General features: G+C 42.6%; 5 protein-coding genes across 9 annotated transcripts; 2 read left to right on the top strand and 3 right to left on the bottom strand.

Annotated features, from left to right (window-relative positions):
• Positions 1 to 52420: 52420 nt before the first annotated feature.
• On the bottom strand, positions 52421 to 191318 carry Myof (myoferlin). Of its 3 annotated transcripts, XM_020159709.2 has the most exons (54): positions 191053 to 191318; positions 171456 to 171511; positions 168765 to 168856; positions 153345 to 153453; positions 150359 to 150446; positions 139417 to 139583; positions 138682 to 138810; positions 135931 to 135993; positions 135798 to 135848; positions 134707 to 134737; positions 134118 to 134233; positions 133367 to 133493; positions 131894 to 131997; positions 129352 to 129420; positions 129209 to 129252; positions 127044 to 127126; positions 125028 to 125066; positions 122552 to 122676; positions 121304 to 121420; positions 113975 to 114152; positions 112274 to 112398; positions 109712 to 109818; positions 107279 to 107471; positions 105544 to 105699; positions 104507 to 104638; positions 101423 to 101586; positions 99009 to 99123; positions 96984 to 97089; positions 95384 to 95529; positions 93128 to 93301; positions 92142 to 92250; positions 90223 to 90300; positions 88709 to 88890; positions 88457 to 88615; positions 88265 to 88363; positions 87195 to 87356; positions 85504 to 85669; positions 79350 to 79426; positions 76106 to 76117; positions 75165 to 75263; positions 73524 to 73649; positions 71506 to 71661; positions 70930 to 71021; positions 67395 to 67565; positions 66196 to 66344; positions 65083 to 65222; positions 63255 to 63343; positions 63072 to 63167; positions 59799 to 59940; positions 57599 to 57698; positions 55466 to 55656; positions 54421 to 54530; positions 53919 to 54066; positions 52421 to 52992 (listed from the first exon to the last, which is right to left on the bottom strand). In XM_020159709.2, exons 1-54 carry the CDS (start codon positions 191138 to 191140, stop codon positions 52954 to 52956), a joined length of 6186 nt encoding a protein of 2061 aa, XP_020015298.1. In that variant the 5' UTR covers positions 191141 to 191318; the 3' UTR covers positions 52421 to 52953. The 3 variants fall into 3 exon arrangements, with proteins under 3 accessions (XP_020015298.1, XP_020015299.1, XP_073934854.1); XM_020159710.2 differs by lacking the exon at positions 125028 to 125066; XM_074078753.1 differs by lacking the exons at positions 168765 to 168856; positions 171456 to 171511; positions 191053 to 191318 and adding an exon at positions 153903 to 153946.
• A 15854-nt stretch (positions 191319 to 207172) lies between these two features.
• Positions 207173 to 231535, top strand: Cep55 (centrosomal protein 55). 2 transcript variants are annotated; one of them, XM_074078751.1, is made up of 9 exons: positions 207173 to 207425; positions 209870 to 210064; positions 213239 to 213433; positions 216447 to 216515; positions 224477 to 224627; positions 226203 to 226516; positions 227910 to 227981; positions 228656 to 228781; positions 230442 to 231535. In XM_074078751.1, exons 2-9 carry the CDS (start codon positions 209882 to 209884, stop codon positions 230640 to 230642), a joined length of 1311 nt encoding a protein of 436 aa, XP_073934852.1. In that variant the 5' UTR covers positions 207173 to 207425; positions 209870 to 209881; the 3' UTR covers positions 230643 to 231535. The 2 variants fall into 2 exon arrangements, with proteins under 2 accessions (XP_073934852.1, XP_073934851.1); XM_074078750.1 differs by having other exon boundaries at positions 213239 to 213514.
• Positions 231536 to 237439: 5904 nt separating this feature from the next.
• LOC141424860 (uncharacterized) lies at positions 237440 to 255065 on the bottom strand. Its single transcript, XM_074079517.1, has 5 exons — positions 255059 to 255065; positions 254595 to 255004; positions 250974 to 251111; positions 248502 to 248550; positions 237440 to 237680 (listed from the first exon to the last, which is right to left on the bottom strand). Exons 1-5 carry the CDS (start codon positions 255063 to 255065, stop codon positions 237637 to 237639), a joined length of 648 nt encoding a protein of 215 aa, XP_073935618.1. The 3' UTR covers positions 237440 to 237636.
• On the top strand, positions 254908 to 275819 carry Ffar4 (free fatty acid receptor 4). 2 transcript variants are annotated; one of them, XM_020152999.2, is made up of 3 exons: positions 254908 to 255630; positions 265495 to 265623; positions 275156 to 275819. In XM_020152999.2, exons 1-3 carry the CDS (start codon positions 255064 to 255066, stop codon positions 275543 to 275545), a joined length of 1086 nt encoding a protein of 361 aa, XP_020008588.1. In that variant the 5' UTR covers positions 254908 to 255063; the 3' UTR covers positions 275546 to 275819. The 2 variants fall into 2 exon arrangements, with proteins under 2 accessions (XP_020008588.1, XP_073934850.1); XM_074078749.1 differs by lacking the exon at positions 265495 to 265623.
• A 2637-nt stretch (positions 275820 to 278456) lies between these two features.
• On the bottom strand, positions 278457 to 286784 carry Rbp4 (retinol binding protein 4). The gene is made up of 6 exons (XM_020152997.2): positions 286629 to 286784; positions 286397 to 286525; positions 286149 to 286285; positions 285878 to 285984; positions 280156 to 280368; positions 278457 to 278749 (listed from the first exon to the last, which is right to left on the bottom strand). Exons 2-6 carry the CDS (start codon positions 286505 to 286507, stop codon positions 278712 to 278714), a joined length of 606 nt encoding a protein of 201 aa, XP_020008586.2. The 5' UTR covers positions 286508 to 286525; positions 286629 to 286784; the 3' UTR covers positions 278457 to 278711.
• Between the last annotated feature and the right edge of the window lie 1574 nt (positions 286785 to 288358).

The following is a 288358-nucleotide window of genomic DNA, read 5'->3' as shown; positions in this document are numbered from 1 at the left end:
AACAATACTTAATATTTCATGATAATGGTATTTTTTTTTCCTATCATAGTTTGCCTGATTTGGGTGAATTAAAAATTAACAAAACAAAACAAAATAAGATGAAAACCAAAAAGACAGATGGGAAATCTTTTTAAATTGCTGACATGTAACTGCAGCATTTAAAATTAGATATTTAAAATTCATTAATCAAATATTTATGTATTCAGTACTATTCTAGGTACAAGGGATACAGAAGTGAAGGAACAAAACATACTAAAAATCTGAAAGCCCTTCCCACCTAGAAATTACAGTGTAGTGAATAAAATAGTAGAAGTGAATACAATTGGCAATTTGTAGTTATTATCTAAATAAATACAATTTAAATGCTAACCATCAAACACAATGCATTATGTGAAAACAATATACCATGTAATATGTCTTCTTCTTCTTCTTCTTCTGATACTGGGTATCGAACTCAGGGCTTTGCACTTGCTAGGCAGGTGCTCTACCGCTTGAGCCACATCACCAGAGGCCACATTTTCTTATTCTTAAACAAGGCTTTGAAATTATAAGACACTATATGAAACTTGAATATATTTGCGTGTCTGATCTTTCTTTCTTTTTCTTTTTTCTTTCTCTCTCTCTCCCTCCTTTCTTTCTTCCTCCTTTCTTTCTTCCTCCCTTCCTTCCCTCCTTCCTTCCTTCCTTCCTTCCTTCCTTCCTTTCTTTCCTTCTTTCTTTCCTTTTTGTAGTACTGGACTTACTCATTGAGCCACTAGCCACTCCACCAGCTCTTTTTCATGGTGGATTTTTTTGAGATAAGGTCTCATGAACTATTTGCCAGGGCTGGCTTTGAACCGTGGCCCTCCTGATTTCTGCCTCCTGAGTAGCTTGGTCTGTGTTCCTTTCTTAAACAACTAAAACAAATAAACAAAAAATTGGCCTGTTCAAGTCTTTAGTTTCCTAGAAATTTTATTACTTTAATGGAACTTCCAGGATTTAAAAGGATTAGCAGTGTTTACTTTGGGCCAAACTCTCCTTAGGCGTAGACACTTGTCTCAGAGTTTAGAGAATTCTAGCAGAATCTTTTTGGTTATGAAGAACAGAGACCCACTTGAGTGTGCTTAAGAAAGGAGGTCTTACTATCATAACCCAAAAGGAAAATATAACAAAATCTGTGGGCCAGAGCCTAACCCAAGGTCTCAAGCTACCCTTCGCTTTCTCAGCTTGTTCAGCCCATCTACTCTCCTCTTCCCTCTCCCTAGCTTTCTCTGGGTGCTTTCAACTTCTCCTCTTCCCAAATCTCATGGGCCATATGGCTGTCCAGCCTTAGCTCTGCCTGGCTTTTCCATATGGCAATTTCCTTTTGGAGGCTCTTAAGTCTGAATTCTTAAGAGAGAAATTTAACTGTCTGCTTCATTTTTTCAAGTCCAGCCTTATAAGATATAGGTTGCTAACTGGCCTGTGGATGGTCTCCCTATTGGGTCAGATGTCACTTCCTGTCCCATAGGCTGTGGCCAAAGTCAGATGGTATAGAAATAAACACTGAGGACAACAGCACCTGTAAATAAAGCTGGTTCCTCCAGAATGCAGTGTTTGGGGACAGGTACTGTGACCACTTTAGTATTGTGAAAGTATTTATTACCTATGGGGATACCATGCTTACTCCTGAACCCCATGGATGTTTAACTATGTGCTTCTTGTGCCTTTGGCAACATCAGGAGATGGGGTCCCTGAAAAGAAGCCAAAACTGGAGCCAGGATCCTAGTCTTTTCCTTCCCTCCCTCCCTTCCTTCCTTTCTTTAAACACAAATGGAATTCAACTATGATATATTATAAGAACTTTTGTAAATGTCACAATGTACCACAGCACAACAATAATAAAAAATACACTAAAAATAAATAAATAAATAAGAGAGGAGCTGCCTGGTTGGTATTCCCTGGCACCCTCCACTGCTTTTCAATGTACCTAAAGATCTGAGTTCAGGGTAAGCTTGGCCCAGGGTGGACCCTTGGTGAGGTTAAAAGAAAGGTACTTCATTGGCAATTTTTAGACTGAGCTCGTGGTGGACACTGGGGTTTGAACTCAGGGCCTTGCACAGCTCCAGCCCATAGAAAAAATTTTTTTCAGAAATGTTTTTGGTAGTAAGTGCAGACAATGATGAGGAAAATGCAGTATCTTGGATACTTAAAGAAGACAAAAGTGAATAAAAATATCTTAAGCAAACACAACCCAAATTCTCATTTTTTTTAAAGACCAGCTTGACCTAAGTATTTCTGAAAAGGTGCTTTTCTTCCTTCCTTTCTTCCTTCTTTCCTTCCTTCCTTCCTGAGACTGGGGTTTGAACTCAGGGTTTCACACTTGCAAAGCAGGTACTCTAGTGCTTGAGCCAAACCTCCAGTCCATTTTGCCCTGGCCTTGGACTGTGATCCTCCTGATCTCAGCCTCCCAAATAACTATAATTACAGGCGTGAGCACCTGTACCTGTCCTAAAGGTGCTCTTTTGAGTTGTGACCTCTCAGAAGCTCATAATGTGAACTGGTGTACTGAAGGTTCCTAGAAGTTCTGTAGTCAAGAAAGACTGCACGCAGCTCAGCATTTCCTGGGGTTAGGGTTCATTGGCCACAGAACTCCTTTTGTGTATAGATTTTATCACCTTCCTAAGGAACTTGGAACATGCTTTGGAAATTCTGCTTCACATGTGACTAAGGAAGGGATTACACCCAATCCCAGCTCGCTCTCTGTGTTTTCTCACTTTGACTAGTCTGGGTGCATTGAAGAAAACAGGATTAAGCAAATAACAATTGCCTTCAGGAGCTGGGGGCATGGCTCAAGTGGTAGAGCGCCTGCCTAGCAAGCACAGGCTCTCCCCACCCCCAATAAATATGTACATAAATAAATTAACATCTTCTAAGATAATTGCTTTCAAATGTGTGTGGGACTGTGGTATTAGATGTGCTCTGTGCAGCTCCAGTGATTGGATTCCAGGAAAGCAGACTTCATTTATGAATGAAAGGAAAAAAAAAATTGATTGCCTTATTTTTTGAAAATGCATTACGAGCACATGGTACAAAATTTAAAAGGTGTTATTACCAAGAGAAGATGTGAGTAAAGAAATCTTACAAATTGCTGGTGGGGTTGCCACTTGGATAGGCAACCATTTCTGTATTCTGTAACTCAGCCAAAGCCTGTGCTACTTTATACACCAGAGAAATTTCTGTACACATGTACCAGGAGACACGTGCAAGAATACACTGGGTAAAACTGTGAGCACCAAACCTGAAAAGACCAAATGTTCATTTGCAGGAGAACAGATAAGTTATAGTATTTGTAACAAAGGAATAATGAAAATGATAAAACAACAGATACATGCAACATGGAAAAATTTTAGACACAATGTTAAGGTAAAAGTTATAGAGGACTAGATATAGCCTGGTAAAATGTCTGTTTATCTGTTTCTTGCAGTGCCGGGGATCCAACCCAGAACCTTGAGCATTATAGATAACTGCTCTACACTGATCTACATTCCCAGCCCTATGATACCATTTTTATATTCCCCAAATCAAGCCAGATGAAACAATATATTATTTTGGGATATATCTATATAATAGTTATTTTCCAAAGATAACAAGAGACAGCTTTATTCATAATAGCCAAAAGTTGGAAACAAACCAACTGTCTTCCAATTGATGAACAGATAAACAAAATGTAGTCTATCCATAAAATTGAATATTATTTGGCAGTAAAAAGAAATTACTGATATACACCACGTGAATGAACCTTGAAAACATTACACTTAATGAGAAAGCTAGTTACTTGATCTCATTTACATGAAATTTCAGAATAAAGTAAATCTATAGAAAGAAAATAGATTGCAGGTTGCCTGGGTGGATAAGGAGCCGAGTAGGATGGGTAGTGACTATTAATGGGTATACCGTTTCTCTGGAGGGTGATGAAAATGTCTAAAACTGACTGTGGTGATGATTGCACAACTGTATAGTGACACTAAAACTGTTGAATTTTACACTTGAAGTGGGTAGATTGTATGATCTGTGAATTACGTATCTCAATAAAGTTGTAATAAAAACTAGCAATTGAATAACAGACATGAAATTCAGAAGGGGCTATTTATACAGGTGGGGAAGGGAAAAAGGCTATTCAAGGATGAAGTCAAAAATGAGGTGTCTCCCACAGCTGGAAATGTCCTAGTTGTAACACACTCTTGTGTGTTTTGAGGTGTGTGTGTGGGGGGGTCATTGGCTTTTTTTTTTTTAGGCAGGATCTGGATATGTAGCCCAGACTAACCTGAAAGCCTGGAACTCTCTATGTAGCCTCAAACTAGTGATCCTCGTGCTGCTGCTTCCTGAGTGCTGAGATTACAGGAGTGAAGCCCCATGCCCAGCTCATCGGCATTCTTGATTTTTAAAGGTTATACTACATAACTTGCATACATATTGTACATATTGTTTTGCAGGTGTCACAAATCCACAATAAAATTTTAATACAAAATGTGTAAGTGTTGCAGAAAATGTTACAGAAAGTATGACATAGACATGGATCAATGTCGGTTTTATTCCCTTATTCAGCCTCCCAGTTTTCCGCCTGGAAGACAGTCACTGTTTGCTATTTCTTTTATGTCTTTTCAGAGAGAGAAGAGCAAGGACTTTGTTCCTTTGCCGGTGTATTTACAATAGTATAACAATAGTCATGGATGTTAAATTTATACATCTAAAACACTTAGAATAGGGCCTGGCACACAGTGACAATCATTATCTGTGGATCTTATTGTTAGAGTAATCCTGACACAGGATGTCTCAGAACCTCTTTAATTGGTCTTCTATTCAGATTGTTTACAAATACATCTGCAATGCAGAATTTGTATGTAATTCCACTTGCATATAAGCAGGTCTAACTCTTGGATGAATTTCGTTTTTGTGTGTGTGTGTGTGTGCAGTACTGGGGCTGAACTTAGGGCCTTCGTCTTGAGCCACTCCACCAGCCCTATTTTTGTGAAGGGTTTTTTCAAGATAGGGTCTTATGAATTATTTGCCCAGGCTGGCTTTGAACAGTGATCCTCCTGCTCTCTGCCTCCTGAGTAGCTAGGATTACAGGCATGAGCCTCCAGCACCCAGTTTTGCATGAGTTTCTAGAAACGGAGTTATGAATCTGAAGGTACATGCATTTTTAGTTGTAAGAGATAAAGGCATGGTTGTGTGTGCCTGTAATCCCAGCCATAAGAGAGGTGGAAGTAGGAGGACTGCTGTCCAAGGCTGAGCAATTGTAAGTGAGAGACCATAATCTGAAAAACAAACTAAAAGCAAACGGGCTGGGGGTGTGGCTCAAGTGGTAGAGCACTTGTCGGGCCCTGAGTTAAGCCCACAGAAAGGCAAACAAAACAAAACAAAAACAAACAAACAAAAGCCACATAAAGGCAAATGGAAAAGATCAGTAATAATGAGAAGAACAAGTTCCCACTGGAAAGTACTGCACCCTGACACTAGACATGCTTATTTTGTCACTAGGCTGGGTGAGTGGGTCTTAGGCATGTGGTGACAGTAATTCCTTCTGCAGGTGGGAGGCTGGGCTGTGGGATCTGCAAGGTCCCTTGAACCCAGACTATAAGAGTATGTTCCGTACTGCTATTGGCTAAGTGCCAGACATATTTGCAACATAAAAAGGCAAACCAAAAATATTCCATTTTCTATCCAACTGGTAGTAATGGGGAGAAATAATCTTTTAACTTATTCTTAAACTAAGAGCACATTTTTTGTCTACATTGAAGTGTTTTAAATTTTTTTTGGCTTTATTTTTTGGACCTTTCTGAAGTTATTTGATGTAAACTTTTGAAAACATCCAGCATGCCCTTAAAAAGAAAGTGCGGTCCATTGTTTGAACTCTCCCTATACAAATAAAACTTTTATATAATGTTTGGGGTAGGAGGTGGGTCAAGAAATATTGTATTTCTTCTTCTCTCTTTTTTTTTTTTTTTAACTTTATTGGCTCTTTTTTTCCTGTTGAGTCTAGTCAATAAAGCACATTCTACAGCCACTCAAACGTCAAAATGTTTCAAAAAATACATTAAAAAAAATAAAGAAACGAATAGAAGCGTCCTTGTTCCTTCAATTATTTCTGTGTTACCCTGAACTGTAAGTGAACCTTCCTTGCTTATAAAAGGAGCAGCTGTTCGTGCAACTGAAACCACGGTTCATTACAAGCTGACCTCGGATTCAGGAGTAAAACTTCCTCTATTTTACTACGACTATTCAGACAGGGACTAGAGATAAACAATAATCAAAATCAGGATGGAACTTGACTGGGAAACCCTCTATGTTCTTTGGCAGAATTATAGCAGCTCTCCAATTGCCAGGAGTGAGGCGATGTGAAATGATCCTCGAACCTTCCCTTCTGAAACGCAGTGGTCCAGCCTGCCAACTTGGAGCAGACAAAGGCTGATTGTAGCGCTTTCTTAAGCATATACTTATAGAAACATTAATTATCACCCACCCTATTTTAAACATTTATAGAGAGTAGAGATGAAAGGAACTTTTTATACCCATTTTTATATTTCCCCCTGCTAGAAACTATGATTACAGAGTTGGGTTTTTTTTGTCATTGGATTTTTTTGAGGGCAGGGGTTGTTTTTTTCCCTGCTTGGAAATTCTTATTTCTAAGTCTTATATCTAAAATACTAAGTTTGGTTTGGGGCTTTCATGCTAATCAAAATAGATATGAGAAGACAACTTGGAACAAATGGGAAAGGGGGTGTGATGACAGGAACAGGGTGGGGGGCCCATTTTGGAATTGGGGACATTCGGTTTGCTAAGGTGCCAGTAGAAGCCAGTTCTAGAATGTATTGGATGGCCTGGTGAAGTGACTTAAGTGGTAAGAGCTCCTGTCGAGAATGTATTGGCTAAAGCCTAAGGCAGTGGACAGCAAATGTTAGAATTGCAGTGAGGATGATTAAAAAAAAAATGCACATAATGGAATCTGTCCCCAGAGAACTTGATTCAGTACATCTGGCTTGTCAAAAGACCTCCAGTCACGTGTCTAGTCAACCCACATTTATGTTCTCACTGTTCAGAACCCAACCGTACTGTCCTCTCTCAGGTCTCCTCCATGGCACACCACAGCAGGTGCTAAAACTGGTTTGAAAAAATGGCCTGTGGAAGGCCATGTGCAAAGTGCTCTTGGCTGAGACAATTCACGAATAATGCTTTGACCTCTTGAGTCAATAGTAGTTTTTTTTCTTGGTGGACTGGGATTTGAACTCAGAGCTTCACACTTACAAAACAGATCAATAATTCTTTATACCATCATGAAAAAAGCAAGAGAGAGAAAGAGCACAGGGAGGACAGCATGCAGGTTGCTGAGCTGGGCATGCAGGTTGCTGAGCTGGGCAGGAGGAATGATGGACAGATCTGGACTTCCCTTGGATCAGTGAGCACAGTGCAGGTATGGGAATTTATATAACAAACTAGGCTGTTGGAAGAAATCATGAAGCTGCACAAATTCCATTGAGCTACAAACTGAGACTCAGCTCTGCTTGGATTTCCCTGCACCCACGCTTCTCTGCTTCACACTCCTCTTCTTGTTCACCTATCTTTGGGCCCAGAGAACATCTGTCTGTCAATTGATCATCTTCTCAGCCTCTACTCTGTGCCTGTGAACACAAATAATTGGAAATCCAAACAGGGTGTCAGAAGACCAGGAATGTGCCTTCCCTTGGGCCCAATGTGCTGTCTACCCAGTGCTATGGTGACTGAAAAGCATTGTCAACCAAGGTCAGCACAGGCTAGTGCTCTTCTCCCTCCTTCGGCCTCCAGCTGTCTGCGCCTGAATGACACCAGTGTTTGTACAGACAGGAATCAGTGTTGCTCACTCCAAAACAGAGTCCTTTCCTACCACTGCCAAGGCCAAGCAGTTTGTTTAGGATTGAGAGAGGCGACTACTGTTTATTAGAGTCCTTTCCTACCACTGCCAAGGCCAAGCAGTTTGTTTAGGATTGAGAGAGGTGACTACTGTCTATTAAGGACCTACTACATGTGGAGCACTTTGCTTCCTTATCTAACAGCAACCTTGACAAGTAGGCAGCCTTGTCTCTGTTACAAGGGGAAACTGAGGCCAACAGATGGTGACTTGTCCAAGTTGTATTCATAGGAGTAGAACGGGTGTAGTAGGACTTTATGCTTTCTATTTCCGGTTGCTTTGTGATGTGTCTGGTAAACCATTTACTGTCAACTGCATTTTATGCCCATTTTAGGAGTCAGTGTAGAGTAGAGAGGTTAAGACTCTGGAGACAGACTGCCTGGAGCTTAGCTATGCATCTCCTAGCGTGTTTCCTCTATCCTTTGTTTCTCTTAGGATAACAACAGCAAATAATAATACCGTATAAAGTTTCAAAAATAAGTAACAGCCAGTAAGATGCTTAGTAAGTACCCCAACTAATAATAGCATACCACCAACATCATCATCATTTTTGCAAGTTTCCTTAAACTAGGGTATAAATGCGTGATGGAAAAACCAGGATGAATTCATGGAGTGAATGCATGAACCATGGATGTATGAACAAAAGATTTCTGGTGATGGCTGGTGGTGGGAGGAAGAGACCAGCCATAGAATGACTAAGATGCAGCACTGCCTGGGCCCTTCCTGACAAAATGAGCCTACACATTTCCTGGCTGGCCTCCTGAAGCGCCTCCCCACTCCCATGCACAGAGGGGCTCAGGCAGGCAGATCCAGGCGTGCAGAGGCCAGATGGGCTGAAACCCTTGCAGAACCCTCCGAGAGGTTGCTCCCTGGGTCCTCAGGAGTCTAGCACCAATTATGGAGGCTGCTAATTATCTTCGCAGCTGGAGCTCTGTCCCCTGCTAGGTGGGTAGAAATGGGGGTGTGGAGTGGGGCTGATTCTTAGAGATTAAGGAGGGGGGCGGTGTCTGACCCCGCCCAGCTGGCCAGGTCCTTGATCAGTTTTGTGAATCCCAGTCCTGCATGGCCACACTGGGGAGATCCTGACGGGCCAATTAGACCAGTCAGGGAAGGTTGGGGTCCTGCCAGTGTGAGGGGTGGGATGGGGGTGACAAAAAGCATTCTTATTTGATCTCTATTTTCCAGATGGCAAATCAGGATTAGAAAATTGAGTCACTCACCCAGGTTTGGACTCAGAGAGGTGGACCGCTGAGCAGGGCTCTTAATTACCATAGGCTTTGGCCTCCCAGAGAGAAGAATCACAATACCTGCTTACTTCGCAACAGGGTGGTGTGAGGTCTAGGGCAACTAACTTGTCAACTATATTTCCGTGACTTCATCCAGGAGTCCAACCTGATAAATTATTATCACTATGTCTAAAGCTTAGTGGAGGATATAAAATTTCCATTCATATTTTGAAAGTATTTGTTGTCCAAGGCTAACAGCTATAAAGAGAACACAAAAGTACCAGTTGCTACTTATTCAATAGTTTCTGTGTACTTGGCATTTTATGTTTATGATCTCCCTGAATTGTTACAACAATTGCAATGAGGTGGCTGTTATCAGCTTATTTTATAGATGAAGAAACTGAGGCTCAGAGGAGGGTCAGTAGCTGGCTCTCCATTTAGGACATACAGTTGTGAGTCAATGCTAAAGCCAAGATTCGTATCTAGACCTCATCTAACTTCAAAGCCTTGGTCTTGATCACTTGGGGTGTATGTTTGTTGGTAAAAGATCACCTAGTAATTGAAAGTAGATTTGGAACTGTCCATTGAGCCCAAATGGTTGAAGATTTCTGGTGGTGGGGGTGGATGCAGGGAAGATTCTACAGGTTGAGAGGAGGAGGACGTCTATGTAGGAGAGAGGGGTCAGTGAGGAGGGACAAGGACATGAAGAACAGTGGGGGTGGTGGCAGATTCCACTGCCTCCCCTGATCTTCCAGACAGCCCCCGGGGAGGAGGGTCAGGATTAGCATCTTCATTTGCAATGCTAGAATCTCAGAGTCTATGTGACTTGCCCATCGTACCCAGCTACTAAGTGAGAGAAGTCATCCACAGATTCCTGGATTCCTTCTATTCTACAGGCAGCGGGGAACCATGAAGTTTTGTGGGTAGACTATGGGAAGTGAGGGCACTCACCCCTTGTGTCATTAAATGTACTATTTGTATGAAACCATTTTTTCTTAATCTCTTTCTGTGCCAGATCCCTTTAGCAGTCTGCAAGTCAGTGGATCCTTTGCTAAAAGAGGGAAAAAAAAATGTCGTTTTTTTTTAAGTGATAGGAACACATAACAAAAAATTTACTGTCTGAACCATTTTTAGGAGCATGGCTTAAGAGCATTGGGTACATTGGCGTTGCTTTGCAACTGTCAGTACCGTCTATCCACTGAGGTCCTTCCGCCTCACAAAACTGAACAGTAAGTTCTCTAAACAGCAACTTCCCATCCCCTCCTTTCCCTAGCCCTGTCAACCACCATCCTAATTCCTATCGCTCTGAATCTGATCACTCTGGTGCCTCATCTCAGTGGAATCAAGCAGTATTTGTCCTTTGGTGACTGGCTTATTTTCACTGGCATAATTGTCCTCAAGACTTGTCCATGTTGTAGCATGTGTCAGAATTTGCTTCTATTTTAAGATAGAATAATATTCAATTCTTATGAATAAACAAGACCCTATCTGAAAAAGTAAAATCAAAAGGACCGGGAGTTTGGCTCAAGTGGTAGAGGGTTTGCCTAGCAAGCTTGAGCCCTGAGATCAATCCCCAGTACTGAAGAGGAAAAAAAAAAGAAACATATTAGTTCCTTTACTAATGCAGCAAATGAAATCTAGCAGGAGGCCTAATAGCTACCTTAATTGTGTGTGTGTGTGTGTTTTTTTTTTTCACTTTTTGGAGGGTGTTCTGGGGATTGAACCCAGGGCCTTGCAACTGCTCTCCCATTGAGCAGTGCCCCACGGCTCTCTAATTTTGAAACAATGATAAGTATAAATGCTATTTTAAAGCCAGGAACTGGTGGCTCACGCTTGTAATCCTAACTGCTCAGGAGGCAGAGATCAGGAGGATCATGGCTCAAAGACAGTCCTGGGTAAATAGTTCATAAGATCCTGTCTCGAAAATACACAACACAAAACAGAGCTGGTGTAGTGGCTCAAGTGGTAGTATCCCTGCCTAGCAAGCGTGAAACCTTGTGTTCAAACCCCAGGAACTGCCAAAAAAAAAAAAAAAGCTATTTTTAAGATACCTGTAAAAGCTAGAATATGAAAATATACATGATTTCCATCAGTGACAAAGCTGTGGGTACTGACGACATTCCTATAGTTTGTTGCCTACATCCATCATAGAGAGAAACACTAAATTTCAGTTAGAAGTGCATGAAAATAAAGATGCAATTATTTCTCATAGAGCCCAAGACCCCTTGAAAAATTTCTTCCCTGCAACCTGGGGCCATGCTGTGAGCACAGCTGCAGAGCTTGAAGGAAGTATCTTTAACCAGCCTGTCCTGAGTGAAAGTCCCAAGTTCACACTTTTGTGATGATCTTTTGGCCTGACCCAGCTGTGTGAACTTGGGGAAGTTACTGAGCTTTTCTGAGCCTCAGTTTCCTACCTGTGGTTAGATACCAGTATCCACTGCTTAGAGGCTGTGGCTTCCTGTGAAGCTGCATTACAAAGATGGATAAAACCAGGGAACCATTCTGGCCCAGGTTTATCTAAATCTCAAAATGTCTTTCTTCATCCGTAATGGATGGCAGGAAAGAAGGCTTTTTACCATGTTTTACCTCATTTCTTCTGCTGTTCAGGGTAAACAATACAACCAAGCCAGACCCTGACTTTTCCTAGAGTCCCAGTCTGTTGGGAGCCAGTGTGGCATCTTGTTTTCACAGACCTTAACTTGTCTAAAACTTTTACATACCAGGGGGTGGTCTGGGATCCTATCAGGGGCCATAAAAGAACATAGCAGGCAAAGATAGGGGATCAGCAGGGAGATTCTTAAACAATTAGCTAGAAAAAGGAAGCCACAAAGGAAGTTTATATACAGGTGTCCAGGCATTCTAGCTATGTGCCTAAAGATAACCAAATCCCTGGCTGAGGAGGGCAGAGGGGAATTTACTAAACATGCTGCTTGCTGGATAGGTTTGGTCTGTTCTGTTTTCAAACTGAACATCTCATACTGTAATACAGTTTAACTGTCTGTGAAAAGGGATAATACCAGCTAGTTCAACAGACTGTGGATGATTGGGATGGTGTTTACAAAAGCTGCTAGATCGCTAGGATGAGCCAGACTTGAGACCCAGCTGGCTATGGTAGCTTCCTCATCCCAGGCCATTTGCAGTAATTGCTGCGCATTTCACTTTGGTTCTTGGTGGAAGGAAAAGGGTGGGTATTTTTTTTCTCCCTGGGAAGTGCCTGGAAAGGGAGGAGCATGAATCCCTTTTCCTGCCCCTGTGCAGATACTGGGCTTGTGGTAGGGAAGTAGATGTGTTTGTAACAGGCTTTTTGAAACTGTGCCAAGCCAAGAGCCCAGGGGAGTCACACTGAGAAGGGAGAGAGCTAGACTTCCACAAACCTCTTCCATTCTGCCTGAAGGGGCCACAGGCAGATTCTCTAGGGACAGCCATGGTGTTGGGGGACTGAGCTTCATAGAGACAAGTCAGTGAGCACACTCCATGCTGTGTATATGGAGACCAGGCTCCCCCGGGAATTGTGGGAAATGAGCACTGGGAAGAGAGGCAATGCCAACCAAGGCCTAATTTGATGAGCAGATGGGGGTTGGGAATTCACAAGAATCAGCTATCAAAATTACATTTGCACCACTTCTATTTTGAGCCTGGTACAAAACAAAGCATCATCCTCACAGGAACCCTGAGAAATGGGTTGGGGGGTGTGGCTCAGTGGGAGAGTACTTATCTAGACTCTGGTTTGATCTCCAGCACCACACACACACACACACACGAGCCTGGCACATAGTAAAGCACCGTGCACACAGTTGCTCACTACTAGTAAGGCTGTGGTTGTCAGGGTAGAACTCGTCTATCAACTGTGTAGAAGAAAGGTGAACAGGGTCAGCCAGCTGCTGTGGAAAAGGTAACTCTAGTCCCAAAGATCATATCCTTTTATTCTAATATAACTTTCCCCCTAACTTTATCTTGGACAAGAAAAAAATTAAAAACTTCCATAAGTCAGACACAGAATACCATATGCCTCAGCAATTCCATTCTTAAGCATATATCTGAAAGAATCCAAGACAGGTGATCAAACAAAACTTCCACATTTGTAGCTCAGTGGTAGAACACTAACACAGATCTTGGGTTTGATTCCTAGAACCTGCAAAACAAAACAAAACTCCTCATACATGAATGTCCATAGCAGCACCTCTCACAATAGCCAAAATGTGGAAACCACCCAAATATCTACAAACAAAATGTGGTGTGCTCTTACAGTGGAACTGTACTCATTCATTAAAAAGAACTAGTACTGATACCTGCTACAACATGCATTAACCTTGAAAGCATCATGAAGTATCAGAAGCCAAGCAAACAAGACCACATACATGATTCCATTTACATATTATGTCCAGAAAAGGCAAATAGACAGAAAGCAGATTTGTGGTTGTTGGGTGCGAGGGGTGGAGGAATCATGAGGATGCTAATGCATCACTCTTCTGGAAGTGATAAAAATGTTATAGAATTATAGTGACACAATAGCGGGACAACCACATAAATGTACTAAATACTGTGGCTGGTGGAGTGGCTCAGGTGGTACACTGCCTGCCTAGCAAGTCCGAGGGCCTGAGTTAAAGCCCCAGTAGAAAAAAAACAATAAAACAAAATAACAACCCTTCCCAAAAGAACCCATGGAATTGTATAGTTAAAATAGGGGCTGGAGTGTAAGTCAGTGCTGTGACATGCACTTAACATTCATGGGACCCTGGGTTCAATCCACAGCACAAATGTAAAAAGAAGTGAAAAGAAAATGTTAAAGTGGTGAAACTCATGTTTATTTTATCCCCCCCCCAAAAAAAGAACTCAGCAAGGAGCAAATACTTAAATAGAAACATTAAACACATTTTACTGCTTTTTCCTCAGCAACCTAATTTCTTCTTCTTCCTTCCTTCTTTCTCCTTCCCCTTCCTTCCATTCTTTTTTCTTTCTCCTCCTCCTTCTCTTCTTCTACTTATTCTCTTTCTCCTTCTTCTTGTTCTCCCTCTCCTCCTCCTCTTTTTGGTTTTTTGAGACAGCTTCTCACTATGTCAGTATGTAGCCCAAAGTAGCATCAAACTCTTGATCCTCCTGCCTTAGCTTCTTGAGTGCTGGGGTTACATGTATGTGCCACCATGTTCAGCCTAATTTCTTGGTTTTTACTGCCATCATATCTCCTCCAATCAGAACTCATTAAGTAACCTCACCTAAGCAGTACACAGTTAAGAATCAGGAAGAAAACAGGGTCTTTCCAAAGGGTCTTCTTCAGTCCCTGTGAAAAGCCTGAACAAAGTCTATCTGTGTGTGATAATTTAGTACATTCCTGGATATAAGTGATTCTCTGAGCTATGAAGGCAAAGCGAATTCTACTATGGGTTTCTGGAACCCTATTTTAGGCCTTTCAATTTGCTTTCTACCTTGTTACATAACAAATTATGATCCTTGACTCATTTCTGAGAACTTTGATGATTTTAAAGGAGTTTCAGGGATAGGTTCAATTTTGTCATATAAATGCATGTTCTTCAGTGTGCTTGTTTAGGACATAATGAAATCCAGGACCAAGTGTTGAAAGACAAGGGTTCAATGGGTTTTTCAATCGTGGGTGGTCTTCAACACTGGGCTATTATGAAAATCAAATGTGCTAATGTGTGAAGAGGCATTTTAGGAATGATGAGATGCTATACAACCAAAGTCATTGGTTGGAATAAGAATTCTCTGTGTCAATGAATGCTTTAATGACACCTAACACATATCACACATTTGTGTATAGTGCACAGAGTACAAGGACCAGGCACTTGCCAAAACACTTTACTCACTGTGACATATAAGGGTAAGCTCTGTTTTAGTCCAGGTTAACAAATGAAGAAACTAAAGGATATGGTAAATAACCTACCCTAGATATGGTTCAGAGCCAGTCACTGACTGAGCCAAGATGTAGTCCCAGAAGGCTGAGTCAGTCTCAGTCTGAGCTCTACCTCCGGTATATAATATTTCATATTCTTCATAGAATGTCAAAGAAAAAGCCAGGCAGAGCTGAACTATGTAATTAATACTTTTAAAAATGAGTATCTTTGTCTGAAATACCCAGAATCATTGGAACTGTTTCAAAGCTGGCTGTTAGCATCTTTTTTCCAAACTCCACCTTCAGTGACATCTATTTCAACACTCAAAATCAGTTATGGAAGGAGGATTTATACCATGGAAATGAGCAAATGCTCTGAATCAGGGCTTTTTCTTCTACTTTATTCTGACCAGTCTATTGGACATTTATTAGCATAACACTGGCTACAATAATTTCTATTGGCAGAAAGAATTAATAATAATATGTAATAATAAAGAAGATATTTTTACTTTAATTGAAAACTTGCAAATGTAAACCTAAAAATGTAAGAAGGCTCCTCTTGGCAAGTCTTGGCTTTGAAAGAACCAAAGGAAAATCGTAAGTCAGAAAGGAAGCTGAGATCTGAATCAACCTCTGGCCTGGCATTTTCCTGGCCCTAGTTGCCATTCTTTGAACCAGACACTGAACAGCTAAATTGTACTGAACACTTTCATCCATCCATCAGGAAGCTGGTAGGTATTATCATTACCCAAGCTTTTAGAATGAGGAAACGGAGCCTTAGAGAAGTCAAGTAACTTGTCTGAGCTACAAAGTGGCAGAGCCAAGATTTTAATCCAGGTTGTGTCTCATTCCAGAACTCATCCATCTAACTACTGGGCTTCATGACTCTCATGTCTTTGAATTCATCATTTCTCTTAGTTACTACTGTCAAGTCTCTCAGCTATTTGGGTGAAAATCAACATTAAGGCATTTGAACAAGCCACCAAGGCCATCTGTATTAGTAATTTGCTCAGGTGATTTCAGGCTTGTCCTAAGGTATTAGGGAACCAACCACCAGTTGCTGAGGGAGAACTGGTCTGGAACAGGAGAAAAACCAGGAAGAAGTACTCTTGGGCAATTAATTCGACACACATATTTGAGTATCTACTATGTGATGGGCAAAGTTCAGGATGCCAGGGACAGTCAAGTCTGTACGAAATGGAACTTAAGACTCAACAACTAACCTTCCTCGAGTACTTGCTGTGAGCCAACACTCTGCTAAGCCTTTATACCCACGATTTCACCTAATCCATGGAACAAGATGTTAGAATGAGGTGTGACCAGCTGGTAGTCTCGGCAATTTACTTGAGCATGCTGTATTCATTTCCCAGGTATGTAAAATGGGGATACCTCACCAGGCTGTTGTGAGAACAAAAATGAAGTGTTATAATTTGTGTCCAAAGAGCTTAAGCATTTGGTACATAATAAGCCATCTGTCCTGGCTTGGATTGTTAATAACTCTGTAAGATAGGTACCATGATTAATGTCACTTCACAGTTATGGAAACTGAAGCTGAAATCTCTTAAGTAGCACATGGGATCCAGCTACTGTACCACACTGTCCAGAATGGAGTACCAGAATGGGAAGCAGAAAGGGACCAAGTTGGATGCCTGCTAAGTTGAAAGAGAAAAGAGGGAAGAGAAAAGTCATGGGCAGAGATAAGAATCTTATGTAGATTTAGAGGAGAAGCAGTTTTGGCAGATGCTAAGTATGTGAGATCCCAGAGAAGCCAAAATGTCTAACCATCCTGAGCAGTATGTCATCTCAATGAAACCTTTCCTTACTGCCCATACCCTGACTGTCCCCTGCCAGCCTGGATTAGCTGTGCCTTTTTCTCCCCCAAACAGTCCCCAGAGCCCCAATAGGTTATTCTTTCCCAGCATGCACCATATTGCATAATGATTGTCTGTGTGTCCATGATCCTCTCACATCCTGGAACCTCCCCAACCTCAACACCCAGCACCTCTGCTCAGAGCTTAGCAAATGCCAGTTCATCTGCACACCGTGTGTATTTCTGATCAAGTGGAGACTACATTAGCTCTTTCCCTGCAAGGAGTTCATAGGCATACACCCTGTTATAGTTTGAGTAGGAAGCACCCTACAGGCTCATGTATTGAGCACTTAGTCTCCAGCTGGTGGCTCAATTTTGAGAGGATCTAGAAACTTTAGGAGGCAGGCATTGGTAGGAGGAAGTAGATCACTGGAGGTACACCTTCGAAGGTTATACCTGGTCCCTTCTGTCTCTGTTTTTCTCTCTCTCTGCTTCCTGGCCACCATGATATGAGCTGCTCTGCTCCACCATACTCTCCCTGCCAGGATGGACTGAAATCTCTAAAACTGTGGCAAAATAAATTTTTCCTCCCTTAAACTGTTTCCCTCAGGCATTTGTTCACATCAAGGAAGGTGACACAAACCCTTATCTAGAAAAGGGAGTAGAACATTAAGGTCTTTCACTACTAATATCTAAAAAAGGATGCTCGTGTTTCTGCTCCATTCGAAGAAAGTTATAATTTTTAGGTGTCCAAGTTGCTCAGTGTCCTGGAAGCAACCCTCAGCATAGGTGGAGATGGACCACCATTGCCTGGGTTACCATGGTGGGTCTCACATGGCAGAATGCCTAGGCTGCTTCCACTTGATTTCTCTAAGCAATGCTGCCAAAGACATTTCTAAACCTAAGCCTTGCACTCTTGTGAAAGTATATTCTTAGAAGGAAGGTCTGGGACAAAAGCAAGTGCATGGACTTTCCATTTTAAAGACTGGAATATTAGAATGTGCTTATGTGAAACCCTAGCTAATGGCAATTACCTTAGAAGCAAATACCTCAGGTAGCTTTTCCATGGATGTGTTATTTATCCATTCTGACTCAACATGAAGGTTCACGACTTCTAAAATCTGAGATTGACATGACAGTAAGCAGTGGGAATGCCTGAGAGAACATGCCAAGAAGAAAAGAAGACAAAGTCAAAGCCAGAGGAAAACAACATTGAAGAAACTGAAATAGAAAAGGTGACTTGAGGCCAAAAGACAGAGCTCTGCTACAGTCAGAGGAAGAGGGAAACTTAAGCTACTTTCTACCTGAAACAGGGTCTTGGAAAACTTGATAATGGCAACAAGTAGCAAGTCTGGAAAGTAAAGGAAGGTCTTGATGTAGAAAGAGAGCCTCAGGATTCAGCCTCTTATTTTGTAGCTGAAGATAAGCTTTGAGGGGGTGGGTAAAGACTTGCTGAAGGACACATGGCTAGTCAGTAGCATCATGGAGACCGGATCTCCTGCCCCTCAGTTGTGTTCCATTATGGCTTTTATTTTTCTTTTCATTTTCCACTATTTATGTCTTTATAATTACTTCTACTTAAGCAATATAGATTATTCACTCAGTACTGGAGCATCGTTTTCTCATTTCACTGAGTTTAAATAGAGATGACAGGGCCTATTTGTAATGTTTAACAATCAAAACCAATTACGATTCTTTCTTTCCCTCCTGCAAAAAAACACACTGTCCTTTTCAGAATGAAGTGTTTTCATTCTATGACAGCAAAGGGCCAATGAGAACAATAATATGGCAGTAAAACCTCCAGAGAACACGTACACTAAATATAATCAAGTAAGCCCAGTTATTCAGGATTGTAGAAACAGTGCCATGGATACAAAATAAAGAATAAAAATTGTTCAAAGGACACTGAACTCCTGGGCATGAGTCAGGGCACACTCATGTATGCTTAGTGCAGGGATAAAGACCAGCTGCAACAAGCTTAGTTTCCTCCTGCCCTTTGGAGGGCATTGGCAAGCCCCTAGATGTTTCCTTAGTACTGAAGCCAAATTTCTAAGCCTGATGAAGCCATGCTTGTCTAAACCAAAAATATTCCCACTTTATCTCTGTAGCAGAGGAAAATTGAGTCAAGAGCCACCCTAAGCATTAGTTCAATTAATTACCATCCACTCATCCATCCATTCTATCAAACATTTGTTGAGCTCCCTTCATGTAGGAATTCCATTAGTAAATCTGGAAATGACTTCCTGATTGGAAATAATAGCCAAGTCTTGACTTCTGTCTTTATAAAAGTGTTTGTTTTTGTTTATAGAGAGGGATGTCCAACACTGAGATTTTGTTTAACTGGGAAATTTAAATGGATGTGGTTGCTCTTTTTGTCATTCCAAGAAGCAGGGCTTCTTGAGACAAGAAAAATAATTGACTCCTAAAGGGAATTCTATTTTTTTTTTGGATTTCATCTTGAAAAAGTTTTCTTTTTTTTAAATGCAAGGAAGAGTATTTGCCAATGAGTCCTTCAACCTTCCCTAGAAAGAAACCTTGTTTAAGAAGGAACTATTCTGAGCTAGTCCACTACTAGAAGCAGTTGACACCAATGACATTGGGAAACAGCACCCTCAGGCGTCCAGGGAGGTCTAGCCATGGCTCTATCCTTCGAACCTCCTTGGCAAAATTGCCCTTGTTTCAAGTTTCAGAACCTAAACAGAGAGCTTGCCTAAGATCCTAGCATGACTTAATCAAATATGACTATCTGAAATTGAAAGTGATCAGAGCAGATAAACTAACTCCCAGATTATTAGCTCTGTGAGGAGGGGTTCTGTTGTTTTCTGTTTTACTCTCAGTATGCAACACTATGATGTTCGATGCTTAATGAATATTTAATTAATAACATCACTATTGCAGTTTTCCCAGGAAATATTTGTAGCACCCAAATGGTTAAGCAATAGAAAGAACATCAGTCCTGGAGTAAGAAAGGCCAAGTCTGATTTCTGGATTTTCTATTTACTAGCTGTGAGCATCAATTTTCATGTCTTTAAAATGAGATCAACAGCATCTAGCTCACAGAGCTACTGAGAGGACTAAATGGAATAGTGCATTCAAAAGGCCTTAGTACAATGGCTGAAATGGTGGTATAAAGGTAAAGACTGTTGAGTAACAGGGGAGGGCTACATAATTCTTAGCAAGAGACTTACAGTGACTCTAAAAAAGGAGGTACCAGGCTGGGGATTTAACTCAGAGGTAGACTGCTTGCCTAGCATATGTGAAGCCCTGGGCTGGATTCCCAGCACCAAAACAAACAAACAATAAACCATAAAAAGAAAGTATCAATTAAAATGTAACCAATGAAATAAAAGCTAAAAATCATGAAAATTGCAGCTTGTCCTGACAAGGTGAAGTTATGATGGCAGAACTGTTTAGTGACTTATATAAAGAATATTTTAAAAAGGAAAGTCAAAGAATAAAGATTTGTTGGTGTCTATTGGCAATTTTCAGTGTCAACCTTATTTTTTGTGTGAACAAGACAACTTTCCCTGAGTTATGAAGACATGGCCTATTAAAAGTTGCTTTTAGAGCTTGGGGGTGTGACTATATGCCTTGTACTCATGAGGGCTTGGGTTCAGTTCCCAGAATTCTTTTATTCCTTTTCTTTTGGTGGTTCTGGAGTTTGAACTCAAGGCCTCACACTTGCAAGCAGGAGCTCTACTACTTGAACCACTCCACCAGCACTCCCAGAATTCTTGTTAAGAAAAATTATCCGAAATTTGGACAGAGTAAAGAAGTTATTGTGTGCCCTCGTTTCAATGTCACACTAGAGAACTCTCTAATGAGCTCACTTACAGACCACTCGATGCTGCGGGGATTATCATTTTACTGGATTTACGATTTACTATCTGCTGAGGACTGAATGTTTGTATACTGCTCTGAGTTCATATGTTGAAGCTTTAATACTCCCACCCCCTAGTGTGGTTGAATTTGGAGATAGGTCTCTAAGGAAGTAAATGAAGCGGAATGAATGAAGTCCCAAGAATGGGGCCCTGATCTGATAGGATTAGGTTCTTTTAAAAAGAGATACCAACTTGCACTCACCAAAGAAAGGCCAGGTGAGGACAGAGTGAAAAGGTAGCCATCTGCAAGAAACTGAATCAGCCAGAATCTTGTTTTTGGACTTCTAGAACTGTGAGGAAATAAATTTCTACTGTTACAGTCACCCAGTTTTAGTGCTTTGCTATGGCAGCCTGAGTTGACTAACACACTGTCCAGGTGCTGTCACTTTGGATATTAACTTGTTGAAGATTGTAAATTGTGAGTTTTTCTAATCAAGATATAAATTATTTGTTGGTAAAATGATAACCCCAAAGGTCACTTTTATTTACATGTAGGACATTAATCACTGTATCTAACATTGTAATCTGAGTCTCAGTTTCCCTGCTTTGTAAAATGCAATTGACAGCTTCTCCTGGCTGGGCGCAATGGTGTCCAGGTACCTATAACCCCAGCCTGAGGCTGAGCTGAGAGGATCTTCTGAGCCCAGGAGTTCGGGACTAGCTTGAGCTACATATTGAGACCCAATCTGCTTTTTAGTAAGGTAAATGAGTAGATAAATAAATAGTTTCTCCTTTATAAAGTTGTGGAAAGATTACATATAATGCATAGAGCACTAAAAGGATGCCACTGGGCACAGAGTGAGCTCTCAATTAAATTAGGTTCACTGTATTGTTTAGATAAGAGGTCCACAGGTTGTATCTGGTTGGGTTTGCACAGTGTTTAAAAATATGAGTGGCTAATGGATAAGTCAGGACATTTCATGTACTTCAGATTTTAACTTCTGAAAAATCAAAAGATCAGGGAGTACCAGGCTTGCATTCTCAGTGGGTGGCATGTGCCCCTGGGATGGGTAGGTACTTTCCCATTTGCCATAGGCCACACCCAGGCCCTTTGTTCCTTTACATTACCTGCCTGGCCCTCGAAGCTTCAGTCCCTCACGTGGAGCATCATTTTTGTCTTCCTGTTCCCCAAATGCAATCACCTCAGCACAGTTTCTCGAGGTCCCAGAACCAGGATCCCCTACAAGGCCCTCAGTGGTGCTTTGAGGGAGCCTTAAGAGCCTCAGGGTTCAACCTAATGATGGAACTGTCTTGACAGAGACACGCATGGGCATTGGGTTGGTCCCTTTCTCTTCTTCAGAAAGGGCCTGGGAAATACAGGAAGCAGAGGGGAAGGAAGTACAGTGTCCTGTGGCTCTCTGGGCTCATCCCATCCTGCCGGAATATTCCTCAGGATTGACAGCTTGTAGCACTGTGGCCAAGTAGTGCTAACTTTACTATAGAGTCCCACCCCTTCTCATGTCAGTCACTAGATACAGAATCATATGGATGGATAGATAGATTGATAGATAGACAGACAGATAGATAGATAGATAGATACTGGGGACTGAACTCAGGAATTCGTGCATGCTAGGCAAGCATCTACCACTGAACAACTACTCCAGACCTTTTTTGTACTTTATTTTGAGATAGGGTCTTGCTAAGTTGCCCAGGCTGGCCTTGAACTTGTTATCCTCTTGCCTCAGCCTCCTTAGTAGCTGGGATTAAAGGCATGAATCTCTGTGCCCAGCTTTTCCACACAATTAGAAGTATGTATCACAGGTCTACAATTTGAAACTCTGAAGTCCTACAAACCAAAATTTTTCTTGTAGTGAAATCTAACCTGATCCAACATGAAGCTATACATATATACATATATATATATATACATATAAATATACACACACATATGTACATACACACACATATACAAACATATAAATAGTCTCTTATTTTCCCCACTTAATGTGATACCCCACATGTTGTACAGAAATGCTAATGAGATTGATTCCTGACCTAGACATGCTGCAGGTTGGTATTCATATGGAAGTTTAAAAACTGGCCCCAAGGGTTTCAGAGAAGGTATTGAGAATATGATTACACATTCCTACTCTCCAGAGGACACTGTATCCTTGAGAAACTAGCAGAAGCCGAATAAGTGCTTTATCAAGATGCTCTATTATCTTTTGACCTGCCATCAGCAGTCCCTCCTGGATGACCTTGAGTAACTGATGTAACCTCTCTGGGCCTCAGTCCCTCCATTTATAGAATGGAGGGTGGACTGTTAGCTGTGTACCATGCATGTAAACGGGCTTTGGGTCATTTCATTCTCGTTCACCATCCTACAACATGGGTGTTTTGTTAGTATACCTGTTTTCTTGATCAAGAAATTTGCTCATAGAGCTTAAACAATTTGCCCAAGGTCACCCCGCCAGGTAGTGGACCAGGTTTGTCATCTTTGGCATGACTCTTTCACAGGGTTCAGGGTCCAAAGCTCTGAAAGAAGTCCTTCTTTCTTATATCCCTACCAGATTTTTTCACTGAAAAGGAAAAGTCTGGCCCGGCTTTATTACTCAGTCCTGTCATTCCAGAGGCCAGGACATCTTTGAAAAGCCGTTTACTGTCCTCCTGCTTCCCAGGGGAGGTTCAAAAATGTTCATTTTCAGGCTATTACAGGCATTTTCTAGGACCTCAACTCAGTGGTCTGTCTCTCTAGCTTCCTGCTGTAAAGATTTCTTCAAGTAGGTGAGACATTTCTTTAGGGGTTTTTAGCCCCAATAGGTCTAATAGGTCTGCACCCAACAGGCCCCAGCCCCTGTTAATGAGATCTTTCCCACCTCCTTCCTTCCATCTCTCCTGGATGATTGTCTTCTCCTCATTTGGGAAACACAAGAGAAATCACAGGAATCTTTGGCTGCCTGCCCTCGGGAAGCTGGGCTTCACTGCAAGAGAGTTGGGAGTCTGGCAGGAGCAGCTGTCATCATCTAGCCAGTTCAGTTGACCACAGGAGGTGTGGCACAGCCCAGTCACTAAGAGGAAATGTCCCTAGGTGAACAATGCACTGATTTGGGATGTCAGCTGCCTGTAATCATAGGTACTGTGGACTCACTATCCACCAAACCAGAAAGGAGCATGGGGCAAAGGAGCAAGCTCAAGGAGCTGGCATCTCCCTCTCCATTCTTGTCCCCTCTGACTTTGGGGACAAGACACTTGACCTCACTGAGCCTGAGCTGGTGCACTGGTTTCCTTGTCTGGAGAGGGGATAACAACCTTTAGTTCTGCCTATCTCTGAGGGATTGCAGGGAGTATCTCATCAATAATGGATGTGACAACTTTACAAACATCACACACAATTATCATGTAGGCCTGAGGGCAGTGGGTGAGTTATGGCTAAGGATGAGGAAGAGAGGCTGCAAGAAATCAGCTCTGCAAAGAGATGAGATCAAAAGTTCCATAGACTGAACCACAACAGACTTTGGCAGACGATCCTGGGCTTACCCTGTATTTCCAGAATGTATCTCTTTTTCTCCACTTCAAGGTGATTGTGAGTGACTGGGATTTAAGAATGATCAGGAACTTTTGTTTCTGTGTGTCATTGAAAGGCATTTTTATGCCTTAAGATTATGACCAGCACAAAGAATGCAAGGGGAATAAAAATTAAGAGAAACAACAGATAGCAGAAACAAACCCACCCCTACTTTTGGGAGTGAAATTAGCAGAGACCAACTGTAAACAAGCTTCTTTACTGTGGAGATTACTAACTTGCATATATTTGAAAGGAATAATCAATGGTGAGAAAATCTAGCAGATATGAAAAAGAACCAAGTGGGACCTCCATAAATAGAAGACACAGTTGCCTAGACAAGTTTGAAGGACTGCTCTGATTGGGAGAGGGTGAGAGGCTGGCCCCAAAGAAAGGAACACTGGACCTGATGAGACTGGAGCTGTGGGTGGTGGGGGTTAGGGAATCAAACTGGAGGTCACAAAGCTTCAGGGATCTCCAAGTTTCTCAGGAAACAGAAGCCAAAACTTCTTTGGCAAAGGGGAAAAAGAATGGAAGGGAAGTACCACCAGCTGCTACAAGTCATTTAGAAGTAGGCCACTGTCACTACATCACAAATTCCAACTAGATCCAGAACAAGAACAAATAATTAGCAAGGAATTATTCTTGAAAACCAGCTCTATAAATGAAGACCATTTCTGTTCCCCAATTTTATAATTCTAATGTTGGAGCCAGGGATTCAGGTTCACAAAATCTTTGCAGAAGATATGACATTTTATAAAGGGAAGATTGTAAGGAATAAGTGAAAGTATACATTAACCCATCATAGAATTTGGCATGTGGAGGAAACTACGGAGCACAGTACAATCCCTTCATTTGCAGAAGAGGGAACTAAGCTTGAGAGGAGAAAGTTTGGCAGACCCAGACCACACAGGGAACTACCTCTTTCACTTTAAGAGTAGGACAACACAATTAACCAAAGCAGGCAACCTTATCTCTGCTCCCACTCCCTGAATTAAATACACACACACACAGATGTGAATATCCCAGTGCCTATGATATATATATATGTATATATATATATATATTTATACATATATGTATATATATGTATATATATATGGTTGTGTATAGTTTATGTATACACATGGTTGTGTATCCCAGCCTATATGATGAATGGTTAGAAAAATCAAAATATAAAGAGGTGAGAGCTGTTTTGAGGAGAAGAAGAAAAGCCTCCCAGAAAAGGCTTGGAGATGACTTTTGAATCATGCTGGTCTATGTTTCTACAATAAAATCCCTGAGACTGGATAATTTATTTAAAAAATAGAGGTTTATTTTGGCTCATAGTTCTGGAGGCTTGGAAATCCAAAAGCATGGCCCTGGCATCTTCTTGGCCCTGGCATTTTCTTGAGGGCTCCATGCTGCTTCAATTCATGACAGAAAGCACGTGGGCAATTGGGCATGCGTGAAAGATACAAAAGCAAGGGACAGGCCCAGTAACTAACCCCGTTCCTCCATAGAACTCACTGAGCTTTGTAAGAGGGCATTAATTCTTTTGTGAGGGTAGATTCCTCATGGCCCGAACACCTCCCAACACCATTACACTGGGGATGAAGACTCAACATGAGTTTTGGAGGAGAAAAGCCATATTCAAACCACAGTACATGGTGACCGCAGATGCTATGTGAGGAAGAAAAAGGTGATTCAGGCAGGGGAATGTTACAAGCACAGGGGTGTGTGTACAGATTGGCTAAGTTGAGTCTTTCATTTGAAAAGCATTTTCGAGGGCTGGTTATATGTTGGACAGAGGACAAGCACCCAAGATGTGGCCGCCACTATGGTGGAGCTTATAGTCCAGGGGACTGGGGTGGGCAGGGAGGACAATGAGACTGTCAGTGGCAGTTTCAATGTCAAGCTGTTGAGGAATTTTGATATATTCTTAGGAAGAGGAAGATCAGCAAAAGGTTTGGTAGAGTAGTAAGGACAGTCACCTCTTTTTGCAGGCTGGGTTGTTGGGAAGACAAAAGCATGAAGTATCAGGGACTGGTGAGCCCTGATGTGGCACCTGCCTCCCCAGCCATGCTTGGCTGCAAGATTGCAGAAAAAACTGAATGTAATGTGTGCCTATTATGGGAGCCCCGGCCATGAGGCCTGGCTCTGGATTCAAAAGCTCGCCTACATTAAGAGAAAAACAACACACCTGGTGCTGGTGGCTTAACCTGCAATCCTAGCTACTTGGGAGGCTGAGATCAGGAGGATTGAGGTTTGAGGCCAGCCCCAGAGAAAATGGACTGGAGGTTTGTGGCTCTACTTTGCAAGTGTGAAGCCCTGAAGTTAAACCTTAGTCCCACCAAAAATAAATTTTAAAAAGGGAGAAAAACAAGATATGGGTATATATACATGTATATATAAGTAAAAGTGAACTTGTTTATAGTTTTGGTCAAAACTGGGGAGAAAGAAATTCTCAATTTGTCTCTGCCTTACTTACAGCAGTGTCACAACACTGAAACAAAAGCCAGGAAATGTGCCAGGAGGCAGCCTTTCTCCTTGATCTGGGACCCTGCGGGTGGCCGGTCGCCACACCCAGCACTAATTCCTAGCCCCTCTCATGTGCCCTGCACTAGGCTCCTGGTAATCACTAAGATTCTGCAGACTAAACAGGGAACAGAGTGATGGGAATCTTTGGGATTCTTCTTTACAATTCAGTATGTTTTCCTACCTTAAATACGCCCTACTTTTAGCATCACACACACACCACACACACATACACAAAATTGAAATAATTTTCATAAACCGAAATGGAAATTTCGATATCCACAATATGTTAGAGTGCAAAAGAGCAAGCCAGCTACAGAGTAAGGCATGGCCTCCCCGGTCCTTACCATAAGAAACTTTATGCTCGCCAGTGGTATGTAGTTATGAAGAACCTACACTGAATTCTGGGGGTGGAGGCGAAGTCTTAATTTTGGTATTCCTCTGTAATGTTTCTAACAAACTTGTGATTTTTTTAAGGCCCCCCTGCCATGGGTTGTTTTTAGATATCATTTATTGGGCTTATTATGTCTGAGTATTGAAGTAAGTGCGTTCCTTCACACACTGTGGCTTCCACTTGGTTTCCAACTCCTGTCCTCTCAGGGCACAGAGAGCAAGACCCTTCAACTATAGGGAACTCCCTCCCGCTCCAGGGGTCTTTCTTTAGGGGTCTGTGCCTCCTCCAGGTGTGGTCAAGCACTGTAATGCTGGAGACCAGCGGGAGATTATTTTTCTGCCTCCTATGTTGCCTGGCCTAGCTTTCTTTGTCTGAAGACCTTTTTGTGATGGAGATGGTGACAGGAGAGGGAGCCTCAGGGGCTGCCTCTGCGTGTTCTGCCCGGAGCTGGGAGCAGAGGCAGGAGTGGATTAGAGAGGCCCCTCACTTCCACCCTGGACACCCACCTCTGGCCAATGGTCGCGCCAGTCTTTCTTCCTCTCCCCGCTGCCCTGCCCAGGAAGGAGGTGGAAATAATTAACACCTAAGTGGCAACTCTTTCACAGGGGTTGCAAACCCCACCAGGAATTTGCATTTAAAAGCCTGGTGGCTAATGGTGGAATGCAAGGCTTTGTCGCCCATGACGGGAAGGGCAGGCAGTGGAAATCAGGTGATGAGAGGGAGGAGAGTACTTTTTATGCCAGGACCCCCAAACATTCTACTTCAAGTCTGGTGCAGATGAAAAAGGTGAATTGGGGGCGGAGGTATCACCCAGAACTGTTGATTTCCTCCCCACTCCCCACATGGTCTCTGCAAGTGAGCCCCATTCCAGAGCCAGTGTGTCTGTCTGTAACCTGGGGCCTGCTGTCTCCTCCCCAGAGCCCCAGCCTGGCGCCCAGCCTCCAGGACAGCTGGTGTGTGCAGAAACAGGTTCCAACCTGCGGAAAAGGCAGGGGACTCCTGGGAGGAGGGGTGCGGCAGGAGCTGGGAGAGCTCTCAATTAACCATATTAATTAATTCGCTTAATGGGTAAAACATGTCTGAAACAATTCAAAAGGGTCTCAAGTGAAAAGTGTCTCTTTTCCCCGTAGGTATTAAGTTGTCTCTGAACGTACCTATGTAGCTATGCATACATGTGTACATGCATGTGTGTGTTTGCCTTAATGGTTTGAACACACTCATCTTGGTTTTTGTTCCACAGTCATATTTTCAGGTCTACTACTTAACTTTTTTTTTGAGAGCTTGTGAATATCACTAATTTTCCTGTGCTCAATCTTCTCTAGAGAACAGAAAAACCCCTGAGGACTGTGGTAAGGATTAAATGAGTTGATTACTATAAAGTCATTAGATCAATGCTTAGCATTGGCCGAGGAGGGAGGAAGGCATGTGACTGTGACAGTATTAGCTGAGAGAGAGAGAGGATTTAATGTCTGTAAGTGTAAAGCCCTGAGTTCACATCCCAGTCCTGCCAAAAAAAAAGGAGCAGGATTTCAATTTTGAGTCTGGAGACTGGGGTATGAGTGCAATGGAAATACAGCAGCAGCAGAGCTTCTGTCTCTTGCCTGTCTTCCCAGACTCTTGATAAGCCTTAGCTAATGCTTTCAACAAAGTCCTGAAAGCAGGTGTTTTCATTCCTAATGTCAAAATGAGGAAACAGAGACTTTTGGTTCATTTGTAAAAGGAAACCAGTAAAAGCAAGAGACACTTGTTCTATTTGATTCTCGTGGCATGGTCTCTGCTTAAAACGAATAAGAATAAATAAGTAGGGGAATTACTGACCTCAAGCTCCATCAAACCTCACGTATTGATCTCCCACAGCCTGTTATTTTAAGGCAGTTGTGAGAGAGCATTCTTTCCAGAGAGAAATTTTATTTTTCACAAGAGGGACACACTGCCTTGCTCCTCAAACACAGCCTGAGAAACTTCATTTGCCTTTTCTTTGCATGTGTCCCTGAGTCATCACTTCAGTTCTGCTGTGAGTTTGGGGACTTAGGTCTTGGATCGGCCATTTTCTGTGGTGTGTCCCTGGTCTGTACTGCAATGTGCTCCACTTAGGAACCCATATATCATCAGTCTGTGGGAACTGCACCTAAAGCCAGAGCTGGCAAAGAGTGATAATGTTAATGGCAAAAGGTATTTCCAGAAGATCTTGGTTCTTGCATTCTGGCGTGGAAGAATCCAAGCAGAACTTATGGGTGCAAATGGGGTTATTATAAGTTAGGAAAAGTAAAATACAAAGGGGAGCCCAGGTGGAGCCTGGAGGCCTAGAGAACAAGCTTCTCTTTTTTAGGTACTTTTAAAACTTATGTTAATCTATGGGAAGGGAGGAACCAGGTGACTCCCATCCAATAACAATGAGTGGGGAGGGGCCTGGGAGGTCTAGGCCATCCCTGGGCAACCTACATGAGTCCCGAACTTTTCCTACTGCTACTCTGCCTCAACAATGGTTGAGAGGTTTTTGCCTCCATTCTCCTTCCTCACCCATTATGGAACCTGGAAGGCTTGGTCACCTGTCTGGCCACTTTTTAGTAGAATTGGCAGTGAATGTGATGGCTGGCTTTGCCTTGGCTGGATGTGCCTGGAACCCTTCTCACTGAGGAACTGGCCCAAGGAGAACAAAAATAGTAGTGATGATCCTAAGCAAATGCACAATGAACAATTCCACAAATGCATTTTCTGATGAATATAAGTCACAGAAAGATTGTTTAATGAGCTGGACTGGTGCTATTGTAAGTTCTGCCTAGTTACCCTGGTTCTTTTTGTTCTGTGAACTTCCTGTTCACACACATCTTTTGCCTATTCTATTGAGTGTACTGAGTTGTACACACAGATTTTGCTGATTGGTATGCTCTTTGTAAACTAGAAAACAAAACAAATCTTGTTTTTTTGAGACAGATGCTTTCTTTGTTTGTACTCCAGGCTGGCCTTGAATTTATGATCATCTTACCTCTGCCTCCTAATCCCTCTGCTGGGATTACATGTGTATGTACCTCACCTGGCAGAGCTAATTTTTTATCAGTCATAGATTACAATTTCCCCAGTGTTATCTACCTTATTTTGTTCATAGCACACATTTTTGCCATACATAAATTTTACATTTTTATGCAGTCAAAATCATCATTTGGCCAGGAGTGGTGGCCTGCACCTCTAAGACTCAGCATTCGGGAGGCTGAGGCAGGATGGACACAGCCTGGGGTGCACAGCCTGGGGTACAGGGAGACCCTGTCTTAAGTCCTGCCCCATACACAACCTAAAGCAAATGCTTTCTTCTGACTTGAGGGTTTTTATGGTCTACTTAGAAAGTTCTTCTCTACTCTTACATGATGTATTTTCTTTGAGACATGGTGTGCTTTCATTTTTAAAATTTAAATATTTAATCCAACTAAAACTTATTTTAATGGTAAAGATTGAACTAGGGATCTAATTTTCTTTTCTTTTTTCCCCAACTGATTATCAATGGTCCCCAAAAGATCTCTTTTTTCCTCACTAAATGTCACTTTCATCATATACTAAATTTCCACTTGTATTTCAGTCTGCTTCTGGTTCCCTCTTACGCTGTTATACTCTGTTTTTTCTCCATCATAAGCTTTTCTCTTTCTTCCCTTCCTTTTTGTTTTTGGTTGGCAGCACTGGGTTTTGAACTCAGGACCTCATGCTTGCTAGGCAAGCACTCTTACCACCTGAGCCACTCCACCAGCCCCTTTTTTGTGTGTTGAGTATTTTCAAGATACGGTTTAGTGTACTATTTGCCCAGGGCTGGCTTTGAACCTTGATCCCCCTGATCTCTACCTCCTAATCTCTACCTTCTGAGGATTACAGGATTACAGGAGTGAGCCACCTGAACCTGGCTCTCCTTTCCTTTTTTTTAGGACAGGTCTTTCTATGTGACCCAGGCTGGCCTCAAACTGGTGATCCTCCTGCCTCAGTGTTCCAAATGCTAAGATTACAGTCACCATACTCAGCTCTACCATAAGCTTTTAAACATATTGCTACTTTATATTCTATCTTGACGTGTAGTAGAAATAATCCTTCCTTATTATCCTTCTCTGAACTTTTTTAAGCCATTTCACATGCTTATTTTTCCAGATAAATTTTAATATCAGTTTATCAGACTCCATTCTCTTGATATCTCAATTGGAAATACATTGAGCTATAGGCTAGTTTAGGGAGAATGACACCAAAAAGAAGCGTAAACTGCTGTGGTGGCACATTCTATAATCCTAGCACTTGGGAAGTTGAGGTAGCAGGATCAAGAACCTGAGGCTAACCTGGGCTACATGGTAAGATTCTGTCTCAAAAAACCCAACCTTATCCAAACCAAAATAAACCAAAACCAAACCAAAGAAGGACATGTTTTCCCATCCAATTCAGTTTTCTTTTATGAGCTATCAGAGCTTTCAAGCTTTCTTCTTGTAGATCCTACAAGAAGACCCCTGTTAGATGTATACAGTGGTACTTTATCTTCCCAGCTCCTTCAGGAAATGAAATAGATAATATGGAGTTTTATTTATTTGCTCATTTTTTTGGTACCAGGGTTTGAACTTTTAGAGTCTACACCTTGAGCCACTCCATCAGCCCCTTTTTTTGTGTGTGATGGATTTTTTTTCAAGATAGGGACCCATGAACTATTTGCCACAGCTGGCCTTGAGCCTCAATCCTCCGGATCTCTGCCTCCTGAGTACTAGAATTACAGGCGTGAGCCACTGGTGCCTGACTTTTTTTTTTTTAGTTCAATGCTAGAAACAAACCCAGGCCTTCTTGTCTGCAAGGTAAGGGCTCTGTCACTGAGCCACACCCCCAGCCCAGCCCTTTTTCTAGCTGGCTGTGTGTTTTTAGGCAAATCATTGACCTTCTCTGGTCTCAATTTCATCATCTATATCGGGAGCAAATCGCTTACATCCTTACATCCAATGCTAGCTGAGGAGTTTATGAGGTGGTCCTTAGCTACCTGCAAAATGTTGGAATTTTCGGTGGCAGCTTTTCCCTCATTGCATTTTCATGAGAAAGACCCTGGGTCAGCTCAGTTTCTCTGGTCCCAGCTGTGCAAACAAATACTTGGGTCAACTCTAATTGGAGCCCTCTGTGAGTCCCCTGCCCTTCCAGTGATTCATCAGCACTGGGCGCAGACTCTCCCTGCAGGCTGGATACCACAGTGTATGGGCAGCATCTTTACTGAGCGTGGGTTGCATGTGCCCGGCACCAGGCCAGCCTCTGGGTGGGGCCGTTGGCTGTGTACCTGATCAGGGTGGATGGATGCTTTGGATCACTCAGACTTCCAAGTGCAATTTGTATTTGGGGTCTGATTGTGAGATGGCTTGGGCCTCCACAGATCCTGAGCAAAAGAAAGGTAGGGACACTTTCCTCAAGAGTGCAGAGAAGACACAGGCAGATGCTAGGTGTCATTTGGTATTACTGGAGGGAAAAGATGCTTACAGACAGAGACTATGCATTTTAGAGAGACTAAGAATGTCAGGGCTGGCCAGCCCCAGGTCGCCAGTTCAACTCCCACCCAGGGTGGAATCTCTTCCGTGCTTTCCTGCCGCCTGTGCACCCCACTGTGTTGACGACTGGGTGACAGGCTTGCACTCCCGCCTAATTCCAGCAGAGACACATTTAATGGTTTAGCCTAATTGTTTCTTTAATTAAGAGCCAACAGATAAGCACAAGGTTCTTTTCCATGCAAAAGAAGCTTGAAGTAGAAGAAACAAACCAATGGCATAAAAAAAACAAGAGCTGGCTGGAACACAGCTTTGGGAAAGAGGACTTTGGGCCTCTGGCTTCTTGCATCACAATGTATTAGAGTTAATTTGACTGGCGGTGGTCTTAGTTACCCAAACACTTTAATAGGATTGAAGTTGGCTGCTCTCAGGCCTTGCATGGATAAGAATGGACTAAGCTAAGCCCTCTTTTCTTTAAGAAAACAGCTCCCACACTTGTACAGGCCGAAATAATTAAGTAATTAGCAAAGGCATTTGTCAAAATGCCCAGTGGGCCTGAGGAAATTGACAGCTTTGAGAAGGATGAAGAGCTTGCAAATAGCATTTTTCTCCAAGCTCAGGACTGGGGTCAGGTCTGGAGTCTGTGAGGGAAGAACCTGCCTGGGACTCCGGGGTCCCAGCTCAACCTTTGGGGTTCAAGTTCACTTCCCTGTGGCAAAAGCCAAGCTCCTATTTCTAAGGAGGCGTTCTTGAAAGGCCTTTGGAACATCAAAGGGCTCTCACTCCGCAGCAAGTAAGTGAAAAATAAGGGAGTCATTTTCCTTTTCAAAGGATTGAAACCGTTAAGCAGCCAAGTCCACGGTGGAAAAGGCATTTGTGGTTTATTGAAATTAAAAGACGGGAAATAGCTGGAGGTTACAAGGGAGCCAATGGGGACTTGTTCTGTACCTACTGTGTGCACAGCATATTCCTGGGTTTTCTTGGGGCTGTAGGGGTCTGTGCCCTCAAGAGGACTTTAAGGATTGCTGTCCTTGGCGACATTTAAAGGTCGATAAATCAAGAGAGATTCTCAGTACGAGAAACGCAACACTAACAATAGCACAGCTATCTGCGCTTCAGAATCACAGGCACATGGTGTCTCCTTCAATGCTCACGACCTGTGGTGGCAGAAAGACGTGACACTTTCTTCACCCGTCGTAACAAGGAGCATGGGCAACACTTATAACAAGACAGGTGAACAAGAGAAAAGCATATCGAATGCATTACATTGATGTTTTATGTGACATGACATGACAGCCTTCAGAAAAGAAGACCCAAGGACTCAGGGAAAACTATCTTCATGCTTGAATTTGATGAAGAATAGACATCTGTGTAGAAATGTGGTTTGACAAAATCTATAGGGCATGATGGTGCACACCTGTAATCCCAGCACTTGGGAGGTGGAGGCAGGAGGATAATGAGTTCTCCACGTCTTGCTATCCAGCCTCCCCAAGTGTATGAACTAAAGGCAATATACTGGGCGGGGAGACCTAACACATGTTCTCTGGGAAGTTTCCTTCCTCCTGGTACAGGGCAGGACCCTCTGGAATGAGGGTCTTTTGACAAGGGTCTAGCGGACAAAGTAGGTCAGAGAATTTCTTTATGGCTAGGACTTAAACAGAAAGCCGGAGAGAAGTTATGCTAACGTTTCTAGGTTTTATGGCTGACTTTGGAGGAGCGGGGTTCTAGGGTCTATGACTTGCCTGGAGGAAGATAAATTCCAGTTTCTGTGGCCTGACTCTGGGGGTGCAGGAGAAGGTTTGAAAGATCTTGTTTCTGGGCCCCACACTTGGGCTATCATTTTCTGAGTTCCAACACTGGCATTTTTTGTTTTCCTTTAATGGATATGGAAACTGAGACTCATTGAAGTCAGGAAATTTGGAACTGGGAAGCAGTGCAGAGAAGTCAAGAGGTCTGGAGTCAAAAGTGCCTGGGTTTATAGCAGATTGTACCTGTATAGGCCACAAGGAATAAAAGCTAAGGGAAGATCATTGTTTCAGTGGAGTGAAACAGGAGGACAGACATTGTGAAAATCAGACAGGAAGAGAGTCTTCCAAGCTGGGTGTGGTGGTGCACTTGTATAGTCCCAACCTCTGGGGGGCTGAGACAGGAGGATCCTGAGTTTGAGACTGGCCTAGACTACAGAGCATGACCCCGTTTAATTAATTAAATAAATAAATAAGTGACTCTTCCAAGAGAAAGGAGAGGCCCCTCACTAACTATCCACGTGCAGAGTTCCCTAAAGGGGCAGGAGCACAGGACACATGACCTGCTCAGGTTTGCAGGTTGTGAGCAGTGGCTTCAGGAGAAGGTCCTTCCTAGAGGACCTGTGTCTTGGAGAGGTGGGCTGGGAGGACAGGGGAGGGCTGAGTATTCCGGAGAAAGAGGAAAGGCTAAAGGAGAGGTTGTGTGAAGTCATTGTGTCACCTGAAGTTAGGAAGGGGGGTAGATTCAGACATCCTTTGGAACCAGGAGAGGAGGAGGGAGATGGTTGACATGCGTTCTGTTCATGGAGGAAGGCAGGTAAGGTCCAGTACCAGAGTCTTGGTGAGGGGAAAGTGGAGTGGGGCTGAGAGCTGCTTAAGGTTGTGATGCACATGGATGGTAAGCAGGCTTTGCAGGGAGGGGGTGGGGCGCTGGAGGTTGCAGTGGACTAGGAGCTTGGGGCTCTATGCCTTGGAGTCGTCAGGGAAAGTTTGGGACTTAAAAACCATAAAGCCTGATTTAGAGCACCTCGCTCAGCCTTCCCTGACCCATCCCCTGGAGCCCAGAGAGCTCCATTTCAATTGCAAATCCTTTGTTAGGTTAAGTTAGAGTAGAAATTTCCCCTGAATGGATTTAGAATACCTAAGAATTAGCATAGGTGTATGCATGAGTCTGCCAAGATCCTCCCCCTGGCTCCAAAGGCCAGTGGGAGTGACACAAGTTTTCTCCCCACCTCCAAGTTAAGGATGAAATAAAAACAACTTAAAATAAAGTTCAACCTTTTTTTTTCCTTCCTGTATGAGGTACCTCCATTCCACCTGACAAAGACCCCACTTGTAATCCCTTTCCCCCTTTCCTATAATAAAACTCTGTATTTCCCTTGTTCTGTTCTATTAACCTGTTCTGTGTGGATTCTTCCTGGTCAGAGCACAAGAACCAAAATCTTATGATTAGAATCATCAGCAACTTCAATCAGAAAGGGGGGAGGGAGAGGTAGATGCCTAGAGTGTGGCAAGATTGAAGGTCACAGCTTCTTAGAAGGCTAAAGGTCAAGGGGACATCTCCATAGTGTCAGAAGGCTGATAGCAGGCAAAGGCAGGCAAGTTCTGAATTCTTCCAGGAACAAAGCCAAGGAAGGCAGAAGAGGATGGTGACAGGAGAGAGGTGAGAGTTCTGGAAGTGGCAAGGAAGAGTCAGGACTGGTGATGGTTTAGTGACTGGAGGACACTGCTTCTTCTTTTTGAGGCAGTGAGAAATACTGGGGCCTTGAGGGACTGTGTTATAGGTAAACTTAATGTTTGGTGTCCCCCAATCCCTGGTGTGAGAGCATTTTGAAGCTGGTTCCTCTGGGAGGGCTCTGTCCTCATGAATGGGATAACAGAGACCCCCTGAGCTGTCTCACCCCTTCACCATGTGTGCACCAGACACTGAATCTGCTTTGATTTTTGGAGTCTCCAGAACTGTGAGAAATAAGTTTCTGTTTTATATAAACCATTCAGTTTAGGGTATTTTGTTACAGCAGTCTAAAAGGATTGAAAAACTCAGATCAACCTGGCTTCCAGTCCTAGCTTTGGATTTGTGTGGCCGTAGAGAAGTCATGTGACATCTCTCAATCTTGTTTCCTTGTCTACAAAACTCAGGTGTGTGAGAGGATGGTAAAGACTGTAGGGCAGCCCCCCAGCACACAGTGGTTGGGCCACAAAATGCAGCTTTAAGTGGTGTCTCAGCCGAAAGAGACCTCAGGTCTTCTGGTCCAACAGTCAAGGAACAGGGACCCAGAAGGACCACAGATGAGAAAGGATGATAGAGTCCAGAGGTGTAGGACTCTGGTGGAAGCCACGTGAGGGAGGGGTGCAGGACAGCAGACCTGGCATTCAGTACAGACTGGGTTATGTGTGTGGGGGGGGGGGCATGGGGTAAGCTGTATCTCTCTCCAGGTGACTTGTGCACCCAGGGACAAAAAACTTGCTTCAAAGTGCGTGTGACATTCTAATCAACCAAGTGAGCATGTGATCTGTAACTGAAGGTACTTTTTGCTCTCTCCTTGGCTGATGAAAATGCAGGGCCTGCTTACATCTCCAAGGGTCCAGGCTTAGACTGTGTTGTGGCGGAAGTCCTGTATGTGGAAATCACTTCAATCCTCAGTCACAGGACTTACCTTTGCATGCCTGTGTTGGAAACAGAGTGGGTGCTCTGTACCAGCAAATGAACAAACCCTTCTGGTTTGGGTGAGGCCAAGGTTCTTCATCTGCCTCTGCAATAGCATCACTGGGTAGGGATGTAAGTCAAACCAGGAGTTAGACAAAAAAGCGTTTAAATCCCATCCTTCTCACTTACTCCTTCCCCAAACCTTGTCTAAACCACTGACCTTCACAGCCTCAAATTCCTCATGTATGAAATGATGAGTAATATTTCTTTTACCTTAGGATCCCTTTGATGGTTCAGTGGTATGTTACTGTATTGATCCTTCCATGGCACTCCTAGAAGTGGTGGCTGTTTTTTTTGTCATCACAGCAGTAGGTATGGTGGCACACACAAACTTACCCTCTAGCTTTAAATATAAAGCTGAGCTCCTTTTCGCCCCACATTCTAGACAGTGCTACGAGGAAGCTGAAGAATGAAGAAGACAGGATCAAGGCTTCCCACCTCCAGGCCCCAATAATACCCACTAGGTTTAGTGTGTCAGTGAAAGAACCACCTAGAAAACCCTTGCCTCATTCTAATCTGTCACCCTCAACCTTAGGTGCATTTGCCCTGGTGAGGTGGCCAGGTCAAGGCTTGCTATAAACAGCCCTGGTGTTTTGGGGTGCTCACCGCCAGCAGAAAAAATACACTGCATGGAAATTACTTTAATTTGCAGTTGACAAAAGGCAAATTGCTGGCATTTTTTGCTTAGAGCCTGGAATGTAACCTTGCACGTCTGCCCCAGACATTCCAGGTGGCAGCTTCCATTAGCCAGCCCAGATTTCTAGCTTAAAGGAGGAGGTAGAAAAGAACTTAAGTAATTTCACAGGGGGCAAACCCTCAGTCATGATTTAATTCTACCAGCTTCTATCACTTCACTTCCCAGCCACTCTTGTGAGCCTGGAAAGCACTGTGTGGAGATCCTATCACGTGGTTGCTTTCCTTTCTTGAATCTTCAAGACTGTAATTTTGAGTTGGATGGAAGGCTCCTCATAATCTGGTAGATATGTGTGTAACTGGTGATGAGGTCACAAGAGCAGGCCCCTCCAAGACAGGAGGCTTGGGACACAGCTGCGGCTGGGTACATATTTGCTGAAAGAATGAATGAATGAACAGATGAGTGGTTTCCAGTTTTTCCACAAGGTTGGAGCATTTTTGTCTGTCTAGTCAAAGACTTCCAGAGCATTCCAGAAGGAAGGGCATCCTTTGGTTGCGGTGCTGGTCACCTTCCACTTAAAATATGTCCCAGAGATGCCTGTCTGGGGTGGGGTTCCGTGGAATGCAGACTGAATGGAATGCCTTTAGGCCAAGTGAGAACCTGAGGCCGCTGCTGCCATCTTGTGGACAGTATTTGAAACAAAAGAGACGTGACACCCATTTCTTCCAAAGAAACCTTGGCTGATTCTCTGAGGGATATTGTCTTTTGCAATGCCTTAGACCATGTTTCCAGAGCCCTGCTTAACCTACTTCTATTCTGCTGTTGAGGTAATAAGAATAAACAATAACTCACAATTTTTGAGTTTTAGGGACTGTTCTCTAATGAAGAGAATCAGGATTTGATTCCAGCCTGTCTTCTTGGACCCAACTCTTGGCCATTATGCACAATTTCTTCTCCTTCTCCTCCTCTTCATTCTTTTGGTGGCAGTACTGGATTTGAACTCAGGGCATCATATTTGCTAAGCAAGTGTTACTCTACTACTTGGGCCACACTCCCAGCCCTTTTTACTTTAGTTATTTTTCAGGTAGGGTTTTGCATTTTTTGTTGGCCTCAGACCATGATCCTCCTACCTATCTCTCCTGTACTTGGGATCACAGGGATGGGATCACATCGATGGGATGGGTATGTAGCCATCATGCCTGTCTTACTGATTGAGATAAGATCTAGCTAACTTATTTTGCCTAAGTAGGTTTGAAACTGTAATCCTCCTGATCTTTGCCTTTGGAGCAGCTGGGATTATGGCAGTGAGCCACCATGCCTGGCCCCACACTTTCCTTTTTTCAGTTCTTTCTCCTCTTCTGCTTCTTGACCTCTGTTGTGACTGTGCATTGGTACCTGTAATCACATCATGTCTGTGATTTGCTTCTCCAACAAGACTGGGAGCACCTGAGTGTAGTCAAAGCTATTGAGTACAGAGATTTTGTTTTTATTTATTTGTTTGTTTTTGCCATGCTGGGGATCGAAACTAGGGCCTCATACATCCTCCACTGAGCTACATCCCTGACCCCTGAGCACAGATATATTATTGATCTCTGTTCACTAACTATGTACACAGCACTGTACTAGATTAGGAAAAAGAAACATCTGTTAAAGGGGACATGAAAAGTCATGGAAGAAGCATGCAGTATGTTCCTGGATCTTTTTTTTGTTTTCTTTCCTTCTTTCCTCTTTTTTTCCTCTCTTTCCTTCCTCTTCTCTCTCTCTCTCTCTCTCTCTCTCTCTCTCTCTCTCTCTCTCTCTCTGTTCATCTCTGTCTCTCTCTCTCTTCCTCTCTCCCTCCCTCCTTCCCTCTCCCCCTCTCCCTCTCTCCCCTCCCCCTCTCTCCCCTTCTCCCCTCCCTTTTCTTTCTTGTACCAGGGATCAAACTCAGGGCCTCATGCTTGCTCTACCACTTTAGCCATGTCCCCAGTCCCTTGTCCTCCTTTTAGTTTGCTTTTCTGATAGGGTCTTCCATTAATAATGCTGTGGCTGAGACCACAATCCTTCTACTGCCACCTCTGAAGTAGCTGGGACCACCCTGCTTTGCTGGCATATTCTTTTCCTCTTCTTCTCCTTCCTCCTCCTCCTCCTTCTTTTTGATGGGACTGGGGTTTGAACTCAGGGTTGTGCACTTGCAAAACAGGTGCTCTACCACTTAAGTCACACCCCTAGTCCATTTTTCTCTAGTTATTTTGGAGATGGGGTTTCCTGAGCTATCTGTATGACTGGCCTTGAATCTCTATTCTCCCAATCTCAGCTTTCCAAGTAGCTAGGATTACAAGTGTGAGCCACCAGTGCCTGGCTCTGGCATATGTTCTAACTGAAGATTAACAAAGGGGGTAAGTGGGAGCTTAGTAATTTTACTAATTATTTACAATTTCATTTCGACTTGAACTAGCCTCCCCAGCACTGCTCAGGTGAGCCATAACCATTATTAAATTCATACCTACGCATGTTTCTTTGCTGGCACACTTGACATCCAGTTGCCCAGGTGAGAAGTAGTTCCCTTGCAACTGGGTAGGGGTAAGGCTGGGGAGCAATAATCTCTCTCTGGGATGAAAATGGGTTCATAGTGAATCTCATGGATGCCATGGAGCCTGTCTTTTGATTGGACTACTCAGACATGTCCTCTGTGTTTGAGGACAGCTTTCATTCTTTGTAGCACTACTCAGTCAAAGCTGGTAAAAATGAAAGCTTGTGAAATGGAGTGTAGTTGGTCTAAATTTATAAATGGAAGCAAGACTTTCAAACCTCCACCCTTTGGGGTTTAAGTGCATTTCCCTGTGTGTTAGGATACAGTGGAGTAAAATTTCCAATGTGCCCATATGTCATTCCTTTATAGGCAGACAGTCACACTAAGCCGCTGGACTCAGGACAGCTGTCCTTTGTACTGTATTCAAGGATGGTATATAGCACTCATTCATAGGCTGGGAGACAATGAGACAGAGTCTCTGATCCTGTCCAGGGCTGGTAGATTTCCTAGCTCTAAGTGCCAGGAGAGCCTGCACCAGAAATAGTGCTTATAGGAGCAATAGATACATGGAAGCACAAAGGGTATAGAGAGGCAAGGAGAGAGCAAGAAAGAACTAGAGAGAGGAGAGGAATGGCAAAATGCAGAGTGGCAAACCCCCAGAGCCTTAGGGGACCTGTGCGATGTCCTGAGATGCCTGGACTCAGTCAAGTAACAAGTGTCCTCTCCGGGTACTTCTGAAATGCCTATAGCAGCCAGTTGCCCACGGGTCTTCCCATGTTACTACCAAGTTACTCCTCGAGGTACTATGACGAGGTCTAACTAGCTTTCTCTATGTCCCTAGCACTGGCTCTTTGGTCCAATGTCAGTAGTGTTGTTGAAAAAGTACTATCACCATGCTGTCTGGTGGTGCCAGTCTCTGGGTATCAGGAGCTGTGCTTGTAAGCAGGTCTGGAGGAAGAAGGAGGTGTGTTTTCAAGTAAGAGCCAACCTCTGAGTCAAGGGGAACTGTCAGAGACTGACAGAGCACATGGCCACAACACTGGCCGGGTCCCACTTCTGCTTCCCCCAAGTGCAACTCCTGCACACTGTCCCCAGCTGCACACAGGGTTCACAGGGGTGTTCCTAGTCAGCAGCAAGGGACCTGGAGGCCAGATCTCCCCAGAGAGCAAGACTTTGATCTCTTTACCACCCGGCTCATTATCAAGAGCCTGGTGGGAAGGAATAATATTTGGGAAAGAATTTAAGGCTATACTCTTCATAGTAGGTACATATGTTAGCCATATCAACATAATCCCTCAAAGGATTGTGTGTTTGGATTATGCTCTGACTTTTTATTAAAAGTTGTTGTAAGAAGCACTTCTGTAACTCTACCTATGATGACAATAACAATGCCAGCTAATATTGATTGTGGATTTAGCAAATGTAGGAACTGTACTCAACCCTGAAGAGATATTTTTTTTGGCAGAAGAAATAACTTGTTTTTCCCCTGAGGATGTGAGTTTTTTGGGGGTGGTGATGGTACTGCTGGAGGCTGAACTCAGGGTCTAGTGCTTTCTAGGCAGGTGCTCTACTACTTGAGCCATGCACCCAGCCCAATGTGAATGTTTCTGTCAACCAGGTCAAACAGCCATAATTTTCTCTTCACTTTAATTTCTTTTAAGTTCCCAGTCACTTTTTAAGCCTAAATATGACCTACTGTTAGAATGGATATATTTACTTTGCTTACCCTTGTTTTAACCTTGTGAAATTTCGTCTTATTGTTTGATTTGATTTTCTTTTCTCTTCATTTCTTTTCTTTTCTCCATCCTTGCTTCATCCCTCCCTCCCTTCCTTCCTTCCATCCATCCATCCATCTTTTTGTGCACTAATTTAAAGCCCCCTCCTTCTGGGCTTATAGATCTGTACTGGTGGGGGACTCTCGTTCAAGCTATTTCAAGTACATTGGAGTTCTGTAATAGTGACAAGAGTCAAGTACATGCTCCTTTCTGAAGGATGGTGGAGGATTTCTCTGCCTCTTCAGACACAGAGGGGAGACTATTATCCCCATAGGAGGTACTCAGAGTAGACCTATGGCAACCCCTCTACTCCCGACACTGTCCTTGAGATCCAGCAATCAGGACTTGGGAAATGCCCCCCACAAGGAGAGAGCCTAAGGAAAGGCTATCAGGTTTGGCTTAAACTCTTTCAGACTCTGCTGGGGGCTGCATGTAAGAAATGGGCTCTACATTTCAAGGAAGCAATTGGCACCATGTCTCCAAGGCATTAAATATGTTCTTGCCCTTTGACTCAGGCATTTCCCTTCTGGCTATTTAATAACTTAAAGAACTAAGGAGAGCAGGGCACGGACACTTTAATCCCAGCACTCAGGAGGCTGAGGTAGAAGGATCATGAGTTTGAAAGTGAGACCACGTCCCAAAACAACAACAATGAAACTAATGAGAAATTCATTCAGTCATTCAGTGATGGAGGATCTGTCTCATACATAAAGTTGAGTAAACCAAGACAAACATCATTCCTGCCCTTATAATGTTAACAGCTCACTGGATCTAGAGGCCCCAAAATATAAGATCTTTGTCCATGGATGTTTAAAGCAGCATTGTAAATGCAAAGATCAGAAACAAGGTCTGTCCAGTGACAGGGGGTTATTAAACTAAGTAGATTGATATGATGGGTGTTTTTTTTGTTGTTGTTTGTTTTTTTGTAGTACCGGGAGTCAATATGATAGAATTTTATTTATTTATTTTTTACGTATTGGTGGTCTTGGAGTTTGAACTCAGGGCCTCAAACTTGCTAAGCAGGTGCTTTACCACCTGAGCCATGCCTCTAGCCCAACATGATAGACTATTAAACAACCATTCCAAGTAAGGGTTTTCCCCTCCATGATGTAGAAAAATGTTCACGAAGTGAAATTTTGAGAGGGAAGAAAAGCAATATATTAAATTAGAGTTGGAAAGGGAAGGCCAACAGAGTTCTGGGGTTGGATCCCAACTTTACATCTTTTGAAAACAAAGAGCAGAAGGAAGTACTGCAAAATGTTAACTATGATTACCTTATGATAACGACATTATGGATATTTTTATTTTATGATTTTTTTTTGGCTTGCTTTCCATAGTTTCTACAATGAATATAAATACATTTTAAAATCTTAGAAGCATGCTGGGGGCTGGGGGCTCATGCCTGTAATCCTAGCTACTCAGAGGCAGAGATCAGAAGGATTTCAATTTGAAGCCAGCCAGGGAAAATAGTTTGGGAGACCCTAGCCTGAAAATACCAACTCAAAATAGGACTGGCAAGGTGGCTCAAGTGGTAGAGCTTCTGCCTAACAAGTGTGAGGTGTTGAATTTAAATTCCAGGAGCTCCCTGCAAAAAAAAAAAAAAAAAAAGAAGTTAGGCACTGGTGACTCATGCCTGTAATCCTAGCTACTCAGAAGGTAGAGATCAGGAGGATCCCAGTTCAAGTATGTGAGACTATCTCGAAAAAACCCATCACCACTGGTGGAGTGGCTCAAGGTGTAGGCCCTGAGTTCAAACCCTAGTACCAAAAAAAAAAAAAAAAAATGTATTCAGGCCTTTCATCTTTAATGCCATGGTTGTAAAGAGAAGATGGTCTTTCAGATTCCCCTGACTTTCAGGATTTCCCTGCAGTGTTTACCAACCCTACATCCAGGCTTTCCTGATTCTCACTGTCAGAGCCAATGAGCCAGGCATGGGAACTGAGCAAGGGCACACAAGGACCTGAAATATGATGGCAATTGGTTATACTCGGAAGGTCCACCTCTCTCGTCCCATTTACTGAGCCAGTGCAGTGTAGGACTGAAAAACATAATCAAATGTAAATTACACTAAAAGTGAAGATAGAGCATTTTGGGGGAGAACCAGAGTCATTAAATCATTTAATTTAATCTTTAAATTTTTAGTTTCTTAGTTCGATTCTGTCTGGAACCATTCAGTAGGATCTCAAGGTATGGAATTAGCATATCAGGGTGGCTCTACCACTAAGTTGCTGTGAGATTTTGGGCCAGTTACCTAACTTCTTTGAGCTTTTCTCATATGTAAGCTGGAGAAAATGGATTAAATAAACCACCCATACAGAGTAAGTGGGTGCTGCAGCTCCTTTGTGGCTCTCCTTGCCTGTGTGCTGGGATCCATTGCTCCCCTCTCCTGGCCCTTTTTATTACTTGAGGCTGACCTGGGTAAATGGGTTCTCAGGCTAGATATGGCCAATGACAGACTGGAGGACAGCAGGAAGGGAAAGACAGGACACTTCTTCCTTTCTCCTCTGCTTTGGGCAATATTGCTGGTGGTGCTTACAAGTTCTCTGAGTCCCTGTTCCCACTGGGCAGTCCATGTCTACCTCTGTTCCATTCTCTCTCTGCCACTTCTGCAGTTAGTTCTGTCTATTAAAATGCTCGACAGGGGTTCTGTTTCCTGTCTAGACCCTGCCACTCTCTACCCTTCTACCTAACGGCACTTAGTGATTGTTTTGAAACAGGGTCTGCTTATATACCCTAGGCTGGCTTCAGATTCACACTCCTCCTGCCTCAGTCCCAAGTGCTGGGATTACAGACATACACCACCACACCTGTCTATCTGCAGGTTCCCCCCGCCCCCTCCACCACCACACACACACTGGGGTTTGAGCCCAGGGCTAGGCACGTGCTCTACCACTTGAGCTACATCCCCAGCTCTCCAGTTTTTAAGATAGAGTCTTGCTAACTTTCCCTGGACTGACCTTGAAGTTGCAATCCTCCTGCTTCCACCTACAGAGTAGCTGGGATACTACAGATCACCACAGCAAACGATGTGTATAAGCATTTCCTGTGTGTGCCATTCATAGGTCACCTTCGGACCCTGAGTGTCCCCCCTAAGATGGAGACCAAAGTCCAAAGAAACCAATGAGCTTCATTTCATGTTAAGCTTCAGAATACTGTCTAATGAACCAATCATTTTGGGAGGTGAAACAACTTTCAAATTTTTAAAAAATGAAATATTAGATACAAAAGATTATCTTTATAGGATCCATGTATCCAGCACCCAGTTTAACAATAATTACATTGTTATCTTTGAGCCCTCCTCCCTATGAGTGCCTCCCTGATTCCATCACCACCTCTTCTTCCTAAAGACCTCCCATCTTCTGAATTATCATCCCTGTGTTCTTCTTCATGAGTTTATCACAACTAGAACTGTGAATACATTTAACTTTGCATGTTTTTTTCTATATAAAAGTTGTAATGCTGCAACTTTTCTCCCCTGATTTACTCTTTCACTCTTGTTGTCCTTAGTTTTTCATGTTCTGATGTGTAGGTATAACTTTCACTCTCATTGTTTTTAGTATTTTGTTACATGACAATACCTCAATTTATCATCTAATCTGTTTTTAACAGGCATGAATGTGTTTCCAGTGCTTTGCTATTTCAAGTAGTCTTAAATTTGTCTTCAGGTAGGTCAGTATCATTGTTTCTCTGGGTACAAACTTAGGAGTGGAGTTGTTGGGTCACAGAGTAAGGACTGTTAACTTTAGTAGGCAATGATAAATTGTTTTCCATGGTTTTACTGATTTATAGTCACACCAACTGTGTGTAAGAACGTTCATTGTTGGGCTGGGAGTGTAGTTCCATGCTAGAACACTTGCCCAGTATTCACAAGGCCCTGGATTCCATCCCCAGCACCAAAAAGAAAAAAAAATTGACAATTTAGAGGGCATGAAATGATAGCTCCCTGTGGTTTTAATTTATATATTTTTCTCTTTGTTAGTGAGATTGAACATCTTACTATATTGGCTGCCTGAACGTTCATAGAAGGACCACCTGGAGATGAGCTAATTGTATTTCCTTGGAATCTTCAAGTCAAGACTGACTTGGGACAGATGGGGAGGGTGAAAAGGATCCTGGAGGCAGGAAGGGGCTACTCTGGAATCCATAGTGGAGTGGGGTAGGGGCATAGCTGCAATGGCAGACAGGTGGAGAGCGCTCCAGCCTGGGAACTTCTTGTTGGTGCTCTGTATTGGGTGGAGGCAACTCTTCTGGAGATTTTGACAACAAAAGGCATCCAAGTGCCACACTCATAATTCTGCAGAACTGCACAGCAAATATCCATGGAGAGAGGCAGGGGTCTGTGGTGACCTAGTAGGTACAAGTCTCCAGCTAATTTCTGCACTGTCAGGTGTCGGCAGGCCTTTCAGTGTGTCAAGGAAAGCCCAAAAGATGGTTTTTTAAAATATGATTTTTCTCAAATAAATACCAGCAGCTATTTTAAAAAGACAGTTTGGGTCAAACGAACAGTATCTGTGGGTGTTAAATTACCTGTCCAAAGGCCCATAGTGACCTGTCACCCCTCAGACAGTCAACAAGTTTGTCTCCCAGAGCATGGGGACCTTCTTTTCTGTAGGAATAGGAAAAAAAGTAAATCCCTAAACTCATGAAGGGGTCTGAGAGGGACCTTTAATCCCCTTAGCAATTTATGTGTGGTAAAATATACATAACATAAAATTACCAATTTTAGATATTTACTTTAGTAGCATTAAGTATATTCATATTATACAACTATCACCACTTCTATCCACAGTGCTCTTATCATCTTTTCATCTTGTGTTTTGATCCATCTGGGCTGCTTACCACAATACCATAGACTGCTTATAAACAACAGGCATTTGTTTCTCTTCGTTCTGGAAGCTGTGAAGTCTAGGCTCAAAGTACCAGTAGATTCTGTGTCTGGTCAGAGTGGCTTGCTGGCTCATAGATGGCTGTCTTCTTGCTATATTCTCATATGGGGGAAGTGGAAGGGACCTCTCTTGGACCTTTTTTCTTTTCTATACTGGAGTTTGAACTCAGGGTCTTGTGGTTGCTAGGCAGGTGCTCTAATACTTGAGCCACTCTGCCAGCCCTTTTTTGTGATGGATTTTTTTTTGAGATAGGGTCTCAGAATTATTTGCCTAGGCTATCCTCAAGCTGTGATCCTCCTGATCTCTGCCTCCTGAGTAGCTAGGATTACTGTTTACTGGTGCCTGGCTTCTTAGACCTCTTTTAAAAGGGCACTAATCCCAATCATGAAGGTTCCATTTTTATGATCTAATCACCTCCTAAAGGTCCCACCTCCTAATACTGTCACCTTGGGGCTTAGGAATTCACCATATGAATTTTGATAGTGGGAGGCGCTGATATTCAGTCTATAGCAGGTTATTTCTGCCTTTTGACTATTATGAACAACACAATGTATAAAAATCTCTTTGAGTCTCTGCTTTCATTCCTTTTGAACATATATCCAGAAGTGCAATTGCTGGATCATATGAATATTCTGTATCTAATTTTTTTGGAGAGCTGCTGTACTCTCTTAGCATTTTTTTTACCTGCTTTCTTTAATTAGGGTTGTGCAGTTAGGACCTGGGGGAAATTTGCCTCATTTTGGGACAATTATGATTTGCATCACTTTCTAAGGCTACATGTCAAAAGCAGAACATGTCTGTCACCTTTTGACCTATATCTATTTGACTGCTGTCGTCCCCTACGGATAATGACACTAATCAGATAATAGCTAAAATGCATTGAATGTTTACTTTGCCTCAAACACTGTTCTAAAAAATCTTTGCATATATTAAACCATTTACTCTTCATCATCCATGAAGGTTCTAAGAAGCTTACTGTCCCAATCTTGCATCTGAGGAAAGTGAGTTACAGGGAAGTAGAGACATAAAATGGGGTGTGTGTGTGTGTGCAGGAGGACAAGATAAGACCATGTAACTCAGGGCCTACTTTACAAATTAGGGAATAGAGGCCTGAGAGGAGATACCCCAAGTCACAAGGGTGAGCTCACAGGCTTCCAGACGTCTGGAATCCCCTGCCCCCACTCCCCACTCTTGCTGCTCTAAGACAGTATTCCATCATTCATGTCGTTTATCCCACTGACCCAGGCAAAACCTCCTCAGAGAGGCTGCCGTGCTACATCTGGATCCAGCTGGACATTTCTGGCTCTCCTCCTGATAATTACCTAGGCAGGACTCCACTGAAATATGATGGGAGAGGATTACAGCTCTGGCTTTAGGATTTTGTGAAAACTCATGGAAGTAGCACATCAATACTAGTCAAGGACTGAAAGACCCTTTTTAAGAAGGTGAGATAAGTTTTGGCAAAAGTGAGTTGCCCTAAGAAGTATTCAATATACTGTAAGGGAGTCGCTCGAAACAATTATGATTTTTTTAAACTTCAATATTCAAGTAGTGAAAACCTGGAATGTGCATCTCCAGCAAACTTGCACCCTGAGTTATGAGTGAACTCATGCATAGGGTGGGCCTGCGTTTTCCATTATGTCCCCTTATTCCTTACGTTTTGCAGTAATCCGAGTTACATGTTTCTCTCATGTTTTTTTCGAACTTCATGAACTCTGGCATTTCATTTCACAGATGTATATCCAAGGGAAAAGTTAGTTTCTCTTTGATCTTCCTCAGGACCTCATCATGTTTAACCTAAGAAAGATTAGGGAGTTTTCATTCAATGCTGAGCAAACATAAGACTCAGAGGCAAAGATGGTGGGCGCTTAATCTATTTACAACACCGACTTCATTATGAACTCATTCCACATAACTAGACTTTAAAAAGCATTCCTCAGAATGGAATTCCCGTCTGCCTTCAGAGGCTGCATGCATATGGTCCAGGGTACTGGATGTATCGGCCTCACCAAGGAAGTTATTTAGCATGAAATATTTAAACTCCAGAGGATTTTAAAGCTTTGAAATCACTGTCACTGTTGGTTCTCCATATGGTAGGCAAGTTGTATTTTATGCTAGCTCTGTCTTCTCCCTCTACTAAATGGGCAGTTTCTAGAAAGTGCTGTCACCTTCTAGTGTTTGTAATAACATCTGTTCCTCTGGTGAAAGGAGTCAGCTACAGGCCTTGGACAAACAACCCTGTAAGCCAGGGTGAACTCAGAGGGGCAAAAGCTGCCACTCAGCCAGCACCTGGAAAACCAGACAGCTCAGTTCCCCTCTGCTCCAAAATGGGTTTTCAGAACTCTGTCCACCTTTTAAAGAGCTAAGTTTAAACCAACCTGTAGGCTTCATTATGACATTTTTTATTTTCTAGCCTTAAAATGAGAAGAGAAGGTTAAAACTGAATCAAATATTAGCCTGTCAGATTTTCAGTTCCCTGTCCTCCCAATGGCACTGATGGAGCTGTATTTCCTAATGAAGGCTCCAGTGTTAATGGTGGTACTTGCTATAATCAGTTAGGACTAAGTGTTATTTAATTCACAGTGAAGCAACAATCTGACTGGATTGTGATTAGTTCCAGCTTTCAGCTATCATTTATAGGTCACCAGGCGGCTAACAACCTCAATCGAGGGACCATTATCTTTTGACAAGATGAAGCTTTTTCTGGGGGAGGGGAGGGAGAGGAGTTCTACCCAGAAAGCCTGGCTCAATACTCCCCATGGTTTCAATGTTCTCACTCCTAATAGAGCTTTACTGCCATTTTATTCCAAGAACTATGCTAGTGGATGCCAGGCAGGTCTAAAGAAAGCATGGAAGGGAAAGACTCTCTTCTTACCATGCACTCATCCACTCAGCATCTGTTCCCCAGGTGAAGCACTGTGGAGAGTGTGTTGATAGGGTTCCCTGGAACAAAGGCTAATATTCAGCCTGCGTATACTGGTATGGCCATTCTAGCTTTTTAAAATCACCTTTATCTGTCATGATGTGTTGGGACCCTGTTCTGATGGTTCATGTCAGTGCTGTACTGACTGTGGAAAAATTCCGAGTCGTATCTGAGCCTACGACAATCCTTTTATTATTTTATTTATATTGATTGGTTGGTTGAGACAAATTCTCCCTATGTAGCTCAGACTAACCTTGAGTCTGAGAGCGTCCTGCCTTAGCCTTCTAAGTCCTGGGATTAGAGAGATGCACCACTGTGTGTGGCTTGGATTGTGCCCTTTGGTGAAGCTACTTTTTCTTCACAAAAATGACATTAAAACAATACTGTCTCTCTTTCATTATTGGAGCATGCCCTAAATTAGATGAAAGCTGTAGACCTCCAGTTAAGGTCTAAGAAAGCTGATGTAGTGTTGTTAGAAAGTGTAATTCGGATGTCGTTTTAGTGTGACTTAAAAGGGTTGGATGGCTGTGTGCCTGGCTGCTCTCAATGACAGCCATGATTTTACCAGCCAGCCCCATAGCAGGGGATCTATTGGAACAGCCTGAGTAACACACAGGACATATACCCTTGTTCTGCTGGAACAATGCAAGTGTCCCTGCTGTCACCAAATGTTGTGACCTGCAAGCAGGGCCTGGTGTGGTGAGAGCTGACCTCTTTTCCCACTCCCAGAACATCAGGCTCTTCCTTTAGTCTGTGTTTTGGGAAGATAGAGACAGCCTTAGGTCTTGCTTTTGTTTTCCTTCTATTTAATAAGTCTGTTTTATGTAAAGTTCTACCTGACTATAAGAAAAAGAATCTATTTTTAGAGCTACTTTTAGAACCAAAAATATCCAACTTTGACCAGTCTAGTGTAATACCTAAAGCTACCCGCTGGGCACTAGTCACTATGAAGGCACTTTACACATGGAACTCCATTCAGCCCTCACTTTGATCCAGAGAGCAGAATTATTTCTGAGAAGTGGCCAATGAGTCTGAAGCCTGGCCCAGGATATAAATCCAGGCCTGCTGCTCCATGGCACGCTGGGGTGTGAATCTTACAGGTGTTACCTCTGCTTACTGTAGTGAAGATGAACCACACCTCAGAGCTACCAGTGGAGACAAAGGATAGTAATGTTTGTCAGACTTGAGCGTGTGGTGTGGTGTATGGAAAAGAACCATGAGCCCACAATGCAACTAACATTTATAAATTATTACTTAAATATGCATGAATATAAACTTCACATAAACTCTTCGTACTGCTACTATTTTGAGCCATTTCCTTACACACAATGTGCATTTGGGGCTTATTTTATGCAGATTTTTATTATGCTTTTCTTTTATCATTTCCCATGCACCAGCATTTTCCTATAATAGGAGCAAAACTTGAAAAATTGACGTTTTCATTCTTGCACCAATATACTGGATTTTACCATACATCCAATCATTTCCTTATATCTGGGCACTTAGATTGTTTCTTTCTGCCATTATGAAGCACACTGTAACATGGGTTTTGGACCTGGACCTCTGGTGCCTTTCTGATTATTTCCTTGGAGTTAATACTCAGGAATGGAATTACTCCTGTGTCAAAGGACACAAATATTTTTAAGGTTTTAAATATATACATTTCTCCAGAAAGGTTGTACTAATTTGTCCACCTCTGAGATTGAAGAATTACTTGACACTCAAGAAGAAAGTGGTGTTTAAATGTTACTTTAAGGTGAGTGAGAGTTCTGCTACTGAAAGCTAGGGGCCATCTTCCAGGTGGGCAGCCTCAGTAGGAGGAGGGTGCTAAATGTGAGGGGGATGACAAATATGCAAGTTCAGCTGCAGCTATGTCTCTCAAAAATTTTTTTTATGATCAAAGACACTTTGCTAGAATTTTTTGGCAGAATGTTGGGGGGAACTAAAATATCAAAAAGACAAAAACACAAGAAACACCAGCAATAATGCCAATTGTCACCTTTGCAGTATAACTTTGTCTAAATGTGTACACACATTGTAATCATTGTACCATTTCTTGCTCCCATCAGTCCAAGGCTGCTGTTTGAACTGTTTATTGATCTCCCCAAGGTCTCTCACATATTGGAACAGGACAATGTTCTCACATGTTCTAGAAAACATGCCAACTATTTTTAGTGTTGGCATGGTCTCAAACTGTGCTGTTTCCGTCTTATTACTTGACCTTCTCAGCAATATGTTCCTCTTGACAGACATCCCACTGGTGGTATACCCTTATAGTTAAGAGAAATTAAGAACGAAAGAATTCCAAATTCCAGCTCTCTCATTTGATGGTTGTTGTGGCCTTGGGAAATTTATTTAACATCTATGTACCTCAATGTCTTCAACTGTAAAATGGAATAAGTAATGTTATTTGTATAAATTTATGGGGTTACCTTGCAGATTGAATGAGTTAATACACAAAAGCATTTAAAATAGTGCTGTGTACAGAATAAGCACCTTCAATAAGTGTTAGCTTTTATTATTCATTATGTAAGTCTCAGTTGGACCCATTGGTTGAAATTTGGTTGCATACTTACAAAGGGTTTGTGTCAGGTAGAACCCTATGGCATCTATTCACTGATACGAGGGGAGTAGAAGCTCTGCCCCCACATCCACAGATATAACAAACAGCTATGTGTAAAAGGTGAAACATTTTTATTTGCATTCATCACAGAGATTGAATATAATCTTATGATGTTTATCCATATAAAATACCATAACATGTTACAGTCATAAATAAGAATTACTCCAACTAGTCTAACTATTTTTACAATGCAGTCTTTTCTTTGGATTACAAATAAGAAGTATAATGACAGCAAGAAGCTTTCAAATTCCATCTCAGCAATTTCCAAAACTTGATTCATAGAATGGAGAACACATTAAAAAGATGATTTTTAAATGGAACCAGCCACCTTGAAAAATATTCTGAAAAACATGGTTAAAAACATGAGAAAATAAAACTTTCAATACTCTAAAAGTTAAAAATATTGCTTGTTGGCCTGGCTTTCCAGGATTTAGACCCCCTGGGAGCTGATGGGCTTTGGTAAAGTAGTGCAACATGCCAGTGGGCTATGGTATTAGATCCAAACAGTCACATTTGAATTTGGTCTACAAACAGAGGCAAGATTCCCTCATTGATGAATGACTCTTGAAAAGAAGACTTTGCTTTTATTATTCATTTGGCTTCACAATCTTCATTGACAAATAGTTCTGAAAAGGAAGAAGAAATAGTGGCTGTATACATGTACATATGTTAGGGTTTCTCAATCTTGGCACAACTGACATTTGGACCAGATAACTCTTTCTGGTTGGGCAGTGCCCTGTGCTTGGCAGGATATTCAGCATAATCCCTGGCCTTCACCCACTGGATGCCAATAGATCACCCCAAAATGTCATCAAAATGTTTCTAGATACCGGCAAATGGCCTCTGGGAACCCTCTCCCACTTCCCAATTGGAAAGCACCGGTTCACATCCATAGAATCTAAACCAGGAAGAAGAAATAACTATATGGAGTTTTTTTTTAAATGGTCAAGACTATCTACAATTGGCTACATAAATTCCTTGAATGGAGGAATAAAGGTACCATGTCTGTACACATGGCTAAATCTTCCATTCGGACTCTGACTTCTAACTAGGGTGATTAAGAGAAATTTAAAAAGAGGTTAATATGTGTAGCCCAGGCTGGTTTCAAACTCATGATCCTCCTGCCTCAGCCTCCCAAATGCTGGGATTACAGGTGCCACCAGGCCCAGGGAGAATAAGATTTGTAATAAACAAAATGTGGGCAAAGGTGTCCATGCAGGTAAGGATAATAAGTATTTTGTGGGGATTAACTATCCAGTTTGGGTGGAGTATGGGGTTTGTGGAGACCTGGAACAAGCCCAGGCTGGGGATCCCTAAGTTAGACTGCAGGATGGCTTGGGCCAGGAAAGTGGGAAGACAGGAAGTCAGCTGGAAACACTGGCTACAGTCCACACGCACGCACACATTACATTAAAATTTCCAAAAGCAGAAGGTTGGACACCACGACTGCTAAATGGGGCATTCTTCTGAGCAGCGGGATGGGTGAGTCCCATGTTAGGTACCCGAGCACAGAGACACACACAGAGCCAAGACAGGAGGCTGGGCTTCCTACCGGCAGCGAGTAGAGGAGCACCGCCAGGAACAGCAGCAGGATGAGCAGGATGAGCAGGCCGATGATGACCCACTTATACCTGCGCCACACGATAAACCGCATGGTCTTGCACGGGTTGGTGAACCAGAGGAAGGAGGTCTCGGGCCGGCTGCATTGCAAAGAAGTGGCATTACCTACCCATCCTGGGAGGGACAATAATCTACCTGAGACTATACTTGTAAGGCGTAACTAATGATGTTGAAAATGTCAGGCTACGTCGTTGGCTGAGAATGGCTCAGGTACTTATCACAGCTCCTGAGATGCTGAGGACGCTGGACTTCAGGGAAGGAGAACATTAAAACAATGCCACATCACCTGCCTCTCCATCCCCCTTAGCCCACTTTCAAATACAAAACTAGAAGGCCAACAGCTAATCCCTTTCCTTAAGCCAACTGGAATTGGGGTTTTCAGTGTGCAGGTGCCTGGGGACCAGACAACGTAGAGAACAAAGAGGGCCTCTCACTTTGGTGGCTCCAGCTTGGGGTTCATGTTGGGTTCGTCCCGCCCCTTCCCGGCTGGCCTCTCGTCGGCCTCCTTCTCATTGAGGACCTCCAGTGTCATCTCGACTTTCCCCTTCAGTAAAGCAGAACAGGTTAAACACATGACGTCACGTTTCACAAATATTTTTACTTTAACCCAGGGAGTATTCCCTGAGCAATGATTTTTATTCTTGTAAAACAATCCTTAGATTGCCTCAGATTTTCCTCAAGAGACTTCTTCACATTTCCTTTTCCATGTGTTTCTGAATCGACTCCATGTGGGAAACTGAGAGGACAAATTGCTTCTCCCCATCCCTGCTTTTCATCCTCCATAGCCATCATTACTGGGTTCCCACATTAATCTCCTTGCCTTGTCATGCACCTTCTTTTATACCTTTATGTGGACCCAGACCGACCCATGTACTTGGAGCACTAACTAGAGGCTCTAAGAGACCAGGGCCATAGTCTCTTCATGCTTACATTGCTCTCCTACTGTGCACAGCAGCACTGCTACTTAGTAGGTACATGATATGTATTAGCTGAATGAATGAGTGAATGTGTGAATGAATGAATGCTGCCTCTCTGCTGATGGCAGATAGGGTCTCGTGAACTCTTGCCTGGGCTGGCTTTAAACTGCAATCCTGATCTCTGCCTCCTGAGTTGCTAGGATTACAAGTGTGAGTCACTTTTTTTTCTTTAAGATGAGAAAAGTTCAGATTTAAAGTTCCTTTTTCTACACTGAATTATACTGGAAGTTCAATGTAAATTAACCTTCCTGGTGAGGGAGGATTATACAGTGCAACTACTGTAATTTTTTGACCATTTCAACCTCTTTGCCTTTAACCAACTCCAAATACAGGCTTCTGGTGTTGTCCGCCTTTTTTTTTTTTTTTTTTTTGTAATTCCAGGTACAGACTGTTTTTAACCAGTTTAAGATTTCCCTGTCTTTTCTGGAGTAAATCTATTGATAAAGGTCAAAACCTAACTGATAAGAGGAATAAACAATCCCCAATTAGGAAATACTCATACAGCCAGCACACGGGTGCCATCTTTATCTGTGTAGCATGGCCACCATCCCTTCATGGACTTCTGTTCAAAGAGTGAGGCGGTCTTTGCTTTAAGGGGGTCCATGGCTTTGAGGTCTGGAATCATGTCCAAATTACATTTCTCTGATGATTTTGCTGGAATGATGGTGTGATGCAAATCAAGTTCCAGGAAACCTAGCCAAGGAAACAACATTAAATCCAAGTAAGTTTCAAGTGGATCAGCCATTGTTTGTGGCTGAATGTTCTTGTCAGAGAAGAATTATACTGTGATTTTGAGCAGGTGATGGGTGAGTCAGTGAAAGAGTGGAAAATTTCAGAAGAAACAGCTATCTACTGTTCAGTGTCTCAGAGGACTATATACTTTCTCAAAGACATAAGCATAAACAGTATTCTGTAAATTCAAAGCAACTGAACATTGATAAACAAAATTTTCACTAAACTTGGGGTCTTTGTATTTGAAATTTGCTCATTTTGATTTTGAACTGCCCTGAACAGAAAGGTTGTTTGGCTTTGGGTAAAGACAACTGGTGCTTGGAACATGGGGAGCTCCATGCAACATTCACGTTTACGTCTCTCCTAGACTAACTCAGGAACAGGAACTTGAAGGAGCATAACTCAACAGAAAATCCTCACTGGAAGTGGAGAATCCTGGCCAGAATCAGGGTATCTGGAGAGGCACACTTTCCCATCTGTGACAGGAGGCATTAACCGTTCTGTGCCTCTGTCACAGGAAGTAAACAGTGTCACTTGGGCTTGGGAACTTCTGTGAGCCCTTTCCTTAAGTAAATGGTGGCTGTGATGTGGGGTCAAGTCTATAGGATCAGAGTTGGTCAAGAGTGGCAGCGACAGGGAGGTTGTGGTGGAGACTGCCTGCCATCATTTCATGGATCCATAAACCACAGTTTACCTCAGCCTTTTTTACTCTATGTCTGATTTTATCTTTTCTCTCCACTGGTGATTGTTCACTATAGCCATTTGAAACTTAGTCATTCTCCTTTTTAGTTGTCAGACTTTTATATTTAAATTCCAAAGGGAAATTTTCTACTATTCTAGAATTTTCTACCCATATGTCTTATAAGTTAGCATAGTGCCTACTCATTTATTTGTTCCGCTTTTATTAAGCACTGACTAAGGTTCTAGGAGGGGTAAAGGGATGAGACACAGCCAGTGATGGGCTTTTCCTCTACCAGGATGGTTCCTGGGAGCAAGATGGAAGCAGGGAGACTAGTCCATGAGCTACTGCAACAGTTGACTACATGAAAATGAGGCCTGAACTGGCAAGTGGCAGAGCTCACGGAAATAAGGAAGCAAGTGTGCATGATACAGTGGTTTATACTGTAAGGGCTGAGTGGCTGCCAGGGTGTGGGGAAAGAGGAGGAGAAACTGAGCAGGAGTCTTGGAGGGGCTATGTAGTGAACGAAGTACATGGGGAGAGCAAGTGTGAGGTCAGGGAAGAAATGCTGAATTTGAATTTAGTTGTGATAAATTTGAAGTGCCAGCTAAATATAAGGTGCAGAGGTGAATTGGGAATAACCCTCATAATTATTTCTCATGACTGTGAGACACTGAGGTCAGGCTACATATCCATACTTTGCTGAAAGGTGAAAATAGAATTGTACCTTCAACTAAGGGAAGCATATATAAATCACTGGGTTGGAGAGAGCAACTGTAGAAAAAGAAAAGCCAGGAGAACTTCAGGGAAGGCCTGGATTTAAGAGGTGGTGGGGTCAGAAAGGCAAGGAAGAGAGGTCTTGGGTGGGAGTGCCTTGGGCTGTAGAGGAGGATGGAACTAGGGGAAAGGGCAGTGGCTAGGGGGTCTTTTGGGGACCTTGGTTAGTTTTGAGAGCAGCATGGAGGAGGTGAGAGGTGGTTCCAAGGTGCTGAGGAGAGAGAGCGGTGGCATCTTGTGAGAACAGAGTTGTCCAGTGTGAGCCCTTCCACAATAGCCTTGAGAGTGGATGGAGCCCATGGAAAGGGGAGACATTCACTGTCACGTTGTCCTGCCCTCCATTACTGGTGAGTAATAGAGATTTAAATAACTTCTTCCAAGTATGAATGGATTTCACGAACTTCAAGTACAGTTTCTTAGAGAAAACAACCTGAATGTGAGCCATACCCAAGTAGTCATCCAGGGAAAACTTGTCGTTATCCCATATCTGAATGATCAGTCGGGGTGGGACCCGGAATTCTGTTTGGTCAATGCTCCAGAAATGCTCCTAAAATGACAAGAGACATGTACAAACCAAATGATCTTGATTAGTAGATCCTGAAACCCTTCCATTTGGCCCCTGGTCACAGCATCAGGGCACAAGGCCTTTCATCTCTGCATTCCCTGAGACACCTCCTCCCTTTGCCCTATTCTTCTACTTCACATGTATGGAAGGCCATCAGGCTCCCCAGAAAGTCACAAAGCCACCAACTGGGTGACAGAAAAGGATGTCCCAGGCAGTTCCCAAACAGCAAGTTTCATGTCATGTTCCTATCAGTGTAATATGCCCCCTGGAGACCACAATGGCCCACTTGGATTATCCTTCTGAAGCCAGGCATTCTAGGCCAGCCCACAGTGTCACCCATTTGGGTGTTAGCCCTTCTCAGCAACCTTCTTCCCACCCCTCCATGTCTGAGTAGGCTCTCAATTTATATTCAGTGGAGACTGGGGCACAGATTCCATATTTAAAGGGTCTTAGCATTTTTAGCTTTTGAAAAATACTGTTGGCTTTTCTACACTTGTAGTTGACTAAGACCCTCAGATCCCTCACACTAGAGGTAGGTAGAGGAAGACTAGGACAGAGTACTTCAAGTTATCACCTCTGGTCCCTGCCTCTGTCCAGACAGTACTAGCCAAGATTAATGCCTCCAAAGTAAGTTATACCCAAGTTCCTCTGGATGTCACAGGCAAGGAATTCCCCAATGCTTCGGGAATTTGAATGAACAGCATGGGGTTGTTTCTTATTTTTTTCATATTCCAGGAATGTTCTCCTTTGTAGGGCTCAGAGACCCTGGCTCTGAGGGGCCGGGATGCCTATCCTGCTGCTGTCATATGTCCCTGCCTGGCTGTCCTGTGTGGGGTCATGATCCAAGTACCATTCAGGGAACATGGAGGTTCACCTAGATGTGGATAAACAGAAAAGGTCCCTGAGGGCCTATCTGACTCTAACCCCTTCCCCACTCTACCTCACCATCTGAAACTACATGATTTGATGTCATGATGAGCCTATACAAAGTCCCCTCTGAAGACATCCATCTCACCTGTCATGGAAAAATGCTCACACAGTATCAGCACTGAATAGGACCAGCAGATGGTAGAACCTATCACATGGCACACAGGGTAGGCATGTTTTCATAGGGTATGGATTGAGGAGGTGAGTAGGCAGGGCCAGGGAAAGTTGATGGAGTGTGGGAGGTAGGAAGCAGACAGGGGATCTATTGAAGACATCTGTTACTGTCTACCCAGGTTAAAGGCCCCACTTTTAGATGAGAACATACCGATTATCTTTAGAGAACTGCTCCTTCTCCAGTCAGTGTAAACTGGAGAGAGCTGACTCTATCCCTAACTCCACAGCCTGGCCAATCTGCACACTGCATGCCTGGGCAACACTAGTTGGTTCAGGGACTTCAAATAGGTAGATTCACCAAGGACAAATCCAGAATGCTGGCTGGCATTGCCAAGTCTCCCTTATTCTCCTTTTGCTGAGAGGGCAGGGGTGAGCCAGGGCTACCAGCTGCCATGTTGCCTCCACCAGGGAAGAGCTTGCCTGGAACTGAGGCCCTCAGAGGAAGGGAGAACACAGGGCAGGGAATGTGAGGCCAATTTCTAAAGACATCACTTCTATGTGAGATCCAGATGTTCCTAAAGCCAGCCAACCGTGGATGTTTTAGTAATGTGAACCAATAACTCACTTTTTTGATCTAAGCAGTTTGAATTAAGTTTTGTAACTGAAGGTCTTACTAATTATGACCACAAGGGCCCTAAACCCTTGGGATGTACTTCTGAAGGAAGTAACGCCCCATCACATAAAAATATACGTGGATTGTTTTATATATATTGATATGATTCTTTCTTCTATCCTTTATCCTTCCCTTAGAGGAAAGAAAGTTGCCTTTTTCATCCTTCCTAGTGACAAAAATAACCTGTCATAGCTGTGTGACATTCAGCAAGTATCTACACTTCTGTGGGTTTCAGATTCCCCACCTGTACCAAGAGGAATCTGGACTCCGTGACCTTCAAGGTCCTGAGCATCTCCAACCTTCTCTGAGGTTCTGAGTAAAGGAAGACCCAGAATATCCACTTCCCATTGGCATCTTTCAGAACTCACTTTTTTAGCAAGAATACAGAGTTGTTCAGCGGGGAGGTAGTCAAATGGGAAAACAAATCTCCAGTTAAAATTCCCTTCACCATCCAAGGACCTGTAATGGACATCTGTTTTCTGTTTGTTTTCTTCTTTGCCAGGAATCCAGCTGAAAAGCAGAGGCAAACAGATTTAGCTTGATGTGATTGACAAGTAATCTAGCTGCAAAACTGTGCAGTGATTAGGGGAATGAAGAGTCGGAGAATTAATGCCCTTGTCTTGGGCAGGTTCCAGTGGTCTATGAGCTGGGGGTGATTTATGAAGGGGAGGTGTTCTATTGCATCCAACACAGATTGGAGCCAAATAAAATATAATTCCTCTAAAACCAAAGCAGGAAACCCTTTAGACTTCAGTTAACAGGGCTAAGGTGAAAATTTCTGGAAAATATCAACAATGTAGGTTCTATTTTGAGTACATGAAGCATGTTGGCTATGATTTTAGTCTTCACAACTATGACTCATTAGTGTCTGTCATCTCTGCTGAGAGACTCAATGAACACGAGTTAGCTTGAAATGTTAGCATTTCCTTTCCATATTTTACTTAAGCAAACAAAAAAAGCACGAATCAAGTAATCTTACAGCTTCCTTTTTTATTATTTTTTAATTCTCTATGATCTTATTAATGAGTCTGGTAAGGAAGACATAGCTGTTATTTCCATATGCCTATCTATGAGCATTCATTTCAGTGACAACTTAACATCTTAACCTTCAAAGTTTTCTTCTGTGTATGCTTGGTACATAGCAGACACTAGATAAGTAACTGCTGAAGGAATGAATGAATGCACTGAGAAGGAAGTTGTCACACTTGCCTGCTTCTGGGAAGACTCGTGGTTTGGAACCAGGCGGTGGCATTTGGTTTTAGGTTGGCTAAGTGGTAGAATTGCATTAGAGTCACCTGGGGAGATTTAAAAAGTATAGATTCCTGGACAGAGAGAGAAGGCAGGCCTGGGTGTGAAGCTCTCTGAGCCTCAGGTTTCATCTGTCCTCCTTGAACATGAGGACAGAATGAGATATGATGGCTCAGAGAAGGAGAGTGGGAAGAGGGAAATCCTTAACTCCGGTCTGTGATCATGATCTATGAGCCAGGAGTTTAGCATGCATTAGTTTATTCTTCCCCACAACTGGGCAATGACTTCTATTTTACAGATGAGGAAATGCAGCTTCAGAGAGGACTTGTTAATACTCACCAGCTCATGTAGCCAGTAACTGACAGAATTAAGTTGCACTCCCAGGTCAGACTAACTCAAAGTCCATGCCTGATACACTGCCTCAAAGGACCATGGAAACTATAATGTCATTTGCTAACCCTAGGTCCTTAATGTTAGTTGTGGGCATTAAGACCAACCAACTACAAGAGGTTTCCATTTTGCTAGTCAATAAACTGACTAGATAAATTTGTCAAAAGGTTTCTGGGGCTTGGGATTATAACTCAGTGATAGAGTGATTGCCTAGTATTGGAGAAGCTCAGGGGAAAACAAAAAATTCTTTTGACCATTGACTTTTCAACTACCTAATGGAAGAGAGTTCACATTTTCTTGGCCATGCATGACCAACCTCCTGATCCATTTCTTCAGTGTCCTCAGACTTCTCACTCCCTGCAGTTCTTCCTGTCTTTTTTGGTGAATCTTTTCACATTTTAAGAGAAGTCAAGCAAATGCTTCAGTTATGTATATTTGTGTGTAAGCATGTATAGCTTTGCATGTAAGATCCATATGTGGACAGCGCTAGGTATATATGCATCTTATTCATCTTTTCACATATAATATTTAGATCTCTCTCTCTCTCTCTCTGTCTCATATCTCCATCTCCATCTCTATCTGGCAGTACTGGAGATAAAACCCTGATCCTCAGGCATGTTGGGTAAGTGCTCCACCACTCTACTCTCAGTCCTAGTACTTAGATTTTAACCCCAAATTTACAGGGTACTTTAAGTTGAGCTTTATTCTTTGATTAGAAGCATTTTCTCTCAGTCCAGTATTACTTGAGTTTATTTCCTTGATTTAAAAAAGAAATCTTATTATAGTCAAATAAATTTGCATACTTATAATTAGCTGAGATTAGTTTTCCTTGGGGAATGGTAATGAGGTCTTGAGATGAGAAATAATAATGAAGAACTTGATGAAACACTCTCTGCTTACAGTGAGCTTAAATGATAGTCATTATGTCTTTACAGGAGTTTTGATTGAAGGCCACTTGGGATCATAAGTGAAACTTTGTTCTCACTTTATGAATATATTTCAACATGTCTTATCTTCTATATATCAAGGATCTAATCTTAGTCCATGTGGAATAGCAATAATTCTAGCTAACCCCCACACCATGCACATCATCCATCAGGTGCTACCCTAAATGCTTTGAGTAACTGAGTCTTGTGGATATTCCTAGGAAGAAGGTACTGTCGTTGTCTCCACTTTACATGTGAGAAACAGTGAGCCTTGATCTTGCTCTGCTGGTTGGGAAAGTACCAGGATTTCAACCCAGCTAGTTTGACTCCTAAATCTAGCTTCTTAATTAGTATGCTATGCTGCACTCAAAATTTATGGTCAAGGCATAAAAGAAACTAACATCAGCATGGACTATTTGAAATTGAATTTTGTAAGTGAGAATAACAGACAACTATGAATGACATTTTGCACTTTGGATGCAGGCACTTAGTAAATGTTGTTGTTGTGATGAATTTTTTTTTTAAAAATCTATCAGTGTTTCCTGTTTTCCATGAACATTGGCTGTTGGTAATAAATTGTATAGAAAAAGAAATTTTGGAAGCTTTACTGTGTTTCTAAGACTAGTTATCCAAGTATTAAAGAGGAATAAAAAGAAACTTCATGGCTAAAACAAATCTCAGAAATCACAAATCTGTTCAGTAAACTGAAGAAAATGTACTTTGTTAAGAGAGAAATGAAGAAAGATTTATCAGTTCTTGCCAGGCACCAGTGCCTCATGCCTGTAATCCCTGCTACTCAAGAGGTAGAGATCAGGAGGATTGGGGTTTGAAGCCAGCCCAGGCAAATAGTTTGTGAGACAGTATCTCAAAAAAAAAAAAAACCCATCACAAGAAAGGACTGGTGGAGTGACTCAAGGTATAGGCCCTAAGTTCAAGCCCCAGTACCTCACACACAGAACAGATGACAGTAATTAGATAAAAGAGCATCAAATAATCAAGAATCCTGCAGTGGACACTTAAAATAACAAGTCAGGGGAGTCCCTGAGCTTGTCAAAGTCTCCTGCAAGCCATCCTCACCCTTTCACGTAGATGTCACTCATGTCCTCTCCAGTGATACTTTTCTCATCCAAGATAACGTCTTTGGTGTTCCAGATGATCACACGTAGGTAGTATCTGAAAGGAACACAATTTGGAAGTACTCTTCTTCTGGTCCTGGACCAAGTCCCTAGTCCAGGGTAGCTGGGTTTCAAAATTACTTACTTCTTGGCTTTCCGGGGTGTGATGTTGAAAGGAGGGCCTGGTGGTCCCAAACTCTTGGGGAAAACATCTACCCACATCTGAAGTTTTCCCTAAACCAACCAAAAATGAAGAGGACTGAAGCTAGTGAGTGGTAGAAGCTACAATTTTCTATCATATTTCTTAAATGAGACTATTTTTTCAGACTTGCTAATTTATTAGTCCATATGGAAGGCAACAAGTGCAGTAAAAGAGCAAGTAGAGATTAATCTTACATCTGCAATGTCATTTAGGCCACTTCCCATTCCTACCCATGGTCTCTAATGGCTGCATGTGCCCACTTGTATCACAGCACACACACACACACACACACACACACACTCTCTCTCTCTCTCTCTCTCTCTCTCTCTCTCTCACAAAGATTAACAATTGGGTCCTTCACCCTCTATTAGTTCTCATGCTGTCACTCTATTCATCATCACTTCACATTGCCTACTTGTCATCAGTCCTGGTTTTGTGACACCCAAGGAATTCTCCACTTACCTCAAAATGAAAAAAATCAGGGTAACATAAATGGTATTTAACTTTGTAAAAGAAAAGCTTACAACATGGTTCTTTCAAAGGAGGGACTGAATAAGGACAAAAATGTTACTGGTTTTAAAAAATAGGGATTCCCTACCATTTGCTCACCAATGTCCACCACCCAGGAGGAGGCTCACAGGAGGACAAGGGTAAAGGCATGCACTCACACTTGTGCCGCCATCTTGCCGAGACCCTGCTCAGTTCCTTGGCTGAAATAGACTGAGCCCATCTATCTGACTGGAATATTCTTCCAGACAGGCTGTGGATACCATTTAAAAACTATATCAACCATGCAAACCAACATATAGTCTCCAAACTACTTTTGGATGTTCTAGAGAGACTCTGCCTTCAGACAAAAACAGACTGGTCTTTAAAAGAAACTACTAGATTGGCTTCCAAATGCATTGCTATGTAAATGAATTATCTGGAGTTCTTGAGAGGGGATATATATTACTATGATCCAGATTGTTTTCCAACTGATCTCTAGGGCTTAGGGCTGTATAATACATCAGGCATGCTGCAAGACATCAGGCATGCAGGGGTCTCCTAAGACTTAGCCACAGTCCGTGCCTAATGCTGTAGGCAGAAGTGATGATGGATTCCCAGGGGAATATCCTTCTCACTCTCATTTACTGAGACTCTTTCTACCTTTGAGAGGTGGAATAAAGGAAGAGAAATAGGCTCTTTAGCGGGAGGAGGAAGAATAAGAATTGGAAGAAATGGAAATGTGACACAGAATAAAAGCAAGAAGCGACAAAATGATACAGTAAAGTCAGGTCACTTGTGGTCACTCCTTAGTGATAGGCTTGTCCGAAGTCTCACAGTTGGTGTTAACAACATTTGCACTGAAGTGTGACCTCCTAGCCAACTGTATCAGAACTTCTACAGGTACATTCCTGACCTTAACTTAGACCTACTGGACCCAAATGTCCGCAGACAAGCCCTGGAAACATTTATTATAACAAGCTGCCACATAGTCTATTTCATCATTAGCCATGTCTTGCTTTGCTTCTCTGGAAACTGCTCTTCATCTTCTGGTTGCTGGCCTACCCTCATCACTATGTGCACGGTCCTTGTGACCTGCCATCTTGTGCACTGTGATCTTGGTTCCCTGACTCTTTAGCCTCAGATGGCACCTGCTCTCCAAGCCAGGCCAAGCTCAGTCACTTTCCCAGACCCTGCTCATCTGGCGAAAGCTGAGTGGTCCATGGGTGACAACTGGGCCAATGCCACTGCATTTGGGGTGTAGATGATAAGCCTTCCCCTTCACCTGGGAAATGTTGGGCTGGAAGGTGCTGTGCAAAGTCCTCGTTTCCACGTGTTCCGGGACCAACCCTTGAGTCCTGAGGATGTGGAGTGCCAGACGCTCTTCAGGGGCCCCTAGGTGCTGGTGCAGGATTTTGTTGACTTCTGAAATGGAAGGTGGCATTGAAACAGGGATGGGCAGTTGGGAACAGCTCAGTCAGACTGCTCTGAGCTGCTTGCAGTACTTCATCCCAACAGTGCAAAAATGGATAGGCACTCCCAGTGTGTCAACCTTGGCTTGTGAAGGAATAGTGGATAGAAACAGTTTTGTCCAGGGCCCTTGCCCTCCCATGCTCAAATCAACTTATGGACTGCCAATAGCAAAGGGACCAGAACACGCAAGAATGGGTGAGAGCAGTCTGTATTGCTTTTGTGACATGGGCTTATAGCCAGCCTGTTTCCCAGCCTCCCTTGCAGTTATATATGGCCATGTGATCAAGTTCAGCTAGAATGCAACATGAATGGAAGTGGCATGTGTATCAGTCAAGACCTATAGCCACCTAGGATCCTCTGTGTGTCTTTCTCTTCTGGATGTGGAGGAGGACAGCAACCTTAGATGCCTGTACCAAGAATGGCAGATCTATAAGATAGAAGGACCCTGAGTTTATGAAACAGTGCTTGGAAGAGGGTCACCTACTTGTAGATATGCCTACTTTAAATTAATTAGAAATAAACTTCTGGTGTGGTTACAGCAGTTAGCATCAGTGTGATATTCTAAAATATGACTTCTAAATTCTTGGACCCTTCTCCCATCAAGAAATGGCTTCTGTGTTCCTTCTCTTTGACTCTGGAGACATACTGAAACATTGTGAGACAGGAGCTGTGCAACTTCCCAGGCTAGGCAAAAAGGCCATGAAGCTCCTGCCTGGTTCTCTTGGGACACCTACTCTGGGAAAAGCCATCCACCCTGTAGGAAGCCTCGTACCCAGAGACTTCCCTGCTGGAAGGCCTGTGTAGGTGCTTAGGATGTCAGCCCCAGGAAGACCCGGCATTGATTGCCAGCCAGTCCTCACCACTTGAATTTTCAGATGACTGCAGCCCCAGACAGTTTGCTAGCAATCCACAGCTATATGCTCACCAAATTCATCCAAACTGTATTCTTGTCCCCCATATCTGATTCTGCTTCCATCTTCAGAAAGGATGGGCTGTGGGAAGCCTTTGAATCTGGCTACATTTTGAAGCAACTGCGTTGGTCTCAGCTGATCTCGCCAGGTATTGACTCCAGAGCTGTGAATAGCACCAGACGTCCTGTATTACTGTAGGGCCACAGGTTCTGGGAGCTACACACACACACACACACACACACACACACACTTCCTTCCAGGCACTCCAAATATAACGGGAGCAGGGGATGTGCTGTACATTTTACTTCTACCTAGAAGTCTATTTCAGAGGCCACAAATCCACACACTACTTTGGCTTCAGCCAATCTATCATTTTACCTTGATTATCATTATTATTTTTTGCATATGGTTTCCTCTTCTGTGAAAATGAGGAGTCAGAGATCACCATAGTCATAAGAGGCAAACTCATGAACTAGAAATTGCAAGGTCTGCCTCTTAGGTACCTAGAAAGTCACTGGAGAGCTTTCGGGGGAAGGGAGATACCACAAAATTCATCAGTTTGGGGGTGAGGGACTCCCTGTCTCCAAAGGGCAGGGAATTCCTGTCATCACACATTGCTAGCTCTCAGTCCCAGATATCCATGGGAGGCTCAGCTGGGGCGAGAGCCCTGGTTCTCTGTGTGGTGTTGCTAATGCCACCACACTATTCCAGTGGCCACCATTGGATTGGACGATGCAGTGGTTCTGGTTCCCCCTCAGATAATCCTATCACTAAAAATGACAACCAGTACCACTACCACCACCACCACCACCAAAAAAAAAAATGCATTTAAAAAGTTAATGAGACTCCATCTCAACAAACAAGCTGGGCATGGATGTATCTCTTAACTCTATAATCTCAACTATGAGGGAGGTAGAGGTAGGAAGATCATAATCTAAGGCCTGGACTTGGGCAAAAAACACAAGACCCTATTTGAAAAATAACCTAAAAGTAAAAAGGGCTGGAGGCATGGTTCATGTGGCAAGAAGCTGAGTTTCCTTATTGAGCAGGTGCAATAAATAAATAAATTCATACCACTTAACCACCTGAAAAAACCAAGGGGTGGGTGAAGCAAGGCACAGAGGCAGCCAGCCAGCCTCCCCTCCCCCTTGGTGTTAAGGTCAGGTAGAGCACACAGCCTTCATGCCCAGGCCAGGCAGGCCGGGCGGCTTACGTGCAGTACTGCTCAGGGATGCCGCAGTGGGAGCCAAAGCGGGAGAGGAAGCGGTTCTCCAGGTCAATGATGGTTTCTCCTACTTTCTCATCACGGGTAAAGGTGTCGTAATCGTAGACGGAAATTTTCAGGTCTTTTTCTTGAGGTAAATAGCAGCTCAGTTCATACATTCTAAATAAAGAAATGCAGGGTTAGAATTTCCACCATCCGTCCAGGCATATCACAGAATCCAGGGCTCCACACTAACAATTCCCAGGTGGTGGCTATGTGCTTGGAAGACAGCGTGGATTAGGACAACCAGGGGTGGTGGGGGGCTTGGTAAACAGTACATAGTAGCAGTAAGAGTATGTGTTTGCTCAGGAGAAAAGCAAGGGCTTCAGTACCGATGTTCAAATCCCAGCTCTGCTGCTCACTTACTTAACCTCTCTGTGCTCAGTTTTCTCACCTGTAAAATGGTGATAATAATAATACATACCACCTGTGATGCTATACAGGTCAAGTGAAGAAATACTTATAAAGCATTTGACAATGATAATAAAGTATTATAATATTATCACTCACATGCCTATTAACGGACACCTGAGCAACTGTCCCCAGCAGAGAGACGAGTAAGGCTCAAGAGCTCTGATGTAGGCCAGGTGCTGATGGCTCATGCCTGTAAGCCCAGCTACCCAGAGGCAGAGATCAGGAGGATCTGTGATTCAAAGCCAGCCACTATCTCAAAAAAAAATCCATCTCAGAAAAGGGCTACAGAGTAGCTCAAATGTAGAGCGTCTGTCTAGGAAGCATGAGGACCTGACTTCAAACCCCAGTGCCACAAAAAATAAAACAAAACAAAAACCCTCTGATTTGCAGCCCCTCATCTGTGCCCCACTATGTTCCTACCCCAGGGAACATCTTTGACCACCCCACAAGAGAACAGGGAAGGTGAACAGAGTTCACAATATGGTGTGATGTGTGTAAGGGTGGGGGGCTCCTAGGCCCCCTAGCTCTGCCATAGGCTTTGGTTTTTTAAACCTCTTCTATAGAATCTGGATTAAAATGCAAACACTTCTGAGATGCAGAGGAATGGTCAAGCAGTACTTTTGTGGCAGGCAAGCCATGTGGTCCAGAGGGTGCTAAAGTGTACCTATCAGCTCCAAGCAGGCATGGTTTTGCCTGGGTATTTGCACTGTCCACAGAGGTACTTGTTGCATACTAGGTGCTCAGTAAATTTTACTGAAGGAAAAACTATGAAAGGCCTCTTCTCCCCCTGTGCTCCTCCCCTTCTTCTTGCACTCTGGTGTGTGGACCACCTCCTGCCTGAAGAGCTGGGGATGTGAGCAGCAGGTTGTACCCATGGGGTTCTGGAGAAGAGCTTTCAGACATCTAGACTTCTCTAGCCTGCACTAACCACTGTGAAGCCTGCAGGAGGCAGGTGACCATGTGAGAAAAGGCACTGGGATGGTGATCCTACATGAAGCATTCATTGTACTCACATGTGCCCCATAACATTACGCTTCCAGTACAGGACTCCAAGGGACAGGTAATATGTGCCTTTTAGGAATAAGAACTCTGTGGTCAAAAGACTGAGAACCACCTCTTTTGGATTTCTTTTGTGTAAACTAAAGGCTCTGAGAAGTTCTGCAATTACTTTTTTTTTTTTAAACCCCCAGTGCCTTGGTTTGACTAAGAAATACCCTCCCACCCTGACCCCCATGTTGGAACATCAATTCATATCTTATGAGACAGTTTGCTGAATTTGAGCTGGAGAAGGCCATAATGCGATGGGAATACTGGCCAATGGCCAAGCACATAGGAAAGGTGGCTGCTTCCAGGAGTCACTGCTGAGAAGAAAACCACCTCCTAAGCCATGGGCTACAGCCATCATAGGGGTTGCAGAGCAGACTCCTTGGCTCCATCCTGCTGGATGAGGGAAGTCTGTCCATCCCCACACCTGCCATTGGTTGAGTGGAGCCTCAAGCATCACTTCCTCCTGGAGTGGCCCCAAGCAAGACTTTTCCTGCTGTTTAATTAAGCTTGTTCTTGGCTCCTCTGAGAGAGGAGGGATCCAGACAGGGCTGCCTCGCTTTCAAAACCATCTCTCCCTGCTTCCCCGGCTCCCTCACATGGAGCCTAACTTCCTGCCCTGCGTGCCTTTTCCTGTCTAGACCTCAGGGCTGGATCAGCAGAAGAAAAGGAAAACGATCATATTGCTGTGCCAGAGGATTACTTTCACTCCCCGGCTCCAGCATGTGGCCTCGGGGTGGGCAGCACAGAGGGGTGCGTGTGTGCGTGCGCTTGTGCACGCAGTTTGGGGGCCAAGTGTGTGGTCTTGTGTGCATGTGTGTTACCGGCTGTGAGACTGGTATGTTTGAATCTGAGAGACTGATCAAATGACACAGATATGGGTACATGTACACGAGAAAGAAAGAGAAAGCATGATGGCAGAAACCAACAAATATAGGCCTTGTGGCAAATGAGAACACGGTGTTCTCCCACTCAGCAAGGTTTGGGAAAATAATACAGTTTTCTCAGATGTTTTGTACAGTGAATATTCTTCTACAGGTGCAGTTTTGCTATGACTAGGAAACACTCCCAAAGGTGTTGGGAAAGCCTGCAGCTCAGAGTCAGGAATTTCTCCTCAAACCTGGCTCTATCACTTACAAGTTCCTTGTCAGAGCTCTTGGAGGCCTGCATCCTCACCTGTAACACTGGGCTGCTAAGCCCTGCCCTACCTCACTAACAAGTATGACACAGGGGAAAATCAGCAGCAGCAGGGTGCAGTGTTGAAACCACACTGGGGTCAGATGGCCTGAGTTTGAATCCGACCTCAGTCTTTTATCAGGCTATGTAAGGCACAGATTTTCTCTGAGCCTCAGTTTCCTCTGTTGTAAAGTGGATAATGATAGAGCTGTGAGCTTTTTGATTTGCTTTATGTAAACGGCTCAGCACACAGTAAGTGCTCAGCAAATATTAGCTATGATTACATGTGGATGCAGTTTATAACTGAAAAGCACCAGTCTTAATAATCATTTGGTTTTGGTCTCTTGAGATGGTTCTGATGACATAAATATAATAGACCAGAAAATAATAAAGAAAATAGTGCTTTTTCAAGGGTTTGAGGGGATCAGAAGACAAAAGGAACAGAACATTTGACACTATTGCTTTCTGCCTTGGGTTGGATAACAGAGTCTGTAATATATTCACTGACTCAAAACTGTGGAACCAGAATGTCCCAGAAAACAGCCCCAAATAGCTTCTGGAAGTGAAAACAGCTAAGTCCCTCTGCCTCTCCTTGTGTGGAACCTGCAAACTTATCAGACTCCTGGGCCTCAAGCCACCCTGTGGCTCCATGGCCCCCCTATCCCCCAACTTCTCAGGGCAAATTTCTTGTGACTTCTTTTTCTCACAGTACTTTCCTTCCTATTTATTACCTGCTCCCTTGACTAGAATATTTGTCTAATTCATGTGCACAGCTGGACGCACATTATATCCTTAGTACATGTTTCTTGAAGAAATGAATGACTGAAAAGCACTTTCAAATATACATTACCTGCCGAAAACTGGGTTGAGCGTGTTGGGAATGTAGTGGTCTCGGTCTTCAATTACTTTTTTGCCCAGTGTTATTTTTATGTAAGGGTCACACTGCAGGGACAAGACAGATGAGATGTTATGTCATCCTAGGGTGCAAGTTGAAGTCAATCTCTGCGATAGACTTGGCTTACTTCCACACCCACTCCCAACTGATGGCAAGGTGGCACCATGTGCCTAAGATGAGCTCTGAGCAACATTTCCTTTGGGTGGCAGGCAGCCAGCATGCCTTCTGAGCAGCTGTGTGGGTAAAGAGGTGGGTGGGGGAGGGGAAGGGGAGCCTGGCTCTGCTCTGTGACTGGAGCAAATCGTGTCCCAGGTCACATCTGTAAAATGAGAAGGATGAACCAGAGGGCCTTAAGCCCCCAAAAGCTCTTAGGTAAATCCCCAGGGACAATCCTCCTGAATACATTGTTTTCATAGAGTATCTTCCCCTAGCAAGATAACAGACGCCCAGAAAGAAAGAACGTGACAATTACTGTGCCTGATGACTGTAATTACCTTGCTACAGGAGAAGGCCCCACACCCAAACTCTTACCAGGCCATTGTTGTCCTGGGGCTGCAGCTCTAAGCCTTGAACAATGTAAATCCGAACTGTGCATTCCTGTGGGACGCTGTCAGGTAATTCCCGAAACTGCCTGGGAGGGGCTGGCATGCTGGGGTCATCTGGCAGGGGGTAGATTCGAAAGGAGCCCTAAAAAAACAGATGCACAGGTGACTCATAGGGTCCCGGGGACAGTCACAAGGCTGGTGGGACTGGGCGATGGAGGGCCACCTCTTGTGAAACAATGTGTGTGGCACTTGCATATTGTGAATCAATTCCAAAATAATTTTGTGAGGATACCAGGGGAAAGACAGCAGAGTAGAGCAGGGGACTAGGAAACAAACTGGGCAGGAAGTGGTGGTGACCCTGGTCAGGGTGACGGGGTGGGGAGGGTAACAAGGATGAAAAGCTGCCCTTCCTTTGAAACAGGAATAAGCCCAATGAAGTACTAAGGATGCCTTCCTGTGTCCTGTTTTCAGCTCTGTGTACCCCATCTCACTCCCAGGAAAACTCCTGTTCAACCTTCAGGTCTCAATTGTAAGATATCACTTTTTCCCTCCCTGTTACCTCCCCGTCTGCCCTTGGCCTGCTCTCCTTTAACCCTGTCTTCCACACTGTTTGAAATGGTGTGTTAGTTATCTACATCATGCACTAGACTGTGAGCTTCTGTAGGTGGTGGTGGTGGCGGATGGGGATATTAGGTCTTGGTCACTATCCTACTGCCGGTGTTTAACTCAAGCCTTTTCTTCTAGTAGGGAGGCACAGAAATGTTTTTTGAGTGTGTGCCAGAATGCCAGCTGGAGAGGCCACACACTCTATCTTGAAATCAGCTTAAACACAGGAGAAGGAAGCCCTGAACTTGAGATCAGAACACATGGATATTCATGCCAGCCATCAGTGCTCTGGAAAGCACCATGAAGTAAGAACCTACTATGTGCCAGGTATGGAACAGCCGAAACTCAAGGAACCCAGGCTGGCACAGGGATGTTAAGTTAGCTCAGTTCTCATGCCCTCTTTGATTGCTTGGTGGGAGGCTGTAATGGGAAGGATTTGAGACCACGTGTAGGTCTAATCCCCTGATCCATTAGCTATGTCTGCTATTGGCAAAGGCTCAGGAAGAGGCAGTGTATATGCCAAGTGTGGTTGGAGGGTGAGGCAGTCATACAAACCCATGGTGTGAAAGGTGCTTTTACAGTGGGGTGAACCTAGACCTGTGGGAGCCCAGAGTGACTCAGGCTGCCTAAATGAGTAGGGAAATCTTGACAAAGAGTGACATTTGATCTGGCTTAGAGTTTGAGTAAGAATTAGCACAGAGAGGGAAGGAAGGGCATCCAGGGAAGGAAGAGGAGCCTGTCCCGAAGCTCTGAGCTGTTAGAGGACAAGCTGTGTTTAGGACAGATAGGTGGGGTGTGTGAGGGAGAGGTGGCAGGGGGTACATATCACTTGTGAAAGGCCAGCTCTGCCTGGGGAAGGAGTTGAGACTTGATCCTGTGGAAACCCAAGTGATGTCTTTAAGCCATGCAGACACAGGATCAGATTTGGTTTCAGGGAGGATGGCAGGCTGGGAGGAGAAAGACAATCGACTGGGAAGTTGTCATAATGATTCTACTGACAGCCTAGAGAGCAGTGGAACAGGAGGAGGAGCAGGGAGAGGTCTGAATCTGTATGGTTCAAGATGGGCTTCCAGGAGCAAGGACAGAAGGAGATCATGAGTGTTACTCTTCCACTGCCCTTTTCCTTGGTAGCAGCTTCTACTTCCTTCAGAAGTGGAAGGACCTGGCCCTGCCCCAGAAGTTGGTTGTCCTTTATCCTAGGTCTATAAAGAAAATAAAGGTTGCTGGGTCTGATTGTATATGCCTGTAGTCCCAGTATCCAGGAGGCTGAGGCAGGAGGATACTGAGTTTGGGGCTATCCTGGGCTACATAGGGAGACTCTGCCTCAAAAAACATAAACAAAAACCTTACCAAGAAACAAGGTGGCTTTTCAACAGGAGGAGCACACACGTTACTCACCTTAAACTCTCCTACCACAGAAGGGTCTTCATTCTCATCCGATTTGCCACGGTACAACTTGAAAGTTTCTGAGAAGTCTGTCAGGCCTTCAAAGTCTGCTACATCCTCTAGTTCACAGTCATATATCTGAAAACCATCAACCAATTCTTAATTTCTCATTAAAATGCAAGTGGAGTCTAAAATCAAAAGGGGCGTGAGGGTATGAATGGAGCAACTGGAACTCTCACATTGCTTGTGGGAATGTAAAATGATCTAACTACTGTGGAAAATGTCTGACAGTTTCTTATGGAGTTAAATATTCAGATCTAGAATCTGGAAAGTGCATTCCTAGATATTTACCGAAGACAAACAAAAACTTGTCCCTGTGGTTCAAAAATGTCACCTGGGGAATGGTAACCGAATTGCATATCCACAGAATGAAATACTACCCAGCAATAAGAAGAGACAAGCTACTGATACACAATGCTGTGTTGAGTCTCAAAAGCACAATGTGGGTTTGGAAACCAGATAAGCACATATAAATACTGTGAGTCCATTTATATGGAGAATAAAAGCAGACAAAACCAATCTATGGTATTAGAAATCAGATCAGTTGCCTGTAGTAGGGACGAGGATGGTGGGGGGAAATTTTCTGGAAAGGGAAACAAAGGAGCTTCCTGTGGCTGTGGAAATATTCTTCCTATTGCTTTGGGTGGTCATTCACACAGGTGTGTATCAAAACTTGAATGGATCACTTGACTGCATACAATTACACTTTGTTAAAAAAATTAGAAGAGGAGGACAGATGAGAGGAAGGAAGAAAGAAAGAGAGGAAAGGATGGAGAGGCAGGAAGGGAGATTGGTGTGTGAGACTAACCTTCCAGGCCCCTTTGATCATGTTTCTAAATTAGTGATTCTTTGCATGCTGGTGTTTCTTAAGCTACATTAAGATACAGTGACAATAACAAACAAGAATCTAGGTTTTTCCATTCTGATGGGGAAAATTATTTTAGTGATTAGATACTTCTTGTTTACATTTTTTCTCCTATGCATTGTTCTAATGAATTTAGCATTTGTTTATACTTGAGTGCAATACGGGATGAAAAAAATGAGGAAATGAATAGAAGGATTAGGGATAGCCAAGCCTGCCTAGTTCCATGGCTTGTCTTCTGGCTGGACACATGTACCCATGGTTGTGATTTTAAGCTGCATACATGTGACAGAATTAACTCTTCGGCTAACAAAATTGATTCCTGTTCAAAGGACAGAAGGAAGCACGTTGAGTTTTCATGTTGCTCTGTAAAGAGCACTATAAACTCTGGGTCTCCCTAGGTCAAACTGGATAATCACTGGCCTAATTACTGTGGTACCAACCCATTCTTTGCCCTTTGCCAGATACCCGTAAGTCCTAAGTTGCTGTCACAAAACCATAACTCAACAGCTGTCCTCAAGCCCTGGAATCTTGGCAAAGCCAAACCTGTTGCAAGAGGACTCTCAGATGGCCAGAGGTATTTCTGGCCTTTCCCCATCATGGGGCCTTTTTAGCCTAGGGTCAGTTTTTGTTCTTTACTTTTTTTTTGCAATGCTGGGAATTGAACTCAGGGCCTTGTGCGTAGTAGGGCCAGTTTTAAGGGATTCTGATTTCCCCAACTATGACAGTACCTTGAGTTTGGAGTAGCCTTTCTGAATATATTGTCCACATTTTCCATGTTCCCCTGAGGAAGCATAAAATTTACTCCACCAGTCAACAATTTCTTCCTCCTAGAGACACATCAAAATGGAAAAATCTTTACCAATGAAATTGATTTCCAATTTGTACAGGAAAATTCCCATGTAATAGGTAAGAGAACTAGGACTTCTGGCTCTGCTGCAAGTGAAATCATGTGCCTTTGTTTATGTACATTGTGAATGAGGTATTTACAGTTCTTCTGCTTGCAAGCCAGAAGGGAAATAACCATCGTTGGCCAATGAAAGGTGTTTGGCTTCCATGTCCACAGCAATATGACATGATTTTCTTATATCCTATACATATAATCTATTAATTTTTCTGTTTTCATTTTTTTTACTTTGTTGAATTGATATTTACATACACAAATAAATTAAAATGAAATCTCTAATATATGTTCTGTATTACCGCATTTCCTTAGCTCTTTTAATCAGCAATGTATTGTAATACTAAGATCACTGAGCGAAGAGTTGGAAAAACTGGTTCTAATTCAAATTCTATCCTTCTGTTGTAAGCCATACCCTTATGTTATAAGCCATACTGGCTTGAGCAAGTTGTTTGACACGTCTGAACACCAATTTCTTCATCCATTGAGTGGGATAATAAAAACTACCTCAGAGAGTCAATTTAGACATCAAATAAGAACATTAACAGAAAGAGCTCTGGAACATTTAAAGGGGAAACAAAAGTGTGGAGGGCCTATGAATCATTTATAACAGAGATCCTTGCAGATTCTGAATCAATCAGTCTGGGTTGAGACCTGGGGGTGCTAAGGATGGAACCAAGGACCTTGTATAAGGTAAGCAAGTGCTCTATTACTAAGTTACACCCCCAGTCCTATGAATCTTAAATGTAGCAAAATATGTATAATAGTTACCTTTTCTGACAACTGCATAGCAGACACAGGATAAATCATATAACCAGCCACATGGATATTAGGTCAAGACCCCAGGAACATTAGGTTTGAAGAGAAAGAGAGAAAAATTATTGTTCATGCATGCTTTATATTATCAACATTTGATGGATTATTAAATTACCCTAGTCAAGACAATCTCATCATTGAACACACCTTACTGATTTCCTCTCTGAAGATATGCAAAAGAGGTACACAGTACTCTAACGAAAGGCTTAGAGGTAGTCAACACATGGAATGTTTTCAGAGGGTTGGGCAACCTTGTGGTCTGCTAACACAGTGGGCACTCGGGAGCGTGTTTGTGTTCATCTGCCTGCTCCAAACCTTTCATTCCATTTAGCTCCTAAGGTATATCCCCAGTGCTGCCTAATTCTCATCCATTCAAGAACTCATCTGAATGACTACAGTGTCATTTGTAGGTGCCTTTTCTGGGTTTCCTCCCATGCCTATGTTACAGTACTGAGTAAATGCTTATCCATGAAAATTGTTTTAATATGATTGTGTCAAGTTTCTCACTTGCCAAATCACCTTTCATTGGACTGTGTGCATGTGTGTAGAATTCACCCCTGATCTGGGAGATGAGAGAAAGGAGAGCTAGGCTTGAGTTTTCTATTGGTACCTGCAAGGACATTAGCCACGCTTACCCCTAGAGGCAGTTTACAGAAATGTTACCCAACACCCCTCTCTGAAATCCTAACTTCAAGTACATTTCCAATGTGACTGATGCTGTGTGGGAAGGTCACCAGCTTCTGCAGATGCTTCTCAGTATTTCCAGATTGACTTTATTCACAACAGGATTGCAAGAGAGGCAGAGAGGCAAAGAGGCAGACAGATGTATCAATTCTTTCTATTAGATTCATTCCAAAGCAGGATTAAGGGTTAAATAATCACAGCCGGATTTAGATTTTGGAGAGAGGATTTTTTTTTTTTTTAAATCAAAAGTACACATCCTCAATCGTTCCTGAATTCAGATATTTAGAGTCTGTTTATTCACATCTATTTTCAGCTATACACAACTGTCTCAAAGACAAGAATAGTTTAGGGTTTAAAAAGCATTATTGGAGATAAGTTGCTGATTTCAAATTTTAGGGTTAGTACAGGAGAACCCATTCGTGCCTCCTTTCTCATTATTTTATGCAGAAAAGGAACTGAAACAGTCGATGTGACCTGCTTTAGTATATCTACTAATGAACTTGAAATGGGAGTCAACTCACTAAATGACACAGGAGATTCTTCCCTTAGGCTTAAAACAGTCCTTTGCATTTAAAGATCATTCACTCCAAAATCTACTAATAGAAAGAATCTGAAGGAAGGATTCAGGTCCTTGGATGGAGCCCCCAGAGTCCCAGGCAGCCTCATGCATTTTCTTATCATACATACATGCACTGTCCTTGGAGAAGCCATTTTGCTGAGTGCTGTTGACATGCTGCTTAAGCACTGGAATTGGAAGGTAATTGTTGAGACAGCCATATTGGAATGTCCTTGTCATCTGGCTAGCACTTGACCAATTTGCTCTAGATATTTTTCACTTTTCTTGTGATAGTGCTAAGCTCTCACTTGTGAAGAGCTCCATGAACATCACAGGGTAATGCCATGAGTTTCTGGAGCATGACTTTGTCATCTAAAGACAGCTTCCAGCCCCCAGCAATGGCACAGTTAGTTTTGAACCATTCAGTTTCTCCAGATACAATTGAGTTAGTGCTCATACATGTATGTAACATATACATGTAATCCAGCAATTCAGCAAGCTTGTCATTGGCCCTTTCAAAGCTAAACATTGCTCATTTCACTTTGCAGAGATGTGCAGTGTCTACCTTGACAAACAGGTGGACTCAGGTTTTTACAAGATTTTCCAACCAGCCTTTCTTATAAATGCAGTGTACCTCAACTAGGTGTGAGGAGCAGGCTGATTACAGTCATTGGCAGTGCAGTGGGAATGACTGGCACTACATTGCCAGTCCTGCTATGTCACAAGGTTAAAATCTATGATGAAGACTGACCTTCATAGTGTGTTGTTAGAATAGCCAAGTCATCTGTTGGCTATTATTAAGAAAGCAGTGAAAATACTGGCTTAGATTATTGGCTTATTCTTCTCCTTGCTCCTCAAAAGTACTTAGGGCTACTGAGTTCACAGAAGATGTGTGGTAAGAATTGGTTGACAATGGTAGATGGTAAAGCTGGGGACAGACTACTGAGCAGGCTCTTATACTGCCTTTAACCAGGGTAGTTATGAAAATCTACATAAAGAATCTTAATATGTTATACATAAGTTCTCCCATGGCTACTACTTATGGAGACTGATTGAGGTTGTTTACAAAAGTGAACCCCTGTGGGATGGATAATTTGATATTTTCATTTGTGACCATGTAGAACTTCCAGATAGTAAAATCAAACACACTGCTACACAGGCTGGCTGTGGAGACCACATTTTACATGGTCCAAGTTCCAATTGTTAGTGAGTTTAATGCAGTGGGAAGGAAGTGGATTTTTTTTTAAGGCACTGTTTATAGCTATAACATATTAAAATGCAATCATGTGCATTTTTGAGCCACTTTGCACATTAAAACATGCTGTGAAAGTTTGTCATAAATGTCAAAAGAAACGGGGAGATATTTGTGTTTTCTTTTTTCTGGGTTGGAATTTTTTTTTTCCTTCTTTCTTGTAGAAATGGCTGGGATGGTTTTAAAACACAGTCCTAGTATTTCCACCAGTTTCTTCACTTCAAAACCACAGTAAAAATCAAAACCTGGGGTGTCCCATGTACTGACAAATAGGGTCATTAGAAACCATGACACTTCTACTTCATGTAGGGAAACATGTAGGGACATGCCTTGCATGTCTCTGTTCTAAATGTTGCAATACTGTCGATTTGCTTCTGAAACTTTTCTTCCTAGCAAATGACATCACTCAGACTGTCCCCAGCAGTGGTTCTCAGACCTGTGTACATATATTAGAATCACTTGGGGTGGGGATGGGGCCTGCGTGTGGATATTTTAAGTGTCTGGGTGGCTGATTAGTGAGACCTGAGGGTCACTAGTCTACACAACATCATCATAACTACAGATGAGTGCAAGATTCAGACTCTTGTCTCCACTCAGTCCTCAAATTGGTTTGATGACTACTATTTTAATAGCATCAAATGGCTGATTGATTGGTTCATCAAATGCTTAGATGCCTGGAAGATAAAATGATCAGTTCTGAAGCCTACCTTAGAAGCCAGCAATGGTTTGGTGTCCTCTATTTCAATAACAACATCCCGGCAGGGGGGTGCAGACATAAGGGAGGCTGTAAGGAAAACAATTTCATAATCTAAGATACTTGGAAAAGTACTTAGGAAAAACCATTCTACTCCAAGTTTAAGTTGAAGAGCTACAGGATGCATGGCAGAATTTATTCCCATCTTTTTGAATGGAGAGGACCACTACTGAACGTGGAAAATCAAGCAACCACTCATCACTTTCCCAAATACAATATGGTTTTAGACATTTTCTAAGGGACTATGAGGCCCATTTTTCTTTTGTTTTGGGCAATGAGCACAGTGCCTATACTTAGGAAGTTCTCAAAAAGAATTGTCAATTATGTCCATACATGCCTTATAGGGTGAAGGAGTTGGGGTGAGAGTAAAGCAGTCTCTTTCCTTGGGATTTATTCCTAACACAGAAAATAAAAGGAAAAGAAAGAGAAGATAAGAGGAAGAGAGGAAGGAAAGGAGAGGAGAGAAGAGGAGAAGGAAAAGCAGGGAAGATAGTCACATAGATCAGGTCTGAAGTTGCAATGGTGCATTTAGACCTGTCCTCAGAGTTTATGCAGAGGCATATGCCATGACTTTATGTACCATTCCCCAGATATCTATGACTCGGAATTTGGGGATTAGAGCAGGGGCCCAAAGCAGCCCCTCCTGAGTTTACCAGGTTTGGGGCAGCTAAATGGATGAGCCTTAGTCTGGGACAGGGGTGAGGTGACTGTGCATCACTCTTTTACTGAAGAAGGCATCAGGGATTCAGATATTCACCAGAAGGCCAGAACCCAGACAGACAAACTCCTCCAAGCCAAAAGAACTTTCTATTTAACCCACACAGGACATTAAGGAGGAGAGAGAAAATACATTTTTTAAGGTACCTACCATGTGCCAACAGGCACCTGGCTACTTTTCTGACATAATCTCATTTAATCCCTTAATAATCCTTTAGAAAATGTACCATTATCTCCATTTTAAAGATTTAACAACAAACAAACTGAATCTAAGAGAAAGTAAGTGAACTGCTTCAGGTTAAATAATTAGTGGTAAGTGGAAATAAGTAACCTAGGTCTGTTTGACCCTACAGTTTGTGTTTTAGTCATCACAGAGCCCAGGGAAAAGTAGATGCTAAATAAATGTCAGATAGACATCAGGGCAATGCCAGGAGACTGGTATTTATTGAGCACCTATGATATACCAGTTTCTATGCTAGATAGTTTCATATCTGTGTGGTACTCTCAGCTCTATAAGCAGTCTCTACACTTCCAAGATAAACTCTGCTGCAACTCCAGTCAACTGCAACAATACAGAAGGTGAGAGCTGAGAGAAAGGTATGCGTGAACATGGCTTTGTGCAAATTCCTTCTTATATTTCAGTTCCCTGTTTTACCATCCCCACGCAAACAAAGCTTGAGGGTCAGGAGTAAAAGTTATTCTGTGTGTTTCCAACATTAGGCCAACCAAAGTTCACTCCTCAACTTTTACTCTATCAATTTTTTTAAAAGGAGCAAGGATTTATTTTGGTTCATGGTTTCAGAGGTTTCAGTCCATGGTTGGCTAGTTCCATTGTTTTTGGGCTGTGAGAAGACAGACCATCCTGGTGGGGAGGGGGTAGAGAGCAAAGTTCTCACCTTATTGGTGGCCAGGAAGCAAACAGAGACAGAGAATGGCCCTGGACAAGATGCAGCCTCAGGACACGCCCCAGTGATCTACTTCCTCCAGCACTCTCCAGAACCTCCAAGAAAAGCAGTACTACCAGGTGGGGACCAAGGCCTCAACACATGAGCTTTTTGGGAGATGCTTCATAACTGTTAAAAATAAAGTCAGCGGTGGTCCATTTTCAAGGCTAGGCATTTAACCCTGGCCTCTTGCTTGCCTATCAGCTAGATGTTGGGAGAGTGCTAACTGATAAGGGAACTTAAACTGGGAAGGGTAAATCATGATAGAATGGGGAAATGGGTAAAAACTGTACATACTAGCCACAAAGGTGGATACCACCTCAGGACCACTTCTAAAATTTGACTAATCCCAAGAGAAGCATATTTAAAAATAACCCAATAGGAAATTTAGTCAATGTACAGAAAAGAATATACACCCCACAGTACTTAGCCAATGAGGAACCTGGGGAGGACCTTGTACACTACAGAATATAATGCTTGTTGTGACTGCTTTGGGTGTATCTGCTCTCCAGGCACCGATCTTGCAAGACCGCATTAAAATCTGGCTTTCACTGTATTCCACATGTCTCTGAGTCCATTCTTTGAGTTTGGATAGGTGAGTGTAGTTCTCACCTATCCAAACCATGCCATCCCACCCTGGTCCCCAAAGACTCAAGTCCATCTCATAATGCAATTCAGTCCATTTCTAAGAGTCCCTATAGTCTTCACAGTTCCAACATTATTCAAAAGTTTAAGTCCAAAGTCTCCTCTGAGACTCAATGGAGGCAAGCTCTGACCTGTGAGACCCTGTAAAATCAAAAAGAAAGTTACATACCACTACAATACAATCGTACAGAGTAAATAGTTCCCTTATAAAGAGAGGTATAGGAGAACAGCAAGGAAGAATACAACCAAAACAAGACTGAAACTCAGCAGGGCAAACATTAAATCCCATAGCTCCATGTCCAGCACAAAGAGACATGGTGGCATGATGTAAGTGATAGCAGCCCCATCCCTACAGTCTTGCTGGTTACAGCTCACATGGTCTCTCTCTCGGGCTGGCTGTGCTTGCTGCCTGCAGCTTTCACTAGCAGACATTCCATGTTCTGGCATCTCTAACTTCCTGGTGTCACCTTCACAGCTTCACACATCACCCTCTCAGGATATGCCTGCAAGGATCCTGCCAGACATTGCCTGCCACTGCCTCTCCCCTCACCGCCCCCCAGCTTTCCTTTGAAGTCTGGATGGAAGTTTCTGTTATCCCAGAACTCTTATATCCTGCATGCCTGCAAAACCAGTATTACATGGATGATACCAAAGTCTGTTGCCAGTTCAACAGTAGCCAGGCCTCCTTGGATCACAGCTGCAGTGGCTTCTGAGTTCCTGGATGGCTGAATGCCAGGAAATACTTCCTTAGGACACCCTGTCAAGCAGGGCACCCTGGAGCTCTCTTTTCAAGGGAAAGTCTTTCAAATGAATTAAAACCTTTCTACCCTTGAGCCTGTGATGGGTGGGGCTAATTCCTGAGATGCCCTCAAGAGGCATTTTTCCTATTGTCCCAGTACAAAATTCTTGGCTTCTTCTTAATGTCCCATATCTGTTCAACAACCACACCTTCCTTGTCCACAGTTGTAAAGGAGTTCCTTTTCAGGCCAAACTGCATGTTTTTTTTCAAATCATTGCATCCTGTCTTTTTGTTTGTTTCTTTTTTCTTTTTTTTGCTCCAAATTTTCACTGTAAACCTGGCTAAAAGCAGCTCTCAATATCTATCTAGGCCACAGCCTGAATGCTGGGCTGACTTGAAATTTCCTTGGTCAGATCAGTTAGTCCTTCACCTTTAAACTCAGCCTCCTACAAAGTCTCAGGGCATGGACAGAAGGTAGACAAGTTCTTTGCCACAATGTAACATGAATTGCCTTTGATCCAATTCCCAGTAGAGCCCTTGTTCCCATCTAAAACCTCATGAGCACAAGTCTTTACTGTCTACATTCCTATCAGCATTCTGGTCTTCTGAGCTCTCACCAGAATCACCCAGGAAGCTCTGTCTACAGCATTCCAGGGCTTCTCTAGAATGCATCTCCAAAGTTTTCCAATCCCACCTGTAAACCAGTTACAAAGGCTTCTGAACCACATCAACAGCAATAACCCCCTTCTTAGTACCGATTTTCTGACTTAGACTTTTTGTTGCTCCTGATTCTTAACAGAATACCTGACACAACTTAAAAGGAAGAAAGATTTATTTTGGCTCAGCTTCAGAGGTTTCAGTCCATGGTTGGCTGGCTCTATTGTTTCTGGGCCATGGCAAGGCACAGCATCATAGTGGAAAGGGCATGGAGAAGCAAACTTGCTCACTTTATGGTGGCCAGGAAGCATTGATTTTGAGAAGGTACCAGATTTTTCCCTTTTGAGGTTCTCTACCACCCACACTCCATCTTAATTACATGGCATCACTAACCAGGAGGATTCTGCCGTGGGCCTCATCTATCTGTGACCAATAGAGACAAACATCCACTCAAGCAATTCTGGGACCCAAGAGAGTTTGCAGTATTTGTATCTTTCCAGTGATTTCACATATTTGGACCAAAGAACTTTCTCTTTATGAAGGCAATAAGAAAAACATGGGGAAAATGGCTTTTTTACTTTTAGTAATTCCAAATAAAACAATTCCTGTGGTTATAATAATACTCAGTGTTATAAAAATGCTGCTATTTTAAGCACCATCAATTCAGCCCAAAATGTTTTGCATGGGATATTTTTTGAGAAACGCATGTAGAGTTTTGCTCAAATGTGATCATGAATTTTTTCCATGTTCTCTCAGATGGTTAATCTTGACTGATTGTCAACTTGATTGGATTGAGCAACTCACAGGAGATTACTAAAGCCCACCTCTGTGTGTGTCTGTGAGGACAGTTCCAGAGATCATGAGGGCTCTGACTTCACCAATGGTTTAATCCACTGATGGATCCAGAATTTGAATACAGGGCGGGAGGCATGGCTCAAGTGGTAGAATGCCTGCCTACCAAGCTTGACGCCCTGAGTTCAAACCCCAGTACTATGAAATAAGCAAATAAATAAATAAGTAATTTAAAAAATTGAACAGACTATTGGGAGTTGGTGGAATTATGGAAGGTAGGGCCTGGCTGGAGGAAATAGGCCACGGGGGGCAGGTCCTTGAAGGGTATGTCTTGTCCTGGCCCCATCCTGTCTCACTCTGCTTCCTGGCTTCTATGAGTGGAACAGCTGTCCTTTGCCACCCCTTCTGCCATACTACCTCACCACAGTCTCAGAACATGGAACAGCCTAACATAGAGTCAAACCTCTGAAACCGTGAGCTTAAACAAATAATTCCTCCCTTTAAGTTTTTCTCGGGTATTTGTCACAGTGATGGAACACTGTCAAAAACACAGGGAAACAGGATGCTCAGACACACATAGCTGATGAATTTCATAAGCTCTGTAAAATCAAGACCAAACCTGTGGAAGCTTAAACAGTACAGCTGCTTAAATACAAGATGTCTGTTTCTGTCCACCAAAGATAGCTGAATAGGGTGATTCAGTTCTCCACTGGGGTCTAACTCACGAAGCCAGAGGCCCTGCGATTTTGCGCACTAAAAGGAACTGAGCCCCCAGATCTTAACACAATCCAGACACATGGTAAGCTAAAAACAGGCAACTATTCAATAGGTAACAGCAAAACACTTTATCATTCACTATTACCTAGTATGGAAGTCTAAGGTAAGTATTATGGCCCTGCTCTATCATTTACATATTAATTACATGACCCATGTCATTTAAACTTTTCCTCTACGGATAACAATAAAATATCTTTCAAATTCCATCACAACGTTGTTATGAGGTGAGATCACAGATACAAAGTAATTTGAAATAAAAATCTCCCTCACTGCTCATGGTGGGGTTGGGGAGTGGTTCCCTGTATCTCCACATCAAAATATTTATCACACTAAATTGCAATCACCATTTCCTTGTTTGTCTTCTTGTTGGACTCTTGTACTTTTAGAACAAGGGCGTCTTGGGTCCCCTCACCCAAGACATTGCCTCCCAAACATTGAGATCAATGAACAGTATGCACTGAGTATTCAACAGCAATGTGAAGGAAATGACTTCGTCCCTGTCACTAATGTGGGAACAGCTATCCCTGCATTTCCAGACTGCTTCTTGAAAGGCAAATAGGAAAGTTCAAGAAGCACTGAACATTTCCTCAGAAAATGCCCTGGGTTCATCCAGGAACAGGACACTTCAGCACTGGGCCCCAAGACTAGGCCAGAATCATGTCACCTCAACCACTTCCCAGTATTTCCTTGGGAAAGTTACTTAGCTCGTGTAAATCAAATGTTTGCTCTGCTGTAGAATTTAGGCAATGACTACTTACCTTGAGAAAGTGTGTAAAGACTAGGTTAGATCATGTATGAAAAGCACTCAAAATGTTATTTGTAGACTTGCATTTTACCTTTTAGCTGTGGCACAATATCCTCCTTTCCCGCATAAGGGTCACAGCGAAAGCGGTCCAGTTGGTCAATGGTGCATTGGCCGACCACAGGCTTCCGCCCAAACTGTCTGTGGTCGATGACTTTGATCACCAGTGGAGGCATATACAATTCTTCCTTGGGCAAGAACTGGGAGGTTACAAAGGTGAATGTCAGTTCTCTGTACAAGACCCAACAAGGGCATCTTTCCCAATGAGTTCACCCAAAGGAGCAATCTGGATTCTTTTTATCTACTAGGCACAGCCTAGGACCCTCTCACTAAGTACTTCAGTGACTAAAGTGCTAGGCCAGTGGCTCAGTGCTTAAGAACATCAGCTCTCAGCCAGACTATCTAGAATTAAATCCTAGATGTGCCACAAATTGCATGGCTTTAAGGAGTTTTTCTCACCCCTCTGTGTCCAGTTATTGTATCAGTAATAGTAGATTGTGAAATTCATATGTATGAAGTGCTTAGAAGGGTACCTGCCCATGGTAAGTGTCCTTTAAGTATTAGTTAGCATGATACAGAATCTTTACCTCTGACCCCATAGTCCTTCTCATACTCTGTGTCCTGAGGGGGGATTTGTACAAGGCTAATAAGCCCAGAACGTTGGTAATCTACTAGCCACATCCAGAGCAGAATTTAGAAATAGTCAAGACAAAACTAAACTACCAAGGGAAATAACTGTGACTTGGAATCTTTCATCCATGGAAGTTCAATGCCAAAATAGGATGCTCATTTCTCCTTCACTGCTCCTGGAATTTGGTGATCTTGATGGCTGTGCCTGCTGGTGAATCATGGCCTAGCTTAGGAGTCTGTCTGTGGTTCAGGTGAACTTCTATCTCTGGTCTTGCACAGGAATTGAAATTGGGATCTACTGAGAGACTTTCCTCACCTCTGCTGACCAAAGCTAGATTCCAGATTAGAAGTGGGAAGGTAGAGGAGGGGTGGAGAGTGGACAATGCTGAATAGAGTGGTCCAGGGGTGAATAGTTAGGGATTCTGGGTTCACGCATCCATCTGGCTCTCCATTTGCAGCATTATGGGGGACAAAGATGGGCTTTGGATTTAGAAGGACCTGTGTCCAAACTCTGGCCACCCACTTGTAACTACGTCCCCCTGTGTACATTAGTGAACCTCTTTATTTCTTCCAAAGTGAAAGAGTGGTGAAAATGTCCACACCATAGGGATAAGTAGTTTGATGGGACAAAGAGGGTACTATCTAGGAGCACAGTCATGAACTTTTAGGGTCATGTCCCATCACCCACGATGGGTACCTGCACAGCTGCCCCTTCCCCAGATAACCATTCTTGACCCAGAGGTTCTGGTCCCTGAGCATCTGCAATGGCAGCACTGGGGGTTAATATTCTGTCCTCAGGTGACTGACAAGGGCCAGTAATGGATAGCTGAATAGACAGAAAGTTTACTGGAGAAATAAGAAAGCTTTGTGCACAGGTACTTTTGCATCTCTGGAATTGTTGGAACCTTTTAGAAACCATTACTGCAGCATGAGAACCTAAGGGGGAAAATCAGTGGCAAGATGAACATAAAGCAAGGTTTTTCTATCTGTCAGATTTGGGAAATAAATTAATGTGTATGTGTGTGTTATATGAGATTTCTAATAAAATTCAGCTACTCAATACACATAAACTATTACAGAGTTTGGATACTGTACCACTTTCATGAAGAGAACAGAACTTGGAAAGTTGGGTGTCTTCTTAAGGTTTTTGATCACCACTGATTCCACCCTTTCTCCTCCACACTCTACCACAAGACTGGGGGATGTGATAGAAGCCATCTGGTAGTTTTTCATATTTCTTAAGCCCCAAGCTAGAATCTGGGAAAAACAAGTTAAAAAGAACAGAAGGCAATCCTTTATAATAATACTATTCAAAAGGAAAAATTCTATCTTAATCACTGGTAAAATCTTTAAGATGGACTGAAGTAGATCTGCCTAAAACACCTGTGAACATTATCCTAGAAGGTCTGTAGGTCATGCAAAGAAAAGTGGTTTCACCTGTCCCTTGTACTTGAGCAGCTATAAAGCAGAGTGGCTGAGTGTAGTTTGGTGAATGCTAACAAGTTAGTTAACCTCTCTGTCTCCCCTATAGCCAGGATTGACAGTATTGTCAGTTGTAGGGTTACTCTGAGGATCAAGTGTAAATTTTCTAACACAGGGTCTGTCATGCAGGCATTCAAAAACAATAGCTGTTGTTGAAAGCTACCTATGTCAGACTTTGAGAACTCCTAGCAACACAGCCAAAGAAAAGAAATTTCAGGGTAACAGCTAAAGCCTTAGAGTAGGCCAGACCCTGTTCATCAAATGTCTGGTTAGCTCCACCAGCCTGCATCTGATCTGGTTGTTCAATACATCACCTTTGCCCATTAATTCTTTCCCACTCTCCACTGCTGATTCCTTCTGAAGCCACTCTGTGCACACACAAGCATTTTCCCTGGGCCATCTCCTCTTTCCAGTTCTCTAGACTGACTCCAAAAAACACCCCTCAGAAATCTGCTGCTGTCAGTTAATGAAATCTTTAGATTCTCACAGTGATGTTGGAATTTACTTCTATTTGTTGCTTCAACAAGTCTTCTCTTTCTATGAATATTTAAAAGTTTTGGAAAAGTTCTCTAGGAAGATAGCAAGAAAATATGCAGCAGGATGCCATTCTCTATGTGAAAGATTCCTGGTCTGTAGTCACATGCATCTGATTTGATCAAATAGCACATAAGAGAGCAGCATACCTCAATAGCAGTGAGCTGAACTACAGGCCTGATCCCCTGGGGGACCATGTATAGATGTGGAGCCCTTTGAGAGGGAAGAATGGGGAGGTTGGAGCCATCCTGTGAAACAAACATGGAATGTTCAGTCAAAGAGTACCTAGAATTATTGTTAAAAACTGAAAAAAGTATGTGAGTAAGAACACAGCAATGTACCTTGTCCCTCAGAATCAGCTCTGCAGTGACAAGGACATCCCCACAGGCCTTATCTCCATTCATGACTGGGTGCCAGAGAAGTTTAGGTGTAATGTCCATTTCTGAGTTTAGTTTCACCAAAGGAGAGCAAATGCTTCGTCCTAAAAATTCATCTTTGCCCTAGAGAAACAATCAATGCTCAAATTTCTGAATAATCATGCTTTCCAATCTCCATCATGCCCCAAATCACCTTAGAAATCCCAAATTGCCTACCACTTGGTCATTGTCGAAAAGTTCAATGATAACTTTGGGTGGGTTCTGTAGAACTGTTTGGGGTTCTCCATAGATTTCAATTTCATCAAATATAATCGTTTGGTCCCACGTGGGATTCAGGGTTGAGTGGATGATCTCAGTGGTTTTGCTTCGATGAAGGAAGGAGACATGAGCATAGGGATCTGTGAACAGAAAAAGAACAACAGTGGGGCCATCGCCAAGCGTAGCTCCAGGACCACTCATTTCCACCGCATGCTTTTCTTCTTGATACAATGATTGTGGACTCTCAATAACCCCTGGAAGTGCAGGTTGTCGTAGGGGCACATGGCACGGTAATGGCTCAGAAACACCTGAAGTGAGGCCCTGAGGTGTGCTGGGGATTATCTCTGTAGTGTGTCACCATCAAGGTTAATTGGGTACACAGTCTCTCTTACGATAACAGTGCAGGCTCTGTAGTCAGACACTCATGGAGTCAGCTCTCCCACCCTGGCTACATGACCTTCCTAAACTTTGTTTTCCTCCTCCATTCAATGAAAGTAATATCTGCTTCCTAGTGTCAAGAGGATGAAATGATATAAAGAATGTGAACTGCTTAGGAAAGAGCCCATCATCTATGGAATCCTTGTGAAATTCTAGTTATCATCCTAGTTTCTATGGTTGCTGGCAATCCATTTATTCAGCAAGGATTTATTGAGCACCATCTCAAGAGTAATAAATAAGAAAGGCTCAGATGCTCTTAGCATCTACAGTTTGTGATAGCATAAAACTTCATTTGCATGTATTGGAGAATGGAGTTAAAGCACTCTTACACACTGAGATGTAACCCATGTTCTCCTATGTGATAAATAATTACAACAAACCTTTTTGCAGTTGCCAGGGGGCTGATCTATCTCAGCAATATACTAATGTCATTCGGTAGCTCTTGTATATGCCAAAGAGGTGCTTAGTTTTTAGCACTGCAGAGAGCCAAAATATGAATGGAACTCTTTGATTTTGTCTGATGATAAATCTTATCTCTCAAACTGCAAGAAATATGCTTGGAGTTTATGCAACTTTAGTTAAGCATTTTGAAAACTTTCTTTGACTTCCAGTGATGGGGTGCCCCCTGGTGGAGAATATTTGAAAATGTGCTCTTTTTTTTTTGTCACCTTGAGAGCACTACAAAAAACAGAAAAGGATTTACCAATAAGCCCTAAGGCCCAGGATTAAAATACAGCCATGCATACAAATAGAAAGCAGAAATTGCTCTTGGTGATTTTGACTAATCACTCAGTAGTGTTTAAGAGTCATGTACCTTCTATATATCTACAGCACCCAGCAACAGTGCTTGGAGCACTTAGTAATTTTTTATTTAATGACTGAGCAATTTTCTTCAAGTACACCCAACTAGTTTCAATAGGAAAAGGGTTTTCAATGTTAGAAATCACAAAACAACAACAACAACAAAAACATATCCATTTGAAATAGAATCCAGCTAGTCTGTAAGTTAATAGCGTAATGGGAATTTTTTTTACCTGAAAAGCTGTCCTTGTCTAAAGCCATGAGGTTTCTGGCTTGATAGATATAGCAGCGCAGATGGTAGATGTAGACTCCTAAAAGAACAGGATGGAGATTACATACAAGAACTATAACACTGTAAACTGTTATTTTCTTCAATATTTAGAGACAATATATTATTCATATAAATGGGTCACTTGGATCTACTTTCCATGGAAGAGAACACAAAGAATACTGACGTTGTGTCCTCCCATAGTAGTTCTGCTTCCTGCAAAATAAAACTTACAGTAGTCGTTTTGATTCCCATAGTTTCAGTTATCTATAGTAAATCACAGCCTGAAAATACTACATGGAAAGTTCCAGAAATAAACAATCCATAAGTTTTAAATTTCATGTCCTTCTAAGTAGTGTGATATCTCAAACTAGCCTGTTCCACCCCACCTGGGATGTGAAGCACCTTATTGTGCAGTGTATCCATGCTGTATATGCTACCTGCTCATTAGTCACTTAGTAGCTTTCTTAGTTATCAGACTGGTCGATGTGGTATGATGTGCACAGCTTACGTGAAATAGCCCTTACTTTATTTAATAATGTCCCCAAAGTGATACTAGCAATTTGATTTCAGCACAATTTTTATAATTGTTTTATGTTATTTTTGGTTACTGTTATTAGCCTGTTACTATGCCTAATTTATAGATTATACTTTATCATAGCTATAAATGTGTAAGAAAAATAATAGCATATATGTAAGGCTTGCAATTTCATATATCCAACTAGGGGTCTTGGAATGGATACTCCATGGATAAAGGGGGGCTACTGCAGTTTTAAAAAATGCTATATGCAAAGTGTGGTGGTGGATACCTGCAATCCCAGCACTCAGGAAGCTGAGGCAGGAGGTTTGAAAGTTTGAGGTCAGTCTGGGCTACATAGTAAGACCCTGTCTCAAAATAAATATTTTTTGAAAGCTCAATGCAAGTATATCAGTCAGGAGAACATTAGCGCTACTGTAAAGTACCTGAATTTAGGGTGTTCCTTGTCAGCACAGGTCTTTAAAATGAGAACTGGGTCTCTAGCAACTATATAACAGGGCTATCTGTACTACTTTGGTACCAGATTTGAGATACAGTTATCTGCTAAAAGTTTCTTTGGTACTTAAAATCTTCACACTCCTCTTTATTATTATATTAACTCAAGGCACATACCTTTTTCACACACACAAACTTTGAGAGAATATCAGAGCACTGTGAATGAACATATAGATTCCAGGACCCTGACTGCTGGAATTCAAGTCTTGTCTCTAGTACTCATAAACTGGAAGAGCTTGGGTAAGTTATTTAATTTTCCAGTACCTGGTCCCTTTATTTGTAAAGTGGGAATAATAGCAGCACCTACCTTGCAGGGATGTTATGAGGCTTAAACAAGTTACTTTTATGTATGGTTCCTAGCACATATCTAGACTGATGTAAGCGTTTTCTATTGTATCATGAATAGGTCTGACTCATTCCAAAATTCCTCAATTTTATTATTGAAATCAACCTTTATTTATAAATTTTATTTATTTTTTGGGGCATGGTCCTAGGAATTGAACCCAAGATCACGTGCATGCTAGGCAAGCACTCCAGAATTAAGCCACATCTCCAGTCTTGAAATCATTTATTTAAACTTTGAGCCTTTTTCTCATAATTAAAATAATAATAATTTGGGGGCCTTATTAGATAGAAGAAATACACTAGGTTAAAATCAGTTATTTAACCACCCTTACCTTCAATTATGATGTAGTTTTAAAAACTATGTTAAAAAAAATCCTCTTCATCAAGTAAAGAAATTGCAAGTCATGTTCAGATGAAGAGATTTTTTAAAAATCATATTTGGTAATTTGAAGTTTCCTTGAGATAAAAGTTATAGAAACAAAATTCACAGACACATTAAAACTTACTGTCAAAATTGCAAGAAACAATAGGAGTGTTTGCTCCAAACACAGTGGTGGCCGTATGCTTTTGTTTTTCCACGCACTTCTCATCTCCATCCTCAGTGGTGTCTGCACCCTGAAGTAGGAGGTAGAAAAGTCAATTAACACAGCCAAAAAAACAAACAAGCAAGCAAACAGACAAGAGGAAAGAACCACCAACAAATAGAATGGTGACTTTAAAGAGATTTTATCATCTAACCACCCCACTTTTCAAGATGAGTAAGGCCAAGTGACTCAAAGTCCCTTAACTGAAAAGCAGTAGGACAGGGTGTCAAAGCCAATCCTTTTGCCTCAGGTCCAGGTTTAACCAAACCCTGCTGCTGAAAGAAAGGGAAAATGTAGAGGATAAATCAGAGGAGTAAAAGGATGGCAGGAGGAAGAGAAAGAGCAGAAGGATACAGTGGGGTCGGAGTGCAGAAGTACAAAAGCAGGCTGTGTTTGGAAATGGTTCTTGGCCACCATGTTGTTTTAAATCACCCACTGCCATTTTCCATTCATTCCTTCCACCTGACTGCTTATTTCCTCTGTGCTTCCATTTGAATTGTTCTTTCATTTTGTGAGCCATCCTTCTGTTTTCCTCCCCTCACAGCTGCGTATTTAGCTTTTTTTGGTTTGTTGAACAGTTGTAATTTCCAAGGCATGATCCAAGGAACCTGTGCCTGGGATATTGATAGATGTTACCTGAACTGAGAGTTCTGGAAAAGATATACTTGGAAAATGCTAGGGGAAACAGGTGTGTCTGCAGTAGTGTTTCTTAGAGGCTTTCATATGTTAATCATCTATTTATTCTACAAGAATTATTGAACTCCTAGGATATGACTTTCCCTCAAGCAGTTTGCAGACTTATGTCACGGGAATTACAGGAATCATTATGGAGTTGGTGATGTTGTGGCCAACACTCATGCATTTTCTCTATACCAATATTATTTGTATTTTGGCTTCTGATTACTCACAAGGGCACCTTCAAGTTTAAAGATGGCAGCTGCGCCATGTGTTTCAGAAGGAGCCATTTTTCTCCTCCAGCGTCTTCGGCGAAAGGTATCCGAACTACGCTGTTTCCAGTGAAATTTCCAACCAATTAAAGAGGCATACTCCCAGCCTTCCCGGTCTTCAAGTTCTTCCATGGCCTAAAATAGAAATAAAACTTTTAATGATAATAATATTCTTTATATTGATAAATCAAATTATTTGGTCAATTAACAAATATGGAATAATAAAAATCTAACGTGCTAAGTAAGTGTTACACCAGGAGCTAGGGATATGGCAAAGAACAAAACAGTTAGGATGTCTGCCTTGGCAAAGCTGATGGACTGTGGGAGTCCAGAGAGCTAGCCAGGCAATAACAGTGCACATGGTGGATATGCCTCAGGAGGGGCCTCTCACTCAGACACAGGAGTAGGGTGAAGCAAATGGATTCTTTTCCAATTGCTTTCTGGTGTTTCAACTCATCAGTTCATAAGAACACTGCTATTGTGATAGTTTGGAAAACACTGTTATCTCCATTTTATATATGAAGGGAAAAAAATGAGGCCTCAGGGCCTCATTTAGGGCAAATGTCTTGCCTAAGCTAATAGCTGCCATAACTAATAATTAAATAATAGCTCAGAGTCTATTACTTTCATAATAACTAATAAGTATAGTACTTTTCTACTCAAACATTATTTATATATAAATGATCTCATTTTTTTCAATGTTTTGTTCTATTCCTTCAACAAACGTGTGCCTACTAAGTGAAAGAGTTCATGTTAAAGTTTGAGGAAGTAACAAAGAAAAAAAAAGATGGGATTTTTGCCTCCATGTAGCAGCTGAAATTTTATTTAAATTTCTTTCAACGTTAGTAAGATTTAATAAATGTAAAGTAATACTGAATTATTATTGTAGTGTCTATTTTTTGCTTTTCACGTCCAATAAACATAAAATCCATATGGCAGTGACGTATTTCATGTAGCCAAAAATGAGGCAGGTTAGGGAAAAGGATCAAAGCCTCAGGAGATAGAAATGGGCCGGTCCTGGGTCTTCTGACTGTGGCCCATTACTTTGTGCTGGTGCTCTCGTGTGGTAGGAGAGAGTCAAGTACCTCTAGAAACTTCTCATCCCATTGGCATGGGTGATCCAATAGCTAAAACTCATTCATTCACCAGCTCCTTCATTCTACTACAGAATTGGGAACACTTCCTGAGCTAGCAAAGAAGATAGAAGATGACTATGGCTCCATTTTTGCTCCCAGGAAGCTCACCCCTGAATAAAACAGTAAACTTTACAGCACCTACTAGAGTTAGGCCTTTTGAGCAATGGAAAGATTTCCTGTTTAGAATTAGTCTAAGCTGGGTGCAGTGGCTCAAGCCTGTAATCCTAGCTATGGCAGGAAGCATAAAATAGGAAAGATCACAACCCAGGTCAACCTGGGCATAAATATCTAAAAAATAACCAATACAAATAGGGCTGGTGGAGTGCCTCACATGGTAGAGTGCCTGTCTAGCAAGTGTGAGGCCCTGAGTTCAAATTCCATACCACTAAAAAAAGAAAAAAGAAGAATTAGTCTAACCTGGGTTCAAACATCAGCTCTGTTACATACTAGACACCTGGCCTAGAGCAAGTCTACTTCACCTCTGTGAACATTATCTGTAAAATGGGCATGAAATCCAGGGCCTGAAGATTGTAGATGTTAGATATCCTGTACCCAGCACTGTGGAAAGCACATAAGACATGCCACTTGTTTTGTTTTTTTTTCTCGGAATGTTATGATTCCACTTATTTTATTATTCCACTTAAAGCCTTACAACAGCCTAATGAGATGATTCCCATTCTGCAGATGAGAAAGAAAATAGTTAGAATGTGAATCCTCTGCATCTTGTTCCAAGTCCTCAGCTATTGTCAGTATTCTATTATTCTGCCAGCATAATTCCAGTATCATTTCACTGCCTCTTGAACAGCTGTCACCATTTAGCCTGCCTTAGGATCTGGAGCGCTTGTTAAAGCGCTTGTTACAACACAGATTGCTGGGTCCACCCCAGAGTTTCTCAGTCAGTAGGATGGGGTGATGCATTTCTAACAAACTCTCAGAGGATGGTGATGTGGCTGGTAGGGTGGGTGTACTTTCAGAGCCCTTGATTTGCAAACAGTTCTGTAGTAATAGCCTCCTTCACTGGAACTCTGTGGTCTGGAAGGAAGAGTCCTCCAGTCCAGCTCCCATCTGCCACTCCTCTTACCCTGGCAGTACTTGACGCTGTTTGTGTTAAATCTTTCTTGCGTTTTCGGATGAGTCTTCGCCGTCTATGAGTGTGGTACATTTTCTCTGCAGCAACCCAGGATTTGGGCTTATTATCAGGAGGGATGGTAATTCCATACTCCCAGCCTGGAACAGAGGTTGTGAACTGTTACCCAAAACAGATGAGTTTCCAGAAGACATCCAGGGCCTCTCTCCACCCCCAGGTACAGAGGTTGGTCATTCCTAATCTGAAAATCTGAAATCCAAAATGCTGAAATGTTTTGAATGCTATGATACTACAAATGGAAAATTCCACATCTGACCTTACATGGTGGGTCAGAGTCAAAATGCAGGTGCACTAAAAATATTGCATAAAATTATCTTCAGGGGCTGGGATGTAGCTCGGTGGTACAGCGCTTGCCTAGCATGCACGAGGCCCTGGGTTCGATCCCAGCACCAAAAAAGAAAAGACAAAAAAAAAATTATCTTCAGGTTATGCACATAAGGCATATATGAAATATAAATGAATTTTGTGGTTAGACTTGAGTCCCGTCCTTAAGATATGTGTATGCAAATATTCCAAAATCTGAAAAAAATCCTACATTCTTACATTTTGGGTAAGGGATGCTTAACCTGCATGCTCCTTTCACTTTCCTGAAAGGGATACAGCCCCATTTTTGTGGCCATGGGGGTTTCCTCCTCTTATGCCTCCAGTTGCTCATGGTAATCGAGTACATCTCAAGAGGCAGAAGGGGTAGTGGGGAAGGGTGTGGGCCGTGTAGTCACAGACCTGGATTCAAACCCCAGCACCCACATATGTTAGCTGTTTACTAAGTAAGCTTCCTGCAAATTGGTAAACCTGACGATGGCCAATTCACCCATTTAAAAAAATACTCCTTTCAGAGATATTATAAGACAATCAAAATGATGTGTGCAAAGCACCAGGCCATGCTTACATAGTCATTGCTCAGTCAATGCTCTCATTATAAGACCTGGCCTGCACATCAAGATCAGGACAGAATTTACCATCTATTTGAAATCTTCCAAATCAGTGTCAGTCCTTTCTGTGCACCTTCTTTCCCTTCTTATAAGAATAGTCAGATTTTCACTTCTGAAAATTCTAAATGTTATAGTTCATTTAACTTTAGATTCATCGAAATGGATTTCAGTTCATAAAAACACTATTCTTAACAGAAGTTATGTCAACAGTCTATATTATCGCTGAATGGAATGACTTCTAAGGCATTTTATGGTTCTCTTTTCTGAGCTGGGGGGCCCCACGTGTGATGGTCCCAGGGAGATAACGGGGAGTGGTTAGGACAGAGAAAATCCAAACTCCAGCCCTCTCCTGAATCTCATTGTGGATCTCCACGCATCTCATGCTGTCCCCGTGTCTCTACTCTTAATAATCCCTCACCCAGAACCTGTCCAAGTATTTGCTTGTACATCAGATTCTAATATAAATAATGTCGGCAGCACAACATGACCTAGTTGTCATAGACCAACAGACACAGGTCACTTCCTCCCAAGAAAACTTTACTCTGATTAACCAATGTCCTGCTGCAGAGCCTGTAGACAGGCAAATAGACGTAAAGTATTACCTCTCTCATCCACTGCTCGATTTATGTCATATGCCCAAGCATCATCCTCCCATTCCCAACCTGGAGGACAGGTCAACTCGCTGGGCGATGCTGCCTTATCGCCATTCTTTAAAAAAGTAAAGAAAAAGAGAGAGGGAAGCCATGGTGTTACTAAGACGTAAGTAAGAAGTTTCCTCGTACTTAACGATGATATCCAAATACTTATGTGGATACCATCTCAGAGCTGCATTTTACTCAGAAAAACATTTAATCTTTAAGCACACAGCACTACATAAAAATTAACTGTTTTAAATACTCTCTGTTTTTACCACTTAGAAATAATATTAGGTTGAACCATGTGAAATTGCTGGTTTTGTACGCCAAAATGGTTGAATATTAGCAATTGCATATGATTTCACCTAATACCGTGAAATGCTGCCTCTTCTCTTTATGAGAGGTTTTACAGGAAAGAACCCATCAGAGAACGGGTCAAACGTTAAAGACACATGTCTTCAAGTACAGGGAAATACTGGAGGTTCATGAAGCCGAGCATAGGAGGTTGGGCAAAGTTTATATAAAATAATGACCTAAGTTTACATAAAAACTTATAGTTACATGAAAAGAAAGTTCATAAGTAAAAGAAATAAAGGCAGCCCACAAGCTTTGGAAAAACACTCAACCTCACTTTAAATTAAGAAAGTAGATATTAAATAATAACAGGATATTACTCATTCGTGTATTGGCCAAAAAGATACACTGATGGTGTTAGGCAAACAGTCTTCTTCTATTCTTTTTTTCTATTAATAGAAGCATATATAATCTCCCCCAAAAAACAATTTGTCAACATTTAACAAATTTTTTTATGTATTTAAATTTTGACCAAGCAAATCTAAGGCTCTTTTCTACAGATAACTTTCATGAGTGAATAAAAATGCTGTATAAGGATATCCACTGTCACAGTGTTTATTGAAAGAAAACAAAACAAAACAAAAATCAGGGCTGGGAATATAGCTCAGTGGTCCAGTGCTTGCCTAGCATGCACAAGGCCCTGGGTTAAATCCCCAACACCACAAAGTCAGACCAAAATAATCATTTCCTCTACTCAAGAGGCAGAGATAGGAGGATTGTGGTCCACGGCCAGCTTGGGGAAAAGTTATTGAGACCCTACCTCAAAAACAAGCCAGGCATGGTAGTTCACATCTGCGATCCCAGCTACTCAGTTGGTGGAGGCAGGAGGATCACAGTCTGAGACCAGCCAGGGAAAAAGCAGGGCAGGTAAAAGCAAAAGAGCTGGAGGCATGACTGAACTGGTAGAATACTTGCCTAGCAAGTGCCAGGCCCTGAGTTCAAACCCTAGTACTGCCAAAAAACAAACAAGCAAACAAAGACCCCCACTAAACCCTAAATGCCCATAAGAAGATCAGTTAAATAAGTTATAGTAGGTGCCTAGAGTAAAACCCTCCACAGCTATTTTTTAAAAGCTCATAGATTTGTGAGTACTGATATCAAAAGGTGTCTAAGCTATATTATTATGTGAAAAATACAAGTTGTAGAGCTGTGTGTATGGCACAATTCCTTCCATTTAGGTGAGGAAAAAAGTCATGCACTGTGTGTGAATGGAGAACTGCTGCTGCTGGTAACATTTGGAGAGTGAGAAATGAGCCAAGAAGAAGAGTAACTTTTCATTTCCTTTTGTGCTATTAGAATTTTCAAAAAGACATGAGCATTTCATTTGTTATGAAAAAGACTAGTTAAATAATAAATACATATTTATGTATATATTATGTATATAATAAATAATACATACTTATTATTTAAAGTTTGCATGACCCAAACATTACCATATAGCACTACCTAGTTACAAGGCCCTCTTTCTTTTGTCTGGAGTTAAGATGGTGCACTCGCGTGGACTACATTGTGAATAGAAGACTTTGAAAGCAGAAGCTGTAGTAGAAGAAGGGTGAAGTCACCCTGATGGGGTGAGTTCCCAGTAGATCAAGAGTCCCACAGAGGAGCCAGGTGCTTCCTCTGGAGAGCCCAGCTCACCGCATCTGTGTAGGTGTCCTCGGCTGGCTTCCACTCGCCCCCAGGGTAGCGACTCTCATTCTGGTAGACTTCATCCGTGAACTCCGTGTGACCTGCATCCGCCTCAGTCAGCAAGCTGTGGTCGACCAAGGGCTCGTGTTACCGAGGAGAAATGGTAACCAGCAACCCCAGCTATTTTGAATGGTGGGGAGGCATCTGTACCCTAGGAATGGTACCAGCTCCTCGCTTGACCGCTCTGGGTCCTCCACTCCAAACCCCTCTGTGTACTAACAGCCTTTGACATTCCTTTGGAGAAAGGGCCTGCTGGACCAGTGAGGCCTAAATTATAGAGAACTCAAATTGGCAAGGTTGCTCCTTCCCAGGGAGTAGGGTGGGGCCGGGGAAAACAGTGTTGTGGGCAGCTCCTCAGGGCCTACAGAGAGCGCCTCCCTTGTCTCTGCTTCAGTTTGGGGTTGTTAACTTTTTCTCAGAGAAACTCTTGGCTAACAGTTCAAAGAACAAGGAAGCATCCCCCACATTCCTCCTATTAAAAAAAAAATGGAGTGAAGACAGTTTTGTGAAGCTGTGTGGAAATGTGTGCTCATGGCTTGCTTGGTGTATGCAATACAAACCAGAGGGAGGAGTTTAAGTGTTCTGGAAAGTTCCTAAGTAGACAGCCAAACCTGGTCATTTAAGACTCCAAACTCCATTTGGGCACTTGAGAAATCCATACTGACTCTGCCTTGCCAATTTTCCTCTTAGATTTGGAACTATTTTGAAAATCCACAGAGGGAAAATACAGAGGCTCCAACTTTGACATAAGTCTTCTGCCAGGTACCCACTCAGATAAGGGTTCTATTTCCTTTTCCATCTCTGCATTTCCCTTGCAGTATTCACTCCTAGATTCAAGCACTGGAAAGGTATCAAAAATAAATACTCCCAACCATTTGTATAAAAGGAGTGCATCCATCACTTCTCTGGGTCCCAGGGAGGAAGAAAAGCCTGGTGGCACCGCTAGGACTCGATGCAGCCCTGATACACTCTGACCTTTTGCTTTTCCAATTATGATTCCCTCTGCCTTTTCCTGTCCTCACATCCTTCTTCCTCCCCAACTCCAATCCCACCTTCCTTCTCTCCAATCCTCCCAACTCCATCTAGAGCAAGCTGTCCTGGATCAAAAGGAATGATGTACAAGCATTGGTTCTTTACAGACTGGCCGCTCCCTTCCCTCCCTCCTTAATGCCTGTGCAGTGAACACCAGAGAGGCCAACCTCTAGGTGGAGGTCTTAAAGTCCAGCTTCCCAAGCTTGGTTCTTCCAAACCCAAGTGTGCCATCAGGGGGTGGCGAGAAGAGAGGGCTCTGGTTCTAGTGCTGTTGGTAACATTTTGAAACAAGGTGGTGGGGGTGGGGGTGACACACTTGCCCCCTTCTACTGTTTCTTTTCTTTTTTTCTTTTAGGGTACTGGGGATCAAGTCCATGCTGGATAAGTGCTATACCACCAAGCTCCATCCCTAGCCCCCCCGCTAGACTTAGGTGCCAGCCCCAGCTGTATCACTTGCAGACTCTGTGCCTGAGGACAAGTTACTTCAGTTTCCTCACTTTCAAGTGGAGATGATGCTATTGTGTTGGGAGGTTATTCTCCCAGGGTCTCACATTTCTGCACATTGAGGCACGTGACTGCCTTTGTGACAGACTCTCCTTTAAAGGATGTCTATATGGGGCAGTCTTGTCTCTCCCCAGGGCAAAGGCCCAGCAGGCTCAGTGCCCATTAGAACAGATTTGGATTCCCTTAGCTCAGGGTTCCTCTCCTGCAATGCAATCTACTTGCAAGTGTCATCTGTCCCTCTTCATGGTACCCTAGGGAAGTGGAGAAGTAGAGCAAGTGCTGACCGTCTACTGCTGCTGTCACTTTGAGCAATAAAGTCCTTTGTCTCTACATAAGGAGTCATGTGTCTCCTGCCAGCATCCATGAACCTGTGGCAGGTCACCTTGTTGTGCAAATAAGGTAAAATCTCCGATGTAAATAATATACAATGTAAGTCTAATTGGAATTGTCACAACGAATTCCCCCCTGTATAATGAATAGTTCCTAATAAAATTTATTTAAAAAGTCAAGAAAAAATTAAGGTAAAATCTCAGTCACTTTATAATTTTCACCACTACCTCTCGGGTAGGGCTGTTATTAGGATTAAAAAAGCACACACCTTGGCACATTCATACATAATAAATTCCCCCTAATTATCTGGTCTTGCTTTTTATGCTTTTCTGTTTTAGGGACACTGATGACATCTTTTAAGTTTCTTTAAAGTTCTATAAACTTATACCTGCTCAGTGGGTGTTATATGACAATCAAAATGACAATGGAGACAATGCACTTAACAATTTTGGAGCAAAGTGCCATCCTTTCTGTCTCTCAGAACATGAAAAACTTACCTTCTTTCAGGGTCAACTATCCAGTCTCCTTCCCATTCCCAGCCTTTTGGAGGCAAAAAGAACTCCCTCTTGAGCTTTATTTTCCCTGTGACATCAGAAAACTTATGACGTCCCACTAACCCAGAGGTGCCCCATTTTCCAAACATGAGAGCTTGATTTTCATACTGTTAAAAGAAATAAAATTGGAGAAAAACCATCAGATAGCAAAGAAAGCAAGCCAGCCCATACATTTTCAAGTTCATTCAGGACTTAGGCTAGACAGTCACAGAAAGAGAGAAAGCTTTATGCTCAGAAGGTATTGACCTAACTTGGGCTATTACTGATTATGTAACTTCAAGTATGTCATTTGTCTTTTGTTTTTGTTTTTTGAGACAGGGTCTTGCTAAGTGGGTTCTAGGCTAGAACCTCCTGTGTAACCCAGGCTGGTCTCAAACTTGCCATCCCCCTGCCTCAGCCTTCAGATTACAAATGTGCACCGGTCATTCATCGTTCTGAGACTCAGTATTTTCATCTGTAACTGGGGATAATAGTCCGGAGCTGGGTGATTGTTGCTCAGTGCTCCAGGCTTAGTCCCAGTCATAGAGCTGGAAGCCAAGAAATCCTGAGGTCTCCACTCCACATTGCCCAGGTGACTGTACAACACCTTCTACTTAGGGCCTCCCCAGTACACCTTCCACTTATCTCCAATAGCACTTCTAAGCCTGAACTGGAAGGACTTGTGTGTCTCTTGTGCATTCTAGTGTTTCATATAGTGGTCCATAGAGACCCCATATCCACCCACATTGGAATCACCTCTGGTGCTACTCCTATAGAATCAGAGTCTCCAGGACGGCCCTAGGAGTCTGTAAGTTTAACAAGAGGCCCAGTTTTGCAAGCATTGCAATAGATTGTGAGATCCTTGAGGAAAAGGCTTGGCTTCTTTATTATCTTCAAAAACCTGGCTCAGATAAGGGCAAAATAGTTTCTGCCGGGTATTGAGGGGGTGGGGGGTGGTGGTAAGGGAGGGGGTGGGGGGAAGGGGGAGAAATGACCCAAACATTGTATGCACATATGAAAAAAAAAAAGATATATGCACTGACCTTTCCACATAATCAGTTTTGAATAAAGAAGTGGACATTTAGAAAAAAAACACCTGGCTCAGTGCCATAAAGCCACTACTTCTTATAGTGTGGAGTGTGTTAAGATTCCACCTCACTCCTGTTAGAATAACTATCTTCAAGAACACAAACAAAAACAAATGTTGTGAGGGTATGGGGGAAAAGGAACCCTAAAACACTTTGTGGGAATGTAAATTAATATAACAACTATGGAAAACAATATGGAGATGCCTCAAAAAACAAAAAATAGATTTGCCATATGATCAGCAATACCACTCCCAGGGATCTACCAGAAGGAGTATAAGTCAGGTTGCAATAAAGGCATCTGCACACCCATGTTTATTGCAGCACTATTCACAATAGCTAAGCTATGGAAACAGCCAAGATGCCCACTACTGATGAATGGGTTAAGAAAATGTGGTATTTATACACAATGGAATTTTATTCAGCCACAAAGAAGAATGGAATTTTGTTGTTTGTAGGTAAACGAATGGAACTGGAGAATATAACCTTAAGTGAAGTTATCTAGGTTCAGAAAACCAAAGACCACATGTTTTCTCTCACATGTGGAATATAGACCCAATACAAATAAAGCAATATTATGAAACACAGGTCATGCTAAGGGGAGGTCACATGTGAGAGGGGGAGGGTAAAAGAAGGAAGTTAAGAAGGTGAATATGGTTGATGTACTTCCTATAAAAGATGAATATAGAATTTTTAAACCTGTTGAAATCACCATAAGAAGGGGACTAAGATAGAAAGGAGAAAAATAGAGGGGAAGAACCAACTAGGGTTATAATACATATATACACAGAAATGTCACAATGAAACACCCTATATAGCTATCTTAAACAAATAAAAATATAATTTTTTTTTCAAAAGCAGAGAAGAGGAAGACAAAACAGGTCCTGTCTTGGGTGGTGGTACCCATGGGAAAGGGAGGATGTAAGGAAAGGGTGTAGGAGGTGAATATAGTGGAAATATTGTGCACTCATGTATGAAAATGGAAAAATGAGACCTGTTGAAACTATTCCAGAAATGTGTGGAGGGGAGATAAAGGAGAATGATGGAGGGGGTGAATTAAACTATAATATATTGTAAGAGTTTTTGTACCCCCAACAATGATAAATAAAAATGGATTCTTAAAAATTTACATAGGGTAAAATTAACTTTTTTCTTTTTTAAGCACACAGTTCTGTGCATTTTGACAAATTCTTTACCACAGTCAGAATATAGAAGAGTTCCATTACTACAAAAAATTTACCTATGCTACTTTATACAAAAATCTAATCCTATCCCTAATTCTTAACAACTACTGATCTCTGAAATATTAGTGTAATTTCCAGGATTCCATATAAATGGAAGCATATAGTATTTAACCTTTTAAACTGGTCACTTTCACTTATATGGTATGTTTAAGATTCATCCACTTACTAGAAATTTGTTCTTTTTTATTTTTCAGGAATCTTACATTGTATGGATGGCACACAGTTTGTGTATATATCCGCTTACTAAAGGGCATTTGAATTACTTCTATCTTTTGGTGATTATGAATAATGCTGCTATAAATATTTGTGTATGAGGTTTGTATTAAGATTGTATTTATTTGGTAATAAGATGTGGAATTACTGAGTCATGTAGTACACATATATACAAAAATATATAAAATCATAGGTGGACATGATGGATAGATAGAGAGATAAATTCCACCATCATCTATTGATATAATAAATATAGGAACCTATTATGTGCCAGAAATTGCTGCATGAGCAAAAGGTAATGATGAAGGCCACCTCTTGGAATTATCACACAAAAGCACTAACCACTCTGGTGTATTCCAGCAATGACAAACCTCAACAGGGTGTTTACCTATCCCCCTAGGTTAATGACAGCTGGTGGTTGTCTTTGTGAATGCTTTCCCTAAGGACGAAAAGTAAAAGCTCCCCTCCACCAAAGACAAAAAAGATTAGGGACATCATTAATGTACCATTTCAGCGAAGACAGAGAACGTTCCTTCCGCGAAGCTATTGAACTTCTTCTCAACAGCACTTAAGCCCAGCCAGATGTTCACCCGCAATTCCACAGGCACCTTAGGCCCATTGTTTTTTTCCTGTGGATACTGTGGGATGAACAATAAATAATGCATTAAATTACACTGGGGGCTGCGTAGACTGTGACATTAAGTTAGAACCAAAAGCATTGCTTTCACCAGTCCAATTTTATGTTTGCTTTAGTTAACACTTTTCCAAATGAGCCTGGATCTCAAAGTGTGATCCATGGATTCCTGCCTGGCCCTGCGGCCTTTGCAGGAGGTCTACAGAGTCTAAACGATTTTGCTAATAGCACCAGCATGGCATTTATCTTCTTCACTGCAAGGGTGGGGAAAGCTCCTGGCACTGCAGCAGGAATGAAGGCAGTGACACCAAACCGTACTCAGCAGTAACAATGGCAACCATCATAGTAACTACACTCTCAAGTACAGAAACCTACTCGCCAGTTTTACTAAAGAATTCTCTGGAGTTCTTTTAACAAAACTAAAAATTTTAAATATTTTAATTCAACCTAAAAATTCATTGAAAAATTACTAATCTTATTAAATCCTGACCCTGTGAACATGTCTTTTTACTATTTAGTGTGACAAAATGGGAAGCCACACAAGGCATATAGAATGGATGTCTTGAGGAAAAGCTCTTGCATGGTTGTTGGAGCTGTGAATTGGCTCAGGCTTTGCTTTGCATCCAACATTAGATCAGAAGTGGAGAATCCATGCAAGAAAGCAAAACATTTATAATGCTATGTTAATGTGAATGTCAAAAAGACTTCTAGGCAGGTGTCTGTGATTGAATGCTAGCTGACCTCAGATCACTTCCTGAGGATTTTGGCCCTAAAAGAAAGGGCCAAAGCAGGCTAGAATTGAGCAAAATCACCCTTGCAATACAATGGTCAGCAAATTATACAGCAACCATCTCCAGATTCTGAGTTTTGTACTTAAGTATTTCACATTCCACAGTGAGGATATGGTACCTTCAGAAGGATGGTTTGGGTTTTCCCACAGTATTTCCCAGATGCATTTCCACCGCTGGTGGAGTACAAAACCTGATGTGCAGGAATTCGGGCATAGGCCAGTCTTTTCTCTCCTCGGATCATCCAGATGATAATGTCAGGCATACTGTTCTGTGGCTGGGTGTGTGGGTGGAAAAGAAAAAAATATAAGATTAGTCTAAATGCAGAGGGATGCAAGATGCTATAGGCTGGACACTCGAGGCTCCTCTTAGCAAAGAAATGTGATTAGGGGTCTGTCCCGAAGTTCCGAGACTCACATCTTCTGTGACTAGTCTGTGAGCGGGCTGAGGGCCAGGCTATGGGTGGCCAAGGAGAACAGAGAGAAGCAGAGGGAGAGGCTATGAGGACTGCTGGCAAAGCCCTACCTACTGTGCTCTGAGGGGCACCTTAGGAAACATTCCCTCTCATCTTGAGCATTGTTTGAAGAAAGCCATCCGTGAAGCCAAAGAGCTACAGGTTCCATGTATTTTATAGACTACAGAGCATTTCTGACTCACAATGCAAGATTTTCCAAACCTGAAATATTCATTTAATTTTTAAAAACTTTTTTCCTGGTTATAAAGCAGTTATAAATTCACCATAGAGAAGTTTGAAAGTACCAAAGCATACAACTTAGAAAATAAAATTACCTATAATCATGCGTGTATTTTCAAATGTATTTCTACCCACAAATATGTTCTACTTGCAATGGTTTGCATGTGTCTCCCAAGGTTCACATGTTGGAAACTCTATCCCCAGTGCAACAGTGTTGGGAGGTAGGGCCAAATAAGAGGTGAGCAGGTCATGAAGGCTCATGCATAGATTCATTTCATTATTGTGGGAGTTATGATGAGAGTGGGTTTGCCATGAGAGTGGGTTTTTATGACAGTGAGTTCAGAAACCTCTCTGTGCTTGGTCTGTCTCACCCTCTCTGAACATTCTGCCTTCTTCCATGGGATGATGCAGCAAGAAATCCCTCAACAGATGCAGGCCCCTCAACCTTGGATTTTCTAGCTTCCAGAAGTATTAGAAACACATGCTATTTCTTTATAAGTTAGCGAGCCTGTGGTATTCTGTTATAACAACACAAAAGGAACTAAGACACTGCCTTTTTGACTCCCAAAGGACAGGAGGGGAAGGTCTTTTTACCCTGTTCTTCGGTTCATGGAGGTGAGTGGCAGTGAACATTTTTCCAGCACTCCCTGTGTGGCTTACACTGTGCTGAACCATCTCTCCCCTGTCTTCACACAACACTGAAGTAAGTACCGTGTTTATCTCCACTTTACAAATGGATTAACTGAGACATAATTGAATAGGTTGAATAACTTGTCCGAGGTTATACATGCAGAGCTGGGATTTAAACCCAGGTCTTTCCAAACAGAGCTGACATTTGAAACCTCTGTACTGCACAGATCTGCTGCTTCATCACTCAAAATATTCTTTGACAGTACTGTGAAAATGAGTATTTATCCACTTAGCAGACCTTTCCAAGACCCAAATCAAAATTCTTCTCCTGCCTTCATTGCAAAGACTTGCACTCCCATCACCCAGTAGCATCTAAGCCAAGTAACTCTTTGGTTTCTACCATGAGTCACATCTGTTCACTATCTGAGACAATGCACTTAGACACTTCATCTACCCCATCATCAGGGCCATGCCACAGAGTAGAATTCTTCTTCCATTGTCAGATGACATTAGTGTAGCTTAAAGGTCCTACCTCTTCAGTCAGTTGCATTAGTTTATCAAGCCAGTCCTCTATTTCTAACAAGGTGGACTTCACATCTGTGGCTTCAGACCTCATCCTCACAGCTGCTTCATGTATCTGAGAGAGAAATCTGGACCGCAACTTTTGGATCTGAGTATCAAGAATCGTGACATTAGATTTTCCTTCTGTGAGAGGCAAGGTGTATCTAGAAAAAAAAGAAAAGAAACAATTAAAGAACAACACCCTAGATTTTGAAAATGTCAAATCAATTTACATATGTGGGCATAATACATAATGTATGTTTGAATCTTGCAAACTACATCAATCTCCCAACTGATTCTACAAGAATTGTCTGGTCGAAGCTTTACTTGAGTCTACCAGGAAATGTCAGAGCAAAAAAGGGGACTGAAATTCCAAAGCAATTCCTCAGGTTTGATTTAAGACACACAGAGTTACTGGAAGAAGATAGAAATAGAGTAGCTGGGTGATATTGGTCTTCCCTTCCTTTGCTTCCTAAAATCTTTGTATGGATCCACAAAATGATAAGGGAGGAGGAGAAGTCAGAGATCATTTGATTTCAGGACCAAGAACCTTGAAGCAGTTTGTAGGTGGGCCTCAGGTAGCCTGTGAAACCCTGGGACTTACAGAGAAAAGCATATGCATCTACATCACATGTGGAGTGGCATAATGATGAAGAATATGGGCTTTGGAGCAGACCACTCAGGTATAAATTGTGTCTCTGCAATTTATTAGTTCTATGATCTTGACTCATTACCCAATCTCTTGTTCTCCCATCTTTGAATGTGGGAAAATGATATCTACTTTTTTTTAGAGTCACTGTGATAAGTAAGTGAACATTCAGAACAGTGCCTACTTCATAGTAAAGTCTAAAAAATCACAACCATCTTCATGACTGTCATTATCTCATCAGAGTTTCAGTGGGGCCCATGAGCTCCAAAAAGAGTAAGAACCACTTGTGCAGGTCAAGTATCCATTCAAAATGAGACCTGGGAAGTCTAATAATGGGACCCCAAAGAATTACAGACAGTGGCTGAGCTAGGACCCAAATTAACCTCCTGGCACCAGCCCTCCCTCTCACTGTGACAGCTAGCCATACCACAGTGTGAGGCTGTCATCAATTCCAGGAAGTTCTATTTACATTGGCCCCACCTAGAATTTCCACGCATTTGAGTTTCACCCAGCTCCTTAAACGAAGGAAGTGCTAGCATGATTTCCCTTAAACACTGAATTTCCTGTTACAGAAGTTAAAAAGATTCCAATTTGATTCTTCAACAACAGCTCATCTTAAGAGATTTAGTTGTGTTTTGCTCAGTGGACCTTAAAATTCAGAGGCATTTTTTACATGAAAGTTATTACTGAATGCTTCTTTTTGGTTTCATTAATAATTATGGCAATGCTTGTGAATGCCTAAGACTAGGATGATTCTGTAAGGAAAAGATACATCTGAAAGCTGGAGGCTCAAAAGTCACACTTGAGAACTTTGATAAGTAGATGTTAACGGTAAAGCATGGAGTAGGAGAAAAACTGAGTGGGCAAACCCAACTCTGGGCTTCATTTTACCAACTGGGGCCTCTGCTACCTCATATGTGAGATAAGGAAACAAGGACATGGGCCCTGAGCTCTAAAACTCTCTGGATGTGAAAAGAACCCCAGCAGTACTTATTTCAACTGCTCTTCAATGACCTGGCTATACCACTAGAAGGCACAAGAAGACAGGGTGACTTAGAACCTTAACCTAGAGGGGAAAAAAGTTCAATTTCTCTGCGTATAGAAAGTTCTTGATATGCTTTTCTTTCAGAACTTCTCTGCCCACTGCCTTATTAGTCAATTATTTAAAATGGGTTTGGAGTGAATCACTTCCCCCTTTGATTTTCAAGTTCCTTCCCCAAGCTGCTTCTCCAAGTCACAGCTATGAATGGTCCTCTAACTCTAGTCACAGGACTTGACCATGTTCATCAGGCACTTAGTAAAAAAGCAGGTAAGAGGACTGCTTTTAAAAATATATATTTTTGAACATTAATTAGGAACACACTGAGTGGTGGAATTGATATTCCAAACTAGGCTCCATTCCCTGTGGAAGCCAGGCATCAGCTTTCTTCAGGGCAGTGGGCATCCCTTGGACTGCTGGGAAGGGAAAAGCAAGATCTGCTTCCTCCTCCCCTCATCCCTTGCCCCAGGCTGCCCTGAAATGCACTTCCTCGGGTGGTGCCTGGGCCTCTTGAGGCTACTTTAGAATTGGCACCAATTCAGAGTAGAACTTTTCCTGGTGGTGATTCAGAGACACCTCCCAGTGAGGGCCTTTTAAGAAGTTTGAATAGTTCAAACTAATTTTTCAGACAAATGCTTGAGGCAATTCTAGAAGCTCTTACAGCCTCAGAATTTCAGGAAGGAAGGAATGGTGAGATAGGAATAAGGTCACTATACCTTGTATCTTCTATAACTTCATCTATCAGCTTCAACCACAATTCCGCCAGCTGGTTTGCAGGAATTTTACCCTGAATCCCTGATTTTAGAGCCTCAATGTTTGTTTGCTGAAGAATTTGGAAAGAGAGGAAATAATTGATAATTGTGCATTATGCCATAATACCAAACAAAGGTTTTACTTTTATTTTCAAGAGAAAAATATGAAAAAGACTTAATTTATAGAAAAGCCAGAGAGTTTTTTGGTAACTTAATACTTACCAAGTTTATAAAATGCAATCAATAGTAATATGTCTAAATAATAGGATAACCTCATTTTGTAGTTTGACTTTTGAAGCCACGTAAGTTTTTGTGTATTCAAAAAATAAATAAAATGAAACTGCCAGGATAGAGAGGGAATTCTAAAAAGGAATATAAACAAACAAAATGGATTTAACTATATTTCAGGTGAATAACCCAATTATGCAGAACGAACCTAGGTAAACTTTTGGACACAATATTTTGACTATAGATTCTCAAACAGCAAAGACAAAAACAGATTGAACTCTAATTGGCAGGCTTTTTTTTTTTTGCATAGCAGTTGATGTATGGATTTTAAGTCTGAACAATGAGTAAATATATTGAGGATAACAGAGGTCAGATTTCTCACTGTAGAGTAAGTCTTTGGTATTGGACTGGAATTACAGGTATCGTTATGGATTCATGGCCTTTAGTGTATTGGTAGATACAGAAATCTCTCTCTCTCTCTCTCCCTCTCTCTCTCTGTGTGTGTGTGTGTGTGTGAGTGTGTGTATAAACTTTCTCTCTGTGTGTGTGTGTGTATAAGCTTATCTGCTGACACAGTCTGGAAGCAATGACATATTGGTAGAATGAACACTCTAATATCCAGATCTTGCTTTTTAAATCCATTTCCCACTAAAGGAACTAGAGCTTCTTGGAGAAATGGTCATTCCAGGAACTGGAGCTGCAAAAGTACAGATAAACCCAGAATATACTGTTGTGCCAATGTCGAGCATCTGCCAGTGCAGAGGCGGAAGGAAGGCCACCGTGAGGATCCAAGATCCTACTCGTGGGATGCCAGCATCCTGTCCAGGGTAGCAAGGCATTAGGACAGCATGGTCAATGGAGAGAGCTGATAAGAACCAAAATGAAAAAAGCTGAAAAATATCCACAGCATAATTAGAATGGTTTGACTAATTCTCCATCAATTCCCTTGGAAGGGGGCCTGGAAATTAATATTACATGTATATTGTATATCAATTTCAATTTTATTAAATAAACGAGCATACTTAATTTAATTGTACAATTATCCTTCTGTGTTTTATTTATTTTTGTTTTTGAGACAGGTTCTTGCTATGAAGCCCAGGCTGGCCTCAAATTCACAATTTTCCTACCTCAACCTCCTGAGTTCTGGGATTACAGGTATGCACCACCACACCAGGCCCATATTCTCTTCATAACATAAAACAATATTCTATATTTTGCCATAGCATCTTAGATCAGCTATAACCCCATATGTCTTAGTCCAGCCAAGAGAGAGTTTAGATCTTAGGAGAAAATTAACATTGATATAATTAAAAATTTAAATTTTATTTTGTATGAACACAGATTAACTGTATACATTGATGGGGTTCAGTGTGGAGTTCCATACATGTATATGGCATGCATTGATCATATTCAGTCATCCTTTTGCCACCCTTCCCCTGCACCCAACATTAATGTAATTTTGAAATCAAAACACTGATATTCATACCTGAATATCCATACCTGATAGGAGTAACATAATATATTTGACTTTCTCCCAACAATACAGTTGACCAATCACAGATATCATATCCAGGCAGTTGCACCAGAGGAAACCACCCCCACCTCCAAACAAGGGAAATTCTATCAGTTATAAGGTGCTGGTTCTTCTAAGACACCTCTTCCCACAGTGGAGATTTTTACTGCAGTGACAGCCAAGCCCTAAGAGTTCTGTATTGCTATTGGAATGAGCTACTCATCACATACAAACTGTGGCAGAACTACGAGCCTCCTCTCCTCCATGCCCTGTCTTTTGCACCTTCCCTTCTTCCACAGTAGGAAAACCTTTATCTGGGCATTTGCTTGCCCACACCTGTGACTGAATTCCCCAACTTCCTTGCGCTTAAATGTGGTTGCATGACTGGATCCTGGCCAATGGGAAGTGAGTAGAAATCAAGTGTGACACTTAGGGGTCTTTTCTAGTAAGAAGCCTGTGTCATATTCTCCCCTCTTTTTCCTTGCCTTAGGCTGGAGGGTGGAGGTTGTGATGAGTGACCTCTACCGGGCTGACAGAGGTCACTCCTTAGTAATGACAAGGCAACAAGGGGGAAAGACCTTGGGTCCCCAGCACCACTGAACCTCCGTACTAGCTTTGGACCATCTGCCTCAACTGTTTCTACAAAAATTTCTTTTGCCTTTTTGACCACTATATTTTGAGATCTTGGGTTATAGCAACCAAGTTATAATCCAACGATGTACCTGCATCCTAATTGATACATAATTTACTCTCATAAAAAGAAAATGTAGAAAAGATAAACTTACCAGTCGTTCCGCCATGACTAAGAGAGTGTTCATGGCATCCAGGCGATGACTAATATCCTCCCAGTAAGAAGTTAGGGTAACAACAGGCTTTGTGTGGGCCCAAGGTAAATAATAATAGAAGTTCCCTGGTATGGAACATTGGGAGTCAGTGAACACTGGACACCTTAAGCAGACAACATATTTATTATAAAGGTGCTGACTGGGCTACTGTCTAACTCATATGCTTGGGGAATGGCCTTGGGTAGTCTGGTTTTTTGTTCGTTTGTTTTGTAGTGCGAGGATCAAACCCAAAGCCTTATTCGTGCTAGGAAAAATGCTCTACCACTTAGCTACACTCCCAGTCCTACATGGTTCTTTAATTTTATTTAGTTAAACAGCAGAGGAATAGATAGTTCTTTTTCATTCACTTGTTTTGAAACTCTCTCTAAAATACCTTGGTAAACTGAGCACCACAATCCCAGAATCTTTTAGAGATTCAGAAAGAGGCACTTGAACATCACTGATGATCAACTAACATGGTGGTGGAAAATATAGAGGGCACTGGAGAGTAGGTTGAATATTGAATATGTGAATATTTCTGGTTGGAAGTAGAGCAAAAAACATTTTTCCTATTCTTTGTAAGCCTCAACTGTTTGCATGGGGTTTTGGATTACTTACTATAATTAAGAATAAATAGCTGATGTTTTCTAGGTCATTTTTATGTTTTAAAACGGCTTACATAAATGTTAGGTAAAAATTATGGCAATACTGTTGGAATCTTTGACCAGAATTCTTCTACCCTTCTCTGGGCACTCAAACCCTTTGTTGATACTTTTGTTAGGGTGTTCTTATTCTTTTCCTTCTATCATTATTTACAGTCTTTCCTTGGTATCCATGGGAGATTGGTTGCAGATACCAAAATCCACAGATGCTCACATCCCCTATACAAAGTGGCATAGTGTCTGCATGGAATCTATGCACATTCTTCTGTATACTTTAAGTCATCTCTAGATTATTCATCACAGTAAATACAATATAAATGATATGTAAATAATTGGTGTACTGTATTATTTAGGGAATAATAATGAGAAAAATGCCTGTACATATTTGGTCCAGATGCCTTTTCCCCCCAAATATTTCAATCACAGTTGATTGAATCCAGTGATGCTGAATCTGGATATAGAGGGATGACTGCATTTTATACACTATAACAGGAGCTCATTAAAAGCAGAGACCATTTCTCACCCATCATTGTTCAAATATAGCTACTTAATACTCATAGCAGCTCTGGAGAAGATGAAGAAAGTGAGGATTAGAATTAGGTGACATGGTTAAGATCTCAGTGCTGGTGAGTAAGCCTGAGTCAGAGTTCCATCTACTTCAACTACTTGATCTAAGAAAGACTGCGTGCTTGGTAGGGAAGGACAGGAGCTGCTTTAGGGAGTTCAGTATTTAGCAATTGCCTTCTTGGGACTTTACAAGACACAGCTGGTGTTACACCTGGGCATGGGGTCAGAAGCATTGTGATTCAGCTCCTGGCAAGGGGACTTGCAACCTCTTGGGTTTAGCTAGTCTTGAAGGTGTCTAAACTCCAACTACACTTTTTTCCTCATTGAACCTTTTCCTTTCCACTAATGGTATGCTGGGGATGATGACTGCCTTGTCCTGGGGTACACCCACCGTAAGTACTCACAAAAGAGAATGATTAGTATTAAATCTTACCGTCAAACACAGCACGGCTGTATTGAGTTGTTGACGCCAAAGGCTTACAGGTTGTGTCAAACTTGTTGCCATAGTTCCCAATACTGACTTCAAACTGAATGGCCTCACCAACATCTTGCAACATGGTGGCTGAATGGAACACAGCAGACAGGCTGTACTTGCGCCTTCTCTGGTACTTCTATAAAGTGTGAGTAGAGTAGACATAAGGTTCAGTAAAATTCCTTTTGCTCTTATTTACATGTGGATTTCTAGTGATATAATTTCAGCCTAATTAGTGTGGAATTAAATACCAGCAGAGAATGTTGTTGGACTCAGCTTTCCCCTTGCACTCACACAAATACTAGGATGTTCATTGTTTCACTGATTGAAATAGAAGAGAAGAATGAAAACAAGACATGTCTCTAGGTTACAGTTAAATGCTGTTATAGTCATAAAATAGAATGAAAGTAGATCATATGTGCAAACATAGAAAATGGTGATATACTTTATTTTACCTTATTATTATTTATTTTGCTGAGGACTGAATCCAGGGCATCATACAAGCTAGGAAGCACTCTGCCACTAAGCTATATCCCCAGACCCTAAAAGGGTATATTTTAAGTGAACCAATTAAATAAATGTATATTATATTATTATATCACATTCCATTATTTATGTATTTTTGTAGTACTGCGAATTGAACTCAGGGGCTGGTGCTTACAATAGCTCTACCACTTGAGTCATGACCCCATCCATTTGTTTTTAATTTGATTTTCAGATAGGGTCTCATGCTTTTACCCCACAGTTTCAGACTTTAATCTTCCTACCTCTGCCTCCCAAGTAGCTGGGATTCAGGTCTGTACCACCATGCCTGGCAAATATATTTTTAATATTGGCATATACATGAAGAAGGTCTGAAAGAATATAACTCAAATTGCTAACAGTAATGGTAGTGGAGAAGGTAGAGAGATTATGGCAAAGTTTACTTTCTAGCTTATACAGTTTAATTTTTGAATTGCTTAAGTATTAGTTTTCTAATAAGAAGTAACAATAAAGATTTTTAATGTCATATTGAAAAATAAATGAAATTAGGTAAACTTCCTTCCTTCCCTCCTTCTCCTCTCTCTTTCTTCCTCCCTCTCTCCTTCTCTCCCTTCCCTCCTTCTCCTTCTCTTTCTCCCTTCTTCTGTCCTCCCCTCTCTCCCTCCTTCCCTCCCTTCCTTCCCTTCAATTGCTGGTTTGCTAACTGATTACCCATTCCTTTATCATGCATTGATACTATGGCCTTTATTCAGTAACATGAATAAAGGGTGGATCTTCTGAGTTGTATGAGGCAAGAATGTGGTCATATATTTACAGAAGTACTCAGATAACTAGTTCAGAAACATTTTTAAAAAACTGTGGTGAAATACACATGATAAAACTTCCCATTTTAGGTGTACAGTCTTATGGTGTTAACTACATTCATATTGTCATGTTACCATCACCAACCATCCGTCCACATGTCATCTTGCAAAACTGACACTCAGTGATTATTAACTAATAACTCTCATTTCCCCCTCCCTCCATCCCCTGGCAACCATCATTCATCTTCAGTCTCTCTGAGTTTGATTGCTCTAAGTACTTCACATAGTGGAATCAAGCAGTATTTGTCTTTTTGTGTCTGGCTTAATTCAAATAGCATAAGATCTTCAGTATCATCTATATTGTAGCATGTGCCGGAGTTCTTTCCTGTTTAGCAAATAATATTTCATTGTATGAATATACCTCATTTTGTTTATCCCTTCTTCCATTGATGGGCATTTGGGCTGCTTCCACCGTTTGGCTATTGTGACTACTGCTCTGAACACAGGTGTACAAATGTCTACTAGGCTTATCCTCAGAAGTGGAATTTCTGGATCATATATTAACTCTAGTTTTCGTTCTTAAGCACTGTTTTTTAAGAACTTCTGACAGTGACGGTAGCTTGTAGTCTTTTAGAGGTGGAAAGAGGAGGGAACACCCTGCTGGGCATGTCATCATTACAAAGTTGCCATTTTGATTAAAGGAATGTTTTATGTGGTATAATAGAACTTTTCAAGAAGGTTTCGTCAGAAGGCCCTCTGAGCATCAATCTTTTGGAGAAGTCTTTCTAAAACATTGGTTTGCAGGCTTAACTGCACCCTGAATCACCTGGGGCGCTTTAGCTTGGGCATTTGAGTTTAAAAGCTTCCCTATCTCAGTACACTGTCACTTTTGTCGGGAGCTTGGGAACTTACGCTGCTTGTCAGAAGCTCTGTTTAGCTACTCACTGTGAAGCCCCACTGAACTCCTCATGGCTCAGGAATAGTGTGGAAATTCAGGGTTTGAGTTTGAATTATATAAGAATTAAAAAGTGGAAAGCTATTTGTTTTATATACATATATAAATATTTATGTATATATATACATATTTCTATATACATATGTATATAAATACATACTTATATATGTATATATATACATAAATATTTATATATGTATATAATTTCTTCTTCATAAACCACTTAGGATGATAGAAGAGAAAGGAAGGAGCTAAAAACAGGAAACATGATGGTGGGGGGCCTGAGTCAGAGCCCAGAAGAAAATGATCCATATTTAAGCCAGAGCCATTTGTTAAGCCAGCGTCTGCAGGGACAAAGAGTTCATGGAGAGGCTGGGGAGGGGTGGAGATGCTGCCTCTGGCTGGGTCTGCTTTGCTCTGCATACCTCCACACATCAGGATTCCACTGTAACCCCCTAGATATTCTCAGGTAACTTGCACAGTCATTCACAGAAACCCTGATAGGACCCTCTCCCTGGAGAGTCTGAGCTCTGAAAAGAAATTTCAGCTTCTGGAGATCACCACAACTCCCGAGTGGTACACGCTGTCAGCAAGCTGCACAAGCTGGAGCACCTCTTAGACCACTTTGCAAGTCTGAGCTCCATGAGGAATACCACTACCCTTACTCACCTGTCCCAGAGCCCACGGCCCTAATGCAGCTGAGCGTTCTCTGGGTCCCCAGCCCTTTCCCACCTGCCCTGGCCCTCAGGGAATAAGGAGGTGAAGAGAGAAAGGAACGACAGGCACCCTTAGAGAAGTCCAGAGCCTCAGTTTTTGTTTCTGGGCCCATCCTTAGTAACTAACTTTGGGATGTAACTGCCTTCAACTGGGTAAAGCATATAAATTACAGTCTATTGAACATGGACATGACATTTTTCTTTGATGGTGCAGGCCTTGGGGCTCTCCTGATCATTAGTGACTAGTGCACATTGTAGATGGGGTGCCATAAGGTGCAGATTTAGAAGTACATTTGGGAAAGGAAATGATTTCTGCAAGTAGGAGAACTGACAGAGGTTAACAGTTTTTGAAGGTGGCTGTGGGCACACAGGCGCAGGACATTAAAGGCCAGTAACAAGGGAGACATGTGCCAAGGAAAACTGCCCAGTGCGCCACCTTTGGTCTGTTTACTAAAGGTGGCTGACAGCTGCTGGAGGTGGTGGTAGAACCCACATGATCCCTTCATGTGGGCCGGACCAATGAGAGAGCACAAGGAGGTTTCAGTTGAGCAGGAGCAAGAGGGTAAGTTCATAGAATGCTCCCAGAATATGTTAGGCCACACCCAAGGAGACAGGGAAGGAGGAACAGAGAGGACAGAGTTCAAGAACAAATCATAGATCAGGGAGACAAAAAAAAAACAAACAAACCCTCAAAAACAATCTTTTTTGACCTTCTCTTATCTGCCTGATTCCTTCTGTGGAGGCCTCTGGCTGGACCAAGCTGCCACCCCTACATTGCAAGATCCCTTGGCCAGGTCTATCCTGAGCAGGACCCGCTCTGCTCCAGGAGATGGGGAACTCTTGGCTCCATGGGAGCCAAGTAGCTTTTTTGTTGCAGACTCTTCAGCTTTACCCAAAAGTTTTGTTGCTTGCATACGACTCAAGACATGGGGGTTTGTAAGATGGACAAAGACCACAGTCATGGTCTGGGTTCTTTGCAATTACGTTCTTAAGCTTCCTAGCAGGTGGCCCAGATGTACCCATCTCACCCCACTCTGGGCTCCAGTTGCTTCAGGAGTGGACATATCCTCAGAATGCCAACTCCTCTTCCGCCTTTTAATGCTGTTATGTTTTTTTATTTTTGTTTCATTTGATTTTTATTAAATTTATGCCACAGGCCAGGCCTATTGACACACGCCTATAATTCCAGCACTTGAGAGCCCGAAGTAGGAAGATCTCAAATATGAGGCCAATCTGGGCTACACAGAGAACTTGTTTTAAAAAACCAAATAAATAAGTAAACAGATAAGTGAATGAATAAACTTTGGACACAAGCTATCTTGCTATCTGTGTTTAATTATTTGGAACAAAGAAAACAAATTCTGTTTTTTATGTACCATTTAATAAAAAGCTGTTAATGCTGCCCAACTGATGAGTGATTAAGAGAATGTGGTATTTATAGACAATGGAATTTTATTCAGCCATAAAGAGGAAGGAAATTTTTGTCATTGGTAAATTGATGGAACTGGAGAACATCATCTTAAGTGAGGTTAGCCAGATTCCGGAAGCCAAATGCCACATGTTTTCTCCCATATGTGGAATATAGGCCCAATATAAATACAAGAAATATTATATGCACAAAGATATATACATAGAACATGTATCTAAAAGTGGGACTGGTAGAGGAGATCAAGGGAAGAAGAAAAGAAGGAAAGAAAGATGGTGAATAAATAATGAAATACATCACATCTGTGAAGGACAGAGCAAGGAAACCATTAGAGAACACAGGAGAGGGATAGGGGTGAGGAAGAGCAGAGAGGGATATTACATCGAGTTAAGCACAATGCATGTATAGGCAAAAATCCCACTGAACAATGAACAGACACTTAAACAATGAAGGACAAGAATGAAAAACAGGTCACACTAGGGAGGGCACGAACATGAGGGGGAGGATAAAAGAAGGAAGTAAAGAAGGTGAATATGGGTGATGTACTTTCTGTTCAAGAATTAATATAAAAATTTTAAACCTGTTGAAATCACCATAAGAAGAGAACTAAGGTGGAAAGGAGAAAAATGGAGGGGATGAACCAATTTGGGATACTATATATATAATATACATATAGCCATTTCCATATATATGTGTGTATAAATATATATATATATATATATATATGGAAATGTCATGATGAAACTGTCTGTATAGATATCTTAAACAAACAAAAAAAATTTTTTTTTCAAAAAATGAAGGACAGAAAGGTAAAACAGATCCCATCTGGAGGTTGGTCCCAGTGGGAGGGGGGAGGACATAGGAAAGAGTGAATGTGGTAGAAATATTGTGTACTCATGTATGAAAATGGAAAGTGAGACCTGTTGAAACTATTCTAAGAACGGGGGAAGGAGGGATAAAGGAGAATGATGGGAGGATGAATTTAACTAAGATATATTAAGCACTTTTATAAATGTTACAATGTATCTCCAGTAAAACAATAATATGATAAAAAATTTAATAAAAAAGAAATTCTGGGATAACACAAGAGTGATCAAAGCTAGTAATGTTAAAACCAAGAATACATTATGTATTAATTGCATAATGGTATTATTTGTATGTTTGTATATGGGGGAGTAAGGAGCAGGGTGGCAAAGAAGAATTAATAATCTCTTGAGAGTTATTGCCCAGTGAATTATTGTAACAACCTGGCCTGTATATCCACTTTTGTAAGAGATTGTCTTGCGGGGGAGGGGGGTGGAGAGAGAAAGAGAGAGAAAAAACCCACCCTAAGGTTTTAAACTTAAACTTGACACATTAGCGTATTGAAAACTAGAACACTGTCATGTAAGCAATTTCTGATTCTAGGAGTACAGATGGGAATTCACATTCAAGGAAGACCATCATTTGGTTTTAGGAAAATTTCTTGGGTGGAACTTTAACTATAATGGAAAGCAAGTACCTACTATGGTTAAATTATGGTTTCATAATTTAAACTGAACAGAACTTTGAAGAACATGTTTTAAGCCAGGGCTATGATGTAATTTTTGCTACCTTGCAGGGAGAAATGTTTCTTTCCTTGTGAAAAGTTAGGCTGAGCCCTGAAGCTTGCTCCTGGGGTGATATTATGTGAGGGGAGATGAGAGAGAGGTAGTCTCAAGAAGAATGAAGAATGTGATTGTTTCCTTGTAAAGAAAACCAAGGACTAAAATTGGTGCAGCTCAGGAACTGGACTCTGGATGTTCTAAACATGCAAAGACCGAAAAATCCAGAATACACTGTTTTGGATGTTAACCTAATATAATTGTCTCCTTGGAAGTCAATGAGCAAAGCCACATTGCTTGGGGGAAGAAGAGAGTTTCCTTTACAGGAAGCAGATATTCTCCCTGTCAATCACCTTGAAAGGACAGATATTAAACAGGTAGACATTAGACTACTAGAAGGAAGAAAACTGTCCTTGCTCAGGTGAGAACTCATGGAGGTTGGATCTGGATTCTGAGACGAAGATGTGTTCTAGACACCATCAAGTCTGAAGAGGACAAGAGCCAAGCCCTGCCACAAGGAGGCAAGCTGAAGCAGACAGGAAGGCTGACTTTGAGACCCAGAAGGCTGGTCTGAGCTCATGGGCTTTGAGAAGACCCACACTTAGCAGCCACTTCGCGTTACCCATTTCATTGTGCTTCTTATTCTTGTCTCAGAGCTGAAAGGTTTTATAAAGTTGATGTTTGGTTTCTTCATAATGTGGAAAAATAAGAGAAAGTCCTGTTCTATGCTTGGAATGGAAAATAAAAGAAGGGTGTGCAGCTTGAGGAAGTTGCTGGCCTCGGGTGATTTGGTGCCAGCAAGGAGGCCTGGGCAGAGGAGCATCAGTGACCAGACTGCTCTTGCAAGCAATTCAGATTTGTGGGACCCAAGAGCATCAACCCGGGATTCTCAGAAATAGAGAGGTGAGCTTGGAAGACTTCCTAAGCAGAGCTCAAAGCCATTATAATGTGGGCCTTAAAGTAAACATCCCTTTATAGGTGTTGCCTACGCTATGGAGTGGTGGTTCTGATGGCTACCTCACCAAGACCCCTCCAGTGCCAGGGCATTCAGTTTGGGGTATCTCCACTCTTGCCAGTTATCAGCAGGGTGCTAACATCTCAAAGGATCAAGCATGTCCATTACCCTCGAGGGCTGTTGTAGATATACAAAGAGGCTGCTGAAGGCACTTGCTATGAGGTAGATCTTTCTCCAACTTTCTCACAGCTTGCTCTTCAGTACCCGGATGTTCCCTTCGGGTCCATTTGCTCAGGCAGGCCAGTATCAGCCATCCTACCCCCGATTTTCTAAAATACCTTTTTCCATTATTCACACTCTAACATTTACCTCAACAACCAGCAGATCATCATTTGAAATAGACTGAAGCATCTTATCTGGTGTTGTCTTTTCAAGGAAAGTACTTAATTCCACCAAGATCCTGCCTCTGTAGGCAACTCCTTCTCCCTGAAAGGCAAGAACACAGGGTTATTCCTCTAGGTCTCTAGGTGTAGACAATAGCAAAAAGAAACTCTGTCTCTCTAGTCAGCCTAATACTGTTTCCAAAAGAAATTTCTCCTTCCTATGGTCCTAACCTCCAAAATGAGCTAGTTAGCAATACTTTCAGCTGGATTTCAGGTCTGAAATCCTGAAAGAAGAACCATCTACTTGAGGAAGGAACTCAAAGAGCACCAAAGGATGCTAGGGCAGAAAGGGACCTTAGCCATGATTGAGGACAGAGGCTAAGCAGGGATTCTGAGTGGCAGGAGGTGGACTGACTGGGACTCTAAGTCTCTCTCTCATCTTACTTCAGCAGAACAGCACTGCATTTTTCTGTTTTAACTTGGCTCATTTTGTCCTCTTCTCAGAATAAGGAGGCTGCCATCTGGCAACCAGGGAAATTCTCAGAGCAGTCAGGAAATAAAGGGGAAAGATGTTCTTAGTCAGCAGAACATGAGAATGAAGAGTGGATACTCCTCCCACCACACCCAGCAGTGTGGGCCACAGAATATTCTAGGGAGGAAGGGAAGCCCCCAATTCCACAGCTGTCTTCTGCCCTTCCTTGCCCAGGGCTTTGTCTCTCTAGCTTAGTCCCTTTCTTGAGCCTTGGGAGACAACTAAAAGACATTTGGCTTCTATTGCAGTAGAAAGAGCCTTTCCCTTCTCTGGACCCCATGTTCTCATATGAAATGAAGGGCTTGGATCAGTCTAGGTACAGCAGTGTTTTCACAGGCACGTCATTGCCAATTGTTTGGCAAATCCCTGGAACATGGCATTGAACAGAAGTCTAAGGCAGCATCGTGTCTTATTAGCAAAGAGAGCCAGTATTGATCACTGATGTTCTCCGTAAGTCTGAAAGCTGGGCAAGGAGGATGCCATCACTAAATCAGATGACCTCCAGGATCCTTTCCTATTCTGGTATTCTAAGACTTGCGGAATGCAACACTTGGTCAACTGTACGGTGGGTCAGTGTGTGTGTGTGTGTGTGTGTGTGTGTGTGTGTGTGTGTGTATTCCCCCTGAATATGATATTTACCATTATAAAAAGGAATCACATTAACCAGTGTGCATCAGTAACAACCTTAACTGACAAACTAACCTTTCCTGCATTTAGCTCATCATAGGGGTCTGGGAACCCTGTGTACTCTCTGGGGCTTCCATACAGGTTCAGATAACAAGGTCCAAATGTTGGGACAAAGCCCACCTCTGTTTCTCCTGTATTTGCTGAGAGATAAACATCATTATTAGATTTTAGACTTTTAGCATGCAATCTATGGAAATAAGTATTAGTCATTAGTTAGTTAGGTAAGACTTAAGTTTTTTGTCCATTTTGTAAGTTAGTTCTATTAGTGAGTTACAAGCACTTGTGGGATTTTCTGTTTCCACTTTATTATTGCTATAAAATATTAAATAAAACATTTTGGGATAATTCAAATAAACTTATTCTTACAAAAAATAATGTCATTGAGCATAATGAGACTTTTAAGGTGAATCTTCACATCTTTTGCAAGTTTGTAATGGGCATCGTATTAAATATGGTATTGACAGTTGTGGTAAAAGATTATATTGTTTTCAGAAATCACTTAAATGATGTATAAGATTAACTTTATTTGTCCCAAAAGGATATCGTTTAAGCTCAAGTTGATAGTATAAACCTGGCAGATGATGCTAAAAATACATTAAAGTTTTATATGTAACACGAACTGCCTGCCTATTGTTATAAAATTATACGATATCTGGAACTGATATAGATTGCCATTCGTTACTTTCTGTCTCTGATGATCATCTGATAAACTATATTTCACTACTTGGAATCAACAGGACTACTTTACAATAAAGAGCACTGACAGCAGTGTAGGGAAATAGCTGAATTACAGGAAAATTGTGCAAAAAGGGAACTTGTGAATGAGGGTGGGGAAACATGAAGCTACTGTTAAAGCTGGGCATGAGATTATACACCTGTAATCTCATCACTCAGGAGACTGAGGCAGGTGGATCTAGAGTTGAAGGCCAATCTGGACTACTTAGTATTTCAGACCAGTCTGTATTACGAAGCAAGACTCTGTCTCAATAAAACAAAACACAACAAACAAAGGGCTGTCTTCAACAGTCTGAATAGCCCCCATATGGAAAAGAGATAGATTTATCTTAAAAAAAAACAAAACAGAATTAGTACTACTGCTGAGAAATACATAGAGGTCAACTTTGATTCACTCAGTGTAAGGAAACACTTTATGAATTACAGACGTTAAACAAGGGGACAGATTGCATTAGGAGTAGTCAAAAGACACATTGAGGCAAAGGCTATCTTTCAGGATGTTGTCAAGATATTTCCTGGATGGAAGGTTGACCAGGTCACCTCTATGGCTTTTTCCAACTCAAAGCTTAAAATGAAGGATGAAAGATAAATGTGGAGTAGCAAATGAATAAAATGACCATTAATAAACAACTGACCTAGCCATATAGACATATTCTTCTCAATCATTTTCATTTTGTGAAGCTCCTTGCATGTCTATGTGGGGGTGTGCACTTTTAGAGGGAAGTGATTAGTAAGAAATTAACTAACCAGAAATCTCTGTGAAGACAGCAGGGAAAGAAACATTTAAATAAGGATGTAGAAAAGCAATACATGACCACTTACTGGTGAATTTGGTAACACCATGTGGTGCAACATTTTACATCTGTTTGAAAATATCTTATGAAACCCAAATAGGGAACAATAGTTTTCCCAACAGAGATTTCTATGAGCCATGCTATCATCTTCCAGACAAATGAACAGGATGAAATGAATCACTATTATATCTGAATATAAATTGGTTTGGATTCAGTCCCTCTATGTATGGAACATTGCAAAATTTACTAATTGATCACTAGTAAGTAGAATTTAGATTCTTTCCTATGCTAAAATATTTTGGTGTGGGGATGGGATGTTGGGTAGAATAAAGGATTAAAGCAGAGATTCTTCCTAGAAGTAGAATTATAGAATGTTCTGGTTAGAATGGATGTTAAAAGCTGTTATTTCTCAAGGCCTCAGAATCCTCATCTTTTGGGAAGCAACAACATCTGCCATAGGAGAATTGCGTTGTTCAAGATTGAGCAAACTGGCAAAAAATTGCAGGTGCTACACAAACCAAAGAACATGTTATGATGCCTCATATTTGAGAGGTGACCCTCAGGGTCAAAGTCAAAAACAGTCATATCTTGTCACCTAGAGATCCACACCGAAAGTGGGGAAAGGTGCTTCACACATTTTATAACAGCTGACCTAGTGCCTCATAACTCTATCTACTGAACATAAGCAAGAAAACAAAAGTTATGTCTCACAATTATTTGCGATGAAGCCAAACAGGATGGTGTGTGTGTAAGTGAAAACACAAAATGTGTAGGTTGGCCTGACTAGCAATTTTTTTTTAAGCTTACCCATGCAGGACAAACCACAGAATAATCATAAAACATTACTCTAGCAAAACTATTTTTGAGGCAGCACAATGTCAAAGGCAAAGTTCTGAAGGCAATCAATTAACATGATAGTAGATAGGAAGTGCTAACAGACAGCAAAATTACAAAGCATAAACCTGTATATGATGCAGCCCCAGCTCCCGAAGATGAGAAATCTATATAGCAAAAATATGATTGGTTAAAAACTAGAGAAACATATGCATTATAAAAACATATTCTGCAAAATTAATCAAATGCCGTGGAAGGTAAGTAGTTTAGCAACACCAGAAAAAACCCAAATTTATACCCAAATCACATGACCCTTCTGTAATTTGTACAAATCTTATTGGTTAAGTGTAAAGTGGCTGGAAGCTTTGTGACAACTGGCAGAACCACCACACATGAACAGCCCAAACTCACCAGCCCTAAGGAACCAGGCATCTGAGAAGAGATGGCTTCCCACAGCCAAAGGATGCAGGTGAAGTTACAACACTTCAAGCTTTTAATGAAACATTTACTTGTCTAATGGCTGACTTGGTTGGGACCAAGGCCAGAAAACCCAAGTTAATTTAGCCTAAGACTGTGTAAGCAAATGCATGTAGTTATTCACACATTATATGATTCAAGGCATGGTTTCTTTCAAAATAGCTCATTGCTGTTTTGGGACCCTATAACAGACTGCAGCACCTGCAATGACAGATCTTAGAGACAGTCTGAAACTGCTTGTAACAATTTCTGGGTTTAGTTTTTCTGGATGTTACCACTCTATCACTAAGTAAAATACTTTTATTTCTTGAATAATTATCTTTAATTATGATTTAATGACTTCCTATTACTAGTCAATGTATTAGATTTTGTTTACCCATTTCCTGTATAGTTATAGCATGCTTTTTAATTCCTCTGTTGGATCTCTTTAATCCACACGGGTTATATCTGGATTGCTCACTCCACGAGAGGCTACTAACACTCCTATCCTTCACCTCCATTCCCCTTCTTCCTTAAACGTCTACTCTCTATTTTCTGTGCTTTTAAATGTAATGGATGATGGACTTATACTTTGTTTATAGCTTGGGCTATGGGTTTAATAAAAAAATAGTGCTTACAATATAGCAGTCATATAAATAATGCTCTCTGTAGAGAAAAGGAAAGGGTTAGGGTTACATTTCCTTCGTTACAGCTCCAGTGTCATGATTGCTGTGCCACTCACCAGAGAACATTACATGGAATCTCTTTTTTACCTTCTACCATTTGCTTAAAATAAGGCCATATATGGCTTTATATCTGAACAATATCTTTTTTGCTCATTTGTTTTTCTTGGGATTTATAATTGCCTTTTTTTTTTCAGCTTCTTGAGAAAGGAACTCAATATCTTCTTCACCGTATCGCTAATATTTTCCAAGATCTTGTTTGTGCTACTGCTTGGATTTAACACTATCTTTAAAAAAAAAAAAAACCTATAAAGTTCTCTTTTATGATGAGGATAAAAGGAAACTTGGAGTTTCTCAAGATAAAATTTTGTCCCAAATTCTGCCTCTTTAAGTTTAATGGGTTTAATTTATTGACAAATATAAGAATTTTTGTTTTGGTAACAAAACAGAATCTATTGGTATTAATGTGTTGACATTAATTTTTCTCTTATCCTCTGAACTTCTTTCCCTCATTGTTTACTACATTTTTGGCATATGCATTGAATCGTAATGACAAGTACAGGTGAGTACTTCTGAAGTACAGAAAATAAAAGAAAAATGTGTTGGTTATCAAAGTTTGTCACAGTGATAACAAAACACATATTATCTTGGGGAGTGGAGATCACGTGGTTCATTGACATCTGAATTCATTGTTTCTACCAAGGAATCAGCTGAGAATGAATTCCTTTATATTGGAGCGGACTTATATTAATGCCACTCTAAAAATAAGTTGTTGGCACTCTGAATTGACGAAGATTTAAAATAGCGACTGGGAGCAAGAAAGCTAAAATCTCCAAGCTATTAGTTGCTTCTCTTATTATTTTGCTGGCCATTTCTAAAATGTCACTAGGCTCATCACATTTGCCTTTTAAAGAAACAAAGTGCATTGCCACTTGGATCTCCCAGTTCATTCCTTCTCTAGATGTTTTGTATCCTGTCTTGCTCCAGATCTGCTGAGTGACTTACCTTCCACTTCCCCACCGGAGGCAGCGATTTTAGAGAGGTATAAATATGTTGTTCCAACTATATCATTTTTGGTAAGACGGTCCCTGTGTAAAAGAAGAGGTTAAGGCCTCTGCCTTTGAAGATATGCCTTCATTTCAACAACAACAAAAAGACAGAGCTGGAAAATACATCAGACCTCAGAAATCATCTAGTCAAGTAAGCCTCAAGCTTCAGTGGCCTTGAATTCCAATGAAATCATCTGGAAACTCCCCACCCTCATCTCCCACCCAAACTCTTGATTTAATAAGCCTAGGTTAGGGTCCACGAGTATATATTTATAAAAAGTATATCCTGACAATTATAATAGGCTATATTCGTTTAATGGTCCATCATAGGGAAAAATTCCCCTCTAATTCAAGTATTTACTGAGAAATTACTAAGTGAGAAATACTGTTTCTTTGAATGTAGTTTCTTGCTTAAAGCCTAAATCTTACCTACATTGTGGGGACAAATTTACTCATGTTCACTACAAATAACAAAACACAGGACATCCCTCTATGGTATCATAGAGATCTGTATTCCTAATCCATAAAATGGTCTCAGGCTAGGCATATATTATGAACATTCTATCTGCTTCATTCCTCTTATTTTTTATTCCATCTAGTAGCATGCCCACTCTGAAGTCTAGGGTTGAGTATTTTGAAGAAAGATTACAGCATAGCATATGAGATTACAGGAAGTGACTAATTAAACACAATTTGCTTGAGAAATATTATTTATGGATATTGAACCAAGTGCATGGGGCTTGAATCTTTTCTGTCTTTTCAGTTGGGTCTCAACTGCATTTGAAAAATCCTTAGCTTTACCTCAGTTATACAAATACCCTACAGGGTATTCACCTTAAGATCTGGCAGCAAGGAGTCCCTAGTGAAATGGGGTCTCTTTACGCATCCCAATCTATACTATCACTGTGGAGAGGGCAGACTAGGTCAGAAAAAGTCCACATTTATAGTGACCACAGGTAACTCTGGGATGGATCAATTAGCAATCAGTCCACTGAAGAGCACAGAGGCCAGAGTGGTCACTCAGGTATGTAGGGTCTAAATGCATACTCTTGAGGGTTCCTGAGACCCTAGGATCACATTCAGTATGTGGCCTGAGGGTCCCCAAATGCCTTAAAACTTTCTTACACTAAAGAAGGTGTCATTTTGTCCTCAAGGCCCAACTGTGGTTCTCAAATTAATGTGACATAGCCATTGAACACTCTCCTTCTCCTAACATCTCCTCTTGCCATAGGACCAATAGGGTACCAACATGAAAGTCAAATACATTTGGCTAAAGGAGAAACTGTCTACAGAGTTTCTAAGAAGACACAGACAAATGGAGAAACCATAGAGACAGGCAGAGTGAGAGCCCAACTGGGTCACTATCCATTCAAGAGACTGTGGGCAAATCACCTGACCTCTCTGACAACCTCACTGTCCTCATCTGTAAAACGAAGCTAATTGAAGTCCCTACTCTAAAGCCTAAATGAGATAATATGGGCCAGGAACCTGGCACATGGAAGCTGATATAGTAAGCACCCATAATGATAAAGAATCATGGTGCTATTTGCCAGGCTTCCACTCTCAGAGAGCAAAGGGCTTCCAGTTGAATGCTCCATCCAACTAGAACATTCCAAGAATGGCTTTTTATGAACAGGCAGTGGTAAGAAGTTGGTCTATAAAAATTCCATCAGAACATTTCCATGTTTCTTTGCCTTCAGTTAGGTGACTTTCTCCATTTTTCTTTCTAACAATAACAAAGAATTCCTCTCAGAATGTTTTGGTGATTCCTCCCAAGAAAAGGTTTACTCTATTTCTGAAGTTCATTTTGGACAGCCTAAGAATATTCAAGTCCCTGGTTTTTATCTTTGAGCATTTTCACATAATTTCCCCCTTCTTGTTTACAAGCAATTGAACCAAGATACCCAAAGCTTTTCTGCAAAGATTTTTCTGTTATTATTACTCTTAACCTTTAAAGAAAACTCCCACTTCCAGGAGCAGTTTATTGGAAGGAAGTAATTTCTTCTTGTGGAAAGAAAGCAAATATATCAAAAAGTAAAAGGCCATCTAGAGTAAGGTCCACAATATCCAAACATTTAATTCTTTAATGTTGAGCTAGACACATGTCTGTTTTCAACTCACCAGTCATATACTGTTAATTTTATTTTTTCACACATTGAAGGAAACTGTTAAAACAAAACAGAAAGAGGTAATTATTTCTCCATTTATTCAGTAACTATTAAAGCAGGCATTCTTCCTTTTTCTGAAAGAAAAGAAAGCCAAACCTTGATCTGAAGATTGACGACTTGATTCCACTCAGGGTTTGCATTTTTCTCAATTATATTTGTGCAGACCTACAAACAAGCAAAGCAAAACTGAAGGTATTCAAGTTTCTAATCTCTAAAAGTTTCCAACATATGTGTACTGGATTATGACTTTAGCAGTTTACTCATTAGTTATATACTTAGTAACCTGGTTAGATTTCCTTTCATCCTTCCCCTCATCCCTCCCTCCCTCCTTCCCTTCCTTCCTTCCTTCTTTCCATCTTTCTTTTCTTTTTTGGTGCTGGGGATGGTACCCTGACCCTTTCATATATGCAAAGCATGTTCTCTCCCATTGCACTATACATCCATCTCCCAAACTATATTTTTCTTGATAATGGTTTAGTAAAACATGGCATGAGTTTAATACTGATCTTTGCTTCTTCTGTGCACCGTACAGTTGCTTTAATCTATGTCTATGTCTTCATTAGTTTTCAATTGCCAAATGTCTAACATTAGATAAATGTAACAATGAAAGAGTTAAGATTTATTATTAAACACTGACTGATAAGCATCTTTTCAATAACACATCCAAACAGATCTTTGGATCCTGTCCACCAGCCTCCTCCCTATCTCAAGCGCTCCTATACCAGCTTTTCATCTCTCTTTACTCAATTGCTTGACTCAGAACTAATAAGCACCACATTCCTCTCTATCATATGCCCATCCAGTCCATTAGTAAATCCTGACCCTTGGACTTTTATGTTTCTTCCTAGGATGCCTGCAGTTGGCTCCTATCTGAAGCCCTACTTCCTCTCTTGCCTTCTGACTTTCACATCACTTCTCTGTGTAACATCTCCAGTGAGCCCTCAACCACACTTAAAATGAAGTCCAGATTTTTGCCTGCCTGATAAAGCCCTGCCCTACCCGACATGTCTCTAACCTCATCGCTTAGTTCCCCCCTTGCTCACTTCCTTCCAGCCACACAGCCATCCTTTGTGGCAGACAGGCTTCCTCTTTGGCCCCTTCCACTGCTCTTCTCTCTGCCAGGAAGCCCAGATTTCTACACATCCAAGCCTTTGCTCAAATGGCCCTTCTTCTAAGGTTTCCCACCTGGTAACCTCACTAACCATGCCTCCCCCACACCAGCCACTTCTTGTTGCTGGCTTTATTTTCTGTATATTTCTAAGCATTGTCTGAAATAATTCACTTTCTGGTTTGCTTGTTTATTGTATGTGCTGTGGCTTCAATGTGTTCCCCCAAAGTTCATGAGTTGGAAGCTCAATCCCTAAATTTATGTTAATGGCATTTTGAGGTAAAGCTTTAGGGAGGGAATTAGGATTGGAGGAGTTCATGGTGGTGAGGCCTCCATGATGGCACTAGTGGCTTTATAAAAAGAGAAAGACACTTGCTCTGTGTCACCATGGGGTAGCCCCTTCCGTGGTATGATACAGCAAGAAGGCCTCTCAGCTCCAAGCATGTACAATGCCATGCTCTTGGACTTCCCAGCCCTCAGAATCCTGAGCCAAATCAAGTTCTACTATTTATAAATTACTTAGCCTTGGGTATTTTGTTTGGGCAACAGAAAACAGACTAAGACAGCCTATGTTTTCTAGGCTTCATGAGTATGATGGCTGTCCCAAGTATTCATCTCTATCTACATCTCCAGAACATGAGGCAGTACCTGGTAATTAGAAGGCTCTGATAATTACTTCTCAATTATTAACCCTCTCAAAAATCCTCTGAGATTATTACTCACATTTACAGCTAAGGAAAATTGACCTTCTCACAGGTTAAGGAATGTGCCTGCTTGTGTAATGGGGTAAAGCCTGAATTTAGGTCAGACTTCATCTCACCCCAGAGGTGAGGGCTTTCCCACCATGTCCACAGTGACCCTTTTAGGAAATAACATCCAGTCACATGTGTGGTTTGTTAAGTCCTGTCTTCATAAGTAAATGACTCAAACATGTCTGAGATGCTAGTTCTTCATGACTAGAACTGTCTGAGGTAGGTTGCTATTCTATGGAATAAAAGTCTCCCATCTTTGACCATCCCATGGTGGTTACAGGTCTCCCTACACCCAAGCATCTCCCAGCTTTCTCCTGGGATGGGGGCTGCCTTGCCCAAGACTCCAGTTTCAGCCATTTCCTGGGGCATGGCAGGTGAGAAAAATGAAAAGGGGAAGGGGCAGTATGTAGTTGGGTGGGGGAAGGGGGGCTGCACACTACACATTTACCAGGACGACTGTGGCTGCCTTGGGAGGACACCTAAGATTAAGATAATTCTTGAACCCGGGAAATAATCCCAATAACTCAATGGTAGCATTCACTATTCTAATCTTTCAAAAGATTGAGTTTTCTAATTCAAGTCCTGCATTCTTTCCACTCCAAAATAAAACTGTGAAGAAGTCTGGTGTGTTCAGATTCAGCTAATCTGTGTTCCTGCACAGCAGCCCGCTCATCAGGTGGCCATTTTAACAAAAGACCAGCAGGAATTTATTCCAAGGAAAGCACAGTGCTTTAAATATTTGTTCTAAGAGGCAACCACACTCAGATCATATCCAAACCTTTTTTCCAGCAAAGGAAACTTCTACGAAAGGGTCCACGAGGTTTTTCTTATCTGCAGTGCCACCAAAGAGTTCCTTTACTGTCTGTGAGAAGGCATCATCCACTGGAAAGTGATACGTCACAAGGCAGAAATTAAATCAGATCTCTTAAAAGAATGGAAATTGTTCAGCATAATTTAAATTTTTTTCTCATACGTGAAAACAAGTGCAATAAGGATTATTCACACAGGTGGCAAGCATAGCAACAGAAATCCTTTTGTCCTGAGAGAGAGAAAGAGAGAGAGAGAGAAAGGGAAAATGTTTTCTCCCCACAAAGTTTTAAAATCAATAGGAGCACCTTGAAACATAAACTGATGATTTATGATGTTGCAAACTAATCATTTGTGGAAGAAGAAAGTAGAATTTTACAAGTCCATTCAGTCAGGGTCACAGGCAATCCTCACACTCAGGTTTCAGTTTAGAACAGGTGCTTCAAGTCAAAACGATATAGGTCCAGTTGGACTTTTTACAAAAATTTAAGAAAAATTACCACAATCAAGAATAAAATAGTCATAACATCGGATCAACTACAGACATAGAGCTCTCTGTTTTAATAACCTCAAAAGTGGATAGAAATTGACCAAACAGGTCAGTGCTGGAAGCATAATGTGAAGTTTAATTTACTCTATTGAAGATATTTCTGAAGGAAAGATGATATGGAAGGTAGTCTACGGCCTTAAATAAGGGATGTTTGCAAAGAAAAGCAGCAAATTCTGGTAAGAAGCCTGGTCTACGCGTGGGTGCTGCCTCCTGGGGACCTGGAACAGGGTCTTGTGTCCCAGAGCCTACCCGAAGCAGACAGGCCTGGCAAGGCGGAAACGATGTTGGGCCAGTGACAGTGACAAAGGAGTGGAATGGTTCCTACAAGTGGAATGAATGTCTGTAAGCCATTTACTTGAAAGTGTCCAATCTCCTGCTAAACATATCTCATAATACAATAACGACAGACTTCCACCCGTAGTTATTGAGGCTTCACCACCCATTGTCAGCTTTCTTTTTTCAGTACTGGAAATTGCATTTAGGGCTTCACATACACTGGACAAGCACTCATTTGAGCCATGCCCCAGCCATTTTTAACAGTCTAATACCAAACACTTTTATGTGACTACAGAATTTTATATTTTCATTTGGGAGAAAAGAGTTGGAAGTGCTGAGTGCTCACCTCTCTTTAGCATTCTCAAGAAGAAGGAGAAGACATGGAAGATGGAAGGAAGAAGGGATAGAGCAGAATGGGCCAGGGAACATAGATTGACAGCCAACTGGCTGTCTCAGGAAGCTTTCAGTGGGACCAGATGAATGCAAATAAGTCTATGAAGGCCTTTCAGAAGAAAAACCTACAGTAGAGAGCACCAATCAGTATTCAGAGTGTGATTTTAACACATTCTATTATGCAGATAACTGATAATCTTGGTGCAAGACAAAATCCATACGTACTCTGGGGGATATCCTCCGCTCGGTAGATTTTCAGCATGAAGGTCACCCACCGGAGGGCGATGCCAGCGGGGAGTAACAGATTGCTTTCCACATCATCACTGTCATTATCACGATCTCGTTTTTCCGTCTATTAGGGGCACATGATTAAATTTACATGCAGAGAGAAGCAGCACATCTAGATGGCAAAACTGATGTTTGTAAGATGAAACCAGTGAGATCTGTTTCCATTAGGATTTCCGGTGTTTGGTGCTTAAGAATTCAGCCACCGATTTTCCTTCAACCTCAAAAGTGTTCTACAAAATCAATGCTTATATGATTCTGTGTTCTTCTGTAGTCTTAGGAGCACCAAACTAAAGTATCTGTGTGCGTGGGTATTCCTGACTTTCTTCCAATTTCTCTCTGGTCACTACTACTCCTCAGAATAGTCACCAGCTCTTTGCAAAGCAATGCCTATTCTGCAAGTAAGCCATGCTCTGTAGATAAAATCAGTCTTTCTAATGATGCAAGGAAGTCATAAAAACACATATGTATTTCCTATGAGTATTAAATACTCATAGCCTCAGGAAGGAGTCTGTGAGCCGAAATGATAATCTGATCAGAAAAAAACAACTCCTCAAGAATAGGAGGAATCAGAGGGGTGAGTGTGACACTCTGGAAACCTGGCTCCTCTCACAGACACTGGTGCTCTGCTTATTCTTACTCCTCTCTTTTTAAATGAAGAGAGCAAAAGGGAGAGAACATAGGAACTCACGGGAGGCTCGTCTCCAGTTCCCAGGACAAACATGCTGACTTTCATGTAACCCTTAGCCCCCGAGCTGGTATCTTCGGGGTCATTGAGAAGAAGCCATTTCCTCATGACGGCATGACCTAAAATAAAGGGGCAAAAGGACATGTAGGCTGCTCTGTGATTCCATCTACTATATATGATCGACAAGCATTTCCTCAACACACAAACTTTCTCCAGACGAGTCTCCATATTAATGTCCTCTGTTCTGTGCCCTCCCCTCACCCCAGTCCCTACCCTCCTGTCCTGGTTTGACTCAAACAAGACTCTCTAAGCTGTATTACCAGTCTCTGTAATTTGACCTCAAAGGCCAAAACATTCTCACAAAACACAGACGTTACTTATTTATGAATGTTAAGTTTAAAAAAATTAGACAGCCATAGTTTGCTACTGTTATTCATTCACACTAAGCATCCTCCCCCATCAAGAAACAATTTTTCCTCTTCTTTTGACTTTGACTTCTTGATCTCCAAGACTTTCTTGATTTCTAGAATCTTCTTCAGAGTTAGAAGGAATGAACGTGAGACTTCAGGTCGATGGGGAGAACACTACTTACCAGGTTCATCATAAATGAATCCAACATCAATCTAAGAACAACAATTTAGTTAAGTAGGTTTTAAAATCAGGCCAGTCACTTTAAAAACATCATTATTATATTTAAATACAATATTCTTGCTCTTAAATTCCCTTGATTAGACTTAAATTTCCATCTTACCCTCTCTACATCCTCAATATCTTGCCTGATGTGTGATACATAGAAGACCCTCAATTCATCACTGTTGAATGAATGAACTAGTCTTAGAGCTAGAAGTGACCATGAAAGTAAGGTCACCAACACAACCAAGTTTGCCTGAGATTTTCCTAGTTTTGGCATTGAAAGTCTAAGGCAAACTGAGACCATTCATTACTCTACAGGAATTCACCTGGTCCACTTCCTAATTCCCCCTCCTCTAACTATAGCTAATATTAATATATCCATTTCATTTAATCTGCACAACAATCCCATTTTACAGATTATGAAACTGAGGAACAAAGAGATTAAGTGAGCTTCCCAGAACACATGGCTAGTTAATGGCAGAAAGGGTATGACACAGGTCTATCTCACACATATCATCCCATAGGACTTCTAGTGACTGAAGCTTCTTCCTTTGAGAGGCAACTCATTCCCTATAGAATTGCTGAGAAGGAGCCAACCAAGTATTTGTCTTTTAATTCCAGTGAAGTTACTTGGAAAAGCATGCTGTGTCTCTTGGCTGGTTTGTCTTTCCTTTCACACTTCAGATTTACAACAGTTGGCTTTGTAGATGGAGCTCTGGTGCCACTGGTATGGAGGATGGAGCTAGATGGTGGACTTCTTGCCAAAGTCACACATCCCTTCCCTTTGTAGCAGTAGTTTTGCTTCCCTCCACAGATGGAACTCTGGCGAGGGCCCTGATATGACAGCTTCAGGGCTTCTTGCTTTGGTGGGCACTGTTAGTGTTATACTTTGGGAGTAGACAAGACTCAAGAAGCCCTTAGCAAGGATTGTGGTGTTGATCTCTTATATACAACCCTGAGACATCACCAAAATGGGTACTCTGAGACCTTGCCAGGAATCAGATTCCCTGTTATGAAAGTCCAATAAGGCAGACTGTAAATAAAGCTCACCTTAAATTCCCCCATCAGACAATCTGCCCGCAGAGAATGGGAATTATAAACCTGGAAGAAAAGAGAGTGGTGAGAAGATGATGGCCTTTGTCTGGCAGTTATCGGGCAGCTCCTTCCTCCCCCTGCCCCTTACCCGGATGCTGATGATCTCATCCATCAATTCAGAAGGGGTCATGTGGACGTTGTAGAAAAATAACTGTCAAAGCAGCAGACAACATGTTTGAATGTTAGTGGGGCATTCAGGTTTGGTGGGATCTGACACCATCATGGGGGAAAGGTGTCTCCTCAGCAGAGTGAGGCTACACTTGGAAGATTCCCCTCAAAAAAAAATACAGAACACATTCAGAATTAGATTTGACCATGCAAACACATTCAGGACTTAGAAAAGGCCCTGAAGTTTAAGCTTCATGTAAACTCGCCCCCTTGTATTGGAAAAAGGAAAAAGGGAGACGTAACAAATATAGCCTTTATTTAAATAAAATTGTTCATCTGGAATGAGTTAAAGATTTAAGGTGATTTCACGTTGCCACTCTGACTGCAATGGGGGCTTAGGGCTTGCGTGACCTGGAGTGCTCTTTTAATTCATCGGCATTTTTAATTCTATCATCTTCTATGACTCTAGCGACTCTACTTTTTTGTAGGTGTCTACAAAACATCTTCAGAGAAAACTGTGATAATCCATTAGATTCTGTTAATGCCTCCGCAGTCAGTATTGACCATAGTTTAATTCATTGCAACAGCTAAGTTTAAGAGAGCTGATTCTCGGGGGATGAATATTAGGTATGCAATTTGTAACATATCAGCCCAATAAACATTAATCCTAAAGGAAAAAGATTTAGCATTTATCCAAACTGAGACATTTTTATTTCATCTTCTTACTTAGAAATGTTTCACATCTATAGGAAGTTGAGACAAGGCTAAAATCATCACCACCTTTTACCTATGCTCACCAATTGTTACTATTTGGGGACATTTGCTTCACCTTTATTTTTAACTATTTGAAAGACTGTTCTAGTTATGACACTCTCCCCTCAAAATACATTTGCATGCATCTCCTAAGAGCAAGGACATCTTATTATATAATCACAATACTTACTATATAATCATATACTGTTGTCATGCCCAAGGAACTTGACATCTCATATATAGTCATTTTCCAATCTCATTTATTCCAGAAAAAAATGTCCTTTAGTTTTTTTTTAGAAAACAAAATTAGGATCCTTGCAAGGATCATATTGCATTTGGTTGTTGCATCTCTTCAGTTTCCTTTTATCTAGGACAATATTATTGCCCTTTTGTTTGTTTGTTTCTTAATTTTTCTATAGAGACTAGTTGTTTTGTAATATGTTCCACAGTCTGGACTTGTGTGAATGTTTCCTCACTGATGCAAGTCGACCATGTGACAACACATGATACAGATGATATCCATTACTTCTCTTATATCACAGCAAGACACCTGTGACATTTCACTCAAGATTAATGACTTAATTAAGAAAATTCATATAAACTTAAATTTAAAAAAAATTCTTTTATTGATTTGTGATTTAGTCTGTTTAGAGGCCCCGTGACTTGACTTTTCCCCTTTTGCTAAGAGATGTAATCTTTAAAAAATTCACTAAAATGGGAAAATTCTGAGGGACATAGAGACTCTTGATGTGTTCCTGAGAGGGTAGCTGAGTGAACAGGAAGCCTCCATCATGATATGCGTTCACTGACAAGTCTCAGGCCTCAGGTCCCGTTCCATCCAGCACCCTGTCTTCCCTCAGATCCAGCTTTTCCCAAAGTCCGTTTCAAGCTTCCCATCCAGTGTGACCCCCACCTCCCCTCCCTCTTTCTGTGAGCTTTTATACTATTTGAATGTTGTCTGTGATTCATCTAAAGGGAGGTAGCAGTTAGAAGAAAATGAGGCCTCCTGCAAAGCTTGAACAAAAGACAAGAAACTGGAACACAGGACAGAAGAAACTGGCTTCTTTTGTGAATGGAAGTAAGAGATAAAAAAAAAAACCAGACAAAAGAAGCCAGAGCTGGGACTGGGATTAGAAGCTACAGGGAAGGAACAGAGCTGTGATGGAAAGGCCTGGACTCAAAGAACAGTGAGACCAAGGCCCCAGAAATGTCAGAAATGTGTCTCCTTAGCAGAGCAGGGCCATACTCAGAAAGATTTCTCAAAGTGATCAAATAAAACCAAACCAAAAAAAGAAAAAAAAAAACCAAACAAACAGCTGGGCATTGGTGGCTCATGTCTATAATCCCAGCTACTTGGCAGGCTGAAATCAAGAAGATCACTGTTTGAGGCCAAACCTAGGTAAAAGGTTCATGAGACCCTATCTCCAAAATAACCAGAGCAAAATGGATTGGAGGTATGGCTCAAGTGGTAGAGCATCTGCTTTGTTAGGGTAAAACCCTGAGTTCAAACCCCAATCCTACCAAAAAAAAAAAATACAAACAAAAACCCTCCTCTGTCCAAAATTGCTATCTTTTAATAAGTAACATTTTTAATAGCAAAGTAAATTTTGATACCTCTTAACGAACTGTATTAGGCAGTCACACAGGGCCAGCCTTAGGGCATATGTAATTTAACAAACAAAGGTAGATGTGGGCGACATCATGTACTTTATTTATCATCCGGATGAAGAGATCCATTCAGAAGTTGTAGAAATGTCAAAAAGATCCCGGCTTCCAGGGAACCAATGGAAGCTGACCAAGCTGGGTTCAAGACCAGGTGTCCTTAGCTCTGTATGTTCAACACAGGAACTCTGTACCAGCTTTTACTAGTTGTTGCCCGTTTGCTCCACTCCCCTATGCACCAGGGTGGTGGGACACAGGGGGCTGCAGATAAACAGGACAGACTCACTGAACAGGGCATGTGTTCCCACCCACTCACCTCATCAAAAAATGGATTGTTCCCTCTCTTGATTCTTGTTCGGTGTGTCTGGCCACAGATGTGGACTTTGACCACAGGCCTTATGTTGTTGCCACTTAACTGTCGACCCTCAATCACTCTGACTCGGATCTGCAAGCACAAGAGGGGTGTTGTTACAGCCCCTTCCTCAGCGTGTGGCTCAAAGGACCTCAGATGTCACTTCAGCTCTTTGGCCCATCAGGATGAGTGAAACCTGTCCAAGGCAACTTTGCATTGTGCTGGTGCACATGGACTGGGAGAGGCCACCCTAGACCATTCCTAAGAGGGGAACTGGGCTTGGGTTGTGGAAACCTAGAACAGTTGAGGGGTTGAATAATTCAGAATCAGCCTGGGAGAGGCAGGACAGGGCTGAGGTCACTGTTTGGACTCCAGCCCTTTCCCTGGTTGATCGAGCACTGGTGACATACTCACTTCCTCACTCCAGAACCATCTCCTATTCTTTGATTAGCTCTTGCTTACTTCCAAAGAGAAGGAAGGTTCTAGTTATATTCCTCTGAAGAGCCTCATCTGGCTTGAGTAGCCCCACTCCTGCATGCAGGATGGGGAGCTCTTCTTGTTGGGTTCATGGCCTGACATTCGTGTTTACCAGATGAGCACTGCCCATGGGAATAAGTCCATCACAGCATCGTTGCAATTGCTGGCCCACGGGCCATGTGGTGATTGAATGAGGAGGCGGCACACCCAGGCTGTCTCTACCTGGAAGTCCTGCGGCTTGTTGGATAGCATTCGCCGGCTCTTCTTTCCCTTGGTCAGCCGCCGAGCAAGCTGAGCTTCTGACGCTGTCCGGGCTGGTCCCCTGGTCCCAGGGACCTTGATTGTACTATCCAACCCATCTTCATCACCTTGATCTTCTTCCTCTTCTCCTGAAATGTCAAAAGGGAATCCAGTTAGAGATGGTCCTCAGCCTGTAGGTGTCTAAGCACCCCAGTTTCCTGGACGAGGAGAATTTGGGCTGCTGTTAGTTTTCAGTGTATCCAAGGTGGCAGATGCAGGAGAAGATCCTGATGGCACCGACTCGGACTTGGGGCTCAAATACAGATACTTTAGGAAAATGTGTTTGTGGTGTATCAGGCACTTGTTTGGGCTTCTTTCAAAGAGACCAAGTGACCACCAGATACCCGAGGGAGAGCAACAGTGCTGTCGGACCCTGCAGGAATCACAGGGGTGTCACCTCAGGAGTCAGCCTGAGGTCAGGGGATGAGAAAATGAGGAATGAGTGGAAAACTGGAACTTGCACAGAGAGACTTCAAGGCCACCCTTCCCGTGGTGAGTCTTCCTCTAGAGACTGACTCATGAGCTGTGTGGCCTGTCACCTTTCTGCCCGAGCTCCCTAAGTCACAAATGTCCTCTTCACTCTCATGGCAGATAAGAAACATCCTGTTTTCCTGCCAAGCAGAACAAGAAAGCCATGTGGCTCTCCCTCCACCCTCCTGGTTTGTCACTTCAACACTTCAACATCTATCCCCTCATTTATCCCCCTAGCTTCCCTTCAGACTTGAGGAAAAAATTTCTCTGCTTGGCAAAGTGATACACCCCCATCCTCTGCCATGTCTTAAGTCCTACTTCCTCCTGGTTTTCGAAGGGACCCCCTCCACCAAATGTCCCCTCTCTCTCCCTCTACCTTCAACTACACATAAATCTTTCTTTCCTTCAAAAATCAAAACCCAAAAATCAACCTCTCTCTTTTATTTACAAACTCTGAAATTTAGCTTTTCTTAATAGACAAAAAGTCTGAACTCCTGTAAATCAATATAGTGGCGTTAGCCTGTCTTAATCACAGATTTATTATATGTGATTTTGACCAAATAAGAAAATCAAAAGAGATTTCAAAAGCAATTACACCACTCAGTTAATGTAGAAAACTCTCAGTCAGTCCCATGTTATCATCAGCTGCACTTAAATCCTTCTGTGATCTGCTGAGTGTTTCGCTGTGATTTTGTGAAAATCTGCCTCCCCAAAAAACAAGGTAAAAGCTAAGGCCCTTAAATGAAGTGATAAAGTGAAAATCTGAGATTTGTTGGAAGGCAGCATATCTCCAGTGGAAATTGGGCTGTGTTATGGGAAAATGAATCAAGCATCTACAGTATAGCACTGAACTCCAAGCATCCTGAGCAGGCGTGGTTCTTCCTCACAGTGGTCTCTTTGGAACCATATACCAGTGGATACCAAGGGTCTACTGTATAATTTAAGAGCGCTTAGACGATTGACCTCTTTGTCTATAAAATATCAGCATTCATTCAACCTGCCTTTGGATTCTGAAACTCCTCCTTTGCAAAGCAAAATCATGTGAGAGGTTTAATTTCCTCATACAGCTGCCTGCCAGTCATTCACACCCTGGTATGATTTAGTTCAACCACATCGCAATGTACCATGGGTCTTTATAAAGCTCGGGCTCTGGAATTATGCTGTCTGAGGTCAAAGTCCAGTTTTGAGTTCTGCAACTCTGTTTCTTTTCTAAGCTGTTTCCTCATTTGTAAAACAGGGGATGATAGTGTTTATGATAGGATTTCTGTAAGGATAAAGTTAGTCATCTATACGCAGTGTTTTACCATACAGCCTGGAACAAAGCAGTACTCAGAAAACTAACTTGTTTTTTTTTAAGTTTTGCTGAGCTAAGTTTTGGTTGCTGCTTTAAGCCATTCAGGCTGCTATAACAGACTGCCATAACTTGGGTGGCTTATAAAAAACAAAGTTATTTTTCTCAGTTCTGGAGGCTGGGAAGGTTCAAGGTCAAGGTGCCAGCAGGTATGGTGTCTGGCAAAGACCCATTTCCTGATTCATAAATGGCATCTTTACATCTTTCTGTAGTAGAATGGTGAACAAGGGCTGGTGGAGTGACTCAAGTGGTAGAGTACCTGCCTAGCAAGCGTGAGGCCCTGAGTTCAAATCCCAGTACTGCCAAAAAAAAAAAAAGAAGTGAACAAGCTCCCTAGGGTTTATTTTATAAGGACACCACTCTCAGTCACAGGACTTCACCCTTGACCTAATCACTGCCCCCAAAGCCCCAACCTCCTAATACCATCATCACTTTGCAGGTTAAGATCTCAACTATGAATTGTGGGGGGAGTGGACACAAACAGCAGGTGGAAGGCAAGTTTTTCTGAAGCACAGGATACTTCCTGGGAAGAGCAATTCCGGAATTTGGCAAAAGCTGGAGCAGTGAGCAGCATGGGGTAGGGAAGAGGGAACCCAGAATGAGCAAACAGCAACCATGAGTAGGGAAGAGGTCCCCCAGTGAGCTGCTTCACAGTTTAACCCATGGTGACTCCCTCTGTACCATCCATTAGTTCATGCCTGGTCTGTCCTAGGTGGGCTTCTGTTCTTCATAAGTGAATATGGTCTCTTCCTGCTGAGGTCAGGCCCTTCTCCGTATGCTCAGGCTTGAACTTCTAGAGCACTAGACATGGGGTCACACATACATCAAGATCACTGTACTTCTACTCCTCCTCCTCCAGATGAAACTTTGCACGTCCTTCCTGTGATCTCTTGCTCACTGTGACTTTCCACTCTGCCCTCTGCTACTTGACTCTGGATCCTCACTTACACTTTCTTCAGGGCTCCATAGACCCACAGGAATGCTAGATGAGAACATACCTTAGATCATCAGTCCAACCTATCCCTCATCCCATTTTACAGGTGGAAAAACTGAGGCCCAGAAAGCTGGCATTACTAGACTGTGGTAAGTTGTTAGGAGCCGAGCCAAACCTAGGACCAAATATTCACCCTGTTTCACTGGTTTGAAACTAGGTCAAACCCAGGCTGCAGGTGAGTGAGATGCTGTACTTCTAGTGCCCCAACATCCTTATCAGGTACTGAGGAGATTTCATCTGTGAACCCCTGCTGTCATCCTCTGGGGTTAATCTGGGTCTCTTCTTCCCTGTTCTTTGTTTTGTTTTGTTTTGGCATACTGGGGTTTGAACTCAGGGCTTCAGCTTGCTAAGGTGCTCTACCACTTGAGCCACTCCACCAGCCCTTTTTTGCTTTAGTTTTTCTTTCTTTCTTTTTTCTTTTTTTTTGGTGGGACTGGATGTTGAACTCAGGACTTTGCACTTACAAAGCAGGCACTCTACTGATTGAGCCACATTTACAGTCCATTTTGCTCTGGTTGTTTTGGAGATGGGTGGGTCTCATGAACTATTTGCCCAGGTTGGCCTCAAACTACAATTCTCCTTTTCTCAGCCTCCCAAGTAGCTAGGATTATAGATGTGAGCCACCAGCACCTAGCTACTTAAGTATTTTGTAGGAAGAGTTTTGCATTTTTGCCCGGTAACCTGGGCCTCCATTCTTCTATCTATGCCTCCCCCATAGGTGGGATGGCAGAGGTAGGCCACCACAGCTGTCTTATTAGTTGAGATGGGGTCCTGCTAACTTTTTGCCTGAGTTGGCCTTAATTGGAGTCCTCCTTATCTTCTGCCTCCCTCCTACTCCGAGTAGCTGGGAATTACAGGCATGGGTAACTATGCCAGCCTATCTTCTTCCCTATTCTTTTTTGGCAGGACTGGGGTTTGAACTCAGGGCCTCACTTATGCTAGGCAGGCACTCTTATCCCTTGAGCCACTCCACCAGCCCTTCTTCTCTATTCTTTTTTTTTTATTATTGTTTTATTATTCATATGTGCATACAAGGCTTGGGTCATTTCTCCCCCCTGCCCCCACCCCCTCCCTTACCAGAGACTTCAAAAGAAGAGCTTGCCTGCTGTCTCTCCTAGGGCATGTGGAATGTCCTTCCTCCTTGTCTCCACCAAGTGAATTCTTTTCCTTCCTCAAGTCTCAGTGAAATAGACTGCCTTGTGGCAGGCCTTGCTCACCTCTCCTTGCCACCACACACTATTCTTTCTGGTCCTCTCCGTGAGTCTTTTACCCGCTTGTTAACCTATAGGCCTCCCCAGTCCCCCCCGCCCCCCGACTCTTCCAAAGCAGGGGCTTGTACTCCCCTACATTTGGTGTCTGCCCCACACCCATGGGGCGGGGGGTGGGGAGAAGATCACCTACTGCTGTGCCTTCTGGAGCGCTTCAATAGTTTGGCAAAACTCTTGCACACTTCTGAGGAAAGAGCACTCAGACTGCTAAGGGGGTACTCCTTAGGGGGCCCCGAGAGTCAGCTCCCCACTGCAAACCTCTTCATTGAGTAATGGCTGGGCAGAAAGTTTTCAGATTTCCTCCCAACAGTAATGACTAACTTCCTTCCATCACCCTGGGCCCAAGAAGGACTTCTTCCTTACTATGCATTGCTCCACGTAGGCTTGATGGTTCATTACAGCAGCAAACAGGAGAAAAATCGGGGTAAATCACAGCCCTGTGCAGTGCTGGATTCTAGCCGAGCACATTAAGCTCTGGACAGATGTTCTAGAAACAGACCGTGGGGAATTTCAGGTAACATCTTTTGCTGTTTAGATTTCAGACAGAGTGGATGAAACCGGCCCAAGCTAGAAACAGCCAGCAAATATCTGGAAGGATATTTGCACAGGAAATCTCTTCTTTACTCAAGGATTAAACCATGCCACGAAGTGCTCTGAGCAGGACGAGGCCCCGAGGCCGCTGAACACACCTTCGTGGACGTTCTGTCATTACTAGCGTGCTCGCGGCTGTTCTGGCATGTCCTGCTCATGAGAGCCAGGTATGAATGCGATCCACAGCCAAGTGAATCTACAAAGAATGACTTTCATGACCACAGTGGGCAAAGCTAAGCTGGCCTCTCAGTGAGGAAGTTGCTGGTTGAAATGGCTTCCCAGGACTGTCATAACAAATTCTGCAAACTGGGTGGCTTATAAGAGGAATTTGTTCTCTGACAGTTTCAAACTCTAGAAGTCCAAACGCAAAGTTAGCAGGGACACATTCCCTCTGGAACCCTAGGAAGAAGCCTCCCTTGCCTCTTCCCAGCAGGTGGCCCCTGGCAATCCTTATCATACTTTCTGTCTCTCCAGTCTCTGCCTCTGTGGCCAAATGGCCTACTTCCCAGTGTGTCTTGGCTCTTCTCATAAGGACACCAGCCACTGGATTTGGGGCCTGCCATAATGCAGTATGATCTTAACATATGCAAAGACACTATTTCCAAATAAGGTTATATTCTGAAGTTCCATGCAGACGCGGATTTTTGAGGGACATTGTTTACCCACTACATGCTCCATCTTTTGAATCTTTACAGTTTTCTCTGTCACTCCAGCCACAGGGGCAGCCCCGGTCTATTGGCCACACCACCTTCACTGCCCTAGCATCCTTCACACCTTCACTTTTTTTCTTCAGCCATGCCAGATTCTGTGGTCTATCCCTGCAATGGCTCCCTGAAGGCCCCTCACCTTTTCCCCTCTCAATCACTGTTGTTCACACATTCCTTCAACTCTCCACTTACTCCACCTCTACACCCAGGCAGCTGAACTTGGTCAAGAATGACACACGCCTTCCTGACAGGTCTCATTTTAATTTCAAGACCTTCAGTGGACTTGTAGGTCTGCCTGGCAATCCTACCCTATTCCCAAGACACCTGTTTCAAAGCTTTCCTGGATCCTGATTTGAGATGGCCACTAATTAGCCAATAAAGTGAAATCACCTTCCCAACTCCCACCTATTGTTTTGTTTTACCTTGAAAGCTCTGACGTTCTTTCTCATTCTCTGCTAATGACCTTGCTTATCATGTCATTGAGATGACAGATTAGTTGAAAATTTCTACATCCTTCCAACTCCAAGTCAACAATCCTCCATCTGCCTACTGTCCTATTACAACCCCTGAAATATCTGTGTTCCACGACTTGAGGCTAACCATCCACATATATACAGATCATGTCTCCTCCTGCTAGTCAGGATCTTGCTTTTACAATATCTGCCTTTGTATCCACTCATCATGATCCAGTGGATCATTCCCATGACAACATAAACATGCTTGTGGCTTCCCACCACTGTGGACTGCCAACTCCTCAGGGAGAATAATGTTCACTCACGTTTTCCACTTCCTCTCTTTTGGTTCTCTATTGAGCCCCCTCTGGTAAGATCTTCACCCCAACACTCACCAAAACTACTCTTGTCAAGGTCACCAAAGACCTTCACATTGGGAAACCCAGTGATCCAATCTCAGGTCTTCTCTTACTAAAACTCTTGGCAACATTTGTTCATCTAATCCCTGAAACACTTTCTGCTCTTGGGTTCAGTCTATTGGACCAAAGCCAGACTTCTCATCTTAGCATTTTCAATGTCAAGTAATCACTCCCCCCGCCTTTATTTGTGGCACTGGAGACAGATCTTGGTGTCTTGCACATGTTAGCCTCTACTACTCAAGTACATTCACAGCCTCATTAGGCCATTTTAATAGAACTATAGAGCTTCAGAGCTGAAGAAAGACCCAATGTCATTTCACTACCTTGATGTTGGAAGTAAGGAATTTGAGACTCAAAGAGGTTAAGTGACAATTGACATTAGAGCCAATGCCCAAACTCAGATCTGCTGACTCAGGGTCCTCACGGTCCCTCTCTAGCTCTTCATGATTCCCTTGTGCAAATGCCATCCTGTCTCCCTCACAATCACAATGTCATTTAGTCAAATCCTACTAAGTTTTGGCCATAGGTAACACTGACCTATGCCCTTCCTGAGTGTCAGTAACTCCCTCAGAGGCCCTTAGTTGGTCATAAGTGATGTTTCACTTAATACTTAGGAATGGCTCTCCATCACAACTCCATCAACTTAATAAAACAAGTCTTTTTGTTCCTAAGATGTTCTGTTGTCCTCTTTTCAGAAGCTCAACTGCAGCATTCCTGAAAATGCCCCTGTATGTTGTCACCTGTGACAGTGACACTTTCCTTCAGGGCTTTTATTTGCACACTCGGTGCTGAAGAATTGGCAGCCTTAGGACACCTTATACTACAGTCACATTTGCCTTTGATGTCCCCAACTGGGCCTTTCCCCAATGTCTGTCAACCTCTCTCTTTCTTCCAGGCCCCACATTCTTATTATCTAGCACTTCTCTCCAGCAAGCAGAAGAGAAAGGGCTATTGCTTACTCAGATGTCACAAGACCTGTAGGCCGTCGCCTTCCCTCCTCCATCACCCCATCTGTGTACACCCTGCCAGGAGTGGAGGGCCTGTTAAAAGTTCCCAGTGAAGGCAACTCCTAGGAATGGTAGCAGAGGAGAAATGAATGTCCAGTCACCAAGGGCTTCCTCCTGGCCTGTAATACAGCAGACGCCTTTATCTGAACACCCTCTCATTTTCTCATCTTTTCCTCTTAAACACTACTTGAGCCACTATCCCAGCTGATACTTTTCTATTCCTAGAGAGAGTAGTATTTCTGGAATATCCTATTTTTAGTGTGTATGATGGTCAATATTTACTATTTGTTCATAGCCATCCTGTTTTTTCTAGAGTTCTAGAATGTCTTACTCTGCCTGTGATATTAATTGTCCTTCTCATGATGAAGTCTGGTTAGGTGGTGGTACTGGTTATGGCAGTATTTTATTATGTTGGGTCAAAGGTCATCACAAAATCAGAATGAAGGGCTGGTACAATATTATCCTTAGGTAAGTTGAAAAGTACAACACAGAGCAGGAAAGAGACAGCTTTGAAGCATGCAAAATCTTAGACTCATGGGTTTTTTAAATGTTAGAAAAGTTTGTGACCTACTACAAATAATTCATTATGTCCCTTCCTGCACCTTAACTTTTAGATAACTAGCACTAGGTGAGCTCTAAGAATTTTCCAGTGTGATTCTGACACTTAGACCCAGATAAAAGTACTGAGATAGACAGCCTCTAACAAGCAGAGATGCAAACACTTGGGACCATCCTGGCAGCATCTGCCTTCAGTGTCCAGACTATGGGCCAGTGTAGTGTCCACTGCCCACCACCCTGTCTGAATCTGGGCAATATAATACAACCAGATAAATACACAAAAATTTGCTTGCTTCTCTACAGAGGAATTTATTATACTCAGCCTGGGCTATCCTTACTTATGTCTGCATCTTATCTTCCTACTAATGGCAAACTCCTTGGTGGCGAAACAATGCCTTTCTCACCTCTGCATGTGGCATAGACAGGTGTCAGCAAGTGTTTTATGACAAGGAGCAAATTTAATTTCAAGGACTTTGGTGTTAATGGAATGAAATAAATTTAAGCAAGGAAGTCTAGCCATGAATGAATTTTTACATTTCTGCAGTTGGACAAAGCACAAATTTAACTAGATGTGAGATTTTAATAATAGTCCCTTCCAGCTACAGGAACACAAGTTCCAGTCAAGCTGACTGACAACTGGGAACAGAGTTGCCATGGTAACAGGTTTCCAGGAAGCCAAGCCTATCCTCTGCTCACTCCTGTCAAGGGACCAGTCTTCCAGGTGGTCAATGAAAGAGGTGTCTCTCAACCACTAATCTTCAGATTCTGTACCTTTTTAAATTGTTTTTGAGACAGGGTTTCATTGTGTAGCCAACCTGGCCTCAAACTCACTATGTGGCCCAGGCAGGCCTCGATCTATCTATCCTTCTACCTCAGCCTGCTGAGTGCTGGGACTATATCCGGGTGTCATCACACCTGGCTGCTCTGTGTCTTAGTCATCTTGATATAAGGGCTCCACCAAAGCATTCCCTGAAAAGGAACCTCTGAGGTGTTCGATTTTTTGGTCTACAGTCACAACTAGCTTCTTCAGCTCACGGTGGTTAATTCTGGGCATCATCACTTTTGTGTTCTACCGTTACTGTTTCACATTTCTCCTTTGCGTTCACTGTGTGAATGACAACCTTTAAAATGGTATCAGTAGTGCCAAAAGAGCATGGCATTGAGAAGGAGTTTCCCTTCCTGTGTCTTTCTTATGATGTTTTTTCCTGTGTCTTATATGTTAATAAGCAGGTATTTCTTTTGTATTCAAAGAAATATAAACAAGTTAAAATTTCAAAAATTCCAAAATATGTATACAAATTAGAGGAAGAGGACATTTATACAAAATGGTAAAAAATTTAAGAGTCAATCAAAGGTGAAAGAACAAATTCTGGGCCAGGTGTCCTATGTTATTCCATTCATAGCAAGAGCTATGGCAGTCTTTATTTCTCTGTCTCAGGTTTGCTGATCTTATCTTCTCACAAATTGTTTTTTTTTTTTTTTGTCTCTCTCTCCTTTCCTCTCCTTCTTTCCCTTCTTCTCTTCCTTCCTTTTTCCCTTCCTCTCTTCCTCCCTTCCTTTCTTCTTTCCTTCCCTGCATTTTTAAAATGTGTTCCTTAACTTGGAGTTATGGTAGGTCCTCAAAGAAAAGTTTCTTTTCACCTGAGTGTGAAGCCAACTTCAGACTGTCACTCCTGACCCAGCCTTGGTGAACAATCATTTTATAGAACAAAGAACTCTTCCAGATCAAAGATCTTGATTTATGTTTTAAATCAAGAAATTTTACTTTGGCATCTCACACTCAAAAATCAAATTGTCCAGAAAGTTGCAGGCCAGCATTTACTTAGTAATATTTGCAGGCCCACACTCAGTAACATTCTTTCAAATCCAAACACAAGGAACCTGAGTGCCAATCCATTTCCATCTCAGTCCAGCCATGTCAGGGATCCAAGAACCTCTGAGGACAGCCGTGGCTGCACCTGCCCAGAAACCTGTCACTGAATTTGCTGCAAGTCAGCTTCTTGGGACCTGGGTGGACCCTCACAGCCCAAGATTCTGCTAAGACACCGGGTTCCAAGGCTGGTATTATACCCAGCCAAGGTGAGAACGAGCTTCAGGCTGAGGAAGTCTTGGGTGGCAAGGTTTTTCCCTAGTGGGGTTTGCTCCTTTCTAAGGAAGCAGAAATTTGCTCCAGGGAAATCATGTTTGTGGCTCAGAAAAGTTTGGGCTCATACAGGTCAATCTAAGGGGATAGAATCTGCCCCCCACTTTCTGAATAGCTTAGTAAATTGCTTGTTCTCCAAAACTTTCTGCTCCACTGGGACACGACACTATTTCTAGCATCACATTGCCCTGGAAAGACGCCAAGCAGAGGTCAAACTCCACTGTGTGAAAGAAAGCCTGGATTGTCTTGTAGCGCCTTCCTCCAACTGAGGTTTAAAGCCCTCCCAATGCCTCGGCCCCATCCACAGAGGTTTGACTGCCCTAAGTAACGGGCAGCCCATGTCAGGGACCTAGGAGAATAGTAGGTAGTTTATGCAGAAGGAAAGCAGCTGGGTAGGGGACTGAGGGGCTGTTTTGGTTGTTGGGGAGAGAGGGGATCAGGGCCAAAGGTGAGAGAGAGAGAGAGAGAGAGAGAGAAGCTCGAGTCCAAGTGCACTGACCACAAGACTGGGTGATCATACCTTCAGCAAGAAGACACAGGGAGGAGAGCAGAGAGGCTCCATGGAACTCACAACCTGGGACATTGTATGGGTAGAAACAACAATAAAACAATGCCACGCTTAGGCCATTGTTCTGGAGTCTGCGTGTCCTGAATAGGTTCACTGTGAGGCTGTTTCGTGAAACACTGCTTCACCTTTTCTCTACCAGAAGGGCATTTCATAAACAATTGCAATGTTCCCAGACAGCTTCGTGTGCCTTACAGAGTCCCTGTTTTTTGAGCAGGAAGCTGCAGGCAGTGTAACAACGTGCAGGATTCCTCTGGAGACCTCTTCACTTGTCTTAGCAGATTCCCCTTGGGGAATGTTCCCCTTGGATGGGCTGGACCTTCAGAGGATCAGCTTACCTCCCATGCCTGGCACGCTGGTTCCACTCAGGTCATTTGGATGTGGAGCTGAAGGTGGTTCATAGCCGATCACCAAGTCAATGGTGGCCTAAGTAGAAATAATTCACTGCAGAATCAGTGTGGAGCACAGGAACGTTATAGACTCACTGCAATCAGTTTAGCAATATTAACTCTTAAGAGCCAGGTGCAGAAGCAACTTGGGAGGCAGAGATCAGTAAGATTGTGGTTAAAGGACAGCCCAGGCAAAAAGTTAGCAAAACCCCAGTGCCAACAAATAAGCCCGGTTTAGTGGCATGTGCTTGTGATCCCAATATACTGAGAGGCATAGGTAGGAAGATCCCAATTCAAGGTCAGCCCAGGCAAAAATATGAGATTCTATCTGAAAAGTAAGTGAAGCAAAAAAGGGCTGAGGAGTGCTGAGGCTCAAGTGATAGAGCATCTGCCTAGCAAGTACAAGGCCCTGAGTTCAAATCCTAGTAGACCCCAAAAGATTTTTTAATAAATGAGAGAGTAATGTTAGTAGCAAGAGAGAGTACCTCACAGAAGAGATGGAAGTAGGGATGTGAGACTAGAAAGGGAGAAGGGTGACGACATGCTGGACTGTTTCTGTTTCCCACAGATGAGCCAAGGAGGAGTGAGGAAAGGGGGCTACTTGTCACAGGTTGGCAAGTACACCATTGCTAGGGGCAACCTCACTAACTAGCATAAAGCTGTGACCAGCAAGTGGGAATGTGTAAGTAACCTCCATCCTAGAGTAGAGATGGCCTCTGCTCACAGAATTACAGAAACTCACTTTAAATGATTGACTTATTTGTTGCTCATTGACTTATACGATTATTGATTAATGAGATTTGTTTTTATATTTCTCTCTAATAAGAATTTTTAGTAACTAGCAAGAAATGTATGTAATAATGTGATTCATAAAATATGATAAAAAGGGAAATTGAGTCTGATTAAAGAGGAAACAAGTATCCAAATTATGAAATTAAACATAATTGTCATCCTTTCACATGAACTGTGATCCCAAGATGGCCAGCAACCAAAGCAAAAAAGGGAAACAGAAAATATTATGCAACTTTCATCCCCAGAAAGGAGGAAGAATATTAGTTCCTTACGGGAAATAAAATTATTCCTGCTTAAAAATCTTAAAGAAATTTCTCACATGGGGCATTGTTTTAGGGCAGAGTTTTTAATTCTTTTATATTTCACAAACCTACAGAATTTCAAAAAGGGAAAATCAACACAGGGTAGCTAACTTTTCATGCTTACGGTCCTGGGGATCAAAGCCAGGGCCTCCCACACGCTAGGCAGACACTCTGCCACTGAGCTACACCCCCAGGCCTGAAGGGTTGCTACCTTTTGCTAATCACATGCCCACAGCTATGTACTGTTACAAGCATTTCATGAAATAAAGACATTTTAATACCAAAAAAAGGGGAAAGACAAATCTTAGAATAGAGGGAGTCATTTGCAAATAAGTATGGTACACACCACACACACACACACACCAGGTTAACAAATAAAACGTAAGACATAACACCATAATATCTAAGATATACTTACACTAAAAATGATTCATCATTTATCTGAAATTCAAATTTAAATGGGCATCCTATCTTCTCATTTGCTACTTTTGCTACATGTGGCGAGTTCTCATGTACACATATAGCACACTCTGTATTGTTCTTATTTTTCCTTTTGCCTGCCCATTAATGACTACTTCCTCATGGATTGGTTGGTGATTGACTTGCAGCTGCTGATGTGGGAGACACTGAGCAGGATAATAAATAGCTCCATCCACAGCCCCATGGCAAATAAGCACCAATAGCAGTGTTTTATGGCTACCTATTCCAAAGACCAAAGCTCTAGCATGAAGGCCAAGTGTAGGGAGCACTGAGGGGCTTGGTTGCTAAATGTAATCTAGGAATCAAGCCTTTTAAACCTAGAAAAATACAAAGATGGCTCATCCCCTGGATTGGTGGTTTTCATGCTGTGGTCCAAGGAAACTTGGGGCTCCCAGGGGTGCTCCAGGGACCCCAACAGGGGCGAGGGGAGTGCTGGGGGCAGTGCTCAAGGTGCATACTCTCATCACACCACTCAACAATAGTCTTGTCATTTTAGGGTTCTCCATGTGCTTTAAAAAATAGCAAACAGAAAAATCATCGACATACCATCTTTCTTTGCTATCATCTCTCTCAGCTAAGTTTTGGGTAGATGAATGACATTTTGTATTTATGTTTTATGATCAGAATACTAAATCACAGTAAAACGATAGTCTTGGAGACTAGACCTGCAAAATTAGCACTCTCCCACAGATGCTGAGGAGCCTAACCTTTAATCTTGCCCAAAGGGATGCCTTCTTTTAGTATAAAATTTTCTCCCTTTGCACAGGCTCACAAGTAAAATACGTTGGTTGGAACCCAAAGGGGTTAAAGGTTATGGGCCCAGCATGGCAGCTTTGTAAGTGCTTCTTTGTAGTCGTGTGCAAGCTGGACCCGAGATACTTGAGTTGATTTTTTTTTAAAGCACATTTGAATTCTGTTTTTATATCAGACTTATGGAGACAGGCTGTGATAAAAAAATATTCAGTTGTCAATACAATAATGAAGACAATGATTTCAACAACTTGATATTGCAGATGATACTATAAACTATCCTCTACTTGTTGGATGGAGTGTCTGATACTCAGAACGAAAGGTCACCACACAAATATCAACACCCACATGGATAAGCATGGAGCTACACCCAGAGGGGGTTCCACTTACTCTATAGAATTGTGTCACAGAAAATCAGATCTCAAATTTGCTAGCTGAGTGTTTGAAAGAATAGGAGAAGATCCATATCATTTGCAAATGGACCCGTTTATCTCAAAACCAGACTTCTGATTTTTACACAGTGAGCTAATTATCACTTCAAATGCTTTTCTAAAAGAGTTGTTGCTTAGCCGGCTCACTTCAACATCTTCAACAAGAGGTAGAATGCTCACCCCAGTGTCTTGTCCCCTTTCGTTCAGCAGGGAGATGAGTTTGTAGGGCCGTGATCTGCTCTGGTCCCCAGTCAGGTCCTTTAAGGAGACAGTCGCTGTGCCAATTAATCTGCAGGGGACACAAGAAAGCACACAGCAGTCTAAGTGGGGGGCACTCGGCCACTGACTCATAGGACCTCCCAATTCCCTGCTATTCATCTGTCCTCATTAGAATCACCTCATAAGGAAATGTGGGCTGGGGTATGTCACATAACCAGGACATATCTGCCACCATTTCTCCTTCATAAGAAGTGTCAAGAGTCAAACTAAAATGCCTAAGAAATTCCAACAATCCTGAAAAGGGAAAGACTAAATATGGCTCCTCCCACTCCACCCCCGCGTCTAAGAAGTTAGAACTATAGGACAAAACCCCAAGACAGGGGAAGACAGTCCTCTGTAATGGGAATTCAAAAGGTTCAAAAAAATCTGCCTACTATAAAAATGTCCCCTACTAGACCTTCTTGAAGTGTCTGCTTCAAGACTACAACACGAGATTACTGATGGGGTTAAGATGCTTACCACCTACCCTGGAGCAGCCTTCAGGTCCAGAAGCGTTTACTGCTCTTGCTTCTTGGACCCTGTGCTTATAGCAACTCTCACTTCCTATTGTGCAAACCATATTGGTACAGAAGCATGCTTCTTTCCTTTCACTGGTGGGAAGCTCCAGAGGAGCACAGATTGTTCCTGTTTTATTCACTAGTGTAACCCGGTGCCAGGAACATAGCAGGTACCAAACAGATCCTTCCTGAATGAAGGAAAGCACAACTAAGTCCTTATATTTTGCAAATGAGAATCTGAAATAGATTTTTATGATTAAGACGCATGATCAAAAATTTATAAAGCATACTTCCTCAAAGAGTTAGTCAACATAAAAATGTAAATAAATAAATAAATACATAAAAAGCTGGGCACCTGTAATCCTACCTACTCAGGAGGATCATAATTCTAATCAACCCAGGCAAACAGTTCGCGAGACCCTATCTTGAAAAAAAAAATCCATCACAAAAATAGGGCTGGCAGAGTGACTTAAGGTGTAAGCCCTGAGTTCAAATCCCAGTATTGCAAAAAAAAAAAAAAAGTAACCTACAGAACAGTGTGTAATTTGGAGGGTGTAATAGGAAACATGAACGAGATTGAGGAAAAGAAGGTGGGTCCCTTCATGAAACACAAACAGAAAGGCGAAGGAGCACAGGGACTTCCCTTCATCTTTGTATTGATCTCTAAAAGCAGCAGAGGAATAGTAAGAATGTTTTAATGTTACTTGTCTACATCTTGTTTACATTAGCAATGACTTATACTAATATAGAGCAGAAAATCATTAGCATTAAAATGATATAAGTTTTGTTCGATTGTTTGTTTTTGCAGTGCTGCAGATGGAACCCAGGGCCTTGCACATGCTGGGCAAGCATTCTACCACTGTGCTCTGTTGCTAGCCCAGGAAGTCTCTTTACAGCAAAAAGCCCAGGTGAGCAGGTGTGATATAGTGCACATCTGTGATCCCAGCATTCCAGAGGCTGAGGCAGGAGGATCACAGTCTCAGGACTGGCCTGAGCAACCTCGTGAGACCCTGTCTCAAAATAAAATTTTAAACTGGAGATGTGGCTCAGTGCTGGAGCACTTGCCTAGCATACCCAGGCTCTGGATTCAATCACCAGTACAAAAATAAACAAACAACCACAAAAACCCTGGGGGAGCTGGGCACGGTGGCACATACCTATAATCCTAGCACTTGAGACATGGAGACAGGAGGATTTAGAGTTCTAGGGCAGCCCACTTTAGAGCAAGACCCTGGCTCAAAACAAAAACAGAAAAAAAAAAAAACTCCAGTGGTGAGGAGACCGTAGTTGGGGTATTTTTATGTGACTCTATAGTTTGGACAAAAACAATAAAAGTTAGCTGGGCGCTGGTGGCTCATGCCTGTAATCCTAGCTACTCAGGAGGCAGAGATCAGGAGACTCGTGGTTTGAAACCAGCCTGGGCAAATAGTTCCCAACTCCATATATCAAAAAACCCTTCACAAAAATATGGCTGGTGGAGTGGCTCAAGGTGAAGGCCCTGAGTTCAAGCCCCAGTACCACAAAAAAAAAAAAGAAAGAAAGAAAGAAAGTTCATTTTGTGGACAAACTATCTTATCTTAACATTTAGTACACTTTCTTTAAAAATCAGGAAGCGGGGCTGGGTGTGTAGCTCAGCAGTAGAGGCCCTGGGTTTGATCCCCAGTACTGACAAAAAAATCAGAAAGTGAAAGTTGATGCCAACTTGGGCACATCACTTTTAAAGTGACAGATACCTATCCATATTCTCAGACTTCAGAAATAGGACTGGAGCGTAGAGCTGGGATCCTAAGCCAACCACGTGCACTAGTGACTGCAGAATTAAGTGATTCTTTCCATGAATGGACGTAACATACTACACAAGATGAGGGAGTTGTTATATGCCCGTGGTGCACGGTTTGAGCAATGACATGGACTCATGGCGCGTGGTTTCTGGAGAGCTCACATTCTCACGAAGAGCTCTACACCAACACTCAATAACCCTGTGGATTCTCGTCCCTTCGGAGACCACAAGGGGTCTGTCATTGGCAACGAAAAGGAAAATTTTGCCTCCAGAGGAATGAGAATGAACTTTCATTCCTTTGCATATGGAAATTGCATCTACCAGTCAACGCTGAGAATGGAGGAGAACTTTACAGAGCATTTTTTAATGGCTATGTTCAGTCAGTATATTTTTAGAGCATTTTTTCTACTCCCTTGGATTTTTATTCCCCTGACATAAGTCAGGGATCTACTCCTCACTCCTTACCAGAAAAAATGGTGACACTCCACACAAGGTGAGAGCCCTAAAGACTCTTCTACATCTCTCTTGGCCCCACAGAGAGCCTAAGGAGAATTTCTTTCTATGTTTTTAAAATAGGGCAGCCCACCATGGGGTGGGCTAATTGAACTTTTAAGAACAAAATGTAAAATGTATGTTCTGGCCCAGCATAGTGGTTCATGCCTGTAATCCCAGCTACTCAAGTGGCAGAGATCAGTAGGATTGCAGTTCAAGGCAAAAAGTTAGTGAGACCCCCATCTCAACCAGCAAGCTAGGTGAAATTGTGCCCACCTGTCATCCCAGCTACACAGAAGGCTTAGGTAGGAGGACCTTGGTCTGGTCTGAGACTAGTGCTGGGTGGGGGAAGCCCCCCTCCCAAAAAAAAGAAACACCCAAAATGAGATACCCTATTTTTTAAAAAAGGCATTTGATTAGTGTTAAATGTCTAAATATGTAATTGTCTTGTCAGACATGGAAACAAACAAGACGTTTTCCTCACAATTCCATGATTCATAGCTTAATTTTATGATTAAGATAACATCACACTCTCGAACATGTACTGATTTGTTTTTGCTAAAGTCAAAATGGCCTGAGCCTCTGTCAGCAGTAAGTAAATCTTAGAACAAATGGTGCCATGTCCAGACAGTGCAGAAGTGGGAAAGGACTGGACCAGCATTGTCAACCTCAGCACTGCTGACATCTTGAACTGTAACTTTTGTGTCGTGAGGGGCTGCCCAGGCCTTTCCCATATGCTCAGAGGCTTCCCTGGCCTCTACCCACCAACACCATAGCAGCCCCTCAGTTGTGATCAGCAAATTCATCTCTACGCATTGCCAGTTGTTCCTTGGAGGCCAAAATTGAGGCAGAGAACAATTCCTGTTCTAACCCTAACTGTCGATTTTCCTTGAGGACTTGTCCAATTCGCCCAATTTCCTGAGCCCACCTCGTTGTTGGCAAACACGTGGATGGAAGAAAATAATTTCAAAGACCCTTTTCAGCTCTAAAAGTCTATGATGTTTACTATACATATCTGTTTAGGAAACTAGCTTATGTTAGATTTGTTTTCTTCTTCTCTTTAAGTTCTTGCTTTCTAATTAAGGTGGAGGTGAAGTCTCCTAGAATTGTGTTGGACAATCTAGAATGATAGGCAGGGTTTCTACCTTCCAGAGTATTGGTTTATAATTTTGTGGATGAAAATAAGTCCACACAGGGCGTCAGGGGGAAAGGTTAGGCCAATGACAGAAATGTGAAACATAGTGGATATTGCACAAGACAATAGGGAACAGCGGTTTGTGGCTAACTGGAGAGAACTGGCTTGCCTAAAACACAGAGCCCATCTGACCTTTTATGGTCCTGAGTGGCTTCACAACCTCCTTTGTGACTCAGCCAATATTTGCTGTTTTCTTTTCCCCATGAGAGGGTAGCGACAGATCATTGGCCAGGAATGAAGCAAAGCAAAAGCAACCAGTTCTGAAGTCTAACTCCAATTCCTTCATTTACAAACCTCCAGTCCCATTTCTAAGATTTGCCTTTTTATCATACAATTCTGATGCTTATTTTGGTGGGGGCAGGAACATAAAGAAACTTGATAATTTTTTCTGATGTAATGATAGTGTGTGACAACGAAAGCCTTGAAAGACTTTAATCCCTAAGATATTTTAACAGCTAGGTTGAGTTGAGGAAAAAATCCAAACAGTCACAACTTCAAAATGCAAACAGGATGCATCCCTCTGTGGGTAAGTCCAGGCTCTGCAGTGACCTGGCCTATTTTCTGTGATGTTGCCTGGATACATAATCCTGTGAGCTACTGGGAAAAGAGGACTTGGCCTCCTAAACAACTAAGTCTGACCACAGCTGGTTTCCTTTAAGGGAGGTGACACTCAACCAAGAACCTTCTTTCACATTACTTTTTTTTTGTGTGTGTGTGGTACTGGGGTTTGAACTCAGGGCCTACACCTTGAGCCACTCCACCAGCCCTTTTTGCAAAGGGTTTTTTTGAGATAGGGTCTTGTGAACTATTTGCCTGGGTTGGCTTCAAACCACCATCCTCCTGATCTCTGCCTCCTGAGTATCCAGGATTACAGGCGTGAGTCACTGGCACCTGGCCTTTTTCACTTTATTAATGCTATAATGGTCCATTACTGACCCAGTGTGATAATAACGGGGAAGCTTTGCTTTGTATTTCATGGAAAAATAAGAGTATCCTGTGGACTAACCCCATACTAGCACTGATGGACCATGGTCTCCAATGGTAACCATAGTGAAAGAACCACGTGGGGCCATTGGCTGGCTCTCTCCAGCTCTCCTTGTGCAGCTAATAGGCTGCAGATGTATTTTAAACTGAGTCTCACTGCTTTTTCTTCCAGTCCATGACTATCACATAGTTCTGAGTTGGGTCTCTATGTGCCATGGAACTCATTCCAAGCAATGCAACCAATCTGACATTAGCTGTTATGACTGGGGGAATAAATGACTTGAAGGGTAACTTAGTTATTCAAGTGTTGGTTAAGCATCTCCTTAACTGTTTTGTCCATCTTAAGAAAAGAATACAGCTTATTTAAAAAAGAAGAATGGAAAATGTTCTCCCTGCCGTGCTGGCACCACTAACAGCTGCATGCCTGTGTGGTGAGTAAGAGCTGTGGCGGCTCCGTTCTCAGGCAGGGAGCTCACGTAGTACAGCAAGTGGTTCTGTGCAGCCAGGACACAGCCCACATGGATTACTGGAGGAGGGCTTGCTGGAAATTCCTTCATGAAGAACAGGAAAAATATGTTGAAGGCTGGAAAACAAGTCACATGCTGCACTCTGGCTGCCTCTAGGGACAGTTGCACAGTCTCAACTTGCCCTCCTCTAAGGGGGACTTGAATTCTGCAACTGGGCTAGGGACCAAACAAACAAGCAAACCAACCAACCAAAAACGTTTCCAAGCTGCTCCAGTTCCCCTGTGGAGAGCCTAGTCCTCCTATCCTTTGAGCACAGAGCGCTCACTGGCTGAGTCTAGTCATTTTGGCCAGGCCTGTGCCCTCTATGGCTTCCCACACTGATCCTTCCCCTGGGCTGGTGTCCATCACTGCTTCTCTCCTTTCTGAGCCAATAGGTGGTGAAGTCAAGCATTTCCCTTACTGTGAACCAGGCTAGTAGAGGCAGTGGCAGCCAGCAAAGATTCTTTGCTTGGTCAGACTTCACTCTGCCTCTGGAACCTTCCCCTAGGCAGATTGTGCACTCCTTGTAATGTTCAGGTTTAGCAAAGAGCCCTGCTGAGTTTAGCAAGATCTGCCCCCACCCTGAATATCTGGTTGATCACCCTTGATGTCTGATCAGATTCCTCATCCTCCACGACCCCCCTCCCCCACGTGATGTCCTCTCATCGTGGCCTGTCTTCAGCAAGAGTCCTGTTAGGTTGGTTTAACCAGATTCCTTCTTTTTCTGACGTTTCCTCTTAGGAATTTTCCATTCACTGATTCCCTCCCTGCTCCTTGCCCATAAACTTCACTCCCCATGCTTTATGCAGGGTTGCACCTCATCTTTCTTCCCCCACTGCAAGACCCCTTTGCAAAGGTCCCTCCACCTATGGGATGGTACTGGATAAAGTCTTCTTGACCTTGCTTTAACAGTGGCATTGAGTAATTTTTTCCTCAACACAGCTGTGGCTGCAGCTCACGGTACAGGAATCCTTGCTAAGGTAAAATCCCTAAATGAGCACCTCCTCGGTGCCCCATCCACCTGCACCAGCTGGGATTCCTCTTCCAATAAGCCCACCCTCTCTCTTGGCCTCTGGATTATCCCCCAGCTGTTTCTCAGAATGCGCCTCCCAGGGTTCCCTGCCTCAGAACCACCAGGACATTTAATTCACAGGATCATGACTCAGACTTTTTCTCTAGATAATTCTCAGACCCAGGAAATCTGTGAAACAATGGTCTAGACCAGTGACTCTCAATGAGAGCGGGAGAAAGGCAACTGGCAAAGCAGGATGGGGAGAAGGGCTGCAGCTGAATTCTTATAATATCTAACTTCATGGAATCTTAATGAAATGTTTTAAAGCCATAGGTCTCATAAGATGTTTCCGTATAAAAGAGACCTCCCACCCCCACCCCAAGCCAGGCATAGTGGCTCAAGCCTGTTATCCTAGCTACTTGGGAGGCTGAGATCAGAGGATCACGGTTCCAGGTCAGCCTGGGCAAAAAAGAGATTGTGAGACCCTAATCTCAAGGGGAAAAAGTGGGTGCAGTGGTGAATGCCTGTTATCCCAACTATAGCAGCAAGCCTAAAGTGGGAGGATTGTAGTCCAGGCCAACCAGGGCAAAAAGCAAAACCCTATCTCAAAATAACCCGAGAGAAAAGGGCTGGAGGTGTGGCTCAAGTGGTAGCGTGCCTGCATAGCATGTGCTCATGCCTTTCTTTTTTTTTTTTTTTTCATTTTTCTTTTATTATTCATATGTGCATACAAGGCTTGGTTCATTTCTCCCCCCTGCCCCCACCCCCTCCCTTACCACCCACTCCGCCCCCTCCCTCTCCCTTCCCTCAATACCCAGCAGAAACTATTTTGCCCTTATTTCTAATTTTGTTGTAGAGAGAGTATAAGCAATAATAGGAAGGAACAAGGGTTTTTGCTGGTTGAGATAAGGATAGCTATACAGGGCATTGACTCACATTGATTTCCTGTGCGTGGGTGTTACCTTCTAGGTTAATTCTTTTTTTTTTTTTTTTTTTGTTTATATTTTCAAGCTTTGAGTGATTTCACATAAGTTGCTCTATGAAAAAAAAAACGTTTTAACACTACATATCTTGTAAATTTTGTTTTTTTGTGGCACTGGGCTTTGAACTCAGGGCCTCAAGCTTGCTAGGCAGGTGTTCCTTCTGCTTGAGCCTCTCCACCAGCCTAACACTACACTTCCTTGTCTGTTCCCAGACATCTGAAATTCAACATTCATAATAGAATAGTGTTTATCTTTGTATTCTAAGTTTGCTCCTCCTAGTGTATTTACTAAGTTAGGAATATTGCCTTTTATAAAGCATCACAAATGAGAAAGAGAATCCTCTTTAGCTGTTTCTCCTCCAGGTAGTAGGAACGAATGTCTGTGCAAATTTAAAAATCCTCACAACTTTTTCTCCTGTCCATTCTATAACTTACTACTTTAGCTCAGTTAACTCCTTTTATATGTTGCTGGCTCTGTTAAACATTTCTAGTCCAATGTAGTTCTCTGTGTCCCACGGTGATCCACTGTTGTGTTCTTTTTTTTTTTTTTCATTTTTCTTTTATTATTCATGTGTGCATACAAGGCTTGGTTCATTTCTCCCCCCTGCCCCCACCCCCTCCCTTACCACCCACTCCACCCCCTCCCGCTCCCCCCCTCAATACCCAGCAGAAACTATTTTGCCCTTATCTCTAATTTTGTTGTAGAGAGAGTATAAGCAATAATAGGAAGGAACAAGGGGTTTTGCTGGTTGAGATAAGGATAGCTATACAGGGCATTGACTCACATTGATTTCCTGTGTGTGGGTGTTACCTTCTAGGTTAATTCTTTTTGATCTAACCTTTTCTCTAGTACCTGATCCCCTTTTCCTATTGGCCTCAGTTGCTTTAAGGTATCTGCTTTAGTTTCTCTGCGTTAAGGGCAACAAATGCTAGCTAGTTTTTTAGGTGTCTTACCTATCCTCACCCCTTACTTGTGTGCTCTTGCTTTTATCATGTGCTCATAGTCCAGTCCCCTTGTTGTGTTTGCCCTTGATCTAATGTCCACATATGAGGGAGAACATACAATTTTTGGTCTTTTGGGCCAGGCTAACCTCACTCAGAATGATGTTCTCCAATTCCATCCATTTACCAGCGAATGATAACATTTCGTTCTTCTTCATGGCTGCATAAAATTCCATTGTGTATAGATACCACATTTTCTTGATCCATTCGTCAGTGGTGGGGCATCTTGGCTGTTTCCATAACTTGGCTATTGTGAATAGTGCCGCAATAAACATGGATGTGCAGGTGCCTCTGGAGTAACAGTCTTTTGGGTATATCCCCAAGAGTGGTATTGCTGGATCAAATGGTAGATCGATGTCTAGCTTTTTAAGTAGCCTCCAAATGCCTTTCTAATTTACATCCTCCAAGACCACCTCATACCTGTGTGTGCATGCCTGTGTGAGCATGTTTACTATGCTCACATCTGGGCATCTTGGCCCTCATGCCTAACATACAAACCCAGACACACACACACGCACAGAACACACCTTGGAAGGTCTGGGCTCTGTGTAAGAGGATTTTACCATATTGAGGTTAATTCCATGCACTTCCCTTAAGAGCTGGGTGACTATCAGCAATTTGGTGAACCTCTCTGAGCCACATTTTTCTCATATGGGGATTTCTCTCAATTGGGGATAAGGCTGTCTGATTCAGAGTTTTATAAAGATTAAATGCAGCTATGTGAGGAGTAGTTTTAGCATAATCCCTGGCATTGGGTAAACCCACAAAAACATTAGTTATTATGTTGTTCTTCAGGAAATTGAAGAAATGGTTCTTAATTAAATCAAGTTTTCCCTTATGTCTAGCACTTTTTGAGGAAGTATTACAGTCCCCATCATAAAGATGAAGAGTCACCCTACTAGTAAGAAGCAGAACCAAAACCCCAACTAACCTGTGATCATGCAGCTGGCCAGTGCACACCTCTTGTGCAAGAACTTGGCAACTTTCCTTCCAGGTGTGTGGTTAGGGTTTGTTATCGCCTCCTTATGAGCAACACAGCAAAGCAGATGCCTTGCCCTGGGACTACGTTCAGATGCTGTTGCTAACTCTTCCCTGCACTTGTGTGGGGTGAACATGGCGGAGGTTCTGCATGCACACGTAACACATGTGAATGGGAAAAGAACACTAGGAACGCAAACACTTCCAGAGATAATTATGGTCATTTTATCTCAGACCCTGTAATTTTCATCTCCAGCAGTTCAATTTGGATCTTTTTTATATCCTGTTGTCTCTACTTAACATGCTTAAGTACTCCTCTCCCTTCTTGAGTTATACTACCTGTTTCACTGTTCATGTACACTCATAAAACTATCAGTGCCATTTCTGGATTAGTTTCTATTCATTGTTTCTCTCTCCACTTGACAGAGGTGGAAATCCTTTTTCATGGAGTCCAAGGTTTTTCCAGTCTGGCTGGTAGGAATATAAACTAGCCCAGTCCTGTATGAGTCTCAGGGGTTGTCCTGTTTGCCTCCTTTGAGTGGCTCTCTCCCCTGAATCAAATGGTTTCCTCACTGAGCAATTGTCAGCATTTTTTTTTTTTTGGTGGGGGGATCTCTCTGTAAACCTCTAGTGAACTATCTCTCTGTCTCTTTCATTTTCTGTTGCTTTGTTTCTCTCTGTGTCACTCTGCATCTCTGTCTTTATGTGTCACTCTCTATCTCTCTGTTCCTCTCTCTCTGTACGTGTAGATCTCTGGTTTTGGTCCTTAAGCTACCTAAATAGTCTAGACCCCCACCTGCATCTCTCCAACTCTGGGAGACAACCAGGATCTGCCTGGGACCCTCTCTCTGTACTGCGTCCTGGAAACAAGTCTCTCTGGACATTCAGCTGAGCACTTGGCTAGCTCAGCTCCCTTCTCTCCCCTCTCTCAGGACCACTGCCCTATGCCAGCAATAGTTAATAGCTGAGAACTACTGTTACCTGTATTTTGTCTAGGTTTGTAGTTGTGTCAGGTGGGAGAGTAAATCTGGTCCCTGTTATGTCATCTTGGCATAAGTAGAACTGAACTATGCTCACTTTAAGGATGAGAATTCTGATACCTGGAGAGATTAAGTGACTTGCCAATGTCATTCACTAGAAATGGGTGCAGGTAGGTGTCCATCCACCCCTTGTCTGACTCCAGAATATCAGTTTTTTAGCCACCATGCTCTACCGCGTTCCTGTGAGCTCAGTCTTCAGTTCTACTTCTTTCCTTGAGCAGGCATGAGCTTTGTGAGAGGCATTTATTTCCCTTGTGTCCTGAACCCTTTGGAGCTGAAGTCCAAGTTGGAATAGGAGAACTGCCCAGAGAGCTGAGGTGGATAGGTTCCACCTAAGCAGCTCCTTGTCAGTGGGCTAACGTGACAACCACAAGGTGATGTATAAATGTTAACTTTCATTCATGCAGTAGTATTATAAACTCACTTGTTCACTCATTCATCAACAAACATTTATCAAGGGCCTCATCTATGCCAGCCGCTGTGCTCAGTGCTAGTGTTACAGCATTGATCAAGACAGATGTGGAGCTTACTGTCAAGTAGACAGAGGCCAGATGGATAGCTAAGTAGACAAGAACATTGTGATGGTGGTGAACACTGAGATAGATACCACAGAGATGCAGACCAACACGTACCTGAGTACTTGTCTGAGGTCCAACCCCACTCACATAGACCCCCTCCATTATTCTATACTCCAGCTACAGAGCACGAAGAGCTCTGAAGAAATAAAACAGGGCAATGAGATGGAGAGTGGCAGGGAGGAGCTGCTTTGGGTTGGGGATCAGAGATGCTGACAAGGTTTTACACAACCTACTGCCATTTGAGGGAAAGAAGGTCCCATGCAGAGGGATGGCAAATACAGAAACCCTACTTTGGCACCTTTCTTTTCTTCTGGGTTTGTTTGCGCATGTATGTGTGTGCATCCATACAAATCTGAGGCCCCATGAATATCCTCCACTCCTACACGTGCAGGCACCTGAACCTGCAGGCACTTGGGGCCGGGGAACAAGTTCTCAGCCCCTTTGAACTTCCAGTCTTCTCTCTGCTTCCCAAGGTCAGTGTGAAGATCAAATGAGATATGCTCTCTGAACTTGTCTTCTCTTTATAGAATGTAAGCTAAGTGGCTTATAGTTAACAGTACAAAAATGCCTGCTTAAAATTTTTACCTGTGGAAGAGCCACAAAAGGCACCAATACTCTCATAGAGTTCATTTTTTCTTCAAAATTAGAAAGAAAAATTACTTCCATTTTAGCAAAGAAATAATTCATTCGTCCACCTGTAATTTGACTGCTACAGGTGATCACAGGCTTCCAGTATAACATAAAACTCAAGAGTAGGGATCTGGATATCAATTAGCTCCCACCCATGTCCGCTGTGTGACCTTGAGCAGATTACTAAACAGCTATGAGGACTAAGATGTCCTGCCTTATGAAGATGAGGTGGGATAATGAGTGCCCTTGGCACCACTAAGTCCTCACTAAGTGACAGCTATTGCCTGTCTGCAAAGGGAATTCTCATTCTTCAGCCAAAATCCTTCCCCTCTGCCATCTCAGGATGGGCATCTAAAAATATCACTTCTTATGCATCATATGGCCAAGAGGTTCCTCTGGCTCCTCTCTCAGCCTCATTCTGTCTGGATTGCTGGCTGGATGACTATGAAGTGAGCAAGACTGGCTTGGCGCTGAACAACCCAACCTGCTCCCAGTGCCAGAGGAGGGTCATTCCTGCAGTGTGTGTGCTGGGACTGCCTGTCCAGTCCTGGTGGGTGTGGCCACGGGCTAATCCAGGCCTCCAGGCACTGTTCACTGACAGGCCCAAAGCAGTTAGCAGAGGACGCCAAGAGAAAATACCTATTTGCACAGCTAGTCTCCATGGCAACAGGCAAGTCAGCAGGAAGCTCATTCCTTAAGCTGGTAGAAGAGCCTTCTGCCACACCCTGTACTCCCACTCTGGAAGGCCGCAGATGCCTCAAGGCCAGCCCTGTGGCAGAAAAGACAAGAACACCTGGAGCCCAAATACACAAAGATTTTGTGCACGCAGCTCATTCCCAGATGGGTTTATTATTTTTATACTAAAATGCACAGGTAATTTGACCAAGGTCTATGGTGGGTCAAATCAAAGCCTAAGGTCACACTTGCCCACTGGTGGTGGCGAAGATCCACCACCTTATTACTGCTTAATACAGTAAGGGCAGAGGTGATGGAGGGACATTGCTGAGCTGACCCAGGGTTAGCCTTTCCAAGCAAGACAGTAAACAAAGATCTCATCTCTTAATTAAAAACAGTGCTCCAGTAACCCTGCCATAGGCCTAAATAAGTACCACGTTGCTCATTCCTTCAGGTGAGTGAGTGGCCTCAGTTCAAAAGTTAGGGTTTCTGGGAAGATCACACAGTAAACCACTAGCACCCATTACACCTTCACTCAGCTAGAGTTCTCAGACAGCACCCCTGAAGGCCAGGTAAGGTTTTCTGGGGAAGAGAATTGGCAGAGTGAGCAGGGCATGGCTCAGAAGGCAGGCAAGTCGGTGTCCCATAAGAACCATGGAACACAAGGACACTGGGTCAGAGGAAAAGTCATCAGGAGGAAGATGGGGAGAGGAAGGAGAGATTGGAAGAGATTGGAAGGTTTATGGTTTGTCTGAATTGAAACGTGCTATGTGTGTAAAATACACAACAGATTCAAAGAATGCACGTAAAATGTCTTGATTAAAAAATATTGATTATGTGTTGAAGTACCTGTTTAAAAACATTAAGATTAATTTCCTTCCCTTGCTTTCATTTTATTTTTGCTAACATGTTTACTAGAAAATTTTAAGATACATATGTACTCTGTACTGTATTTCTATTGGAGAGAGCTATAATTTCGATATTTGTAGCAAGAGGAAAGAAGGTAAAAAATCAGGAGCCATTATGAGGTTCTGCCACCCATTCACACGAAACTTTGGAACATGGGAGTAAAACTGTCATCCGGAAGTTGAGGTGAAAGATAAGTATTCATACAGTGGTTCAAAACAGGTGAGCAACATAACCCTAAAAGGCCAGATTGCTTTTTCATTAAGAGAATGAGGCCAGAGCCTTCAGATCTATATTTACGTAATTGAAGGAAAAACTGCTGTAGTCACAAGAGGCATTGGTCAGTGACAGAACACAGAAAGAAAGGATCACGATACTACCCAAGTGCAGTCAGGGAGTACATTCCTGTTCAGACTCCAGATCTTACATTATTAAGCAGAAGACCCCAGTGGCCAGGTTGATCATCTAGTTTACTGTCCAAACCAAGTCACTGTTGACAGCAGAGGCAGCATTAAAAGTTGTGCTGGGACAGTGACCAGGTCTGCCCTAAGCAAGGCAGGGCATGTGGTTGCCCTGCCTTCAATTAACTCACCCTCATTTATTGCTCCCCCTCCAGCCTTGTACCTGTACCAAGTGCACCTAACTTAAGACATGTATTGGTGTGTGTGTGGTGTTTATGTGTGTGTGGTGTATGTGTCATATGGTGTGTGTGTGTGGGGGTGTGTGGTGTGTGTGTTTGTGTGGTGTGTATGTGTGGTGTATGTGTGGTGTGTGTGTGTGGTGTGTATGTGTGGTGTATGTGTGGTGTGTGGTGTGTGTGTGGTGTGTGTGTGTGTATGGTGTGTGTGTGTGTGTGGTGTGTGTGTGTGGTGTGTATGTGTGGTGTGTGGTGTGTGTGTGTGTGTGTATGGTGTATGTGTGGTGTGTATGTGTGGTGTGTGGTGTGTGTGTGTGTGTGTGTGTGTGTGTGTGTGTGTATGGTGTATGTGTGGTGTGTATGTATGGTGTGTGGTGTGTGTGTGTATGGTGTGTGTGTGTGTGTGGTGTATGTGTGGTGTGTGGTGTGTATGTGTGGTGTGTGTGGTGTGTGTGTGCGTGTGTTTTACTGGGGTTTGAACTCAGAGGGTCTCATGCTTGCTGGGCAGGTGGTCTGTCACTTGAGCCTCTCCACCAGTCCAAGGCACAAACTTTTTAATGTACTAACATGACTAAAATCTGAAATGCTTCTTATAATTGATGTGGGCTCTTTTTTCTCCCAAACCTGTAATTGATTTAATATTGATTTAATGACATTTTACAATCAAGCACACAGAGTAATCTGCCTTCCCATGTGATAAAGGAAAATGTGTGGATTAGAGGGTAGCCATGCCCACCCACCAGTCAATTGATTTCCAGTGGAAAGTTGTAAAAGGGTGTCCTGGTCTTAAACATTAGTCTCTTAGGAACTGGATCAGTTTGAATTAATAACCTAACACTGGGTTCTGAGTCTATAAGACCGAAGCCTAACTCAGTCTGGGATGAATTTGCTGAGATCATTCTGTCCCATGAAGACCTGTTTAGGAAGCCCCCCCAGCTTTACCCAGAGGACAATCATCAGTGTCACCATGGGTATCACCATGACTACTCCGCATTTGAAACTTGAAGAGGCAGTTGAAAGAAGAGTCTGATTTAGTCTGGTGAGTTTTAAAGGAGCATGAGATATTAAGATGGAAGTGTGGGAGGAAGCTGAACTTGAATGAGATGTATATGGGCCACACATGATGAGAAGAAGGAAGAATTTTGATTGTGTCCATTGTAGTTGCAGTTTAGATAAACAGCCAGAGGTGAGAAGTGACTGTGTGCAGTTAACAAAGAAAGTGCAGGATAGACAGCGATGGCTCAATGTTTGTGGTCTCTTTGGAGCACTGCAGTCTTTGGAAATAAGTACTGTGATTGATTAGCCACATCTGATATGGCTCAAAAGCCATTGGAAGTACTTCAGATGTTATTAAAGATGCGTGTCTTCAACAAAATGAACGATAGCAAGATAACATGTAAAATGAGAGACAGTTGAAAGTAACTTACTTGTTTTGTCCAATTGTCTCAAAATCTTTCACAATGATCCCCAGGGAAGAGGAAAAGTCCAGTGGTATGTCCCTCAGGTCAAACTCCAAAATCTGTTTGCATAAAGGTTATGAAAACACAAAGCCTATTAGGAACAAGTAATATAATAAGATACACCAGTGTAGCATGTTGGGACACAATCTTCAATGGCAATCTTTTTGACTTAATTCTGTAGTTACACAGAAATGATTAAATTGTAAACCTTGAGGCAGCTGAGGGTAGTGAGAAAGCAAACCAGACCAAGAAGTGAGTATGGCTTCCCAGTTTTCAGGTTCTGTGGTTTCAGACTGGTCACTCTGACTTGGAGTCTGAGAAATAGACTTAATGCCTACCACAACAGTTGAAATGTATCTGTGGAAATACTTTCTTCCATGGTTATTTTTAAAGTATTTGCTCTTCTTAATCATATTACTATCAAAGAAGATGAATGATGTAAGAAAACATTTTCTAAAATGCACCAGGCTCTTTTTTGAGTTCTACTGTGGTCAATGCTATAGTCAACTGATCTTTCTGAGCTTCTCATTCTCATGCATTAAATTGTTTTCTAATGATAAATGCAAGAAAAAAGAAAAGAAAATGAACATAGCATCACTGATGACTTTGACAGATTAGGTGATAAATGAGTTACATATATTGACCATGCTTTGGGCCTCCTTGTAGTGGTTTGGAATAGAAAGAGATCTTGTCTTCCTACTCATGTTAGAACACACCCACCATCCCAATGGGTTTGGGATTGCATTCATTTGGCTTCAGTTTCAGTTATAAAACAGCATTTGGGAAGTTTACTTGATAAATACATTTACAATATGAGAAAAATGCATGTTGGAAACACAATGGAATAAGATGGGTGATGCTCTCTGGAGAACATGCCAGCTTAAGTGACAACCTTTCTGCCATCATTCAGTTGAACTCAAACATAAACAGGTATGTCAGGATGACTCAAACCAGAAGCAATAAAAACACACATCAATGCAATTTTTCTTAGTTTTAGTCTTAAAGTTCTGTACAGGTGCTAGGAGTCCACAGTGACCAACTAGGAAGCCTCTTGTTCTCCTGGCCCTTGAGCCCTGGTTGGCTGCATTCTGAGTTGCAGTGAAATTAGAGGAGTGGACTACCCTCGTGACCTATGTGAGACCAGCACGGCTTTTCAGAGAGGCATGGAGAAGCTTTGCACCTTTACTTCCGTGGATACTAAGACACAGCCCTCATCTTTTAGACATATTGAAACTAGGTGGGAGAGGAAAGGATGTGCAATGGGTGGAGGGGAAGTCTTCATAGCTGGATGATTCAGTGAAAACAAGAAAGGCATTTATTTCCCCTCTTGTCCAGGGAGTTTGACCCAGCCTTTGAAATAAACAATGGGATGGATCACCAACTTTAAAAAAATTAGTCAGAGCAAGAGAATCCTACTCAGTGACAAGAATGAGTATTTTCACAAATCTATGAAAATATTAAACACTGAACCAATTATAAAATAGATATAAAGTGAACAGTGGGGGAAGTAAATAAGTTACATTATAGCCCTTCAATAGAATATTACACAGTTATAAAAAATACTTTTGAATTAAATAATATGAGCATATGTTCAGGATATAACAGGATAGGAAACTGTATTCACTACATGATGCTAGCTTGAATTTCACCCATGGTATTTTATTAAATATAACCATTCAGAAAACACTTATTGACACTCACAGATGTTAACTAGTTGCATCTAGACAGTGAAGTCAAAGTTACTTTTTAAAAATTTACCTAAAGCTTCAAAATTTCTTTCAAAATGTATTTCAAAATGTATATTAAATATATATTACTTTTATAACTTGAAAATAATAAATATTATTTCTCAGCTAGTTGTACAAAATACTATGTGATATACTTTTTTGGGGGGTACAGTACCAGGGTTTTATATTCAGGGCCTTGTGCTTGCTAGGCAGGTGCTCTACCACTTGAGCCATACCCCTATCCCTTCTTGCTTTAGTTATTTCTCAATGTCACTTTTTTTTTTTTTTTTGGCAGCACTGGGGTTTGAACTCAGGGTCTCACACTTGCTAGGCAGACGCTCTTATGCTTGAGCCACTCCACCAGACTGCTTTAGTTATTTCTCAGATAGGATCTTGTGGTTTTGCAGGGGCTAGCCTCAGATTGAATCCTCCTATCTATGCTTCCCAGTAGCTAGGACCACAGGGAGCAGGCCACCATGCAAGCTTGGTGGTTGAGATAGGGTTTCTCCAACTTTTTGTCTCAAATCATTATTGTCCTGATCTCTGCCTCCCTAGTAGCTGGGATTACAAACAGACATCACAACACCCAGCTTCATATGATACACTCTTTGATTCGTCACATGCAGGTATGTTTTCATTTGTGGACCTTGCATTCTGAGACTCTGCAGATGCTCTAATCCCCCTGTGCTGCAGGTATGCCCCAGATGTGCCAAAGAAGTAGATAGAGGTCACACAGCAAGCTCGTAGCTGAGCCAGGTTAGAACTTGACCCTCCTTACTCCCATCCAGGCTTTTGAGGGCAAAAGGGGAGATGGACAGGACAGGGTGAAATGTAGAGATTTTCTTTCCAAAGAATTAGCCTCTGACCTAAAGAGGGGACAATCAGATACAGCTTATCCATTACAACAAAATTGAAAAAGTGATGAAGTCACCTCATTCCAGACAGGGTTGAGTTCATTATCAATTTTCTTTGTTTTCTTTTTCTCATCTGCAAATAAAAAATAAGAGCTTCAATCAACTAGAAATAATGAAAGAGCATGAACACTCCACTCATTCCTTCCAACAACACTGCCTGAGAGTCTACCACGTGTCCACATTTCCTCATTCATCTGCCTACCACAGTCACTGCCTGAGTCAGTTTTCCAAAGGGAGTGGCTTTTTTTTTTTTTTTTGGCCTAAAGCATTTTCCCCAACCCCAGGTCTTCAAAGAGTTAAGTGGTGGGGGAGTCAAAATCATGAAAGTGATGTGACATTCTGCCGTTCCCTCACCCAGATCACCTAGGGCCTCTAGTGTCTCCGGGCTAAGTGCAGAAGAAGCCAACAGAGCTGACCTCTGAGATGCGGGTATGGCCATTTTATAGATGGGGGCGCTGGGGCTCGAAGAGTGATGAAATGTGTCTGAGCTCACACATGGCAGTGTCGTCCTGGTAGAAAGCTGGGATTTCAGCTTTGAAGCCCACACTGCTCTGAGTGTGATGAGACCCTCACCATAGCTTAACAATTAACCTGGGCTCCCTCTCACTGGCCTCACTTATACAAGGGAGCACGGACCAGTGGGGAATTTGGGGTTCTCTTTACTCCTGGCCCACCTTTTCTGAAGATGAGGTCCTTTTTCTCTGTGTCTGAGCCTGGGTGGCCCACCCACCTAGAGGAGTAAATGAGTAAATCCAGCCAGGGCTTTGGGTGTCCTAAGAGCAAAGTTCAAAGAGCAGGGGCTTCCCTTGGGCTCCTGTCCCCAAATACTTAGCAAAATAAAAGCTAATCTTTGAGTACCTCATGTTTCGTAAGCATTATCTCATCTCCTTAAAAACAGGACATGTTACTGCTGTCGTCTCCCTTTCATAGCCAACTTCTCATTAACTGAGAAGTTAATTACTGTACTCAAAGTCTCCCAGGCAGTAAGTGGCAGGGCTAGGGTTTGAGCTCAGGTAGTGTCTTATCAGTAGCCACACTGAACCATGTCTCAGCCTTTACTTCTGCTCTGTTGATGTGGAGTGCAGGAGGTGGTAGGTTTTATTCAACTGACTGTCACATTGCTTTGGCTCCCAGCACAAAGCTGGCTGTGGGACTAACCCCTCATTCTTCCAAGACCTCAGCATAGCGTGGCCGTGAGTCATGCCCCTCCCTCTGCTAAGCATTAACTTTTCCACTTGAGTGGAACTCGCTGCCCTTTCTCAGCTTCCCTCCTGTAAGGAGGAAATCGTGGGAATAATGGCTGGCCGGCTCAGGCCAAGGGGCCTCACAGCTCAGCCTACAGAAACCATCCATTCAGTGAGTTCTTCCACAAACATTAATCAACTCTCTTATTTTTCCATTCAACAAATACGCTTTGAAATACCACTTGCCAGGCATTGAGCTGAACACTGGGGAGATACAAAACTACCCACACATGGTTCTGCCCTGAGGTGGTTTAGCAGGGAAGAAGAGATGTGTCCATAGTGACCACCATAGAAAGGATGACTTCAGCTGACATCAGAGGGACATGAATGAAAATACAAATTCAGGGGGAAGAAAGGTGACTTTAAGCCTTGCAAGGGGAAATTGTTCATGTCTGGGGAATTGGCTGGAACCAAGGGGTATGAAAGGGAGTAGGGAGCTGTGTGGGAAGGTTATGGTCACACCATGGAGCACTGTAATCAGGCTAAACTTCACTCAGCTGATACTAGTCACTTAGGTAAGGGAAGATGGTATTAGAAACCAGTCTTTAGAACTTCTAGAATTTCATAATCCAATGAGGAAAACCAAGTTGCCAAACAATTGTTCCATACATGGCCCTGAACACATGATCCAGTTGAGAATAAAAGGGAGAAGGGAGTCCAAGGAGAAGCCGGCTGACCACAGACCAGGTGGAGCTACTGGAGAGGAACTTCCTGTAGCTCCAGGCACTGGGCTGGTGATGGTGATGCTAAAGAGGGTACCATCTAGGGGGTGCTCCTGTGAGCCAGGCATTGCTAAGCCTTTACGGGACATGTCATCCATTCCTCCTTACTGGCCTTTGGAGTGGGCACTGTTATCTGCAGCTTGCAGATAAACAGTGAGCCTAGAACTGTTAGGTAACTTGCCCAAAATCACAGAGCTAGGAGGAAGCCCTCTCACCAGGTCTACTCAACCTCTGAGCCCTTACATTTAAGGCCTCCAGCCTCCTCTCTCCCTAGCTAATAAGAAAAAGGAAGTGCTAGCATTAGTCCCCGCTCTTCTAAATAAACACAGCTTCATCTCTTCAAGGAGAAGGCTCCAATTTGTATCAAAATGTGAATATATTATATTTTACTGGAATCCTTTTCTCAGGTATAAACATGTCAGCCAAAGGTGGGAAAAAAAAAAGTAGATAAATTCTTATCAGCCTCCACAGTTGATGTTTATGTTATCCAATTATTTCTTTTTTTAAAAAAAATAGAAGGTCAAAGTTGCAGGCACCAAACATCAGCTTAAATGACAGGAAACTCCCTCTCCTTTCTCCACAGCACCTAGTGTACCCTCCCCCCACCTTTTATTGAGATGACTGTTCCTTCCTATGGAAAGGAACTAAGTGCTTTCATAACTGACTCAAATCCGTTGGACTACTATAAATTTGGACCACAATCGAAGGCATTCTTTGGGCCATTTCCTTTTTTCTGATTAGCTACGCCTGCCCCTGGCGCAGTTTGGTGAAGGTCACCACTACAGTCCTTAACCCAGGTGCCAGCCTCAGTCCCCAGAGACCTGAACAACCACTTGTCTTCTTCACAGAAACATTTCCTTTGCTGCTCACCAATGAGACAGTGTGCCATACCCTGGTGGAAAAGACCCAGTAGACTCTGGAACTCCTAAGACTAGCTTGTTTTGCCTGTGCAATGGTCAGCTATGATGTGTAGATGGGGTTCGTGTTTTACAATTCATTGACTCCAAGTAGAGTTACCTTCCATCATATAGGTGGGCCTCATCCAAACAGTCAAAGAATACCTTAAAACTAGAAACTGAAGCTTCCCAGCGGAAAAATTTTGCTCTTAGGCCATAACACAAAAATCCTGCCTGACCTTCCAGTCTGTTGGCCTGGTCCACAGGTTTCAGACCCAAGAGTGTAGCACCAACACTCTCCCAACTCATCAGCCTGCTGATCTGGGCACAAACCTTAGACCTGCCAGTGCCTACAATCATATGAGCTAATTCCTTGAAGTAACTGCCCCCCCAACTGCCCCATGCAGACATACACACTTACATATCCTATTGGTTCTCTGGAGCAATGACTTATTGAATCAGTAAAAGTAACACCTATAATAGTAACATATTTTTAAACACTTCCAAATATACAACATCTCATTGAGCCTAATAATCTTGCAGTGAAAAGGATTGGTGCTGGCTGGGCAGTGGTGGCTAATGCCTCTGATCCTAGCTACTTGGGAGGCTGAGGTCGGGAGGATTGTGGTTTGAGGCCAGCCCGTTAGTGACATGTCAACTGAACCAATAAGCTAGATGTAGTGGCTTGTGTGCCTGCCATACCAGTTACAGTAGAAAGCTTAAACTAGGAGGATTGTGTTGCAGGCCAGCCCAGGTCAAAAGCCAGATCCTACCTCCAAAATAACCAGCGCGAAAAGGGCTAGAGGGATGGCTCAAGTAGTAGAGTGCCTGTCTTACAAATGTTGAAACCCTGAGTTTAAGTCCCTTCCCTCCCCCACCAAAAAAAAAAAAAAAAATACAGATGCTGGTCCAGCTCTTCTGACCAACTTTTAAATCAGTGAATTCTCCATTTTAAAAGCTACTGTGTTTCTTGGAAATAGCCTAGATTGAGGAAAATCCTTTTTAGGTGCAATAATTGAGAGTACATTTGTGCAGTTTGTTAATCTAGCTAAGGGTTTATCAATTTTGGTTTTACAAAAAAAAAACAGAACAGCAGTTAATTGTGTTGTTTATTCCTGTTTATTTAATATATCTCTGTTCTAATCTTCATAATTTCCTTCTTTCTATTAATTTGGGGTTTAGTCTGTTCTTTTTCTAATTCCTTAAAATGTAATGTTAGGTTATTTATTTGACATAGTTCTTTTATAGGTAAGTGTTCACTACTATTAAGGTATACTTTTTGTACTGCATTCACTGCATCCCTTAATTTTTGATAGGTTATATTTTTGTATGGTTTCATCTCAGAATTTTTTTTTTGAGACAAAAATCTCTCATTGTGCCGCTCAGGCTGGCCTAGAACTCACAATCCTCCTGCCTCAGTCTCCTAAGTACTGGGATTGCAAGCATGTACCACCATGTCCACCTTTCAAGACAATTTTTATTTTCTTTCATGGCTTTTTCTTTGATCCATTATTGTTTAAGAAAAATGTTTAATTTTGATAAATTGTAGATTTGCCAATTTTCCATGTACTATCAATTTCCAGGTTCATTCTATTGTGGTAAGAAAAGATACCTTGTGTGATTTAAATCTTCTTAAATATGTTAAGACTTTTTTGTGGCCTAACATGATATATCCTGGAGAATATTCCATATGTACTTAAGAAGAATGTGTGTTCTGGTATAACTGTAATGGAAAATACCTGTATAATGTCTGTTACATCCAAGTGCTCTACAGTGCTGTTCATATCCTGTGTTTCTTTATTGACCTTCTTTTTGATTATTCTATTATTGAAAGTAGGGTATTGAAGTTGCTTATTATTGTACTATTTAACCCTTCAGTTTTGTAGTGTTTACTTTATATAGTTTAGAGCTCCGATGTCAGGTGCATAATCTTTTATAATTAATATTTCTTCCTGGAGAGGTGATTTATCTTATCCTTCTTGGACTCTTTTGACAACTTTTGACTTAATGTTTATGTAGTCAGATACAAAATTTATGCCCATTCCTGTCTTTTTTGGTTGCCATTTGCTTGGAATATCTGATTTCATCCTTTTGCTTTTAGCCTGAATTTTTTTTTTTCCAGATATATCTTTAGAGTGATCTTAGATCTCTTACAGACAGCATATAGTTGAATATCTTTTTTAAAAAATTCCATTCAGCAAATGTAGGTCTTTTAATTTGGGTAGTTTATTTACATGTAAAGTAATTACTGATAAGGAAAGACTTACTATAATATACTGTTAACTTTTACTATATATGTTATTGAATTAACATATTATAAAAACATAAAAAGTTCGTTATATTATAATCTGGCTCCAAAATTCTTTAGAGAGAAATGTGTGTGTTTCTAAGCAGACTTGAAATGCTTATTGGGACAGATGTTTGACTACAAGAACTTAAGAATCTGCAGAAACCTAAGTAATAAAATGTGATTGATCAAAAAAAAAAAAAAAAGATAAAAGCTACTATCTTGGGAAGATCTTGGCTCAATCCCTCCAGCTCAGTGTTCTCCTGTGTCTGCTGATAAATTTAAGTGAGATAGGCCCTAAATTTCCCTTCAGGTTCAGTGGCCCATGAGTCTGTGGAAGCTCCCCAAGTCCTGAACGGTTAGACTGCTGTGTCTTTCTGAAGTGGCCCCATGAGAAGTGGGGGTGTTGTTCACACAGCCCTCCCAAGCAAGCAGAATAGATCAACGAGATCTCTAGGTTCAGTCATGCATATAAACTTGAACTTCTATTCAAAAGTTTCTGGATCCCTAGGTCAAGGCCCCTTTCTTCTGAGAAATGAAGTCACACACAAATTCATTCATTATTTTGCTAAAATTTCACAGACCCCCTGAAGCCCATCCAACATGGGGAGCATGGGGAATATTAAGTGCTCTGAACCACTTACTCTTCTTAGTGCTTCCTGTGAGTTATCTTCACAATACTCTAGGAGGTATGTTCCATTATTATTACTCCGATTATAAAGGAGGAAACTAAGACACAGATTGGTTCAGCAACTTATCCAAGATCACCCAGCTAGAAAGTGGTAGAGCTGGGATTCGAACCCTGTCTTTTGTCTAGACACAGAGCAGTTTCCAAAGTTGGGGGATTAAAACTAGACAGTGACTACTTGTAGGCCAGAACTGTATTTGATTATCATTGTTATTTCTCCCAGAGTGCTTATTACATAGTTTCTCCATGATTCGAATGACTTGAACACAAAAGTTCACACAAGTATTATAAGAAGGGTTGCTTTGATGATTATATGAGAACTGAATACAAAGTGCTCAGCACAGAGTAAGCACTAAATAAACAGAAGCTATTAGATTATTTCTTACAATGGAACTAGAGCAGCTCCCCTTTGCCTGTCCCAGGGCGTTCCCAGTCTGTGGAGCCGGGAGGGGCACGGCCCCAGTGAGCACAGGAAATGCTCCCTGAGGCTGGGGCAACCCTGCTGGCATAACTAACTCTCCCACATGGCTTCATTCCAGACTCTGAGGCCACCTGGGGCAGCTGGCATGTGATCAGTGACTGTCCTCCCTGGCAACCTCCAGGATGAGGATAATTCCACATAACCAGGGGCCAGAGATGTCATTGGGAAGGGCTGGCAGGAGACTCCTCAGCCCCCCAGACTTTAAAGAGGCCCAGGGGAGCACAGAGACCATCCAGGGGACCTCTTTAGAGGAGTGTCTGACTTAATGCTTTCCAACCCCCACTGACGCAATGCTTCAGAAAGATGTTGCCAAACGGGTTCCAGGAGCAAAGCCTGTGGGCTAAGTGGCAAGAGGGATACAAAGAAAGGCTGTTTGTGCATTTCTGAAACAGCCGGTGAGGTGATAACTCTGACCAACGGGAACGCCCAGGCAGAGGCAGTTGGGGTCCTGCTCCCTTTCTGTGCCCTGTGCCCCACTGGCCTCTGAGATGCCATTTCAGGCGTGCAAGTTCCTGACTCAAACCTCAGTCCTCCCAGGAAACTGTCCTGAATGAAGCCTGTCAATCTGAAAGACTCACAGAAGCTCCTCCCTAAATGCTAACCCTGGGGAGTGGTTGTATCCCAGCTTTGTCAACTGCCAGGGCTCAGGTGGAGTCCAGGTGGGCCAAGCACCCGAGCTGGCTGCTTTGGTGTTGATTTCATACGTGAGTGTCCACTCTGTGCTGGCCACTTTCAGTATTCCACATCTAAGCCTTAAAAGGGAGGGACTAGTATGCCCATTTTGGGGATGAGGAAACAGGTTCAGTCATGTTAACTGACTTTCCTGCTATGAGAAGGACTGAACAGCTTTCAGCCCTAAGCCTACTTCATTTCCAAATCTGTGCTTCAGGCTTCCATTGCAGGCTGAGTGGGTCAGGCAACCTGTGACTTTTTCATCCCTTACCAGTTGTGTGACCTTGGGCTATTTCCTCCAACTCTCCCTATCCTACATTTCTTCATTAATCAAAATTGATACCTAATGCCAGGAATAATAGCTACCATATATAGGACTTATGATCCACCAGACACATCTTCTAGGGGCTCTTGTCAGATGTTACCTGTCCTGATTATTATCCTTTTTTTCAACATATCACATCCAGGACACCTGCTAGTAAGAAACAAAGCCAAAATTTGAAAGCCAGTATTCTGGATCCTGAACCTTTTAACCACTCTGGCTTCTGGCTAGTATGTTTCTGAGACAAATTTGCTAGAGGATAAATTAAGGTTGGGCTTCCACAAATTCACTTCCTCCCCAGCTGAGGAGATGGGAACTTCAGGGCCTCTAATGGTTTGAGCATCCTATCAAAGTGGGTTTAAAAGCCCACCTGGCAGAGAGGCAGCTAGGATCAACTGAGAAAGCATGAGAATGCCAGGACATAGCAGATGTTACTATGTGTTGAGTTGGGACCAGAAGTGGCCACTGCTTCCAGCAGACAAGCAGAAGGAGGCTCCAGTGTCAAGAGAAAATAAAACAGCCTCAGAGAGAGTTTTGAAAACACACGCAAAGCACAGACTCAAGATCATGATAATTAGATCTTTTCCCTCCTAGACGAAAACTGACTGGCTAAATCTACCCTGGACCTCGGATCCTGGTGTCCCACTTCTAACAAATTCTCATGTCATAATTAATAAATTCTTTAAACAGGATTTTTGCCATTGCCAGCAATTTTAACCCACTCTTCTCAGCTCTCCTTCCTATGCTGCAAATGGCTCTCTGGTGGCTTCCTGCAGACCTGAGGGACAGCAGGGAGTGTGTGGGTCTGTTGTTTGTCTGTGGGGCCTAGGAGAGGGACAGAAGCCCGGGACAGGGTCAGAGGGTAGAATTAAAGCAAGAGAGATGGTATGCACAAAAAAACCCCAGCCATGCAATAAGAGGCAGGAAAACGCATGGGCCTATAGACCCAGATTCTGTACCTTCCCTGCCTCTTCCTGGCTGCACAGCTTTGGCTTCCCTTGATCTCTCTGAGTCTCAATATCCTGCCTTCAGAACCTCCTAGTGTTGTGAAGAACAAATAAGACCAAGCCCAAGAAAGGATTTCTACACTGTAAGTGCTCTGGGAGGGGCCGCTTCCCAAGGAATGTCACAAATGGGAAGCCATCTGGTATGCCGAGGATTCCATGGTAACCTGGAGCAGTGAGAGCCCCAGATAAGGCCTTGGAGGCCAGACTTGCCCAGCCCAAAGGCACCAACGCCCCAGGCCCTCACACTGGTCTGGACAGATGTCCCAGGACTAATTTTCCCAAGAAAGTACAGTGGGCAAGTGAGAGAACCCTGACAGTAAAAGGGGTATTGTCCTCCCTTGTAAGGAATAGAGCCCCAGGCATACAATGAGTAGGAGAGTGCAAATATGGCCAAGAACAAAAACCCAGCACTGCTTAAGAGACAACACAGGGGAGTTAGAACCTCAGCAGTGGGTGGGTGTTACAGTCACAGCTCACCTGAAACCTGCCGGGGGACCTTCAGCAAGGTATTTGACTTACTACCCAAGACTCAATTTCTCCAGTTCTAAAAGACTTCCTATTTATTTTGGTGAGAAAATAAATGGGCAAATTAAGATAAATAAGTAAATATATGTGAAGCACTCAGCAAGGCACTTGGCAGCTGGCAAGCTCTCATCACTGATAAAATCTGCAAGTAACACTTGAAATGCATTGTGGGACTAGGATTTAGAACTCAGGGCTTTGTGCTTGCAAAGCAGGTGCTCTACCACTTGAGCTACACCTCCAGTTCCAGTTCATTTTGTTCGGGCTATTTTGGAGAAAGGGTCTTGTGAACTATTTGCCTAGGCTGTCGATGCTCCGATTTCAGCCTCCCAAGTAGTTAGGAATACAGGTGTGAGCCATTGTTACCCAGCCAGCATTGTCCTCTTAATTCATCAAACTCTGCCTCTATTTACAGCTTAAGCTAGAAGCTTCTTGTGGGCAGGGTCCAAACCTGGCTTGCTTGCCACCCTATTCAAGAGCTGGCACACCGCCTGGCAGAGCAATTCTCCATCCACACTTCCTTTTTTTTTGGAGAGGGTTGATATTGGGGTTTGGACTCTGGGCCTCAAGATTGCTAGACAGACAGTCTACCACTTGAGCCACACCCAGAACTTTTTGCTTTAGTTATTTTTCAGATATGGTCTAGAGTTTTTGCCAAAGCTGGCCTTGGACCACAATCCTTTTACCTGTGCCTTCTGAGTAGGTAATATGACAGGCATGTGCCCTCATGCCTGGCTAACTGTAAAGATGGGGTCTTATTAACTTATTGTGCTGGATGGCCTTGAACCTTGATCCTCCTTATCTCTGTTTCTCAAATACTGGGACTACAGATGTAAACCACCTCACCCAGCCCATCCATACTTGTTGGAGTTGTGTTTGCAAAGAGGAAGCAGCAGCAACAGAAAGAGGGGAGAGAGGCAGGGAATGTCCAGGCAGTGAAGAAGGATAAACAGAAACACAACTTTTTACATTATTTGTCAAAAGAAAGAAAAATAGAGGAAAGAAAATTTTTACAATTTATAAGCTTCACTACTATAATGAAAACAATGAAGTTTAAGAAACCAGGAAAGGGAGGTGACATGAAGCAGAGCCTCACCCTGCCAGTTAAATGTGAGATTTTTAATACTTTATGTACAGAGGGTTTTAGTTACTGTTAATAAAATGGCCCAAACTTGATTATTTTTGGAACTGATTCTCTTTAAGCTATGTCACCTCTGGGCCTCTGAGTCACATTGTACCATAAAGGTTTTCATTTGCCTGTGGGAGGCTCAGCCTAAAGGGCTGGATTTTGTTTTTGTTTTTCTTTTCTTTTCTTTTCCTTTTTTTTTCTTCCCCTTCCTCCCAGCCTTCCTCCCTTCCTCCCTTCCTTCCTCCCTTCCTTCCTTCCTTCCTCCCACCCTCCTTCCCTTCCTTCCTATCTTTTGTTCTCAGTACACTTTCTTCCTATTTCAGCATGGATCCAAATGACCCCATAGTGTTGAACAATTCAATTTCTATGGAAGGGCAGAAGCCTTCCCTTGATCCAGTGGATGGTCCAGCCCTCATCTGGGCTGCTCAGGGACAATCTGGTATCCGGTTAAACCTTGCCCTGTCTCTACCCTAACTCCCCCACAGGTAAAATGAAAATGAAATAATACCTCCCTCCTGAGAATGAAACAAGGACTAACACTACACACAGAGTTGCACAGAGCAAGAACTGAGTAAGTGGTGGTAGGGTGAGAAGCTCTTGGCCATCCATGTTCAAATTTCTGGAGAACCTCGGTAGCAAGTAGGGCTCAGAGCCCAGTCTGTGTGTTTCCTTGCACTTGTGTGAGTTCTCACAACTGTGTGAGGTAGCATCTATTGCCCTCTCTAGTTATACACAGGCCATTGAGGTGTAGTTGTGCTGGCAACAGTTAGTAAGGGGACATCTGGATTCTCAGCCTTTGTGGCATCTGCCATTTTCTGTGTTATTCCAGAAGGCCATCAGTAACCACATGTGGTCATGTATATTTAAATTAATTAAATCAGCACAGTCACCCTTACCACATTTTAGTAAATAGTAATCACGTGTGGCTAGTGGCTGCCATATTGGACAGGACAGAGCTTGACTATTTCCAACATCATAGAAAGTCCTGCTGCTCTAAATAACACAGGCACACATACACACACACACAAAGATTGCCAGATGAAGAAAAAATATTAATAAAACAGTCTGTTTTGTTTTCACCAAACTGACCTGTTTTGACACAATGTGAACCAAGTCTAGACCTCTTTTCCAGACTCATGGCTTTACCTTCTGCGGGTGTGCTTACAGGCCCTGTGTTAGCTGTTCTCACTTTTTTTTTGTAAACTTCCTATCTTTATTCCCAAATCCAGCCCAGTAATTTTTCATTTGGCCATGTGCAAAGAGAGCCAGACTTCAAGATGTGGGATGAGGATAAACATATATTTCAAGCCCAGGTGCCTTAAATACACCATCTTATTTTATTTTTATGACTTTCAGAGGTAGGTTTTTACCCATACTCCACAGCCGGGGAAATGGATCTTCAGAAAGGTTCTGTGACATTAATAAGGCCAAAGCTCAAGGCCAGAGATAATCCGGAGCTCCCCTGCCCTCCAGCTTTCTTTAAGGTGCCAGGTTATGGATCCCAAGCAGCCTATGAAAACCCTTAGATCCTACATGTTTAAGATCAGTTTTGTAGTTGTGAGGAGAGATATGGTCCTTCTAGTCTGTGAGTCCCTGATCCAAATGAATGGAGGACCCAGAACCATTCATTCAGTAACTAGTTATTGAACACCTGCTGCCCACCAGGTGAGGAGCCAGGTGCCAGGGAAAGAGACCCGAGTATGAGATCGCCAGACAGCAATTAAGTGCTTTAGATATTTAATTACCACTCGTCCTTATAATACCTCTGTGAGGTGCACGCTATTCTCCCCGTTTTATACACAAGGAAATGAAGACCCAGAAACACAGTTGTCTGATTCTTAATTTGTAAGTTTTTCTGTCCTTTGAATCCAACAACCAATGTCCTACATTTAGAAAGGAATGCATTTTCCTGAAGATATTTCCATGAATGCTCAAATTCAAATACCACAAAATTAGCATGTATGGGGTCAGCAAGTGTCTGATTACTACCCTGACACATAGTAATCCATACGGAATCTTATTTACTTAATGTGGCCATATGCATTCTTATATAAACACATTAAGATATAGTTACTCTAAGATATTTAGCTCCTGGTGATAAAATCAGGGGTGAAACTTAAATTGCCTTGTGCAAAGGTCTTCCCTTTCCACAGACTGTGTTGATCACAGAAAGAAGGGGGCTTTTTTTTTTTTAATGTGGGGTGTTAGGTCAAATCACAGATTAAAGATGAGATAGAACAGATCTAATTCCCCAAGCTGGAAGGAAATGAGCTGAGGGGCTCATGTTCTATGTCCTCAAAAGCTCGCTCTATGCAGTAGACACATCTGGTCTACCCACTTTGCTTGCCCTGGCCTTCCACGCCCTTTGGATGCTTGGACCAGGGGTGAACATCTGACCAAATCTGAGCTAACTGGAATCTTTATCTCAAATGCCTCAGCTAGATGTAGACTTAAGACCAAGTCACTGATGGTAACTCACTAGAGGTTTCACTAAGGTAGTCAATATACAAAATTTATTAACTGCCATGTGAGAGGAGAAACTGAGGCCTGAGTCTGCAGTCTCAGAGAGAGAGAGAGAGAGAGAGAGAGAGAGAGACACCGAGTGTGTGTGAGAGAGAGAGAAATTATGTCTCCCCACCAAGAGACATAATTTGAAATCTGGGAGGTTAATCTCTAGCTTTAGAAAAAAACCCAAGATTTCCTTGAGCAAGTTTGAGTGAATACCTGTTCCTTGCAATTAAATAATTCCTGACCATAACACCTTACCCTTCAGGGCAAACCGTGGCATAGGGAGAGAAAGTTCATGTGTAAACAAAACCCACATCTCAGCTTGGTGGACAACACATTCCCCATTTGACCTTTAGGAAGAAAGCAGAATTTGTTTTCAAACATCACTTCCAATTTCTAAGTCTTTATTCTGTCTACTTATGGCCACCCTCTCTCCTGTCTCAGGTGGCTAATGCCCTTAGCTGACATTTTACAGAGTTACCTGGCCCAGCCCTGCACTCACCCCATAGGGCAAATACTGAGTGGAAGTAGAGCAGCCTGATGTTCCATTTCACACTGTTGTGTGAGGAAGACGGTCCCAACTCTGTGGTTTCCTTATTGATTGAAGTTCATTAGGCTGCTTCCTTACCATCTGTCATTATTAGTTCCTTTCTGCTGATTGCAGCCCTGGAATGAGCTCCCTCTGCCTTGGAAAGCATTTATCTCAACTAGTAGACCTTCTATCTTCTCCCTGACTACTATTAGCCTGTCACTCACAATTGCTGCCTAGTGGCTCCCCACTGGCCCATGTGTAAACTACAATCCCTAACCATACCACACAAGTTCACTACTCCAAGGTCCTTTTGTGCTGTTCCAAAGCAGGGAATGCCTTTCTTCCCATTCTTTCTGACTTCCTCTTATTCTTTAAGACCAAATCAAATGACCCTTTCTTCCCAGAGCTTTTCACTCTTCTACCTTCACTTACATCATAACTTTTGTGTATCTACTCTAGTTTATATTTCGCTCAAGTGTTCTAAACAGTTGGTCTGTCTAATGCACTAAAGGACTCCATGAAAGTCACATATCAAACAGGGAAGGAAATAGGAATTTCTCTGTGAAATGTCACATGTATTTCCATTTGATCCAAAAGAACCCTGCAAGGCAGGAGGTATGATTTAGAACACCGAAGCTGAAGATTTTCTTTGCTCATGAACAATTAGAAAGTATGAGGTGGCAACTGGAATGCCTGTTCAGGCTTCAAAGCCCAGGGTTTTTATCCCTTGTGACCAATAAGAAGTTAGCAGATAAGGCTTAAGGTTCCAGATACCCTGCAGCTATTTCAGAGTGAGAACTGTGCTCAAAGTACACTCCTGTTCAAGAGAGCTGCTGTTCAATGGAAAGTACACAGTGGGTAAGGTGTCCACTACCATATCATAGTGTTCTAAGTAGTATATGTCTGATAACCTGTGGATATTTCACATAGCAATTTTCAACACAAAACTGGCAACTTCACATTTTTTCTTTCCAGGAACAAGAATGCAAAAAGTCCAAGACACCAATTCATGTCTGGATAACAGGTGCTAGGGACTGGTTGTGCTCAGTGTTCAGGAATGTGTGAAGTGGCTCTTTGCCAAACCTCAGTTCACAAAGCACCTGAGAAGCTATTAAGTATAATTCTGCTTGATTGAAGGCAAATTGATCAACTTCCTGTTGCCCCTTTTAGGACTAAAAATGAATGACTTTATTATACCAAGTTGTCTCCAATCTCCCACCAGCTCTTTGCTTCCATGTTCGACACTGGCAGTGTATATTCAACATCAACAATGGGTCAGGTGTTGCAAAAATTATCAAAATATCATGTTTCCTTGACAGGGCCCAATTGTAGGGGGATGGAGAAAGCAATAATCAGAAAAAAGTCTAAACCACAACATGCTAACACCCCTGGCTGAGGGCGCACAAGTAAGATGCATTGTGGAACAGAAAAGGACAAATAAGGAGTAAGTTAATTAATCTCTAAAAGACTTAAATTGTGGCTTTATAAATGACTGAGAGCCAAAGAATGTGCCTTTGGGAAATGTACCTTTGACAATTCCCATGCTTCAACAGGGTGGACCCACTGTCCTTCAGTGGTGAGTCTCCAAGCCTGGTTCTCCCGGAAGTCAAGAATGACTCAGTAAATTAAACACTTTTGCCTTCCTGAGTGTTTGTCAACTCAACACACTGTGGTTCTAACTGCAGTGGCCACATGGTGTGGGCATTATCCAAGCGGGTGGGAATCTTATGACCTATTCCTATGATGCATCATGGGTGACCCAAGGTCCGGTGTGGGCCACTCACCTTCACAGCCCACAGTGAATGGGACCTTTCTCCCACCGTACTTCCCCATTTTTAAATGAAATCTCAAAGCTTTTGTGCTTACATTTACAAGAATCTTTAAAAAAATATTCTTGGGATTTTGAATGTTCTTAACAAGAAAAAATAAAAGTCTGAGGTGATAGGTATGCCAATTACCTTGATATGATCAAAAAAAGTATACATACTTTTTTTGGCTCTTGGTTTTTATTTTGAGACAGAGTTTCACTATGTAGTCTAGTCTGGCCTTGAATTTGAGATCATCCCGCCTCTGCCTCCCAAGGTGTACACCACCACACCCAGCAGTGTACATGTATTGGAATGCTGCACTGTATCTTATAAATACCTACAATTGCTATGTGTCCTTTAAAAATATGTATTTAAAAAACAAAAAGTTAAAAAAACCAGCTTGCAGTATGAAATCATGCCCATGTGTATATATATATATATATATATATATATATATATATGTACGTATGTATGTATGTATGCATGTACATATTCACAGTGTTAATGTCCCCAAATGAAAAAGAAAATCAAACTGCAAATTTCTAATAGCAAAATTGCTCTTGCTCAAAGCAGGCGAGACTCTACTTGATGAATCCCAGTGTTTGGAAATCTCTGCAGATTTATTCCCTTTCAGAAAAGCCATTACAACCCCATTTTTGGAAAGAAGAAGAAAGGATTCTTAGGGAGGTGAAGTGGTTTGCTCAAAATTACAGTTTGTTACACTAATTGAAAGGGGTCCTAGAAATTATCTAGGCTTGTACTCCAAAAACATGCCCAAATGAAATAACAAGAATCTAGAAAAATAATAACTTAGTGATTATTTGGTGAGTATTTGGACAATAGCAGAACCCATTCCAGAGGGAAAAGATTTGTGAGAGATGAGAAACAAGAGAAAATTCTGGTAGATGGAATGGATGCTATCATAAGGTTACAATGGTGACAAGGATATTCCCCAGGAGACAACACTTCATATGAATATAACATTGCCACATTGTGAAGGCAATAATTTAAAAGCCTATAAAAATGTTTCTCTCGACCAACCTTTCCAAGATTTTCGGTACAAAAATAAGGGATGAGTCAAGGTAAAATGAAAATCCATGGCATATCCATTCACCAAAACCATCTTTAAAAGAAAAGGGAAACACCACACACACACACACACACACACACACACACACACACTCACACTCGGTCCTTCAGAAATGCACATATTCACAAAGATACACATGATAAGGTAGCAGGTGGAGTGACTGGATCATCTTGTGTGTCTATAGCAAAAGGCTGAGAAAGATCTAAATCAAATTGTTCAGAGTGGTGATCCCTAGGTAGTAAGAGTGGAGATGAGGATGACAAGGTATGATGGTGTGTGTAATCCCAACTGTTTAGAAGGTGAGGCAGTAGGATCATGAGTTCAAGGCCAGTCCTGGCAAAGTTAGTAAGACCTCGTCTCAAAAACAAAACAAAAACAAAAGGCAGCGAATATAGCACAAAAGGCAGCGAATATAGTGCAAAAGGAAGTAGGAGGTCCTGGGTTCAAAAGTGGACACAGAAAGAATAGGAATGGGGGTGGGGGTGAGAATTTTCATTTTCTAATTGTGTAATGTCTTTTAGATTGTTAGTTCATTTAATTTTATGTACATTACTTTTTATTTTAAAGTATATTAATTAATTAAAATTTGAAAATAAAAAACTGGTACGTTTTGGGGAATCATAATGTCTTAGAGTTGAAAAGGGTCTCAGAGGTCCGGGTAATCGAATTCTTTCTGGATTTGGCTTCACAACCTGGTTGTCCGTGTGGAACTCAAGGGAGAATGGTCACATCTAGCTCACAGGACCACTGGACTTAGCATTTGGAGCTGGCACATGGAACCCAGTGTACCCCAAAGAAGTGAAAACTCACGTAAGCTTTGTGGCTTTTACTATCCTCTCCTGCACTGCTAACCATCAGTAAGAGCTGTAGGTAGACAGTAATCCCCAAATCCTCCTGGTTCATACTAGGCAGGTCCTGAGTGATCCACAGTCAGCCTCAGAAGGGGCTGGACACAGAAGACTGAGGTCAATCTAAGTCAGTTGGCTATTAGTACAGTATATCCCCAACTTGGTATAACTGCAGTCTAGTGTGGTCTCTGCTATGGTTTGGGTAAGGGTATCCCCCAAAGGCCCCCGTGTTAAAAGCTTGTTTCCCAGTGTGGAGCTATTGGGAAGTGGTGGAAGATTTAAGAGGTGGAGTCTACTAGTAGATAAATCCTTGGGAGTGTGCTTTTGAAGGAGTTGTGAGACCTTGGTTTCTCTCTCTCTCTCTCTCTCTCTTTCTAGGCATGATGTGAGTAGGTTTGCTCCTGCCACACACTTGTGATCCCATCCCACCAACTCTACAAAAGGCATAAAGGCATTAGGTCAGCCCAATCAAGGACTTGAACCTCCAAAACTGTGAGCCAAAATAAACCCTTTCTCTTTGTAAATTGATCATCTCAAATGCTATTACAGTAGCAGAAAGTTAATGAACAGTCTTACAATGTCTACACAAGTGTCACCATCCCCATACCTTCCTCTTGGCCACACTCCCTGCCATCTTACAGTTTGAGAAAGGCTGCTTACTATCTGGCCTTGCAGTTTTATGTAATCAAGACGCAAAATGTTTACACATTTCAGTTAACACAGGGACTTTTCATTGGCACCGCCTCAATCTTCCGTTATGACTTACATCTTCCAAGTCACTCTCTACCCCACTTCAGACTGTGAGGTGTGTCTGGCTTTGTCCCATGTTCCCACAGATGGGCAATGTCATGGTACAAGCATCCTCAGTTCTGTCAGAACATAAGGTCACTTAATTTTATGCAGAACTCAAAATTCAGAGGGGCACAGTGGAAAGGCAAGAGAAATGCATTACCATAACCCCTTACCATCTACGGCAATGCCCTCCATGTCTTGCTGAGAGCCTACATTTAACAGGTAGAATTAGAAAATTAGAGGATCTTTAAAGCCAGAGAAGATCAGCCCCCTGCATTCCAAGAGAAGTATGAGAACAGGTGATTAAATCTGGGTTTGCCAGGGTTATCAGATATTTAGGTAATGTCAGCTAGAGTCCAGATGTTCCCAGACTGAGCTCAATGATCTCTCTTGTGCCAGGTTGCTTGTTATATGAATGAATGAATGAATGAATGAATGACTCCCTTTGGACAACCAAAGGAGATCAGACAAGAAACTAAAGTCATATAACTTAGAAAATGTAGTTGCTTGAATAGACTCTGCCAATTTAATTGAAGTTTTCCACTTCAATTGAGCGTTTATAATCATAGACTTCTATTTTTAGCCATTTAAAATGTTCAATTAAGGCATAATTGAACAGACAAATAAGTGAGATCTTAATAGTGTTATTTCCAATTCCTTTATAATCTGTATGACTTGCCTCAAATATCACCAGATTGAACCCAATATATTTTTACATCTTTACATGCCAATGATAAATAGTGCAAATCCTTCATGCTATGTTCCCATTACAAGACTGCTTCAAGAAAAAAAAAAAAGTTAAAGCTAATGAATGCAAATGAACTCTGATTTAGCATGACTGAATGATAATCTGAGTTTTAAACCACATCATCCTTTAAGAATCCAAACTTGCTCTCTAGATCTCTCTCTCTCTCTCTCTCTCTCTCTCTCTCTCTCTCTCTCTGAACTAAACGCCATTTAGCAGCTTTGGTTTCACACCTCCCATCGCCCCCCACTGCCAAAAAAAAAATGTACACAAGAAAGGAGAAAAGGCTAGATTACCCAGAAATTCTAAGACAGAAGTAATCAGGTCCCTGGAGGAAGAGGGAAAGGTCTAAGTTGTGGTCAGGAAACATGTGCCTATCACAGCACCGCTCTCTGCCATCCCCTCATCCCTGCCCGCCCGCTGCCAAGAAGTGAGCTGACAATCTTATCACTGCCCATGGACAAACAAAAAACAGATGAAGTCCCCAAATCCAGGTGTAGACACACCACTTCATAGCTGAAATCACTTGCATTGCCTGGGAGTAAGCCATCACACGGGCCATTCCTGTCCCCCTCTGCTACAATCACAATGAAATGTCAGAGAAAAATAACTGCTTGGAATTTTGAGGATCTTTTAAAGATCATTCCTCTCCTGTTTTGCAGAAAACTGAGATCAATGAAGTCATTTGCCCAAGGTCACCCAGCAAGACATAACCGGATTCATAAGCTGCAGACAAGCTGTTCAGAGAGCAAGTAAAAGCTACAAAACATACAAAAACCACCCCAACTACTTAGAGATAAACAACTAATGAAGAGACACAAAAGAACTTGAAAGCAAATTAATTCAACTTAAGAACTTCACCTTGGCTTCCAGAAGCCCAGTGACCATAAAAGCCGCAGCATCAGGATGTTAGAGTAATGGTGCCTTCAACAATTTAATTGCTTTTTCCTCCTTTACCTGTTTCTCATAGACAGAGAAAATTTTAAAATGCATACAAAACTATTGAGACTCATTTTAAACCAACACAAACTTTTTTGGTACCTGAAATTAAGAGATTATGAAAATACACGTTTTCCCCCAAGAGTTTACAGAAATCACACTGTCAAAGCCGTGATGTCAGGGCGTTCAATTAGTTTCAAAGCCCTGGGTAACATTTAATACTCTGCCCAGCAATCAGTCCTCCCCACTGAACTGACCCTGCCCAGGTCCCAAAAGCCAAGCAGGACAAGTCTGGGCTTTATCAGTCACCTAAGAAGACACTTAAAGAATGAGATCCAAGCAGCTGAAAGGGCTACAGAAAAAAAAGAAAACTTTTCCTTACCCTTAAAAATAACAGAAACGATGGGATCCGGTTTCCCAAATTTCGTTTTAGGGATATTACTGGCAGATTCCACAATCACTCGAAGCATGGCTCTTAGCTAAAGAAAGTTTGAGCAAATGAAGCTAAGATGAGCTGCAGCTCGGCCTCGCGCCGGGAGGGAAGGCGGCAGGCAGGGCCGGCTCCGCAGAGGGAAGAGGGAAGGGGAAGAGGGAAGAGGGAAGGGGAAGGCAAGTGGGTGGACCTCACTGGCATTTTTACCCAAGGCTCTGTGTAAACTGATACCCAGACTCCCAGAGTCTACGCACTGCCCCGGGCACCAGCTTACGAATTCAGGAAATGTGGAAGTGAGAAAGTACAAAACATCAGTGAAAAATGACTTTGGGCAGCAAATGAAACTAAAATGGATTTGGAGCTAATCAATGCAGGCAGGTTAGGAAAATGTTGTTGCCTGGCAGTAAGTAACTCATGAAACCGAGTTAATTGCTTTGCTATCACATCGTTCATTCTTTTTCTGAATTTCACGGAGTTTTTGAAAAATTTACTTTTCCATTTCTTCTGCTGTTGAAGACAATCACTCGGCCACCAGTTACAGCAGCTTCTAAAAAGCGGCTAAAAGACGCCCCCTACCGTATGGAAAAGGGATAACTGAATTTATTTCAAGTAAACCCAATCCAGGACTGGAATACGTGAGTTTATAGAAACCAGTGTTTGGGGAATGATGCCTTGCTTTACAACATGATTTATTCAAAAATCCTTCAAAAGTGAGAATCCTACATTCCCTGGACTATAAAATGCTGAAAGTCTTCAGCCAGTGTTCCTGGAGCTTTTGCTGAATATGTATAGTACCTTAAACCTAGTGGTTAGGATTACAAGAGGACACCTGAGGGTAAGGGTCAGCCAGACCTGAGTGCGAGTTCTTGCTTTACCACTTTGAGCTACATCACCTTAGCACCTTTCTTCCCCACTCTCTTCTTCGGTTTCCTTATCTGTAGAACAGATACCCTGGTCACGTGAAATATGGCAGAAAGTGTGCAGTAAATTACACTCACGCCAGAAGTTTTTGCTTATTTATTATTTTTATAACATTCTCATTAATGCAAGTTGGCTTTAAATCAGGATATCATTGTGTTTCAGAAAAAAAGTCCTGAACATGAGGATGAAGAAACATAGGGCTTCTTTGTGCTTCTGAGCACATATCCAAGAAGACCAATCTGTAAGCAAGTACAACTCCTCAAGTGTTTGCTTACATCTGCAAGTTACATCTGTAAATTGAAGCATTTGCTTACTTGTCTCCGTGAGTTTCCTCAAAGTCCTATGTAAAGTAAGGGACAAATCAGTGGGTGCTGTATATGTGGATACATAGAGAGTTTTAGTGGAATATTGGCATTATTTCAATTTTGTTTAGCTGGTTTTGTTTTTTTTTCTTTTCAGGTGGCACTGGGATTTGAACTCAGGGCCTCAATCTTGCTAGGCAGGTGCTCTTACTGCTTGAGCTACTCCTCCAGCCCTTCTTTGTGATGGGTTTTTTTGAGATAGGGTCTCGTGAACTATTTGCCCAGGGCTGGCTTCAAACCAAGATCCTTCCTGATCTCTGCCTCCTGAGTAACTGGGATTACAGGTATAAACCACTGGCTTATTTGGCTGTGTGTTTTTTGTTGTTGTTGTTTTTGTTTTTTTCTCCATTTTACTGTGACAGTTTGACCAGCCTCAGTGTCAAGACAGAGAACATGGCCAGCACTGCAGAAGCCTTGGGACACCCCATATGTCACAGCCTCCTTCTTTCGTCAGAAATAACCATTATGCTGATTTTTATTGCTATTTTTTTTTTTTTGCTTTTCTTCAGTTTGTATTTACCCAAAGGGTATGACCTTTATATATTTTTAATATATTATGAACTTTACATACACACATACATATGTCATACATTCATGGATTCATTCATGTGTTCTAATCTTTATAGAAATGGCATCATACAACATGCATCCTTTTGTGTTTAGCTATAATTGTCCACACTATGTTGTGAAGTTCACCCATAATGCCCACTTTATTCATTCTTTTTTCTTTATGGCATTTCATCATGAATTAATCATTCTATCGTTGAGGAGATTGTTTCAGAGTGTGTGGCTATTTCAGAGTTTTGAATGTACGTGTTTTCTGATACGAACGTGTATGAATGTACTTAGGATCTAACCTGCAGGTGGAATTGCTGGAGCGGAGAGTGTGCCCTTCTTCACCCCTTAAGGACCAGGCAATTCCAAATTGCATCCCCCCGTGGAGTACTGTGGAATACATACACAGCAGTGGATGAAACATTGTCCGTCCCCCCTCCCACCGCCCCCGTCCCCATCACCCACCCCCACCCCCCGTCCTTGCTACACTTTCAGTGTTAGATCTTTGCATATTTGCCCAACTGGAGGGTCTGTTGTAGATTTCATCAGAGTTTTAGTTTGCATTTTAACTATTCATGGGGGAGACAATGAAAGATGACCTCCAACCTTACAAGATGCAGAACCAATTACAGTTGGAGTTTAAGTACAGTTTAAAAATTAGCAGATAATGTAAATGAATGACTTTATGACCTCAGGGAAGGAAAGAATTTCTTAATGGCAAAATGTACTACTTAAAAACATTGATGAACTCAGTCATATTCAAATTTCAACCTACAAAAGGTTACTATTCCAAGCACATACACAACTGTAGCAAATTACTAAAGCAAACACTAAGCTCAGTGGAAAAATAGGTAAGCGATTTGAACAAGCAATTCACAGATATGGGAATTTAAATATAAAAAGGTACTCAACCTCATCTCATCAGAAAAATGCAAATTATAACTCCAAAAGATCCTATTGCATACTCATCAGACTGGCTCATATGTAGATATCCACCACTATAGTGTGACAAGAATGCAGAGGAAGAGAGCATGGACGTCTCATGCACTGCTGGTCAGAGTTTAATCAGCAGGAAATTCTCATTACAATTATACAATCTACAAATAATGCCTGCTTTGTCTCTTCCTTTCTAATCCTGTGCTTACTCTGTTTTTCCTTTTATTTCTGTTTTGCTTAGACCTTTCATTACAGTATTGATTAGGGGTAGAAACAACAGACATGCCTAACCTTTTCCCAGTTTCAAACAGAAAGATTTCCATATTTCGCCATTAGGCATGATGTTTGCTGTAGGTTTTTCCATAACTAGGCTTTTTTTTTAGCTTGTAAAGAAGCTTTTTGGAGTAAATAAAGTTCTGTTTTATCAGATAGTTTTATTTTATTGGGATGGTCGCAGAATTTTTTTAAATTTATTTTTATTTATTTATTTTGAAGCAGTCTCCCTGTGTAGTCCAAGCTGTCCTGAAACTCACTATGTAACCCAGGTTGGCCTCAAATGGGAGGTCCTCCTGCCTTAGCCATCAAAGTGCTGGGATTACAGGTGTGCATCACCTTGCCTGGCTTGGCCATGTGATTTGTGTTTAATGTGGTGAATTATATTCACTTTCTAATATTAAACTAACCTTGCATTCTTGGGATAAAACCAACTTGGTTGTCATATTTTATGCTTTCATATTGCTAAATATGGATTGTGAATACATTTAAATATTATTTGTAACTTTTAAATCTGTGTTCATGAATAGGACTGACATAATTTCCCTTCCTTGTCAGGCTTTAATAACAGTCAAGGACCTCACACCTGTAATCCTAACTACTCAAGAGGCAGAGATCAGGAGGATCTCAGTTCGAAACCAGCCCTGGAAAAATCATTTGGGAGACCCTATCTCAAAAAAAACCCTATCACAAAAAAGGGCTGGTGGAGTGGCTCAAGCGATAAGAGCTCCTGCTTCGCAAGTGTGAGGCCCTGAGTTCAAACCCCAGTGCCACCAAAAAAAGGACTCAGAAAATGATCCCAGGGATACTGCTTTTTCCTACTCTTTGGGAGACCTTATGAATTTAGAATTGTTTCTTCTAATAAATTGTCACTTTATAAAATACCTGCATTTATTATTTATTTTAAAGATTCAAGAAATCCTACCAGGCAATCACAAACTTAGCAGTTCCCTCTCCTTACCTAGCAGCATTTCTTCTCCCAGAGGATCTTACAACTCTTTCATCTAATAATTTTGGTGCATGCTTTGAACCAGGCATGGTAGTACATGCCTGTAATCTGAACACTCAGGAGACTGTGACAGAAGGATCTCAATTTCAAGGTCAGCCTGGGCTACATAGTGAGACTCTGTAAAAAAAAAAAAAAGCTTCAATTTTTCCAATCCAGGCATCATCTATTTGTTTCCCAGCAAGGAAAATAAAGATTTAACTTTATCTTCCCCTTCTTCAATGTAGCTATATCATAAATTTGCTTAGATCAAATGTTTATATTAGTGTTACTCTATAAACATTATTCACAACTAAGTCATGAACTGTGCTATGGTACCCTTCCTTCCTTCCTTCCTTCCTTCCTTCCTTCCTTCCTTCCTTCCTTCCTCTTTCCCCCTCCCTTCCTCCCTGAAGTTGATTAGTACCTTGTTTTTTATAACTTAAAATCTTCCCAGTTGGAGGTGTGGCTCAAGCGGTAGAGTACCCTGCCTAGCATGTACAAAGCCCCAAGTTCAAACCCCACACCACCAAAACAAAAGCAAAAAAATGCCTCTTCATTGTATAAATTTTCCAACAAGTTCAAACATATTAGGAATTACAGCAACTTCATCTTCTCAAAGAAACCCTTTCTGGAGTCTCCTCCATGGCTCCACTTGGGACGGCTTTGCACAGCTGTTCTCGGGTTCCCCACCATCTATCTATGCCCCTTGCATCTCTCTCCTGTCTTCCTCTGCTGAAGAATAAATCTTCTTTGTCTGAACAGCTTTATTCTTGTCTCATATTTAATTGACAGTTTGGATGGTGTCAAATCCCAAGTTCAAAAGCATTTTGAATTTTCAAAAACATTATTTTGAAATAATGTTTCCATTATTTGAAAACACTGTTCTGTTGTCTGCTGGCTTTTCACATAGCTCCCCAATCTCTAGAAGAGATTGCCCTGTGATTCACAGTTTTCCCCTACGAGAAGCACATTGTTCTTTACCCCATCAGCAGCAGCGGTGGCCACCGGACTGGCTTCAGAATGTTGGAGCGTGGAGGATGCTGCAGTACCCACCCATATCCTCCTCCAGGAACAAAGAGCTTCTCACCCCCAGGGGCTGGGAGGATTGCCAGAAAACACCCCTCAGCCAGCAGTGTGCTTTGGGGATCATCCACGCTGAAGAAAAGTGCCACACCAAAGTTCATGGTTCCCCACAGGAGCAGCCTGCTTCCTATGACTGATCGAGACAGGTGTTTAAGGCTTAGGTCTCTAGCTCCAAGTGGTAACAGTCTGCAAGACCATCCCAGACCCTGGGATCCCATGGGGTCAGCTGATGCTGGTGTTAGGACTGTTTCTCTAGCTTCAGCCCCTCTTTCCTTATCCTCCCTTCTAAGGTTCTAATCCCCAGAATACTTGCTAAGAAATGCTCTGAACACTAATCTTTAGCTCAGAAATTTCCCCTGAGGAATCCCACCTGTCATAATTGGTACCAAGAGTGGTTCAAGAAAGCAGATCCCAGCATGGGACTCAGGGCTTGATCACCCACCACCATCTGGCAATGAAGACCCCATCACTGGTGGTTGGTGGATTACTGATAATCCACAGTACAGTACAATTGTGAAAAGTGTCACCAATGATCTCTTCTTTTTATACATTGTCCAGTCTGATATTTTGGTATAGCAATGAAAATCTGACTAATTCAATGCTCTTGAAAATCTTGAATTCCCCCAGTTCCTTGGACCCCTCTGGCCTGCAGGAGCAGCATGCTGTTTCCAGCCAAGGACCAGCACCCTTCCACCTTGTTTGGAGGTGATGCACAGGCCTCTCCCTGCTAAACAACTTGTTCTCCTCTTGGGGATTGCCTTCACCTCCCCTCCTGGTCACTAGAGAAATATCTAGAGTTAAGTGAATGTGCTAAAGACACGTTTAGTCAGGGAATATACCCTGAATAAACTGCAGGACTCAGCCAATGTGTCCTGACAGGAGCAAATAAAATACACATGGGACTGGATTCTATGGATGCTCAATCAAAGGTCAGTGCAGGACATAAATTTATTCTTGCTTTTTTTTGTTTGTGTGTGGCAATCCTGGGATTTGAACACAGGGTTTCATGCTTGTTAGTCAGGTGCTCTACCACTTGAGCCACTCTGCCAGCCCTTGGACATAAATTTAGATAAAAGAGACTTTAAGGATAGGCACACTCTCCCAGGATGCTGGATCTCTATATGTGGGTGCTCCTAGACATGATATGAGCATACTTGTAGATGGCTCCTAGATGCTCAGAAAAAACATGGGCTCACCTTAAATTAGGAAGAGTGTTCTGGCAATCCAGTAGGGATTAGAACACTGTAAAGTGGTCACGATAGATCGGGTATACTGTGGAAGGCTAGAAAACCCACCAGGTGACTGCATCCTACAGGGGCCTAAAGGACATGTCAATGCCAAGGTCATAGAGAACACACTGGTGGAAGGAACCAGCTTCACCATGTTCAGTTTTATGTAGGTCAGGACTGAGGCCAGAGAGTCTGGAACAGACCTGGGCTAATAGCGATAGGGATGATGAGACCAGAACAATAGAGGGCAGGGGGCAATGCACAGCTGTCAAAGTCAGGTGTGACCAATTGTCATAACACACCTAGAGTTATAGAGACACGTAGCAGAACACAGCATCCCAGGTCAAACAGATGGATACCAAACAAGGGCCTATACAATCAACATACTCCCAATAAATTCAAAGGCTGAAGGCAGTTACCCTTATAAGTCATGTTCTCTTACTGGAAACAGACATAGACATGGAGTCCACTGACTCAAGGAATGATCAGGTCCCAAGAGGAAGGGCCTTCCATCTCCACAGCAAATGTACACAGTTTCTCTAGCTCTTTCTCAAAGGACCCTACGGCCATTTGTTTAGGTAACTGTAGAGTGGAGAAGGGGAATAACCAAATATTTTAAGGACTTTTGGATACCTGGAGTCCCAAAATATCACCATAACCCTCTCATTAGAATGGGAGCCTATGGGGACCAGTATTAAATGGAATCTTGGCTTAGGTTTGGCTCAGAGTGGGTTCAATAGTTCGTAGGCATTCATGATAGTCCTTTCCCCAGTCCCTGGAAATAAACTTGTAGTAGACATACTTGACTATTGGTACAACCACAGAGGCTTTGGTCAGTGGGGTAAAAGCTTTGGTCATGAGAACTACTCCCTTCCCTTTCATAGGAATTCTCCTTCCCAGAACATTCCTAATCAAGGTCCTAGATGAATGGCTAAGTTAACCTTGGACCATGCAGACAATAGAATGATATTCAGTGTTAAAATATGTAAGCTATCAAGCCAAGGAAAAATGTGGAGGAAATTTAAGTGTGCATTATTAAGCGCAATCTGAAAGAAAAATCATACTGTATGATTCCACCTATATAACCTTCTGGAAAAGGCAAAACTATGAGAACAATAGAATAATCAGTAGTTGTCAGGGGTTGAGGGAAGGGAGTGAATGATGAATAGGGCACAGAGGATTTGTAGTACAGTGAAAATACAGTATTCTGAATGGTATTACAATAGCAAATACATGTCTGTATACACTTGTCTAAACCCCTAGAATGTTCAGCACCAAGAGAGAATCCTAATGTGAGCTAGTGACTTTGGGTGATGAAGATGTATAGAGGCTCATCAGTTACAGCTAATGTTCCACTCTGCTGGGGGATGTTTGGAGAACAGGTGTGGATATGGGAACTCTGTACTTCCCTTTCAGTTTTGCTGTAAATCTAAAATAATGTGCTCTAAAAATAAAGTCTATTTATGTTGGGTGATGATGTATGCCTGTAATCCCATCTGTAATTGGGAGGCTGAGGCAGAAGCATCATGGGTTAAAGGCCAGCCTGGGCCATAGTGAAAGCCTGTCTCAAAAAAAACAAAAAACGACAGCAACAAAATAAAGTATATTTTTAAAAAAATCTAGGAGTGTCTGCTTCACTAACCAGTAAGTTTTTCATATTCATAAAATGTTCATTTCATTTGAAAATAATTTATGGTTAGATTTTCAGACTGTGAAAGTAGTCCTGAGTATACATGGTAACTACCAAGAAATCACAGACCATGATAAGTGACTCATGATCCAGATTTTCAACAATATAATTATTTAAAAGCCTTTCCAATTTCTACAGCAAAAAAATGATTTTAAATGTGGCTTATGGTACACTTAAGGATGTTTGAAAAGACACAGGATCCGGTCAAGTTGTTACGTAAGCCATGAAAAGGCTCAGCTCTCCAGTCCCTAGCATTTCCTGGAGTCTTCTGCTCAGCACTGACAGCTCTGGAGGAAGGCAACAGACAGACTTCAGGAGGAGCTGGTAGCTGCCCTTCATGGAGGAGAGGAAGCTTTTTGAACCAGCAAAGATTATGAATCAGCGGCAGGAACTATTGCTCGAGGGTCTCCAGCCTGACTTCACACTGGCCTGTGTTGCCTGTGTGCTTCCCCCTGGGTGTGTTTGTGTTGGCCTTAGATGCAAATGCTTCATGGTGGGATATGGGTGGGAACGTGCACTTTTGAGGCCACAGGGAGGCAATGCATGGATTCTTATGTTCCATCCCACGTGACATCTTCTCCATCATCCCTGCCACTTTCTGCTGCCTCTGTCTGGTGGCTGCTCCAGTCTCAAGTGCTTCATTTGCATCCACTTCTTTGATCCTGTCCCAAACTTATGAGAGAGGTTTCTTAATAACTTCTGCTCTGCAGGTGAGAAAACCAAGGCACCGAAGGATTAAATAATTTCCTAAGAGTTGTAGCTAATGAATGGCAGAACGCAAACCCAGGCAGTTGGGGAGTAGACTTGCCTGATACTTGGAATGTGTCACTTCCAGTATGCTTTCCATCATCCATATACCCTAGAAACTTTGTACCCCCAACCTTGATGTATGTAGTTGGTTGAATAAAGCTTCCACCCCAATTTATGTCCACCCTAACCTATGGATGTCACCTTATTTGAAAATAGAGGCCAGGCGCTGTGGCTCATACCTATAATCCTAGGTATTTTGGAGACAGAGATTAGGAGGATTGAAATTCGAGGCCAGCCTAGGCAAATGGTTTGAGAGACCCTATCAAGAAAAAACCCAACACTTGGCAGAGTGGCTCAAGTGGTAGAGTGCCTGCTTGACAAGTGTGAGGCCCTGAGTTCAAACTCCATTATACAAAAAAGAAAGAAAAGAAAACAAAGCAAAATAAAATAAGGTCTTTGCAGATGTTATCATGTTAAGATGATGTTCTACTGGATTGGGATGAGTCCTAAATCCAATATGACTAGTGTCCTTATAAGAAGAAGGACATTTGAACATAAAACCAAAGACACACAGGAAGAATACTATGTGACAACAGAGGCAGAGATTGGAATGAGGCATCTTCAAGGCAAAGTATGTCAAGGATTGCCCCAATCTCTAAAATCCAGGAAATCAAGCAAGGATCCTCAGCTAGAGCCTTCAAGAAGGAAGCATGACCCTGACACCTTGATTTCAGACTTTCAGCCTCCAGAACTATAAACCACAATAAATTTCTGTGGTTTTGAGCCACACAAATTGTAGCAATTTGTTATGGCAACCACAGGAATCTAACAGTGTGACACAGCTCTTGCCGCTGGAGACCATCTGTTCTCAAGGCCTTTGTCCTCTGCAACAGGTAAGAATGACCATCTCTGGTGAACATTTGGATTTTCCCGATCTGTTGAGACTGGGAGGTGTTAACTTTTTTGTTCCTCCATCCTGGCAGCTTCTCTTTGGACTTATTTTTTTCCAGGCCTGTACATGCCATCACTCAGGGTATAGCTGGACATGGAGAGAGAAGGAAGGGAAGAAAGATTTTTCTTTAGATTTGTTCAAGTGTAAAAAGCTAACAGGTTCCCTACCTTATAAAATGAGCTTTGAGAATTAAACCTGTAAGATTCCAACAAACGCTGTAGGAAAACACTTAAGGAAAAAGATTTCCTTTTGGAAAAAATCACAAAAGAGTAAATTAATAAAGAATGAACATCAACCATTTATTTATCGATAGTATGCTCATTTATTTAACAGATGCTTGAGTTGAGCCATGAGTTAGATTCTGGGACTTAGGTGGAGAATAAGCCAAAGTCCTGCCCTGGTGGGGCTTCCCAGCTAGGGGAGATCTCATTCCACACTTTCTCATGGCTCGTCATTTAATGCGTTCAATGATTCGGTGAGGTAGGACTCCTATGCACATTTTTATAGCTGAAGAAATTCAGTCTCTTCAGAATTAAAACTTAAGACAGAATTCAAACCCATTGTCTTCCTGTCCAGCTCCCCCTCTGCTGAGCAGTCATATTTTGGTTTCATTATTCCCCACCTTGCTCATTAGGTGCACTTATGCATCAACCTCTATGAGTGAGAGGCCTTAGGCCTGCCCCAGAGCACTGGGATGAAAGAGATAAAGAAAAGTATGCAGAGGAAAAGATGGGAGACTTAGCAATTAAAAAAAATGAAGTTAGTAGAAGCAAAGATAGAATCATAACATCTCATTCCAATTCCAGTCTCAGGCTTGTGTTACCTTACAGCAATTTTCACACTGGTACACATAATAGATGGTCCATTGTTAAGATCTGTTTGCTGAAATACTTAAACAAGAATCATTTCAGTTGCCAACTAAAATGCTTTTTAGAACTAAAATCCTACTTTTTCAGTAGCTTAATTATAGGGTTTTGCACAGTAGTAGACACTATTTTTAAATCACTTAAGCCATCGTCCCTCAGTATCCAGAAGGGATTAGTTTCAAGACCCACCATGGATACCAAAATCCACACATGCTCAAATTCCTTAGATAAAATGAATAGTATTTGCATATAATTTATGCACATCCTCTGTAGATTACCTATAATACCTAAAGCTATGTACTGTTTGGGGAATACTGAGTTTAAAAAGTCTGCACATTTTCAATACAGACACATTTTTTTCTTTAAATGTATTTTATTCCAGAGTTGGTTGAGTACATGGATATTGAACCCATAATATGAAGGGCTGACTGTATGTAGTATTTAAATTTCATTCCTTTAAAAAAGTGCTTGGCAGTGACTGAACCTACACGGAAGACAGGAGATGAAGTATTTCATAAGATTTGGCATCATTATGCTGTCACTATTCAAGACATGTAGAGGAGCTAAATATCAGATCAGAATAAATATGACTTCCTCTAAGAAAGCATTAACACATTCTCTCCCTCTCTCTCTTTTTTTCTGAAATGTTAACTGCTTTTTGGGATAGCTCTCAAGGGCTTACACATGTGAGGTATATGTTCTATAAGTGAGTTAAACCCCAAGCCCATATTCTCTAAACAAACCCAGAAAAATGTTTTGCATTTAAAGAACCTTTATTGTATGAATACCAGTGCTATCCAACAGGAAAGTAGCATTAAGAAAATAAAACACAATAGATAGGACCAATCCTTTTTTTTTTTTGACAGTACTGAGGTTTGAACTCAGGACCATACCCCAGCCCTTTTTGCTTTTATTTTTCAGGTAGGGTTGCAGGCTTCTGCCTGGAGCCAGCCTCAGGCTGTGATTCCCCTATCTCTGCCTTCCCAGTAGCTGGGATTGCAGGCTTGTTCTACCATGCCCTGTCCTAGTTAGATTGACTTTAATATATTTTATTTTATTCAATATATCCAGAGCATTAGTTTCTGATACATAATAATATTAACAAGTATTAGTCAAATATTTTTTATAAGTCTTCAAAATCTGTGGATTTTTATCAGAAGTAATTTGGACTCAAATTTTTCATCAGAAATACATGATGTATATTTAGATTTCATGAATTTACAGTTGGAAAAAATAAGTATAAGTAACCAACTTGTTCCAATTGTACTCAATAGTTTTCTAATAACTGAATAGACTACCAGTGTTTAAAACAAAATTGAGTATAATTTGAAACTCAGTTTTTCTTTTTTTTTTTTTGGTACCCTCTTGTTGAGTGTTCACCTGCCCTTTTCTTGGTGTGTGAAAGTAAAGAGAGATGGAGGAGGAGAGGGAGCACTCTCAGATAGCTCTTTCTTTTAAGACAGTGCTCCTGTTGGATCTAGACCCTGCCCTTAGCATATCATTTAACCTTAGCTACTTCCTTAGTGGCCCCACCTCCAGTGGAGCCACACTGAAGGTCAGGTCAATGTGTGAATTTTGGAGGGACACAGATATTCAGTCCATGAGAGAGCCTGTGGTTGAAAATGAGGAAATCAGCCAAGGGCCCTTGTGATGGTCTAAAGAGAGTAAGTGAAGTTGGGTGAGGGCAGGGAGACAAGGCTGGTCAGGAGAGGCCACCTACTTCTGCCCTTACAGTGTCTGACATTTCTTGGTCTTTATTATGCTTCTTAAGTTATGTGTCATTTCAGGACCATCCATGAAAGAGGCCAACTATGTGGTGTGCATAGGAGGCAAGAGAAGTAGAAGGTGGTACCATTTTTGTGCTACAGTGAGAGTGTTAGAGAGAGAGAGAGACAGGAGATGTTTTACTTCTATAGTTTTGTTTTGAATTTAAGATGTCTCTCTGTACTCAGAAGTGTCTAGAGCTGCTATACCCCATTTACAACAGAGCTCAGAAACCTTTTTCTACAAAATGTCGGATGGTAAATACTTTAGGTTCTGTGAGCCACAAAACAATATTGAAGATATGTAGGTGCTTATCTAACAAGAAAGGAGACAGATTTTTATTGACAAAAATATAATGGTTGTATACAATATTTTGTAATACAGAATTACAAATGAGAAGAATAGAATTTCTTATTGGGGTTACTATTTCACTTAAGCAGAGTTCAAAGTTAATATTCCCTATCATCAGCAGGAATTGCAAATGTTCATCTCTTTCGTGGCCCAGTTCTCTTCTTTTTTTTTTTTTTTTTATTTATTTATTTTTTTTTCATTTTTCTTTTATTATTCATATGTGCATACAAGGCTTGGTTCATTTCTCCCCCCTGCCCCCACCCCCTCCCTTACCACCCAATCCACCCCCTCCCGCTCCCCCCCTCAATACCCAGCAGAAACTATTTTGCCCTTATCTCTAATTTTGTTGTAGAGAGAGTATAAGCAATAATAGGAAGGAACAAGGGGTTTTGCTGGTTGAGATAAGGATAGCTATACAGGGCATTGACTCACATTGATTTCCTGTGTGTGGGTGTTACCTTCTAGGTTAATTCTTTTTGATCTAACCTTTTCTCTAGTTCCTGGTCCCCTTTTCCTATTGGCCTCAGTTGCTTTAAGGTATCTGCTTTAGTTTCTCTGCGTTAAGGGCAACAAATGCTAGCTAGTTTTTTAGGTGTCTTACCTATCCTCACCCCTCCCTTGTGTGCTCTCGCTTTTATCATGTGCTCATAGTCCAATCCCCTTGTTGTGTTTGCCCTTGATCTAATGTCCACATATGAGGGAGAACATACGATTTTTGGTCTTTTGAGCCAGGCTAACCTCACTCATGAAACTCAGTTTTTCAATCACAAGCATGTGGTAGCCTAGGGGCTAGAGTTACCATAAGGATAGCAGAGGAAGCTTTACATCACTGCACAAGGTTCTTTTGGACAAGAGGGTCTACCAGCTGGTGAGGCCCTGTGCATTCCTTCATCCTTTGGAAAATGCCACCCTTCAAAGGTGACAGGCATTGTCAATCACGGCAGCATTCCTATTTCCATTTAGAAATCCATGCAGCGATCTTTGATACTGTTTTGGTTTCTTAGGAACACTTTCCTACTGGGAAGAAATGAGATCCCCTACTGAGATAAATACCTAGTCAGCTAGGCTGTTCCATTTCTCTCTTTACATGAATAAAGAGGAGTTTTGAATCCTTGTCCTAGAATATCCCTGAGTGAACTGTGAAAGTACTATCACCTTGACAGACCTTATGGAAACTGCCAGCTCCTCACAACTTCAATGACTGGCAGGACCTACTGGGTCCAACAATGACAATTACAAAATTAAACAAGTCTTCCAGGCCAATGAGTCTCTTGTCTGTCTTCTTCCCTAAGAGTCCCTTGCTCACAGGGAGTGCAACTGCTGGAAGCAAGATCCTGGAGGGCGGGTGTGGAATTGGGAATTCTGCCTCAGCAGGTCCCACACCAGGTCCTCAGCTTGATTTGCCAGGTTTTGCCCCTCTCTACAATCTCCCCTCTTCCACTACCCGCTCTCCACTTGGGTCTAAGGTGAGCTGGGTGTGAGATTATTCTTTATCATCTTTACAAATTTCTTTGAAAAGGAATTTTGCCCTTATCTTACTTCTGGACAATGAATAATGTTCACACCACGATTTAACTTTTGCTGGCTTTCTCCACCCCTCCCCCTTTGGTAAGATGCTTTACGGCACAGATGTGGAGGGAACCAAGCTGTTCATCTTCCCACTAGAAATGAAAGCACACACAAGCCCCTCCAGTGAGCACCGATTCTCAGAAGTTTTTCCCTTGTTCCACCTTCTCTATATCCTAAGAATTAGCTGTCCACTTAAATTATCATTTACAAATTAACTGCTTGCTAAAGTTAGCTAGGAACACTCTGTCCCTGAGCATTGTCTAGTCCCAAGTTAAGAGAGAAGGTTACACCTGGAAGGTGCTTGCCAGAACTGGTGACTACAACAAAAACCAGATGCAAGTTATTTTAGCCAACACTGAAACTTTGATCACTTATGTGTTTTTTAGACCCACTGGACTGACATTTGTTGTTTTGTGAAGGAGATGAGATGTGCATAGCCCACCCTCCAGAAGAGGCTACTTTTGAAACACTATAAAACTGAAGTAGTTACCTGTCTGGGACCCACATATTTTCCCTTGAAAAGTCATATTAAAGATTCTACCTAGGACAAAGCCATTAAAAGGTGAAAGCCTGTCTTCTGTGTGCCAGCTTGTTGTTTTTGAATCTCTCCTTACTCTGAGTCTCCACTCATTGACTCCATCAGGTGGCAGCAAATACAACTTTGTATATTTACAGAAAGCAGGTACCAAATGTCATCATCTCGCCCTTCCTTCCTTCCTTTCTGCCTTCCTTTCTTTTTTTCTTGTCCTTACCTGGTTTCTCATCCATCCCATTCAGTAACATGAGTTTGTTGCCTTTTGTTTAACAATGCCTAACTGCATTTATTAAACGCTAAGCACTTTACATGGATTCCCTCATTTAATTCTCATAAGCAGCTATGAGGTAATTATTATTTGCATCATTTGATAGATCAGGAAACCCAGGCTCCTAGAGGTTACACATCCAGACAGAGGCAGTCAAGTGCTAAACTCAGATAATACTGGAGTTTAACCCTTGTACAACATAGCTTTCTTAGGATGCTTTGCTACTGTGTATGATTAAATTTCCAGTGAGTTTATGCTTGGTAAGAAAGATAGGCCCTGGCCAACTTCTGTCTCTTCTTAACGATAAAGAACTTTCTCAAGGCGGCTAACAGAGACATCAGGCCTAAGAGAAGTAATCTGGTGCCAATGCCCTGGGCTCAGGGGTTCACAATCTCAGCCTTCAACCTGGGCGTTCTTATCAGCTCTCCATTGTCACACTCCCTGGTGCTCCACCCCTGACTGGCAGGGTAAAAGCTCAGTCCTCGGTGAATACAGGGAGCCATGAGTCCTCGTGGATTCCAGCTCTCCAGGGATGGAGAAGCTCCTTTTTTATTGTTGTTGTTGCTTGTTGCCTTGCGGCGCTGGAGATCGAACCCAGGGTCTTGTGCATGCCAGGCAAGCGTTCCAGGACCGAGCTCCATCTGCAGCCCTAGAAGCTCCATTTCATACAGAGATTAAAGTGGTCCTGAGGGGAGTAAATTACGTCAGGACACAGAGCGAGTCGGCCCGGATGGAGGGCACTGGGTTTATCCCATTAAGAAGAGTAACGCCGGAGCCTCAGAGAAATTGACAGACAGCCGCAGAACTATTGGGTAGCGGACCCGCTAGGTGGTTCAGTCCTCTGCCTCGCCCCGTAGCCCCGCCCCCGACTCTCCCCGCCCGCCAATCGGAAGCCGCAGCCAATCAGGAGGCCGCACCCCGCCGGCAGTGACGTGCCCCGCCCTGCAGCCGCGGGATTCAAACTCCCGGAAGCGGTGTCCGTCCGAAGGGTGTGGCTGGGCAGACGCCGGCTCCGTGCTTGGCCTCAGGTGCTGGGTGACTGCGGAGGGTGGCGAAGACAACACGGTCTGCAGCCCCCGGGCCGGGCGGGACCGCGCGGGAGGCGGGGTCGGCGGGCAGATCCCCACCGCGGGGCTCCGTCTCTGTCCGCCTTGATACATGACCCTGTCCTGACACCGGACTGGGTGCCTCTCGACCATCATCCTCTCTTTTCCTGCTTTCGACGCCGCGGTGCGTATTATCACCTCCTTAGAGAGGCGCCGAAGCCAGTCACTTGGCCAAGTCTTTGGTTAGAATGGCTTTTGCCGATTGGCAAGCGCTTCCGGGTCCCGTTCACGAACACCTTCGTTTTAGATAGGAGAAAACAAGTGAAGGGTTTTCTAAGGTTTGCATCTCCCTGGAGAACACATGGCCCTAATAGATGCCTTGTGCACTTTACTGCCTTGAAATGCTTCTTTGGTCTGCTGTACAGCGTGACTTAGATCACTTTAGCCACATAATTTCTGAAACTCTGGATGGCCAAAAAATGTCGAAGTATAGGCTCTGAAAGATCAATTGGAAAAAAAGAGGCTGGTACATTCGGGTACCAGATTTTGGCAGGGGAGTCTGTATCCTTTATGAGTGTCTCAGAGGGAGGGCTCTTTGAAGAAGATGCCACTGGGTCAGGTAAGGACTGAACAGGCGAACTGGAACAGAAAGTACAGGGAAAGGGTTGTGGGAGGACTGTGTGGACAGGTGGGCTCAGAGAGCGGGCCAGAGGCCAGGAACATCGCCATTTAGACCGCCTCTCCAAAGGTTAGGGAGTAAATATCCTGAGGGTTCTATCTAATGCGGCTGTTCCACCAGTCTGTCGGTCTCTACGGTTCCTGTCGCTATCCACCCAGCGTATCAAATCCGGTTAGTTAACAAAGCACATAGAAAGGAACTTCAGTGGCAGCAGGTTCCCCAGACACCATAACCTTGCATTGGCCTCAGTGGATCTACTGGCTACCTTAGCCTTTGACCTTCTAATGGGAAAAAATCCAGGACCAACCTTTTGATACATTGTTCAGTTTAGTCTATACAGTTCTAATAGGATTAGGCTTTCTAATATCACCCAGGATGATGTTGTAAGTCTCTTGCTTACCACCCAATCTAAGTAGATCTGCTCTATTTTTAATTGATACCATTTTTCACTATACACTGAGCATTTCCTATGTAGTATTTATTACAATTTGAGAATCTGTGAATTGGTGTTTGTTTTGTTGTGGTTGCCTGCCTTCTATACTACACTGATGGAGAGCTCCAGCAGGGAATGTGTAATTTTTTTAAACCAGTTTATACTCAGTCCCTGTTAGGGTACCTGGTAAATAGCAGGGTCTCATCCACCTCTAAATTTCTTAATCACACTGTCATCGTTTTATTTTGGGAAACATGAAATGGAAAATGTTTTTAACCTCCCTAATGAAAAACTAATTTGTATATTGTTTTTATTGATTGATTGAATTTTTGGCAGTATGGGATTTGAACTCAGGGACTGGTGTTGCTAGACACACCCTCTACTGCTTGAGCCATGCCCCAGCCCTTTTTACTTTATTTATTTTTCAGAAAATATCTCTCTCCCTGTTGTGTGGAGCCAGCCTCCCACCTGGATACTCCTACCTCTGCCTCACATGTAGATGGGATTACAGGGACATATGCAACTATGTCCTGGCCTATATACTGTTTATATGTACAGTATATTTCACTATATATTTGTTTGCTAGAGTTTGTCTTATACATTTGCTTCTAAACTGTCATCTAGTACTTTTGACAGACACTAAGCTTCTTCTTCCTTAATTTGGTCCTTTATTCTAAATTCCTCTCCTCCCAAATCTCCTGGATATTGTGCCTCTTTTTCTCTGAATGTTTCATCTTAGACTTTCCTCACTTCTTTCCATCATACTCTCCCAAATGAGTGTTAGGATAGAGCCAAGCTAGGCATATCTTCTACAGCAGGGGTCATAATGGAATGTCAATAAACTCCATATTTGATTACCACCAGCTTTTTATTCTTGGGTAAGGTATGTCCTTGATTGTGACTGACTTCTTTCAGGCTTCATTTAATGGTTGGAGACACTCCCCACCCCCCCCCCCCCATTGTTTTTTGGTCAGAGCTTTATACTTACAAAGCAGGTGCTATACTGCTCACCATTTCAAAAATTTTTTTTTAATTTTTTTTTTTTTTGTGGTACCACGGGTTGAACTCAGGACCTATACCTTGAGTCACTCCACCAAGTGTGTTTTTCAAGATAGGGTCTTGCAAACTATTTATCCAGGCTAGGTTTGAACCAGGATCCTTCTAGTATCTGCCTCCTCAGTAGCTAGGATTACAGGCGTGAGCCGCCATGCATGCTCTCCATTGTTTTTTAAATAGAAATTTTCTACTAAGCTAGCACGTGTGCAGAGCATGCACAAAACATAAACATGGAAGTTTACATTTTTTTACAAGGTAAATACTCACATATCTACCACTTGAGAGTTTTAAAAAGTTGTTAAAACACCCCAGAAGCCTTTCTCAGTCTTTCTCTTGTACCCTGCTGAGTTGAATATCTCATTTCTATTTAGAGCAAAATAGGTTATTTGACCTGTTTCAAACCTGAGATCTAAATTTTTAAACATCAGACTTAAAATACAGTTGACTTTTATTTTTATAGACCGTTTCAGAGATGTCTTCCAGAAGTCCCAAAGATTTACTTAAGAGTAAGTGGGGATCAAAGCCTAGTAACTCCAAATCAGAATCTGAATTACAGAAATTTAAGGGAGAAATTGCAGCTTTAAAGACATCAGTGGCCGAAATCACAAGTGGAAAAGGAAAACTGACTGATAAAGAGAAACACAGGCTTTTGGAGGTAAATTGTCTTTTTTAATTCTTTAAGTTGTGCACATTCTTGGCAAACGGTGTATCTTGATTTCGTGATGCTACCTTCTTCTTGCTGTTATCTTTATCCCACACTGTTCATTAGTTTTGGAAAGCTGATTTTGGATTCAGAATCTTAAATTCCTACTTAGACATTGCCAACGTTTGGACACACTTTAGTTATTACTACATTCTCTCTTTTTAAAATGTAATTGAGTATGTGTTGTGAGGTTTGAGGTTATCAGGGACAAGTTGTTTCAGAAATAAAGGCATCTTGATTAATAAGTGCACCTTTAATATAATACTGTGGTTTTCAGTTATTTAAAGTAAAAGAATAGACTAATTTGTCATTCTTTCTATAGCTTTTTGATAATTTCTCTTGACTATACTAATATTCCTTTCTTTAACAATAGAAATTTATTGTCTCATTTCTGGAGGCAAGAATGCATTAATATTCTTGACAAATTTTATTATGGTATGTCTTAGACTATTTTATGTTGCTGTAACAGAATGCCCAAGACTGGATAAGTTAAAAAGAAAAGAGATTTATTTGGTTCATGATTCTGGAGGCTGGGAAGTCCAAAAGCATGGCACATCTGGTGAGGGCCTTCGTGCTGTGTCATAACATGATGAAAGGACAAAGTAAGAACATGAGAGAGAGAGAGAGAGAGAAAGAGAAAGAGAGAAGGAAACACACCAGGGCTTTTTTTTTTTTGTTTTTTGTTTATGAGGCAAGGTATCATTATAGTGACAACTCACTATGTAGCCCAGGCTGGCCTCAAATTCGTGATCCTCCTGCCTCAGCCTCCTGAGTACTGGGATTACAGACCTGTGCCACCATGCCCAGAATAAGCCCATTTTTATAACCTATTTGTGATTACTGACTGACCCAATCCCATGACAACTGCATGGACCCGCTCATGAGGGTTTTGCCTTTATCACTCTTATTAGGCCTCGCCTCCCAACATTGTTGCATTGAGGATTAAGTAAATTTTGGAGTACACATTCAAACCAAAGCATGATATATTTAAAGTTATAAATTATACTGATTTGCAGTTTTCTCTGATTTTTATTAACTGTATAACTTAGAACTGTTCTATTTCCATACTTTTGGGGATACTGTATTATTCATGAGTATGTACTTTAAGGACACCATGCCATTCTTACATCTCTTTCTCTCTCTTTTTTTTCTTTTTTGGTGTGTTTTTTCTTTTCTCCTTTTATCATTTTTACATTGATTTACATGTGTATACATTGTTTGTGCCACCTTCCCCCTAACCCCCACTCATTTCTTTTTTTTTGGAGAGCTGGGGTTTGAACTAAGAGTATTGTGCTTGCTAGACAGGCTCTCTATCTCTTAAGCCACACTTCCAGCCCCTCTTATATCTCTCATTATAGGAAAGGAGAAATTATTTAGTCAATAATTGTATAATTCAGTTTTCTGTTAGTTCACTAAATGTAAAAGATAAAATCTACCCATTTAGATATACTAAAATCTGTCCATTTCAGAGTGCTAAATGGTGTTCAGATTTCCCTATAAATGTTTAAAAATACATTTTATCATGTATATTGACTGCTTTCCAAATGACCTTTGTTTCAGGCTTTTGAGATAAAATTATTATATGTATTCGTATTTTGCATGCTTTTAAACTGTATTTCAGATCCCCTAATTTACAATTTGTTATGGCACAGATAATAAGGAAGTTAGAAGCTTATATTAGTAGAATCTAAAAATTTCATCATAAATTTGGCTTCCATTTATTTTTCCAAAGTACTTTTATTCATATTTACAAAACAAAATATTAAAGGTATATTATTTGATTTCTTTAAGTTTCATTTATAGACATATCATGAAACTGAATGATTTCTTATTTTTTAAACAGCGTACATTGAGATAAATAGTTATTCAAGCATTGAAAAATGAACCATCACCAATTCATACACATAAAAATTATTTAGCAGTCTGTTAGAGGAAGCTTATAGCTTTCCTTAGAGATCTCTTTCTAGCCATTCCATTTTTGGAAAGCATTGAGTGCTTTGTTTCTTTATAATCAGTTGAAACTAAACTACCTTTTTGTTCTAATTGTTCCCGTTAGAGCCACATAGAATAAGTCTATTTCTTTTCCATATTGACAGTTTATCAATTATTTGAAGAGCTTTTGCTTCCTCTTACTTTTCTGCAGACCAACCTCGTATTCTTACAGCTTCTCTTGCTTCTTATCATTCTCAACACTTTGTGGTTTGTCTGTATCCCTCCTGAATTTTGCACCCAAAACTGAACACAGTGCCCCATATATTTTCTGGCAAATACAAATTGAAATGGCATTTTTATATTCACTTATCTGAGCACTATATTAAAACCAAAAATTATATAGCTCTATATGTCTATGTTGTGATTTGATGTAAGCTATGGCCAACTAAAATCCCCTCTTCATTTTCATATTAGTCACCATCCACCTAAATTTTAATTTCTCCATTTTATATTTGGACAACTGCTTCTTTTTTCTCTCTAAATGCACGTTTTAACTTAATGTTGTTTTGTCCCTGTTAGCCTACTCATTCTAATAATTGTTTCTATCATCTTTCTCTTGGCTCTTTTTCCCTTCATGCTAGCATCAGTGTGACTAATCTTGCAAATCTTGAAAAATGTTGAGCACTTTTGTAAAGATCACCATTTAGATTCAATATCAAATCATTTACCAACAGGAAGCAGACTAATGAACACATTTATCCTGCTGTAACATTCTGAAGCTTTTAAGTTCTGTTGGTTCAAGATCACTAATGAGCATGTATATCTTGTGACATCCACTTTTAGCCTTTAGATTTATAAGAGCTAATGGAAGGAGGATTCTCAAATGACTCAGATGAGAAGCCTTCTTTTAGTTTTCTCTCATGACCCTTGATACAGATGGTTTCTCCTTTGTCTGTGTTTGTGTCCATTTATTGTGTGCATTTGCTAGCTAGAGCACATACTGCATTCATGTATTGGTTTATCTCTATTGTGAGCTGTCTGAGCATAGAATTGGGCTCCATCTTTTTTTTGGCCCTGATAAAAAAAGCCAATCCAATATATAATAAATGTTTCATAAATATCTATTGCAGTATACTGTGTAGCTATTAAGTTTGACCTAGCTTTGTTCTAAGTTTCTTCTTAGTTTATATCTAGAAAATCCGAGTTCTTGAAGCCGAGAGGGAAAAGAATGTATATCACCTCACAGAGAAGGACAAGGAAATACAGCGGCTCAGAGACCAGCTGAAGACCAAATATAGTACTACTGCATTGCTTGAACAGCTGGAAGAGAAAACTAGGGAAGGTGAAAGAAGGGAACAGTTGCTGAAGTCTTTATCTGAAGAGACAGAGGTATTGAAGAAACAGTTGTCTGCCACGATGGCAAGACTCACCGAATTTGAAAGTAAAGCCAGTACACTTCGTTTATCACAGGTGCTAATGATTTCTTTAGACCAGCCTTTTGTTTCTTTCTGATACAATTTGCAATTCTTATGAAGAATGAGTTTGTTAAACTATGTTTGCCAAGCGAAGAGATGACATAGTAAACTTAAAGATAACTTACTTCTTTTAAAAGCTTTTAACTAAAGCAGTTAATGTGATTCCTTCCATGCCCCTACACCATTGTTTTGCCCAGAGGAATATTCAGAAGACAGAGGCCAGTCTGTACTGACAATAGCCCAGAAGACTTTGTTGAGATCTGTTTCTATAGTTTGTATCATGAAAACAGTAGAGTTAACTTTATGGTTGTTTTTATATTTGATTATAAAATCAAACACAGTAGGCCCTTGGTATCCTTGGTCTGTGGTTCCAAGGGGATGGAGTTGAGGAAAATCCATGCATGGTCAGGATGCAGGGCTCAGTGCTTTTTCCCATAATGTCACTCAACTTCTGCTAAAGACATGCTGCCCACCCTTCAACAAATGTAAAGTTTTGCTTGTTCACCTCAATTAAACACATTAACTTTTACCTTGCTTTTGGGGCACCATTTACTTTTTTGGGAGGCAGATTTTTCACAAAATTAAGGGCAGGGAAGCACTCAGCAGATCACATAATGATTTGAACAGAACTAAAGACAACACAGGGCTGACTGATAGCTTCTCCGCATCATCTGAGCTGCAGAATGTACACATGGAATTAAACATTTTTGGTTTTGAAATTTCTTTTTTTTAATTTGTGTATTTGTTTTACTGCATTTGGTCAAAACTGCATGTAATAAGTCTGCACATATGGCAGGCGTATGGTATACGTTTACTAACTGCCCATGTATTTTCTCCCCGTCTCTTATTTGGATGGCACTACTGTAGTAAGAAGGAGCAAGGATTCAGAAGTAAAACACAGATCTGTGTCCAGATCTTGGTTTTGCCTCTTTCTAGCCTGGTGATTCTGAACAAATTCCTCAACTTCTCTAGCCTTAGAGACAATGCTAGAGTTTACCAGACCCCTTTCCTCAATTTCCACATCCGTAAAATCAAGATAAAAATACTGATGGTTGAATGTGATAATGTTTGTAAATTGTCTAGCATAAACACCTGGCATATACTAACTGCTCCATAAATGGTTACTTATTGGTCAGACCTTTTGATTCTTTTGGAAATTTGGACATTTAAATAATACTAACACAACTATTAATACTTCCTACGGAAGAAAATCTGTACCTTTCAAATATTATATCTCGATGCTATTAATGGACTGTCTTTGTACTTTGATCTCCCTTTTGGGGTAGATCCAGTGATCAGACTTGGACATTTATGTGTACTTTCATAGATGGGCAACCCAGCATTTCTACAGAGTTCAAAGAGGTTGAGTTTTTGTAGAGAATTTTTACAGAACTGAAACTCATGAAACATTACAGTCAGAGCCAAAGTGGTTGGTTAAAATATTTCCTTGAATTTCAAGAATTAGTTTTTCTACTTTTGAGTATGAACTGCAAATCCTAGTAGAAATTGTAATTTTTAAGGATTGGTGCTTGTAATAATTTTACAGTATTCTGCTTGTCAGCATGTCCAACTGCAGTAACAACCTCCAAATCTCAGCATCTTACAGGAGAAATGTTGCTTTTTCCCTCATGTCACAGTGTAGTGCAGGTTGGAACAGAGTGGAGTGGAGGAGGCTTTGCTCCAGGGTCATTCAGAGATCCAGGTTCCTTCCTTCTAGTGGCTGTACCTTAGGATGGAGTCTTCCTCCAGGTTTTCTGTGGTCTGTGAGATGGAGCCTGGGAATTGTCTAGGAAGGTTTGGGCCAGTCCTGGGATTGGCATATTTCACTTCTGCCCACATTCCTTCGACAATTCAGTATCAAGGCTTCACTAACCATAGGGAAGGCTGGGAAACAGAGTCTACAGTGTGCCCAGGGTGAAAAGTGAAGGGGGTTTAGTGAAATCTTTCTGTCATAGTTTCTACCTGAAGGGCTAAATTGAGAAAAGGTCAGCGAAAGGACCATCATAGGAGAAAAACAAATATTTTGGGCTTCCTTGTCAAGTGTTCACACAATTCTCTTATAGCTCATTAAAAAAATCCTGAAATACAGCTTTCAGTTTATCAGCTGGGTGAATAGTCGTCTACTTCCCCTCTTTTCCTCTATGAGAAAATGAAGAAAAAAGTGGAGAAAATATGTTTTGAGTTTCATATACTTTATGTGAATTAACACTAATTAATGCTATTATAAATTAATGCTATTTTTAATCCAAAAAAATCCCAAATTCAAAATGCTCCAAATCTGAAGCTTTTTGAGCACCAACATGACACTAAAAGTGGGAAAATTCATACCTAATCTCATGGGACCACACAGCAAGAATGCAGGGACACTAAACATTGAGTATGTAATAACCTTCCAGCTATAAGGTGTATATGAAACATAAGTGAATTTCATGCTTAGAGTTCAGTCCCATCTTGATGATATCTCACTATGTATATGCAGATATTCTTCAGATTCCAAAAAATCCACGATATGGAATACTTCTGGTCCTAAAATTTTCAGATAAGGGCTATTCAACCTATACTAATACAAAATATAATTCTACAAAAAACTTTCTATTTTTTGTTTACCAATTTACGTTTTCCAGATTTCAGTGAAATAGCCAATTGTTTTGACTCCTTTTGGTAAAAAGAAAATCACTGTGCTATTCATATACACTAAAGCTGTTCTAGTGATTCTGGTGTCCAGAACTCAGATCATTTGCTTAGGAGACTTCCGGATCTTAATTCTGACAGTGGTCCTTTGGTAACTATCTCTTGGCTTGAAGGTTTTCCAGCATGTATCAGATCTGGATTTTGGGATGCCCCTGAGCAGTATACTGTATTTTTATGCAAGTAAATATGATGAGGAAACTTCTATTGTATAACGTCTGATGTTGGGTTATTTACAGACTGTGGCTGCAGACTGCTTCAACTCATCAATGAGTAATATCCATGAGGTAGAAATACAGCTAAAAGATGTAAGTTCATTTCTTTTTTTAAGTTGTGGGTAAAGAGGACTAATTTATCTATTTTTGAATTTTGTGAAAGTTGGAAACATTAGTGCTATGACTTAAAAAAAAAATCTAGCAAAGAGCTGGGGGCATGGCTCAAGTAGCAGAACTCCTGCATAGCAAGCACAAGTCCAAAAAATAGTCTAGTGAAGGGAGAACTGAGTGGTTTGTGAACATCACCTAAGTCTTCCCAGGCTTTTAAGGGAACCATTTCCTCCAAATGTGGTCTCTTTAGGCTAGACAGACCTACAAATCATACCCTGCTACCAAATACTTCCATTGCATCCCTTACTCACCTCAATCTAACTTGCTCAACTATTTTATTATTACGTGTAATTTAATTTATTGTTTCTTCTCTTTTGTTTATCAATGTAAGATGTACTCTTTTGTTTAAACTTTCTCTTAGAACTAGGGTTTGCTTTCAGTTACATTCTTTGTAAACTTAGTACTTATAAGTACTTGGTAGTAGATTACTTCAGCTATGTGGTAAGGTTGTATTATTTCTAACTTATGTCTTAAATTGACAAGTAGGTTTTGTTGGGAATTGAAATCACTGCTATTCAGAGTGCATTTTTCAAGTTTTTATATTAGATACATGAATATAAAGTTCTTAACTTAATTATGAGACCAATAGGTAGGTATTTTGATTATAGAAATGTTATTGCCATGTCTACCCTGATAGGCATACTCTTAAGATTGCTGTTTTATTTAATCTAGCAAGTGTTCCTTTAAGTCTGTTTGATTTTCAAAAGAACTTAAGTCTCCGGAGTATCTGTGTACCGGTTGCTACAGCACCCTTATCAAAGTGGTTTACCTAGAGGTAACTGAAATAAAGGAGCAACATAATTTAAAAAAAAATATGAAAGTAGATTTTTTGTGTCATATGTTACACTGAACTTTTTCATTCTATGTATATTAGTACCTAAAAGATGTACTATTTACAGATAATTTACATTACATACCTCCTCTTTTTCCATATTTATTCCATTTCTACATCCTGGCTTTCTGCTACTCCTTGAAGATACCACCTTTTCTCTTTTTTTTCCTTCTGCCTGGGAAACTCTGAAAGGTGTTTAAACAAATGTAATAAAATTTAATCCAACTAGGCTGAGTAGTATTTCTCAGACTCTTTGAATCTAGGGTACTTTCTTAAAATGCAGATTCTGATTTAATAGGTCTGGGGCAAGGCCTGAGGTTCTGGGTTTCCAGCAAGTGCTCCTCCTGCTACAGGTCCTGGGACTAAAGTTTGAGAACTGTTAACTTAGGTTTGAGAGGCCAGAGGTGGGTTAGCTATGGTTTTCCTTTTGGGATCTCAGCAAATCTTTGAGCCTGGGAAGAAAATTATAGTTTGAGAACTTAGGGAGCAGAAAGAGACACCTCACTCCTCATTTCCCTCACTGGCATATTTGACTTTTGAGAGTTTGACAGTTTCTGGTCCCATCACCCCCTCAAAGATCCCAGTAGACTTCCTGTGGAAGTTTGCCCACCTATTTTAAGAACCAGCATTTGTTATGTTAAAATAATCCCTAAAAACATATGTTTACCTTTGCTAAGGTATCTTTCCTCAACTGCCATTTAGATCTGGCTGACATTTTGAAATAATCACTGGAGTTCATGCTGTAAACATTGTCAAATGTCAGTACTTTTAGTATTTAAGAATTATTTTAATACAAACTACATCAGACCAAATACCTAAAAGTCAGTTTTAATAGACATTTCTTGCTCTTAATTTTTAAAAAATCTGATTTTTAAAATTTAGAGAAGATAATTATTTTTTTTATTCTGGAAAAATTCCAATTAACAGAAACGTTCCAAGAATCATAAGAGTACATATAATGTCTATATACCCTTTACCAAAATTCAGCGTTTTGCCACATTTTGCATTCTCTTTTTCTCTTTCATCCTCCACCCACACACATACACATAGTATTTTTTTTCTGACATATTTGAGAGTGGGCTGCATATGTCCATTGCCCTTTAAGCCTACATGCTTCAGCGTGTATTTCCTAAGAATGAGGGTACTCTCTTGCCCGATGGTAGCTCAGATAGGAACTTAGGTAAATTTAACATAGACATAATACTTCTATCTAACCCATCAGCACTGATCCATTTCTAACAACTGACCCACATTTTTTATTCCTCCAGTACAGCTAGCATTTTAATCTATGTTGAATTTTTTGTCTTTAGAATACTTAATGTATATTTCTGTAAAACAGGAGGAAGAAAATTAACAGCATTCCATAGGACTTCCCTTTCACCCAGTCTACATTTTTATTGATAACTTGGATTGAAAATGTTAAGTCCATGCTCCATGAATGTGTAGAGGATGCAATTGGAAGAGATAACTTATGCACTGATGATTCAAAACTAGTAATACTGAGGTTTATTCATAGCTATCCAATCCATTTAATACTATCAGAGGGAAGGAAGAACAGTGCACATAATCAGGGGAAAGAGGCAGGGAGTAAAACAAAACAAAACAAAAAGCTCACTTTATTAAAGTAGCATCGCCATAGCGTGGCTCTTTAGAATATTTTAATTTAAACCAACATATTTTTTCTCATACTTCACTGAAGTATGGATACATTCATTTAAAAGGAAAAAAATTATGACCATCCAATGTTGGCTTGAATTGTTTGTATTAAGATATTTCTTAAATACAGACAGATGTAAAATTAGCTATAAAATTAGATATCTTTAGCATCTAATACTAATACACTAATTTATTACACAGTTTGGATGTATACATGTTCTTTGGGGTTTTTTTTTGATGGTACTAAGCTTTTGGTTTTTTAATGGGATATCACTTTAAAAAAAGATTTTTATTAGTTTATAGTAGTTGTACAAGGGGTTTCATTGTGACATTTCCATATATGCATATAATGATACTGGGGTTTAAATTCAGGGCTTCACACATGCTAGGCAGGTGCTCTACCACTTGAGCTATGCCTGCAGCCCCACTCCATATGTTTTTTGAGTCATACAATGCTGTCTTGGTTAGCAACTAAATTTGAACATGAGCTCAAGGTCCTCATAAGTCTTTGAAAGGTGTACAGAGTATAAAGAAGAAACTCCCTGGGGAGGACAGTGGATCTGAATAAGAGAATGACTGTTGCACTCTACTTGGCCATGAGTCTCAGCAATCCTCTCAACTATACTCGATTGGCTGTGAAGTTAAGATGTTAATATTCATATTTCTTTGAGGTGGATTATTTTTCCTGACTTTTATTATGAAAAATGTCAAATATAGAGAAGTGTTGAAAGAAAGTACATTGAACAAGTATAGATCTAACACTAAGATTCAACAATGAGATACAATATTTAAATCAAATTATTGTAATGAAACTAGCCATGGACAGAACTGTACATTATTGAGGATGTAATATAGAATCTCTGCCTTGTAATACAGTATCTCTACCTTGGTAAATAAACTCTTAAGCCACACAAGGAGAGCTACTGTTACAGCTGCCTGATGGGTTCAGAGAGCAGAGTATATGGGTCAGTGTGTGGAGGACACTGAATTAAGTCTTTGATTCCAGGGGTTGGTTATGTCATCTTCATCCATGTCCTAATTCTATAAGAAACAGATGATGAAAATCCTTTAAGCCTCATACCTGGAAACTTTGCTCATGAGTTTGTAGGATGCTTGTAGGAACCTTCCAAAGCTTGAAGGAACTCTCTAAACTTAAGAGTTTCCCTATGTACAGATTTTTGTGAATGTAAGGCTTTAACTGCCTATGTCTTTAAAAGATGAATATTTTTATCAGAAAGCAGATACTCTGAGGCACAACCAAAAAGTTAAATTTCTTTAGCTACTCTTCATTCTGGAACTAGAGGTTTGGGCTGAGTGTCTACCATCAAAGGAAACACTGTATCTATTTGCAGATTGAAATTAAGCTAGAAGAATTTTGTCTGTGCATAATAGATTATTTTAGATTAGGACAGCTCTCTGCATAGTTCTCCCAAAAATTAGTAATCTGAAATCTGTGTTCCACTCTTGAGAAATGAGGTCTGTGGATCCTGTTATAGATCTTTGAGGTACAAATTACTATGAACCTTGGATGTATAGCAAGTGCTATGGGATATAAAGGAAGGGGTTTCAGCCCTGATGTATAAAGCCAGTGTTCGTTGGGGGAAAACCTGTTTTGAATATATGCTAAAGAGTAGCACTTCCACTTATTTGCCTCACCCCTTTACCATGAGATGCCAGCTCATGGAGGCGATAAGCCCCCACCTCTTTTAGTATGCCTACAACAAACGCAGGGTGATTCAAAAGTAACTGATCATTTTTGAAAATGCATTCCATATGCATGTTTTACTTCATTAAATTTAACACCATGCAACTTTCTTGTCAAGAACCTTGCATTTGTATTATCACTTTCTGGCAGCCCTGAAGGATACAAAGTTATGCATCCTAGTCAACTGATGATATTAGATGATAATAATAAAATAGATCTTAGACAAATTATGATAAGCTGTGCATATTAAACACTTTTAAGATTATAGAAACAGCCCAGCATGGTGGCTGACATCTATAATCCCAGCACTCAGGAGGTAGAGGCAGGAAGATAGTTTGAAGCTAGTCTGGGCTCCATAATGAGACCCTGTTTTAACAAAACAAAACAAAATTGTTATAGAAATAGTCATTGGAGTTCTGTTACAGAAGGCTTTACATTTTCATATTGCTTAATCAGTGACTAACAAACTTTGGAAAGTATTTCTTTGAGCTGTTCTTAAATTTATTGTCTTACTGTGTGAGGAACTGCTAGATTCTTTCATAGCCTTGCCTTCCTTCTCTGAATGCTGCTGTACCTCAGTTGGGAACCAAAAAGGCTTTTTTTTTTTTTTGGGTATGCGTGCTGATTCTCGCAGCTGTTGTTTTCCTGCTCCATGTTGTCATCATCATTCACATTTATCAGATGGCCACTTGCTATGGAAGCAATGAATATATACAAAGAAGAATTTAAATATGCCTAAACAAGCCTAGAACCCAGTCTCTAGGGGGTCCATGATCTAGTTAAGATAAGAAGTATTGAGACCCAACCAGGGTTGTCATACAAGATGCCAAGTATGTTGTGTTGACAGTAGAAGTACTGTCAGCTTACAGGAGAGAGAGCTTGATGAGGGCAGTCAGAGAAGAAGAGTCTTACAAGGCAAACCTGAACTACTGGAACTTGATGAAAAGAAAGGTGGAATTTTAGTGGATAGTTGATATGGGAAGGGGTTATAGGGCATCCTTGGCCAAGGGAAGAGTTTAAGCAAGGCAAGGAAGGTATGCATAGTAGTATAGGGAATAAGGTGGCAATGGAGAAGAAATAGGAAGAGACAAATTGAGGGAATTTTTCATGTTAGCCTAAGAAGGATAGCTATAATTTTCACAAATTGCATGAAGTTTTCAAAAACACTTTGTTATTAAGTCAATTCAGCACTTTGGGGGACTATGGAAGATGTTAAGCTGGACTAAGTCAGGATGGCCATTTTGTTCCAACACATTGAGTGAGCATTATGTTAACCTAAAGCCCATAGGAATAGCCTGCATCTCCTCTCACTCTCAACTGGGAAATTACTCTCCCACTGAGGATTTCTATTGTTGAACAAAAAAATAAGTTGGTGCTTATTTTTTCTTACTTTCTTTTTTTTTAATCCCCAAATAGTTAGGGCTTACCAAGATCTGATAGAGAATCATTCCTCAAATAGACAGTCCTGTGGAGGTAGACAGGCTGTGGCCTAGCAACAGTTAATGAGGGCTCAGGGCAGAGTTGTTTGGCCGTTGTGAGAATATTAGGCCTAGGGTGCATGTTACTGTGTGTACCTCCATTGGGCCCCTTCACATCAGGTTTGGATGTGCATGCCATCTTTGCACAAATAGTCATTGAGACTTACTTCCCATCCTTTTAGGATTGTAGACTGAGGAACACAATCCCATCCTCCTAGAAAGGGGAGAGGGATTATAATCCCATTGTTTGTTGGTGTTATGCAAGAATTACTAGTCTTTTCCCCGCTAGCAGTGCTAGAGATTGGGCCCAGGGTCTTGTTCATGCTAGGCAAGCACTCTACTACTTAGCTATATTCCCAGCCCTCTAGCTCTTAACTTGAATATGTCCTGCTTTCAGTAGCAAAACTGCCACCTTTCCTAGAAAAATGGGGTGGAAGGTGAGGGGCAGTGTGGTATGTAATTAGTGGGGATGGCTGGGCTGCCTGGAGAGACTGCTTTTGCTTTGCCTTTGATGGATTTCCTAGGATTAGCTAGTCAAGAAAGTAAGAGTTAGAATAAAAGGGTTTGAATTTGTGTTAGTTCCTAATATCTATTGATAGTAGGATTTCTTATTTTTAGTAAATGTACACAACTAATGCTTTGTACACTAAAGTTAATGTAGCCTCTTATGTATTTGCCAGTGTCTTAATCACCAATGAGGGAGGTGATTTCTATAAGATGTTGAACCTTATGCAAGGTGGCCTGATAGTCAGTGCATGTGCAGTTTCTTAAAGGAAAGATGTGATTGAAATGAAAAACTAATGGTAGCAGTAATAGTTAAGTGAATCATCACCCTCTTACTTGCTCATTTAAACAAACTGCCTGTTTTATTATCATCCCATCATTCAAATAATTTCTTTTGAGCATATATTGTACTCAGAAGCCAAGAATTCTCTCAGAAAAGCAGGATCTCACTTTAAAGAACTTACCTGTTTAAGAGAAACAACAAACAGGAAAAAGCTGAAAATCATTTTTTAAAATAAGTAGGCATTTATTAAGAACTGAATTATTGTGGTATTAGTTTCCTACGGCCATCATAACACATTCCCACAATATAGTTTGCTTAAAATAACAGAATATATCATCTCACAGTCTGGAGGCCACAAGTCTGAAGTCAGTGTCAGCAGGGCTGTGTGCCTCTGAAGCCCACAGGAAGAATCCTTCCATCTCTTGTAGTTTATGATGATTACCGGCATTCTTTGGCTTATGGAAGCAAGCCACCCTCTGCCTCTGTCTTCACATGGCCTTCTCTCTGAGTGTGTCCTCTCTTCTTATATGGGCACTAGGCATTGGATTTAGGGTTCACTCTTCTCCAGTATGGCCTCATCTTAACTAATTACGTCTGTTCAGATCCTATTTCCAAGTAAAGACACATTCTGAGTTTTCAAAAATTGGTGTGTGGCAGGGGACAGGGCAGTATTCAACCTATTGCAAGTATGAAACCCCTATACAAACAGGTGACTGACCCTAGTTTGTGGGTTTTAGTTGGGTTTTAGACGGAGAAAAGGATGAAAGTTGGTGATTATAAAGAATGCAATGATTTAAATCTGATTCTCTGGGCAGTAGACATTTAGATGGAGTTACGAATACAAATGGTTTATTGGGGAGCAACATCTGTGAAAGAAAAAAGGAAGAGGCAGGGATGCCAGGGGTGACCAGAACACATGATGGAAACCTGACAAGGGCTTTGTCAGGTCCATGGGGAGCACCAGAGTAGACTGCTTCTGAGTAGAACCAATGTTGGGCAGAAATTGTTCAGCCCTTGCTTTGAAGTTGACTGGAGCCACCCAGCTTGGCTCCACAGAGAGACTTGAAGGAGTTAACAGCAGGAGTCTGTCAGCTAACCTCTGCTGCAACCAGGTAGAGCTCTTTCTAGAAGAGGGATCTGAGTAGCCCATTTACATGCCTGTTGCAAAGACATTCTAGTTTATAGAGGATGGCATGTACATAGACACAAAGCAAAGCTGTGTATGGGAGGTAGCAAACAAACAAACTTGACCCCCTGTAATCTATGACTATATTTTAAAGGTGTGTGACATGCAGTGGTTGCTCATATTATTCTATGAGCCATATGAGTTTTCATGTGTTGGAAAAGACTACTTCACTTGGACGCCATTGTCCATTTTAAGATATTTGAGTTTTCTTATTGATTTTCTTTTGTCTTCACTGCAAGGCTCTGGAGAAAAATCAGCAGTGGCTTGTGTATGATCAGCAGCGAGAAGTCTATGTTAAGGGACTTTTAGCAAAGATCTTTGAGCTGGAAAAGAAGACAGAAACAGCTGTTCCTTCCCTCCCACAGCAAACAAAAAAGACTGAATCAGAAGGTACTGACTGGTATAACAATGTTCTTTTGGGATAGGCCAGACATTTTCCAAAAGGAGTGATTCATCAAATTCAGATTTTTATAGATAGGTGTTAGAAAGTAAAATAAGAGCGCATCTTCTAAACTTGAGGTAAGAAATAGCATTTTGCAAGTCTGTTTCATTTGCTAAGGTTTTCATACACAAGGAAGGCACAAGACACAGGTTTCCGGGGCATCGCTGGCAGCTCTGAAGCCTTGGGAAATTTCCTGTACCTGCGCATGCCTTTCTCCTTCAAAGTCCTCCACCTTCACTTCCCTAGAGCTTGTCACCAGTTATCTTTTTACTTTGCTTGCCTTCAGTACTTGCTCATGTGCTCTGCAGTGGAAAGAATACATTTTCTAAGTGATTTGTTAATCACTTCTCATCATGGATTTGAGATGGAGTTTCTTACTCATGATGCTGTCTGGTTTTTTTTTTGTTTTTTGTTTTGGTGGGACTGGGATTTGAGTTAAGGGCATTGCACTAGCAAAGCAAGTTCTCTTCCAAGCCACACCTCTAGTCCATTTTGGCCAGGATTTTTGGAGATGGGGGGGTCTCATGAACTATTTGCCTGTGCTGGCCTCAAACCGTGATCCTCCCGATTTCAGCCTCCCAAGTAGCTAGAAGTATAGGTGGGAGCCACTGGCACCTAGCTCATGCTGTCTTCTTGCCCAGTGCTCTGAAGTTTCCCTAACACTAGTCTCAGTTGAGTTTGACAACAGCTCTTAAGAGGTGGGGCAGGAAGTGTCATTAGTCTCAAGACGAAGAACCAGGTTTAGCAGTTTGAGTGATGAGCTGGAAAAAAGAGATCCTCCCTGTCCATGAGAAGCACTGCTTAGAAGATTGGCAGCCCTGAGGGGAGGGAAGCCTTGAGTTGTGTACAGAGAAGGCTAAAGAGAGGAGAGGCAGATGTATCATCTTGCACTTTTACATCTGAATATTTAAAATGAAACTAATGCTAAAAGGAAAATATAAAGGAATGTCTCTTGAGGTAATTCAGAGCTGTTTAGCCCTAACAGGACAAAGTTACTAATGTAGTGCCTTGATTATATGTAAAAGCAGGATTTTAGTTATGAGTTATTTCTCTGGTAATACAGTGTCACCTTTCCTCCTTTTCTCCCTCCCTGTATTCTCTGTTTTTTTAGAGTGATTAAAATAATGTAATAATAGTACAGAAGGGTCTTGCCTCACCTTTCCTATCCCATCTTAATACTTCTATCTTTAATTTTGATATTTATCTCCATATTTCATATCTATGAGTTTATGTCCCTATTTGTTGATTATCTTTAGATATTGGGACTAAAGAGACATTAGGCACAGAATAATTATACGATTGCTTTTAGTGCTTCTGTTTGTTTTGTGCCTTCAAATAATATCCCTGAATTGCTGTTTCTTAATCCAGCAAATATCACCCATAGCCTCCATCTCCTGACTCTTCATTTCGTAAGCTGCAGACATGGTACAAGCTTATTTATAGAGATGTGTTTGAAGTTTAACTTCTCAGGATTGTCATCAGTTTTATAAAATTGAGTTGTGCCGTGATGTTGTTTGCTATAGATCATCTTCAAGAAGAGAAACAAAAATATTACAATCACCTCTTGGCAAATGCCAAAAAAGATCTTGAAGTTGAACGACAAACCATAACTCAGTTGAGCTTTGAACTTAGTGAGTTTCGAAGGAAATATGAAGAAACTAAAAAAGAAGTTCAAGATTTAAATCAACTGTTATGTTCACAAAGAAAGGCAGATGTACGACACCTGGAAGACAGCAAGCATAAAACAGAGAGAATACAGAGACTTAAGGAAGAGAATGATATTGCCAGGGAAAAACTTGAAGAAGAGAGAAAGAGATCTGAGGAGCTCTTATCTCAGGTAAGCTTACCAAGCAAGGCTCTCCCTGATTCAGAATTCAAATTTTCATTGAACACTTACCAAGTGTCAGGGACTGTTTTAACCACTGGGAAACTAGCAAGAAACAAAACACATAATCCCCCCTCCTCCCAACACATAATACACACACACACACACACACACACACACACACACACACACACACACACACACACAGGAGTTTATTCTAACATGGAAACAGACCACAAAGAGGTACATAAATAAACAAGCAAAGTAAAGAAAATAAAAAGAGTAATATGACAAAAAGAAACTGGGACCAGTGGAGGCCACACAGAGGAGATAATACTTGGATAAAGACTTGACGACATAGATCCAGCAAGGTGACTTTTGTGGAAATTTCCTCTCAGTGGAGGAAATCACACAAACTATAGCTCTGAGTGAAAATCAAATATGTGAGAAGCCAAAGAAAGATGTAAAGTGAGAGGAATCAAGGCTGATTCCTAGACTGCCATCTTGTTCTTGCCAATACTATGCTCAAGTGAATTCACAGAGCACCTTCCATGCTCTCACTGTACTCAGAGCTTTGAGCCAGTGTATCTTAGTAATGTTGGAGTTACTAAATTGGAATTATTAGAATTGAAAATGACTTAACAGAAAGTCATTAATTTAAATTTTGATTGACAGTGTGGAATAATGGAAAGAACATTACTTGGAGTTGACACCTTGTTTCCAGTTCAGGAAATGTGGCCTTAGACAAATTGCTTATATCCTCTGACTCACCCAATCAATATTCACTGGTCAAATAAATAGTAATCTCTACTTACCTCATAGGACTGTCATAAGGGTCATTGAAGGAATGTAAAAGTGCTTTGTGTGTTAAATAAATGTCAATGTTAGTTATGGCTAGTATTATAATAGTAAATTTAAAAATCCTCCAAAAGTTGAGAGTGGAAGGAAGAGGAGTTAATAGTCCAACATTCATTTTTGTTTGTCTTCACTGCTCTCACTTCTATCTATAGTCATGAGTAGTGACATTTGGGAAAGATTAAGCAGAAATGACTAAATTTTTGCTCCAATTCTGCAGCCAAGGAGGTGAGACACTGCCCATTTGGCTGTCCTACTCTGAAATTATGGCAGATGTCAAAGCCTCCAGGAAATGGGGGAGGCAAGGTAGTTGCTACTGCAGAGCAGAGTGTTTGACAGCAGTCAATCTGAGGCTCAGGGAGCTCAGCCAGGGAAGTAGTGCTTAACTGCTTCTGTAGAGCGCCATCAAACAACCAGCTGGACTGAGTCATTCCACTCAGCAGGTGTTGTCCTGGTTAGAGATGCTGCTTGTGATATAAACTGCTCATGCATCCCAGGTCAAGTGATGAAAGTCAGATGAGACAATATTGGCTCTCTTTGTATCCTACAGGTCCGGTTTCTTTACAGGTCTCTGCTAAAGCAGCAAGAGGAACAAATGAGGGTTGCTCTGTTGGAACAACAGGTACTCACTGGGGTTGTTTCTAAATTCAGTTCAGTCTGCTACAAAATGGAGTTTTCCTGAGATTTATACTGTTCTTTGGAGAACTATTTGAAAGTTGTGGAAAATGCTTTTAAAAGACTTCAGATAAAAAATATCTGAAGAGAATCTGTACTTGCCTCACATTTCTATTACTGTCCTGAGGCTAAGTCAGATTCATTGAGGTGTGATGGCAGTTTTCTGATTTGCTCTTCCCCAATCCATAGTCCCTACTCTAGCCTAACAAAGTGTCTTAATAGGGCTTTCTTATAACTTCAAGCAGATCTAAGATACCATTTATTCTCAGAATGTACAGCAGAGATTCTTAGTATATTAAAAACCAAGGAATAGCCATCTCTTTCCCTTCTCCCTCTCTCACTTCACCAAAAAAGAGGAATGAGAAGGGATTGTTCCAACCAGCAACTCCTAAGCTGCTCTTCACTCACCTATACCTCTAGCCTTGACTTTGCTTCTTGCAGAAACTGAGTCCTCAGTCATAAACCTTTTTATTCATTAACATCTCACTTGCTCAAATGAATTATTGCCTTTGTGATAAAACAGATATTTTCTTTGTGTGCTAATAAAGAATGCAAGCATCCAGTCAAAGAAACTGGATTGTATCTACCAGCTGTAATTGTCTTGTCTTGGGCATTTTCTAGATGCAGGCATGCACTTTAGATTTTGAAAATGAAAAACTTGACCGTCAAAATATGCAGCATCAGCTGCATGTCATTCTTAAGGAACTCCGAAAAGCAAGTAATCAGATAACACAGTTGGAATCCTTGGTGAGTTTCAAATGGCTAACCTAAAATTTTCTTCTTTCTCTTTCTGTCATCTTTCCATTTATATCTCAAATAACTTCCCAAAGCAGGGGTTACAGCTTAAAGAACAGCTGGATTTATCTCAAATCAGTAAGCAAAGCCTGCCTCATTTGAAGCAGCTGCCCTAAGAATGTTAATTCAGAGCTTAGAGAGAGGGGCATTATGCCCTTCTTGATAGCAGTTACTTTTCTGGTGTCTAGGGTCATCTCCCATCCACCCAGGTGTTGTGATTCTACAGGCACAGAATAGCACCTGGCCGAGGAGAGAGGGGAGAAAGACAGGGCATCATAGAATTCTGAACTGAAATTGTTTTTCTATTAAGAGTGGAAAATGAAAAGGGAGAGATGCTCTTTTCACAGGTAATTGTTAGTATGCTTGCTTTTTAGGTATATTATGAGTTAAGTATATATTCTGGATTGGCCTAAAAACATAGTCTTTTAAAAATAAACCTTTTAAGTAATATTGTTTCTATGAGGAGGTGGTTTTTCACATTATTTTCATTTTACTAATGAGCTTTTGGACCAAACCTGTTGGGCTCTATCTGTGTGTGTGTGTGTGTGTGTGTGTGTGTGTGCGCCTGTGTGTACACACCTGTGCCCGATTAGTACATATTTCATATGTCATCCTAGTACTGCAGAATATTTAGAAAGGGTGAAATGTTACAAATGTAACTCCTTTATTTTCAAGGGTGGAAAAAAGCAATTGTTTAAAAAAAGTAATTTGTAACTTCTATATGAATAAAAGAATGTATGGTTGGCTCTGTTGTTAAGTATGACCTCGATTTTGACCATTTATAATATTTGAAATTAAAGGTTAGACTCATTCCTTGTTAATGATTGGTTTTCAAAGTATAGGAAGCTAGAAGGTATGTGAAAGAACTTGTAATTTTCTGTGCTTTTCTTTATGTTCCTACTGTCTTCATAGTGTGCTGTATAATACTCATTTTAAAGTTTATTTGACTATACTAAATTATAAAGAAAAAAACATGAAAAAAGGGAAGTCTCAAAGGCATTATACAATATGCATAATATTTCATTTCTGTGTATAAGTTGTTTGATATGCTAAAATTCTTTTTTGCTCTGAATTCCATATAGTTATCCCCCACACATACACCAAACAGAGACTTGCTATGTAGCCCAGGCTGGCTTGGAACTCTTGATCCTTTGGCCTCAGCCTCTTGAGTGCTGGGATCTGTGTAGTTCTTTATTGCTCAAGTTGCCTCTGTTTAATAAAACTAGAAAATTTTACATGTATGAAAATGTCATGAAAGCCATTATTCTGTACACTTAACACACACTAATTAAAAAAAATTTTTAAAGGGCTAATGAAGAAAAAAACTAGCAAATTTAGTGAGCCTCACAGACATTTGACTTCTGTGCCTCTTCATAAAACCTGTCTATGTGAACACTCAACTGCAGTATTTTCCTGGGCCATTTGAGTAATTACAATAATTATCTGGGTGATTTATAACCAACTCAAATGTTACCACCAAAATTTTGATGAGCAGAGATTCAAAAGAGAAAAATGCCTGTGGGACTGAAGTAGCTAGCTGATACATGGAACAGTTAAAATTGCTGAGCAGTGGCCCTTGTATACAAATGTTAACTTGAAATTTGTTTTTCAGAAACAACTTCATGAGTTTGCCTTCACAGAGCCATTAGTCTCTTTCCAAGGAGAGACTGAGAACAGAGTAAAAGTTGCCTCACCAAAAAGTCCCAGCACTGCACTGAATGAAAGCCTGGTGGAATGTCCCAAGTGCAATATACAGTACCCAGCTGCTGAGCATCGAGATCTGCTTGTCCACGTTGAATACTGTTCCAAGTAGAAAAATTACTATTTTGGATTTTGTGCCAAAAGATTCAATACTGTATGTTACGTTTCTTAGGGACATTTCTCACACAGCACCTGTGTAAGAAACTGCCTGTCTCCTGTTGACACTCTGACATGTGAGAAATCATTGCATTTTTGGCTGCTTTATATTTCCCTTGGCAGTGATTCCTTCCTAAGATGAGTGACCAGGCTATAGTGACAGAACATGGTGAGTGTTGTGCACTGTTAAAATACTTGACGAAGCAAAGGCAGTTCAGGTTATTGCTTGTGGATTAAATCTATTATACAAGCAAGCAAAATCTTTTGTGGGATTTTAAAAAATTGAAGGCAATTGACCAAGTATCTTACTGTGTTGATTTTTTTAAAAATCTAAGCGCTTAGTATACTGACAATTCCAATTTTGATAACCATTGTTAAAGGTGGTAATACGGTTTTCATTTTTCCTTGCTTTTATAGAGTGGTTATTGGAAAAGTTGGGGTTTTCATAATCTTTATTGCTGCTTACTATGTTCTAAGCACAAAGCAGATTTTGTTTGAGGAATACCTCTAAGTAGCCACACACAATCTTTTCTCTCATTATCTGGCTGTAACTCTAACTTGAATTTCATTAGCACAAGTTGATTAGCTAAAATTGTTAAAATGAATTTTAGCAATGCTAACTAGCCTTCTCATTTGATTTGCAGGTATTTTAATTTGGTTATTCTTATTTTGGGCATTCTTAAAGCCGGGCAATGTAATTATCAGATATGTGTTTCTCTGAATAGATATTTTTATATATGCTTTGTGTAAACCAAAAAAAAAATATTTCTTCAGGTTTTCTAATGCTTAACACTGGCCAACTGTTAGTAATATGAAAGAGAAAAGAATAAAATTATTTAATAAGTTTTACTATGTTTAGTGTATATGTTTACACAGACAGTCTAAGATTTCTGACCCAAAGAGAGTGTTGGACTTTCAGATTAACATCCTCTATGCAATGGTAAGATAGTTAAGGAAACACTGGAACCAGCCACTCTGTTAAGGAGGTAAAAGGAGCAGAAGGTTTCAGGCATCTCTACTGAGCAGATAATAATTCTTAATCAGTAAATATTTTTCTGAGCTATTTGTTACAAAGGCAAGAAAATAAGCATGTGAAGTTACATAGTTACGGTTTTGTGGACAATTGCAATTGTACAGATTTGTTTATGAAGATACAATTTGCCTTTACTGTTAATAATCCCAGGTTCCCAGTATCTTTAACCACATCTGGACAAAAGATGTACAAACACTCTTTGGCCACACAGTTCTTGTTCTAACCCACAATGTTGCAGCAAAAACCATTGTATTTAAGTATAAATATTGGCCTTACAGCAGTTGTTCCCCTTTTATATTGCCTCTCGTTTATAGATATGGAAAGTGCCTTGGTCATCAGTGGTAGTGGAGTCAGAAGCAGAGCCCAGGCTTTTAGTCCCTGCTTGTATGGGTGAAGGAGTGTGATCTCCTGAGAAACCTGCACAGAACATGACATAGCAGAGGCTTCGTCCTGACAACCCCTGAGTCTGATTCCTGGAGACACATGAGCTCTCTTGAAGTTTGTTTCAAGGTCCTCACTTTCTGTGATTCACTGGAGGGCTGGGGTTAGGTGCTTTCCTTGCCTGTTTCAACCACCAGCATCCAGGTACCAATATGAAAAATGTACCTGGGGAAAATGTCAAGAAAAGTGGACATTTCTCCCATCAACTATCCCAACATACATAGGCTTTTGTGCATTTCTGACCAGTAGATGACAGTAGAGTGGGAAGAATTCTTTCCTGTGTCATGTTACTGAAGCAAGGATGAACAAAGGATTTCTCTAAGACCTGAAACTCTTCAAGGCCTGAAAGACAAGGTTCTCTTTCCCTCACTGTTGAATTTTTTCCTCTGGCAGATAACCACCTAAGCTTTGGCATGTTTGGGTCTGGGAGAGTAGAAACTGTGCACCAGAAACTGCTAGATGTTTATTTTAATACCTGTTTGTTCTTCATTATAACTCTATATGTGCTTGGACAGCACCATTTTTCAGATGAGAAAACTAAGGCTTACAGAGGACAAAACAATTTGTTTTAATAAATGGGAAAGAAGGACATGTAGCTAGGTGTGTCTCAGCTGAGGAGGCTCCATCTCTCTTCTCTTACATTACAGTTATGATCCCCACCAACACATGCTGGGACTGCCATGCCAGGATTCTTCCTCTCTGTTGCTTTTTGTTTTTTGGATTTTTTAAAGAATATTTTAGGACAGGCACAGTGGTATATACCTGTAATCCCAGTACTTGGGAGGCTGAGGCAGGAGGGTCTTGAATTCAAGGTTAGCCTGGGCTACATAGACCTTGTCTTAAAAAATATTTTACATACCCAGTAAAATGTACAAATCAAGCTGAATATGTGTTGCATACCTGTAATTTTAGCACTTGGGAGGCAGGAAGACTGAGGTTCAAGACTTGCCTGGGCTACCTAGCAAGATCCTGTCTGAAAAAACACAAAAACCAAAACAAAAAAGAAAAAGTACAAATTGATGAGTTTTGATAGATATAACATCTTTGTAATCATTAGCCAAATAAAGTTATAGACCATTTCAGTCACCCTCCAGAAAGTTTCTTTGATCCTCTTCCAGTCCAGAATCCCTTCCTCCCAGGGAGGCTGTGATACCTATTACCACAGATCAGTTTTCCATTCTCTTGAAATTCATATAAATGGAATTATCTATCTGTATTAGCTTCTTTGACTCACCAGTACTTTGAGACTCTTCCATGTTGCATTTAGAATCAGTTTATAGCTGAATTATGTTCCATTGCATAAATCCACCACAATTTGTTTTTCCACTTTGCTGTTGATAAGAGTTTGTATCTAACATAAGAGTTTTGGGTTTCTTTCCCCCTGTGGTGCTAGGGATCAACCCAGAACCTTAAGCATGCACACACAGATTCTACACCCATAGCCCCTTATGCAAGCATATTTATAGGACTATGTTTTTATTTCTACTAGGAAAAATACATGTAGAACTGCTGATTCACATGTTAGGTGATATTTATTTATTGAAAAGTGTGCAAAAGCACTTTTCAGAGACTAAAAGATTCATTTGTCTACTGTGCCTCCCCAGTGAAGAAGCCATGTAATATAATGGTCAGTCACCTCCACAACAACTCACAGCAGTGAGTTCTACATCACTGCTTTCTTAATGTCCCATGTAGGTGAAAATCCTCTGGCCCAGAGGCAGCTCTCCAGTCCTCAGGGGCAGGCCATTTCCAGTGCTCTGCTGTCCTGGCTTATCCTACAGTATGTTTTAGAGTAAGGGGAGCCACCTCAAAAGCACCTTCTACAGGGTCTAGTAGGTAGTGTGAGTGAGCCAGGAGCCAGGCTGGCTGTTGCCCTGGGTGGCTGGAAATGCCTGCTCTTACTCACTGGAGCTGCTCAGCTCTAGCTCATGCCCAGGGATAACAGGGATAATGAGTGCAGAGTGGCTTGGCTTTCAGATTTTCTAAGACAAATCTGGAATTTTTAAACATGAAATCTCCCAATTTGTAAATGTCAGAAACTAATAAAATTTTCACAGTGTGGGCCAAAACATATTTGCAGTTTGTGAACTCTGGAACAACTGAATGGGGCATGAGAAAGAGTGACTCACTGCGCCTGAGATGGGGAGGAAACCAAGGAAGGTCCTGGGTGTCTGCCTGCTGTCTTAGCACTGAGCCTACCCACATCCAGTTTAATTGGACAGGTGCTGTCCGAGTGACACAGTGAATAGGGCCCTCCCTGACCCTTCCCTTCCACCTGCCATCTGGCTGCTTTTAACGGCTATACTTCTTGGACAGAGAGCTGGCTGGCTTCCAGCATTTCCTCATGATCTGCTCCCCTAAGCCAAATGCAGAGGGAGGGTCAGGACTTCAAGACCATCTGTACTGACATCATCAGTCTAGGAAATCCCCTTGTCCTTGGAGCTTAGAAATGTTGACTCCTTGGCCTCCTCCATGCCCTATAGCAGAATATCTGGGGACCGGGGTATGTATTTCTAACACACTCTCGGAAGATTGAGAACTACTGACCTAATTTAATCATGACCTACCCAAGGATACACAGCAGGTTTGCAGGAGAGGGAAGGAGGTCCTGGCTGTCCAAGGAAGTGGCTGTTAGAGCTCCCACCACTTTGGCTCTGTGCCATGCTTCCAGCAAAATTAGTTTCCAAGATTCCCAGTGCTTCGTTCTCCTAAGGCAGATCTAGTGGTTTATTGGCCTGATTCTTTTTTTCTTCTTTATCCTCTGTTCTGTGGTCTTGGCTTTTGAGTCTAATGATAGTTTAGCTTTGGATGGTTGAGCGGGAAATGCCAGGTTGGTATTTCCAACTCCCAAGAGAAGACCCTGTCTGCCAGTCCAGTGGTAACACCCAAAGAAGGGTGAGAGGCCAGGACCAAGCAAGGGATTTGTATAGACTCTACACAGAAGACTCAGCCCTGGAGAATGTCCCATGGTCCAGAAGTAGGTAGGAGCTCTTGGAGAGAGTCAAATATATGCAAACCAAGCAACCAGAGAAGGAATAGCATGTGCCCCCCAAAAATGAGTGAGTGTCTGACAATGGCTTCCACCTTCACTAGTGAGTGCCAGGCTCACTGTATTGATTTAATCCCAAGATCAGCACATCTTCCACTAAAACATTACAATAGGTAGTACAGGCAAATTCCCGGCTATAATTTGGATCTGGAATGCCCCAAAAAGGCCCATGTGTTAAAGGCTTGCTCCCCACAGTGGTGCCATTGGGAGGTGTGGAACCTTTAAAAGGTGGGGCCTCATGGGAGGTCCTTAGGTCATTGGAGGCTTGCCCTCTAAGGGGACTGTGGGACTCTGGTCTTTCTTTTGTCCTTTTTTCACGTCTTGGTCCCAGAGTGAGCAGCTTTGCTCCACCACATGCTCCCCACCATGAGGTGCTGCCTTGCCACAAGCCCAGAGTAATGGGGCCAAGCGATCAGGGACTGAGCCCATGAGCCAGAGCAAATCTCTCCTTTTAAGTTGATTATCTTGTGTATTTGTTCTAGTCACGGAAAGCTGACAAACACATTTCCTGAAGAAATCACACCCATTTCAAAGAATATACAAGTGTGGCACTATCACTCAATTCAGCAAATACTTAACCCACTGCAGCAGGCAGGGCTGTGTGGCTCTAGAGGTGAAGAGATCAGAGCCTGCCTTCAGCAGAACCAAGGCCAGGCACTCCTCAAGGCTCATCAGTGACAGCACAGTGAGGCAAGGGCCCCAGGAGAAGTCGCCCCAAGGTTGAGAGAGGACAGACTTTCCAAATGAGGCAATGACTGATTTGTTTTCTTAGGTTTAAGGAAACACTATTCAAGTGTTAAGAGTGTTTGTTCCTGGAGTGATATGACAGCTGAATCAATAACCAGGGCTTGAAGAAAACGTGGCCTGTGTCACATTAGTGGCTGTCTGATGACAGAGAGAGGGCTGCAGGGAAGGGCAGTAATTCTGGCCTAGATTCTGATACAGTACAAGGCGTTCCCATATCCTGGTGGCTAGATGTTGGGAGCCATGTGGCCTCAGGGACACAGGAAGCAAACTTTTGAATGCTGAGTTATCAGAGACAATGATAAATACACTAAAAGTTTTCATGCAGGAGAAGAAATAAAGACCACTTGCTCTTTGCTGAGGGTGAAGGGGTGTATTTCACTTGATTTTTTTTTTTTTTTTGGCACTCTTGGGGTTTTGAACTCGTGCTTACTAGACAAGTGCTCTACCCCTTGAAACATGCCCTCGGTCTATTTTGTTTTCATTTTCAGATAGGGTCTTGTGCTTTTGCCTGGGTCAGCCGTGGACTTAAATCCTCTTATCTCTGCCTCCTGAGTAGCTGGGTCATTTGATTTTAATAAGACCCCCTATCCTTAATAGAGGATTAAGGAAAAAAAAAACAAGCCTTCCAGAATATATTAGTATCAATATAAATTTAACTCATAAATTAAGTTTCAATCTGTTAACTGAATGTCACCATGTGTTGTATACACGCTGCAGTGACAATCTCTTCTCTTCAAAGAGCAAACTATAGAAACAATTCTGTTTATTGAAGATTAAAAGGGAAGCACTTTAGTTTTTAAAGTTTCTTTTCTTTTCCATCTTTGGTAACATCAGGGAGGCGTGTTACTGTGGAAAGCAGTTAGACATGAGAACCCCGGGCCCCAGTTAAAATTGTAGTTGTGACTTTGAGCAAGTCACCTAACCGCTCTAAGCTTCTGTTTCCTGACTGGCCCAGCATCATCCTGTGATGTTTCAAAAATCAAAGTCCAACTTGTTTAGGGATCCTGTGTAGTAAGAGTGTGTAGTATCCCAGGTGAAAATGTTTTAACACTTTATATGCACCATGTCACAGGCCAAGTTCCTCATCCACATTTGCAGCTATTCTCGTGCAGATGGCTCAAATGTAAATAATAGAGGAGACTCACACATCATGACATTTTAAAAAGAAGTGTGGAATCAGACAGTTGTAGTTTAGATCAGTAGTTTTCACAGTTCTTCTCTATAATCCTGTTGGACCCTCCTCGTGCTCACATCAGGGCTGCTGTGGTTCCAAACACTGCATTGTAATGAGCTTTTCTTCAAAACCAAGGACACGACCGCTAGCCAGGGTAATGACGAGCAGTCCTCAGTCCTGCTCTCTTTTTAATGGAAAGTCCATTTACCTCAAAAGGAACACTACATGTTCCCTATATCGCACTGACTAGAACTAGATACATAGTGTATTGGGATGGGCCAGACTAGGCTTTGGTAAGAAGTGAGCAAGAACTCTCAGTGGCTCAACATGGTAAGGTTTATTCTTTGCTTGCCTCACAATCTTTCTGGGCTGGGAGCCCTCCTTCGTGCTGTAGTTATGCCATCTGCAGCTCGTGGTCTCCAAGGTCACTGGGAAGTGAGAGATGACAGTGGGGCATTAGTTCTTCACTTCCGGACCGGCAGGGGGCATCTCTGATCACGTCCCTTTTAGTCAGAACTTGGTTCCATGGACACATCTATGGCAAAGGTGGCTGGGAAAAGTGACAGGAAAGGAAACCGTGTGATAAGCACAGTGTACCATGTACCACTCACGGCCACCCCTGTGGGAGTGGGGAGGCTAGGGAGTGGCTGCTGGGTGGGAATCCACCCCACCTTGTTTTTCCCCGGTCTCCTCCATCTGGAAGCCTGGTTAAAGCCGTGACAAGCATGGGTCTCTTTCACAGCTTCCATGACCTTCTGTGTCTCCCTCTTCCTAGCCTTTTCTCCCAGGATCATGGTCACCTTTCCCTGGCCTGTCACTCTTCCCACACACCTTCCCCTTCCCCCAACAGACCATATGCTTCTTAGGGTCAGAGGTTGTGTTTCCCTTCCTACCTCTCATCCCTAGATTAGGGCCTGGCCTAGGGTAGATACGCCACAGATGTTTTTAGAGCAGGTGAATGAGAGTTTTTTAGAAATAATGATTTCAATAATTTGTGTCTAAGAAATGCCTGGTTTTTATCTTCAGAATTTCAGTAGAATCATTGAGGAACAAAAAGTATGATTCAATCATTAAAACAAACACCGGTACAAAAGAGACTATAAAGCAGACCTCAAGAATGTGGCCATAAATAAAGTAAATATTTGATCCATGACATCAACCTAGGTGAAACATTTCTTTAAGGGACCTGACTTTTGGAAGCTTACTTAGAATATCTTAAAATGCCTGGCTTTGAGACTTTAATCCAATGTACATAAGATTGAAAGCGTTGGAAATCCTTTCCATGCCCAGAGAAGGCAGTGATTGTGCCTGAGGCAATGAGCACAAAATACAGGATGGTTTGATGTACACTTTTCAAGAACTTTATGTAAGGAAGCCAAAGAAGTGAAGTGATTATCAGCATTGTGGCTGAAATGTGTTCAGGACGAACTCGGCCAGACATTGTGCTAAGGACTTGCTTGTCTAATTTGACCCTCTCAACACTGCCATGAGGCAGGCACAATTTTTATGTCCATTTTATAATTCACCCAAGATCACTTAGGAGATAGTGGGGAAAATTGCAAATAAGACTGTCTATCTGGTTCCAGAGGCAATTTTCAACCATTAAACTTTAGACTGGCTCCCAGATTCAGCATACTAGATACAAACTTGGCAGGTGTCCTGCTTTATCCACCACAGTGTAACACACACCCCAAAGTCTACTGGCCTTTATGGGTTGATGAGGCACAGCCAGGTGGGTCCCTTTGGTGTCAGAGAGTCTTATGGCCTAGCTCTGGAAGTCACATTGTATCATTTCCACTGCATTCTGTGACTTGGAAATGGGACACAGGACCAGCCTAGATTCCAGGGGATGGTGATTGGGACAGGTCCTTCCTTGGAGACTCGGGACCACTGTGGGCAAAGCTGGATGACCAAAATGCACAGCATCCATTGTGTGGGTTCAGGATCCAACCTCTTAGCACACCCACTTCCTCTATGAGGCAGGCGGGGCAGAATTGGGACTTGACCTCTAATTTATAAACATGGTCACGGTAGCTCAGTGAAATTAAGTGACCTACCAAAAGTCACACAGCTTTTCAATGTGAGTGTGGAATGGGAACTTTGGCTTGCTGACTCCTAGATCTGCATATTTCATAGAATTCTCCAAACTGCCAAGGCTCAAAACTCTTTGGTACTTTGAATGAAGTGGGAAGGAGACAGAATCTCCGTCAGCAGAAAGTCATCACAGGGAAGCAATGATAGATCTATGCTTAAAAAGAAAAAGAGAAAGGCTGTCGCCATGGTCAGAGTTCAGCACATAATTAGACCTTCTTACACAGATGTTGAGAAATGGGCACGCATCCACTGCTCACAAGAGTGTGACTTGGTGTGAACTCTCCAGATGGGCCACAGATACCAAAAGCCTTGGAGTTTTGCAAAATCTTAGACTCAGAATCCATATCTAGAAAATGTGCCAAGGAAAAATATTTTTATGTGGATACATACATACAAAAATTTAGTTTTTGCTATGTGTTCTGTAAGGTTTTTATTAATAGGAAAAAATTAGAAGTAATTAAATGTGTAACCAGAAGGAGTTCATTAAATGATGGAAGACCATTGTTCCATTAAATGGATGTTGAAAAATATTTAGGGTCACATAAAATAATTGCAACATTATCAATAGGGGGAAAAGCAAATTTTGAAAGAGTGTTAAGTTATCTTATTTTTATTAACACACTCACACACACGTACGCACAGCTAGCCAGCCATACAGAAGAGACAAGAAAGAAAGAATACCAAAATGCTAATAATATTTATCTCAGAACAGTGGGATTCTGAGTGAATTTTCTCTTATTTCATTTTTTTCTTCTCTAAATTTTCAAATTGCTCATAGCAGATATTGCTTTTGACATGAATTTCTTTTTAAGGAAAACAAGAAAGGGAATTAGGAAACTATAGAGAATTTTAAGCTGATTTCAACAAACAAAATGGAAGGTTTCTGGCAGAGTGGCTAAGTGGTAGAGTGCCTGCCTAGCAAGCATAAAACCTTGAGTTCAAACCCCAACACTGTCAAAACACAAAATCAGTAGAAAACGGAAGGTTAATACATAGGAAGAATATAGTACCTTATAAAAAAGAATATAGTACTCTTTAAAATGCTTTTTAACTCAAGGTCCAATTTTATTTCTACAGCTCGTGAAGGAGATTGAACAGGTATTACTTCTATTTTGCAAACAGGAAAAGTCTGTAAGGTCAGCTCGCTAGTTAGTGACAAAACCAAGCCCAGAGCCGAATCTCCTGGGCTGTTTGTGCTCAGATGAAGTCAGAGAAGACCTTGAAGCCACACTTGGCTTTGGATTTGGAATCTACTTTCTATGCTACTTCATCTCCTGGTGTGGCCCCTGTCACTTTAGCCCACCCAAAATCCTTTGCCCATCCTTTGGGCTTAGTAGCCTTACTTTTCTTGATGGAACTTGTCCTCCCTCAGTGTCAGTCCAGATTCCAGATGTGTGTGTGACCCCAGCCCTAATAGTGAGAGCCAGCCTGGGAATTCTGCCAACAGTGTTGGAAAAGAGTTTGCTGAGTTGGCAGGAAGTAGATAAGAACTGCTGTGGCCTCTTTGCTTCCATTCAGGCAGGGACTGCTGCCTGACACAAAGACGTTTCAGAGAAAAGGGTCTGGAGGCAAAGACAGATGCCCAGACAAGTCCTCTGGATACCCGCGTCCAGGTGTGCCTAAGGTAGATCCACATCTTGGACTTCTTGCCTACTGAACCAGAATGTTTCTTTTCTCCTTTCTCCCGTCCCCCATGTTCTCCTCCCCTTTCTCCTTTTCCTCCTTCTTTTGTTTGTTTTGTCTAAGTTTGAGTTGAATTCCCCTTGGTTGTGAATAAAAGACTTCCTGACAATTATTCTCTGCAGCCTCTGTCCTGTAAAATGAAAGTAATAATGACAGTCACCTTCCACACAGGATTGCTACAGGACTCACAAGTTAGTACAAACGCTCGTCTCATAGTGATTGCAAGTAAATGCTACCTATTATTTCTGAGTTCAGAATATCCCTTCCCCTTCAAAAGGAAAAAAGAAAAAGACCTCTCCATGCAAAAGTTAGTGCGTGAGTCCATCAGTGAGTTCATCAGGAAATTGAGATTCCAGAATATGGCATGGGAGTCACCAACCCCACAGCTTTCTCACACATGCACACACGCTTATGCACGCACACATACTTAGCCTCCTGGGGCTCCTCTTAAATGCCAGGTGATGCTGGGCCCAAGGGAAATCTAAAGTGCTTTGTTAGCAATGGTTAGAAACAGCAGGAATTGCGAGATGGGGAGAAAGGGGAGGTGAAGTCGTTGGCAGGACAGAAGTGGCTGATTTTGCAATGCAGTTTGGAGAGAGGGAAAGTAAACTAGGGGAAAGTCAGGCAGGCCTCAGAGCCTCGTCCTTGCATGGCTGTAAGAGAAGATGTGCCACACTCAGAAATGCTCACAGAAGGCTGGTTGTTAGGCCAGGGAGACAGGAGTCTGAGGAAGCCAGGCCAGAAGGTACCAAGGCTGAGCAAGATGTTAGCCCAGGAGGAGAAAAATGCACACACACACACACACACACACACACACCACACACACACCACATACCACACATACACACACCACACACACACACACACACACCACACACCATACACACACATACACACACCACACACACACACACACACACCATACACACACACACACCACACACACACACACACCATACACACACACACACACACACACACACCATACACACACCACATACCACACATACACACACCACACACCACACACCATACACACACATACACACACCACACACCACACACACACCACATACCACACATACACACACCACACACACACACAGACACACCACACACCATACACACACATACACACACCACACACACACACACACACACCATACACACACACACACCACACACACACACACACCATACACACACACACACACACACACACCACACACACACCACATACCACACATACACACACCACACACCACACACCATACACACACATACACACACCACACACCACACACACCACACACCATACACACACACACACCACACATACACACACACCCACCATACATACACACACACACACACACACACCACACACACACCACACACCACACACACACACACCACACACCATACACACACATACACACACCACACACACCACACACACACACACACACCACACACACACACACACCACACATACACACCCACCATACATACACACACACACACACACCACACACACACCACATACCACACATACACACACCACACACCACACACCATACACACACATACACACACCACACACCACACACCATACACACACATACACACACCACACACCACACACCATACACACACATACACACACCACACACACACACACACGCACACACCACATACACACCACACATCCCCGCACATACTTCATATGGATGTGTGGCAGTGGGGTATATATCACACTTGAATCCCAGCCTGTGACTGGGAAATCTCACAGTATAGTCCTGCATTCCCATGGAAAAAGGCTAACACTGGCTTCCCCAGCCTCTGGCAGCAAGGCCTGGACCCTGAGCTTAGCCAATCAGACTCACTGTGACAGCTTCTAGAAGAGATGGAGAAGCTGGGGTGCACAGAATCCATTTTCAGGCAAGGATCTGGGGTACAATTGTGGAGTTTCTAGCATCCAGAGACCAGCACCAATGGTGAGAGCCCTGCATGGTGTCTGTGCCCTAAGTTGGCAACAGTGGATGTGCACTGGGCATTGCAGACCCTGCTCCAGTCGGGGCTGTCTCCAAGGATCCACCCTTGGTCCTCCTATATGCTCATTTCTGTGTAATCCAGGCCAAGTGGTGTGTGTGTGGTGTGTGTGTGGTGTGTGTGGTGTGTGTGATGTGTGTGTGTGTGGAGTGGTGTATGTGTGTGTGTGGTGTGTGTGTGGTATAGTGTATGTGTGGTGTGTGTATGTGTGGTATGTGTGTATGTGTGTGGTGTGTGTGTATGTGTGTGTGGTGTGGTATGTGTGTGATGTGTGTGTGTGTTGTGTGTGTGTTGTGTGTGTGTTGTGTGGTGTGTGTGTGTGTGTGTGTGATGTGGTTGTATGTGGTGTGTGTGTGGTGTGTGTGGTGTGGTATGTGTGTGATGTGTGTGTGTGTGGTGTGGTGTATGTGTGTGTGGTGTGTGTGATGTGGTTGTATGTGGTGTATGTGTGTGTGGTGTGGTGTATGTGTGTATGTGGTGTGTGTGTATGGAGTGTATGTGTGGTGTGTGTGTGTGTGTGTGGTGTGTGTTTGTGAGAATAGGCAAATGACCATGTGTTTCTCATGATCTCCTTTTCAGGGTGTTTTTATCCTCAAAAATCCAAAGTGTCATTAGTCAAGCCACCAAGTCCAAGTTCCTTCATGTGGTGTCACTTGTCCTTTAAGTCCAGATCACTGCCCCAAACACCATGTAGTCACCCTTCTCTTGTGGCTCTGCTCATTCAGGTCAGCACTGTGCCCCAGATGTGTCCCCAGGGCCCTTTCTCCCTCCACACTTGAAATGAAGCACTGACACGCCCTTCAAAAAAGACCAGGCCAATTAACATGGCCTCAAGGATGAATTCAACTATCAAAACAAAAACCATAAAGACAGAAGTAATTTTCTTTGAAAAGCAATGAGTTTTGGTCTTATCCCAGATGAAATCCATTTTGGGGGAGAAAGCTGAGAAACTGTCCCAATGGGCTCCTCCTTGAGAAAAACTCAGGTAGCAGGACAAGGGAATGCCCAGAGTGGTCCATCCCACAATCACAAATGGTCAAGCCTGCAAGGAAGGAGCCCCACACGCTTGGCAAAGAGGAGGCTAAAGTATGATGAGAATGATTCTCTTCGTACTCATCTTTCCCAGGTATACACTTGCCCTTCTAGAGATTTTCAGGCCTCTGAAACACTGCACGTGTTTGCGTCTGCTCCCATCCCAGAGGCTATCTCTACGTATCACCCAGTGCTTGTCTGCTGAATGAGCAGCTCCTCTGGGTCCTTCAGGAGAATCAGCTACTATCCCTGCCTGCTTCCCATGACATTTCATTCAAAACCTTTTTGGTATATTTGCTCATTGGTCTCATCCTTATATTTGCTTTGTGAGTTTCCCTCTAGGATTTGGACAGTATTTTGTTTGGTAAGGTGTCCTCAACAACTGGCAGAGAGACTACCAGTGTTTTTGAGCGGAAAGAAGAAAGATGGATGGATGATTGGAGGGATAGATGGATGGAAGGATGGATGGACGGCGAGTAGATGGACAGAGGGACGGATGGGTGGTTGGGTGGATGGATGAATGGTGAGTGGGTGAACGATGGATGGGTGAGTAGAAGAATACCTGAGTTTTGAGGAACAGTCACTGTAGACATATGCCACCAGGGAGCAGCGTAGAGCAGATTTTCAAGACCTTCCTATACTTCACCAGACCCTGACTGGCAGTTTCTAGATCTCATTTTGTTCCACAATTGTGATCTCATTTGTGAGGGAAGGAGAGGAGGCCCAAGAGAGGAACAGCTGTGCCTGGGGCACACAGCTACCAAGCTGACTCTCCATGGGGTTTAGTACTCTCTCTATTACAGTACCTCCACCTTCTTGGGCTCTGATGGCCCCAGAGCTGCCAAGCCTTAAGCAACTTTCAGTAGTCCCTGGAGCCCTCTGGGATGCTGCCCACTGGCCATTGGCTGGTGCGCACATAGCACAGAGGAAACAGGCCACTGAGTGTATGCACCTTTCTGGGTGGAGGGTAGGCAGAATCACTGGGTGTCTTCCCAGGTCTTCAGCAGGGTCCCAACTGGGCTGGTTAGAGGACTCATTGGAGTCTTCCTTCCCCAGAAAGGTCTCTTCTTTTCTTTGAGACCTTTATCATTTGAGCTCATGTTTCTTAAGAAAAGAAGGAGTTGCTGTCAGAACGTGTGCTACAACAAACCACACCTCAAAAGGGACTTCTCCTGTACCATTCCTTCTAGTCCTGCTTTTTGACTTCAGCTGTCTTTTCTTGGGGATGTAGGGGAAGAATGCTAGCATGGTGGTGGCTGTCCCTCCTCCTCTCTTTGTCCCTATATACCTTTATAGCAGCTTCCTGAGGGCCATAGCATAAATGACAGAGAGAGACATCTGGAGGACACACAAACCCTCAAATTTTCCTTTTCGTATATTCATCTCATTATTCAATTATTTAAAAATCTTTTAAGCATGTACTATGTGTTAGATGCTAAAGAAAAGAAAAACCACAATCATCTATTTGCCAAGCCCCTCCTCTTTAAAGGCCTGACACTCATCATCCCATGTTATCTTTCCACAAACCTGTGAGGGAGGTGGAGTTACTCCCATTTTACAGATGAGGAAACAGAAAAGTGAAGTTCTTTGCCCAGGGGAGAACAGGCAGTAAGCTACAGAACCAGGGGCCCCACCAAACAGACCACTGCCCAATCAGGCACTTCCTGAAAATATTCCCTTGTGGCTTGTGGCGCTCCCTCTTCAGCTGCACCTCCAAGGGTAGTGACAGAAGGATTAACTGCAAAACCTAAGGACCAAGGGACAAGCAGGAAGACAGAGATCTCCCAGGCCTGGGTTTCTGGCCCCTAAGTGTGTTACAGCTTTGTGACTCCTGAAATGAATTCCAGAATGTTCCCCAGGTTCAATTCTGCAGCTGCACCTCTATACCCTATATGGAACCCAGTATCACTATGAAGCTGCAGCTCAGAGAAGAGCCCTGAGGTCACTGGGTGGAGGCAGGAAACTGAGTCTGCTGGCCCTGGGCCTGACAGGCCATAGGAGCTGGATCAGCTCCCTCAGCCACACTGAGTCCTTCTGCGGCTTCACCTGTAAATGGGAGACTATCCCAACTGCCTGGACAGCTGTTCTTAAGAGGAGATAAGAAGTCTTTTCTTACATGGACATGTGTCCTTAGTGTTATTACCATGTGTGAAGCATGGGTGGCTTGAGGCCTCCTGCTTTCAGGACTGTGCAGGTCAGAATCATTTTTCAAGGAGAGGGGTATGAAGGTTTGAACTCAGGGCTTTGTTTGCTAGGCAGTTGCTCTAGACCTTGAGCCATGCCTCCAGCCCAGGATCAATTTTTCTATATAAGTTTCAGTGACTCATGTAGGATTATCAACTCCTTCCTTCCTTCCTTCTTTCCTTCCCTCCTTCTTCCCTCTCTTCCTCCCTCCCTTTCTCCCTCCCTCTCTCTCTGTCCCCAGTCCTCTCTCCTCTCTCTGTCTTTCTATTTACCTAATGACCTACACAAATACCCTATCTTGAAAGAAAAAGAAGTCTAATTAACTGATGTCAAGACATAATATTGCAATTAAATGTGAATGTGGTTATCCTTGGTAAAAACTACAAGGCGATCTATATTTTTCTCATTTTACTTTAAACCAGAGGAAACTCAAGCAAGCCTGGATTGACCTCTGCGAGCCTCTGCTGGAGGACTTGTGTGGTTTGTAGCTGTGGCTTTCTATCTTGTACCCAAGACCTAGTCAGTAAGAGAAGGGCTAGATATGTCAGTTGTACACACTGAGGAAACTGAAGGATAGATAGAAAAATAGTATGCTGGAGACAAAAACATTCAAGTGCATATGTCTTAGTCCATTTTCTGTTGCTGCTACAAAATACTTGAGATTGGGTAATTTATAAAGAATAGAGGTTTATTTAGCTCACAGTTTTGGGTGCTAGTGTCTGGTGAGGCCTTTAGGCTGTATCACCATAACACGGTGGAGGTTGTCACATGTGAGACAGAATAAGCATCGGTCTTTAGTCTCTCTTCCTTTTCTTTTCTTTCTTCTTTTTTTTGGTTGGATGGAGGTTTGAACTTAGGGCTTCATGCTTGCAAAGCAGTTGCAATTTGGACTTGAACCACACCTCCAGTCCATTTTGTTCTGTTTTTTAGTTTTGTGTTGCTGGGGACTGAATTCAGGGCCTCATGTATGCCATGCAAGTGCTCTACCACTGAGCCTGTTCTGCTTATTTTGGAAATATAATCTTGTAAACTATTTGCATAGGCTGGCCTCAAAACGAGATCCTCCTGATCTCAGCCTCCCAAGTAGCTAGGATTACTTGGATTTTCTTTCTTAGCCCATCCTAAGGACCAATGTCCCCTTTCCAAATACCATCCACATACAAATTTGGCAAAATGAACCAAAAGTTCATCCAAAACATGAAATTTTTGAGGTCACATCCAAACCTTAGCAGCACATTACAAAACAGTGTGTATCCATGGTGCCTATTTTGTAAAAGACCCATATACATGTAGCTAGCCCCATATGCACAGAAAAAGAAAAGAAAAGAAAACAAAAACAAACAAAAAACACCACAGGTTATACAGCAAAATCCCACAGGTTTATCTCTGCATGGAGGAATGATGGATAAATTACTTTTTCTGAGTTACTTCTTACATTTTGTAATTAGAAACAGAAAAAACAATTAACTCAAGAGGAGTCATGCAACACTGTGCAAGACGTTGGCCAGTGGTCTCCTTGGGACATGCAGAATTTTGGTGAACCACAACTTGGATGGCAGAATTCTTGTGAGTGTGTGCTGGCATCACTCGCCTACATTTTTGCATTTTTAGGGCTGGGCCTGGTGCCTGGAAGCATGTAGTACGTGCTCAAATGGTGAGTGTTGAATGAATTATTTTCCTTACAAGGCTAGCCCACAGAGGAAAAACTGTCACTTAAGTAGAAATGGACCATTCCTAAATCACTTTCCTTTCTGATTTAAAAAAAAAAAATTGCATTTGGAGGCTTTGATTGCATCTCTCCCAAAAAACAGGACTAGGCAGTCACCAAGATGACAGAGAAGAGCTCCTATGTTAAGGCAAGCTGGTTCTCATTAAAATATAGATTGTCTTTAAAACAAGGCAGGGGGCTGGTGGAGTACCTCAAGTGGTAGAGCACTTGCCTGGCAAGTGTGAAGCTCTGAATTCAAACTCCAGTACAACCAAAACCTATAAAAACAAAAACCAAACACCAGGGGAGGTGAGTTAGGTCTAGTATTGATTAGGCTTCTTGGTGACAAGCAACAGCAGTCAATTAATTATGGCCAATCCAAGCATGAGAGAGATGCATTGGAAAGGCTCTTGGTGGTTCTCAGTTGGCACAGGAAGACTGTGGAGCCCAGGTGATAAAATGAGCAGGACTCGAAAGCTGTCAAGCTACAGGAACCACTGCTCTGGTCCCTGGTCTATGTCCTCAACAGAACTCAGTTGTCTTATGATTCTGAGTTGACAGGTTCATTGTGATGGTTAAGAGCATGACCTTAGAACCAAACTTACAAGTCACACTTACCAGGACTGCAGACAAATTTCATAACTTCTCTGCAGTTCAGTTTCCACATCTGTAAAAGGAGGGTAATAAACGTACCAACTTGAGTTAGCTGTCTATTGCTGTAAGACAAATTACCCAAAATGTAATGACCCAAAGCAACAATCAACATTTATCATCTCAGTTTCTCTGGTCAGGTATTCACGAGTGGCTGAGCTGGAAAATGAAATTTCTCACTGGGTTCAGTCAGCTGTTGGTCAGGGTTGTAGTCATATAAAGGTTCGATTGAGGCTAGCAGGTCTGTTTTCAAAAAAACTCATTCACAGGTCTGGCAAGTTGGTACTGTTGATTGGAGTCCTCAGTTTCTTCCAAATGGACTGCTTCAGTGTCCTCACAAAATGGTGGCTTCCTCATCATTAGCAACACCACTAACAACAGGTGTTGGCAAGGATGCGGGAAAAAGGAACCCTCTTACACTGCTGGTGGGAATGTAAACTAGTACAACCACTCTGGAAAAAAATTTGGAGGCTACTTAAAAAGCTAGACATTGATCTACCATTTGATCCAGCAATACCACTCTTGGGGATATACCCAAAAGACTGTGACACAGGTTACTCCAGAGGCACCTGCACACCCATGTTTATTGCAGCACTATTCACAATAGCCAAGTTATGGAAACAGCCAAGAAGCCCCACCACTGATGAATGGATTAAGAAAATGTGGTATCCACACACAATGGAATTTTATGCAGCCATGAAGAAGAATGAAATGTTATCATTCGCAGGTAAATGGGTGGAATTGGAGAACATCATTCTGAGTGAGGTTAGCCTGGCCCAAAAGACCAAAAATCGTATGTTCTCCCTCATATGTGGACATTAGATCAAGGGCAAACACAACAAGGGGATTGGACTTTGATCACATGATAAAGTGAGAGCACACAAGGGAGGTGTGAGGATAGGTAAGACATCTCAAAAACTAGATAGCATTTGTTGCCCCCAACGCAGAGAAACTAAAGCAGATACTTCAAAGCAACTGAGGCCAATAGGAGAAGGGGACCAGGAACTACAGAAAAGGTTAGTTCAAGAAGAATTAACTTAGAAGGTAACACACATGCACAAGAAAGCAATGCAAGTCAACTCCCTGTATAGCTATCCTTATCTCAACCAGCAAAAACCCTTTTTCCTTCCTATTATTGCTTATACTCTCTCTACAACAAAATTAGAAATAAGGGCAAAATAGTTTCTGCCAGGTAGTGAGGGGGTGGTGGGGGAGAGGGAGGAGGTGGGGGGATAAGGGAAGAGGTGGGGGAAAGGGGGGAGAAATGACCCAAACATTGTGTGCACATATGAATAAAATAAAAATTTTTAAAAAATGGTGGCTTCCTCCCCTCCAAGCAAGTAACAACCAAGAAAGAGCCAGACAGAAGCCATATCCTTTTTATGACCTAGAATTTGAAGTCACATGGTATCACTTCTATTCATAACATTCTATTCACTAGCAGAAACCCAGTAAGTCCACCCACAGGAAAGCAGTGGAGAATCAGGCTCCACTTTCTTTCTTCCTTTTTTTTTTTTTCAAAGACAAAACTTTTCATTTCATGAAGCTCATTTAAAAGTCAAGGACTGGCCCTTGTTCTCCTTTCTTTACCCTTCAGGCAAGATGGGTTTGAGGAAATTCTTGGCAAATGAGTGGGACACACTTGGGGGCCTTTGTCTGGTTAGTGTGCTCCACCCCACTGAGATACCGTGGTGTGACATTTGAGAGTTTGGGCAGAAACCACCAGCAAGGAGGCAGGAAGAACCAGCAAGGAAGGCCATGTTGTCCACAAGCTACAGACTACAAGCACAGCTACCTCCAAGCATAACCACCTCCCTGAGGAGGGTTACCAACCTGAAAGCCACATGCAGGGGCTTAAAGCCAGCTGGGTTGTACTTGTTGAACCCAGAGCCTCAGCCACGTCAACCCTGAGGAAGGGGTGCCTGCTCTAACTGACCTGCTCTGAGCAGATACTTTTCCTAATCTACCCAAAGCACGGTATGTGCTAGCTGTGGCCCAGCCACCAGGCCTTGCTTAAGCAGACACTGTGTTCCCTAGTCTGGGCCTCTCCTGTGTGAATAATTCAGAAACAGGCAGTTTATCACTTGTTCCACTTGGGTTTAGCTTTTTCATTTTCCAGTTTCTACCCATACTTCTTGTTTTGGCTGTTAGGTACAATATGGACAGAAGAGATACCACAGACTGGAGGAACAAGAGAGTCTTGTATGCCCTGACTTTCCTCAATTACCTCTCTTTCTCTCTCCTTGCAAAATCAGGATCTATTACAGAGAAGGCCAAGACTGCCCACCCCTCTGTAAAGACTTTAAGTTTCTGTCCTGCCTCCACTCCCTCCATCTCCTCAAGGTGGGATCCTACACCCCCAGACCAAATTGCCCTGAGTGTTTACACAGCTTAGTAGACACAATGGCCAGGCCAGAATGGCATGAAAGGGATGATGACCTTGCACTCTGAAGAAGGTTCCTTATATCCGTCTGTAAGGAGCTGAAGAGGTCCCCAGTAGACAAGGGCCTGAGCAGTGTTCCACACCAAGAGGACAGCATGCTCAGAGATGGGGAGGCTCAGGGAGGCATAGCACACCTGGAAAAGAGAGGAAAGGTAAAATGAGGTGAGAGAGAGAGAGAGAGAGAGAGAGAGAGAGAGAGATACATTTGGAGAGAAAGAATGGGCCAGTAAGCATTTCATACAAACTTTATAAAATTTTTCCAGAAAGTATTTTACCCAGATAAAAGTCCCCTGTGCACCCCGTCACACACCCTCTGTTTGGTTAGAAATATTCACTAAAGGGGAACAGAAGTCATCCCACGGTACAAGACTTCCCTTTAGCTCAGAAACCAGACTGTCCATATTTACACTTGGTGGGTCCTTGTCTCTGTTCTTGCGGTTTTACCTAAGAATGGACAGGCAAAGGAGTATGATCATAGTAATTAATGGCTAATGAGTGATGACTTTACTTTCACAATGAGGGCTTAGAGCACAGCTTCCTGTGTCTGGTCTTGGAGGAACACATGAGGTCAGTCTACCCTGATGACACTGTACCTAGCTGTGTGGGGGATTTCACAGTTCTGCACTTCTGGGGCTGCAGCACAAGCCTCGCTTCGCCCCGTGAGTTACAGAGGTGGTAGTGAAACCTCTTCAAGAAAAGTGATAATATATGTGGCTTTTGCCACTAGGTATGATTCCAGAACACAGTAAACAATAAGAGGTAAAGTCTTACATAGTCTCAAGAGAATAGTATTTCCTAACCTTAATGGTGTCAACATTTTGGACTAGACAATTTTTTTTCAGAGATGTTGCCTAACTATGTAGCCCAGACTGACCATGAACTCACAATCCTCCTGCCTTAGTTTCCCCAGTAGCTGGGACTACAGGCAGGAACCTCTGTTCCTGGCTCTAGACAACTCTTTGTTGTGGGGTTGTCCTGTGCATTGGAGGGTGTTCAGGTTAGGAGAGCCTCCTGGTTTTGACAACAAAAATGGCACCAGACATTACAAAATGTCCCCCTGGTGCTATCGTTTGGATACGATTTGAGGGTGTCCTCCAAAGTTTCTTATGTTGGAAGCTTGGTCCCAGTGTGGTGGTGTTGAGGTTGTGAAATCTTTAAGAGTGGGACCTAATAATGGGAGGTAATCAGGACATTGGGGTTACTGCCCTGGGAAGGGATTAGTGTTGTTATCAAGGGACCCTGCTAACTTCCTGTGAGATTGAGTTTAAAAAGAGTTAGCTTAGCCCCTGAATTGCTCTGACTTCCTGTCTCACCATGCAGTGTCTTTCAGAATTGCTCCTACCATTATGATGCTCTCTGCTATAAGGCACTCCTCATCAGATGTTGAGCAGATGAGGTTGCCTAATTGTGTACTTTCAGCCTCTAAAAAATTTAAGCTGGGTACTGGTGGCTCATGCCTGTAATCCTAGATATTCAAGAGGCAGCGATCAGGAGGATCGAGGTTCAAAGCCAGCCCTGGGCAAATAGTAGCCCCAGGCAAATAGTTCATGAGACCCTATCTTGAAGATATCCAGTACCAAAAAAGGGTTGGTGGGGTGGCTCAAGTGGTAGAGTGCCTGCCTAGCAAGCCTGAGGCCCTGAGTTCTAGTCCCAGTACTCTTAAAAAAAATAAAAGAATTGAACTAAAAAAATCTCTTTTTTTTATCCAGCCATGGGTACGCAGACCTGAACCCATTGTCCACTCGATAACTATGGTGCTAAGTCCTTTATGTGTAGAAAGTTCATTTAATCCCCCAAACCAATGAGGTCACTGTTCTCACTCCCTTCTCATATACTAAGAAGCCCGAGATCACATAATGAACTGCAGATTCTGAACTGAGGAGACTGGTTTCTAAGCCTGTGTTCCTAAGTACTGTGACCATGTATGCTCAGGTGCCCAACATGTCAGATTCTGCTCTAGGTGAACCACAGTTTCAACATTCGATTCATAACATCGTATCTTTAGAAAGCAGGGTGTTCAGCGGTCACAATGATCAAAAGCAGGAAGCCCACAAAAGTCATCAGGGAATAAGAAACAAGAGTAGCTCAGTCAGATTCCTGGTTTTCAAAAGTTCTGTGGGGATTCCACAAGTACATGCAACCTATCAGGAAGTCATTGTGGTTACTTAAAAATAAAACAACAGCTTTTCCCCAATTTATATGGATTATTTTGCAATATGGCTACTAAGCTATTAGGATACAAAGTCTTACTGAATCATTTCGATGCAGCTACTTAATAAAGGGAACTGTCAGGTGGTTCTTTTGGCCTAGAGGTGCCATGAAGGCTACATGAATGGAGAAAAGTTTAGCAGTCTCTGTACACATTATTTTGCCATTGGAGAGTAATGGCCATCCATTCCGGGGAAACTTCTTTCTGTACCACATCAACCTGTGATAATAGAATCTCTCTCTCTCTGTCTCTCCCCACCCCCCCTTTTCCCTCACACAAAATCTAATGTCCCTTACTCCAATCAGACAGTTGCCAAAAATCCCATCTGAGTTTCCTTTATTTCAATCTTTTACCTTTTTCCAGCTGTGTCAGAAATCAAACTGGTTTTGCTTTTCAACTTGAACCTAGACAAGGCTTGAGCTGAGCACCTCCTAGCTGATCTGCCCTTCAGGTGAGAAGTCACATTGTCCATTCAGGCCCACATGACAGTAATAAGCAGACACACAAGGCAGCCCCTTCATGACAGCACTTCAGACTGGCACACAGAGACAACTGCACACAGAAACAATTGCAAGACAGTATGAGCAACTGGGAGGGGCCTGGGAGTATGGCAAAGGCGAGAAGGGGTGAGGATATGGCTGGTGGGAGGGAGCTGGAGGGGAAGTGACCACTGGGTCTTGGGCCACGTTCACACTTTTCCCTTTCTAACTGTCTCACTTACTAGAATAGCAGACTAGACAGCAGCTGTGTGGTAGAAACAGGGGGCGAGGGTGAGCAGGTGACCTGGCTTTTATTACTAACCAGGGGCACTCTTGCTGGACCTGTTTCTTCCTCTGTGACAGGATTGGATTGCCTAGTACTCCTCATACTGGGTGCCTGAGGCACATTCACAGCTTGTGTGTGTGTGTAACTGACAGCCAGGAATATCTCTTTCTGGGATGTCAAATTTATTCAAAATTTTGGAGGGCTGCCCTTTCTACAAGAAAGCATTTTATATATTGTTCACGATGCAAAAACTTACATACATTTTAATTATACTACTAATGCTTGATAACATTTAATGTGTGGTTGCTGTGTGCTGAGTGTCATGTTAATCTCTCTCTCTCTCTCTCTCTCTCTCTCTCTCTCTCTCTCTCTCTCTCTCTCTAATGGGGATCAAACCCAGGGACTAAAGAATGCTGGCAAGGGCTCTCTACCACTGAGCCACATCCCCAGCTCTGTGCTTAACTCTTTATGTGATCCTCACAATATCCTAATGAGGTAATTCTACACATGAAAACATGGAGCATAGAGAGATTGATCCTCTTCAACTCACATTAAGTAATGATAAAAAAAACCCCAAAAAACCAAAAACTCCCCCCCTCCAAAAAATAAATCTGGGCCCATTACAAGTTGCTTTGGGATCTACCTCCAACCTGAGAGGCTTCTTAGGAAGGCCTGAATGACGCAGGTCAAAGCAATCCCCAAACTTCAGCTCTAACCCTCTGAAATCAATTTTAGTTAAATCGGTGAATAAGCAACTTTGCACGCCGCTCCGGTGTCCTTGGAGATGACAGAGGCTGTGGCGGCTCCGCGAGTGGGGGGAGGTTCCTGAAGTTCTCTGGGTAGGGTTTTCTGGCCTCTTGGGAGTTCCAAAACTGTCCAAGGGCTTGAGGGCCCAGCCTCCCCCGGCGTTTGCAGCCGGTGTTGCGGGGCACTCCCTCGTTCCCGCGCGCCCCGTACGCAGCTCCCTACGCCCAGCTCTGCCGCTCCTCTGTTGGGAGGGGGCCAGAAGGGAGGTGTCGCAATCGCGTCCCTCCCTCTTTCCCAGCCTTGGCACTCAGTTACTTCTCAGATGAGCGCGGTCGCAGACTGCGGCGGGTGGCCGGGCACCCGGCATGTCCCCCGAGTGTGCGCAGACGCTGGGCACCGGCGCGCCGCGCAGCCTGAACTCAGCCAACCGCACCCGCTTCTCTTTCTTCTCTGATGTCAAGGGCGACCACTGGCTGGTGCTGAGCGCCCTAGAGACCACTGTGCTAGCGCTTATTTTTGCGGTGTCGCTGCTGGGCAACGTGTGCTCCCTGGTGCTGGTGGCGCGCCGACGGCGCCGCGGCACGACAGCCAACCTGGTTCTCAATCTCTTCTGCGCCGACCTGCTCTTCATCAGCGCCATCCCGCTAGTGCTAGTCGTGCGCTGGACCGAAGCCTGGGTGCTCGGCCCTGTCGTCTGCCACCTGCTCTTCTACGTGATGACCCTGAGCGGCAGCGTCACCATCCTCACACTGGCCGCGGTCAGCCTGGAGCGCATGGTGTGCATCGTGCGCCTGCAGCGCGGGGTGCGCGGCCCCGGGCGGCGTGTGCAGGCGGCGCTGCTCGCGTTCATCTGGGGTTACTCCGGAGTCGCCGCGCTGCCACTATGCATCTTCTTCCGCGTGGTCCCGCAGCTGCTCCCCGGCGCAGACCAGGTGAGCACCCCGCTGTGAGCACTGCGACAGGTGTCGGGGCGGGGATCCAACAGTGAGCTCGGATGATGATGATTAGGAACAAGAGGCCATTTGTTGCACTTAATGGTTATATCAGACCTGTGCCCAGCGCTGTGAAGTTTACTTTCTTAAATCTCACTAGAACCCTGGGATGTAGGTACATAAACGCCCTCCCAAACGCTGTAAGTGGAATCCCCCAATTCTTGCATAATGCAGTGACTATTGCGAGGTTAATTGAACAGGGACCTCTGGAATCAGACAGAACTTTGGGGGTGCGAAATGGCTGATTGCATTGTACTAAACTCTGTATTCTCGCCAGGTGTTACACTACTTTTATTATCACACCAGCTTTACAGATGGGGAAGCTGAGGCACACAAAGGAATACTAATTTGTCCAGAGTATCTCACCCTTAACTCAAGAAAGAGTTGGAGTTGTGCCCAGAAGTTTCCGTGCAGGTAGGGTTAGGGCTCCTCTTTGAAAGCCTGCAGGCAGGAGTGCAGGAAGCTAGGGAGAAAAGAAGGGCACTGGAGACCCAAGAATCCCTGCTCTAAGGGACTTGTAACTTCCTTTCCCTGATGCTCAGTTTTTCCAACTGCAAGATAGACGGAAGGATTCCACTAGACCACAAGATCTTACCCAGTGAGCCTGGGACAAGGGTGCCTCAGTGTATTCTGGACACCCACAGGACAGAAGAGCTTTATTCTAGACTGTGTGCCAAAAGTTGTCATGAGAGTTATGGAGGGGTCCCTAAAGGACTATTCAAACAGTGCAACATTGGCTTGGCTTTCCTGGGGTTCCACAGCCCAGGATTCTGGGTGCTGGTCTGTTTTCTGGGGCTGCAGGGTTTGCGCACTGAGATCCACGACGCTTCAGACCTGGGTGCAGGCTGAGGTGGAACACAGAGGCCAGCAGTTTTGGCTGTCTTTCCCCTGTGTTTCGTTCTCCTCTATACCTCGAGAAGAGAGTTGGGGGAAAGGACAGGACCTTGCGCACTGTGAAGGCGCTAAGTGTCACTCCTAGCTCGGCTTTCACGGAGGGTCTCCCCTTTTGCTACGTAGGTCACTGGTTTTCTGGCACTGGGGCTGGAACTGTCACCCCAGGCCTTAGAATGGGGCCCTTAGCAGTATGGCACAAACAATTGCAGTCCTCAAAAGATGTCCATATAGTGGTGGGAGTTGGAAGGGGAATGTCCTAGGGAAGGCTTCATGCTCTGAGGGTAGTCCCACCAGGGATGTGGCTGGACACAGAGGAAGGCTTCTGGGGTGGGGGGTGTCCCCAGACCAACCACACAGGCCTTTTTATTGTGGGGAGGATGGATGGAGGCAGGCTGTGTCCTGGGTAAGCAGTATCTTTAAAAAAAAAATCAGAAAATGAAAACATAAATCAAACCTACAAATCTGTTCCTAATGGTTTATTTCTTGCTTGGAATACATTCTGGGGTGTTGTTTATGGCTTTAAATGACTAATGAGCCGGAATGTATCAGGCCTATGACACTTAATCAAAGAACATGTAAGCCTATGACCATGTCCCCTCAGGAGGGGCTAGGAGAACCAGGATTAGCTAAATTGGTGAGCGCTATTGGCCTGGGGAGACCAAAGACTCAAGTGCAGTGGGCAGTCTTGTCTTTAGACCTGATGCTGTACACCTGAGTGTCAAGGGGGCCACGGAGATGATTCTGGAATAAGTGAAAGTCCAGCTAATGGGATCATCTGGGAGCTAAGAGCTGCCATTTGTTGTTGTTGCTGTTGTTGTTAGTGGTGTTTGTTTTGTTGGCAGTATTGGGTTTGAACTCAGAGCCTTGGGCTTGCTACTACCACTTGAATCATGCCTCCCAGTCTCTCTCCCCTTTCTGTAAAAAGAAAAATTATCCTCTCCCTGAGTTACACTATTGGTGTATTTTTCAAAGAACTTGAGGGATTTCTCTCCATTCTTTTCCTAACAGAGAAAAAAATGTGGCTCAGAAAATTCCAACCAAATAGAACATATCTTAAATTTTCAGATGTGTGTGTTGTACCCTCCCTTTTACAATTGTTTCAGGCACAACCCTACAGAACTGGCAAATAACACTAAGAAAGGAGACTCTTGTCTCTCCCACACAAAACCCCAGACTAAAGCTGTTGGCTAAGGAGGGTAGGGGTGGTTGAGCAAGAAGGTCTGCATAGATGGGAGACCTTCTGTGTCTTGGCCACGCTGTATTTGACCCCTGGTAGGAAATGTGTGCAGTGCTAGCCCTCTAGCATTTCCAAAATGGCGGGTCGTGGAGCTATGTGCTATGGCGGGTGGGTGCTCAGATCCCTCTTGTCTTGCAAGAAAGCTGTTTAGAGGTTGGGGCTAGCCGAATGAGTTACCTGTAGTAACCCTGTTTATTGAAATTAGTAGAGGTGGGATCGGGGAACTTGGAATGAGAACAAGGTAATAGTCCCTTCTGTTTCTCCATCTTGTAGAAGACATCTCACCTCTACTTACCTCTCGCTGTCTCCTTTTCCTTTCTCATTGAGGAATTCTCTCTCTGAGTTTAGTATGCAGTAGACTCCTCTCAACCAAGGTTTTACTTTCTGCAGTTTTAGGTACCCTTGGTTTCATTTACCCATGGATGCTTAAGGTCAAAAATTTTTAAGTAGAAAATTTCAGCAACAAAAATTCTTAAAGTTTTAAATAACTTTTTATTACAGTATATTGTTATGATTATTGTATTTTATCATTAGTTTTTGGTTAATCTCTAATTGTACCTAACTTACAAATTAAATTTTTATCATAACGATATGTTTATAGGAAAAATCATAGTATATGTAGGGTTCAGTACTGTCTTTGGTTTCAAGCATCTATTGGGGGTCTTGGAACACACCCATATTGAGAATAAGTGAGGGTGTTACTGTGTTCTCTATTTTCTGTACTTCTGCCAAGGAAGCCAACAGAGAAACTTCCGGTTCCTCAAAGGTTGTTGCCTGAGGTTGTGAGAACACCCTACTTTATAAGCTTAGCAGTTGAAGAGATAAATTGAAAAAAATGAGAGGCAGAAAAAAATGGGTGGGGGAAGTATGGCCACTTAAAAAAAAAAAAAAGGGACAGAGAAGGATCTGGTCTAGACTGGGGCGAGTTTCACATTTAAAATTAGCAAAGGCTTGTTTTCTCAGACCTCAGATTAACAGCTTCCTGCTTACAGATCCTGCCTGTCCTTTCTCACTTGGACACTAAATATGGATGTTTTGTATGGGAATATATTCCTTCCCAAACCATGTGCTGAGAGACCCAACTCCAAGCACATTCAGTTCCCTCCCTCAAGCAGCACTGGTCAGGGAAACAGTGACCCTTAGACCCCTGTAAAACAGGAGCACAGTGGTCTTTGTCTATTTGAGCTGTGGGTACCTAGCCATTCAGGGTGATGAGACTAAAAAGTCACCACAGGGAAATGAGCTGGATGATTTGGTGTGTAGAGTGTAGGCTTTAGAGTCAAAAGTTCAAGCTTGAATCCCATCTCTGGATCACTCAGGAGCTGCGTGACAAAGGTCAAACTGTCCCCTTCTCTATACCTCACTTTCCTTATTTGCAAAATGGACATGAGAACAGTATCAACCATAGAGCATTGCCGTGGGAACTCGTGCTCAGTAAATGGACCAACACCTGGCACTTACATGGTTAAGTGCTCAAGAATTGCTAGCTATTATTAGTTTCCTTATCTTTGGGCATAAACATTTTAAACATTCTTTAAACACTGTAATTCTTCTGATTGCTGTGAAATAACAGGCTGCCATTTTAAGAGAGTGGACACAACCTAGCAACGTTGACATCTCAGCCAGGTGAGCTCAGCCTTTTCCAATGAGATGCCTGCTGTGTGTGCCATGGCCCTGGTTGGGTGGTGACCCATGCTGGTGGTAGGGAAGATTGTCCACCTTGGCCCGAATGAGCTGTCCATTCACTGTACAAACATTTACTGAGCACCCCTGCCCTGTCACCCTGCCACAAGCCATGTAAGTGCATTTCGGGAAGTATATTTAGGCCCAGACCCTGGCCTAATTCTATAGTCCAATAGAGTCTATAATTCAGTAACCCCACAAGTAGGTGTTCTCATGTTTATTTTCTGAAAGAAGAAATGATGAAACTTAAAGCAGGCAAAGGATGGTTCCAGAATGTAGACTGGTTCTTTCCGGTTTCTCTGGGCGCCGTCTCCCCTGAATTCATACTTCCTTAGGGTGCTTAGTTTCTCTGCTTCACCTCTGCCTGATATTTTTTTAACCAGGCCTGTGTTGTTATTGTGTCTGTACTTAGTGTGGAGTGTCTGAGGACACAAGCACTGCTCGTTCACCTTTATTAATAAACATTAAAGAATACATTGAAAATGTTGGAAAGTCAGTTCATCTCTTACGTTGCTGTTTTCTTTTCTGTGGGGGAAGTTGATAAAAGTACAGATGTCCAATGAGGATTCCTCATTCCTTAAAACAACCTTGACGTCTTCCATTTTGTTTGAAGAGCTAGGTCAGGGAGATGATTTGTACAGGGGTTCTCCCCGCCCCTCAGGATGCCACAGTTAGAATTGTTAGAGAGGCTCCAAGGAAAACAGCAGGACTCAGAGACATTTGCAAATAATGTCTCTCCAAAGTGGTGAGAGACCAGCCCTTGAGCAGACACCACAGATAAATGTCCCACCCACTGGGGAGTCTTAGAAAACCCCTTCATTGGACACTTTTGTACTAAGTGTCCAATGTGCACCAGGCATCATCCTAGGTGCCAGGCTGTGCCCTTGAATAAGACACTTCATCCCAGCCCTTGGAAGCACACTTCTGTGGGGGTCCTGACAGGAAGCCAGATAATGACTGCACAGGTTCAGAAAGCTGTGGAAGGGACTCTTGAAGGCCCCTGAAAGACAGCGTGTCTCCACTGGTGTGCAGAGGAAAGGAAGAGGCAAGACAAGGACATGAGGGACTGGAGGGCATCACAGACAGAGGAAGTAGCCAAGGGAGCACTCGCTGCTCTGAGTCCTGCAGGGGGCCCTGCACCAGGCTTGTGTACAGAGGTAGTGCTGGACAAGATGACAGGACTAGCAGAAGAACCAGGGTTGACCTTTACAGAGTTTGGGCTCACCTGGTGTGAGAGACATGGACATCTGGGATGGGGAGGCCAGTGAGAACAAAAAGGGGGACAGCTATTAGGATACCTCAGAGTTTTCTGCTAGCGGGGAGGAATTGGGAAGGGAAAAGCCTGGAGAATGGCTGTTAGGTGCCCTGATTTAGTGAGTACAGGAAATACAGGGCTGTGAGGCCTCCTGTAGAGATGTCCTCCTGGCGGTGGGTTGAGTCTGGGGTTGGGAGAGCACTGGGCAGAAGAGGCTGGACTGGATCGTCTGCACAAAGAAGCCATGGGAAGGGATGAGTGGCTGGGGAAAGGGGAGTTTGGGCTGAAGAATGGGAGTCACACTTACCCTTCACTGGACCTGGCCTCCACCCTTGTCCCTTCTAGTTCTGACACCTGAGCTCTACCTCCCCAGTCCCTGGCCCAGACCCCACCACCCTCATCCTTCTAGGCACAGCTGAAAAAGCCCCTTATGGAGACAGCTTTCCAGGTGTCACTTCTGCCTCCCTGTCCTGGGCTGAAGTTTCCTGGTGTTCCTCCCCGTCCCCCAGTCCACCCCTACGACTGCACCCTAACTTCCTGGAGGGCAGAGTCAAAGCCTTGCATATCCTCCCTGCGGCCTCCAAGTGGCTCAGCCACTATTTCTGGAAAATGGGAGAGTTAAAGAATGACTTGAAGAGCACTGTTGCTGATGCTGCCACTTCCTGTAGTTCAGGAACGAGCCAGGCCTAGCACTTTTGCTTTTCGAATTTCCTTTATAAAATCAGGAAACATTTCAGAGGTGCAGGACAAATACAGAGTATATGATAGCACTTATGTTGCCACCTTCCAGTTTTGGCATGTTGCCTGCCTCCTCTAGACCCTACAGTGTGCAGAAGACTTATCAGGTGGCTTTCCCCATAGAAATAAACTTAGAACACTAACTCAGATCTCCGATTATCTGCATGGTACCCTTATTTTTTTCCCTAATCCTCATAGGCACTGTATTTGATCATCAGTACCACACAACGCCTTTTGCAGATCTTATAAATCTGTCACTCTGGCTGTTCCCACTGCCTGCAAATTCACCTTGGTGCTGTGCAGAGTTCTCATCCCACTTCCCTGTCACACTTCCTTCCTGGAGTGAAAGCCACAAACCAGAAGGCGAAAGGGCACCTTCATTGTGGAATTTGGGGAGCTTCTGGGATGGGCACATTGGCTGTGCTTGTTAGGTTTGCTCAGCTATCATTGGGGTCTGTGATGACCATTTTTCCTAAAAGCAAACTTTTATTATCACTTTCTTTTTCCTTCCTTCCTTTCTCTCTCCCTTCCTCCCATCCTCCTTGTTCTCCCCCTCCCTATCTTTCTTTCTTTCCTTTTTTTGGATAATACTGGGATTTGAACTCAGGGCCTAGTTCTTGCTAGGCAGGTGCTCTACTATTTGAGTAATGCCCCAGCCCTTTTTGCTTCAGCTGTTTTTTGGATAGGGTCTCACATTTCTGCCTCGGACTGGTCTGTGACCTCCATCTTCTTACCTGTGATCTCCCACACTAAGAATACAGATGAGCACCACCATGTCCAGCTTATGAGTTGAGGTGGTGGTGAGACCACTTCACTAACTTTTTGCCCAGGCTGGCCTGGAACAGAGATCCTCCCAATTTCTGCCTCCCAAATTGCTGGGGTTACAGGCTTATACCACTATGGCTGGCCCTTCATTTTCTTTCTCTTTTATTAAAAAAAATAGGTGCATAATGAAAAATTTTAAAAACTTAGATAAGCCAAAAGAATAAAAGTAACTGAGAGTCCCCCCTAGAAGCACACACTGCTGGCTTTCTGCAGTATACTCTTCCAGTCTTTTTCTATGTGTGTGTATATGCACAAGTATGTATGTATGTATATATGTATACTTATTCATTCATTCATACATACATGTTATCTTCAACATGCTGGGATCGTACAGGTGTAACCTAGGTAACAAACGAAGAGAGATTCTTAATGATAATGAATTTATTCAAGAATGGACATTGAAACAGAACTATGTGTGCAATAGTAAACTATGTGCATTATCAATGGGATCAAGGTGGTTGGAGCAAGGGAACACTTTCTGGTGGCACTGGGGTTTGAACTCAGGACCTCACACTTGCCAGGCAAGTGCTCCACCACTTGAACCACACCCCTAAGCCCTTTTGATTTTTAGTTATTTTGTGAAGAGGGTCTTGTGTTTATGTCAGGGCTGGCCTGGACCATTACCCTCCTATTTATTCTTCCTGCGTAGCTGGGGTGACAGGTGTGTACCACCATGCCCAGATTTTATTAGTTGAAATGGAATCTCATGAACTTTTTGCTGGGGGAGGCAGGGTTTCTTCTTGATCTCTGTCTCCTGAGTAGCTAGGATTACAGGAGTGAGCCACCAGCTATGTGCCAAGGAGACATTTTTAAAGGCAAAATACAGAGGATTGCATAAGTTATTTTGAAATCAACACCCTTGGCTACAAGGACAGGCAGTTGCTAGGCTAGTGTTCCTTCAGAAGTATTTCTTTTGGGTAAGGGTGTGGTTCTAGCAGAATCTTTGTGAAAGTTATTGTTATCAGACATCTATACAGGAGCTCCTCTCCTTCATAATCTCCTGGCTTCATTCATTCATGCTAGAGTTGACCTAAGCAACTCCATTTTGAGTCTTTTTGCCAGACATATTTTTTTGTACCTAACACAGGAAGAGCATCTTGCTCTACTGCACATTTTTCTACAACATCTTCTTAAGCCTGGAGTGATTTTGGTTGCTACCTGGAGCAGGCTTTTAGAAAGAGTTGGGGTCCAGGAGGACTTAATGGTCCTGAGGTCATGGTTTTCTACTCTCCCTATACATTTTTTCCATTGCAATTGTGAGAATTAGAGACCAAGTCACACTTAGGACTGGAACCCCTTTCTTCTGGTTAGCACTTTGGCCTACCTGCCCCTCCCTGTGGTCATCAAGATGCCATGGTGGGCAGAGGTCTGAGTACAATGGGGGCTATGTGGACTGTTGAAAGGGCAGCATTCAGAAGACCCTGGAGAGACACAGCTTCTTTCCAATCACCAGAACATGGGAAGATTTAATACTCTTCCTCTGGTCAGGAGTGGATGGTGAGGGCAGAAGACACATTTTTAGGATGTCCAGTCCATTTGTGAGCCGCTTAACAAAACAGGAAAAAGAAGCATCGCCCTCATCTCCCTCTTCAAGGTACAAATACAATTGAAACATTCTTCCCCACTTTTCTTGCCCTCAACAGTCTTCTTGGTGGGTCCCAGGATGTTTTCTGTAATTCCATAGCTTGGGGGGAGGAGGAACATTGTCATTAAAAATATTTTGAAGCTTCAGTTTCCTCCTTTGTATAATGAGGAAAATAGCAGTGTGCCTTCAACAAGGTTGTTGTGAGCATTAAATGAGATAATGTATGTAAAGTGATTCCTACTACACAATAAATGTCTAATGAATAGTAGATGCTGCTGTTTCCTGCTAATACTGAATAGGAAAATGAGTGGCTATTTGACTGTATTTTTAGTTTGACCTCAGAACTTCTTTGCTTTTCCCTACTATATATAGCATCCAAGAAATACTGGTTGAATGAATGAATGAATGAATGAATATTGCTGTGGACCTTAGTTCAAATGCCTTGCCCACCAATGATGTGGTCTTCTTACATAACTCTTAAAGATCTGTTCCACAGATCTAGAAGGTTTGAGGCAGCTTGTTTTCTGAATAGCTTTATTCCTTAGTCAAATGGGCACAGGAAGTGTGTGCTTAGGAATATACACACACAGGTATACATTCTATTTTCATTGACATGTTCATTGGGTGGAAGAAATCGTTGTGATAGAAGAGTTGTTACTGTTCAGTGAGGTTTTCCTGTGTTGCTGGTTTGGTAGATGGCCAAACATTTGAATTCAACACAACATGGTGACAACAGCAAGTTGATCAACGCTCAGGCTGTGCTGCTGCATCCCAGTGGCTTTCCATCTGGAACCCTGAGGCCCTGAGGCTGTGGCTTATCCTTAAGCTTCACCTGAGGTCAGCTGTCTCAAGTCTGGGCACCATATTGTCTTCTTGAAGTAACTGACTGGATTTTTTCATGCAATTTGACACACTATATTTGCTTTGTATTTTGGTTTTGTTTGTATGTTGTTTTCCTAAGATGGGTTCTCACTATGTTGCCTGGGCTAATCTCAAACTCCTGGGCTCAAGTAGTTCTCCTGCCTCAATCTCAAGGAGCTGGACTACTGGCCTGCACCTGACTCTGACACACTTTAGATTACTGAAAGCCCACCAAATAAACACTTAATGCCTTAGCATAGACCCTGTCACCTTTGGCAAAATGTGACTGAATTTGAACCTTGATCCTGTCTCTCTGTGCTTGTGTGTAGCACGTCACTTCCAGTCTATATAACTTTCTGAAGTCAATTTTCTCATTTTTTTTTTTTAAAAAGCAGGGTTGGAAGAGAAGGCTTGGATGCTCTTTATATCCTGGCCCAGGGAAGTGGAAAGACTCACAGCTGGAAACTACTTCCAACTCTTCTAAGACTATGACCCTGAGGCTCAGTTGTTTCCTTGGATAATAGGAACAATAACTTATGGGTACTTTGAGGGTCAGAGTCCTTGGTAACAGGGGTTGACATGAGCAAGGGATTTGGAGGATTTACTGTCACACTGGTGTGTCACACAACGTGTGTAACCGTGCCAGGTAGTCCCCAACTAGGACTGAGCTAAAGGCCAAAGAAGAAGGCAGCATTTAAGTGACATTCTTTTCCCTTTTGTAACTAGGAAATTCCGATTTGCACACTGTTTTGGCCCAGCATCGCTGGAGAAATCTCGTGGGATGTGTCTTTTGTTACTTTGAACTTCCTGGTGCCAGGACTGGTCATTGTGATCAGTTACTCGAAAATTTTACAGGTATGTTTGTTTCAAGTGCTGCAGCTGAGTTACACTCACTATACTTGGGTTCTGAGCATTTCTGGTAGAATTTTAGAACTTCCGGGTCAGGATTTACCATAGAGGTCACTCCAGTTCAATCTTAACTCACTGACCAGATCCTACCCCCTCCTGCAACATGGAGGAATAAGAGTTGGTGTGTGTGGTTTTTTTCCCCAAATAACTTATGCCTCTGTGATGTTTTTTCCTCATCACTAAAGCAATATAAGTTCATTATTAAAAAAATTAAAAACAGGCACAGAACTATGTAACTCAGAAACTGAAAATCTGTACTATCCCCAGTCTTACCAACTCATGTATTTTTTTCAGGTTATTTTTCCTACATACACTTATATAATATGTATATTATATATAGTGTATATATAAATATATATAATATATATATTATATATACTGTGTGTATGTTTGATGAATCACATGAAATTGCATTAAAATGTCAATGGTTATTGACATGGTTCATTGTCCTTTTCAGATATCATATCATACTATTTACTCTGTGGCTTTCTTTTTTCACTCCACGCTATATCACAGCATCTTTCTGTATCAGTTCCTGTATGTTAGCTTGTTATTTGTAAGGACTGCATGGCCTTCCTTCATACAGACATGATATAATCATTTTATAGACTTTTGGGTGTGCCCATTGTTTCCCCATCTCACACACAGCAGGGATCTGGAATGCACACATTTTAAGACTTTTTATGGACGTGTCATATACCAATAGGAAAGCATACCCAGCTTATGTGTTCTGCTCACATATTGAACATGTCATAAAAGCAGCCCAGGATGGAGAAAGATAACCTGGCCAGAAGCCCTTCCTTTTACCTCAGACTGCTGTCCCCTGGGAACACCATTTCAGATTGTACAGCAAGGAAATAAATGATGTCTACCCTCAAAGCAAACATGTGCAAGGACATAAAAAAGATGGGTAGCCTGTGCTTCCTGCCTACTTGCATGGAAGGTGCTGCCCAGAAAACACATGTGTATGCTTCTGCCCATTGTAGAAGGTGTACTTCGAAGGCTTTGTGCCCTCTGGAGATGTGCAGTGTTGAATCTTGGTTTTATAGCGTGTTATGTGTGGGTCATCTGACAAATAATAGTATTGATGTAGAAGGGCCCTGCTTGCTGTCCAATCACTTTTATGGCCCTTTCTCTGTAGCTGAGGACCTAGAACCTTCTTATATGCTCAGAACCTAAAGCCAGGCCAACCTCCATTTAGATCTTCTAGTTCTGGTTCTGTGGAAGTCTTCCAGGTTACCACCCAGAATCTTCCCTACCAGCTGACTCGTGATCCCTAAAAAGACCTGTATCCTAGGGCTTGTTCAAGTGTATGAGGCCAGTTGAGACCCAGAGTTAAGGCCTAGAAAATGCAATGGGGGCCTGATATATTTTAATGTTACAAAAGTGTTAGTTATTGGCATTAAGTTAAAAGAAAGAAAGTGAGGGAAAAGTGAAGAGAAATGTAGAATGGATTTAAAATTTATTATTTTGCAAATACTTATGTGGTATTTGTTGTGTACCAATAATGGACTCATTTCATCCCAATGAGAATTACAGATGCAAAAACCCAGGCACAGAGAGATTATGTAATTTATCCAAGGTCACAGAGCATCAGGATTTAAACCCAAATAGTTGGGTCCCAGAGTCCCAACAATTTGATTCCTCAGACAATTGTTAAGAAGAGTCTGCTCTGTGCAAAGTGGGGACTGCAGAGGTGTCAGGAGTGTGAAAGTTACATCATCTAGAAGGAACTTAGACACAAAAGAGGGAGAGGGAGATGAAGGTGCTGCTCTTTAGAGCAAGAAACCCTGGAGCACAAGGTAGGGTGAGGCTCAGACCTTATGAACTGTCAAATACTGCACAAGTGTGAAGGGTGAGGGGTACAAAGGAGGAAAGTGAACCCCATGGAGGCCAGGAAGGGTTATTTTAACCTGGCTTTGAGTCTTGAATCTACTTCTTACTTGCTGTGGGCCCTTTGGCCAGTTACTTTACACCTTCTGAGCCTCAGATCCCTCTGCAAAATAGTAGTCGTAATTCCATCACTCTGACTTATTTGTCTTCAAAGCACTTACAGCCCCTGTTGTTCTATTTATGCTCATTCACCTGTGTTTCATCGGTCTTGCCCACTAGAATGCAGACTCCATGGGGGCAGAGACTTAGATTTGTTCACTGCTGTGTCTCTGTGCCTGGTGCAGAGCCTGGGGGGTTCACCAGAAGTGCTCAATAAATACTTGTGGAGTGAGTGAGGCATGAACCTCAGATCCCATTGACAGGGCCCATGGAGCCCTTCTGTGCGGGAGCAGTGGGGAGTATCACTGAACACAGAGCCTTAAGACTGGGGTTCTAAACCAAGATTTCTTACTATGTGACCTTGGATAAGTCGCTTAACTAATGTGGGCCTCAGTTTCCCCTGGAGACAATAAGCTTTCATGGATTGATTAACACAATAAGGTGAAAAATGCAGATATCATGTTTGTGAGATCACAATGTTGATGTAAATATAAAGGTTTTTGAAATTTTACTTTCTCCCCACTAGCAAAATTGACTGTTTCCCTTTTCCCAGGAGGACTATGACATTTGTCCTCACTTGGTACCTATGAGTTTGCGAAGCTGGCACCTAAGAAGCAGGTGAGCGGCTGCCACGCAGATGAAGTGGCTGGACAGGGCCTTAGAGTTCACATGTCCTCCCCCTGGAAGTGTCCACAGCTCAGAGACACTGAATCCCCTCCCTGCCCAAGATTTTTCTCCCAAGAGCATGACGCTGTGTGATCCACTAACCATTGAGGTTAATTTGTCATGCGCTAGGACACAGACCCACTCTCCCACACCCTTCCCCACGAGTCCTGCCTTCTCACCTGACTCTACTACCTTTATAAGCGTCTATCTCTGGGCTGGAGAAATGCCCTTGCCCTCTCAAAACTACCCTTTCTTTTATTACTCCAAAGCAGAGTGTCTTGGAGTGCTCTGCACTGGTCCATGGGATGTTAGTATTACATGGTCAAATGAGTTTGGGAAATACTGAGATAATCCAAGTTAGATGGAATTCTTTGCTACATATACTAATGCTAATAATATTCTTTGGGACTCCCCGACACAGGACTCAACCAGGCAGCATTGCTAAATTAGACCACAGAACCCCCTTTTATCTATAGAGCATCTCTCTAGGCTGGTGTTCCATGGAAGTCTCTTTGGGAAGCTCTGTCCTGACCTGGGCAAGAATTCAAAGTAGGCATCACCTTGGCTCCTCCCCCACCAATCACACTTCCGTACCTGCTTCACCTATACAGGCCAGTGGCCATATTCAGCTTCTGCCTTCCCTGCTTCCTCTTTCCTTGTTACTCAGACATGCTTTACATTTTTAGTTATTTTTTTTTCTCAATTGACAGTTTTCCCAAGGGAATAGCCTCACAGGCATTCCTTAGTGCTGTCAGGGATGGCTGGTTGGGGCTCAGTTTACATGGTCACCAGCAACTGTTGCCACGAAGAGGTGAGATGCCCTTACCCTTTGTAACTGTGCATGTGTATTGTTCCCACTCCCCACATACACACTGGAATGGTAGTGCAGGGTGGGCAGGGTTCCCTTGCTTATTACTGTGTAATAAAAGTGCTTAGTGCACAGTAGGGGCTCAACAAATACTTGTTAAATGAGCCAGTGAGTCTATGGCTTGCACTTGGAAAGCCTTCAGCCTATCTCATGTTTCAACTGAACATGAAGTTGTTAGTGAACAGGAAGCACTTCTCCCATGGCTGGCCCTCACTCCTCAGCTTTGGGGATGGTGGTCATGGACAGAGATGACCTTCTGGCTGGGTGCCAGTGGCTCACGCCTGTAATCCTAGCTACTCATGAGGCAGAGATCAGGAGGAGCGAGGTTTGAAGCCAGCCCCTGGACAAATAGTTCACAAGACCCTATCCTGAAAATATCCATTACAAAAACGGGCTGGTGGAGTAGCTCAAGGTGTAGGCCCTGAGCTCAAATCCCAGTACCGCAAATAGTAATAATAAATTAAAAAAAGAAAAAAAGAGAGGACCTTCTGGGAAGATGGAGTCCCTTAGCTGGTAATTCCAATTAGGATGCTATTGATTGACCAAGCAGCCCCCAAAAGGAGATTCATCTACGAGGGGCCCAACCTTTGTCAATGGGAACTTCCTTCACCTCTCAGCAACCATAGTCTGGTGGTATGGCATGGCAAAGTGGTGTGAGGTGGGGAGAAGGCTCCCTCATGATATTGAGAAGTTCATGTGGCTGTAAAGGAAGAGAGTCTCAAAAAGATAGGTTTTTGTTTTTCATGGTAGTGGAATTAAAAATTCCAGTTGCCAGGCAGGTACTCTACCACTTGAGCCACATCTCTAGTCCTCCAATAGATAGTTCTTCATTGAAAGAGACTCTCTCAAAGGACTGGGGAGAAAATGGTTAGCATTTCCTAACTGTTACCCTAGGTTAGTAGTGTAACAGTGAGCAAGAATTACCTGGGTTGTTCAGGGAATGTACAGGTCCTGATCCCCCTCAGCCCCACAGAATCTAGATGTCTGAAGGTAGGTCCAGTTGGACATTTGCATTTTGTCAGGTATCCAGTGTCAATGGAAGACATTGTGCAGGATCAGTGCCCTTCCTCCCGGCTGGCAGCATGCCGTGGTGGAGAAGAGCACAGACCCTCACTTGACAGGGAGGCTGAAGCAAGTCACTTCACCTCTCAGAGCCTCGATTTTAGTTCCCAGGGGGTAACCCCAGGACCTACCCCACAGGCTTGTTTTGAGGATTAGAGTTAATCTCACAAGTTAATCAAGCTCATCAAACATTTCATCCAATGCCAGAGATGTTTGAAATTCTGGCTAAATGCTGATTAGCCTTGACCTCCAGTATGGGAGGGGAGCAAGGAAGGAACCATATTTGATTACAATGCCCCATTTTCTTCCTCACTTCGACGAATCATGGGGACTATGGAGAGAAGGAAACAGTAGCATCTGTCAGTGCTAAAAAAAGACCAAACCTTTGATGAAGTTGGCCGTGAGTCAGCCACTATTAGGCACCAGCTAGAATCAGGAGCTCTAGTCTGGTGGGGGTCAGAGGCGAGAATGATGCTGGAACACCCACCACACAGTCCATGTGGCAGGTGACTGGCAACAATGCGATGCAAGGATGCCAAGTGGGAGATGAACCAGGAGGGCTGCTCGAAGTTCCTGGAAGGAGAGCTCAGAGTTAAAGACAGGGCAGACAGATTTCTGTTGATGGAGACAGTAGAGAGTGGGAAGCAGATTGTTTAAGATTACGAGCACAGGCTGGCGACAGACTGCCAAGCTTGAAGCCCAGCTCTGCAACTTCTTAGCAGGGTCTGTTTGGGCAAGTCCTTGAGCTCTTTGAGCTTCGGTTTCCTACCAGGTACCTGTGTCACAGAATGCAGGGAGACTTCAGAGAGGTAAGCCAAGTGACAGGTAAGAGCCTGGCACACAGTAAGTGCTCAGTGAATGTGAGCTCCCATCAATCTCATTCATTAAAAAACACTCAAGAGTCACTATTACCAAGGACTCTGGATGCACCGTTACTCTTCTTGGTGGGATAGGGTGGGCAGCACAAGAGTGAAGCTACTATTGCAATCAGTCCTCACGTGCCACCTAAGCCACTTTCACTCATGTGCCCACACTAAGTGTGCCTGAGCCAACCTGAGACACTTCTATTCAGAGGCAGTGCTATTTCCCCTGTAGCCCACCTGCCTGCCACCCTGCCCAGCTGTTCTTCTCCTAGACCTATCAGCCAAGATAGGTACCAACTTTCACCTGCACAGCAGCTTCCAGACCTGGATGTGCCCATATGACCCCCCAGCACTGGAGTCTGAGATGGTGGATTATGTCTGCTGCGTGCACCCCACACACAGGCAGGGGAGCAAATGGGAGGGCTGAGCCTTTTATGATACGGCTAATCGTTAACTCCACTGAGCTGGATTTTCACAGATGGGGACTGTCACCATTAATTATTCACGGAGTGACCTTCAATAAGTAACTTAAATTTCCTGAGACTCAATCTGCTCATCTGTAAAACAGGAGTAGCAATGAATGGTATAAATGCAAGGAGCAGTTGTGAAGATCGAATATGACAATTTATGAAGTGAATGTGTAGCACTGGTGCAGGGCACGTGGAGAGCTCTCAGGAAAGCTCAGAGATCCTAATTCCTCTTGTCCTGGTTGTTCAGGAGCTTAGGGAGGGCATCTGTTCACTTGGTACTTGCTGTTCTTGTCTGCATCACTGAGAGGGGGAGCAACCAACCATGTGTAATCATGAAACAATTAAACATCTGTCCTTTAATTAGAGAATTAGAGGTATTTGAAGAAGAACATGTTAAACCCTTCTGATCTTGGAGTTAAACTTGCCCAAATTCTGAATGATGCCAATTACCTTCTAATTACATCCCCTCTTGAGATTCAGGAATCTTAGGACAATGGGCCCAGGAGGCCAGCACAGAGCTAACAGTGTGGCTGGTCTCCAGATGACATAAGCACTACTGTGTGGTTAGCAGCTCTTTCTACAGGAAGAGCAGGACATAAGCAAGTGGAAGTTAGTGAGGACAGCTGCTATGGTCAGGACATTCCACCCTGCCTCTCTTCCCTGGGGACAGAGATCACAGACTGACATGTCAGGTTTATAGATACAATGTCCATAGCATCCCAGGCTAGCTGTGCACTGATAGACCTCACCCACCTTCAACAGCCCACCTCACTCTGCCCCTTGGTGTTACTGAAGCTGAGTGAGTGACAGGCCTTCTCCCTTCTGGCTGTGCCTGAGGATGATTAGAATTAACCAGAAGGGCAGGACAGTTTATGTCTCCTGGGACATTCAGAACCTGAGCACTAGATCCTTTCCAGCCACCCAGTGGTCACTAACCCAGCTGTCCACCACCCTGCACTGGAAGCAACACTTAATGGTAGCCCCCCTGTCTCTTTGGACTCAGCTTCAGGGTCATTTGCTGTGTGACTTGAACACTTGCAAGTTTCCTGTTTTCCACGTAGCTTGGCTATAGCATCACTCAGGTTGCTGTTTCCTCACCTGTACAAAGAGGGGTGGCTAGGCCCTGTTGACTCAAAGTGTGGTCTTTGGACCAGCAGCAGCAGCAGTAGTGATGGCAAAATTTTGCATTAAAAAGGCAGCATCTCAGCTGGCTCTAGACCTGCTAAGAATCTGCATTCAAATAAGGTCATGCTGGGTGCCTCCTGACACAGAAAAGCCTGAGGAGGGCTGCTCAGAACCCATCTAGCCTCAGTACTGTGGCTGAGATGTTATGCAGTTTTCATAGAATTCAGACATATGGTGTCACTAAGGGACACACATAGTGCACACAGGGATTTTCTCTAATCTGGTCAGCCTACGCCAGTAGATAGGCCATTTCTGTGTCCAAGGTTATCCACTGCAAGCTAAAACCCATTCTGACTGCTGCTGAAGAAAGATTCTCTAGCTGGGAAGACTGGACAGGAGAGCCAGGGAGCAATGCCTACAGAAGAGTCCAGAACCCCTACTAAGCCCATGTAACCAGGGTGGCTCTCATTGCCCACAATCCCTCTTCTGCAATTCTGGCCCTGCTCATTCAACAAAGTGTTAGCAGTCCCAGCAGTTGCACTGGGAGGAATTTATTCTACTGATAATGCTCACTAAGTGTGCAGATATATGCACAATAATGCTTATTCTACCGATCTCTACTTCCCAACTGAAGCATAAATGTCAAACGTCACCAGCAGTGCTCTGGCCAGTTCTCTTGCCAAGGAGGGACATATTTACTGACATATCTGATTCCAGAATTTTCCAGTCACTCTTTGATTATGCTTACTTTTTAAAACACATCCATCTTATGGTGACTTTAAAGATTTCTCTCCCCCAGTAGAGGATGGGTTTGTGCCATGACTGGGAGTGAGATGCAGAAGGAGGATGGGCTGCCCTGTCAGTACTTCTGTGCTCTCTCAAGGACAAGGAAACTGCATGATTTGCCATGTGAGGAGCTGTCTTCTTCTGCTGGTCATTGCCTCTGATTTCCATGTGGCTTGTAGTGGTGCCAGTAGACCCCACTGATGACAAGATCACTTCCTAAGATATATCCACCCCCACAAACATTGGTGGTCCTTCCCAAACTCAGCTTCATTTTGGGACTGACCCTAGCAGCAGTTGTTAGCAAATGAACAACTTCCACTTGTAACTGGGAGTTCTAGGCCAGAGGCCCAACTCAGGGTGTCCCACATGTCAGATCCAACCACTCACCTCAAAACACCAAATAAAGAGCCAAACAGTGACACAGGGCAGAGAAAACAGCACGTGGGAAGAAGAAAAGTAAGCTTGTCAGCCTTTCTGGGGTACAGCATGAGGTTTAGTTTTGATAAGAAGAAGAATTGGGCAGGGGGATGAAAGGTATGCATAATAATTGGTCCCAGGCAAAGAGTGGCCTGGTTGATCATTATGGAGGGGTCCCAGAGAAGTTGTTACTGCTGTCAGCCCTTGAGAGGAGCAACCTGGTTATGATAAGGAAGTCACTATTGTCTGTGAGGCAGTTTTGATTCTTGTTACAAGATGTTTACCCATGAGTCCTGTCCTTTCTGGATTCCAAACTGATCACAAGCAGTAAAGGAGACAGATATAAAATGTAAAATGGAGACAGGGATGCCAAGCTTTATCCTGCTTTCAGTTAATTCATGAGCCCAAGTAAAGAATTAGTGTTTTTTATTTTTTAGTGAATGGAGTTTGTAAGTACCTATTATACAGTCTCGTATACCTTCCGTAACTCCCAACTCAGAGCTCACAGGCAAGACCAGGGTCTACGTTGTCCTGATCCTGCAAAAGGAGAGGAACCTAATGTGGGGGCCTTACACTCCCTTCTTCCTGGCCTGGCCATATCATTATTCCATTTCCCATGGCCTCTCCTCCACGCTAAAATCTGTAGGGGATTGGGGAGTGTGGGGAGGAGTATGGGTACTTCCACTTCACCCATAGCCCCCTGCCAAACAAACAAAGCTGAATAAATCAAATACCCACCAATGGGAGCCTGGATAGATTATATTGCAGTCACGCTGTGGAATCCATCCCATAAGATAAGAGGCACGAGTGGCCTTCTCTCTATGCTCACATGGAACGAGCCCTTGGTGTACCACTGAGTAAAAAGGAAGCAAGGGTCAGAGCAGGGCATATAGAGTGGTCCCATTACTTGCCTCTTAAAAAATACATCGTAACAGGGAACATGGGCCTCTGAGTCCATGTCCCTTCTCCGGATCGTCCAATTCAGCCTCTCTTCCACTCTCCTTACAATGTGGGTGATTTTCTGCCTTATTTCGCAAGTGGGTGCCCATTTCCCCAGCACATCCTATGCTTGGACAGCAGGCCAAAGTCTTTAGACTTTCTATTCCAAAGTCTAAAGACAGATATCCCAGTGCAGCAGGAGAGCAGATTCCAACTCCTGGACTCCCACCTCAAAAATCCCTGACATACATAGCAAGTTTTAGCTCTAATTATGTTTGGGTTTCCCACAGATCACAAAGGCATCCAGGAAGAGGCTTACCATGAGCCTGGCATACTCGGAGAGCCACCAGATCCGTGTGTCACAGCAGGATTACCGGCTCTTCCGCACCCTCTTCCTGCTCATGGTCTCTTTCTTCATCATGTGGAGCCCCATTATCATCACCATCCTCCTCATCCTGATCCAGAACTTCAAGCAAGACCTGGTCATTTGGCCATCCCTCTTCTTCTGGGTGGTGGCCTTCACGTTCGCCAACTCAGCCCTAAACCCCATTCTTTACAACATGTCATTGTGTAGGAGCGAATGGAAGAAAATATTGTGCTGCTTCTTGCTCCCAGAAAAGGGAGCCATTTTAACAGACACCTCTGTCAAAAGAAATGATTTGTCTGTTATTTCCAGCTAATTCACTTTGCTCCATAGGTGGACACTTTCACTCCCAGGTGAGCCATGGTGTGCTTTTACAGGGAGTTAATTTTCAGGGCCATCCAGCTGTGTACCCTGCTTTCAGAAAATGCAACCTATGCAAATACACATCTACAGCACTGGTAAATTAAGGGACAATCATTCTGTATAAAAATACTTTTATAAAAGGATTTACTGTGGTTTCCTTTTAAATATGACCTTTTTCAGTGTGTTTGTACTATGATTGAGTTAATAAAGTCTTATTTATAATTGTTCCTACATATAAAGCCTTATGGTTTGGGAAGTGGGTCTTGGAACTGAGTAAGGGCTCAAATTTTTCTTTAAAGGGTCACAGCCACTGTATGCTCACAAGGCCTCAGCAGCATTCATTTATGTCAACAGTGCTTAAGAACTTTCCAAGGAATAATTGAAGGTGATTTAAAAAAAATATTAAGAATGTCATGGGCCTCTTTAGGAGGGGTAGTGTCATGGAATCAGAGTAGGATGAATGTAGATGCTTGAGAGTAAGATTGGGAGTGGATCCCTTTGCTACTCCACCCACCAGAGGCCTCTGAAGCACCCACTGTGGCTGCAGTGTTTGGGTGCTGGGAACGCAGGCAGTGGTGTCACAGACAGCCAGGATTCCTGCTCTAGGGGTGCTCATCCTCTCATAAGGGGGACCAACACTGAACAGAAGTCGATAATCAATACAGCATCCTGGAACGAATAAGCAAGCACCCTGAAGCAAACAGGACGGGGTGCTATGGGACTGAGTCATTTAGATAGGTAGGAAGGGTGCAAGAAAATGTTTCTGAGCAGTGACATTGGCTTGACAGGTGAACTGCAAGAAAAGGCCAGCCATGTGGATCCAGGGAGAGGGGCTTGGCAGACAGAAGAGAGAGGCTGGTGCAAAGAGGCTGGACTTGCTATGGGATGGGGAGAAGAGTGGTGGGACCCAAGCAGAGCAAACTGTTGCCTGAGTCTCCTCTATGCTAGGCACTGTCCTTGACGCTGGGACTGAGGGCTGTCCTGATGGATCCCATCCATGGAGGCCAGAAAACGTCCAAGTCTAGGTGAGGGAGGGTGAGGGAGGGAACATCAGTGTTCAATGGGCACCGGAAGCTTGCAACTGCAGACTGATACGATTCAGTGAGTGAATTTGCATATTATTCTGGCTGCTGTGTAAAGAATAGCCTTTGAGAAGCAAGAATGAAACTGGAAACCAGTTAGACAGTTGCTGAAGTAGGAAAGCTGATGGGGACTTCGGAGGTGGGTGTCCTTAATGATTGATTGTGAGAAATGATCTTGGGATATACTTTGGGAAGGTGGAGCAGAGATACCTAATGGATAGAAAGGATGCAGAATGTAAGAGAAAGACAATTCCAGGTGACTCCTAGATTTTTAGCCTAATGCTGGTTGGATGGTGGGGGGACAGACCACAAAAATGGGGGAAGATTGGGACAAAATGGGGGTGAGAGCCACAAGTTTCATTTGGAAACCCCAGTGTGGCGTAGACATCTGGAGCTTGGGCCTAGACATACAATGATGTTGGAAGGTACAGATGGTGGTTAGAGACCTATGGCTTTATGAAACGCTCAGGGAGAGGATGGAAAAAGGGAAGAGGCCCAAATCAAAGACTCAGCCCAAGAACACACTAATGCTTGGGACAATGGCTGGAACACACAGGCCGGCACTGGATGCTCAAGCAAAATGTATGCTAATCAACTGCTGTTGCCAAGTCAGTCAGCCCAGTAATTGCCGTCATACATGGAGTTTCTGGGCAGCTTGCTTCTGAGGTAAGACTTACCGCAACCACAAACTTAGGGACCAAAAGGCAAGGAGCTTTGTTCATCATTAGCTAAAAGATTTGGCAAATTAAAGCTCTTTTTTGAAGGAATGTGTGGATATCTTATGGGTTGTGAGGCAGAAGCTGAGAGAGCCAGGCTCTGGAGCCTACTGTTCTGTGAGAGGGACAGGCAGAGCTTTCCTATGCCCAACCACCTGTCTCCTCTGCCTCTGTTGGAGAAGAAGGCACATCGGGATGGGGGACGCAGGAAGCTCCCTTGTCCCCTGGAAAAGCCAGCATCTCCTGCCTCCAAACACACTCCATAGATGCCAGTCTGGCGTGGGCAGTGTTTGCACAGCTCCTAAGCACTCTGACAGACATTGCCTCATCTACTCTTTGGTCTACCCTGTCAGGCAGGGTCCGTTTTCCTATATTTCACGAAGAAGCCACTATACCAGCCCTGAACCACACAACTAATATTTGAACTGGATTTTGACTTAAAATCAAGATTCACAGGAACAAAAGTCCTACTGTTTTCCCTAGATGAGAAGCAGAGGCTTCTGGGAACCCCTTGAGAACTGAGGCAGGTGACTTTGCATGCAGTCATACACGGGAATTTGCAAGTTCTGCTACTGCTGTAGGACACTGGTGTTCTGCCCTAGTCCCAACTGCTTCCACTGCCACCTCGTCCTCTTTGCACACTCCTGGTAGGTGACGCTGGCTTCTAGGGCCCCATCTCCCAACCTCCCCCAGGGAAACACATGTTGTCTCCCCATTTTTAGCACACCTGAAATAAGAAGGGTGGGGTTGTTTCCTAGACCTCAGCCTCTCAACCCCAGTCAGGGTGACCCCACTCTCGGGCTCCAGGCTGACTGAGCCTCAGGCTTACTGTCCTGGCCTGCTCACACTCACCTCCTCTTTGGGCCGCAGAGCCTTGGCCAGGCTGGTAGTCAAGCCTTCCTGGGTTAATGAGGAAAACCCCTTTTCAGGCAGTTGGTAGAAGCCAGTCTTTAATAATGGAGATTATGCACTAGAATGGGCCAAAGGTCATAGATTGTGGGCGGGAAGAGTGTCCTGATATCTAAAAGCTCATCTGTGACTACAAATAAAATTCAACTCACAGGAAGCCAGTGACTGTATTTTAATAAATCAAAGTTTGGAATCCCAAGCCTCAAATGGTCCCTCAGAAAGCTTCAGTAAGATACACATTTGATGTGAACAGATCTGCTCACTCCCATGTATGTTTTTATGTGTACTGAAGGTTTTATGTTTCCTGAGAGAAGGTAAGGAGAGGGGAGCAAACTAAACTCCGAAGATAAATAGAGATGAAGCTGAGAGTTAATTAGAAGTTTTCAAGTGAAACTGTACGTCCTTGATGTTGCTACAAAATGTTTCTTGATAGTTTGCTTTGACAGTAACCTGAAATGCAGAAAACAATGCCATTAATGACAGAAAGGTGGACCCGGTGTTTATGTAGATAATGCATACCAAGGTGGCCTTAGAGCTCTGCTTCATTCAAGTACTTTTTCCTTCAAATCCATCACAGCAGATGGAACTCAAGAAGTGAGATGTGGCAGTAATTCATATGTATCCCCAAGGTTGTTTCTGCAACCCTTTGAATGTTTGGTGGGGCGGGGGGATAGAGGCGGGAGCATTAGGCCCTGTGTGTGAATCAGTGCTTCCTTTATTTCTGTTAGATGTGCCTCATTGCTCATTGCTTTTCAAACTGACTCACTGCTCATCAGGACGTGACAGCCAAGTCAACCTGACCTCAGCCTTGCGGTTTCACAGAATGTTCACTGAGGCCCTGTTATGTGTCACCAGTGGTACCACGAGACTGCAGAAATCTGGGTTTGCGTGCAACTCATCAAACAACTGAAGAGCCTGGTCACTGTTCTTAATCTTTTTTAGCCTCCGTTTTCTCATTGGTAGGATATGGATAATAACAGTGTCTGCTTCATAAGGTGTTTTGGAGGATTACCGGAGGAAACACAGGTAAAGGGCTGTCAGGCTGCACCCGCCCCCACCCCCAGGGTGACATTTCCACACCTTCCTATGTGTTTGGCCTGAGTTCGTATCTGTTTGGTGTAGTGTGTCAGTGAGGCGCCCATCAGAAACACTCAAGTTTGTTCCCATTTTTCTATGTGTTAGCATGACCGTGTTTAGATTTTGAAACCCACTTTCTCATAGGCGTGAGAAATACACAGTGCACATCTTCACCATGTTCCTGACTTTAAAATCAAGATCAGACAAGAGTCATATCCATAAAAAGATCCTCTGGTTGTCCCAAAGGACCCCTTCTAAAAACCTAAGTGAGAAAACCCCAGCTAGTCAGTTTAATGATTTAGTTTCATGGAGAACAAAGGATGCATTTTTTATGAACTCTCTCACTACGTACTATTTCATATATGCCAAAAAAATGTTTGCTGACATTATTCTTTTCTGAACTTGCTCTGTTTATGTCTGTGCTCCTATGTGCTCCTCAGTTCTTTACTGGGAACACTTAATCCTCCCAGCATTAACTCGGCCTGAATTGATTTTTTAGGCACTGGAGACAGGAATGAAATGGCCTGAAGTAGCAGATAAAAAGAAAAGGGTAAGACTGTCCCCTGAAGCTTTACTTATTAAAAGTGCCAGGGTTTTGGAAGAAGGCCTCTGGTCACTCCATTTCCTCGGGGCTCAGGACAAGGCCAGGGAAAGATGGAGCCAAGCAGGCCAGAGCCTTGGTGGAGAAGAGGCTCCTGGTCTCCCTGCTTTCTCTTGGGTGCAGATGTGACGTATATCTGGTCCTTGGCGTTCCTGCAGCCCTGGGGAAGGTCACTCACCATTGTGCTCAATCCACCTGTACTGCCTGTCCAGGCACAGCTCCTCCTGCCTCTGTCTCACCAGCCTCCTTGCCTCGGGGGTCAAGCCACTGGGGTGGCGGGAGAACACAAAGGAGTAGCTGTCCGCACACGTGCCGTCCAGATTTAGCAGGCGACAGGAGTACTGCAGGGCGAACGTGTCATAGTCCGTGTCGATGATCCAGTGGTCATCATCTGCAAGCCAGAAAGCCAAAGTTGTCAACCGATGCTTCACTTTCAGCAGGCTGAGAGGTCTGCAAATGCTTCCAGCACCTTCCCAAATTGGCTGCGTTTCCTTAGGCTACTACAAAGCTTTTTGACAGCTTTCCTACAACTGGCCAGATGAGCAAGGTTCCTGCTCTCCTTTACAGAAAAATAGTCCTGGTTAGAGGGAACCTCACTGACACAATGATTCCTTCTCCCATTGACAGTAAAAGACATAGCATCTTTCCAAAGGACCAATAAGAATGTGAGCCCTGGGAAACCACAGAACCATCTTCCCCACCTGCCCTCCAGGAATATCTATTTCTGCCTATTATCTGCTGGCCACCAACTTACCTTACCTCCAGCATTAGGATGTCTTTTTCCATGCTCTGTGCAGCTAGTCCTTCCCCATCCCCCACTTTACCCTACTTAACCCTGCTGTCCTTCTGTCTTGGAGCACTCCATTCTGATGATGGTGGCTTCTCTAGCTCCACCCTAATTCCTGTCCAGGAACCTAGTCATTTCCTAGAATTGGCAAGAGAGTTTCTGCCTTTGGGGGTACAAGTGCCAGCTATCCAGCCCATCAGATGCTCCTTAGAACTTGTCCTCTTCATGACTCCCCAGCAGAGGCAGAGTCAAACCCTGGAAGAATTTAGATCATATTTATTCCTCAAGTCTGGGATGCAAGCAATGAAGATTAAGTGTAAATGAAAGTGGTAAAAGTATCAACAAATGCAGGATGGAAAATACTGTTAAGAATGTACATGTGTGATTTGCCACAGAGAAAGAACAGCATTCAGGTTTATCCAAATACACTATATTCAGATAAAAGTGCCATATTTCCATTTAATTTAGCCTTCTTGTTGACATAACCATGCTGGGACTGAGTTCTAAGCACTAAGTTCTGTGCTAGTCACTGCATAGGCACTGTTTGTTTACTCAGGTATTTCTCACACTGACCCAAAAGTGCATACTATTATTCTCTATTTTACAGATGAGGAAACTGAGGCACAGAGAAACTAATTCACCTAGGATCATGAGAAAAGGGCAGAACTGGGATTCAAACAGGAGAGAGTGACTCCAGAGGTCACATGCTTAACCTTACACCACATTGTTTCCAGCCACTAGATAACTAGGTAAATTGAGGTGTGTGTTGGGGGGAGGGGAGATTTATGTCCCTCTCACACCCAGCTCTTGAAGTAAGGGGCGATCTGCTTATGTAGTGCTCCTTGTTGAAAGAAGAGCCCAGATGTCCCAGCATTAGAGGGTGTGAGGTGTCTGCAGCACTTACCCTAAGTTGCTCCTGGTTGTGCCTCTCTGAGAAACCCTAGAGTGCCAGCCTAGAATGGGGTTCATCCTAAACCCAGGCTCTGCATGAGTGTTGTCACAGGAGAGGGTATGGAGCCCCCTTCTTCAGCTCACCCCTAACCTGATGGGAGAAGGAAGGAGCCATCCCTGTGCCTCCCAGATTTTCCCAGGATGAGCATCAGAGGTCAGGCTCAGAGGATACTCTAGCACAGTGGCTACTGAGCAGTGACCACAAAGTCACTCAGTAGATGCGCCAGGCTTAGAAGCCATACAGCTGCTGAGACCCACCCTCACTATGGGCTCCTCTCTCGGGCTCTTAAACATCTGGGCAGAGTCTTTCTATCACTAGATGAGGCCACTTCTTCCCTGGTTATGGGATCGTTATGTCATCTGGGGCTCCCTAGGACACAAAAGTACCTACCTTCCAAGTATCACCTCAACTCATAGTCCAGGCAGCTATTTCCTTGGCATATTTGCAGCTTAAAAATATTTTTTTCCCCAAAATTGTGGCCAGAATGTGAAATCTGACACAGGAGTTAAGTGAAATCTGACACAGGAGTTAAGTAACTTTCAATGCATGGTTTTAGTACAGTTGGTGACTGCTCCTGACTTAAAAGAAGGCCTAAGTTGGTTTGGTTTTTCTGGAGGCTCCTTTTGGCAGAATAGTTCAAAGATGAGGAGTTTAAATCTTAACAACCTTGGCCTGACTTTCCCTTCTAAGAGTATTTGCAAGAGAGGATCTGCCTGAGCGCTGCTAGAAAGAATGAGCCTGCCCCTCCAATCTCCTATCTCCCTACAGCTGGGCAGGGTGCCTCTGGAGAACCAGACACCCACAGATGCTTCCATACAGCAGTGTTGGAGGCAGTGGCTATGTGACCAGGGATCCCTGACTAACTCCCCCCACCAAAAAAAAAAAAAAGAGGTTCCACTACAGTTCTGTCTATACTATATCCCCATAAGTAGGTTTAGAGTCACCAAATGCCTGGCAGAGGCAACTCTTGGTGTCCTGGTTCTATTGAAGATCTGTCACTCACCCCTATTGGCCTGGACAATGTCCCTTCAGCTTCCTATACCTGTGCCTTCTAATCATCCAAAGTGACAAACCAGGTAGGAAGCTCCCTGGGTTCTCAGGCCTGACAGTCCAGCAGAGCCAGGCCAGAGAGATATTTTATGCTATTTCCAACTAATCATCACAACAATTAAGCCAAAGCCGTGGTAACATAGGTAGAATCTGATACCTCAACACTTGAGTAAGTTAATTAGCTTATTGGATTGAATTATCTTGACCAGTGGTTTTCAAACTTCATTGTGCAGAAGGAACATCTGAAGACTATAACAAAAATGCAGGCTCCAGAGCTGCAACCCCAAGAGTTTCTGATTTAGGAAGTCTGGATTTGGGTCCAGAAATGTGCATTTTTAACAAGCAATGCAGTTGATTTAGATACAGGTGGCCCAGAAACCCTGATTTCAAGAAACACTGATATAGCCATTCAAGTAAGCGCTCTTATTTAACCTGACAAGGTCTCTTGGCTGGCAGAGTGACAGACTACATTTGGGACAAGAACAAAAGGAGTCTTTGTCCATGTCTTTCTGGGAAGGCCCAAAACAATGATGATCATAGTTAATATTTCAATTTAGCACCTCTTATGCATCAGGCTGAACATTTTCATGCACCTTGATTAGTTCTCTCAACAATCTTATTAAATAGGAACTGTTATTTATCCCTATTTCATAACTAAGAAAATTAAATTTCAGAGAGGCTAGCCCATGGTGAGGCCAAGATAGGCTGATGTCAACATCCTCAACCTCTGAGACAGCCCTCTTACTGCTGGTGGAGCCAGAAGAGAAGGAGGCCAGTCCAGAGCATACCCAAGGCTGGGACAGCAAGCCAGAGCAGAGTCTATTAACTCTGAAATTTAATATTCGACTGTAAAGATTTACCACATTTCATTTTAGAATAAATTGACAACAAATTTAGTGAGCATTTATCCTTGAGTTATTTTCTCCCCATCAGCATGAGTCATTGCAAATAAAATATACCCATTGGGTGAGATACAGTATGTGGAGAAAGGGAGAGACTGAAAAAGGCTACGTGATCTTTAAGTCTCCTGTTCAAGATCATACTTAATTCAAGAACAAGGGAAAGTAAGAAAGAAATTAGCTTGGAAATTAGGAACGGAAATCAGAGTTTGTAAAGAAGGCCAGAAAAGAAGCACGTGAAACAGCAGAAGGTAGGTACATCGAGTGATAGTTTGTGAGATACTCAGAAAAGATAAGGGTGGTGCCCTTTTCCATCACCTGGGTTAAGAGGTGTCATTAAGTGACACCAGTTAGCTGTGTGATCCTGGGCAGTCACTCAATTTCTTCACTTGTAAAACAAGAAACTTGAACCCAGTGGTCTCTGTGAGTCCTTCCACTCCAGACCAGAATGTAAAGCAATGATTTCTTGATCCAAAAGGTAACTAAGAATTTATGTCTTAGGCACTGTTTCAAGTGCTTTCTGCCTATCTCATCATAACACAACTCCACGAGGTAGGTGCTCTGATCACCTATACTTTGCAGAGGAGGAAACTGAGGCACAGAAAGGCTGAGAAACAATACAAACATTGGTGGTGTTTGAGTTGGGATTTAAACTCAGTCTAATTTTAATGGGGCATGATTAGCCCCTACACCACCCAGCCTCTTTTCTGAAAGGCAACCTAAGGAGGAATTTACCCTTAAGCCTTCCAACACTATAGTTATCTCATTCAATAGCTATAGCAATCACAGAAATTCAAGCATTCGATACACCCTATCCTAGATAGAATCCCCACATACAAGAGATAAAAGGACCTCCCTGGGTCCTCTCTCACTCTGACCCTAAAGGCATTGTCAATACAATTCTATTCCTTTAAGGGGCAGATCTCAAAATGCTTCTTAAAATTAGTAACCTCGCACCTCCTGGCATTGGAATTTGTAATCCATCATCAGAAAAGCATAACTTTTACTCTAAATGAATCACTTAAGGAAGTTTTGTCCCACTATTTGAAATAATTTTCATCAGTTTTAAGGAAAAAGCTTTCTCCTCTTGCAGTATAGCAACTCTTGTACAGTGTAAACTAACACTAAAAATATAACTTGATTAAAAAATGTAAGTTTTTGAGACAGTGTCTCACTATGTAGCCCATGCTAGTCTTGAACTTGCAATGTTCCTGCCTCAACCTCCTGAAAAAAAAATGCAATGTCCTCTAACTAATGACTTTTGAGGAAGTTAAGGAGTGCATAGCACAGGCAGAGCGGTGATGCACGAAGGATGCTCCTGCCCTGGGTCACCAACTGAAACAAATTTAACAGCCCTGGATCCTGTCTCACCGGAGTGTTCAAACAATACTTTGCAAAAACCGGTCTCTATTAGGAGACCCTGCAATTCAGAACTACCTAATCCAGGCCTGGTAGGTAGAGATCTACCTGGCTTCTGACATCTACTCTCACAAACTTGCTGCATGACCTTGGGTAGAGCACTACCTTCTTTGGGTCTCTCTTTCTTCATCTATATCTTGAGCTCCCTTCCCAGGGTTAATTCTCCCTTTCTGAGATCCCCTGATATGTCTTCTCCAGCTTGCATTATTCTCTAGCTACTGAGTAGGCCCTAGATTAGAAACTTTGGAGAAATGGGTATGTGTGGGGGCTGACAGAAAGAGCATGAACACTGTGTGTCCTCCTGATTAGGGTGTCCTACTAAGAGTTCTCAACAGAAGTAGCAAAGAAGGGCACCGGGCAACCAACCCTACACACAATGTTCCTTTCATCCTTGAATGGGGTTCTCAGCCTCTGCTGAGAGCCCAAGCAGTCAAACTGTATCAGGGATTCTGCCCAGAGAGCCCAACTACAAATCCAGGTGGAGTTGGTGATGTGGGGAGGCAGAAGAGAAAAACTATGGAGCAGATAACACAATCAGGCACAGTGGGCTGAAATAGAAAATGGCACCTGGTAAACTCAAAGGTCCTTTTGAGGTTGTGCCAGGTTTCTAGAGCTGGGGTGAGGGGAAACTAGTCATTCCCAATCCCACCCCCTTACCCTCAGGCAGAGCTGCCACTTATAGACAGACCTTCCCACAGGCCATTCTTCCCAAGGGTGCACTGGAGAAGAAACCCAGTGATTGGCCAGCTGTGCCTCCCATCCCCAAAAAGGTCAGGTTGAGCTGACTACTCACTTCCTCTCTGGAGAAAAGAGGCTACTCCCCAGTACTTCATCTTGAACTTGGCAGGGTCTTCGGTATCTGTGAAGGTGCCTACCATGTCTGCGCACACTTCCCAGTTACTGCAAGAGCCAAGGGGATCTTAAGCCAAACCAGGAAAAGTGCTTCCCCCTTCCATCCTACCCCAAGGGCCCCCTTCCCTCCCTAGGTAGGGTTTGGCGTCCAGCCAGGCAGGGCCAGCGGGACACTGGAACACAAAGCACACAGCAGCCCAGAGGCCACTGACCTCAAGAGACGGACTCGGCCTTTGGCCGTGGCGCTCATCTGGCCATTCTCGTCCACAGAAAACTCTGCGATGATGTTATCTTGCAGAAAGAGACCCTCAGGGTCCTTCTTAGCTATGGCATACCAGGTCCCAGAGAACTGCGAAAGGGATGGAGGGCGGGGATTTGAGGTCTGGGGCACCACGGCTGCCCATCGGTAATTAGGGGAAGAGAGACCTAGGCCACCTGAACGGCCAGAGCCGATACCTACGCGAGCCTTGTCGAAGTTCTCCTTGACTCGGAAGTTGCTCACCCTGCAGTCGCGCTCCGCCCAGCCGCTGCCCAGCGCCGCCAGCAGCACGAGTGCCCACACCCACTCCATCGTGCCCAGGAGTCCACCCTGCGGGAAACGCGCCGCCGTGACCATCGGTCCCACTGCTGCCGCCCCGCCGCCCCATCCCGCCCCGCCGCCGGCCCCCGGGGACCGCCCGGTCCCGGCTCACCACCGGGAGCCGTGCGCAAGCCTGGCCGCCGCGTCCGGGCGCGCGTGGAGCGAGGGAGCGAGCGCCCGCCCGCCGCCCCGCCGCTTTATAGCTTCGGGGAGAGGGGGTCGCGCTTTCGTAACCGCGCGGGGTGAAAGACCGAGGGGAGGCGCCGGGGGCTGGCCCGGCCAGCCCTTGCATAACGCGCCCTGACTCACAGCCGCCACGGCGCAGGCATGAGGCCCCTTTGGGCCACCCTCACCTCCAGTGTCCACCAGGGCTTGGTGCAGCTGCCGCGCAGGGTGGCCTCGGCAAGGCCAAATTCTCCAACGGCCACCAGCCGCGGAGCCAAGCCCTGGCCCGGTTATTCAGCGCTTGTGCCAGCTGCTGGCCACTAGCTGCAGCCTGGGGTGGCCTCCAAGGCCCAGTTGCCCTGGCTGGAGACTCACATTGGCCTGGAGACCTCAAAGAGGGAGAAGGGAGGGACCTGTGATGCTGTCTGGTCATTATAGCCCAGGCCCTGGCTGTGCCAAATTGGCGCCTTCTCCTTTTAATAACCAGTTGTGTAGGGTTGGGGAAATATTTTGGCCAAGTGGTTTTTCCTTTTATAAAGGATGTATTTTACTTTTTGAGGACAGTTGTGGTGCACTGTGTCAATATTTGTTTTTTAGTTTCAACATCTTTAGAATAACTGAAACGCTCCCTGTTAAATATTCTCTAGAAATGCAACCCTGGTCAGGACAGGAAATATTTTAGCAGCCTCAGTGGCTGAGTTGGCTGAAACCACTTTGTAACACTTATCTGCCAGTTGTTTATGATGTGCTTTTATTTCAAAGCCATATTGGGATTTTGTTTTGTTTTCAGAACAGCAAAGTGAGTGGCTGAGCAGTGGGAGAAGGAGGAGAGTGAACAAATTCTGTAAGGTCAATGGTCATGAGTCAGAAGGCTTTGACTTGGCACTGTGTTTTGTCATGGCACAATTTTCTCCTATTTCTCTCTCCACTCAGAGCTAAAGAATTCTACAATCTGATAAAAAGCAGTGAAGATGCAGATTTTGGCTGAATGAGAATTAGTGATAGGGCAGAGTTTTGTTAAGAGTCCTTCCATCCAATGAAGTTGGCTTCATTGCCCACACTGACAGAACCAGGTGGTTCTTCTGTTGCAGCCAGACCAAAAGCAAAAGGTGATGGTTCCAAATCAAGAAATAAGGAGTTGATTTGTCCTTAGGCCAGCCCTTTAGCTGTTTCTGATTCACCTGAAAAGACACCCATGGCTTCCTTCATCTCTCTGTAACCTTTTTTTTTTTTTTGAGACAGGGTCTCATTGTGCAGCCGTGGCTGGCCTCCAACTCAAGGAGCCTCCTGCCTCAGCTCCCCTAGTTTGGGGATTATGGGCAGAGGGCCCCTGTGCCTGAAACTTTCTATAACTTTTTGGAAATCTACCTACCTGGTTATTTGCTTCTACTTCCCACCTTCCTCTCCGTTCCTGTATCCATTTGCGTCCCAGCTGTCTCTGGGATGCCAATGATGATGTGTTTTACTTCTTATTACCCCAGAGTTTGGAAAGCCTGTTTCTGGCCAAGGAGCTAACTAGGAGATCTGGTTGTGCTAGTTTCACCAAAGGGTTTAGAGTTGCTCCTCCATACCAATGATGAATTGATTCCAGGACCCTTGTGGATACCAAAGTCTGAAGATGCTCAAGTGCTTTATATAAGGTGGCATAGCATTTGCATATAACCTGTGCACATCCTC

This window comes from Castor canadensis, chromosome 7 (genome assembly GCF_047511655.1).
Source record: "Castor canadensis chromosome 7, mCasCan1.hap1v2, whole genome shotgun sequence".
Lineage (NCBI taxonomy): Eukaryota > Metazoa > Chordata > Mammalia > Rodentia > Castoridae > Castor > Castor canadensis.
This window is presented reverse-complemented; position numbering and strand designations above follow the sequence as displayed.

What these genes read in the sequence shown, in the direction of transcription:
- LOC141424860 (XM_074079517.1), bottom strand. An exon ending in AACCTTCTTCAGAGTGCAAG is followed by an intron (nt 248,551 to 250,973) that starts GTCATCATCCCT and finishes CTCCTTTTACAG; the next exon opens with ATGTGGAAACTGAACTGCAG. An exon ending in GAAATTTGTCTGCAGTCCTG is followed by an intron (nt 237,681 to 248,501) that starts GTAAGTGTGACT and finishes CACTTTTCCCAG; the next exon opens with CCACCTTTGCCATAGATGTG.
- Rbp4 (XM_020152997.2), bottom strand. Translation starts at nt 286,507, where the DNA reads ATGGAGTGGGTGTGGGCACTCGTGCTGCTGGCGGCGCTGGGCAGCGGC. An exon ending in GGCCGAGTCCGTCTCTTGAG is followed by an intron (nt 285,985 to 286,148) that starts GTCAGTGGCCTC and finishes TGGCTCTTGCAG; the next exon opens with TAACTGGGAAGTGTGCGCAG. An exon ending in CTCTTTTCTCCAGAGAGGAA is followed by an intron (nt 280,369 to 285,877) that starts GTGAGTAGTCAG and finishes TCTGGCTTGCAG; the next exon opens with ATGATGACCACTGGATCATC.
- Cep55 (XM_074078750.1), top strand. Translation starts at nt 209,882, where the DNA reads ATGTCTTCCAGAAGTCCCAAAGATTTACTTAAGAGTAAGTGGGGATCA. An exon ending in AGAAACACAGGCTTTTGGAG is followed by an intron (nt 210,065 to 213,238) that starts GTAAATTGTCTT and finishes GTTTATATCTAG; the next exon opens with AAAATCCGAGTTCTTGAAGC. An exon ending in TAACACAGTTGGAATCCTTG is followed by an intron (nt 228,782 to 230,441) that starts GTGAGTTTCAAA and finishes TTTGTTTTTCAG; the next exon opens with AAACAACTTCATGAGTTTGC.
- Myof (XM_020159709.2), bottom strand. Translation starts at nt 191,140, where the DNA reads ATGCTTCGAGTGATTGTGGAATCTGCCAGTAATATCCCTAAAACGAAA. An exon ending in TGTTTCTTGCAATTTTGACA is followed by an intron (nt 90,301 to 92,141) that starts GTAAGTTTTAAT and finishes CTGTTCTTTTAG; the next exon opens with GAGTCTACATCTACCATCTG. An exon ending in TTCCCTGGATGACTACTTGG is followed by an intron (nt 55,657 to 57,598) that starts GTATGGCTCACA and finishes TTCCTTGGCTAG; the next exon opens with GTTTCCTGGAACTTGATTTG.
- Ffar4 (XM_020152999.2), top strand. Translation starts at nt 255,064, where the DNA reads ATGTCCCCCGAGTGTGCGCAGACGCTGGGCACCGGCGCGCCGCGCAGC. An exon ending in TGCTCCCCGGCGCAGACCAG is followed by an intron (nt 255,631 to 265,494) that starts GTGAGCACCCCG and finishes TTTTGTAACTAG; the next exon opens with GAAATTCCGATTTGCACACT. An exon ending in GTTACTCGAAAATTTTACAG is followed by an intron (nt 265,624 to 275,155) that starts GTATGTTTGTTT and finishes GGTTTCCCACAG; the next exon opens with ATCACAAAGGCATCCAGGAA.